We start from the raw sequence: 288358 nt of genomic DNA, 5'->3' as shown, positions 1-288358 counted from the left end.
AAATTATATATAAATTTAATTACATTGACTTTCCCTCACCAAGGGTGAAATGGCTACCACCACTACTGATTCCCAGTTTGCAGAGTAGAAACAAAGCTGAAACCCTGATAAAGCACCACACCATTTAGCCATCTGAAGACAAGTACCTATATTGAATGAAGGGAAAAATAGTTTTTCTTCAGGAAAGGTAGAAAGTGTTTTGTCACTTCAAGAGTTGTTTATCCAGACATGAAATTTCTTAGCTTGACCACAGTCACCCAGCATCACCATCCACAGAACAATTGAATGCCTCTTTCACCATCAACATCTCACACAATTCTTCTGAATAAGGAGTTTATTTTAATAAATAAATAAATGAGATAATCAGCTCACAACCATGGGATTCACTAATACCATCCTTTCCCTGCTAGCCAAAAGCACCTGAGCTAATAGAATGATGAACAGGTCTAGTGAATACTTAGTTTTTATGAGATTGTATGCTGTCTTATGAGACACAGTATATGCTACAAACAAGCAACTGATATTTGGAAGTATTTTTCTCAGATCCAGATCTCATGGGTCCAGAAACTAAAGGTTAGATGTAGGAATGGCATGTTTCCCTATATTTTGCCTAGGTCATAACATTTTTGCTTTTTATCCTGTAACTTTGGGCTCAGTTGTAAGCAAAAAAAAAAAAAAGAAAAAAAAAGTGTTTTCACTGGAGGATATATAATAATTGCATTGTATTGGAGATTCAGACTGCCACCTGGCCACTGTGACTCCTCATGTACCAGTAGGTACAAAAAAGTGGCTACTGTGCCGATCAGACTATTACCTCTGCTTATAGAGGGGAGATTGGATTGCCACTATACAATAGGTGCTGGGAAAGTATGAGTACATACTCTGGGAGTCCTTCTAATACTTCTAGCCCAGTGGTAGAACATAATGGAAGCCTAGAGCAACCAGTATTAGGACCACGTTGGGCTCAAACCTTTCAAGAATAAAGAACTAGATCACTCCAGAAATTAAAGCTCTTTAGACAATTGGGATACAGAGTAAGGTCAAGAGAGCAGGGGTTGGAAGTGGAGGAGTGAAGTTATAAATACGAGTTATCTTCTCTTGATCAGTAACAGAAATAAAGACTATATTAACTACCCACATTTTCTTCCTTGCTTTGATAAAATATACTTTTATTTATTTATACTTTCATTTATTTATAAATTTATAAATTTCTCTGCACCTACCGTGTGACACTTGATTTTAGTGGTGCCAGCAAACAATAACTGGCCAAGCAAATGGGTAGAAAATGTACTGTCAGATAGTAATAATATGTGGCACAAATATTTTTCACTGATTTTGTGTCTTTGCTTAATTGGTCCTTAAGTTGTTTTATTAATCAGCATACACTATTTAAAAATATTTTGTTTATTTATTTATTTATTTATTTATTTATTTATTTATTTAAGAGAGAGAGAGCATGAACAGGGGGTAGGGGGAAGAGAGGGGCAAACAGACTCAGTGCTGAGCTCAAAGCCTGAGGTAGTGCTAGATCTCAAGACCGTGAGATCAGGACCTGAGCGGAAATGAAAGGTATTATGGTTAACCGACTGAACCCCCAGGTACTCCAATTAGAAAACACTTTTTTAGGAGTTGGACTGATTCACCAGGGAGCATATGTAAATAGGTACCTGCATGCACACACGCACACACACACTTAGATGGCACTCTAAAAATTTGTCTGAAAAAGTAAATTATTTCAATCATTTGGTGCCTTCTCTAACACACTTTATGAAGCCAGTCTCAGCCAACCAGACACTAAGGAAGCCATCAATCTGCAGTAATGAAGAAACACATTATATAATTCATTTTATTTTATGCTCCTATACATCAATCTTCTCTGAAGGTCCATTAAGATTTAATCCAAGAAATTCATTCTCAAAGGAAGGTCAAGGGACTTTGAGCACAGAAAACCACAAGGCTGACATTAAGAAAATATATCATCTCTAAAAGATTGAGCTTTGTTGTTTTGGCATCTCCAATCTCCCTTCTGAAGCTTAGTCCTGAAAGGAGTCCTCAGGGCTGTGAACGCGCTGCACTAAACCACTGCACTTGTGTGCGCTAATAAATCTCAATGGACTTCTCCAGTTTAACTACTGAATTGAACAATTTTCCATTCCTCCTCCTCATGTGCATCTCTGTTCATTGGTCATTTTGGTTTCAGTCTTTAGCTTTTCCTAGGGTACCAGAAGTGATTGGATGGGGTGTTATGACACCTTAGAAGTACCAGGGTAGAAGCATATATATATTGCTCCTATGTTTCAGGAAGCAGTTTTCAAAAGTAAAATGTAAAGTACACTTAGGCAAAGTAAAATCTCCTGAGCACGTTTCCTTAAATCACTTCTGTACAGCACAAAGTGTCATTTTGTTGAGAAGTTTAGTAGGTTTTGGGGCAAACAAATGTAATCTGTGGAACTTTTGTTGAATCTACTTTTGTTGCTCATGTCCATTAATTTTTAAACTCAAGGTCTACACTGTGGAGGAGTAAACTGTTGAAGAATGATATCTGAATCAGTGCATGAGAAAATGCATGTTCATCCTTTTGGGAAATTTCCTTTCCTTTCCTTTATTTTGGGAGGGGTGTCAAATTTCAACCCACTCTTTGTAGAGAAGAGAAGGAACAAAGGGAAACAACTGTCATTTCCAATTAACTCTTCAGAAACAATGATTTCAATAGGCTATGAACTTCACACAATAGTTTTCAATCATTTTGACCAAGAGTTGGAGTTTTGAATCATTACTCAGAAATTTAATGAAGAGCCAGCAATTTCAGCCGGGCATTTTTTTTTAAAAAAAATTCATTTCAATGTATTTTAATTCCAGTAAAGTTAACATACAATGTTATATTAGTTTCAGGTGCACAATATAGTGATTCAACAATTCCCTAAGTCACTTGATATTTTATAATTTCTAATGGCTCAGTAGTTGAGTGTCTGGCTTTGGCTCAGGTGGTGATCCCGGGATTCCTGGAGCAAGTCCCGCATCGGGCTCCCCACAGGGATCCTGCTTCTCCTTCTGCCTTTGTCGGGGCCTGTCTCTGCTGTCTGTCATGAATAAATAAATAAAATCTTTAAAAATAATAATTGCTAAAGCTCCTGTGTGGATAAAATGACTCAGCACAGACCCAGACACTAGAGGGCGCTATTAATGCAAATTTGTCCCTGCAGACTAGAGCTTCCTGTTCTGTCCTCTATTCCTGTATCCCTGTCATGACTTTTTGTTTTTAATTCAAGATAATTTCATTTCACTTTTAATGCCCAAGTTCCTATCATGACCATTTTAGTGTATGTAAGAGGCAGTGTAGAATCCGGATAATTCCAGCATCGGCAAGGCTTCAATTTGGTAGTCAGCAGTACTAGCCTTCAGTAAAATTAGAATAGTAATCTTATCTTATCCCAGATTGTGCCATATTTCCCTTTTCTCTCTCCCTCTCCTCCTTTCATTCATCAGTGAACCCTGGCTTTTCTCCTTTTCCCTTTGTTTTCCTCTCACCACCCCAAAACTTACTGAAGATTCCATGCTCAAGTCTCTTTGCTTCAGAGTTACATCATATTGTACCCTGTTACACCATGAAAAAAATAAACAATTCAACAATTATGTACAGAAAGTATATGACTCAGTTACATTTCATTAAAATTTGAAATCATGCTAGTCACAACTGAGCATTAGATCTGTAATAATAAACATTAAAGAACACCTTCTATTTAAAGTTATTTCACAGACTATTCCATGAGGTAAGTAAAATATTTTAGAGCAGGAGTACTTTTCCATACATTTTAAACCAGAAGTATTGGCAATGAATCCCTTCACTTATAACTAAGTTCAATCAATTTCAGAAGCATAAGAGGCTCTTATACTTATTGAACACTCACTAGATACCAGACAATGTATATGCATTATTTCTTTGATTTTTTAAAAAATTTTATTTATTTATTCATGAGAGACACAGAGAGAGAGAGAGAGAGAGAGAGAGAGAGAGAGGCAGAGACACAAGCAGAGGGAGAAGCAGGCTCCATGCAGAGAGCCTGATGTGGGACTCCATCCCCAGACTCCAGGATCACACCCTAGGTCGGAGGCAGGCACTAAACTGCTGAGCCACCCAGGAATCCCCCTCTTTGATTTTTTTTTAAACAACCGAGTAGGTAAGAATCTCAATCTACATGCTCTGGTGTGTGCACGAAATATGAATTTCTTTCTTTTTAAAAATTCAGTTTATTTTATATTTCTGGTCTTCATCTATCATTGATAAGCCTCTACTGCTGGGAAATTCAGTCTTGGTCTCTTCACTGTACTCCTCAATGTTTGATTTCCACTAAGGTCCTAAGGTATTATTCAAAGCCATAGCACTGGACACTGGAATGGCCCTGATGTTGCCTGAGGATCCCTAGTCCCAGCGAGGCTTTAATTTCCCCATGGCCTTGATGTTCTCTGCTTCTAGGCCACTCTTGGAAAAGAGAAATTTTTGGTAGGATTGACATTTGTACTACATTGCAGTCTCCCTAAGTGCACTACATGAGCACTTTAGCTTCAGGGTTGCTACATTACACTGCATGAGATCAGGATGGGGAAGAAGGTACCCAGATGTTTGGGTAAATTCATGGACTTGCCTCTCTACTTCTCTCTCTAGTTTTGGGAACACTCACCTCCCTCCCTCTCACTTCACAATATCACTCTTGCTCATAACCTGCCTCCAGAATAGCCAGCAAAAAGTCTTTTGTGGCATTAGGGCCTAAGAAAATACAAGAAAAGCCATTGACCCATTGATCCCAAGTAATTCTTCTTTATACCCTGGCTAAATCTTAGAGACACAAATTGTGAAAACACACTGCCTACTTGAAAAGCACGAGAGCCACAGAGAACAGATATTTTACCTTCATAATTCAGATTTGTCCAGGGTAACAAAAAAGGATGGACCATGCCTTCCTGACTTTACCTGGCTCCAAGAATAAACATCTGGAAAGTGCAGGACACACTTGAAAAAATATACATATATAACATGGGAGATAGTGTGAGTGCATGTGAAACATAAAGTAGAATTAGACACTCTTGATGACTCTCCTACAATGTTCTTCCCCTTGGCTTTTCTCACTCTATCCAGTGTAACAGCTTGCCAATTCCTTTTCTTGCTGTTCCTTTGTGGTGTTCATTTCTGGTTCCTTTTTCCTTCATCTCTAAATGCTGGGGATCCTCCAGGTTCAGTCTTTATTCTATTCTCTTCTCTATCTTGTAATATCACTGACCCCATGATTAAAATATGATATGCTTTCTCACAACTTCTAATTTTTCTCTCTCATATGCTTCTTCTAAGATCCAATTTAACATACAAATTGCCTGACATTTCCAATATAACTGTCCCAGACACTTCAAGCTGAATCCTTGGTGCATCTCCTTCCAAATCTTTCCTCCCTGTGTTCTAAATTTCACTTGTCTCTGACTCTTCCCTTTCTTTGTCCCTCACATTGAATTGCACAGTGGTCCTTAATCTGTGGCCCAAACTACATCTCAAATCCACTTTTTATCTTCATGACAGTTGGGGTTTGACTATCTACTTTGCTTACTAGTGAGGCTCTAGAATATGGAAGAGTGCCAAGCCCCTACTAGTTGTTTCATAAATGTTTTTTGGGTTTTTTTTTTCATATATATTTTTTAATGAATGAATGAATGAATGAACTCAAGCAGCAAATACACTGTGGATTATGTTAGAGAAACACGGTCTTCCAGAATTTCTATTTTTTGCTTTCTGATTAGAGTTCTGGGTTAAATAAGAGTTCTCCCTGGTTTTCAAAACATATATCTATACCTATAGAAGATAATCTATCTTCATCTATCTAATGTCTATCTTTCTATCTAACTTCAGTATACTCAGTATTACATTGGGTAATAGAAATTTTGTCTAAGTTGCAAGATTAAAACTGGTATTTCCATTGAGGAACTAGCAAAATAAATACTTATTCTTTTATCAAATATTTTTGGCAATAAATATGCATAAATCCAGAACAGTAAAAGAGCATTCTTTAGAAGTCATGTGATTCCATGTGTTTATTAAAACCATTTTTAAAATCTCATCCTTCCTGTTGAGGGAAAGATGGGGAATAGCATATGTGACACTGACCTAATTAATCTGACTACATCAGGGAGTGAGCCAAGTTAAGATCCGTTGAAATTTTCATTCTGAAAATGGGCTATCTCATTGGATTTAACAAGTTTTCCCAACATGAAACAGCTAAAAAGGCCCTTCTCTAACATGCCTGAAATACACAATATTCCCTAGATGTTAGGGAATATATTTTTCTAAAAATATAGATATTTTCATCAATATGGAACTTAAGAGAAGTGGTATAATTCTTATACCAATGTAAAAAATGGAATCCAAAACGTAACTCTGAGAGGATATTTCTATGTAAATTTGGATACGAGGCCTTTTGTTGTTTCTTTGTTTCTTAAAGACTTGAGTTTAATGTCATAATTCAGCATTTAACTCTCAGTCATTAAGTGGGGTAGAAAGATTTGTTTTTCTAATTTCACTTCAATATAATCATGTATGTGAAGTTACAGTCAAGCTGGCTAGAGAGTGAGTGACAGAACAAAAGGCAGAATCAGAAAATGGTAAATGTAGTATGGCAAAGATTTCCTTATATGCCAAATTCTTACCTTATTGGCATACGATGAAATGAGCCCATGGTTTTAAGCTCCAACTGCTGGTTTCTCACACCATGCCTCATGATGTGCACACCCTTCCTTGTGGCCAGACCCATATATCCTTTGCACTATGTGTGTGTTGATTGTATGGGGAAGGTCAATTGATGGCATGCTTACCCAAGTCTGTATCTTTATTATAACCAGTTGTTATAATTCAATCCAGTCTGATATTCTGAATCTGGTCAGCTAATGCGTAACACACTTAAACATGGGCTTCCACATGGAAGAGACACTTCTTTATCACTATAGCTACAGCCACCTGAGGCTTTTCAACTCTCTTCCATTTATTTTTGCAATAATGCCCTAACTCTGGTTTTCATTTTTTTCATTGTTGTTATATTTTACTTAAAAATAAAATTTTGATTATTTCATCCTATGCTTTAGACTTGTCATGGTTCCATGAATCCTCAGGATAAAGTTCAAATTTTTATACAGCTCACAAGACCTTTTATTACTTGACACAGATTTCCACTTCCAGATGCAATTTTGCCCCTCTTCCCATGCTCTCTGTGTGTTTGCTGGGTCAGTTCATTTTGTTCTCTAATGGTGTCTCTCACCAGCTGGTCCTGACTCTGCTCTTCCCACCATGAGCATTCACCTGGAAAATTTCATTCTGCAGTTCTCAGTGTAAGCATTACTGAATTTTTTTAAAAAGAGATTTTATTTATTCATGAGAGACACAGAGAAAGACAGAAACAGAGACATAGGCAGAGGGAGAAGCAGGATCCCCACAAGGAGCCCGATGTGGGACTCAATCCTGGGACCCCAGGATCATGCCCTGAGCCGAAGGCAGATACTCAACCACTGAGCCACCCAGGCATCCTGCATTACTTAATTTTTTGAAGACCTGCCTCTGAATCAGGTGCCCATAACACCTTTACTTTCCTATTGTACCTTTGATACTCTATTAGCAAAGCATTTTTCCTGTATTTTCTGGAAGACACTGATTTCCCCTTTGTCACATTCACCATATTTTTCTAGAACACAAGCTTGGTGACGGCTGTGACCAGTAGTGTCCTGGCAAGTGTTACAAAGCTGATTATATGGGAAAAAAGCCAACAAAACAAAATAAAACAAACAACAAAACAATGACTCCAACCTGTGATTGTTCCTGTGGTTTGATGGCCAAAATTCCAAGCTATGCATGTGACATAACAAGGCAGAATTGAGGAGAGACACACACACGGTCTACTGGCAGGCCAACTCCAGTAGATCACTGTCTCTATCTTCAGTGCCTGGTACATACTGACTACATGTTAGATACTCACTCAGGGACAATCTACTTACTACACACCTATTAGAATGACAAAACACAACTAAAATAAAACAAGGAAACAGCCACCAGCAACAATAACAAAACCCACAAAAATCTATCATACAAAGTGCTTGAAGGAGGTGGAGTAATGAGAACTCTCATATTTTGCTGTCAGGAATTCAAAACAGGACTGTCAGTTTGAAAGCAGTTTGATAGGTTTTTATAAAGATCAACATATACTTACCATGTAGGCCATCAGTCCTACTGCTATGTATGCATATAAGAAAAATGGAAACATTTAGTCTCATAAAAACCTACATGAAAGTTTATAGTGGTTTTGTCCATAATCTACCAAAACTGAACAAACCCCCAGTGTCCTTCAATTTATGACCCTATAAATAAAGGACAAGCCAGCTATGTCCTCTCAAGAACATGCTAATAAAACAGAGTATCAATGTATTTTTCTAACATATACAACATCTGCGTTATGCTAAGTGGAATAAGCCAGACTCAAAAGACTATAAACATTATAATACCATTTATATGATGGTCTAAAAAACACAAAACGGGGATAGAAAACAGTGCGGTATTTTTCAGGTGAGAGGCATGAGAATGATACTGACAATAAAGAGACACAAAAGAAAAAAAAAAGAGACACAAAAGAAAGTTTTTGGATAATGGAGATTTTCTCTGTATTGATTGCTGTGGTGATGACATGGCTGAAAGTATTTACCAAGCTCATAGATTTCTACAAATGAAAAGTGAGAACTTTATATAAATTATACCTCAATACACTGGACTGGAAAAAAAAAGAGAACCCATTTGTGAAGAGAGGGAAGAAAGAAAAGAAGGAAGGAAGGAAGGCTGATGTATCACTACTAAGCATAGTGGTAATTTTTGGCAGTTATATTAAAGTGCAAAATCAATATAAAATATGTGGCAATATTCCAACTTATGTTAATTTTACATTATGTTACTTTGGGCTATCTTCCCATAGTCAAGTGTATCAGATATAAAAATGTAAGCAAAGGTGACAGGTAAAACTTTGACGATAAGTTACCCAAATAATGAAACGAAACGAGCTTTGTTTTTGTTTTTATTCTGGCTTCAAATCATGGATACACTTAACACCAAACCACACCAGCAAAATTTTATCTAAAAGTCAACCCATAGCTCTGCTGCAGTCATGCTGAGTCCATTTATTTCCTACAGAATAAAATAATCCGTTTCTCATGAGGGCAGCTCAATGCTTAAAAGTTAAATACAGTGACAGGCAGTCTGGTAAATAAATAAGTAGGCACATCTATTAAATATAACAAATATTGGCCTCTGTGTCCTTGAAGAGATGATATCAGGAGGAAAAAAAAAGAAAGAAAGTTGCAAAAGAAAATTAACTGGTTTTCCTTTTGCAGCCTCCAGGGGTAGTCAGGCCAGGGGCATTGCTTCAAGCAGTGCGATTGCAACAAAGCTCCAGCACTGTTAATTGTTCCCCTCCGGCACCGAGATCTGTAGCTTTCAAATTTCCCTTGTTTATTAAAATAAAATCATGAGGCTTCCCTGACTTCCATAAAAATGACCACTTAAAGCTTGAAATTTATTTCCCATTGACCTTTCTGGAGCACCAGTTGACACACCCATCTCTCTGCTTCTCTCACTCTCCCTTTAGTGTTCCGCTTGTATCAAACGTGTGCTTGCCTGGGATGTCCCATGAAATGAACCGAATATGTCTATAGTAGAATATTAATTATTTTGTGTTGGTTCACATAGAAATCAAGCTTAGTTCGATAAATGTATAGCCCTGCAAAATATTTTGAATATTTGAATATCTTTGTACAGGGGCACCTGGATTGCTCAGTTAGTGGACTCTTGGTTTCGGCTCAGTTCACCATCTCAGGGTCATGAGATCCAGCCCCATGTGGGGTTCCACACCGGGCGGACATTCTGTCTAAGATACTCTTTCTCTTCTTCCTCTCTCTGTGCTCTCTGTTCCTCCTCCACTCTCATATTCTCCCTCTCTCTAAACAAACAAAAAACAAAAAACAAAATAATATCTTCATACATAATTAAGCAGTTTAAGAGTTTGTCATAATACAAAAGGCTGAAAAGATAGGCATGAACATGTCAACTGTTTTCATTAGTAATTTCCTAGTTGAAATAAACTAGCCAAAAAAAAAAAAAAAAAAGCATTCCTTTTCTTTTTGACACTGCTCATAAGTAACTTGATTGCTGTAAAGTTTTCCCAGATACAGTAAGAGGGGACACTGGTTTATACACCCATCTCGAGTCAGCTTCATTAGCAGAGGGCGGCTCCTGCGGGTCTGTGGTCTTCTGGGGACACTGAAATGATTGCATTTCTGGATGAAAAATTCTGAAAACCATACTAAGGTTTTTGGAGACAGCACCAAATTCTACAGCCATGAGTGGCCTCGCCAGAGCAGCAACAAATGCCCTATATTATTTCTGTCTTTTGTTAAGCGTGCTAGCATTATTTCTTTGCCCACTTTAAAATACGTCTGGAATGCCAAATTTGATAAAACAATGTTAAATTATTCTGTTGCTTTCAGCAAACATGAGACAGGACAGAAACTAAATAGAATAAGGGATTTTTGACTTTGAGATACAAATATGAATTGTCTATATAACATTGCATTTGAAAAAAGAAAAAAAAAAAAAAAAACAACCCAGGGGCACCTGGGTGGCTCAGTGGTTAGCCTTTGGCTCAGGTTGTGATCCCAGGTCCTGGGATCAAGTCCTGTACCAGTTCCCTGCTGGGAGGCTGCTTCTCCCTCTGCCTATGTCTCTACCTCTCAGTGTCTCTTATGAATAAATAAATAAATAAAATCTTAAAAAAAAAAAAAGAAAAAACCATAAAGACCTCTAAAAGCACTACAATCATTTGCAATTTTTTTCAGCCTTTTCCTTAAATCGATATGAAATTCTCATACAACAAAATGGACAGACTTTAAGCACACAGCTCGATGAGTTTAATGCTCACTCTTGTAAAGACCTGCCGATAAAGAGATAAGTCATTTTACCTCATTCCAGAATGTTCTTCTCTACCCACTTTCCACTCAATTCCCCTACTCCATGCTCAGAGGTCACTATTGTTTTATTATCTAAATTCCATTCTTAGTTCTATATGTTCCAGAACTTCGTAAATATATATAGTTTCATAATTACATGCTGTCTTATCTTTTCCTTGATGCTGTTGGGAGCATCAAGAGTTCATTCTGTCTCACTGCTAAACTATGACATTTTGTCTTCCCATTTAAGTCTTGATGCATGTTTGAGTTACTTGTGCAGTTTGTGGACATTTTGAATCAAACCTCTATGAATGTTTACATCTAAGTATTTGCAGGGGGTGGGGTGGGTCATGTGTTTTGATTTGTTTTCTGTAAACGTCAGGGCGTGGAATCGCTGGGCATGTGTATGTGATTCGCTTTGAATAGAGTGCCAAGCTCCTTGCCAAAGTGAATGTTCCAGTTCACTCTCCCAGAAGCAAAACATGATGACTGCTTCACATTCTCCTCAACACTTAGTATTACTGGTCTTTCCAACTTTTAGTCACTTAATGAGGCTTAATGATCTCTCACTATGCTTTTCATCTGCATTTCTCCCTTTCTCCTTTGCTCTCCTGAAGTGTCTGTTCAAGTATTTGCCTACTAAACTGGTTTATGGTCTATTTCAGTCCTGATACAGTGATTTGTGCTCTCTCTTTTCTTGATCAGCCAGGGATTTATAAATTCCCTTGCTCTTTTCAAAGAACCAGCTCCTAGTTTTTCATGATCTTTATTGTTGTCTGTTCCTTATTTTATTTCTGCTCTTACCTTCATATTCTCTTTCTTCAAATTACCTTTTATTTGCTTTCCTTTTTTTTTCCCCAAGCTGCTTAAAATGTAATCTCTGGTCATTGACTTTAGGTTTTTCTTTTTTTTTTTCAGTATAAACTTTTAAGCTGTAAATGTCTTCTAAGCACAACTTTTAGTGCAGCTCCCAAATGTGGATGTTTTATTTTCATTGTTAATAGTTCAAAATATTTTAATACTTTTCTTCATTATATTTTGTCTTTGATTCATGGATTATTTATAAATGTTTGGGAATATTTGTGGTTTTCTTCATTATATTTTGTCTTTGATTCATGGATTATTTATAAATGTTTGGGAATATTTGTGGTTTTGCTACTTATTTTATTGTTATTGGTATTATTAATTCTACTGGGGTCAGAGAATATTCTTCATACAGCCTTCAGTTTCAATCAGCCAGACTTGTTTTATAGCTTAGCATATAGTCAAGGGTGGTGAACACACTATGTGCACTTGAAAAGAATGTGTGTGCTTTTTTCTGTTGTTGGTTTCTAGAATATTAGTGTTCTAAAAATATCAGTGAGATTAATGAGGCCCAGACATTCTTTTACCTGGTATGATACCTGGTATGTGAGAAGGATGCAAAAGTACTTAAGCCTTATAGATATTACAGTATAACAAAAACAGCATTCATAAAATTACATAGCACTCTGCTAACTTTCTCAAAAAATATATTTAGTTCTTGTGCTCAATTACCTTATTCTCCATATCCTTAGGCACATTTTGCAAAAATGCTGCAATTCATGTTATAGTTAACACAGACTTCACAGTATGTGTTGCTTCTATCCTCTTGTTTTGGCAAAGCCAAGAGGATATTACTATCTTGAGCATTTTCATTACTAAGTATTGGAAATATACAAATATTTTATATTTTATATTATTTTGTTTGTTGATTTAGTTTTTGTTTTCTGGTGGAATAAGAAATCGTTCTCTGACATGATGTCTCAAGGCCCATTGTTGACAATGGCTTATGTCGCAAATACATTTTTGACCTATCTCATATGGCAGAGGATGGAACATCAGTCCTTATCCAGTGGGTTACAATCAATTACTATTATTCCTTTCAATGCTCCAGTTCTCCCAAATTTTACCAATAGGGACCCCTTCAATGTGGTCTTTGTGTGTTTTTGACAAGTTCCCATCCTTATTGGAGCATTTCTTTGTCAGCACAGGATGTTCCACACTCATGTTATATTCTCTGAGCTATTTTATGGATTCAGCCATTTCTTCAAAGAGTCCTGGTTCCTTTTATCAATGCATGGTATGTAGAGATTAAACCGAGGCATGCTCTGTGCTCACTGATAAAGGAGTGCGCTTGTGTGTGCATACACACATCTTTGAATATATCCCTCTAGCAACTTCTCTCCAACACCACAGTGATCACTGTAGTTTGCTCCCTTTCAAACATATCACTCCTTTCTCAGCAGTGAGAAACCTACCTACTACTGTCCTTACTATATTTGCTTATTTGACTAACTACCATGTATAAAACAATCTCTCTTGGTATCGGTATTGCTGGCCTTTTACATGGACACCCTCTTTACTCGTCTTCACTTCAACACTTCCCATGGTGTTGTCCCATTTTTTCACCTGTTCCAAGAACAGAATATGGAATAAAGCAATAGATCCACACAAACATGGAGGCTTTGGCACAATCAAAGATGAAATGATTAATACATGATACTGGGACAAATTTTTTTCTCTATGTGAACAAAATAAAAATGGATCCTCATTTTGTATTATGTGCACAGATATATTTCCTGTAATTAAAGGCTTATATGTAGAAAAAAACTTCATAACTGTTAGCAATATAAAAGAATATATGACTACAGGGTAGAGATTTACTTTAACAAGACACACACAAACATGAAAAAATTAAAGAAATATTGAAAATTCAGCTACCTGAAGTTTGTTTTAAATGTGCTATACATACCATAATGTTATGAAAATATAAAAAAAAGTCATACAACATCAGAAGGTACTTTTGATTTTTATAACCAGATGAGAGGTATAAATTAAAATATATTAAAACTTTTGTGCCTGAGTTGTGAAAAAAAAACCAGCTAATAGAGGAATGGACAAAGCACAAGAAGGATTTAGCAGGAGAGCAAACACAAATGGGAATAAACACATAAGCATGTTCAATCTCATTATTAATTAGGAAATACATATTGAGTCTACAAAAAATATTATCCTAAATCCAATAGACCAGGAAAATTGTAAAAAAGCTGTCAAATCCAAATCTTAGAGATAAGATGCTTAATGGTAATTCTTATTTCTTAATTTGAAAATATATCTGGTAAAACCATGTTGAAAAACGACTTTCTTGTAAAGTTGAATCTACTTTCTACTCCTAGATATCATCTACGGAGAAACTCTTGCACACATGCTCCAAAAGCTGATTTCAGGGGTAGTTACATCATCACAAGTCATTATAACAAAAAACAAGAAATATCTTAAAGGTACATTAACAGATCAATTTAAAAATACATGATGGTCTTGTCATATAACAAAATATATTCAGTAAATAAAATGAATAATAGTGATATGCATCATAAAGCATTAATCATAGACAATCATTTTTCTGACTGAAAAAGCACTGCAGAGGTATACAGAGTACAATTCATGTTATGTAGAAGTTAAGAGCACATTAAACTAAATACTAAATACTAAGTATATTGTTAATTCTATATATGCATATATATAAATATATGTATATGAAATAATGGATACAGTCTATATGCCTAGAATTAATGATGTATTTAATACTTAGTTTTAGTATTACGTTTGTATATATGTATGTATAGATATACATACATACTTGCAGTATACATACATTGTACATTTATATATTGACACATATGTATACATATACTTAGATAGATACATATACATCTATATAAATAAACAGAGATATAGATCTATAAAATTCATAATGAGGGGCAGCCTGAGTGGCTCAGTGGTTTAGCTCCTGCCTTAGGCCTGGGGCCTGATGCTAGAGACCCAGGATCGAATCCCACGTCAGGCTCCCTGCGTGGAGCCTGCTTCTCCCTCTGCTTGTGTCTCTGCCTTTCTCTCTCTCTCTCTCTCTCTCTCTCTCTCTCTCTCTCTCTCTGTGTCTCTCATGAATAAATGAATAAAATCTTTAAAAAAATCATAATGAAAAGTAATGGAATATTAACATAATATTCAGGGTAGTGGTTTCCCTGGGAGGGAAGGGGAAATAATGAAGTCAAAGATAGGAATATAGGCACATCAGTGGTAATGGAAACGATCAATGTCTTCACCTTGTGGGAGGCACACAGCTATTTATTCATTGATCTATGTATTACTATATAATGATACATGAATATATGTGTGTGTCTTAATATATTTGTTCTTGTGCACTGTGACTATTATGTAATATTCTCTAAAATGCTTTTAAAAATATTAAATAGGTCATTCAGCCTCAACTAACTCTGAGGAAATAAACACTTGCCCAAATATCAACAATAAAGGAATTAAAATAGTAAAACTACTATTTTATAGATTTTAAGGTAAGAAGAAAATGAGTTGGAAGAAAGTGCTTGTTTTGCTTTTACTGGGAAGCATTGAAAAACACATGAAATATCTGTTCCATATCTGTCAAGGTTATCAAAACTTAAAATAACTCTATCCTAAATTAACTCACTGTTTAGACCTGTGTAACACGCAGAAGTTTCAGGGAAAGAAAGTAGCATTTTTCCAACGGGTCATCTGATTAAGGGAAACACATTTCTTGGGAACAATAACATTGTCAGTATCATCTTCAGAGTTGAGCTGTGTGCTTGAGGATGACAGGCTCCATGCTAAATAAATAGTTCAGCTTTTTAAGGGATGCAAAAACATGCAGGTATTTTGGTCACCTTAACTTAGCACTGAGATTCATTAATGTACAAGGTTCTCAACTTTCTATTACTCATTAAATTAACATTCTGCTTGGTCAACATGCCCACCATCTCTATAATGACAACTCGAGGCAATTATAGTTTTACTTTGGGTTCAGTAGATACAGGAGTACTGATCATCCGTTTTGTCTAATCCCAGACTCTGTGTGCTCATCTAGTAAATATTTATGGAGCAATTATTAGTTTTTACACATGAATTAAATGCCCAAATTTCAACTTCATCTTCATCATATCGGAATTACTGATTTTGCCAGTTTCTCTGCTTAGGATCAAATCAAGAGAAAAATTCATTAACTTAGGGTTTCCTAAGGGGGTAAATAAATAACACTTTTATGTTTTCTTCCAAGTAAGAAACAAGTTTTAAAAATAAGGAGAATCAGAAAGAAGGAAATCAAGCAGTAGCCTTATTACTAACAGAACACTTGTTACCAATAGCTTTATCAGAAAAGGTGGCTGAGTACTGCAGACACGTGGTTTTTCCAAAGGACTCTCACCAAAAAATAAATAAATAAATAAATAAATAAATAAATAAATAAATAAATATAAAATAATAAAATATAAAATAAAATAAAATAAAATAAAATAAAATAAAATAAAATAAAATAAAGGACTCTCACCATCCCGCAGTTGAATTTACCCTACAAGATCACAGAACTTCCCTGTAAAGGGGCAGACCCTGCCCCACATGGATTGCTGCACAGCAGAGCAGAAAGTGGCCGCTACCCTCACTGCTGTTGGCAGAAGTTTGAAAGGGACAAAACCCTAGAGAAGATAGGTGAGTGTTCCTTGCTGCTGTTTCCTGTACAGGTAAATCAGGGAGACAGGATGAGAGTATTTCTCCCAATGTCTTCTCCTTGGCATGTTTCTTCCTAAGACATTGGGAGGAATACTCTCATCTTCTCTCCCTGCTATGGGGACATTTTTGGTGTCACAATTGGGGCGGGGGTGCTATGGTATCTGATAAGTAGAGGCAGAGATCTGTTGAACATCCTACGATGGGGCAGCTCCCTCCAACAAAGAGTTACCAGCTCCAATATGTCAACAGTGAAGAGGTTGAGAAGCCCCCTGCTAGCTGTGCTGTGAAACATATTTCACTATGGCAGATAGCTAAATCTTATATTAGGTTTGCACTTACTTTGAATTAATGATGTATTTAATATTTAGTTTTAGTATTACATTTGTATATATGTATGTACACATACACATACATACTTGGATTATGCATACATTATATACATCGATATATTGGCACATATACATAGATACATACACATACATCTATATAAATAGATCTTACATTAGGTTTGCACTTACTTAGACATCAGATATTTACTGAGCATCTAATATGGTGCCAAGATGCAGTTCTAAGAACATTGGTGAACAAGATACCAAAAAATTACTCTGGCTGGAACAACGTAGAATATATGTATACTGGTGCACACACCTTTATGCTAATATATATATACACAAACATATTCTTCCACACACTTATATATTTAATTTTTCAGTTTTCTTCTGTGGCTACTTAGCTGTTCTCATCCTCCTCTTCTGTAATACAAATGAAAGATAAGATTTATGTGTGCAAGACACTTGAGTAGGTAAATCTGGACAATAGTACTTTTTGTTCCCAGAAATAGAATAAATGTTTGATTAAGATTCCAGTTTGCAGCATGCTGGCTCTAATCGATTGAGATTACCTACCTTTTAAAGACACACAACTCTGAGGCAATTTTAATAAAAGTAACTCTTTAATTTGTAACCTGGAACTTTTATTGGTTGTGTCAAATTACACCTGATATATCTTAAACATGAGCACAATGCATCTAGCTGTCCCCAAACCATGACTGGCAACTGCTGGGGGGGAAGCACAAACTTCTCATAGCTTTTCAAATCTAGTTTGTCAAGTAGCTGAGCTGCAGGTGGTGTGGTCAATGCTGGTTGCCCTCTGGGAGACGCTGGTCTTTGCTTAGGACAATTTGGGGTTCTGTGAAGCTACTCTGAGTGCTGAAAAGAAACAAAACAAACAAGCAAACAAGAACCCCTGGAAACATTCTCCTTTGGGGTAATTCAATGTCATGATTCTCATTCACTATGCTCAATCCCATGAAAACTTTAATCAGACTTCACTGAACCCAATACTAAAATTGCTTCTTTATTTCCTCAGCTTCTTCCAAGTCTTTTTCACTCTCTAGTAGCTGCAGAAGATTGGTATATGCAGCTTCCAACCTGTGCTGGCAATCTGGGATCATCATCCGGACTCTTGCAGGATTTCTGCCTGCTTTTTAATGGCATAATTTTCACCACATTCAGCTTTCATTTTTTCGATTTTTTCTTCTTGTTATTTGGCTTCTTTTTCATACATCATTTTTTTCTTTGACCAATCACTTCACCATGCCTGTTTTGATCTTGATCTGCCTCATGCAAGGATGGGCCATGATCCCTAGAGCACTATTGAGAGGTGGAAAGCTAGGGTAACAGTGGAGGAAGATCTATAGTTATCTGTTTAAATTAGGCCTAATTTAATAACATAATTAGTAAATGATGTTCTCTTTTGCTTGCATATAATATCCCTAGAAGTGTTCTTTTCTGACCAATAGTTACTGTCATATGCAATTCATGAAAGAGGAATATATTTGTTTTATATGTAAAAATATTTAAAAATCTAAAGATAACCATGACCATACTTAGAACTTATGTATTGACCAAGAAGAAAGAGTGCAGCAATCAACAACCTTATTGGCAAACTTTTCAATGGGAATGTGAGGGAAAATATTACCAGGTACATGGAACTCTATGAAACAATCTTATAAATATATGAGTACTTTTACGATAGGATATACCAGCTGGCTTTATATGCATAATAGATATAGTTATAAATTTGGTGCCTGTCTCTTTTTGAAGAAGGTCAGTTTTTGGTTGCCATTTACTTCTTTCTTTTTGTTTTAGTTTTCATTTAACTTAAGCAGTTAATTACAGATTCATTTCCATTTCTTTGTGTTTGTATTTTCAGTTCTTCCAACTGTACTTCACATTGGTATATCTACTTGACATCTTCACTTCTCTGCAGTTAGGAAATGTCTATAATTATAAATAAATATATTTATGTTGTTATAAATACAACACAACATTCTACTTGGGACATAATATAATTTTCTCCCCCTACCATAGGGAAAAAGTTTTGCTTTATATTTTCCCTTTAATGCAAACTAAAATTGCATTTCTTTTTTGTTTGTTTGTTTCATTTTTTTAAGGTCTTGTTAGTTGACATGTAGTGTAATATAGTGTGACATTGGTTTCAGGAGCAGAATCAAGTGCTTTATTGTTTATGTATAACACCCAGTGCTCGTCACAGCAAGTGCCCTCATTAATTCCCTATTACCCAATTAGCCCTTCCCCTGCCAACCTCCCGCCATCAACTCTTGATTTGTTCTCTGTGGTTAAGAGTCTCTTATGGTTTGCTTTCCTCTCTTTTTTTTTCCCTTTCCCTATGTTCATCTGTTTTGTTTCATAAATTTCATATATGAGTGAAATCATATGCTATTTGTCTTTCTCTGACTTATTTCACTTATCATAATAACTCTAGCTCCATCCACATTGCTGCAAATGGAAAGATTTCATTCTTTTTGATGGCTGAGTAATATTTCAGCGTGTGTGTGTGTGTGTGCGCACACACACGCGTGCACGTGAGCACATATAAATGCCACATCTTCTGTCTCCATTCATCAGTTGATGGAAATTTGGCATCTTTCTGTAGTTTGGCTATTGTGGACATTGCAACCATAAACATTGGCGTGCATGTGCATTTTTGAATCAGTATTTTAGTATCCTTTGGGTAAATACTTAGGGGTGCAATTTTTGGGTTGTAGGGTAGTTCTATTTTTATCATTTTGAGGAAACTCCATGCTGTCTTCAACAGTGGTCACACCAGTTTGTCTTCCTACCATCACTGTAAAATAGGTTCCCTTTCTCCACATCCTCACCAACATCTCTTATTTCCTGAGTTGTTAATTTTAGCCAATCTGACAGGTGTGAGGTGGTATTCTCATCCTGGTTTTGATTTGTATTTCCCTGATGATGAGTGATGTTGAGCATCTTTTCATGCATTTGTTGGCTCTCTGTATGTCTTCTTTAGAGAAATGTCTGCTCATGTCGTCTGTCCATTTCTTAACTGGATTATTTATTTTTTAGGTGTTGAGTTTGATAAGCTCTTTATCGATTTTGGATATTAAACCTTTATCAGATATACATTTGTGAACTTTTTCTCCGATTTTGTAGGTTGCCTTTTAGTTTTGTTGATTGTTTCCTTCACTGTGGAGGAAACAATCAACAAAACTAATATTGCATCTTATAACATATTTATTTTAAATAAAGTATAATAAAACAAGACAGTCTCGGTAAAATTACCTCTGTACTTCCAGATTGTGTTCATTATTCAAATACAAGATTGACCAGATCATGTTCGAAGAGGTCATTATCATACATGGTATATACATGCAAACATAATTTGTTTTTTCAGTAACTACAAAAGGAAGGAAAGTTTAATTTTATTTTTTTTTCAGCTTTATTAAGATATAACTGACCTATAACATAACAGTTTAATATTAATATATGGATTGTAATCCAAAATTATAATTACCTACTACTGTGGTTGCATGTGTGTGTTTGTGTGTGCATGTGTGTGCACATATGCACACGGTGTGCAGGAGAGGGTGGTTAATCAGTGAGAGAATGGAGAGAATGGAGCTGACGTGTGTTCCTCAAGAGGAAAAGAAGAAATTGTCTTTCTAAATTGAAATGATATAGACCAAAAAGTAAATTAAAGTCTGTGGGTTTTTGGAATTTACTTTGAATGAATTTGTTTCTAATACCTTGCCATCAAAACTGATTTGGAGCAATTAAAACAGAAAACAAGTGTTGCATGATTTTCTTGTCTACCAGAATTCAAAACACAATAAATTTCAGATAATTTAATAAACATAAAATGAGATGATAAAAGTAACCCAATTATGAGAATAACACACTCAACCATTGGCAAGTAATACTGAGACAATTGAATAATTCTAAAGAGTATGAATGGCAAATTTTAAATAGCAAATCATTTAATGGCACTGAGAATGATTGGAAAATAAAAAGCCATTGAGAAGAGGGTTTGAAAGTTTATAAAACTATAAAGTTAACTTCTGGGAAGGAGAAGCCACAAGATGTAAAATACAGAAATTCTACTTCAGTGAATATGAGCTGCATAAACACAATAGTTAACCGCAGGTGGATTTATTCTCTGAGGCCCCTCTGGTTAGTATCTAACAAATACATTGAATTCAGTTTGGTTTTACTTTGCTTCTTTGAGGATACTGTACTAATTTTTCACTTTCTTCTCTTCTCCAAATGTATATAATGTTTTATATACAACTTATCTTGTGTTCCATATGATTTATGCCTACTTTCAAACTTTTTTCTATTTTCATTTACTCTGTCAAATTCCATATACTTACAGAAGTGTGCTACCTTATATTCCCATGTACTTCCCCATGTGTTTCAGGTCCTTCTTAGATATGTAAATATTTAATGGGAGCCAATGAAGTATAGGATATAATTCTACTTCACACTTGTCTTTCCTCAGCTTAAGTAACAAATTATTTCCTTGCATATCCCAGAAATTCTTTCCTGTTATCTTTTTTCAGTGAAAAAAAATTAATTTTTCTCATTTGCACATTCAGTGATTAAATTTTGTTTTAAATAAAGCCCTTTGAGGGCTTTTAATGAAACAGGATGGATTTGTGCACAACTAGCCTTCAAAAAAATAATTTTTGATACCATAGAGGGATTAGCAACCACAGTGGGACATATTGCCCGATCCAATCAAGAATTGCGATTACTACATGATCTGAGTGCCCCTGCATGCCAGTATCTCAGACTCATTCCCATAATAGTGGGGCACTTCTAAATGCTTTCAATTCATTACTCTGACACACCTGGTTAGCACATAAATAACTTTGTTCTGTGTATCAATCTGAATCTTTGTTCTTCATCATTAAAGTCCCATATTTAATTATGGACTAGTTATTTTAAAAAAAAGCTGAGGATGTCAAATTCTCCATAGACTTTTTATGAAGTAGCCTATTATAATAATTTCAAGCTAAAATCAGTTCACTGACTCTAAGACAGTTGAAATTCCATATGCTATCTGCAATTCTAATCTTAAACCTCAAAATATAGTTACTCGACTTTAGTAGTTCTTTGTAAATATCGTCATCATCATATTGGCAAACTATATCATATACATCGTTAATCTCATTCCAATCAAGTAATTGAAATGAAATTTTAAGTGATCATTCTTGATTATCAACTTGCACTGGAAGATAGATAATGCTCCTTCAGTGTTTTATCCTTCTTGTTTTGCTTTATTCCATGACTGGTTTGTTCTCCCTTTTAAAAGTACAGAAAACCTGATCAAAGGTCAGAATATATTTTCACCAGATCCCCAAATAATCCTTTGGTTCTCTTAAAGCACTCCTTTCTTGATCTTGAGACTGACTTTTGCCTTTCTTCTTAAGAATCTACCATGGCAAAAAAAAAAAAAAAAAAGGAATCTATCATGGCTTCCTTTGAACAGTATATTGGATCCTAGATCTTTCTGTAGGCTTCCTCGTAATCAACTCATCAAGAGCCTGTGACTAATTGACATTTTATCTTCTATTTTATACTTATCATTGTTTCTTCTGAGTTAATTTGTTCTACCTCTTACAGTATCCTTTGGTAATATTTTTAAAGAGGTTTTGTTTTGTTTTGTTTTTTAAGGACAGAGAGAGAGAGCAGTGGAGGAGGTTGTTAAGCAGGCTCCATGCCCAGGGTGAGCCTGATGCAGGGCTGGATCTCACAACCCTGATCTCATGACCTGAGCCAAAATAAAGAGTCAGACACTTAAATGATTGAGCCACTTGGGCATCCTTCTTTTGGTAATATTTATCTGTAATCCAAGACATAGCAGCGTGTGTGTGTGTGTGTGTGTGTGTGTGTGTTTCACTTTTCAATTAAATATATCAAAGTAATTCCTCTGTTTTAGAACATTCCTTTAACTGGATTACAGTTATCATTTTATTGAGGCCATTTTGTTTAATGATTAGATTATTTAACCTCAGTGCTACCACACTAAAGGAAAGTTTACTCATTTTCCTTTACAAAAATTGTATAGTGGAATCCTACTATATTATACAATAAAATGTTATGCAGGCAGATAAATATATATATGTCACTATAACTGTTCAAATTTATCCTCTCATCTAGGCATCTATCCTTCTCATCCACTCATTAATCAAAACAATCATGAACTTATCAATATATAATTATGCAATAAATGTTTATTGAGCACGTATCCTATGACAAGTAACTTGCAAAATTCTGGAAATAAAAAAATATGATTATGATTTGCTTCTTACCTTTAAACATTTCAGTCTTGAACTCTGTTTCATAAGCCAAGGAATTTGAACCTTACCTTGTTAGATAGGTGTTAGCATTATAAACTTTTAGTAGAGATGTTTGAAATAATTACTTTCTTTTATAAGAAGCAAGCTGAGGACAGATTGAAAGGGGGCTGCAGACATATGCAGCAAGCTGGAAAGTGGAAACAAGGTCAATAAGAGATGTAGAAAATGAAAACTATTCTAGGTATCTATCTATCTATATCTATATCTATCTATCTATCTATCTATCTATCTATCTATCTATCATCTAATTAATCTATTTTTAAGTGGGTTCCACACCCAGCATGGAGCCCAATGTGGGACTTGAACTGACAATCCTGAGATCAAGACCTGAGCTGAGACCAGAGTCGATGCTTAATCAACTGAGCCACCCAGGTGCCCCACTCTTCTAGGTAATCAGAAAGAAATTAATAGAAGGGAATGAGGGCTTGCAATACAGCTGGAATGGTTATAAAGGACCTCTGTTCTAGACAACACTAGTGGGGTTGCCTTGTGAAAGAACAAAACTTTAGGGTAGCTACTATCCCATATTGTGCCAAAAATAAGGACCATGGGATACCTGGATGGGCTCAGTAGTTGAACATCTGCCTTCAGCTCAGGGTATGATTCCAGGCTCCTGGGATGAAGTCCTACATCAGGCTCCCTGCAGGGAGCCTGCTTCTCCCTCTGCCTGTGTCTCTGCCTCTCTCTGTGTCTCTCAGGAATAAATAAATAAAATCTTAAAAAATAAATAAATAAATAAATAAATAAATAAATAAATAAATAAATAATAATAAAAAAAGAACATGACCTCTGCCTAATTTCTGCCTTCCTAAGATTATGTGAGTTCATCTAGCTGTTGAGATTCCAGATTCTGGGATTCAAGGGAGTCTGTAAATGTTTTTAGTCTTCTAAATTCTTCAGTCAGACTAAAGACAAAAATTGAAACTAAGTCGGATAATCAAGTCTATCCAGTACAGGGTCATTATTAATAGTAGGTGGGAGATGACAGGTGCCTAACTTAAGATAGTATTACTAGAGACAAAGCACAGAAAGCAAATTAGTGTAACATAATTTTGTCGGAGATTTTTAGAGGTAAGGAAAGTAAGAACTCCTGAGGACAACTTTGGTTTCTGGTCTGCGTATGAAAGTAGTAGTAGAAATAGGGAATGCATAATATGGAAGAATGGTAGACCATGATGTGTCTAACTAGAAAGCATTTTAACGAGATGAAAGATAAATAATTGATTATATTTATTATCTCTTGCTGAATAACATTACCCCCCAAAACCTAGTGACCTAAAATAACATACATTTATTATCTCACAGTTTCTGTGACTCAGGAATCCAAACACTAGTTAAATGGGTCCTTTATTCTCCTGCCTACAGCATGTCTACAATCTAGGTGTTGTAGAGCAGTGTCCATAATCATACTCTTAAATGAAGGCTCCACTGGGGAAGGAACCACTTCCAAGCTTCCTAGTGATTTTGCCAGGATTAAATTATCGGAAAGTTACTGAGCTGAGTGCTTCTACCTCCTTCACTGAAGTTGCCTTATAACATTTGTAATGCCGTTAGGTTCTCTTGTCAATAGTCTGCATTGCTTCCTGAGATTCTCCAACCTCTAGATTTTTTAAAACATTTTTACACAATAGTGTGTTCACTTACTCTTTGTGCTATAAAGTTTTATGGGTTTGGACAAATGTCTGATGTCATGTATCTACCATTACAGTGTCATACAGAATAGTTTTACTGCCCTAACAATTCCCCATGCTTCACCATTTCATTTCTCTCTTCCTCAAATCTCTAGCTCTACCAATTATTATTATCTCTATGGTTTCGTCTTTCAAAAATTTCACATAATTGTAATCATACCAGACATAGTATTTTCAAGTTGACTTCTTTTATTGGCAGTGTGCATTTAAAGTTCCTTAGTGTTTTTTTTTTATAGCTTGATAATTGCTTTCTCATCATTTAAAAATATTATATTGAAAATGGGTGTCTGGGTGGCACAATCAATTGAACATTTGACGGCTAGCTTCAGCTCATGTTGTGGTCTTGGGGTCATGGGATCAAGCTTTGCGCTCAGCAACAGAGTCTGCTTGGGATTCTCTCTTCCTCTCTCTCTGCCCCTCACACTCATGTTCTCTCTCTCTCTAAATCTAAAATAAATAAATAAATCTTTAACAAACATATTACATCAAATGAATGTATACAGCAGTTTGTTTATCCATCTACTTATGAAAGATATCTTGGTTGCTTTGAGATTTTAGCAATTATGAATAACGCTGCTGTAAACATTTGCATGCAGGCTTTTGCATTTCAAAATCAGTTGAGTATATACCTAGGAAGACAGTTGATGGATTTTATGGCAAGATCTGGTTTAACACTGTAAGAAACCTTTAAACTGTCTTTCAAAATGGTTGTATCAGTCTGCGCTCCCGCTAACAGTGAGTAAGAATTCCTATTGTTTTGCATTCTCACCAGCATTTGGTAATGTCTGTGTTTTTGGGTTTTAGAAATTCTCAACGTGGGTAATGGTATCCCATTAGAGTTTTATTTGTTTTTATTTAAAAAAATTTTTTTTTTATTTATTCAGGAGAGACAGAGAGGCAAAGACACAGGTAGAGGGAGATGCAGGCTCCCTAGGTGGAGCCTAATGCAGGACTCAATCCCAGGACCCTGGGACTGTTCTCTGAGCCAAAGGCAGATGCTCAACTATTGAGTCACCCAGGCATCCCCATTATAGTTTTAAATTGAATGACCCTGATGATGAGTGATGTGGGATATCATTTCATATGCTTATTTGCTATCTTTCTTCTTCCTTAGCTAGGTGTCTATTGGGCCATTTTAAATTTGAATGGTTTATTTTCTTATTATTGTCTTTTAAATGTTCTTTGTATATTCTGAATACAGAATTCTTTATCAGACATGTATTTTGCAAATATTTACCCCCATTTGTGACTTGTTCCTTGATTCTTTTAATCATATCTTTTATGGAACAAGTGTATTTAATTTTAATAAAGTCTAAGTTATCTATTTTTTCTTTCATGGATTAAGCTTTTGGTGTTGTATCTAAAAACTCATTGCCAAATCCATGCTCACATAGATTTTCTCCTGGGTTTTCATTTATAAATTTCATAGTCTGTGATGTAAATCACAGACTAATTAATTTTAGTGAAAAATGTAAAGTCTATGTCTAGATATTTTTTATTTTGCATATGAGTGTCCAATTGTTCCTGCACCGTTTGTGGAAAAGACTGCCCATTACCCAATAAATTATCATTCTCATTTGTAAAAGATTAGTTGAGAATATTTATGTGAGCCGATTTTTGGTCTATTCTATTCCATTTATTTGTGTATGTTTCCCTGAATGCTTTGGCAAAGAACTTGAAGAGTCATCAACAAAGAAAAGTGGTGAATTAAATATTGCCTGGTTCCCAATCTTAGATCACTCATTTTTCTTTCTGCATTTTCTAATCTAATTCAATCCAATGAAAATTTTGTTTTAGTAATTGGAAATTTTTATATTTAGATATTCCATGTGGTTTCTTTTTCTATCTTCCTCTTCTCATTATGTCAATGTTATATTTTATAATTTTTAGCAGGTAGGACATATTCATATTAGCCCTTCTAATTTCCTTCTATAGTCATTTCTGTGCTTCTATTGACTATTATTTCTTCTTTTTTATGGGTCTCATTTTCTTGTTTGTATGTCTAGTACTTTTTGATTCAATAATAGTCACTGCAAATGCCATCTTGTTGAAATGTGATTTTTTTTTATATTCCCTTACTTACCTTTTTGCTTGCCAAGAGTTAAGTTAGTTGCAGATTGTTTCTATGCCTTTAGGGCTCATTTTTAAGCTGTTTTATTGTGGGGGCTAGAATAATCTTTTTTTTGGGGGGTGGGGACTAGAATAATCTTAAACCTAAGGCTAAATTAGCCTTATTTCTAAGGCATAGCCATTTTGGTGCCTCTACTCTGGGTCTCATGTATTCAATATATTTCCCTTGCTGGTTGTAGGAAATTTAAGTGACTCTTGGCCCTCTCTGTGGTATAAGAATTATTAGTCCTATACCTCTGATAAAAATTTCTCATCTCTCAGAAATTTTTCTTTCATGGGTATAGGTTTTGATTCTATACATATGCACATTAGTACTCAGGAATGACTAGGACACCTGATGATTTTTGTCTCACAAATCCTAGATATCTTATTTTCTCTAAATTTTAGTTTTTACCTCCTTATCTCAACAGGGGTGCTGAGATTTTTTTTCACTATAATACAGAAATTATCTCTATTTTGAAAGTACAGTTGACCTTTGAATGCTGTAGGGGTCACAAGTCCCAATTCCCTGCACAGCCAACAATCCACATATAACTTGTGACTCCCTAAAAACATAACTACTAATAGTCTATTATTGACTATAAACCTTACTGATAACAACAGTTGATTATCACATATTTTGTGTGCTATATGTATTATGTACTGTATTTTTATGATAAAGTAAACTAGAGAAAAGACAATATCATTAAGGAAATCATAAGAGGGGCACCTGGGTGGCCTAGCTGGTTAAGCATCTGCCTTAGGCTCAGGTCGTGATCACAGGGTTCTGGGATTGAGTCCCACATCCACCTCTCTGCTCAGTGGGGAGTCTGACTCTCCCTCTGGCCCTCCCCTCACTTATTCTCTCTCTCTCTCTCTCAAATAAATAAATAAAATCTTTTAAAAAATCATAAGGAAAATACATTTATAGTACTGTATCGTATTTATTGATTAATTGATTGATTGTGTAAGTGGACCTATGCAGTTTAAACCCACATTACTCAAGGGTCAACTGTATTAGCATGGCAGGATATTTTTCATTTGCTTTCATTCTCTTAACAATCATAGTCTCATGATATATAATATCCAACATTTGAAAAGTAATTTTTATATGTTCTTTACAGTTTTCTTGCCTTTTCTAGTAGGACAGTAATTGTGTACCTTGTAACACCCTTAATGTTCTGAACTGGAAATTACCCTGAATATCTCCTTTGAACCTCTTTCCAGTATTGGAAACATTTTCCACATTATAAATTCAACTTTCAATTCAATAACTTGAAATCACAGCTTATTTCTTATTTTAAGAGCTTTTGAATAGGCATAAGACTTAAACTCTATCGATAATTTGGAAAAGCGATGTGAGGAAATACATGGTCAATAAAATCGATTTTCTGGATAAGGTTTAGAGAAGCTTCTGAATTTTGGGTATGGTACTACCAGAGCTTATGAGTAGGTACACAACACTCTACCATTATCAGCAACAACTGGTTTCCACTAGTGCAATCCCATCTCAAAGATATAATTAATTTTGAATTTGCAGTGCTGTTGAAAGCAGCAAGTAAAAAATGCACAGCATATAATAAACTATCAAAAATTGGTAACTTTTTTTTAAATGTTTCTCTGATTTTTTTTTTTTTATGGTAGTCACACAGAGAGAGAGAGAGGCAGAGACACAGGCAGAGGGAGAAGCAGGCTCCACGCACTGGGAGCCCGACATGGGATTGATCCCGGGTCTCCAGGATCGCGCCCTGGGCCAAAGGCAGGCGCTAAACTGCTGCGCCACCCAGGGATCCCAAAAATTGGCAACTTTTACTGTATGATTAAGAGTCATGGTATTTATGAAAGTCAAGAAAAAATTAGATTTTGTTTTGTCTGTACTAATTACTATTCTTCATTTCTCCACGACTCTCTTTCTCTTTCCTTCCTTCCTCCTTTCCATTCTCTGTTTCATGAATGCTATGGGTTGGCTCCTCTGTGCCTGTTTCTTATCATGGCCTCTGAACTTAATTAAACTTTGCAAATTTAGCATCCCTTCTAGCTACAAGATGATTTATTCCCTTGGTATACTACTTTCCATAAAGATAAGCATGTAAAAATTCACCTGAAGAGAAATGATTCTTCAGATGTAGCAACTGGATAACTTTTACTGTCCCTCAAAGGGGCAATTATATTTTTTTTATTTTTTAAAATTTTTTTTAAGATTTTACTTATTTATTCATGAGAGGCACAGAGAGAGAGAGGCAGAGACACAGGCAGAGAAGCAGGCTCCATGCAGGGAGCCCGAGGTGGGACTCATCCCAGGTCTCCAGGGTCACACCCTAGGCTGAAGGCGGCATTAAACCGCTGGGCCACCGGGGCTGCCCTGGGGGCAATTTTATACTGTATAAACCTCGGCAGCCTTCTCTGAGTGAGTACTCAGCCACATTATGAGAGATCTGCATTTATGTATTCTCCTACACTGGTAAAAAATAGGGTAGGCACACCAGCATTAAATTATTTTCTTGATCTGCCACAATTATGTATGAATGTATACATTCTGTTTTCTGCTAGTCACAGGGTCTCCCTGAAGTCCTAGCATGGCTAAGAGTCCTGGTAAAGCCCTATAAAACTTTACATTGGTTTTTATAAAGACAACTTATTTTTATGGGAAACAAACATATTTCTTTACTTAATTGAATTTTAGATTGATGAATAAATTCATCCATGCATGTGCTTATTTCACACACTTATAATCTGCATGTAGCATTATAAGGAATAATAAAAAGCATGAAGCATTGCCACCATATTCCTGAGGAGTTCATATTTATGTTCCAAATTGGCTTAAAAACAAGTTTTGTTTCGAGGCATCTGGGTGGCTCAGTTGGCTAAGCATCTGCCTTTGGCTCAGGTCATGATCTCAGGATCTTGGGATCCAGCCTGGTATCAGGCTCCCTACTCAGTGGGGAGTCTCCTCCCTCTCCCTGTCGGCCCCCACTCATGTGCACGCACTCTCTCTTTCAAATAAATAGAATCTTTTAAAAAATGCATTTTGTTTCATTCTACAAGAAGTTCCAAATCTCTTTCTCTCTAAACTTTCTGTCAAAATATTTTTACTCCATAGTTCAGCACTGGATGAAAGAATGTTGCATCAAATTTATCTTTCTGAGACCTAATGCAAAAGTTCTGTAGAGCTGCCTTATGGATTTCAGAATGGTTCTGACATATTTTGAATGAAATTAATTCAGTGTCTCTTTTCCTCTGGAAATGTTTGATACTATCTCTCTCTGGATGTAGATAGACAGATATATATAGATAGTGATATAGGTATAGATGTTAAATACATAATACATATATCCAGACACACATATGTACATGATTTTATCTGTTTATAGGAGATAGCTCTTCCTAGATAGAATACATCAAGTTAGAGAAAAAGTATTCACTCATAAATAACATGTATGTAGTGTTACACATTATTAAAGATGACATTGCTCTAAGTGAATTAAATCACCCTAACATAACAGATTTGACATTTCAAAAATTATGTAATTTCCCTGAGCATGTTAACCTGTTTTAATTCAGTAAGAAGTAAAATTATAAATGAAAAATACATCAGACTTATGCAAAATAATCCTATTCCACTGAAAACATTTCTATTGCTCAGGAGACAGAAGATTTGTACAGAATTAAGAGTTTATGTTTTTTTATTTCCTACTCAATGTTTTTTGTTTTTATTAATTGAAATAAGTCTTAGAAGCACTTACAATCACTAGTTTATTATTTTTTATCCTAATGGTGCTTCCCCTGCCCCCAATTCAATGCCTCCTCTTTTGTTAATTTATAGTTTTCCAGTAATTATTTACATTTTATCCATAGTGTGCAATGTAGGGAGGGAAAATGTATTCAAAGTGGCAACTTTGGAATTGCACTCTGAGGAATTCTGAAAGAAAATATATACCCATTTTGCTCTAGGAGAGTATCAGTTGCAATTTAAATGGAACAGATTTTAAAATTGAAGTAATTTTGAAAGAAAAATATTGCATCCTAAAATCAAAGCATAAATAGGAAGAACTAAATGAATATAAAATGCCATAAAATAATTTTTAATTATTTACAATCCCAATAACAATTCGGATAACTAAAACGAAATAGTTATTTATAATTATATTAAGTAAAAATAACAAATAAATAAAGCATCAAAATATGAAATTCTTTTTATACTAAACCTTTGATATTCCTAAAGTCAAGATACATAGATTCCAACTCCCAAATTATCAATGGACATTATTTTGTCCTTTCAATATTTCATGCCATATTAATTTCAATAATTTACTCACTTAAATCTTAGGTTTTTTTTTACACTTTTAAGTGGGAATAATAATATCCATCTAGCAGTGTCTTTAAATGCTATAAATAAGAAAATACATATGCAATTCACCATGCCTGGTATAATTTCCAACACGTGGTAGCCACTTTTACACAATAGCTAGAGAAATAACCTTTGCAAACAAGGTTATTGTTTTATATGTTATATCCTTCCCTCTCCATCTTTCCCTTCTTGCTTCTTTCCCTCTCTCCTTTCCTCTTCCTTCCTTTCTCCTTGTGATGAATATTTATGTAGCACCTATATCTGCCCTGAAGTTTCCAAGGCAATAATACCAACAAAGAATGAAGCAGATTTCCTCTGCAAGAAGAATACACAGTCTGTTGGAGTGACTATAAACTCATATCAGCCAGCCCCACCCTCCATGTACTTGGGGAATAGAAAAAAACATTTTGTTAGAGTTGAATAGTTAAATAAACATATATTGGATGAAACTGGCTATTTGCAAATGTCACATTAAAAGACAAACAGGGCAGCCCTGGGGCCCCAGCCCTGGTGCCCCAAACAGGGCAACCCTGGTGGCCCCACCTTTGGCCGGGGGTGTGATCCTGGGGACCCGGGATAGAGTCCCACCTCAGCCTCCCTGCATGAAGCCTGCTTCTCCCTCTGCCTGTGTCTCTGCCTCTCTCTCTGTCTCTCATGAATAAATAAAATCTTTAAAAAAAAAAAGACAAACATAACAAATTTAAGAATTGTATTTGTGCAATGACATAGGTAACAACTGTGTTATAGGAATTTAACTTCAATGGACAGAGTTTATTTTGTCTACAGCTATATTTCCAATATTTAGCACTCAGTACCTGGTATATAGCTGGAATTCAATAAATAATATATTTTGTTTATTCTAAGAATTTTTCTTAAGTAAAAGACATCATTTATACATATATACATATATATGTATATATATATGAAAAACTTTCCAAAGGATAGAAAACAATAATAAAATGAATATACCAATCAATTGAAAGAACCATTCCAATTTTGAAAATGTGAAAAGGATTTACCTTGAAAAAAAAAAAAAAGAAAATATGTAATTTATTGGATATAGAGAATCGTAGATTATACAGGGTCAATAGTAAGAAAAAATCACAATATTCAAAATAAAGGGTAGGAAAAAGAAATCCCCCCCCCCAAAAAAAAGGCTTGGAAAATTAATTTGATGTAAATTTACCCATATTTTTTAGGAGTGGTATCAAAAGATTCTTTATAATACAGGGATGATTTTTTTTAATGAGGTGAATTCCTTTTTTTCTGATTAAAATATAAAATATGTTTTTTCTAGTATAATTGAAAAAGAGACAAAATTGAGAATAATAAAATCCATTAATAATGCTGGTGCTGAGAGAAATCCCCTGTAAATGCTGTAACCTATTTCTTTTCACTACATTTTCTATTCAAGTGTGCTTGTGAGTATGAATCTAAGCCACGTATATGCTGTACAATATATTCATATGTAATTACTATGTTGGAGCATGTGTGTAGTGGGATTTTTCCCAAGAATTTTCTGTGTTTCCCAAGGTTGTGTGGCCAGCTATTTGGTATCTTTCAATAATTTCTTTCCCTAAAATCATGTTCTTTGCTTAAGAACAAACTGATTCTCTCTGCATTCAAATATCCACCTTTCCTCTCCCATCATTCTATCTCAAGGGTAATTGTGATTAAATGGGGCAGAGTAAAATGTGCTTTTACTCCTTTTCTTGGCTCATGGGTCACTTCCTTCAACCCTCTTCACATTCCTCCTCTGTAGAGGATCCCGCTCATCCTAGGCACGACCAATTAAGGGGAAAGAGAAATGATGCATTGCATCATGCCCTTGGAGAATGGAGCTCTTGTTACTGAATGGTTGTGACTTTGATATTAAAAAATTAAAAACTGAGCTCCAGGAAAGACTCTCACAGCCATTAGCGGGTTCAGGGCTAGCCATCCTCCACCCAGACACCACCATTTGGTTAAATTCAAGAGCCAAGGTTGTGGTGGTGTTGAAAGTGCTTTGGATCTAACTTGGATGATGGTTGGAGTTTTAGTACTGGATGAATGGTCACTTTCTTTTCTCCCTAAGATTGGCCTTAAAGTGATTTTGGCATAAAAGATCTGTTGAACAGGATCTTCTATATAATTTACCATTCCCTCAGGAGCTACAGCCCCTCTCAGAGCCAGGTGACTTGTTTCTGTTGAATATTTGTCCCTGCACATCTTGCTGCTCCTCCTTACCCACCCAAACCTCTACATGCTCCTAAACTCCAAAGTCTCTGAGGTGAATGTTTTGACCTAGGTGGGTCTCTTTGTTCCCCACCTCTCCAGGCTAGCCATGTTCTTGCATGGCCCTTCTCCACCTGGTCTCTTGATCCTCTGCCCCCTGGGTTGGCAGCCAGGGCCATACAAAGTGCCCTTAGGTCCTCTACACCCTCCTGGGTGCCCACCCTATAAATGCAAGCAAGTCTAGCATTGAGATAGATTCCCCCAAGCCCCATCATCACAGCCACACAGGTGTCCCATCTGGCCAGGTGAACTGTGCCTCCCATCACTTGCATGGGCCAGGGTCCCTGAGCCCACTCCTGAGGTTCCTGCAGCCCTAGTGAATTCTGCATCCCAAGACCCAGGGTGCAGCTGAGGTCAGGGCTAGATGAGCCAGGGCTTCTCAGCTGCCTATGCATGACAGACTGGCCTCTCCAATGCTTGGAAATAAGCATTTCTAATGACCGAAAAACAAGGAGACCAGCTCAAGGCTTAATCCAAGGTATAGAAAACAATCACTAACTCATTTTACTTGAAAATGCTGAAAGAAATTGTGGAACCTGGGCTTCTAGTGTGAATCCAAAATCCAAGTTGTTAGTTTTTTCTTTTTAAACTACTGCTATGGGGATGCCTGGGTGGCTCAGTGATTGAGCATCTGCCTCCAGCTCAAGGTGTGATTCCTGGGTCCTGGGATTGTCCCACATCAGGCTGTGCACAGGGAGCCTACTTCTCCCTCTGCCTATCTCTGACTCTCTCTCTCTCTCTGTGTCTCTAATGAATAAATAAATAAAATAATAAACTAGTGTTATGATTCAATTCCATCTTTAAAATCAACTTTGGACAACTAGGATATCCATGACTGAATATCAACACTTTTCGATTTAAAAAAAAAAAAAAACATAAAATAAGACTTGCATACAAAAAAAAATTCACATGCAATCATAAGACTGAGTCAAAGATTTACGATATCAAACAATCCATAGCATGTAGCAATGACAAGTAACTATAAATGTAGAGCAATGACATGGTATTCCTAAAAGTAGTTTATGTCTAATATTTAGCCAAGAATGACAACATGTTATAGTATGTGGGATATGCTTATACTAAAAATTTTTGTTGTTTATGTGAAATTCAAATGAAACTGGGCATTTTAACTGGCAACCCTATTAGTAAGTAAGTGAGGGCTTTGGCTTTCTTCCTTAAGTGAGTTGGGGAATCATCTAAGAAATGGAGTGATATGATCTGATTAAGGGTTTCTTTCTCTTTCTCCCAAGAGGTATCTACTCCTTTTTAAAAAAAGAAATATTTTAAAAAAAAAGAAATATTTAAATTCAATTTGCCAGCATATAACACTCAGTGCTCATTTCATATGTGCCCTCCTTAACGCCATCACCTAGTTACCCTATCCCTCCACCCACCTCCTGAAGTATCTACTTATTAATATCTAGATTAGTGTTTTGTTGTTTTCCTTGCAAAATGTAAGTGAATATGTATGTATGTATACACTTTTACCTCTCTCTTACATAAAACCTACTCAAAGGGCAACTCGACCCTAGAAGTGGAGGTGAGATTGAAAAAGAAGCCAGTGAGGCACTCCCCATGTCTATATTAAATACCTTTGAAAGGTGGTGTTTTTCAGTTTGAGGAATGATGAAAGTCAAAAATTTAAAGAAATAAATTTAAACACATAAATTAATATATATATATTTAATAAGAGTCACACATTTCTGTAACTATATTACAAAGTGGTACTTAGCCATTTTTGTACTGTCAATAAAGAAAATAAAAATGTAAATACATTAAAATCTTGTTTATCTCACCTTTATTCTGTTTTGTAGTATACATAATATTGCTTTGTTTGTGATTATAGTTCATAGTAACCAAATATGTAACAAATACAAAAATGAATTAATAAAGTTCCTATGCTCAAACTATTTTACTGATGAGAGATATAATAAGAAAAGTTCAGAATCTATTCTGAAGGTACAATTTAACTTACCCTTTTACTTTTGTCTAATACACTTTCCTTGATACCTGAGAGTCTTATTTCCAATACTTTAAATCTATTTCTTCTTCTTACACACAAGTTTGACTCCTTCATATGACCCAATTTTTCCACTTCCAAGCTTGAGTTCTGTGACTAAATTTTGTCCAGGTTCCATAAAGAACCTATACAAATCAAGTTTTTTTCAGATGTACTTTCAAGATGAGATATTGAATTTAGACTTCTTTCAAAACTTCTTAGATGCAAATGCATTTCCCATTTAGATTATGCCATAAATAGAGTGGTTATCAGCCTTGATCTACCCATCGGGATACAGTGGAGAAGATACCATCTTATTTAGCAATTTGGAGGATTTTTATTTTATGAAACCGAGTGTCTGTGACACTTACTGCCTTTATCCCATCACCTTGTCCCTGTAATCTTTTTCTTGAGTGACAAGACTTAACATACTGATTTCTTGCTGACAGAAGAGGGAAATTGTATCAGTTGATAATCTTTTTATCACTCTGAGCAAACTATTGTTCTTTGTTGCGAAATTGCCGAACAAATTTCATATTGCTTCTAAGCTCACAATATAAGTAAGTATCAGGGAAACAATTGGATGAGGGACCAAAGAAGGGGAGATTCTTCCTCAGTATTTTTGTATAACACTTTGTTTCTATATTGAGCTATTTTATTATTTTTTATTTTTATAAATTGGAGGGATATTTGAAGTACAATACTTGTATTCATATGAAGAATATATTTTGAAGAGCTTTGAAAGATGTATTCACCTTTTCCACAATAAAATGCACAATAAATACACAATAAAATTCAGAGCTTTTCCATGATTCACAAAAGTTTTATCATGCTTCCTTGCGGTCTGTCCTTCCTATTACTCCAAGCCCCAGCAACCTTGATCTACTTTTTGTCAATATAGAGTAGTTTACTCTTACTAGAAAGCAGTAGAAATGAAATCAGGTAGTATGTCCTCCTTTTTATGTCTGATTTGTTTAAGTTAGCAAAATCTTAAGGTTTATCCATGTTGTTACATTTATCAGTAGCTCATGCTTTCTTATTAATGGAAAATATTTCATTCTATTTTATTGCTGAATAGTATTTCATAGTATGGCTATATTATCTTTTGTTTATCCATTCATCTGTCGATAACATATGTAAGTTGTTACCAGATTTTGGCCATTATAAATAAAGCTTCTACAAGCATTCATCTGCTAGCCTTGGATGGATGTGCTTTCATTTTCTTGGGTGAATAACTAGCATTAGAATGAATAGGCCATGTAGTGGTTATAACTTAACTTTTTAAGAAATTGGTTAATAATTTTACATTCCCATCAGTAGTATATGAATGGTTTGTAACTCCACTTCCTCCCTATACTTGATATCCTCAGGGTTTTTTATTTGATTTATTCTGATGATAGTGTTATTTCACTGTGGTTTTATTTGCAATTCCTTATGTGACAAGGAGCTACAAATGGCTGCTAGTCAAGAGCTGGCAAGAAAATGTGGCTTTTTGTCATATGCCACATGGAAATGAATTTGGCCACCAGCAATTTGGATTTAGAAGTGGATCTTTCCCTAGTCAAACCTCTGATGAAATCACATCCCAGACTAAAACCTTGATTGTGGTAGGAAATAGCTAATAGATGAAGTATCTATTCAAGTGCTTTGTCCATTTCTAAAAGATTAAATTTTTATTGTGGTAAATATCATTCATTTCTTTCTCTCTCTAGTCTTCTGGTAACCACTATTAGATTTCTTTTCTCTATAAATTTGCTGATTCTTATAATTGATGTTAAGTGAAATCATACAATATTTGTCTTTTTGATTCTGGCTTACACCACTGAGCATGATGTACTCATGTTTTGTCTAAGTTGTAAAACACGTGAGCATTTGGGCATCATGGATGAATAAGATATCGCTTCTCATGTCCCCATAGACAACCTTGTAAAATTGATGTACGCAGATAACAATGAAAATAAACACCACTTTTCATAGGTTGAATTGCTTCCTCCATAAAGGTGTGTTGAAGTCCTGACCCTCGATTCCTCTGGGGGTGACCTTATTTGGAAGTAGAGTGTTTATAAAAGTAATGCAGATGAAGTCATTAGGCTGCCCCCTAATCCAATGCAACTGATATCCTTATAAGAAGGGGAAAATGCCATGTGAAGACAGAGACTCACGTGATTGCAGAGCAGAGATTGGGAGGATGTAACCACCGTCTAAGAAACATCCAGGCAACCTGCCTCCATCCACTGCTAGGAAGAGACAAAGACAGATTCCACCCAGAGTCCGAGAGGAACCATGGCCTTGCAGACACCGTCGTTTCAGACTTTAGTCAGCAGAACTGTGAGATAAACCGTTTTTATTGTTTTATGTCATCCAGTTTGTGCTACTTTGTTAACACCAGCACCAGGAACCTAATACTTCAATTCTAGCAATTTTACTTTTTAATGGGACTATTTAGTGACCTAAAATGACCCATTTTGCTATCATTCTTCTATTTTCAAGTAATTATCAATCATACATTAAATTTATAGTAAAACAATAAAATGAATAACTTAAAAATGAGAGTTAAAACTATTGATCTTCCATTATGCTAAAATGGGCATTCGTTATTTGTTTTTTATTCTTCAGTATTTGCTTCCCTTGATAGTTCTACTAATCTAATCTATTATTATATTCCAATTAGTGAAGTATTGTAGTATGACCTTTCTTACTTCCCAACAGCAGTAGCATCCTGATTGGTCAGATCTTTTTAAATCACTAATTGTTGCTGTTTTTTGACCTTCCAGAATTACCTTGGTATCTGCATATCTTCTGAATCCACTCCTCCAGATCTGCTGATTCTGTGTGCCCCAAATATCCCTTCAATTAATCAATATTTCTGGCTAAAGAAAGTGTTGTTTTTTTCTTGTTTGTAATTCTTACAAGTACACATATATGAAAAGTTCTGAGATTCCAAATTTCCCAGTAATAGTGCCACCAAAATATTTCAGGCTGTGAATTTCTGTATGATACTTATCCAAGACTATTTTAATGTATACCAAGAGAAATGTTACAACAAAATCTTTTTTTTTTCAACTAGACAGTGACAAATTAATTAATTTGACTGTCTTTTTTACTGATTTAATAATAACATTGTCATTGAGGAGAAAAGTAAACAAAATCTTTAAAAATGTATCAAATGCAATTACTGGGATACTCAGTGTGATTCTCATATGATAAAAAAGATATAAAAGATATAAGTGGTGGAAAAACCACTGAAAGCCTACTCTGGGGTATATTAAAGTAGTAGAATATAAAAATAACATTTCTGGGCTCCTAGTCCTTCACATACTCTCTAGCCCTTATTCCAAGATCTGATATGTTAGTCTACACACCATATCACTCTGAACACGCTCCATCTCATCTGATCTCAGAAGCCAAGATACAATGTATGAGAAATGGAGACATTTCATTACAGATATAAGTTTAGTGCAGACAGTCCTGAAGCCTTTGGTCTCTTAATATGTGAAAAAATAGCATTAGAACTATGTAGAAAAAATAACTTTATAAGAATCCCTCAGTTAAAGAACTGTCAAATGCCGAGAGAGAGAGAGAGAGAGAGAGAGAGAAGGAAGAAGAAACAAAGAAGATTATAAAGAAACAGTAACATTTGTAGACAATACAATTCTCTAACAGTTCACACTTTCTAAGTGAGGTGTATGTATGTGTTGAGTATACTCATGTGAATTACTGTCTTTAATCATGTGCATGGCACCTGAGACACTGTTTCTTAAAGACTTTTTTTTTCTTTTAATTAATGAGACAAAGAATGATGAGAGAGACAGACAGACAGACAGACACAGGCAGAGAGAGAAGCAGGCTTCCTGCAGGGACCCTGATGCAGGACTTGATCCCAGGACCCCATGACCCGTGCCAAAGGCAGACACTCAACCACTGAGCCACCCAGGTGCCCCCTGGTACACTGTTTTTTGGCTAATTCCCTTTGAGCACTGATGTTTATGCACATCTCTGCTTCATTGTGTGAAATTCCTGATTGCCCATCAATGAATTCTAAATTTACAAGCCTGGTTTAGATATTTTTGACATTCCTCTAATTCTGTTAAAGCCACTCTTGAGATGTCTATCTGGACAATGTGTCAATCTTCCTAGGCCTCCCTCCTATACTGTTTCAGCACTCACTGGAATTCCCTTCACTAATTTGTTGCCTTCCCTCTCAAGTCAAAGGTTACCTCACTATTATTTGAAGACTAACTCTGCTTCATTGGTATATGTCTCGTGGCACTAACCATAATCCTCCATTATTACGGCTTTCATGTAATAATTCCTGATTTCAGAACCTAATGGACCTTTGCTGGGATGGCAATGTACAGCAGAGGGTACATTGACCTCACAAAGGAGGCAGAGGTCCTTTGAACTCACATAAATGCCCCTCACATGTAGTTATTTCTGTGTCCTTCCTGCTGTGACCTGTTCTTTTTTGTAGAGAAAACAGGGACCATACTACCTTTCTTTCATACACTGTAATGCCAGTGTTTGTACCTAGTATTAACTCAATGAAATAACTAAGAAATGTATTTCTGAATTATCCTGCTGCTGTACTAATGTCTTGTCTGATGGGATGGTAGTGGAATAATTCAGGGGGCTCTAGAATTCTGATCAGTTCCCTGAGCATATGAAAACATTAGTTTAGAATATGGATCTTAATCATACTTAGAAGTCTGGTTGACAGTTTATTTTTCTTTTCATAGAAACTTGAAGCCAAAGCCTAATATTGTAAAAGAAATTTAAATAGTTCAATGTTGCTTATATTATAATAACATAGTTTAATTTGGGCTAATGTGCTTTTCTCTGATTCTTTTCTCCTCAGGTGACACCAGTTAAGAAGTCTGTGACAGAATATATTAAGGAGTTGAGTGCTCCATGAATAGTAAAGTCCCACAAAATAGAGAATGCCAATTCTGTACAAGCAAGATGCATTACTTATCTATTTATTTTAAACTTGAGCATAGTTGACACATAATGTTAAATTAGTGTCAGGTGTACAGCCTAGTAATTCAGTATCTTTATACATTATACTATGCTCACCACAACTGTAGCTAGTGTCTGTCACCATTACAATGCTATTACAATAAAAGTGACTATATTCCTTATGCCATACCTTCTATTCCCATGACCTACTCATTCCATAACTGAGAGCCTGTATCTCTCACTCCCCTTCATTCATTTTGCCCATTGTCTCAACCCTCTTCCCTCTAGCCATGACCTGCTTGTTTTCTATATATATATAGGTCTGATTCTGCTTTGTGTTTTTTATTCGTTTTGTTTTATTTGGATTCCACATGTGAATAAAATCATAAAAAAGAAATATCATACAATTTAATAATTTTACAACTGTGCACTTACCCAAAGAAAATGAAAACATTAATTTGAAAAGATAATACACCTCTGCATTTATTGCAGCATTATTTACAACAGCCAAGATATGGAAGTAACCTAATTATCCATCCATAGATGAATGGGTAAAAAAGAAAGAGTATGCATGTATGTGTGCGTGTGTGTATACATAGATAGATAAGTAGATAGATAGATGGATACATAGAAACATAGATACATGGATAGACAGATAGATGAATATTACATAACCATGAAAAAAGATAAAATCTTGCTATTTGCAACATCATGCTTGGACCTAGAGGGTGGTATACTAGTTGAAATAAGTCAGATTAAGATACAATATTTAAATGCAAATTTAATATCATACCAATGGAATAAATGTGGTAAGGAGTTAATATTTAATATTATTTGAATGGAATAAGTATACTGCTTGGTTGAACAGCTATTCTGACCCCGTTTCAATGAAAACCTACAAATAAAAAATACAAAAAGAAAACATTTTAAAAAACCCTACAGTTCCCAGATGATCTTGAAATACAAAATAACCAATGATTTATAACTTTGCAGCAATTTAAATATTAATTACAATCTATTGATTAACAGATTTGTAGAAATATTGGGAACCCATTTTATTTTTTATTTTTTTTTTAATTTTTTTATTTATTTATGATAGTCACAGAGAGAGATAGAGAGGCAGAGACACAGGCAGAGGGAGAAGCAGGCTCCATGCACCGGGAGCCCGATGTGGGATTCGATCCCAGGTCTCCAGGATCGCGCCCTGGGCCAAAGGCAGGCGCCAAACCGCTGCGCCACCCAGGGATCCCGGGAACCCGTTTTATGAGAAACCTTATTGTAGCAATAGAAACATCTAGAGACTGGGAGATATTGACTTAAAGAATTTGAAAAACATAAAATGTATAACCAATCTTTAAGTATTAGTAATTTTGTTATTTTTAAAGCAGGCTGTTTAAGAACTTTTGAATATCTATGATGCTCAAAGAACACCCTTGTATACTTTTGCAAGGAGGTCTATAGGATAAACTCATCACAGTGAAATTTCAGCATAAAAGCCATATGCCATCTTTCTTTTATTGATACTGACATATTTCCTCCAAATATGTTCCACCAATTTATATTTATATTCAAGAGTATATGTCTAACCCCATGCTCTCCAGGCCTGTGTTTTATCATGCTTAAAATGTTTGCCAGTTTTATATGTAAAACAATCAGACGTAGTTCTTTCCCTCTTTTTCTCCCCACATATATCCTGCTCATTTTAGCATGCATATTTTCTCAAACAAACTTAACTTTATCATTTTGTCTACACTATCTTCTCCCAAATGCTATCTTTGGTATTTTCATTAGAATCGCATAACATTTATGGACAAATATATAGGGAATTGACCTTCGATGAATAAATTATTTTTTATTAATTCATACCATTTCTTGTTCACTAGAGTTTTGATATTCTTCTATTGCTAGTAAGTACATTTTCATTACCATGAGTAGACATGGATAATGTTTCTGACGATGAACAGTGTTAGTCATGTCAATATCAGTGAACACCTCAACATTTTCATTGCCTATCTTACTCCTTCTAGACCATTAGACCCTTAAATAGTATTTGCTCAAAGACATGCCAGGTAAATAAATTCTACTATGACCTAAGCTTTAGTACCAAATCCTTATCTACTCTTCAATAGTGGATGAGCTAAGCTCGATTTTGCATAATACTTTAGAATACATTTTACCCCTTTGGCCTAGCAGTTAAAAAGGAAGGGACTAACCTAATTATACTAGATGAACACAGCAGGTAGATACAGTAAATAAAAGTCAAAGTCTGTACTTCTTGAGTAGTGGCTTGACAAGGTTTAAATCATAGTGAGTTGAGATCTCATGACCTAAAAGGAATTCTGATATGGTTGCTATTCAGATTTTGTCATTATGTTTTTGTTTCTTATGTCTACTAGAAACTATTTAGGGGAAGAAAAAGTTAATTTTAAGTAAGTCATCTTGTATGACAAGGGGATGGCTCTGGCTGTTATTGACGGGTAAATTGCTAATGTGCATGAAGAAAATTAATGAACTTGTATCAGTGATCCTGTCTCCATCTCTCAGTTCTAGTTAGGACATTTACATATTCCCAAGAAGTTGATGGAAAGTAGAACTCTAATTTAGCCAGTATTGATAAATTTTAATAAATCATTTAAAATTGTTTATTAAAATTATTTTTCTAAAGATTTTTTTTATTAATTCATGAGAGACACAGAGAGAGATGCAGAGACATATGCAGAGGGAGAAGCAGGCTCCCTGTGGGAAGCGCAATGTGGAATTTGATTCCAGGACCCTGAGATCACGCTCTGAGCTGAAGGCAGATGCTCAACCACTGAGCTACCCAGGTGCCCTTGTTTATTAAAATTATTAATTTTGGTTGCATAATCCATAAAATTTGCCTTATTGGACTGATTTCTAAATTCTTTAAATTCACTTAATGATCTGAAATGAGAAAATCTTATATAGTCCCTAAATTTATGAACATTACCACTATAACATAGGAGTGGTGGAGAGTATAGCCAATTTCTTCTACTCTCATAATTTCTTTGTTCTTTTGTCTTTGAGGTGTAGGCAAGGGATATTTTATTAGTTAAAATGGGCCATAAGTTATTTTCCCACTATGCTAGTGAAAGTACAAAATGCAAGTTGTAAAATATGAATCCAAACTAAAAAAACATGAAATCCATGTAATGTCTAGTGACATTAATACTTCAACTGTCACCAATTCCTAAGGGGTTGGTTGTATCAACCATGACTCACAATAATAAATGTAAAAATATGCTACAAAATCACATGAATTATTCATTTTTGCAGTAATAAATAATTTTTTTCTTCTTCACCACATGAATTAATGAAATGAAAAGTGACTTCATTTATAATTAGGGTTCATTTGTTATAGGGAAGTGTACCATTGACAATCCTCAGAATTGATAATCCATGTATCAATATCATTTGTGAATGAAGACTTTGTGGAGTTGAGTTTATTTCAAGAAGAAAGCTGAGGAATTATCTCAGAATTATTTGCAGAAACAAGTTTGAGGAAGACTTTACACTAAACATAGCAGAAAACGTTCCACTGGATTTTTCTCAAAAAAAATGGGGGGAAGGATCTAAATTTTCTGATTCTCTAGTATGTTGTGCATCAACATTTTGAACAATTCCACGGGTATATAGGAGATAAGACCTGGGTTGGAAGCCACAGCTCTGACGAGAATTTCTAAGGTGAATGGTTCTGAGTAAGCAAGAAAGGGGTGTGCATTTGTAAAAGTGCAGGAGAAGGGGAGTCTTCACCTTGCCATAGGTCAGTCTTCTGGTTATTACCGTAGACTTAGAAAAATATAATATTCACTTAGCATAATAGTAAAACAGCTTTGCCTGGTGAAAAGAAATCAAGCAGTAGTTCCTTGCCTGAGTTTACCTGAGATACTGCAATGCATCTGTCAGGGGCCCCTAAAGCTTAACCTAATAGTTAATTAAGCATGCATTTAGTGCATTGAATGTCTCTGGGACCGTGCCAATAGTTTCTACAGTCTACAGCAAAAAGACTGCAGGGAAAACATGGTAAGTGCCACTAGAAGGTTGGAAATTTCATTATGTAGGACAAAGTTTTCCCACCCCAAATTAAAGAATCTTTAATTGGCAATTAACCAAAACTCAGCTATGTGGAGTTAGAGTTTTTTAAGAGTTTCATATGACATTTTTTTATTGTGAATTCAGATTTTCACATGGGAGGTATTGAGGAATTTTCATAATCTGTCATCACGTCCCCTAACAATGCAAGAAACATATGTTTCATAAGAAGGTCATTCTACTTCTTTATCTCCATTGGAAAGGGACTGACACTAATGATCAAACTGTGAAATGTGGATTTGTTATGCGGAAAAAACTGGTTACATTATTAATTTTACTTTGCTGTGCTAACTCTGATTTTGTGTGTGTGAGAGATTGGAGTGAGCTACCAAGGGCACTGGGGCCTCCCGAATACAAAAAAAAAAAAAAAAAAAAAAGTGCTTTTGAGTTATAACAAGGTGAAAAGTATATAATCATATCAATAGATTTAGCGTATAATAGGGATTAATTGACTACTGAGGAAATAAATTCTTTAGAAAACTAGAGAAATGGTACTAAGGGTTGCATTTAATTAAATACATATGTCTTTTGAAATCTTTGAACAGGGACCTGAAGTATTATATATAAGACTAAAATCAACGTCTCTTGTGAAATTAGAATCCTGTCTCTTTTAAATTCTATTTTTAAAAAAGTTCACTTTCTGCATTTTTAAATTGATGTAATTACTGTGATGATGAGCAGAGGTGTTGAGTGAAGCTGAATATACAAACCAACCAGGGTGTAGTGGAATCATTTCTGGCTTTGGCCTTTGTGTTCTTGGATTAGGATGGTGATTAGACCTCTCGGTATATTTATGATGAAAATATATAATAGTTGGTTATTTTTATTCGGGGCTAATCCAGTGAGCAATGGAGATACTTTGACATCTTAAGCAAAATGATTACGCCACAAACATAATCTCTGCATTTCAACCATATTTACAGCCATGCAACATGGTTAATAATACTGGTAAAATATCCCTCTGTGTTTGTGTGTGTGTGTGTGTGTGTGTGTGTCTGTGTGTCTGTGTCTGTGTAATATTGACTTGCTATTATGGTTTTGTATCATTTCTTGGTTCAACATTATCCTCCCTGCAATTTTGAAAAATCTTCCTTTTAAAATGATAAAAATGTTTGGACTTGGAAACACCAATGTTTCAAATTGAAAATAGCAGTAGTAGAGAGTATCAAGGAACTATTAGAAAGAAATATGACCATTAGAGAAGACAGTTTATGTTACATTTCAGTTGGATCTTTGTTTCTGAGATGGATATGAACACTATCAAGCTACATTAATAGCTTCCATTCCTTTGTTCTGCAAACATGCATCGAGGACCTATTATGTTACACAGTAACTATATCAGCACACATTTGAGTAGATTCCTTTGTCAGTAATATGTAACAATAGTTTTTCTCCATGGGTAAGCCTGTGGCTGGCACATAGTTGAGTCTCTGTGTTTGTTGAATGAATGGATCTAATGTATTTAGTACTAAAACAAATGCGAAGCTATGTACTTCTGTGAAACTCATCATTTTTATTTTGAAAGTATGAGTAAAAATTTACATTTTGTAAGAATTCACCCTGATTGTTAGTAATCTTGGCAAAATAAAATGAAACTAAATTCAAAATAAAATGAAGACAATTTTCACATAAAATTTATATTTAAATTGGATCAATAAAATAGAATTTATGGTTGCATTTTAAGAAGTTCCTAGAGCTTGAAGGCAATGTTGCAGCTACAGAAGCCAAAATATATTGTGACTTTCATGTAATATTCCACTAGCATCAAAAACAGCATATCTCAGTTAATTAGATTTTTAAAAAATGTTTTATAGACTTAAATATAGAATGGAGTGAAAAATGTTTTACATCCAAATAGTATGTATCTCATTCATGTTTAAGCGAACAAAAAAATAACTGAAAATATTCAGAAGGAAATACTCATCACTCTGCAACCCAATGAAATATACATTATTGTTCCTTCCAATCTATCTTTGTTAGTCTTGATATCCATCTTTATTCATGTAAGAAATTCACTACTGCTAAGAAATATATAATGCATTAAGATACATGATTAAACAACCTATCTGTATTTTAATATGTAATGCAATTTCTAGCCCAATTTCAATTGCTTATAAATGCCAGGGAAAAAGAACCATGTTCCAAGAGAATCTTTTATTCCAAGTTACCGATAACATGAATTCTCAGTGTAAATATTAGTCATTCAATGACAAGCATGACACAGAAATGCTCGACCGGATTGCAACCATCACCCAGTGTCTAATACTGACTCTGTAATAGCTTTTACAAAGTGAATATTTATTCATTTGAGAAGATCCTCAGAAGCAGAACATTTGGGAAAGAATATTTGGCTATTTGAATGCATGAGTGACCTTTTATGCAGTTATCTTTCAGGAGCTAAGTAGCCACGCATTTTTAGTACCCAAGCTTTAAAGTCTTAATTCAGTTTAGGGCTGTTTTCACTAACCGTAAAGATGAAAATTCTTTTAAATTGAAATGATACCACAAAAACTCTTCAAGGATACCAGGGTTAGGCTCTATTGAATTTTACATCTATTTCATAATTTGGTTAAATATTTTCAAAATAAGCAGAAAATACTCCCCCAGTCAGTACATTTCCAAATTGCTGTAATGATGCCAATGCTGATGCTCCAACCATATCCGGTGCAGCTATTAGCCATGCAAAATATGAGCTGTGGGAAAATGGACTACATAACGATATATTAAAGGTCAAATACAGTATTGGTATATTTTGAAATTCTTAAGAAGTGGATTTATAAAATTGCATAATAAATCAATTACAGAAAACCTCATGATGTTCCAGGCAACCTGCTACTAAAAAGTGTAAGCCTTCTGTCTTGTGAAGAATCCTATTATCAAATGAATAAATTTCTTCCAGTACATCTCTTCTACAAAACTAATATTTGCTAGATGATGAATATTTAAATATGGAGATATGTATCTTAAAAAGCAGAACTGAGTGACTCAGTGATCTGGATCAAGTTCACAGACATTGAAACAAAATGCTCATTGGGAAATAACCTGATGGAAAGGGATCCCTGGGTGGCGCAGCGGTTTGGCGCCTGCCTTTGGCCCAGGGCGCGATCCTATAGACCCGGGATCGAATCCCACATCGGGCTCCCGGTGCATGGAGCCTGCTTCTCCCTCTGCCTGTGTCTCTGCCTCTCTCTCTCTCTCTGTGTGTGACTATCATAAAACTTTAACCTGATGGAAGCAACTAATAATTTATCCAAAAGTTGTGATCAGGACTCTGGCACCACATCACTGCTTCCAGGGAATGTATTAGTCCTCCAAGCTTTTTTCTTTCTTTCTTTCTTTCTTTCTTTCTTTCTTTCTTTCTTTCTTTCTCTCTCTCTCTCTTTCTTTCTTTTTCTTTCTTTCTTTCTTTCTTCTTTCTTTCTTTCTTTCTTTTCTTTCTTCTTTCTTCTTTCTTTTCTCTCTCTCTTCTCTCCTTTTTCTTTCTCTCTTTCTTTCTCTTTCTTCTTCTTTTTCTTTCTTTTGATTTATTATTTATTTGAGAGAGAGGAAAGAGACTGCGGGCAGAAGGAAAAGGAGACAAGCAGACTCTTCACTGAGCAGAGAGCCCAGAGTGCAGAGCTGGATCCCAGGAATCCAGAGATAATGACCATGGTCAAAATCAAGACTCCGCTGCTTAAGCTACTGAGCCACCCAGATGTCCCTTTGCTTCCTTTTTCTCTCTGATATCAAACAGAAAAACTGATATGTGGGAGGGAGAATAATGCAATTATCGTTGTGCTGGTATCAAGAGATACTGATTTTGTTAATGGGTAGCAAAAAGGAAATTTAACATTAGAAAAGAACATACTTTCTATTACATATTGGCCTCATTGCATATTTGCTATTTATTCAAACAAGCTATTTATTGTAGTCAACTGCTTTTAAGGCAGATTTGCAAGCAGTTTTCAAACACCATTATTTGAGCAAATATTAAAATAATTCAAAATATTTACTACCTTGGACTTGGTGTTTGCTTTCCTTCACTTAGTTTACCACTCACCCTTATCCTTTTTTGCATTTATTTATATTTTTGATTGGTTTGAAAATTATAAGAGATCATAAAATTTTAAAAATTATGCTGGTCTTAAAATGATAGTATTATATGAAGCTGGGGAATCCTATATATGCAATGTAGAAATTCAATAAATATTTATTGAATTGCAAATAATGCAAGGTGATATTTGGCTCAAGATTTTGGGAAACAGACATATAAATAGTAGAAAGAAGTAAGTTTAAGTAGTTTAAAACTTCCTTGATCTTGATTTTGATAGTGGCAACTCAGACAAGCAAAAATTAACAACCTGCCTCTGAGAGATGTGCCCCTAATGTCTGTGTAAAAGCAAAGTATTGGATAAAGTTACTTCTTAACAAGAAGATTCTATTTGAAAAGGTTTGAGAATGTTTTAAAATATGATATAATTTTTGTTTTCTAGAAAACTAAAATAAAGAAAATAAAGATTGTCTCAAGATAAAACCAGGCTAAAATATGTATAAAAATCACAAGGAATGACAAATAGAAAAATAATTTTTAAACAGATGGTCACACTTAAATTTTGCACAAATAGAAAGTATATTCACAAACCAACTACCCAGCATCTCAACTATTCTTTTACAATTACTAAGGATTAAGAGCTGTAATAGGTTGCATTAAAAAATGTAATTCTAAGCCCTGTTTTTTACATTTCCTCAAATGGAAGGCATGCTCTGTAGCCAAGTGTATGTTTTCTTAAGAAGCTTAATGTGCAGAAAGAAAGCAGCTCCTTTCCAAATTTTGAGCTTTGATTTATCCACAATAGTAACCAAGAGAAGGAAAATCACTGATTCATGTATGTTAATCTCAAATTTAAAATGCACAATTTTCTGTGCTGATATATCAGTTAAGAGGCACACCAAGCTCAGGTAGGGGAGCTAAGCACACACATCAAAATTGTAAATTGCATAAATTTGGAATTTACTATTTAAGAACCCATAATCCCTAAAGCAAGACTAATAGAGCTCCTTATATACTATCTAAATACAACAATACATATAAACTGTAGGCAAAAGGAGTGTGTTCCATGATAGAATACATTATTGCCAAGTACTTTGGAGAAACTTGCATTACTATAGTATAAGTCAAAGCAAATACTCATTAAATTCATAATTTGATGTGTTAATTTTAAACTAAAGGAATAAATTGTTAATCATCAACATAGGTAGTAAGCTTAGTTCAAGGTATTCTAATTATCCAAAAATATGTAGATATTATATAATAAAGTCCAGGAAAGCCCATTTCTTTTCATAAAGTAGATACAGAAAAGGACTTTAAAAAGTCCATGAATAATAGAGATGACTTTAAAAAGATGTGCTGGTGCCTCTCATCGCACTCCCTTGCCATTTGAATATTAAGGGAAAATATACTAGATCTTATCTACACAGATCTCTTTTTTTGAGCCAAGATCCTTTCCAGACAAGGAAAGAAAATTAAGAGAACAAATGTTTTATTGTCTCAAGAAAATTAGATAAAACCTAGAATCAATGAATGAGAAATATCAAAAAAAATACAAGACACTGGACATTTGGGTGGCTCAGTGGTTGAGCATCTGCCTTCGGCTCAGGGCAAGATCCCAGGGTCCTGGGATCAAGTTCCACATTGGGCTCCCTGCAGGAAGCCTGCTTCTCCCTCTGCCTATGTCTCTGCCTCTCTCTCTCTCTCTGTGTCTCTCATGAGTAACTAAACTCTTGAAAAAATACATGGCATATCTTACAGTAATAAAGCATGAGCCAAGTTAAAGAAGTAATACAAAACTTGGAATTTATTTTTAGAAGTTCTTAAGAGGAAAATCAACACTTCTTAAAATAAAATATGGTTGCTCTGAGAACACACAAAATCTAAGTTAACCCCAGTATACTCTCAAGAGATGAGATTTTTGTCCTCCACACAAAATTCAGAGCTCACAGGGAATGACGATAATCAATTCATTTACTGTTTATTTGTGGATATATGTAATACTTAGTTTTCTTTCTTGTCTTATTGAAAGATGCATTCCTCCTCTCAACAGGCCTTACATCATTCTACCTTTCATCTTAACCTGACTCTGCCACATGAAAAATATTCACTAGCTTTATATATTTCTATATGCATTAGCATTTTAATCTATTTGGCCAAAAGTAAAAAATAAATGTGATTTCAGCTCAAATTCAAAATTAGGAAAGTAAGAGTTTGAGCATGGTACTTTGAAAATACTGGAAGTCGAATAATATTGACCAAAATATATTTGACTTATACTGAGTTCTTAAGTTGACAAAAAAAAGTTAATGTAAACCTTCATAATAAATGCACTAAAATAATTTAATATTTTGAGTATCGTTTCTCTGCTTTTTATTAGCTATTATGTATCTGTCAACTATGTTTTAATACCATGTATGGTGGAATTCACATTATTAACATGAAAGAAATCAGATGGTGAATATAGAACAAACGTATTACTTGAAGGAATCATTTTTTATATTCTATCAAGGAAATAGTCTCTAATGCCACCTCCAATGATCTATTTAAATTAAAAATGATGATTTCCCATTAGGTGAAGAAATATGGTTATTTGTTGGAAAATAAGTTAATAGATACTAAGGTTGCTGAACTGTTCTTATTAGCAGCATTTCTTAGCATGCATTGCTACAGAGATGTTTTATTTAAGAAAATACTTCCAAACAGCTGAGCATTTTCATACTTGCCCATACTGCCTTCATTTTGTTCTACAGAATCCTATGGGGGAAGAAGTATGGAGGAAAGAGATTATTTGATAGTATTGTAAGTGGTACAAAGGAAATAAATTCAATTTTTAATTTTTTATTTATTTATGATAGTCACAGAGAGAGAGAGAGAGGCACAGAGACACAGGCAGAGGGAGAAGCAGGCTCCATGCACCGGGAGCCCGATGTGGGATTCGATCCCGGGTCTCCAGGATCGCGCCCTGGGCCAAAGGCAGACGCCAAACCGCTGCGCCACCCAGGGATCCCCAAAGGAAATAAATTCAGTTGGAGTTGGTTCAGCTCAGCACTAATCAGGCGGCATGGGGTCCTTCCTCAGTGACAGAGAAGATTGTCCTGGAAACAAATCCTCATCACAATGCTGGTCGATGAAGAGCATTTCCATGCTACAAAGCAGCCACTGAGATATTTACTGGTCAAAGGAAGCAACTTATCTAATATTGCATTCAAGCAGGTGATTAGTCTTCCTATTGTAGAAAAAAAGCATTATATTGGTTAGCTACTCTATGGTTAGTTGAACACCTAGCATTAGTTTCAAATAAGTTGATCAGAGATCATTTGTTTCCTCAAGTGAATTGATTCATATACTAGAAGATGTCTGAGAGTACCAATGACTGAGAGGCGATTTGTGTGGCAGAAAGTTCTATCTATCTGTACCTATAAATAGATCTGTTACCTAGATAGGTAGGCTATATACATCTACAAGAGTCATTACTATTATCCCTGCTTTTTCTGAGAGAAAATAACAAGGAGGGAAGAAAAAAACCAAAGCCCATTTTCTTTAGGCTTCTTTTGTTTTACAATGCAAATATGTGTTGGTCTCAATTCAGAGTTGTGTCCAAGATGGTTCTCTGAGGTGTCACTTCAGATTACCTGCTATGGATGCCAAACACATTCAGTCCCAGTTGTCTGACCAGGACAGGGCTGGGATACAGTTCCAACTTCCAGAAAGAGAACAGCTGAGTCCGTGAGAATTTTGCAGAGCTCAACGAGGAAAGCCAGAAGGAGGTGGGAGGGCCTGAAGAACTATTGTCTTCAGTTTTGCAAACAGGATTTCTAAAAATTCAGAGAAGAGTTCAGCTTGGTTTGACTTGGATTGACTTTGGATTTCCATCAGGGAAGTTTTATTCCTGGTCATTTGTGGACAATAAATGTCCCTCCATTGGCTCTAGCCTGAATTTATCTAATAAAGAAATAAGTGCTGGAGTTTCTTCCATTCAATTATTTTATATTTTTAAAAATTTCTTAATTTGTTATTGTATTTGCTATAAACAGAATTTATCCCTAAAACAGATGAAACTTGTAATTTCAAAAATGTATCTACTGCATTCTGCACAGTGTGCCCTAGACACTGTATAGGTGCTTTGCATACATTTCCTCTAATATTTTTAACAAAAATTTTAGGTTAGATATTCACATCCCCATTTTAAACATCCAGGCTGTTAAGTGACTATCAATTTATTATTATTCATACATTTTACCAATACTAATTAAAACTGTATCTTTAGTAACGAGAAATACAATAGAAAACAAAGGCTTGCCCTCATGAGGTTTATATATATTTTTTGTTAAAAGACAGGGATAATTCATAGTCAAAAAAATTGTAAGTTATATTAAAAGTTACAGAAGCAACAAAATGATTCAATAAAGAACAATGGGAGCAACTTCTTTCCATAGAATAGTCATATTTATTTTAAAGATTTTATTTATTTGAGAAGAGAAAGAGAAAGCATGAGTGGGGGATGGGGCAGAGGGAGAAGCAGACCCCCTGCTGAGCAGAGAGCCTGGCTCAGGGTTCCATCCCAGGACCCCAGGATCATGAACTGAACCAAAAGTAGACACCTAATCCACTGAGCCACTCAGATGCCCCTGGAATGGTCACATTTAAAGAAATAAATTGATCAGGAAAGGATGAGTTGATGTGTAACTTGGGAGAAAGGACATTAGAGGCAATGTTGATCCCATGTATGAAGACCCAACATGGAACAAAAGAGGAGCCAATTCAAGGGACAAAAGGGAACTCTGGGTCTCAGAGGGACAGAGGGACCTCATGAGAAGCCAGTTAGACAGCCAGGTGTCCATTTGAGTGGGGCGTCCTCAACTGGAAAAGCATTTCAGTTCGCTGGAAAACTTTAGGAAAATCTCATGGTCTTTAGATTTTTAAGGACACCAATCCTGCCGCTGGGTGAAAAAGAGTGTGACCCTGTCACAGAAGTTATGAGACTGAGTGACAAGGAGGCCTGGAAGCAATGCCCAAGGAGTGACATCACTTACCAGGGGGTTGGAAAAGAGAACAAAGAAGATTTAGAAAGAGCAGGAAGAGGAAGTGGTATGAATGACCAAAAATTTAAGACTATTTCAAGAAGAGAGTGGCCATCTCTCTGAGATTATGCTGAGGTCACACACATACTTTGAAGATAAAAAAATTAGATCATATAAAGCATTGATTACATTAAAAAGTTTTAGAAGAGGTAGGGGAGGGGTGCCTGGGTGGCTCAGTCAGTTGAGCATCTGACTCTTGGTTTCCACTCAGTTCATGATCTCAGGGTTGTGGGATCAAGTCCTTGTCCAGATCCCTGCTCAGTGGGTGGGGGTGAGGAGTCTGCTTCTCCCTCTCTCTCAAGTAAATAAATCAATTAAAATCTTAAAACAAAAAGAAGAATAGGGGATATGGAGGAGATCAGTATCACCTGCTATCAGTAGGATGGGGTCCCCTCTACTGGCCCTGCAATATGTGATCTGACACCCAAAGCCCACACTACCACTTGCTTCCTTGGACCACAACTGGTACTAACTGTGCAGGATGGAGTTCTCTGGGAAGTAGGAGCTGAGATGAAGCTCTGAGTGAGAAAGACACTGTGGGAATTCAAGACCCTGTCCTCCCAAACTAAGGAGACTACTGAGGAAATGAGAATCAATAAGAAAAGAAGAGAACAAGTTTTTTTTCTCCATCACTGGTATAATCAAAATCCTTTGTTCTTTGCCAGTGGATCATTTCCATTAGTCCAACAGATACTGTAATTTCTACCAATTATTTGGTATTCTACTTCCTTTTGGAAAAATGTCTTTACATGTGTCACGTACTTTAAAAAAAGATTTATTTTTTTATTTGAGAGACAGAGAGTACACATGTATGTGAGTGGGATGGGCAGGGACAGAGGGAGAGAAAATCTTAAGCAGACTCCACACTGAGCACAGAGCCTGCGGGGCTCTTGGAGTCTCACATGGGGCTCAATCCTAGGACCCTGAGATCATGACCTGAGCTGAAACCGAGTTGAAAGCTTCACCAACTGTGTACCCAGGTGCCTCTATTCATGTACTTTTGATTTTCCTCCTGCCTTCCTGATTCTTCCAAGACTCCTTTGCTGGCTCTTCTTCCCCTTCCATCCTTCCAAATTGGAAGTGTCCAATATGGTAGCCACTAACTACATGTGTCTAATTAGATTTAAATTAATGAAAATGATTAAAATTTTAGTTTCCTCAGTCACATGTGAGTCACACGTGGCTAATGACTACTCTGCTAGTCATTTCTATCATCACACAAAGTTCTACTGAACAGCCCAGATTATCAGAGACTCAAATTTTCACTTATGTCTATTAAGTATCCTATACCCAATACATCAAGATCAGAATTCTATTTTCTCTTTCAACCTAATTCTCATAGAATCAATCTCGTTAAATGATACCAGCAGAAACCCAGTTACTCAAGCCAAAAATGCTAAGATGTTTGTGTTATTTTTGCCTCAAAATACCTGGTATTTTGCTTACCACCTGGTATTAAACTTATCAGCCTATACTGAGAGCTCTACCTGAAAAATGTGCCCAGCATTCAACTGCATCTCACTGCCTCTTTGCCAAAATTCTAGACTAATCTACCATCATTCTCACCAACTGAAATTCTAATTTGTGTTCATCCCTCTGCACTTCCCTTTTACACTCAATGTACACCTAGCAACAGAGTGATCTTTTAAAAATGTAAATCAGACTACATCACTTTCTTTTCAAACCCTCTGATGGCTTGCCAGCACATTTGGGATACAATCCAAGCTTTCTGCATTGCTTATAAGTCCTGCATGAAATTATCCTTTCCTAAATCTCAAGACATCTTACACTGCATACACCATCCTGCCCCCTCTAGCCACCACAGCCCCTTCTGCTCAGCCCCACTGGGTTTTTTGGTTTCTCTAACACTTTCCCTCCTCAGGGCCTTTCTATTGGATGTTTTCACGATATGAACTCTCTTCCCCAAAACAACCATTTCATTTATGGGTTTACTTCAGTTGGGTCTCTGATTTATTTATTTATTTATTTATTTATTTATTTATTTATTTATGATAGACAGAGAGAGACAGAGAGAGAGGGAGAGGCAGAGACACAGGAGGAGGGAGAAGCAGGCTCCATGCCCGGAGCTCCAGGATCACGGCCTGGGCCAAAGGCAGGCGCCAAACCACTGAGCCACCCAGGGATCCCCGGGTCTCTGTTTTAAATATTGTTTCTTCAGAGTGATCTTCCATGAAGCCACTATAAAAAGTAACATTTCTTCCATGCTGGTGGGTCACTTCTTATCAATTTATTTTTGTTCTTAGAACTCCCCACTGCCTTAAGTTATATTTCTTTACTTGCTATCTATCTCTCCAACTAGAATGTTGAGTCAGTGAGGGCTGTACCTTTCTCTTTCCCATTCGCAGTGTTAACACATAGTGTGTGCTCAATAAATATCTGTGAATTAGTAAGTGAATGATGGCATTGTCAAGGATTTCAGGACATGAATAAGGCAGTCCAAGGAGAGTTGTATCTTTGGGACTTAGCTAAACCAAGGATAAGAAATGAAAAGAAGCATTATTCTGATTCATGCTATGAAGAGGCACAATCCAGTTCCTATCCTGTTTTAACACAGCTTTGTGTTTCTTCTAAAATGAAACTGTATAGGGGATCCCTGGGTGGCTCAGAGGTTTGGCGCCTGCCTTTGGCCCAGGGCGTGATCCTGGAGTCCCGGGATCGAGTCCCATGTCGGGCTCCGGGCATGGAGCCTGCTTCTCCCTCCTCCTGTGTCTCTGCCTCTCTCTCTCTCTCTCTGTCTATCATGAATAAGTAAATAAATCTTAAAAAAAATAAAATAAAAAATAATAAAATAAAATGAAGCTGTATATGTGGACTCAGGGCTGGTAAAAAGTGTTGTTTTAAATAACATACTAGGACATGAGCAGTTGTTATAACTGACAGCTACGGGATGTTATATTTCTCACTGGCATCTTAAAACCAGGACCAAAGTCATAACTATGATCCATCACTTCGAGCAGTATCTGACTGGTCCACTCATGAACAGTGACCTCTATGGATCTCTCTGTATATGGCGGAAATTCTAAAAAGTACAAAACTGCTGGAGTCATAGGGAGCTATTTAAAAATATTTTATTTTCTTGTGATAACGATGATAGTGATGTCTATGCACAACTTTATGTGTTATTAGTTCTATAATACAGAGCTTTGTGTTCATGGCACTCAACAGTCAAGGTGGTTATGTAAAATGGTGCAAATAATCTAAAGCCACATAGTTAGATGGAATCCTATATTATATCAACTATAGTTAATTATATCCATTCATTTCACGTATTTTTTATTGGCTGGTAAAAAGAAAATGGAGAGGGGCTCCTAGGTGGCTTAGTTGGTGAAGCATCTGCCTTCTGCTCAGGTCATGATCTCAGGGTCCTGGGATCAAGACCCGGGTTTTGTGGAGCTCGGTGCTCGGCAAGGAGTCCGCTTCCCCTTCTCCCGCTGCCCCTCCCCCTGCTCCTGCACACACACACACACACACACACACACACACACTCTCTCTCTCTCTCTCTCTCAAGTAAATAAATAAAATCTTTTAAAAAAGGAAATGGAGAAAGGAAAACTGATTTCTTAAATGCATGAATGATTAGTAACTATGTAGATGAGAGACATAAGATTTAGACTCTCATTTACAGTTTATTCTTCTCTCTTATTTTCCCCAATTTCAGAATTCTAGAATAGCTTATTCTCCTTCAATTGCATTAAATGAAGGGAAAGAGGTTTTAGTAACCATTTATATTCACATGGCTTATTCAATAATGATAAGTTGACTTTAAGTATTATCAAAGTCTACTCCCCAACAAAACAAAACAGAAGAAACCATGAAGACAGTCTACAGATTCCATAATGTTAATTTTTGTAATTAAGTTTGGAAAATGCTTTGATATTTATTGCCTGGAAACCTCATTACCACTTGTTCAATATGTATGAACTTTTATTCCATGTGAGAAAAATCACTTATTTACTTTAGAGCTGGCTTAATATAAGGCTTTAACATTCTATGTACATGATAAAACTTGGGGAAAATAATCCATTTAATATTTTTTAACTGAGAAAATGGATATGAAAATGCAGAGCCAGAAACATTTTAGGTTTGAAATTTAAAATTGGTAAATGAGGATGTTTGTTTTTCTTCCTAAAGGCAATGGTTTAGAGCTTTGATGTTAACAGATGACTCACTGCCTTAGCCATTGGTTCTCAGTTTTCCTCCCCAGGATTACACTCCTTGAATTGTATTAAGAGTTTTATGATTCCCAGTGTCTTAATCTTTGTTTTTAGCTGTACCATGCTTGGAATATTGAGTTACTGTGATCCTGAATATGAATTTTGAGTAGTAAATCATCCCAGGGTACTTGGGATATTTGTTGTCTATGGTTTACTTACTACCCATGCATGGTAGCAACTAGAATGATTGCTTTACTTGCTCAACTCCATTTCAGCTTTAAAAACTGAGTTATGATGCCACTTAAGAAGTACAGAAATAAAGCCCAATGAGAACTATACAGTAAGAACACCATTGTAAAGTTTTTTTCCTCCTTCACCCTACATGAAGTGCATAAAGCTTATAGAATGCATAAGTTTTATACTTTTTCTACAGATGAGCAGCATAGTATGTTGGAAAAGTCCCAAAGAGAAGTCAGGAACCCTGAGGGTCCTGTTCCATTCCTGCTTCTGTAAGCCTGTGTGATCCAGGTAACATGTTAATGCTGTCTTGCCATAAACTTACACCTGAGAAAAATGACAGAGGTAATGAGATTTCTTCAAAGGTTGTGGTGATTTCTAAAGTCCAGTATGTAAATTTGTCTGAGCCTAGAGGTTGTGTGTGCATTATCAGGAACAATTATATATGGTGGAAAGAAGACAATGAATACAATAAAGGAGATTTTCTTTGTGGAACAAAAATGTATCCCACACTTGGGGAGAGATAAGATGTGTGTTCCGTCAAGTTCATTCATGTCCTAGGAAGTCTGCTTGGATCTTATCAGAAATTTATTGTGATAGTTAATTTGGCCAACAATCCTCAGCCAATATATCCTCCAAGGCTAGAATTTAATTTGCAAAAATTGAAAGATGCTGTGATTTCATGACCATAAGAAGTTAGCCAATCTTCTAACTAATTTAACAATCTTATTTAGGTATCCCTTTCAAAATGGACTATATCTCCATTTCTTTCCACAAGTGGAAAATCTCCACTTTTCAAATATTTTTTTAAAGTAGCTCCTTAATCTCCTGCGGGCCCACTCATTAATGAGCTAAATAAAATATTGACAGGCACAAACAAATAATGTTTTTTTGAGAAGTATGCTATCATATTTTTTGTCCACTTAGCATGAAATGTCATTTGGAGGCTATTCACCAAATAGATTAACCTCTTACTATAGTATAATGATGCATTAGCAAGATGATACTTGCCTAATTTTTACCATTTTTAAAAGTACATACCTGTGTTAAATATTTCAGAATCTAAATGTTGCTCCCTAAACACATCAGCATAGCCCAGATTCCAGGGCTATTCTGTGGTTCCCTCAGACTATGCACTTGCCTTGTCTCTCTCAAAGTTGCTTCCTCAGGGCTAGAACTTGTCTTAGGAGTGTAGCCATGGTTTCATTGTTAATACAGCAGCATCTGATTTGTAAATGGCCTAAGTCCTTGTTCTGTTATCCAGCATTGCTGGAGAAAGACAGAGGTATGAACTTCAAGCAAATCCCTCCTACATTAAGGGGAAGGAGTTAGCTTAGTTTTATGATAATTCTTGAAATGCTCAGCCATCTGTGAAAAACATTCTTTTACTGCGTTGTGAAGTATGCATTTATTATCCGCTTCCCCAATACTGAATCACTTATCTTGATTATACACCAGCAATTCAAGTGCTTTGTAGTAGTAATATGGAGAATAAATGTTTTGTTTGTAATTTTGCCCTCTTGACATTGGTTTCTGCTCAGTAGAATCAGAGCTGGCAGCCCATTTTCAGGAAGTGCATTACTCTGTGCACTAAAACAACATATCATTGAGAATATGTGTCACCCTGGCTTCCTTAACGTTTGACTTGAATTGCCATACGGTCAATGTGACAGATTGAGTAATCATTGAATATTGACGGGGCCTTGACTACAAAATCTACCGTGCCACTGACAATTTGATGTCATTCTAATGACATTCCAATGGCACTACTTTCAAATGTATTTCCAGGCCAATCGATTTTTTTCTGCCCATGTATAATCACATGGCTGTTTAAAATGTCAAGTATATGTTCTAGTTGGAGCCTCCCATCTTATCTGCCTTATTTTATTTCTTCTTAGCATCCAATGCTGATTCATCATCTGAGCAAAAATACTTGCAATCTTCTAAGTAGGACAGATTTCCTCTCTTTCCTGTACAAAGCACAGTTCATGTTGGCATCCCTAGTATCTAGCCGAATGCCTGGTGCATACTGTGTACCTGATAAGTGAAGTATGTTGAATGTAATACTCTTCTGTATACCAATTGTTTTCATTTCCTTCCTTCAAAATATACTTCAATATCAGATTTCTCTAACTATTCTCTCTCCATTCTTATGTCTTTCTACCTGGTTAAAGAGATATCTCCATGGACCGCAGGCCTGGAAATATTTTATTATCTTCTACTTGTTTCTATATTTCTGAATATGTGGCAAAGCTTTGTAATTTAGGATGTTACATTCAGCCTTCTCCTTACTTAGTGTAGTGCACATTGTGTAATGGTCATATCACATATTATCTGACTGCAAGACGTACCAAGCCCAACAAGAAATCAAACTGTCAGGAGTTTTATGTATTCTAACTAGGAAATGAAGTGACTTTTATTTTCTAAGTTCCACTTGCATTTTCTTTCTAATCGATTTCCAATCCATGGGATACTCCTATTCCCAGGTACTATTTTCTGAGGCCACGGACTTAGTAAATTTCATGCTTCTTTGAAAAGAGCTAATTTGATGTGCCCAGAACAGCATGATTAACTGTGGAATGCACTGCTTTGTGTTCAGTTCGTTAATGAGATTAGTTTTTCAATACAGAGCAATGGTGCCAGCAAGCAAACTTTAGGAAGCATACATGCACTTGCTTTTGTTTGCTGGGTTCTACTGATTCATCAGAATAGGGTATTTTCCTGTAATTTTTCCTGCAGGCTTAAAGCAGATCAACATTCCATAGCTTATTCATTTCAAATTGCCAATTTATCATTAAATGAAAAAACTTGCTCTGTGTTACTTTAAAAAGAAACCAGAATCCTTGCTGTGCCAACATTTGTATGCTTTTGAAGTCACTAGAAACTTAATAGCATGTTTTCTGTAACTCCTAACACCATTTCTAGAGTACAGTGTGGTACTGGCACACACGGCCACTTAACATTCTAACACTTTGTAGCTAATTGAAAAAAGAGGATCTGATTTTGCAAGGAAATACCCAGAAAAGACACTGCACATCAGAAGATAAAGATTTGGTTCAAAGCATTCCCTACAATTAACTGTTAATGGGAAAGTTGGAAGCAAAACTACTGAGCTGATCTCGTAAAGCAGACTTCTAAGTTACAAAGTATAAAAGATTAATACTGAATAGAGTTCTCTTGTAGGCATGTGGTCAGAACTCAAACCCCACACTAATATGAATTACACAGAGAAACTTATTTAGTCAGGAGATTTTTTTTTTTTTTTTTAGAACTTCCAATGGCATTCCTTTCTAGTGTGCACAGGGTACTGCCAGATAACCACCAGTTGGTGGAAATGTCTCCTCCTCCCAGACAAGCCATAGAAAGAGCCCCAGCTGGGACTGATATGAGGGTTCTGGTTCTGCTTGGAGCCCAGGCAATTCTCCACTTGCCACCTTACTAGTACATTCACAGAAATGAAATCTTTAGACAAAAAAGCGTGAAGTCGACCTATTTACTAATCCAGGGAATCCACAGTATTTCAAAAGTCAGTGAATTTTCCTGCCTGAAGAAAATTCTTTCTCATTTTTTCCCTTCTCCCTCTGTTAACCAAACAGAGAACCCAGATCTGAGCAACTGCAAGGCATCCTTATAATTACACCATTTTAAAAGGCTTGACATTTGGCAGAATTATTCTGATGAGTTGCTTCTTTATATTTTTTAGAAGTTATCAATAGGAAATTAAATATCTATAAGTCTGGTTCTTTCTACCACAGGTGGGAAAACGAATGGTAGAGTATTGACTTTCCAGAAGACTTAAAGGAAATCTTACGTGCCTTGACCTCCTCCATTGCTGAGTTCCTGACAATTTTCTAAGGACACAAAGAGCTCATAGTCCCACTTAAAAGGAGTTTCACTGTGTGCTCCTGAAATCACAAGTTTAATGAAAGGGTTCAGAAAATTGGTCATTTGTAGAGAATATGTCTGCTCTACAGAAGAAAACTTCACATGTGTCTCTGGCTGTTACAAGGTCTGATGTGAAGGAGCAAGCATCTTCAGAAGTGCTCATTATAAGTTCACAAAGCTGGCCTTATCATGGCACAAAACAGAGTGACATAGTCTTGCATTTTTTATATACTTAGACTCAGAAGCCAAGAGGACAATTCTGATCATGTTATGTCACAAAGTGATAGCAGGAAGATTCTTAGAGATAATTCTGTGCCATATTTCTCAAATAGAGAAATGAAATTGTTAGATTCTAGGACACTATCCCCTTTGGTCACACAATTAGGGAATGTTGAGATCAATATCAATAGTCTCTCTCAAGGGAGGGTTCTTCATGATGCCAAGTGCTTTTCTTGTCCCAGGAGATAATCTCGTGTGTTTTAAAGGAAAAGTCTATTCCAAAATGCTGTCTTCCAAAGTTACCTACTTCTTGGGTCAGGCACCTATAGAGTCCTATCTACAGTGTTTTTGGGGATCTCTAGGGTATGAGTTGACTTAGCTGTAGAGTAGATCCAAGGCTGTCATATCTCATGCCCACCAATCATCAGGAGAGAGTCTTCACCTTGTAATGCCAGAGAAATCAGGATTAAGGTTCTCTCTAACATATCACTTCCTTGTACATGAATCTTCACCAAATCCCTATGCCTACTGAACCAAGCAGCAAATGTCTTAAGATGATGTTTGTTTATTTATTTTTAAGCTGATTTATAAAATCCTCTGGTCTCAAAGCTCTCTTTCAACTCCTTCCTTAAGTGAACCCTCTTTTAATGAATTGGTTGTTGTACCACATCTCACCTTATATTTCACGGTCTCCTCTCTGGAAATCCTATAAAGTAAGGATATATAGTATAAATGGACACACAGGCAGAGAGAGGAAGAGAAATGAGAGGCAGAGACAGACAGACATACAGACAGAAAGCAGGAAAAGCTGCTATAAAATTGTGGGAGGATACTGACACTCCCCTAACCAAACAGCCTGCCAGGTACGAATTCTTCCTATTTCTTTCATCTTTATTAATCTTCCTTGAATCTCCCCTGTGTATTTTGTGACACATGTACAAATTAACACAAAAATACTATCCCCAATATGCTAAAACTAACAAATATAAAAATGCTGATATATAAGAGCCAAACTAGGTAGACAAAATATACATTCAGTTTTGCAATTAATAAATAAATTAAAATTTCAACTGAAGTTATTACTCAGAGGAAAAATATATGTGACCTACATAGTTGTTTTTTTAATTTATGATACAAACAAAAAATTGATTTATTTTTGCATAATTAATAGTTTATTTAGCATCATGTATACTGAATATTAAATCAAATACAACTTTTGGGCCTTGCTGTGAAAATAACACTGATTTCAGTATCTCCCTGTTGGGCTTCAAATTATAAACAGCATCAACATTATTCCAATCCCTGCTATGTTCTTATTATCCTTCTTACTATTAATATTATTAAAAATTAATAATAAAAAAACATAATATTAGGAATATATCACCATAGTTCTCTCTTGAATGAGATCAAAGTTCTTTGCATTAGTTTTGTTAAACTTAGAGGTTTGTGGCACTTTAGTATCAAAGTTTTGAGAGAAGTAAGAAAGACACTTCTTATTAAATATTTAGACAATTTCAGACACATATGAGAATTAAGGAAGCATCAAACTTAAAACATTGCTCCATTTTTAATTTATCTATTAGTGGGAATTACCACAATCTTCAGGTGCTATGCTTTGATTATAGCAGCTGAACATTACAGGGTCCACTATGCTTTTTTTCTTATTGTCTTCAGTCTCCCAGAAAAGAACAAAGGCAACCCAGTGAAATGTCTGACAGATGGGAACACAGATGCAAAGCCAAGTCACAGAGGAGTCAAGATTTCGGTGGAGATGAATTTGGTTGTGCTCCTGGGGATAGAGATTAAACCACTCCATCACGATACTGAGTGCCCAGAAAAAGGAATGAGATTAATTTCAGGTCCATAGAGATAGAGACCAAAGTTCAGAATCTACTGAACAGACAGGCATAGAATCAATAAAGAAATCAGATGTAAATTTAATGTGCTAAATGCTCTAAATGCCTAATTATGAAATGAAAATTTGTTAGTATTGGAATATATACAAAATATTTTTGTATCGTTGTTCTCAAAGTAAATGTTCAAAATACTTTTGTTCAAATAAAAGTTCTTCATCATTCTCTCCCTCACCTTTTGTGAAATGTCTCCCCTATTTATATATGTTCAATAATGTATAAAAATGAGCAGAATTGTAATATCAGCATCCACACCAAAGATCTTTCAGTCTTAAATTGAAACAATTGTTGAGTTTTAGCATTTAATAGTATCTGAACAATTTCTTTTTGTGTGAGGAAAATCTCTTAGATCTTTTGTTTTCTTTCTTTCTTTCTTTCTTTCTTTCTTTCTTTCTTTCTTTCTTTCTTTTTTCTTTCTTTCTTTTTCTTTCTTCTTTCTTTCTTTCTTTTTCTTAAAAATAATACCAGAAATAAAATATACTTGAAGTACTTAGTTCATGACTAGATGATCATCTCTTGGCATTTCAACACAAATGAAGTATGGGCCTAGTAATAAATAAATACGTTGACCCTACACTTTTTGAGTACCCTATTTTTAAAAAAAAATTTTTTTTATTTATTTATGATAGTCACACAGAGAGAGAGAGAGGCAGAGACACAGGCAGAGGGAGAAGCAGGCTCCATGCACTGGGAGCCCGACATGGGATTCGATCCCGGGTCTCCAGGATTGTGCCCTGGGCCAAAGGCAGGCACTAAACCTCTGCACCACCCAGGGATCCCTGAGTACCCTATTTTAAATTATGTGCAGAAAGTGGAGCCCTACAATGTTTTCATTTAGTTGCATTTATGATCTTAAGCCAGAAATGGAGAAAATGCCAGTTTCATTTAAAAACCTTACAATTTAACCTTAGTCCAAATGCAACAGGAATAAATGCAATCTCAGAATAAACATGCTCATTCCAAATGCTCATCACAGTACCTGCTGTGATGTGATAGGTACCTGTTCATGATTTGTGCTCAAAATAGATGTCCATTAATGTGGAATTATTACCTAGGATGAGACATAGATGGAGAAGTGTGGGCAATTAGGAAAAAGGTAGTCACAGAGATATATGAATTTGTGTGCATATTGATTAATGTGCCAATTGGGAAAGCAGACAGCTACCTAAAGCCAAAAGAGATAATAGTTGGGGAGCAAGGATGTGAGTCTTAAGTCTCATAAAAGGAAAGAGTAAAACTCAGGTCTCAGACCATAAAGTCATACTGCAGCAACAAACAGCACTTTCAGTGTTGTGTGTGAGTGTGTGTGTGCACAGGTGTGTAAAAGAGTCTTTGGGCACACAGTTCCCTGATAAAAATGATTTAAAAATTATATGCACATGTTATGAAATTATAGCGCTAGCTTCCCGAGGACTTTTATTTACTACCCATTTCTTTAACAAATTCATATTGTAAATTCCCATTTCCTGTCTTATGTATATACTACTCAACTTCTCAGAGGAGGCTGGGAAGATTATTCTTTAGCTGTGACCTTAGGATTGCTTCTTTCTCCAGGACTTATCAGAAATGCTAGCTGTAAGGGAGGGCAAGATGGTGGAGGAGTAGGGTCCCCAAGTCACCTGTCCCCACCAACTTACCTAGATTACTTTCAAATCATCTTGAAAACCTTCAAATTCAACCTGAGATTTAAAGAGAGAACAGCTAGAACGCTACAGAGAGAAAGGTTTTCGCTTCTAGCAAGATAGGAAGGCAGAAAAAATAAAAATAAAAAAGAATCAAGTGGGGGGAGGAGCCCCGCGAGGAGCTGGGCTAATGCAGGGCGGGGAGCCCTGGGACAGGAAAGCCCAGTCCCAGAGAAGCAGGAACTTTAAAAATCCGCACTGGATTCTTCCCAGATGGAAAGGCACTTAGCAGGGAAATCCAGCAGTGGAGCCTCCAGTCTCCCAGGGTTAAATATGCCTTTGGGACCACGCTCTGCAGACTGCGGGCCAACCTCTATAAAGGGCTGGAGCACACACCCGGCGGGGCCTGGGGAGAAGCTGGTTGGTCTGGCAGCGGATCTGGGGGAGAGGGCTGCGCCTTGCTGCCTCCGGGAGCTGCAGCCCTGGGAGTGTGATTCCACAGCGCAGGCCCCGGATCCCAGTGTGCCAGGGGACACAACCCAGGATCCTGCACTCCCCCCAGACAGACGGAAGCAGGGAGGACACAGGACAGTGAGGACCCTCCACTGCTGGGTGCCCCCAAGCTGTGCAGATCAGCACTCCCTGCCCCCGGGAGCATCTAGGCCAATGCGTACTGGGAGACTGCAGTTGTTACTGCGGGAGCTGACTCCAGGGCTGGAGACCTGGCCACCGCCAGTGTTGTTGTTCCTCCTGGTGTCACCTGTGCCTGGGACTGAGCAGGGCCCCAGGAACAGAGGACTCACAGAATAAACAGCTCCCACTGAGCCCGGCAAACGGCAACTGGTGGGGGGGTGGGGCGGGGCAGCTCCCCCAGGTGCACACACCTGTGAATCAGCACAGCAGGCCCCTCCCCCAGAAGACCAGATGGAAGGCAAAGTTCTTGATCAAGCAGCACTGGAAAGCTCTAGGGGAAGTTAAGGGATTTATAGTATATAGAACCAGAGAATATCCCTCTTTTTCTTTTTTATTCCTTTTTCCAGGACAACTTGTTTTTATATCAGACTGTTAATTTCATTTTTTTCCTCTTTTCCCACATTAACTTTAATATTTTAACAACTCTTCATTTTTAAGGTTCTTCCTTTTGACTTTCATATCTACAATTACAGGTCCTAGATATATTTTCCACTTCTAGATTCCCTTCAACATACTCAACTTAATTTTGGGAGGTATACAAGATATGTTTCTTTTTGTTTTGTATTTTTGTTTTTATCTGCCCGTTTTGTTCTACAATGGTGGAAATTAATACCTTTTAAAACATTACCAGCATGCACCCAGAACCAAATGGTATACCATGCTGGTTCATTCTGTGAGACTCCTCATTCCCATTCTGCCCCTCTCTTTTATCTCATTTATGTTTTAGTGGTCAATGTTGGGGCCCTCCACAAATATTTCTGGTTTATATAAATTTGAGACTGAACATCTTCTAACATACAAAACTTAATATGCTCAGAAACAAAAGGATCACCCTCTAGAACCCCTCAGGTAGACTACATTCTCCCTCCACTACAGTTCGTCACAACCACCATCTCCGAGGCCCCCCACCTTTCTTTTCTTTCTTTTTTTTTTCCTTTCTCTTCTTCTTTAGGATTCCTGGCCTTTTACTTTCTTACTACTTTGTTTTAAAATTTGTTTTTCACTTTAGAGGTCCTTTTTGTTTTATTTCGTTCTGATCTTTGTTTTCAATTTCTGGTCTCTGACCAGCAGAATCATCTAGGGTGAAATTTACTTAGGTTGTGGTTGATATTCTTGATGCAGCCTGCTCATACAGCCTCTGCACTGAGCAAAATGACTAGAAAGAAGAACTCATCACTAAAGAAAGAATCAGAAACAGTAATCTGCCACAGAGATACAGAATTTGGATTACAATTCAATGTCAAAAAGCTAATTCAGAAGCACAATGATAAAGCTACTGGTGGCTCTGGAAAAAAACATAAACAAATCAAGAGACTTCATGACTACAGAATTTAGATCTAATCAGGCCGAAATTAAAAAATCAATTAAATGAGATGCAATCCAAGCAGGAGATCCTAATGATGAGGGTTAATGAGGTAGAAGAATGAGTGAGTGACACAGAAGACAAGTTGATGGCAAGGAAGGAAGCTGAGGAGAAAAGAGAAAAACATTTAAAAGAATGTGAGGAAGGGTTAAGGAAAATAAACTGCATCAGAAGGAAAATTCTATGTATAATTGGGGTTCCAGAGGGTGCTCAGAGGGCCAGAGGGCCAGAAACCATATTTGAACAAATCATAGCTGGGAACTTCCCTAATTTGGAGAGGAAACAGGCATTCAGATCCAGGGGATAGAGAAGTCCCCCCTAAAATCAGTAAAAACAATTCAGCACCTTGACATTTAATAGTGAAACTTGCAAATCCCAAAGATAAAGAGAAAATCCTTAAAGCAGCAAGAGACAAGATATCCCTAACTTATATGGGAAGAAATATTAGATTAACAGCAGACCTCTCCACAGAGACCTGGCAGGCCAGAAAGGGTTGGCAGGATATATTCAGGGTCCTAATGGAAAAGAACATGCAGTCAAGAATACTTTATCCAGCAAGGCTCTAATTCAGAATAGAAGGAGAGATAAAGAACTTCCAAAATAGACAGAAACTGAAAGAATATGTGACCATCAAACCAGATCTGCAAGAAATAGTAAGGGGGACTCTGTAAAAAAAAGAGGAAGCCCAAAGAAATAATCCACAAAAGCAGGGTTGAATAGATACTACAATGACAGTAAATGCATATCTTTCAATAGTAACACTGGACGTGAATAGCCTTAATGACCCCACCCCTTTTAGATGCAGGGTTTCAGACTGGATAAAAAAGCAAGGCCCATCTATTTGCTGCCTGCAAGAGACTCATTTTAGACCTAAGGACACCTATAGCCTGAAAATAAAAGGTTGGAGAACCATTTACCATTCAAATGGCCCTCAAAAGAGAGCAGGGGTAGCAAGCCTAATATCAGATAAATTAAAGGCTATCCTAAAGACTGTAGTAAGAGATGAAGAGGGACACAGTATCATATTTAAAGGATCTATTCAACAAGAAGACCTAACAATCATGAATATTTATGCCCATAATGTGGGAGCTTCCAAGTATATCAATCAGTTAATAACCAAAGTAAAGACATACTTAGATAATATACACTAATACTGGGAGACTTCAACATGGCGCTTTCTGCAAATGACAGATATTCCAAGAACAACATTTCCAAGGAAACAACAGCTTTAAATGATATATGGGACCAGATGGATTTCACATATATTTACAGAACTTTATATCTGAACGCAACTAAATACATATTCCTCTCAAGTGCACATGAGCTTTTTCCAGAATAGACCACATATTGGGTCACAAATTAGGTCTCAACCTATACCAAAAGATTGGGATTGTCCCCTGCCTATTTTCAGACCATAATGCTTTGAAACTTGAACTCAATCACAAGAAGAAATTTGGAAGAAACTCAAACATGTGGACGTTAAGGAGCATCCTGCGAAATGAAAGGGTCAACCAGGAAACTAGAGAAGAATTAAAAAGATTCAAAGATTCATGGAAAATAATGAAAATGAAGATACAACCATTCAAAATCTTTGGGATACACAAAAGCAGTCCTAGGAGAGAAATACATCGCAATACAAGAATTCCTCAAAAAATTGGAAAAAAAACTCAAATACGCAAGCTAACCTCACACCTAAAAGAACTGGAGAAGAAACAGCAAATAAAACCTACACCAAGCAGAAGAAGAGCCTTAATAAAGATTCGAGCAGAACTCAATGAAATAGAGACCAGAAGGGCTGTAGAACAGATCAACAAAACCAGGAATAGGTTCTTTAAAGGAATTAATAAAATAGATAAACCATTAGGCAGCCACATTAAAAGAAAAAAGGCTCAAATTAAAAAAATCATGAATGAAAAAGGAGAGCTCACAACCAATACCAAGGGAATACAAACGATTTTAAAAACATATTATGAGCAGCTATACACCAATAAATTAGGCAATCTAGAAGAAATGGACACATTTCTGGAAAACCACAAACTACCAAGACTGGAACAGAAAGAAATACAAAACCTGAACAGGCCAATAACCGGGAAGGAAATTGAAGCAGTCATCAAAAACCTCCCAGGGCACAAAAGTCCAGGGCCAGATGGCTTCCCAGGGGAATTCTATCAAATGTTTAAAGAAGAAACAAAACCTATTCTACTAAAACTGTTTTGAAAGATAGAAAGGGATGGAATACTTCCTACCTCATTTAGGGAGGCCAACATCACCTTAATTCCAAAACCAGACTAAAACCCCACCAAAGAGGAGAATTATAGATCAATATCCCTGCTGAACACAGATGCAAAAATTCTCAACAAGATACTAGCCAATAGGATCCAACAGCACATTAAGAAGATTATTCACCATGACCAAGTGGGATTTATCTCCAGGATGCAAGGCTGTTTCAACACTTGTAAAGCAATCAACCTGATAAATCATATCAACAAGAGGAAAAGCAAGAACCATATGATCCTCTCAATAGATGCAGAGAAAGCATTTGACAAAATACAGCATCCATTCCTGATCAAAACTCTTCAGAGTGCAGGGATAGAGGAAACATTCCTCAGCATCTTAAAAGCCATCTATGAAAAGCCCACAGCAAATATCTTCTCAATGGGGAAACACTGGGTGCCTTTCCCCTGAGATCAGAAACATGACAGGGATGTCCACTCTCACCACTGCCATGTTGAATAACATGGTACTAGAAGTCCTAGCCTCAGCAATCAGGCAACAAAAAGAAATAAAAGGGCATTCAATTGGCAAAGAAGAAGTCAAACTCTCCTTCTTCACAGATGACATGACACTATATAGAAAACCCAAACAACTCCACCCAAAGATTACTAGAAATCATACAGCAATTCAGCATTATGGCAGGATACAAAATCAGTGCCCTGAAATCAGTGATATTTCTATACACTCACAATGAGACTGAAGAAAGAGAAATTAAGGAATCCATCCCATTTAAAATTGCACCCAAAAACATAAGATACCTAGGAATAAACATAATCAAACAGGTAAAGTTTCTATACCTCAAAACTACAGAACACTTCTGAAAGAAATTGAGAAAGACACAAAGAGATGGAAAAATATTCCATGCTCATGGATTGGCAGAATTAATATTGTGAAAATGTCGATGTTACCCAGGGCAATTTACACGTTTAATGCAATCCCTATCAAAATACCATGGACTTTCTTCAGAGAGTTGGAACAAATCGTCTTATGATTTGTGTGGAATCAGAAAAGACCCCAAATAGCCAGGGGAATATTGAAAAATAAAACCTGAGCTGGGGGCATCACAATGACAGATTTCAGGTTGTACTACAAAGCTGTGATCATCAAGACAGTGTGGTACAGGCACAAAAACAGACACATAGATCAATGGAACAGAATAGAGAACCCAGAAATGGGCCCTCAACTCTATGGTCAACTAATATTCGACAAAGCAGGAAAGACTATCCACTGAAAAAAGACCACTCTCTTGCACCATACACAAAGATAAACTCAAAATGGATGAAAGATCTAAATGTGAGACAAGATTCCATCAAAATCCTAGAGGAGAACACAGGCAACACCCTTTTGGAACTTGGCCACAGCAACTTCTTGCAAGATACATATATGAAGGAAAGGGAAACAAAAGCAAAAATTAACTATTGGGACTTCATCAAGAGAAAAAGCTTCTGCACAGCAAAAAAAAAACAGTAAACAAAACTAAAAGGCAACCTACAGAATGGGAGAAGATATTTGCAAATGACATATCAGATAAAGGGCAGGTAGCCAAGAACTTATTAAACTCAACAGCAAAGAAACAAACAATCCCATCATGAAATGGACAGAAGACATCAACAGACATTTCTCCAAAGAAGACATGGACATGGCCCACAAGCACATGAGAAAATGCTCCGCATCACTTGCCATCAGGGAAATACAAATCAAAACCACAGTGAGATACCACCTCACACCAGTGAGAATGGGGAAAAGTAACAAGGCAGGAAACCACAAATGTTGGAGAGGATGTGGAGAAAAGGGAACCCTCTTACACTGTTGGTGGGAATGTGAACTGGTGCAGCCCCTCTGGAAAACTGTGTGGAGGTTCCTCAAAGAGTTAAAAATAGATCTGCCCCAGGACCTAGCAATTGCACTACTGGGGGTTTACCCCACAGATACAGATGCAGTGAAACGCCGGGACACCTGCACCCCGATGTTTCTAGCAGCAATGGCCACAATAGCCAAACTGTGGAAGGAGCCTTGGTGTCCATCGAAAGATGAATGGATAAAGAAGATGTGGTCTATATATACAATGGAATATTCCTCAGCCATTAGAAATGACAAATACCCACCATTTACTTCGACGTGGATGGAACTAGAGAGTATTATGCTGAGTGAAGTAAGTCAGAGAAGGACAAACATCATATGATCTCATTCATTTGGGAATATAAAAAGTAGTGAAAGAGAATATGGGGGAAAGGAGAGAAAATGAGTGGGAAATCTTAGTGAGGCCGACAGAACATGAGAAACACCTAACTCTGGGAAAGGAACAAGGGGTAGTGGAAGGGGAAGTGGATGGGGCGATGGTGTGACTGGGTGACAGGCACTGAGGGGGGCACTTGACCGGATCAGCACTGGGTGTTATGCTATATGTTGGCAAATAGAACTCCAATTTAAAAAATCCAAAAAAAAAAAAAAAGAAAAAAGAAAAAGAAAGAAAAGAAATGCTAGCTGTGCTAAATCTCTCTTAATAAACATCTTATATTGAGTCAGGAATAAATAATGCTTTAAACCTCTTAAATCCTGTGTGTTTCAAGAGTCAAGTTAACATGTTGCACATTCTCTTAAGTGCTTATCTTCTTTGTTTTTCTTTACTGAGATAAAAATGGACCCCAGACAGAGAACAAAAGGTGTCTTCTTCCATTCCTTTCATAGTAGCAAAACCCAACCTCCCTTCCCACCATGTTTTCAGGGCTGATGATTCACTTCTGTTCTCTTTAATTTTCTGTAAATTAGAGTTCAGCATTGTAGAAAGGGAGAAATTTTTATAAAGACTCTGCAACACAAGACCAAATTGAGGTGGGTACTGTGGAGAGCCCTAAGAGCAGTAGAAAATTAATGCAAATACATATATATTTTTAAGATTATATTTTTTATTTATTCAGAGAGAGAGAGGCAGAGTCACAGGCCGAGGGAGAAGCAGGCTCCATGCAGGGAGCCCAATGTGGGATTCAATCCCGGGTCTCCAGGATCACACCCCGGGCTGCAGGAGGTGCTAAACCACTGCGCCACCGGGGCTGCCCTGCAAATATATTTTGATTCTACTAACGTGCAAAGCATTATCCAGTGTTTCCAATTAATCATTGTGCATAGTAATTCTAGTTAATGGTGTACATCTGCCTTCTTTAGAAACTTTTTTATTAGGCAACATAGGGTGTCAAATCAAATCAGCATTATAAGAACCATAGATCTAACCACTATTTTATCATTAATGCAAAGGAAGTATAATTTTAAGAAACTGAGAGAAATGTGAAGAAGCCTGAGACCAACAATGCAGGTTCCTTCTCTTCGTCCATTACTACTTGCTCTATTTAAAAACTAACATGTGAAGGTCTAAGGGATGCATGAGGGCATCACTTGCACAAAGTGAACCCTTTGGTATGGACCATCTCCTTTTAATATTGCATTAACCTTAGGGTGCCTGGGTGGCTCAGTTGGTTAAAAACCCAACTCTTGATTTCTGCTTAGGTCATGATCTCTCGGTTGTGATATCGAGCCCCATGTCAGGCTCCAGGCTTCCCTACACATCCCACCCTACTCTCGCACACACACTCTCTCTCTCTTTAAAAGAAAATGAATATATAGGTATATTCTGCTGAAAGCGTTCCATAGATAAGGATTCTCCCATGGACTCCCCCTTGTCTAATGGTAGAAATATCAACAGTGCTCTGTCATTCACCTCTTTGTAAGGGGATTTGACCCCATTATCTCCTCTTTTTTTCTTTTCCAGGAATTCCCTGTAAAGAAGAAATAGACTGCAGACCTTCCACTAACACTTTTCTTTCCAACCATAAAATATCTCTTTCTTCTCAAAAGTTCGAACTAATCAAATGTTTTATTGTAAAATAACTATAGAGACATAACAATTTTGAAAATCACAAAAAACACTGAGAAAAAAAAAAGTGAGGAAATCCACACATCTACATCTAGGGATAACTGGTAATATATCCTCTAAAGCTTGTGTATATGTAAATTTGCTTTCTACTTATCATTAAGTTGTAAGCGTTTTCTATGACATCAAATTTCATTGCATAGTGTTCCAATGTATAAACCTTTTATCTCTCATCATTTTCTCTGCCAAAATTGAGTTGGTTTCCAATATAACTTGTTTATGCTAATATAACATTTTATTGAGGATTTTTAACCATTTATCTCTGGGTACCTCTGGTTATCTTATTTGACAAATTCCTATATGACATATGCACAGTAAATGAGTTTTAATTACATATTGTGGAAGGTTCATATAAATCTATACCACCACAACACTACGGTGGTGCCATTGCACTATAACTGTTTTATAACTGCATATTATCTTTTAAATATCTAAACAACTAGAATGTTTATGTTATACAATATTCCATTTATTTGGTTAGTGATATAGTAAATTATTTTAAATATATATTTTTATTCTTATATTTGAAAAGTGTGGATTATTATTTTATTCATGGCTTTCCCTAAATGTTCCTTAAAGATACTCCACCAATTTCATACCAATATGAAGAAATACCTCATTCTTAAGAATAAATAGAAAAATTATAATAAGCAATGTTTTATAATATCAAATGTCTTTAAAACAGTACATTTTGTAATAAAATTGCATGTTTATACATAATTAATTGTATGTAATTATATATAGTGTATTTATATATCATAAATTATATTTATCTAATAGTTTTGGATATATTATACATTGTATTATGTATTTTATATGTGATGTTTTATAAGAATATTAAATATAAATTATGTAAATATTGCTGTTTACATAATTTGAATGTATGAATGAATATTATATATTTAATAGTTTATAAATATTAATTTTATATAATATATACTATATAAAATATATTGCTTTGAGGGGTACCTGAGTAGCTCAGTCAGTTAAGAGTCTGCCTTTGGCTCAGATCATGATCCCAGGGTCCTGGGATCAAGCCCCACATTGGGCTCCCTGCTTAGCAGGCCATTTGCTTCTCCCTCTCCCTCTGCCCCTCCCCAGATCTCTCCCCATACCCCTGCTTGTGTTCATGTTCTCGCTCTCTCAAATAAATAAAATCTTTTAAAAAAATATTGGTTTGAAAAAATATTTCAAGTATTTGTCAACTTAGTTGCTGTGTAAATTGATTCATGGTGTTTTTGTGTATACACACATTTTCAAATTTGCATATATTTAAATATATAATTGTGGAGGCTGAGAAAACTAAGGCCATTTCACTTTAAGTTCAGTGTTAGCACAAGTACAGCCATCCCAGGCCCCTGTGAATAAGAGCTAAAATTTACATTACTTCAGTTACAGGAAGAAAACTGTTTACAGCTTAATGTCCTAGAAAGCCCCATATTAGAATAAGAACAGAGCCCAAGCCAAGGGCAGGAAGCCCCTATTAGAATAGGAACAGAGCCCAAGCCAAGAGCAGGAAGCCCCTATTAGAATAAGAACAGAGCTCAATGCCTTTGAAGGCCCCAAATCAAATTGTAAACAGAACTTGAAGAATTGCTCCAGCCCTTCTGGAAGGCCCCCTAGACCAGTCCTTAAAACTAAGCTGAAACCCACCTCGGGGTCCAAGTCCCTGCTCCCCTGTGTCGGGTATACTTGGACCCAAGCTCGAGCTTGTAAATAAATCCTAGTGTGTTTGCATCGGTGTCGGCTCCTTGATGGTTTCTTGGATTCGCAATCTTGGGCACAACAATAATTTTATAGTTTTTTCTGTGAATTTCTTCCTTAAAATCATTCCAGTTAAATTAACTTATAAATGTTATGATTTTCTTTGAGTTATAGCATTGATTTATTCTTCATAATGTTGATAATTCTTTGGAAATGATGTTGGAGAATATTTTCCCAGTATTATTACAATATATTTAACGAAGTTGTGATTACAGCACTGCTTATAACAGGCTGGCTATCATTGTTATAAAATAACCCTTTTTATATAGTTGTGTTTTTTCCTGTAATTTTTCTGTTCTGTTTCACTATCTATGTGTGCAGAAGCTCCATAGCATGGATAATTGCTGCTTATTAAATATTCAATATCTGGTATTAAAACTTGTCATTGCTTTTCCAAATTTTGTAAGCTATTTATAACTCTGTTGAGGAAATTTAGAATTACTTGGTCATGTTTCTTTTCTTTCTCACCATTAAGATTTTGTTTGAACTTCTATTAAATTTCTGAATTGGAGGTGAAAAATTGCAAAATGGAAACAGTAAAAACCCTGATTGGGTTCAGATTTCATCTAGTTTCCTGCCAGAGGATGAACTGGATAAAAATTGAGAGAGTATGAAATTTGAAGTCATAATTGGTTTTCCTAAAGCAAGCTAAAGATGCTTTTCCAAACTCTCAATTGTAAACTCAGGCAAAGGGAGGAGTTCAGATTCATTGTTTGATAAAGATCTGCATTCTAGATCAAACTGTTCCCTCTTTTTCTGTGGGAGGAGGAATGAATATGAAAGAGCCCTTCAAGAGATCACCAGGTTGCTAGTGCCCTGTGGTGTATGCATGTGTGAAGGGGAAGAGAGCCAACCATTAACCAGAAAGCAGCTAACTCTGGATGATGTGGTTAAGTATGCCTTTCTTCATATCATTATATCATCAAGGGTACTGGATCCCAGAAGAGAGAAATAACCTTTTTCAAGTAGAGATCAACATCCCTTTGCTGAAGAATCATACACATTTCAGGAATTTTAGACAAAAGTTAAGGACAATGCATTTTAAATTTTAAGTTAGGAATGATTTATTTTAAAAGTACAAAAAGGGTAATCCTAAAAGACAAATTAATTTTTCTATGTCAAAACTGAAAACCACTCCTGTTGATTCAAATGCTTCAGAAAGTAAAGGTATTTTTTACACATATAATAGACACAATATTGTTTCTACAATATACTTTAGAGCTACTACAAATTGATACATTAATAAAATGGGTAAAAATATAAACATAAAATCCACAAGAAAGTCAACAAGAAGATTCAATAAACATAAAAACATGTTCAAGCTTGGTTATGACTAGGAACCCTGAAATTACTAACAAAATTAAATAGTAGTTTTCACATACTGGTTTTAAAAAATTAAAATGTGTGATAGTGCTAAGGGTTGGTGGACAGTGTAGCCTGTGGGGAATCATTATGATGGTGTCTCCACCTCGGAGGTATAACCATAAATCTATAACCATAATCTATCAAAAAAATCACATGTATACACTAAGATATACAGCAGCATCCATAACAGCATTGTTAGTAATTGTAAAAAATTATTTTAAAAATCGAGACCCCACCAATTTGCAACTGAATAAACAAGTTGTACCTTCTCAAGGAAAACTTTGCAAAGGAAAAATGAATACCTTAGAAAGACTGTTTTAACGTGCAAAACTCTTACACACATGCTTTTGAAAGATAACAATGAAATTGAGATTGCATGCGGTATTATCCTCTTGAAACAAGAATTAAAATAGAAAAAAATCACGTTAAATGTAAGAGTCTTGTTTCATACTCATCTCATTTTTTAGCAAATGTTCTTTATTTCAACTCAACATGTAACCAACAGTGTTGATCTGCCAGGGAGGCAACAGGAGGTGGTGGGAACGTGAATATACAATGAATATGTTACTGTAGTGACATATATTTATTCTTAAGTTCTATGTCTTGTTAGAGAATTAGTTTTCCTGACTATCTGGAATCTTCTCTGTTCTCATAACATTCCCCCTAGGCTGAATTCATGCCAGCTGGAAATCTCCACTTGGCCCTCATCAAAGTTAAGTCGTTGAGGATTGACTTCCTGTGATTTTCTCAAGGGAACAGCACAAGTGTCATTTTGTCTACTTTCCTGCCAACCAACCATCTGATTTGCTGGAAAGCTGAATGTCACAGTGCTTGAAAAGTAGTTTCCATTCCCAGAACCTCTGCTACTTGTCCTCAGTGTCTCCATCCCCACCCCCTCCCCTCCCCACCACCTCCCCACCACCACTTCTAATCCTCTAAAAATCCTTCCCTGCTTATTTCAAAGTACTTCCTTTAGAGGCTTCCTTCTCTATCAGTTAATAAAGATAAAACTCCCTTTCAGGTTTCCTTGTCTGAAACAACTTCTTATGCATTTTTTGTATCTTAATTTTTTCATAATAAATAAATACAATTTTCTAATTAAAAGAGTCAGTTGGCAATTCCTTTATGTCCAATACTTTTCTGGGAGGAGGGGAATGGTAATCAGGGATAGATTACAATTGCTGCTCCTTGATTACCCTCACGTTTTCCAAAAGCTCTTCCTTCACTCTCCTCCAAGTAGCTACCTTGGTTTCTCTCCTTCCCTCAGCAAACTGTCACAGGCATTGGAAGAGTAATGCAGACCAGATACTGTCAGGGCTGATTTCTGTAGCCTGGCAATGTGGTTGTGGGTAAAATGTGTAATCCTTACTAATCCAAGTGTCTGCAGTAGAAATGTAACTGACTAGACCAGTGTGCATGAGTGAGAAAATGCATTAATTCCCATGCAGTGTGCTCTCTGTCCTTAGATTTAGTTCTAAGAACATTTCCTACAGGGCTGTTCACTGCATTTTATTATTGAATACTTTCAGCTCCAGATGAAACATATTGAAGTGTGAAATGGTCAATTATAACTGGATAAACAAAATCGCTTGGATAAAATATTGTTAAGCTGTGTGGCTGGCTGTTTAGAGTTCATTTCTCTTTACCTGAAGACAGAGTGTATAGGGAGTGCAATGGTTTGGCACATTAGGAAGATGATTTTATGAACAAATTCACAGTTGCCAAGACCAAAAGACCTTATAAGACAATTTCATGCTGAGTTGTTTAAAACCAATTTCAAATCAAACATTTCATAACTTTCCTACTTTGCAAACACCTTCCAAAGTTTGAATTCCTGTGAGGTAGACTTTGCATGATTTATTTCTCCTTTAATTCCTTTGGGGAATTAATTTGACCTGTGGAAATACTCTCAAACATTCATACTGATAAAGATAGATTCAGGAGAGGCTATGAAGAATATAACTTTAAATGTCTTTCAAAACATAACCCTGAACCTTGAAATACATATCACACTTTGATGCATACCCTGTGTTTGCTAAAATATCATTTGTAAAATCTGTGATTCCCCCATTGCCTGAGGGTTCCACCAAGTATCTTATTTGGGATTCTCTAGCTGATGGACCTATTAAGAAGTGCCTCTCTCACAGTGTATTAGAAATAGTTCTGGAGTACTTTATTCCTATAGGTCATAGAAGGTTTGCATTTCTGACAGTATAAGCTGGTTTTTCTGAGACATCTGTTCTGCAATTAGAATTTTTTGTCGGGCTAGTTTTACACAAGATTGAGAAGCAAATGAACTTTCTTCTTATAAATCTACTCTTTCTTCAGGTATAATCTGTCAAATTTCACATATTCTCAGTTAGTAATCTTTGTGGAGTTTTGTAGAGTTTAATGCCTAGGAGATCTAGGAATGTAAAGACCTAATGCAAACCATGGCTATCATCTCTTTGATGTTTTGAAAGAGATTTGTGAGCAAGCAGCAGTGGCAAATAGAACTACTTTCCCCATGTGTTGGCTTCTATGCCAGCCTCCAAAACTCTGGATCTACTACCATCACTGGCAGAAACACAGTTAAGGTTACTGTAGTGTCTAGCTCAGGCGGAGATGAGAACCAGAGCATTGAAGAGAGAGGGGGAGAAAGGAGGAAAGAAAGAGGACACAGAAGAGAGACAAAGACATAAAATGACCAGTGAAGAAAGAGATGGGGGCTGCTGGGGTGCAATTAGAATTGGAGTTGTTTGTGAAATAAACAGAAAAGAATTGGTTATTAGTCATATTCATTCACGGTCCTTAGCAAATTGTCCATCACTTAGAATTTTCTTTTTTAAAAATAGCAAATTGTCCATCACTTAGAATTTTCTTTTTAAAAAATTTATTTATTTATTTATTTATTTATTTATTTATTTATTTATTTACGAAAGAGAGAGAGAAGAAGCAGGCAGAGGGGGAGAGGTAGAGGGAGAAGCAGACTCCCCACTGAGCATGGAGCTGGGGATCATGAGCTGAAGGCAGAGCACCTGAGCTGAAGGCAGAGCCTTAACCACTGAGCAACTCAGGTACCCCATACACAGGATTTTCTTGAGATGAAGCCTAGAGCAGGATGAGAAGAACCCTACAGATCCTTTTCCTAGCTGTCAAAGAGGTCTGCTGAAGATTGTTCAGATGCTAAGATGTTGAGGTAATCTCAGAACTCTGTGTTTATATATGGTGATTTCAAGTTCACCAGAAAAGCTTGTGATGAAATATCTTAAATATTGGAAATAAAAATGTCTTTTTTAAAAAGCAAATTAACTTAGATTGAAAATAAAACCTAGTTTTGAATTTTATATCGTTATTCACCCAGGATCATTTCTGATTTTCAGCCAACAGCCAGTCCATTAACTTGTTGCCAAAAGAATTACTTCTGCAAATATTGTGGGCAAGCCATGTATATGTGCACATTTGCTCTGCGTGTGTGCACATGAGCAAATAGGATTTGGAAAGGAGAAAAAGAACAATTTGTCACTTTTTTCCTATATCCCCTTGCATAGGAAAAGAGGAAATATGCAAGACTGACCTTGAAAGTCTGAAATTTTCTCCCTGGAAATTATCTTCACTTTTTAAATAGATGCTTATGCCTTCATGACTTAACCTTTCTTCAGCTCAGAAAAAATAAAATATATTGAAATATAAAAGGACTAAAGCCTGGTTTATGAAATAGGAAAATTTTACTTAAAAATCTTATATTTTAGAGTAAAATCAACAATTTTTAAAAGTAAAGCAAATCTTGAAGTCTGGCTTTTCCCTTTTTTTTTTTTTTTCCTGTTTCTGGAAATATAGCTAACATTTATTACTCTTCATTTATAAACAAATTCAGTATACTTAATAAACTACAAATTTTGAACTTTCACAAATCTATGTGGAACACAAAGATACTAGTTTTGTCCAACCACAAAGTTAACTTTGCACTGATTGAGGGCACTCTGGTATAACAAGTTTAGGGAAATTTTAAAGTTGAGAAATTGTATTGTCAAATTCAGTGGGGTTTCTAGTTCAACCAAAAGGTAATGTTTTTTCTTGATAGCCATTTGGAGCAATTTGGATAATGTACCTCTCTATATCATGTAATTTGGTCAAGGGATTAGAAAATTCAATGAACATCCTGTTCTGGATCCCTGGGTAGAATTGATATACCCATATACTATGAAATAAAGTTTTTAGAAGGAAGATTTTATCAAAGAAAACTGTGTGTGTTACTATCCAAAGAAGGCAAATTGATACTAGATAGCAAATATTCTAACAAAAGCATTGATAAAATCTTTTTCCTGGCTTATCCATTTGCTCTTGATAAATTTGGCAATAGATAGATAGATAGATCACATTTCTTTGCTTGCTGTGGCATGAGGGTAAAGAAGGTGCCAGAAAAAAATCACAGCAGCAACCTGTGTCTCGCATTTACCCCAGGAGTAGCATGATGCTGAAATATGGTATTAAATATATGAGCAGTCAATGGAAAACCAGCACTTCCAGAGAGCGATGGAAATGAATGAAAGACAAATCTTCTTTTGACATTTCTATTACCTTTCTACCTCCTCTTAATTTTACTCTTCCTCAGTGTGAAATGATAAATATTGATGTCAACAAGTTGCCATGTATTTCCATATCCAAAGATGTGCCATTCATCAAACTCTTGCTTATGATCCAGCTGATGCAAGATCTACACACCAAGAAAAGGATAATTTATCATAAGAATGAAGAATAGAGGGCAGCCCGGTGGCTCAACAGTTTAGCGCCTCCTTCAGTCCAGAGCGTGATCCTGAAGCCCCGGGGTCGAGTCCTACATCAGGCTCCCTGTGTGGAGCCTGCTCCTCCCTCTGCCTGTGTTTGTGCCTCTCTCCCCACCTCTCTCTCTCTCTCTCTCTCTAGTGTTCACAAATTCCTTTATTTTTTATAATAAATTTATTTTTTATTGGTGTTCAATTTACCAACATACAGAATAACACCCAGTGCTCATCCCGTCAAGTGCCCCCCTCAGTGCCCGTCACCCACTCACCCCAGCTCCCCGCCCTCCTCCCCTTCCACCGCCCCTAGTTCGTTTCCCAGAGTTAGGAGTCTTTATGTTCTGTCTCCCTTTCTGATATTTCCCACACATTTCTTCTCCCTTCCCTTATATTCCCTTTCACTATTATTTATATTCCCCAAATGAATGAGAGCATATAATGTTTGTCCTTCTCTGATTGACTTACTTCACTCAGCATAATACCCTCCAGTTCCATCCACGTTGAAGCAAATGGTGGGTATTTGTCGTTTCTAATGGCTGAGGAATATTCCATTGTATACATAGACCACATCTTCTTTATCCACTCATCTTTCAATGGACACTGAGGCTCCTTCCACAGTTTGGCTATTGTGGACATTGCTGCTAGAAACATCGGGGTGCAGGTGACACATAGATCAATGGAACAGAATAGAGAACCCAGAAGTGGACCCTCAACTTTATGGTCAACTAATATTCTATAAAGGAGGAAGGACTATCCATTGGAAGAAAGACAGTCTCTTCAATAAATGGTGCTGGGAAAATTGGACATCCACATGCAGAAGAATGAAACTAGACCACTCTCTTGCACCATACACAAAGATAAACTCAAAATGGATGAAAGATCTAAATGTGAGACAAGATTCCATCAAAATCCTAGAGGAGAACACAGGCAACACCCTTTTTGAACTCAGCCACAGTAACTTCTTGCAACATACATCCACGAAGGCAAAAGAAACAAAAGCAAAAATGAACTATTGGGACTTCATCAAGATAAGAAGCTTTTGCACAGCAAAGGATACAGTCAACAAAACTAAAAGACAACCTACAGAATGGCAGAAGATATTTGCAAATGACCTATCAGATAAAGGGCTAGTTTCCAAGATCTATAAAGAGCTTATTAAACTCAACACCAAAGAAACAAACAATCCAATCATGAAATGGGCAAAAGACATGAAGAGAAATCTCACAGAGGAAGACATAGACATTGCCAACCAGCACATGAGAAAATGCTCTGCATCACTTGCCATCAGGGAAATACAAATCAAAACCACAATGAGATCCCACCTCACACCAGTGAGAATGGGGAAAATTAACAAGGCAGGAAACCCAAATGTTGGAGAGGATGCGGAGAAAAGGGAACCCTCTTGCACTGTTGGTGGGAATGTGAACTGGTGCAGCCACTCTGGAAAACTGTGTGGAGGTTCCTCAAAGAGTGAAAAATAGACCTGCCCTACGACCCAGCAATTGCACTGTTGGGGATTTACCCCAAAGATACAGATGCAATGAAATGCCGGGACATCTCTCTCTCTCTCTCTCACTCTCTCTGTGTCTCTCATGAATGAATAAATAAAATCTTAAAAAAAAAAATGAAGAATAGAGATCATTCAAAGTAAGGCTTCAAGTCCAGTGACTAAGGACAGTGTTCACTTAAATGTCTTCAAATAAGTTTTGTTGACTAAAGACTAATGTTCTAACAGTTTTAATTTTGAAGATAAGCTTTGAAATAAGATGACAACTCATTGGCAAACTATTTTGAGACACAGCAAGTATTTTGAGCAAAAATATAAACTTTGGGTTTATACAGAAAGGTTAAGAAAGTAGTTAAATTAGCTATTTCTTTTTACTGATTAATTGATCATTAATTCTTTCTTTTCCAATTCTTGAGTACCCTTCCCTCTGATACTGCAAAACTTTTCTAAATCATTATATCCTTTTTAAATTAAATTAAATTAAATTTATTTAACGATAAATAGCATGGGACCTCTCCTTTTATGGCCTGGCTCCCAGCTGGATGATAGCTGAATGAAGTGGAGCTATCCATATGAATAATGTCCATAACAAGAATCCAGAGAAAATTGGAGAAATAAAATATATCAAGGCTATAGTATTTTATAACTGGGTTTACCAGATCTTCAGGGACTAGTTAGTTGTAATTTGGTAAAACTGTTTTAAGAAACAAGAAAATTAAGGAAACCTGTCTAACCTATTTTGCAAGTCTATAATGGTATATGTATAAAAACTTGGAAAATGAATGCATAAGAAATCATTAGACCAATTTCACTCTGAACATAAATGTAAAAATCCTAATGACATACTGGCTTACTGAAGCCATATGTATATGAAATATGTTCTAATGATTCAAGATGAATTCCAAAGTTTCAAAAGTTACATCAGACATGGTATCAGTATCATCCACTATATTAATAGATTAAATGAAAGAAATGGTTGAAAGATAAAAGAAATGCTGAAAGTAATTTATTTCTTAATCAAATTAGCCAATATTCAGTAGTCTGACAGAGTAGCAAGCCTTGGTCAGGATATTGGAAAGTGTTACTCTTCTACTTGCTGGTAGAAGATTGTAATACTCCTCAGACACAATTCTATAATACCTTCTTTTAACTCAGGAATCCTATGTCTACACACTTTAGTAGCTCTGCTTAGGAATGTTCAAAGAATAACTCTTTATAATAACAGTATTTGAAAACAAGCTAAAGATCCATTAATAAGAGATGGATAAAGTGATTTGTTGGCACAAGAGGCTAGGTGATAACTAATATGAATGTACTGGCTGTACATATGTCAACAAGAATAAATTTCAGAAACAATTTTTTTTTCTGAAATGACAAAAAATTGCTGAGCAATTAATTTTGATGTTAAGGATAAAAGGCACACCCATCCTAAGATTTCATGGAGCTATTTGTATAAAGACTTTGTAAAAAGGCATGGTCAGAAAGAATCCATACTAATGTCAAGATATTGATTACCATTAAGGAGAGACAATGAGGGTTGGACAGGTATGGGTATGACTTTAATTCAATTTGCAATATCTTTTGTCTTAAGTAAAGTCTGAAACAAATAAGACAAAATGTTACCATTATATTTTACTTCTAGGCGTTAAATCAATGATGAACATTGCCTATTCTATGGATTTTCTTTTTACGAGAAGTAGTTCATAACAAAAACTATTAAAAACTAGTTTAAAACCCACACAATAACTTACATGTGCTTTTGAAATGAAATAAATTATACCACCACCATTGAATATATTATAGTTAAACTATTCAGGAAATAATTCCCTATTGACTGCCAAACTCTTAGAGTTCTTCTGACCTACATTAAAAAATATATCCAACTGCTGCATGATCATCTAAACCCCAATAATCCCACAAATAATTTTCTATATTCAAATAATGCTATTACTGTTCACTCTTCCCGATGAGACACTTCTTCCTCAGTCCCTTCAACTCTTCTTCCCAACCCTCAAAGCCCAAATGTTCATGAAATACTGTTAAGTTCTATATATAAAATATGTCCAGAGCATACCATCTACACTTTCTTTCCAACCCACTTCCAGTAAAGGACATATTACATATATAACATATTCCAATTGGCCCTCTTTTAAAGGTAAAATGACTTTATAATTATTATAAAATATAATTTATATATATAGAGAGAGGCATCTATCTATCATCTATCTTCCATATCTATCAACCTATCAAGATTTTCCAAAATAGGGCTACACTATTATAACACTATGTTAGTAGACTTTTACTCAATTTTAACAACAACAAAAAAACCCCCATGATCTGTAGCAAAAATCAAAGAGTTGCTAATTTCAGGAAAAAAAAGGATTTTTTTTTTCTGTTCAACAGAGATAATTTCCTAACAACTGTTTTTTGCTAGTGTTAATGAGTGAATTATGAAAGTTGCGAGAACATGGGTGCATAGGTGTTTTAACTACAACTTGAAACAACATCTATTCGTTCCTGTTTTCCCATTCTCGTGCCTCTGTATAGGTATATATTTTACTAAGTGCTGGGTATATAGTATAATTTACTAAGTGTATAATTACTTTAAAATAGCACTTATAACTTGCACTCTGTTTTGTAATAAAATCTCAGTATTGTAAAAGTTTATGTTTAAATTGATTCTATGTTAGTAAGCCTTCTCCACTCTTGAGTGTTTTATTTGGTCATTGCTTTTTGGACAGCATTTCATTATTTAGAAATGTTTCCCTCTTTGAGTTTGTGTGTACCTGTATTGTGTTTTCTGGATTATAATCTTCAAAATTCTGGTCATTTGTCTTTATTTTAAAGCACTGAATTTGTGTATACTTTCTCCATGGTCTCCTTTGTTACTAAAGTTGATCTTTGAATGGAAAAGATCTTCATTAAATTCTGTGCTAAGGAGTGGGCTGGGGGTAACCCGAGGCAGGCTGCGGCTCTGATTCAAGTCCTTCACCCCCACCACCCCTGCCCAAAATCATGCTCATAAAATGTGTTACGGTCTTTAACTTTGGACAATACTATCTAAGGTTTGAGCTTCCAGGGTGGTTCCTAGCAGAAATTCCCTAAGTGTGACGATTTCTGTTGTGTTCTGCATTCTTTATGAAGGCTTGTTAGATTGTAAGGGGAAAAAAAAAGTTGCAGTATGAGTTCTAACTCCCCTAGACTCTAATGTGGAACTATCTATACAGGCATCACCTCACTACTTCCAGAACCTGTCCGGTGATCCTCTTTTTATGACCTAATAAAGGTATGTTTATAGGCTTTAAGAATTATGTCATTTCCTCTCAGACAAATCTGTTTTTGCCTAAAGTCTGAGAAGACCTATGTTGGGAGATAACAGCATTTGAGGACGTGCTTTAGAAGGTGACAGTTTGAAGTCATGTTTTCAGCCTTGTTTCACTGAAGAAGAAGGTAGCTTCCATTTTAATCAGTTTTGCTATTTCCAGGGACTCTTTTTTTTAAAGATTTTATTTATTTATTCATAGAAACAGAGAGAGAGAGAGAGGGAGAAACACAGGCAGAGGGAGAAGCAGGCATCATACAGAGAGTCTGATGTGGGACTCGTCCAGGGTCTCCAGGATCACGCCCTGGGCTGCAGGCGGCGCTAAACCACTGCCCCACCGGGGCTGCCCCTCCAGTGACTCTTTAAAAGAGAAGGCTCTGGAAATCCTTAGCCATAATTTATCAATTGGTTTGGGTGCTGCCAATTGATTTCTCCTTACAGAGTTCTTCTTGTCCTGTAAATTTGTATACCAACTCTGCAGTTACTTCTTCTAAGTCATCCCACACTTCTTGGCTGCTGGCAACTTTCATCACTTTGCTCTAGGGATCATTTGTTTGTGTCTTTATCATTTCCCCTTAATGTAGCACAGTGACAGTTTGCTCAAACAATATTCTTCATTTGTTAGTTAAATTTTCCATTTTTGCCTGGAATTCACTTGCATCTCTAGGAATTAGCATAATGCCTAAGAAAACCAGATCAGTGGGAGGAACTCAATGATTTTATGAATTGTTTGTATGAAGAAATTAATTGTGAGGAGGACCATAACAACATCATCATGTAACTTTGTAGTAAATATTTAATGGGTGGCTCTTAGAGAAAATTAAGGAGTCAGAAAATAGGAATTTCTAATGTAGAAGTCAAGTAAGAACTAATACTGACTGGTAGGGTTTGATTTTTTCTTCCCTCAACAACTTGTTAACTCTTTATTTTAGATGTTTTAACTGCCTCTATTTCTATTCTTAAACCATATCTTACTAAGGGCAGCCTTACTCACATTTTTTTTAATTTTTTATTTCTTTGTTTTTGTCCATACCAGTTGCCTTAACATTCCTATTGCAAATGCTGGGACTAGAATCTGTGTCTTGCTTATTACTGACAGATGCTTCATATTCAGAGGTCTGATTTTGAGATTTTATTTTATTTTATTTTATTTTTTATTTATTCACGAGAGACACAGAGAGAGAGAGAGAGAGAGAAGCAGAGACACAGGCAGAGGGAGAAGCAGGCTCCATGCAGGAAGCCCAATGTGGGACTCGATCCTGGGTCTCCAGGATCATGCCCTGGGCTGAAGGCAGCGCTAAACCGCTGAGTCACCCCGGTGCCCAGAGGTCTGATTTTGTATCTAAACATTCCTGTCAATTGAAAAGACTAAGGCTGAATTGTCTAGGTAGAATTATAACAAATGTTGTAGTTGTTATAAAACTGATCTCTGTGGAGGCACATGAAACATTATGGTTGTGAAAAAGACAAGACCATCTGTATTCACTGAATTGATGTAATTACCCCAGGAATGTTCTATGAAGTCTGTCCTGTATTCCAGCAACACTATTATCTTCTTTTTGTTTGACATAGATGCCTTTATTGTTGACCTTTAGATGGCATTCTCAAAAACTAGATACGTGTCAAATAATTACTGAAACTTACTCTGGCTTTAGTATCTGTACATGTTCTTGAATCTTTATTTCAACTTCCCCATCAAAATAACCATAATATATATAATGTTAAAACCCCAGTGGTCTAATAGGTAAGGTATATATGGTAGATGTTAATATCCAGGGTGCAAAATAGTGCATGTTTTTATTTTTTCTCTGTAGATCTACCTATTTTGAGCTTTAAGAAGTTTTCTCTCCATGGATACGTTTCTTACACTGAGTCCTATTCTAAATGCTTACTACATACTAATGCATTTAATGGTCATAAAGGATCCAAAGGATATGTAAGTGTAACCTTTATGCTGTAAATGGGGAAAGGAAACACAAAGAGATGAGAAAACCTGACGAAGTATACCCAATTAGGAAGCCCCAGGGGCCTGCAGCCTCCTGCACTAGCATCCTTGTATTATCACATCTTAGATTGGCTTTAAAAAATGTATATTCACATTATCCATTCTCTTGAATCATATCCTCCACCATTTTTAAAATTTTCCTGGTGAAGAATTTTGATTTTTATTTTGACTCACTTTATGTGGAAGCTTCCCCATGGAAATTTATCATTTTATTTATCTTTTTCATTCTCCAAATTTCATCTGTGTCCCTTATTTCATTTTTTTGTGTAAGAGAAAGGCGTTTAGGTTACAGGTATATAAGGCTCGAGTTGTAAATGTGGATAGGAAAATATTTCCCATTTAAATGTTTATATAAGAATTGATACTAATTTCTTTTTTCTCTATAGCAGCATACTTACTTATTGTGCCCTTTTCTGGTATTGTCATATTGGTAACCTGTACTAGTAACTCATAATCATTTTAATATGGATAGAGTGATGTAGTATAGACATCTTGGCGCTAGACTGATTTACCAACTTTGTACCCACAGGATCATTGACAACTTGGCATTCTTTTACACAATAACAACCACATTGGCCATATTTCTTATAAAAATTCTTTCTTTCCCTGTTGGCCCATTTTTGTGATCTTTATCAACCTTTATTTCTTTATCATCCAACTCAATCACTCCTGCATTTCAAAGAGAGAAATTTAAACAAAGCATTATGTTTGCAGGAATAGCTAATAGGCATTTGCATAGCTCTATAATGCTGCAAACATTTTTAAAAGATTTTATTTATTTATTTATTATTTATTTATTTATTTATTTATTTATTTATTTATTTATTTGAGAAAGAGAGAGAGCACGAGTGGTGGGAAAGGACTGAGGAAGAGGGAGAAGCATACTCAGTGCTGAGTGTGGAGCCCAACTCGGGGCTCTATCTCAGGACTCTGGGACCATGATCTGGGCTAAAAGGCAGTCACTTAACTGACTGAACCACCCAACTGCCCCTGCTGCAAGCATTTCAACATACATTTCTCTCTCATTTCACTGAAGCTTGTGAAGTTTCTAGATAGATAATGTTATTTCAGTCTGCACTGACAAGATGGAGAGCCAAACTGTATAAATGACTTAATGTCATATAGTTAATAAAAGGTTAGAATTAGAATGCAAGCCCAAATAATCTGCCTCTATGTCACATCATATGGTTCTTCATATTTCCTTCTTAACAAGTAATCAAATATAAGAAGACTTTATTGTTGCATAATGCTAAAAAAAATAGTTGCAATAATTTGAGTTTATGTAACAGTTCATCCCCTTGAAGTGATAGGTAAATAGAGAAAACAAATGGAAATGGTTTCCAGGTAGCAGGGTCTTTGGAATCAGCTAGTCCAAACATATCATGTTTCACAGATACACACACACACACACACACACACACACACACACGTGCACCCGTCAACAACACTGATGATTCAGAAGAGTGTATATTTTTGAACAACTGCAATTTGGCAAACGCTACACAATTTTTCCCAAAGAAGAAAGTTAATTAATACTCATTGAAGAAACAAATGAGGAAAAATATTCCTCAGGACTCGAAGATATTTCTGAGTTAATTTAACCTTAAGATAACAGTCTGGGTTGACCAAGTTACTCCAGGTCCGTTTAAATGGCTTATATATCAGAGTATATTTAAACCTGAATCTACTTATGACTGAAATGAATACCAACAATAGAATTCTAGTCACCACATATAGTTTTACAAGTAAGAACCAATTATGCAGTTTTATTTCAAACATCTCTGGAGCTTGAATCACTTTCATCAGATTCAGAGGAACAGTTAACTTTTGTTAGAGGAAGTGACCAAGACAGGCTACCCTGATGTGACTGGAGAGCACAAAATCCTCAGAAACCTTCTAATCTTAATATTGAGAGCTTTCCACTGCTGCAAAAACTATCATTTTTTATATCATTAAATGGATCTGAAGACTTGCAGAACAAATTCATACATGCAGATGTTTTCTTAAAGGTAATATACAAATAATTATCTCCAGTTGATATGATTATGAATGTTGTAAATTAAGTCCATTCATTATAAATTCCAGGACCACAAAGAACAGTGGAGAAAAAAGCTTTCGATGGGCGGTTGTAGTTTATCATCAAAATTCTGGCTTGGATTTGCCTCCTCAAACAAACTGAGCAAGACCTACAAGGCTCTGGGCAACCAGACACATTTGATCTCAGGTATCAGTGAGAAAGGGGATATGGTCATGATGAAAAGATCCAGGAAATACATGTAGGTGATGACATAATCCTATTTTATCTAGCTCAGCTGTGGCTTTATGTGTATTTTTTTTCCTCTGGTAAAGATGTGCTATATAAACTTATGTAGATTGAAAACTTGTGGTTTTCATTATTTGCAAATAATGCAGAAGGTCAATAACCACAGTAAATTATAATTTTCCTGAATCACATGGTTCGTCATGGGACTGAGACATTGAGAGTGACTCAAGAGGGATCCAGGTGGTCATTCACATTTTTGTGTTTGGGTGGTCACTATTTCCCTTCATCATCTTGTAAGCAATGATTCTTTGGAGATGGTATTTAGACAGTAGTCAAGATAAAAAAAAAAAGTTGAAGAGAGGAATGATTCTTAGCTGGTACACAGAAGCATGAGATCAATTAAAAAGATGATGCTCAGTGGTGATACAGATCTGCTTTGTGAACTAAACCAAAATATGCTCCATAATGAAAGAATAATTTTCAAAAATCCAAAGCATTGTGGTCAAGGCTGTTTGCTGAAAGTTAAGCAACATGTTTTCTTTTGGTAATAGACTATGTGTAGAAGCACAGAACAATTGGAAGAAATTTAGCTGCATGCAAGTCAGAGATCTGAAGAAAGACTGGAGATATTCTAGGGCAAACATCTGATTTTTTTCTATTCTTATATCAAGCTATATCATGTAGGATGTCTTTTTTCACAATACATCCATTTGTAAAGATGAATGCAAATATGTAGATGAATAATAATTTTTATTTTATCTTGAGCTGGAATAGCTCAATAGCTTTGGTCATAAAGATATTCATAATATTGTCCCTTGGAGTATTTAATTCAATGGATTGGGCACTGCTTCGAAAAATCAGAAGCTCATTCTACTCTTCTTGTCTGCTAAGTTGGCAAGCACACCCTGAATGATGTTCTCAATGCAACATTATATCCTAAGGGAGGAAAGTAATGCTGTAAGAAAGGAGATGCCACATTATGAATTGCAATACATAGAAGTCATTGCAATCCTAATTATTACCTTGACTAATTTCACAGAAAATAAGCTGAGCATCTCTCTGTGTAGAAGCTTCAATTCAGTAATTATTAAATCATATGAATTTGGAAAAGTAAATAAAATCCCCTTTCAGTCAGAGTAAAACGATGCTCAGATAAAAGGAAAATCATTTACTAAATTAATAATAAGATTAGTTATGCCAAATGCAAAACCCTAAAGTATCTGCAAATATGACACCTTCTAAATATGAAATGAAAGGCTAAGCAATCCCTAAGTGGCCTGGGCTCTTTCTGTTTCTCACTGCAATTTTAATTAACACAATTCCTTGTTATTGTCTGCCTTAGGAAGAGAGAAAGTTTACTTTATAAGCTCTCCTACCCTAATTTGCAACATATGAAAAGTTTTACTGGATAGAAGTAAACCCTTTAAAGAATTCTTTTTTTTTTTTTTAAGATTTGCTTCATTTATTCATGAGAAACACAGAGAAGAGGCAGAGACACAGGCAGAGGGAGAAGCAGGCTCCGTGCAGGGAACCCGATGCGGGACTCGATCCCAGAACTCCAGGAACATGCCCTGAGTCAAAGGCAGATGCTCAGCTGCTGAGCCACCCAGTAATCCCCATTTAAAGAATTCATCCCACTTTTAAAAACTTACTTACTGCTTTGGCCACTGAGACTTTTATTCACTGACATTTGATCAATGGTATTTAATTTATTCTTCTCCTTGGAAACATATTTTTAAAAAGTTTACATAAAATTAGTTTTTAGGTGTGATCACCAGTGAAATATAGTATGCTTTTTTTTTTTTTACTTAAAATACAAAATAAAGATTAGTAAAGCAAATGCAATATGGTTTTCTCCATCATCTCTATTGTCTTATACATTTATGTATATGTTTATTTAAATATATAGTTTGTTACTTAAACTCTTCTTCCCTTTGCCTACCCCCTGGAATTTGGGTATAATTAATAAGTAAGGGGAAAAAATTTCTCTTTAAATTCATTTTTAGGGGTGCATGGGTGGCTCAGTCAGTTAAGTGTCTGCCTTTGGCTTGGGTCATGACCCCAGAATCCCGGGATCAAGCCCTGCATCAGGCTCCCTGCTCAGTCGAGAGCCTGCTTCTCCTTCTGCCCCTCACCCACTCATGCACTTTTTTCTCTTTTTATCAAATAAATAAAATATTTTAAAAACATAAATTCTTTTTCAAAATTTAAGGCTAAATAACAAATGCATGAAATTAAATAGGTATTTTTTTTGTACTTTAACACAATATCACTTAATCTAGGGATATTTTCTCAATGGGAAATAATGATTTCTTAATTTTTAAACAAATGTTCTTGAAATCCCTCCACATGTCAATTTTTAGAAATAAGAATAATTTAAAAAATAGTCCTACTTACTTTTTATTAGATGGTTGATTCCCATAATGTCCAAAAGCTCTATATCGTTTCTCCAGTTCTGAGTGCTCTAGTTACATATTGCATGAGAATTAAAAGCACAGGTTGGAATTCTGTCTGTACCATGCACACTAGTGGGCAAGTTCTTTCCCTCACTTCTCTTTAATTCCACACCTGCAGCCTCCCCAAAGGTCATGATGTTGCTACCAGGACTCTTTTCATGGTCTGTTTGGTGCTCATTCTGTCTTCATCACCCTCTTCAAAGTTTATTAGACTTTCACTGTTGCCTAGTTTCATAATAATGCTAACATTTCATGAATTTGTTTTATCAGCATGCAATTCTGGGTTCTAAGCTCTGTATTGTTATCCATTGCTGCGTAACAAATTATCCACCATGGTTAGCAGATTAGTACAATAAATGTTAGTGGTCTCACAGATTCTGTGAGTCAGGAGATGAGGAATTACTCAGCTGGAGGTTCTGGATCAGAGTTTCTCAGGGCTGCAGTCATCTGAGAGTTTGATTGAGATGGAGGATTGTTTTCTAAGTTCACACATATGTCTGGAGGCCAGGGGCTTCAGATCCTCACCAAATGCATCTTTCCATGGGGCTGCTTGAGTGCCCCCACAGCATAGCATCTAGCTTTCACCAAAGAAAGTAATCTGAGAGAAAGCAGAAAGATTGAGAGAGAGAGAGAGGGAGCCCAAGAGAAATCTGTAAACTTCTACAGCTCTACTACTTTGAAGGAATAAGAATCAAATAATTTGTGGACATATTTGAAAGCATTAGAGAAGGATTTAAAAAATGGTATGAACTTTAAGAAAGATAATTTGGCATATGTATGAAAAAATGAAATTTACTTTCTTTTGACCCACCATTCCACTTGCAAAAATTTTCACATGGAGATCATGAAAAAAATGGGAAAAATATATGTATTTCCACAATATATTACTATGTAAAAACTGAAAATTAGCATTTTAAGTATGGTCTTATTTAAATATGTATGGATTATACATATATACAGAAAGATTTCTGTAAGAAAATTTACAAATGTATTTACATTTATGAACTTTAAGGTATAAAAGGAAAATTTTAGATAATATTTTTACTTTTTCTTACACATTTCAAATTTTTTTTTCAAATTTTAAATTTTTAATGAGTGTTAACCATTATAGTCAGAAGATGAAACCAGTTTCATTTTGTCAAAAACAAAAATGAAATCAAAATGGCAAATAATTTGTATGGCTAGAATTAAAAGTTTTATGAATGTCAGTAAAATAATGCAGAGATAAAATAGTAAATTGTTATAACAAAGAATTAGTATTTCTAATTAATAAATAAAATTAATTAAAGGAAGGAATCAAGACTTAAACATAAATACAAATAAGCAAGTAAAAATATGTATAATCAAGGACTTGCAGGTTTTTAACATCAGTGAACATACAGGTCTTATTTTAATGATCAATCAGCAGCATGCAACAGAGTTTATAATGCCTTCCTCCTTGAAATTATGTTTTCCATTGATTCCTGATGCATAATATTCTTGTGGTTTTGGTTTTGTGTTTTCCTACCAAACTAGTAGTTCCTTTTTCTCACACGGGAGCATTTCTTTTTCTTTTTCTTTTCTTTTCTTTTTTTTTTTTTTGCATTTTAAACAATATCAAGTTTCTCCAAAACCAATGCCTACAGTGGTGGGAAAGGAGATCTTAAGGGTTTAATTTATCCAAGAGGTAAAGAGGTGAAGGAGACAGGAGATTCATTTTTTTTAAAAGATTTTATTTATTCATGAAAGACACAGAGAGAGAGGCAGAGACATAGGCAGAAAGAGAAGCAGGTTCCATCCAGGGAGCCTGATGCAGGACTTGATCCTGGGACTCCAGCATCATGCCCTATGCCGAAGGCTGGCACTCAACCGCTGAGTCACCCAGGTGTCCCACTTCATTTATTTTTTTAAAGATTTTATTTATGTGTTCATTAGAGAAAGAGTGAAAGAGAGGGAGAGGGAGAAACAGATTCCTGCTGAGCAGGGAGCCAGACATAGGGCTCCATCCTACGACCCTGAGATCTTGACCTAGCCAAAGTCAGATGCTTAACTTACCAAGCCACCCAAGCACCCCAAGATAGGAGTTTTAAGCAGAATGGTTCAGGTTGGGTTCACTGTATAATTCTAAATTCAAGCAGTGTTCCCTTGGGCAAGTCACTTTCCTCATATGAGAAGTATTTGTTATAATGGTTGAGAAAATAGGTTTGAAAGACCAATTTTCAGACTTCATGTACCTCACAATTATTTTGAGATCCTAGGAAAAAGACATATTATTTGCTCTCATCACCCAGAGGTTCTGATTTAATATATTTGCAGTATTGCCTGGGGATGTTTACCCTTGGCAGGCTTGGGCACGCAGATGGCTCTCCCTACGATTCTGTGCTATTCATGTGCCTGAAGGTCAAGTTTGTCCTGACTGGCAGAGCTATTTCAAAAGATGTAACTTAAATGGAGCTAACCCTCCACCTGGCAGGAGAGCCTGTTACAGCAGGGAATGAAGATTAGACAGAAAGGAAAGTGAATATGACAACTTCTTTTCCAGTTGAGGGTAGGTAGAGCAGAACAGAGGTAGATCTGTCAGCTCTGTTAACTGGGAAAAGAAGAAGGAAGCTAGTATATGTTATAAATTATCTATCTAGTCTACACTATATATATCTAGTATACTAGCTTACTGACTGTTAAGATTTATGAAAATCATTGATTCAAGGAGCCAGACTTTCTAAGCAAGAACAAGCAGAAACAATAGAAGACACCAAACACTTCACTTGTTGGAATTCTGAGATTGAGTTTATTCAATTTGCTTACTTATTTTAAAGATACAAATGAAAGTTATAAACTCAACCAAATGGATGTGTATATAAGCAGACAAGAAGGGGATGACAGAAGTAAGTAATAGAGAAAAGAAAATATTTCATTAAGGATGACTGAGGATTTTCCACTTAATTTAAAAAGCAAGCAGACAAATAAACAAAATCCAAAGCAGGGCAGACATAAATAAATCCACATGTAGAAATATCCCGGAGAAATAAGAGAATATATAAGACAAAAAAATTTAAGAGAGATTGTAGAAACCATGAAAACTTTAAGCCATTCAAAAGTTATGCAATTTAAAGATAGACTATTTATAATATAAGCATAAACAAAGATATATAGTGAACCTAGTATAACTTTGTTGAAATACACTGGCAGAGATTCTCTCTTTGAACAAACTCCTCTGAATCATCTTCTCAACTAGGGTCCAAATGGGCTTATAAAAAGGAAGAATAATTGTGAAAAAAACACAAATGATTTTATCCATTCCCCTCCTCCCCATTAAAAGACTGAAAATTCCTTTAGGTTATTTTTTTCTCTTGAAGGGTGTTTTCCATTTGCCTCTTCTTCATGGACATAGGAAGAGCAGAAGTACGAGGTATACCAGTAGACCCTTTTGTTGTGGGAGGCCTACACATGCTTGTTGACCCATTCACATACCATGCATTTTCTTATGACTGGATCAGGTTGTTTTGAGTAGGAAAAGCGGAAGTTGGGTTGATAAATTGGGGGAGGTGGAGCTTTAAAGAGTAACTCCTGGTGCTTCTATCTTTTCAAAGAGTTATGGCACAGCTATCAGTTGATAGTGAGGGTGGGAGGTAGGTTTGGAGATCTAAGAAGAAAAGAAATTATAAATATTTGTTGCAAAGTTCAGAGAATGCATAAATAATAACTACAATCTGTAGAGCACTAAAAACATCCAGAGCACTTATGCATGCTTTACACTGGTTTACTCAATAAACCTCACAACATAATTTGTGGCCAATTTTATTTTTATCATCCTTACTTCAAGATGAAAATATAGTATTAAGGTTGCATGGGTAACTCTTAAATAAATGCAGATCTGTTACCTTAGTCAATATACCGCACTGTGGTTTATTGTTGAGTATGCATTTGAGAATTGTGGTCATGAATTTTGAGGGACACTTGGCAGCATACTAATCCTTTTTTTCTTTTCAGCTGCTGTGCTTAGGTAGAGGTGCTGGTCAGAGTTGAGTTGTCTCCTGTGCAAGTACAGTGGAGACGTGGACTTAGAATGTTTGCCCGTGGATCCATGTGAGGCAAGTAAGAAAATGTGAGTATGGAGGGTAGGGCAGATACAGACATGCCTCTAGGGTTAATGCCATGGATGTCTCAGTGAAAACTTAGATGGAGGAGCACCTGGGATGTGTCAAAACAAGAAGTGGTGAACAGGAAGTAAAGGACTTAAAGTCAAGATCTCAAAAGCTTACAAAGATCTGTATAGATAAACCTTTGTAGAAAAAAGAACTTGTTAACATGTGAATTGTTTCCTTTCAGGAATATAATTATAGAAATTACATTATGTGAGTTTAATTGGATATTAACCACTGAAAACATTTGAGACTACTTTAACCTATTTGATTTTTTAAGTTTTTAATGTAATTTCTCAGGAGTATGATGAACATGACAGTGTCATAGAGAGATAATAGGAAGTTATAGTTTGCTTCATGTGAAGAGGCTTAGAAATTCTTTGTTTGAAGGAATCTACTCTGAGGTTTTAATCAGCAATGTTGAAAAAGATTCATGCACAAAAAATGTCAAAAGATGATGTGTAACTCATAAATAAGAGCAATCTCAAATGGTCAAATTCAGGCAAGAGTTACAAAAAGTTACCCAAAGACAGAATAGGACAATGTTATTAAAAATCAGATTGTGGCTTAAATTTCATTTTAGAGGAAAGACTTAATGCTAAGTAATGAGAATACAAACATATATTTTCTAAATAAAATTTATTATTTTGATGACATAATGCAAGATAAACTATGAACACTTAGATCAGGATAAATTATTCCAGCAGTTAAAGATTAGAGCTTCTTGTGTTGCAAGCAACTCCTTAATGTGGATGCATGTTATTTTCTTTCTCAAAATGTAGTCTTAATATTTTCTAATGTCTTATCATCTTCCAGAATATTTAGGATTGAGTATACATTTAACATTTGTGAATTTAGACATATAAAAGAAGCCAAAATATAAATATCATTGTGTAAAATGCACTGTCTATATATCACACAATGACTATTAATATCAATATTTTGATCATACATGCTGTGTGCTATTTTGAAATCTTTTACCCATGCCATGCCCTAGTAATATCTTCCTTAGTTGTATTCATACACAAAATAAATATTAATTATTGCTAGCCTTGTAAATATCTGATTAGAATATCTGTCTACTACTGGGGCTCCTGGAAGGCTCAGTCAGTTGAGTGTCCTACTCTTGCTTTTGGCTCAGGTCATGATCTCAGCTCAGGTCATGATCTCAGGGAGATCGAACACAGTGTGAGATCTGCTTGAGGATTCTCTCTCTCCCTCTGCCTCTACACACACACACATACACACACTCTCTCTTTCTAAAATAAACACATCTTTAAAAAAAAAGAAAGAAAAGGAAAATGTCTACATCTGAACATATGGTTTAACCATCATGCTTTTTGTTATTTGTTAGGCATTGTGTCACTCTTGCCTACAATTTTAATATAGCATAAATTATGGCAGAGATGAAACAAATGAATAAGTCAGCGATTCAAATTTATTAACTTCTATTGTTAAGGGAGCTGTTAGATCAGAATTTCAGCATGCTCCGATATAAAATGACTGATATGTAAGGAGGAAACTAGTGTTTGAAATCCTGAAGTTGATTAATACAATAAAAACTTTTACTGTTGATGACTGTATTGCTTAACAATAACAACAAAACCTTAAATTGCCTTTATTTCACTCATTTTTTAAAATTGTGATATAGGGGATCCCTGGGTGGCGCAGCGGTTTGGCGCCTGCCTTTAGCCCAGGGCGCGATCCTGGAGACCCGGGATCGAATCCCACGTCAGGCTCCCGGTGCATGGAGCCTGCTTCTCCCTCTGCCTGTGTCTCTGCCTCTCTCTCTCTGATTATCATAAATAAATAAAAATTAAAAAAAAATTGTGATATAAATGGCATATATACAATATTCTATTTCTGTTGTACAAACTAATGATTTGGTATAGGCATCTATTGGCAAATGATCACCACAGTAAGTCCAGTTAACATCCATCACCATACTCTCACACATTTTTGTTTTATTTTGTTTTTGGTGAGAACTTTTATGATCTACTCTTTCAGCAACTTTCAAATATATGATACAATATCATTAGGTATAGTTACATGGTGCTGAATGTTCTATCACCAGAATTTTATTCATCTTGTAACTAGGAGTTTGTATTTTATGACCACTTTTTTAAAATTAAATTTTCTCTACTTAAAATAGTCCCAAGTGTTCTATTAATTTCCAAAATACCAGTCTTTGCAATGAATTCTCAGAAACAGTTTTCAAGAGTACTCATGACCTTGTAAGTTTGTATAACTTTCAAATAGCTAATCAGATGCTATTTGGCAAGGCAGGTTTTTTTCTTAATCTAGCTCAAGATATTATATACCTAATTATTACATTTCTATGTGGTGTATTTCTGATTGAGAGGTACATACTTACAAATGTCTAGCTGTGTGAAAAATCACTCAGACTCTTGGTTGGGAGATACATATTTATTTTACCCTGGATTCTTGTGCTCAGCATGCCTGCCACTCAGTTCCCAGGTGTTTGGAAAAATACTGTGGGGAATTTTATTTTCCCTTTATCTACTCCATAAATTCAGGATGTTGATCTTTTGGTATTGTATACATATTATTTACTAACATGTACATGAAGATTAGCCAGTCACAATAATAGGAGTATTCTGCTCTATATGCTGAGGGGATTATATTTTCTGATTAAAAATAAAAATAGTCTGATTTAAAATGCCATTGAGAGAAATCTTTTTTTAAATTTTATTTATATGTTCATGAGAGACTCGAAGAGAGGCAGAGACACAGGCAGGACTCGATCCCAGGACGCCAGGATCATGCCCTGAGCCAAAGGCAGGCATTCAACTACTTAGCCACTCAGTCGTCCTAAGATACATCTTTTAAATTGAACTGTGGCTTTCTCAGAGAGGGGATGAATCACGAGGTCTTCAGAACATAGCTCTTGTTACATGTGAACATTGGGGCAAAACCTTTCCTGACTTTTGAAATTTTTATACAGCCTCATTGACTATGACTTCATATGTCACTTATTTAATTTTTTCTTTGAATTTCCAGATACAAACCTCTGATAATAAGCCTCCTCCTCAAAGGCTAGAACTCTAGCCCGCCTTGTTGAAGGGGCTCAGAGGATAACTTCAGGGGTAGAAATATCACAGGTTTGTAGGGTTTGGGCACCTGTACAATTTCTTTAATACTTAACAGGTTTAGTGGGTTTTCAGGAAATTCATTTCCAGTAGTAATATAGTAAATCAAGTTATTTACCAGTTGAAAACAACTCATTGTTTTTCTTTTTTTCTAAGATTTTATTTATGAGAGATGTAGAAACACAGGCAGAGGGAGAAGTAGGCTCCATGCAGAGAGCCCGATATGGGACTCAATCCCAAGACTCCGGGATCACGACCTGAGCCAAAGGCAGACACTCAACCACTGAGCCACCCCGGCATCCTGAAAACAACTCATTGTTAAATGCTGATAAAAGCATTAGCAAGTAAACTTGTTTGGCTAGTAAGTCATCATGATTGAGCTTGAGGAACCCCCAGAAGGGGAAAGTCGTTGAGCTGAATTTGCCAACCTGACAGCTGGCGGCTTTTGAGGTCTCCCTAGAGGCAGAGCTACTCAGTGGAACTTGTCCATGATGAAGATGGTATTAGGAGACCCTTGTCTCTCCACCTAGTAATCCAAGAACTATGCCTTTAAAGGTAAAAGAGAACCAAACTAAATCTATCTCATTAACGTCCTCCAGGCAACTAAGAGAAAAATTGCCCTGGTACTGGACAGGACACAAGGAAAAGATCTACCCAGTGAACTCCTATTTGAATTCATATCACCTGGGTTTTGCATGGCCTTAGGTAACTATCAGAAACAAATGTAAATCCTCATTGGAAGAATACAAATAGGGACACCTGGGTGGCTCAGTGGTTGAGCATCTGCCTTTGGTTCAGGGCATGATCCTGGAGTTCCAGAATCGAGTCCCATGTGGGGCTCCCTGCATGGAGCCTGCTTCTCCCTCTGCCTGTATCTCTGCCTCTCTCTGTGTCTCTTATGAATAAATAAATAAAATCTTAAAAAAAAAATAAAAAGAAGAAGAAAAAGGAGGTTAGACAGTGTAGATGTTGGTTGGGCCAGTTGGGTCTGCTAGCTATGCCATCCTCCCCCCAGAAACTGGGGATCAGAGGCTCCTTTGCTGATGGGTTATCTTCCAAAGGAATGGTTTTTAGGTTCTTGAGAGAAACTGGTGAGTGGTGGGAAATACAGCCCAGAGAGACAAAGAATTCACAATTGCAGGTCCTTTATAGAAAGTGCTCTAACAAGCAGTGGTCAGAGGGGCCTATCCTTGGGTGTCGGCTAGAACAAACAATAAATTCTTTGGGCAACCTTGAGCTTTCTCACTTTGGGTGAAAGGTTAAGAGGGGCAGGATCATGTGCAACCTTAAGCTATTGGAAACTATGTCTTACTTTTCAGTCTTTTTATGTGGAAGGAAGTGAATGCATAAAAGAATTTTTTTTTCACAAATCATTTTTCATTTTTATAAGCCCATGTTGGACCCTAGTTGAGAAGATGATTCAGAGAAGTTTGGTTAGAGTTTGTTCAAAGAGAGAACCTCTGCCAGCGTATTTCAAAAAGTTATACTAGGTTCACTATATATCTTTGCTTATGTTTATATTATAAAGTCTATCTTTAAATTATATAACTTATGAAGGATCTTTGATGGTTTCTAAGACCTCTCTCAAAATGTTTTGTCTTTTGGGGTGCCAGAGTGGCACAGTCAGTTGAGTGTCCAACTCTTGATTTCAGCTTAGGTTGTGATCTCAAGGTCGTGAGATTGAACCCCATGTCAGTCTCCAAGCTCAGCACAGAGTCTGCTTGAGATTTCTTCCCTCTCCCTCCCCCCTCCCAGGCTCTCTCTTTTTGTAAAATAAATATATAAATCTTAAAATTTTTTTTTGTCTTTTATATTGTCTTATTTCACCAGGACGTTTCTACATGTGGATTTCTTCATATCTGTCCTGCTTTGGATTTTCTTTGTCTGCTTTTTAATGAAGTGCAAAATCCTCAGTCATCGTTGGTGAAATATTTTCTTTTCTCTAGTATCTCTGTCATCTCCTTCTCATCTGCTTATATACACATTCATTTGGTGGAGTTATAATTTTCATTTGCATCTTAAACAAATTGAATAAACTCTATCTCAGAATTCCAGCAAGTGAAGTGTTTGGTGTCTTCTGTTGTTTCTGCTGTTCTTGCTTAGAGTGTCTGGCTCCTTGAATCAATTATTTTCATAAATCTTCAGAGCCAGAAAGCTAGGACATATTTTGCAGGCTTTTAGAGTCGTGAATTTTTATTATAAGATGTTGATGGTTACCTATAACTAAAAATATTAAGGTTTTTACAAATGCAAAACCTATGAATAACTGACGTATGTGTATATGTGTATACATACATGTGTTTATAGTGGAACAGGATTTCAGACCTGCTTCCAAAATAAAAATCCAAATTTAACATTTAAATTAATTTATAGCATAGATGTTAAGAACATAAGAGAAAACTCTTTTGCTTGGGAGTTGTATAATTTGCAAACCCTTTTACTCTGATAGTCCTTAAGCTATTAAAATAATTATACCCACGTTGTTGATGATAAAATCAAAGCTCATGGAGGTTTAGTGTTTATCTATGCACAATGACATGGATGATCAAACCTGTCATTGCATAGCAAACCAGCTCGTCTATACAAGAGAACTGCATTGGTTGTAGCAGTGAAGCTGTTGATAGTCTATTTAATCAGAGGGGTGCTTTCTCCTTCTGGGATATTTGTCAATTTTCATCCCAAATTGTCAGGAAATTATAAGATAATTTAGCCTTCTAAATATTGAATGAGTCTTGTGTACCTTGCTCAAACTGTGTTAGTAAAGAGACCTTTTGTGTCTGTAACTGAGATCACTTACAAGGTCTCTCCCCCAATGGCTCTACTCTGCTCTTCTTCCAATGCATCACCTCAGGTTGCTCTGTCTCCTAGGAATTGCACTGAAGTCATTTTCCCTACCTGGTTTCTTACCATAATTGTTTTCTAGCACTGGTACTGTCAGGAGTCATTTCAGATGTCAAGGGAAGCATACAGATGATAAATGCATAGATCTCCAATCTGTCACCTTGTCACCTGTAGCAGGGCTATTACAAGGGAGACCTGTGAGCAGGTCTGACGATCCATTCCAACCAGTAAGAACATATAGATTAATCAAGTAGATGCTGAAAAGGAAATAGTTTTGGCCATGAATAAGTGAGAGATGTTTTTGTGAAAGTATTTAATAATGCCCTAGAGATGTTTTATTGGCACAATTTTATTTTTTATTTTATTTTTTTAAAATTTTATTTATTCATTCATGAGAGACATAGGAGGAGAGAGGCAGAGACTTAGGCAGAGGGAGAAGTAGGCTCCATGCAGGGAGCCCCATGTGGGCCTCCATCCCAGAACTCTAGGATCACACCCTGAGCCAAAGGCAGTCGCTTAACCACTGAGCCACCCAGGCTTCCCTATTGGCACAATTTTAATAAGTCAGAAGCTCAGCTTCTTAAACTGGTATTTGTTCACAGTAAAAATGTATTATATTGTATATCCTTGAATTTATAGTTTATTGGGTCTATCTTCTTTTTTCTTTTTAAAGATTTTATTTATTTATTCATGAGAGACACACAGAGAGAAAGAGAGAGGCAGAGACATAGGCAGAGACAGAAGCAGGCTCCATGCAGGGAGCTCGAGGTGGGACTTGATCCTGGGTCTCCAGGATCACACCCTTTGCCGAAGGCGGCGCTAAACCACTGAGCCACCCAGGCTGCCCCTCTCTCTTCCTTTCTGAGGAAAGTCTTAAAATGTTGACAGAAACCTCTGATCACAGCAATTTACATAAGAGAAAAATAAATATTCTCCAGTTTTATTTAGGGACTCCTTAATTAAATCGTATTTGATAAAGTCGACTTGAAAACCAGAAATTCTTGAAATGTTAATGTTATTGTTTTACATGTGTCTTTTTCTAATGGATTGTATTTTTGAGAGGTTTTAGGTTTACAAAAAATTGAGAGAAAGGTACAGAAATTACTCACATATTCCTGCTCCCACACATGCATAACCTCCCTGAATAGTATATTTTTTGTAACAAGGATGAACCTACTTTAATGCTCTTAATCATTCATTGCCTGTAGTTTATCTTTAGGTTCACACGTGGTGTTATACATTCTGTGAGTTTGGACAAAGCATGATGACTTAGGTCGCACATGACCTGTGTCATCTATGTCCCTCATGATCTCTCACTCTGCAGGTTTTGGGTGAACATAAGTTTTCAACTTCTTGGGGCAAATGCCAAGAAATGTGACTTCTGTATTGTATGGTAAGAATATGTTTAGTTTTGTAAGAAACCACCAAACTGTCTTCCAAAGTGGCTGTAACATTTTGCATTCCCCACCAGCAACATATGAGAGCTCCTGCTGTTCCATATACTTTCTGGTATTTGGTGTTATCATTGTTCTAGATTTTGGGCATTCAAATGGGTATGTAGTAGAATCTCATTTTTAAATTTTCATTTCCCTTATGACATATGATGGGGAACATCTTTACATATGCTTATTTGCCATCTGTATATCTTCTTGCTGAAGTACCTGCTAAGATCTTTGGCCCATTTTTTAATTGAATTGTTTGTTTTCTGATTGTTGAGGTTTAAGAATTCTTTGTATATTTTTGATAATGGTCCCATTACCAGATATGTATTTTGCAAATATTTTCCTTCATTCTGTGGCTTGTCTTTTCTTTCTCTTGATAATATCTTTTGCACAGCAACTTTTAATTTTAATGAACTCCAGCTTGTCAATTATGTCTTTCATAGATGGATCATTATCTTTGTTGTATCTGAAAAGGCATCTTCATCCCTATAGTCATCTCTGTTTTCCTTATGATATCTTCTAGGAGTTTTATAATTTGTTTTTTATACTTCGGACTGTGATCCATTTATGTTAATTTTTGTTAAGGGTATGAGATCTGTATACTTATTTTTTTGCATGCAGATCTGCAGTTGTTCCTACACCATTTGTTGAAGAGATTATCTTTGCTCCGTTGTATTGTTTTTACTTCTTTGTCAGAGATTAGTAGTTTATATTTATGGGAGTGTATTTCTTTATTCTACTCCAGTGACCTATTTGTCTCTTCATTTGCTATTACCCCTTGTTTGATTATTTGATTACTCTATTCAATTATTGGCAAACTAGAATTATTATTATCCTAATACTTCAATTGTTAGCTGACTTAACCTTGGAGATTGCAAAAGTTTGCTGTACTTTTTTCTTTTTTTTTCTGAGAGAGAGAAAATGTGTCTGCAAGTAAGGGTGATGGGGAAGACACAGGGAGGGGGAAAGAGAATCCAGAGCAGGCTCCATACTCAGTACAGAGCCTAACATGGGGCTCAATCTCACAACCCTGAGATCATGACCTGAGCCAAAATCAGGAGTCAGATGCTTAACCAACTAAAACACCTAGGCACCCCTCTACCCTCTTTTTTGTGTATGACAAAGATGCCTTAAAGTATTTAGCAAAAAGCTTTGCATAGAGGAGGTTGATACCTTCATACTTGAGTTGGAGACATCAGGTGGAAGTGCATGTTAACATTTAATACCCAGATTATTTGGTTATTTCTGGGTGTTTCCCTTCTCTTTATAGCAGTAAGTAACCTCACTGGCTTGTAGACCAGGTAAAATTTGAACTAAGGTACAGGCCCTCAAGAAATGCCACTGACTCCTTTATTATTATTATTATTTTTTTATGATAGGCACACAGTGAGGGAGAGAGGCAGAGACACAGGCAGAGGGAGAAGCAGGCTCCATGCACCGGGAGCCCGACGTGGGATTCGATCCCTGGTCTCCTGGGCCAAAGGCAGGTGCCAAACCGCTGCGCCACCCAGGGATCCCTAACTGACTCCTTTAATCTAGACCAATGACGAAGGTCAGGTCTCAGCATGGTGCAACAGCAGAAGTACTATTCCTGCTTGTCTCAACCATGCTATGAAGGCACATATCATGAGCTGTGTCTTTCCACAATGTCAGCTTTATTCAGTTATAACATTAACACAATTGTAAAGCATGTTCAGGATTTCAAACTCGTTATTTTGCTAAGTATTTAACTTGGCTTCATCCACATCACACAAAGCAAAGCACAATACAAACTCACACGACAAACAAGGTACAACAAGGGGTAAGTTAACAAACCAAATACAAAGTCAGTCTATGGGTGTGAAGTTGAGATGAGGATTTAGTCCCATTGGGCTAGCTCTCAGAGTGTCCTGCTTATTATCTTCAAGCAGCAGAGGATCTCTGTTCTGTTCAGAGATGGATTGGGCAGAGCCTTTGGTGGCAGTTGCCTTTCTGATGCACTCAGACATGGAAGGGTCAGCATCCGGAGATTCTAATGGTGTGCTGGAAAAGTCCTCCCCTTTTAAAGGAGTTTAATCAGTTTTGGGCAAAAGCTTCTGCTTCTGCTACTCATTGATACTGGGTGTCATCAGCCTGTGCTGCTATTGTCAATATCTGGTCTTAGGTCCAATGCCCTTATCTGCTTACATTACTGCTTGCCATGAGAGATTCCATCTTGCTCTCTGCACTGCTACAAGAGAAAAAAATATATTCACCAAAATAACTGCAAATTCTAGCTGAGATCCTGAGAAGTATCTAGAGTGTGTGCTGATTGAGGTGCAGTGATGAAATATCTGGGGTTTTATGGACATGGGGGGTCTTTTTAAAGATTTTAACTTCCCAAGAAGGAAATGTGGAGATAGCAGTAATGCACTGCCAAAATGGTTTCTTAAAGCTTGTGAAGAAAGTCTACAAAAATGAGATGCAGGTACTAGGAGTCCTGTAGCAGAGTACTGAGAGAGGGGTGAAAATGCTCAAAAATTGAGGTGTGTTAGAATAGATTTATTAAGTCATATCAGAGAACTTTCTAGATAATTATTTTTCCCAGAGGCTCAGAATAAGCTTACTCAATAAAGCATTAAGGAATTCTCTAGCATGGAGAGAATATTACTGTTAAGAATCTCAGAGATAACTATATTCTGTAGGTCAGGGTTTCTGATGGGAGATTTTTCAATGAAACTGGTCTTCCAAATGTCAACAGGAATGATACCATTCCAGAATAGCAGCAAGTAACTGTCAGGAAAAGAGTGGGTACTTTTGCTGTACTAGGAAATAAGACCAGAATGGAAACCAAGAGCTCCTAAGGTATAGCTTGTTATATCTTTTAGGATTTTGGAAACAGTATATATTCAATGCTTGGGCATACTGCTTTGAGTAAGCTTTATTCAAAGTGAGCTCTTCAGTAGGTTCAAGCTAGAGATAAGGAGCCCTGCTGCTAGGACCATGTGAACAGGCACATCCCATGGTGCTAGAGCTATATGGGATAGGTAAGGGTGCTGTATGAACTCTCTAGTAAGCCCCAGTAAGAAAGCCACAGTGTAGACATAGGAATCTGGAGCAAGGCCATGTCATCTAGAGCATCAGACTGTTCATCATTCAGAAAGTGGCTCCGGGCTTTGGTGGCATGCAACAGTTTCTGATTATGGACTTGCAGATGACTATGCAATTAGAGCTTCCCATCTCACAAATGGTATGGTCAGATCTATAAATTATGGCATTGGACAGGCACAGCAACAATCCATCATGTGATGAAAATAGTACCATTGTAATTGGTTCAGTAGATTCTAATGGCACTAATGAGGACACAGACAGACAGTCCTTGCCCCTATGTCACTTACTCCATTGCACAGACATCTCTTCCCTAGTTTCCATGTAAGTCCTTTTGCAAAATTACAACAATCTGATCATGATGAAGAAGGAAGCCTGGTTCAAAGGAAGAGAAGTTCTGTAGGTTCGTGTGATCAGAAAATGACTGTTACTATAAAATAGCCCAAGTCAGAGATGCCCCTTACAGAAGGAAGTAAAGGGGAAATCCTATAGTGGGCAGAGATTTGAAATGGACACATAGTGTAAATGGAGAGATAGCTTGAAGAAAGGAAATACCCATGGGGGCAGAGGAAAATTGCTCTAGCTGATTGATCAGGGCCTGAAAAGGCAAGATTGAGGACTACAGACAAGGAAGCTTGGAGGAGAGTCATGTAGATGGATCCATGGAGTAGGCACAGTGTATGTATCTTCATACTTCACACCAACATCCACCAGAAGGCATCTTCCATAGAATAGCAACTGAACAACCTTGTAGATAGAAAGAACTGAGCAGAAGTCATCCAACCTCTGTCCTCAGCCAGCTTGATGTTTGGGTTTATTTAAATATTTGTGATCTCTGAATGGTGTAAGCTCAGGGGCAGAGGTGGAAGCTATGAATGGAATGGTAAGCAGGCTACATGAGCATAAACACTAGCAGTAGGGGAAATCCTTAAATGGCTGGAAGAACATGGAGGTGATGACTATCAATGACATTCTTGGAACCTATATCCTTTTTATTATAGGCCATATTTTAAAGGAACTGAGACCAGCTGTTAATAGAACTACTTTTGGAGAGAAGGGAGTGCACATGAATGAATGGACCTGAGCTGTATAAGATGTGGACTGGAACAGATGCTATAGGTGCTCAGTCCCTGGCTCTTCAGCACGCATCTTGAGGGTAAATGGCAAACGCCAGAGATTTAAACATGGAAATGGCCCTCAACTATAAAAAGATGGTGACTGGGTAGATAAAACCCCAGTTTTTTCAGCACTCATTTTTTTAAGACTTTATTTATTCATGAGATACAGAGAGAGAGAGACAGAGACACCGACAGAGGGAGAAGCAGGCTCCATGCAGGGAGCCTGACATGGGACTCGATCCCGGGACCCCAGGATCACAACCTGAGCTGAAGACAGCACCAAACCGCTGAGCCACCCATGCTGCCCTTTTTCAGCACTCATTAACGATCACTCCAAGCCATTAGCACTCTGTTCTCCAGAACTCCCAGTGTTAGTGAGCTCCCATTGCTCAGAGTGGCTTGTTAAGACTTTTTCTTGTTCTTCCCTTTCCTTCTTGGGATCATTGACCAAATAAACCATGGACTCAGTCCCTCTGGTTCTCTGAGAAGACCCTGAAACCAGGTGCTTAGGTACAACTTATCCTTTATAATTTGAAGAACTATCTATTCTAAATTTTATGCAGAAAGCCTTATTTCACATCTGTGTAATTTATCTACATCCTGATTTCCCCGTCTAAATCCTTGTTTTCCCCTATAACCCCTGTCAGTGACAATAGAATAAAAAAGACTCAAAATTCAAAATAACAGCATAAGAATGACCAAAATCCCTATAGTGTGTCAAACCTGCTACACGGAAAATTCAGATGATAAATGTTTATATAAAATTTCATCAATTCTTGCCCTTTTCAAGAATGACTTTTTGGTTCAAAAGCATTTGGGAGCCTATTAAGTGCCATTCTCTAAAGCTATGTTCAATTACAAGGTAACATAATTAGGTTTTGTACACATATATAGGAATGCATACTTGAATGTATATACATTCATCTGGAAGCTAAAAAAATGTCTGTTAGATTACAAAAAGTATCCATAAGAATTCATTTTTTCTAGTCCAGTCTTCCAAATTACATTTTCACCTCTTGAAAACTATCTTTGAGAGAGAACTGGATAGTATTTATATGTGAGTGGCTCTTCAATTTAATACTTTTAAATGTGCATTTTCCCTGTGTAAAATGAGTAATCTATTCTATGGAGTATAATTAAAATACTGAACATGATTGAAAAACTCCTACTTTTCATGAATTTATGCAAAACTGAGATTGCAATTAGTTTCAAGACTGTAGAGTTAAGTGCCACAGTCCATTAAAACTTATGGAATCATGTCAGTTTGACTGAAATTGACTCATCAGGGACCAGAAATGAGTTGTTGATGAATTTTACACATAACATTTGAGAAAAGTTATGAATTATTAATTTTACATCATATTTTACTAAGCAAATAGAATTACTAATAATAACGAATATAAAACACTGATCTTTTGAGCATATGTTGGATTTTGCTAATGAAATTGAACAACTTCTTTGAAAAAGCAAAAACTTTGAAATACATGTCCACCAAATAGTTCTTACATGTTCAAAGTCAAAATTATTTTCTCGTAACCATAGGTTATCTGATTTTGAAAGAAAATGTCATCATAATGGTGTGGGAAAGTGTTTATTCCCAATTGTCTTGTTTGAACTTGTAAAAAATTTCATCCAAGACTCGATATCATCATTCTACAATAGAATAGCGTAAGTTATTTTAATGTCCGTATACTCGCATTTACTTCATTCTGGAAAATAATATTTCCTGAGAATATTCATGGGAAAATAACACCAAGAGCTGAAACCCAAAAATTTCAGTAGTTCAAAGGAATAGAAACTTATTGCTTGTCACAGAAAGCCCAAATTTTTGTGAATAAGTAGGTGACCCTTCTCCAAATATGATTCTGGGACATAGGCTCTCTCCACTTTGGGGCTTTGCCATCCCTGGAGACTCAATGATATGTTGATGCCAATGAACATCCAGATTATCTTAAATATGTTATTGTGGATTTTATAAAAATGCTAAACATTGACTTATAAGAAAGTATGAAGTAATAGTTTAGAAAATCCATGAAGTATAAATGGGGAAATTTTAACTATTAGTGTTTCTGTAATTTTCATTCATGTGTAAATATTTAAAGATAAATTTTCTATGCCATTTTCAACAACATGTATAATGGGGCTCAAAGCATATTTAACATTTTAAAAAAATATTTTATTTATTTATTCATGAGAGACACAGAGGAAGAGAGGCAGAGACACAAGCAGAGGGAGAAGCAGGCTCCATGCAGGGATCCAGGGGCTCCAGGATCATGCCTTGAGCCAAAGGTGGATGCCCAACTCCTAAGCCACCCAGGTGTCCCCATATTTAATATTTTATATAGTATTTCTAATGCTTTGAATTTGACTTTTTCACTTAAACTTATGATAGGAGAAATTTTTTCTTTTAATATAATTTGCATTCATGATTTTAACGCATGCTTAGAAATCCACTCTGGGGCAGCCCGGGAGGGGGGTGGGGTGGGGGGGGCTTACAGGTTTAGTGCCGCCTTCAGGACAGGGTGAATGAATAAACAAATAAAGTCTTGAAAAAAAAAAAGGAATAAAAAAAAAAGGAATCTGCTCTGTGGGAGTAAAATGAATTATTTAATTAATATCCATTTGGTGGTGATTTACATTTATTTTGGGTTTATTTTCTCTCTAACTTATAAGAAGAACATCATAAATAATACCCCATGTCCATCATTAATCACAAATGATTATTCTCAATAATTGTTCTATTGGTACCTCTGAGACCAAGTATATACATTTCTTTTCTAACCAACTTCCCTCCCTCTGTCTTTTCTTCCTTTTCCCTCCTTCCCTCTTTTTTTTTTCTCTCTCTCTCTTTTGCTTTTCACAGATATTTTAGTACCTTTATATCTGAGGCACAAAAGATTAGATGGTAAGAAGACATGTTTCTTCCTAGAAACTATAGATTTTGCAACCTAATTTTGGAAGCAACATAAACGTTAACATCTCAAAGATTGGTCCACATTTTAAGGTTGGTGAGAATGAAGGCACAGGAGCAATTGAAGGTTGTTTGCCTTTTGTTTCACAGTGGAATGCAAGGGTTATATGTAATTTTAAGAATAGAAATAAGTAATGTGGCTTCCCTGGTTGCTCGGTTTCACAGAGGCAAGCCTGAGACAAAGCTTCACCTCTGCTGCTGTGGGGAGGACAGCTTTGAGGGTGAAGGAGGTAACTGTTGCTCTATCTAGACACAAAATGATGGCCATCTCTACAAACTCTCTAACCATGGAGGTGTAAAGAAAGAATATTGAACGCATATATATTGAAGATAAACAATGGGATTTGCAGAAGTTTGTTACGTAAGGGAAAGGAAGAAAGCAGGGGCACCTCCCACATTTCTGGGTTGACATACTTGGTGGGTGGGTGGTGGCTCCAACTGCACAGATAATGAGGATTGAGTTGTGAGTTCGGGAAAGAGCATCGTGAGTTCCATTTGGATATTTTAAATTAAGGTATCTAGGAGATAGTCAATTGCAGGTGCAAAGTAAGTGGCTGAATATATGAGTGTAGGCCTCAGATGAGTTGATATGATTGTGATAAAATTATGAGAATCATTACAAGTTGTAGATGTTTCACATCATTTAGAGACTGAACATAGAAGGAAAAAAAAGAGCTCAGAATTGCTCCAAGAGAAACTTCACTCTGTGAGGGAGAAAAACATGAGGGCACTAGCAAATGAAACAAGAAAGTAACCAGTAAGAAGAAAAAAATAACGGGAAAGAATGGCATTATGGAAGTCAAGAGAAAGAAGCGATTGGTGGTATCGGCATCTCTAGAAAGTTGAATAAAAGCAGAGACAAGCATTCACTGTTTTGAGAGATAAAAATATATCACCTGTGATTGTGCAATTGTCATTTTCAGTGCTTTGCTACAATGTGTGATGAAAACTATACTCATGACAGATTCCTATAATGAGAGAAAAAAAAAAGAAACAGGCAAGGCAAGACTTCTACACACAAGAAGAAGGTGAAGGTTAGTTTTGGGACCATGAATCCAATAACCGTAGTGAGACCCAGATATTCACGTGCATACTAACATTTCCTGTGATATTACTGAGGCCATCTATCCTCAGAAGAATATGTGGCTTTGTGCTTAGATACAAAGAATAGTTTTTGGACATACCTACCAATGAAGTGGCTGAAGTTTTATTGGTTGATGAGTCAACCAAGAGCTCCCATGATTTAATATATAATAAACTATGTTAAACTAGTTATGTAAACTATGTTTCTTCTCCACCCCAATCCCCACCCTCAGATATTTGAAGATATTTGAAGAACACATTGAAGGATGTTAAGCTGAGAAAAGGGTGACTGAGCAAAAACAGCATTCTAGATATTCTAATATGGGGAGGAGGACTTTGGTTTGCAAGATAGCCATTCAGTTAATTATTCAAACTAGTGAATATCCTAATAACTTCGCTAAAATACAGAACTTTTCTGAAATATTGTAATCTATGTAATTATGTAAAATGCAAGGACATATCTGGCATTTTTGTGGAAAATTTTCTACCATTTCTCAAGATTAGTCTCTGACAAAGTAAAAAGAAAAAAATGAAGTAGGCCAACTCAACATGAAGAAGGAGCTTTGTGTAATTTGGGGGAAAATTATAAAGGACCTCTAATTTGGGCAATTTAAAAGTATGTGAAAATACCATCTACAGTATACCCATGATTAGGTCTGCAATATGTCTCAGAACTTGACTTCAGTAATCCAGATGTCATTACAACCCCAGGGCTGTTGGTTTACTGTCCTCGAGTCTGACACCATGAGTGAGTGATATATAAAATACTCATAATGACAATCAATCACACCTTGAATTCTTTCCTACAGAGAGGAGAAATTAAAATCTCTTATTTAGAAATTCTTCAATAGGTGAAACCAGATTTCTATTTTTGTTCACATTTGACATGTTCATATTTTGTTCAAATGATGTATAATATAATTTGACATATTTAAAATTCATATACCTATTAACAATCCCTTGGCCCAAGAATGGCCATTGCTTCCCACTCCACCAGAAGCTATGTGACCAGAGCTCCATGCTCAACTTGCAGGACACCCATTGTTAATAGTGTTCTCTGGTAACTGAGAGCCTAGGAGAATCATTCCTAGGGGAGTCTTTGGGCCATTTTATCCTGAAAAGCTTGGTTCTGTGGCTTTTATAACTACTACTAACCAGTTGGTGAAAGCAGGTATTCCTTCTTCTGAAAAGAAACACAAATTTTTCTAACTACATAACTATCCTTGACCATTTCAAAACAAAGCATGTTTTGGGGGTAGAACAATGTAGCTTTGAGTATCAAAGAGTACTAAGACAAATCATCACTATAGTCATCACACGTCTTTCAGATTGAGACAATCTAAAATTTCTGGAAATCAGACCTATATCAACAAGTTTATGAAAATCTTGAGTAATTTTATGATAAAATCCAGGGAAAGATAACAATCCTGGAGGCAAAAGAATTCTCCACTCAAATTGCTCTCATCACTGCCACTAGAAATGTCTTTGTGGATGAATCTAATGGCACCTTTTTGCCTTTAACTTTCCTGGATTGCTTGACAGCATTTGACACTACTGTTCTCTTCAAAACTTTCTTTTCTTTCAAAAACGTATACCTTGTCCCTTGTTCTCAATTTCAATTAATTATATGGATTTCTCCATCGACAAAATAGGAGTTTCATGAATCCTTTCCTCTCTCACATTTCCCATATCAAATCATGTTCATTAGCCTAACTAGCTCTAAAATATATCTGCTTCTCTCAGTTGCTAGTATCACAGACTATGCTATTATAATAACTGCCAAGTTGATCTGGTTGGATTTAATATGGCCTCCCACTATTCTGCTCTTTAGTCCACTGCCAGAGAAATCTTTAACAAAATTACATCTGATAACCTTAGCACCTACTTATAACACTCTGATGGCTTCACATTTTCCTTGGAAAGGAAATATCCTTCACCTGATCTTTACTAACTCTATTTTCACCTCTGATTATCTGCTCAAATTCTCACCTCTCCTCCTTTGTACTCTATAGCTTTCCTTGTGAAGTTCTTTAATTCTCCAAAATAAGATAAGCTCTATCTTATCTAAAAACTTTGGAGTATTGTTTCCCTGCCTGCAACATTTTTAGCTCTGTTTTTAACTTTTTTTTTTTATATTCAGGTATCAAGTAATAAGCTATAACATCTACTTCCTCAGAGAGGGCTTGTGAGATCACTCAGACAAGGTAAAATATTGTTTCTCTTGACTTGAACCCATCACACATGGCATTTTTTGGCACTCCCTTCCCCACTGCAAGAGCTAAAAGACGAAAATAACTCAGCTGTCCTTCAGTTGATGAAGGTTAAACAAACTCTGGCATATCCATGCCTTTGAATACTGAGAAGCAATAATGAAAAAGAAACTTAAATATGCAACATTTTTGTGTCGATGAATATCATCACAGCGTCGTTTTCCCAGTTTTGACATTGTACTATAGTTCTGTTAGATGTCATTATTGGGGGAAATTGAGCAAAGACTACATGGAATCTCTCTGTATCATTTCTTGTAATTGAATGTGAGTCCATAATTATCTCAGAATAAAAAACTTAACTTAAAAATTAAAATAAAGATATTTTCAGGCAGGTATAAAACTTCCCACCCACAGAAAGTCTGTTTAAACTACAAGAAAAATAAAATAAAATTAAAAACTATAATAGATTGTGCTCCAGACAAAAGAAAAGAAATCAAGGGGAAAAAAGTAAAATAAATAGATTGCCAGAGCTTAGGACAGAAAAACTTTTAACCACATCCTAAAAATTATTCTTTAAAGCTAGCATATTGTTTATAACAAATCAAGAAAAGGATGGCAGTGATGAAAAAGGAAAACTAATGAATATATGGGGGGATCCCTGGGTGGCGCAGCAGTTTAGCGCCTGCCTTTGGCCCAGGGCGCGATCCTGGAGACCCGGCATCGAATCCCACGTCGGGCTCCCGGTGCATGGAGCCTGCTTCTCCCTCTGCCTGTGTCTCTGCCTCTCTCTGTGTGTGACTATCATAAATAAATAAAAATTAAAAAAAAAAAACTTCTAATGAATATATGGTAGTCTTATGAGATTCCAAGTCATCTCAAAGAAGGGTTTACTTTTATAAATTAGTATCTAAATCAAAACTTCTTAAACTTGCCCCAAAATATCTCATTGCTTCTACTGTTATAATTGGATTATTTTTGTACTATATTTTCAAATTAAAAGAAATAAAGCATTTGGTTCAGTATATTTCATAAGGAACTGTTTATATATAATTATAATATCTACATAAATATCTATATAAATAATATATAGATATTATATATATATAATTGATTTTTCCTTAATGCTATTTTTCTCTCAATTTCTTTCTCCATGAAACAACCTTGATCACTATTTTCTAGGATATGATAGTTTTTGTTTATTAATGTGTACAGGAAAAAATGACATTGCATTGACACAGCGGTTTAAAATAATGAACATGTTTGATTATAAGATATTTATTATACAACTTATTTTTCCTTCTTTCCTTTCCATTTCATATACTAATAAAGCAAATATATCCAGACAGCAAAAGGAAAATCTCTTATCGTGGTGTATAATATATGCAATATGATAAAAATGATACAAATGATGGACAAATTGGGTATCACAAAATCTCAATAGGAATGAAAATATTCAATTCTTAGATACAAAGAATCTGATCCCTGCTGGCCAATAGACTGAGAAGGAGGTTGGAAAATTTATGGTAGGAAAAAAGGAGTTTAGAATGGTTCCTAAGTCTTCAGGCTATGCAGTTGTTAGCTACTCAAGCCATTTAACAGATCAGGAGATGTGGGTCAGAGAGAAGGCAGCTATGCTTCCACTATGCTCAAAATTGGGTAATTGTTTGGCTCTCTTGGAGTACTCACTAATTTAAAAAAAAGAATTCTACCTAAGGTTCTCTAGAACCTGCTTCCTGCTATGTGCATTTGCATACTTATTCATTCACTCAATCACATTCCAATTCCAAGGTAATAAAAAGGAAACATTACATGGAAAAAGTAAAGGAAGAAAGAAAATAAAGGAAAAGGAAGGAAAGAGAAAGAAACCAAAAAGTATAAACAGTAACAATTATAACTGTGCCCTTAGAAAGATTAAATTTATTTATCTTCCCCAAAGGGTATGTTCTATCTTGAGGAAGCTGAGCATCTCAGAAGGAAGATGATAATTCAAATACTTTTAAAGGTTTTTTTTTTTTCTGTCTCCTAGCATCTCAAATCATTAAATTCTGTGTTGAATCTATCTGTATTTATGGTTTCCAATAGAATATAATCAGTATAAACATTTTATCTGCCACACCCTAAGATTTAGAGTGACTTCTAAAATATATACGTCATGTCCTGCAGTAGTTCACAAAACTGCCCAATCACTCACAGGACTTCCCAGTAAAAATTTAATAAAGTAGGTTTACTTTCCCCAAAATCATTTAAAGTCTCTTTGGAAAGAATACTTTTTAATTAGCATTTCAAAGGTTTCCGTTTGAAACAAAGCAGTTCATGGCAACTTTCATATTGAAAGCTTTAGGAATTCCTAATTTATATACAGACAGCTAAGACAAGTTTGTCATAAGAGTGATCTCAGTGGAGTTTGTGAGTTACAGGACTGTCACTTCTGCTTTACTGAAATTTCAAAATGCTACACTAGGTTATAGGAAAACTGTCATGTGCAAGAGAGATGCTCTCTGAACCAGGGAAAAGACAAGGAAATAAGCTGATCTGCTTTCACTCTAATACTCTTCTTTTTCTCTAGCTCTTCTTTACACATCCAGTACTTAGGATCTGAAACCAATGGGAACCCCATTAATGAGATTGAATTGAAGGAGACTGGGCTGAGTTGACATATCTGGAGAAATGAAAAAGTTAGAGATCCACCAAAACATAGACTGTAGGACTGTTGGCTGCGTACAGCATCAGTGGCTAAGAAGTCACATTTGGTGACATTTGATAAGACAGTGTAGCCCTAGAATAAGAGTCACCTGTTTTGAATCCATCAGCTCCATCACTACTGCGACCTTTCTGGCAAATCATTTAAACTCTCTGAATCAACTTTTCTCCCAGATGTGAAATGAAGACAAGGAAAGTTAATTTTCCATTGACATCATTCAGGTATGAGATTTTATTTCTGGACTCTTTTAGTATAAAAGTTATTCCTGCTAAATCATTGAAGAAATTAGGAAAAGTGATAGAAGCTTCACTTCAAAAATGTTAAAGCATAATGACCATGGTAGAGGCAGCAAAATCTGTTATTTTGGAACTGCAAAAGTTGCTATTGATTATGACTTTGGGGCAGAGACACACTATACTGTGTTCTCTTTTGAGCAGTTGCTCTCAAGTTCAGAAACCAAGACCTTGGAAACCCTAGGAAGAATATACAGATATTCTTGACCTACTAATGTATGAGAATCAATTGGATCAGGTTAGAAATATATATATGTGTGTATGTGTGTACATACACACACACATTCAAATAGGCTTGAAATTGGAAAAATAAACAATATTATTTTACTGTTCTGATGGGATTGTCTAGCAGGGTTGCATTGTCAGAGCACATAAGAGATGACAGTGAAACCCTACATAGAACATGACAGTGAAGATAATTATGAGAGTGTGTGAGGCAGGATTATATTCTTGGCCCACCTTGAAAAGCAGAATGAGGGTCTTCCTGAGTTATGCATATATTTGAGAACAGGATGGAGAAGCGGCCTCTGTATGGAGTAAGGATATTAAGACCTTTAAAAACAAATAGCTTATGGCTGAACACTGAGGGATATAAGATCAAATCTTTATGTGATTCTAAATTTATCTGGGATCTAATATAATTCTGTTATGTTTTCTTTAATCTTTAGGACATTAAATATTATAGCCAGATATAGTTTCTACCAAAGTTAGTATTTATCTTTGGGTCAGAGAGATAAAAGAAAGTGAACCATTTCTTCTTTTTTCTTTATTTTTTTTAATAAATTAATTTTTTATTGGTGTTCAATTTACCAACATACAGAATAACACCCAGTGCTCATCCCATCAAGTGTCCCCCTCAGTGCCCATCACGCACTCACCCACAACCCCCGCCCTACTCCCTTTCCACCACCCCTAGATCCTTTCCCAGAGTTAGGAGTCTTTATGTTCTGTCTCCCTTTCTGATATTTCCCACACATTTCCTCTCCCTTCCCTTATATTCCCTTTCACTATTATTTATATTCCCCAAATGAATGAGAACATACACTGTTTGTCCTTCTCCGATTGACTTACTTCACTCAGCTTAATACCCTCCAGTTCCATCCACGTTGAAGCAAATGGTCGGTATTTGTCGTTTCTAATGGCTGAGGAATATTCCATTGTATACATAAACCACATCTTCTTTATCCATTCATCTTTTGATGGACACCGAGGCTCCTTCCACAGTTTGGCTATTGTGGACATTGCTGCTATAAACATCGGGGTGCAGGTGTCCAGGCGTTTCATTGCATCTGAATCTTTGGGGTAAATCACCAACAGTGCAATTGCTGGGTCATAGGGCAGGTCTATTTTTAACTCTTTGAGGAACCTCCACACAGTTTTCCAGAGTGGCTGCACCAGTTCACATTCCCACCAACAGGGTAAGAGGGTTCCCTTTTCTCTGCATCCTCTCCAACATTTGTGGTTTCCTGCCTTGTTAATTTTCCCCATTCTCACTGCTGTAAGGTGGTATCTCATTGTGGTTTGGATTTGTATTTCCCTGATGGCAAGTGATGCTGAGCATTTTCTCATGTGCATGTTGGCCATGTCTATGTCTTCCTCTGTGAGATTTCTGTTCATGTCTTTTACCCATTTCATGATTGGATTGTTTGTTTCTGTGCTGTTGAGTTTAATAAGTTCTCTATAGATCTTGGAAACTAGCCCTTTATCTGATACGCCATTTGCAAATATCTTCTCCCATCTGTAGGTTGTCTTTGAGTTTTGTTGACTGTATCCTTTGCTGTGCAAAAGCTTCTTATCTTGATGAAATCCCAATAGTTCATTTTTGCTTTTGTTTCTTTTGCCTTCGTGGATGTATCTTGCAAGAAGTTACTGTGGCCGAGTTCAAAAAGGGTGTTGCCTGTGTTCTTCTCTAGGATTTTGATGGAATCTTGTCTCACATTTAGATCTTTCATCCATTTTGAGTTTATCTTTGTGTCTGGTGCAAGAGAGCGGTCTAGTTTCATTCTTCTGCATGTGGATGTCCAATTTTCCCAGCACCATTTATTGAAGAGACTGTCTTTCTTCCAATAGATAGTCTTTCCTCCTTTATCCAATATTAGTTGACCATAAAGTTCAGGGTCCACTTCTGGGTTCTCTATTCTGTTCCATTGATCTATGTGTCTGTTTTTGTGCCAGTACCACACTGTCTTGATGACCACAGCTTTGTAGTACAACCTGAAATCTGGCATTGTGATGCCCCCAGATATGGTTTTCTTTTTAAAAATTCCCCTGGCTATTCGGGGTCTTTTCTGATTCCACACAAATCTTAACATAATTTGTTGGAACTCTCTGAAGAAAGTCCATGGTATTTTGATAGGGATTGCATTAAAGGTGTACATTGCCCTGGGTAACATTGACATTTTCACAATATTAATTCTGCCAATCCATGAGCATGGAATATTTTTCCATCTCTTTGTGTCGTCCTCAATTTCTTTCAGAAGTCTTCTATAGTTTTTAGGGTATAGATCCTTTACCTCTTTGGTTAGGTTTATTCCTAGGTATCTTATGCTTTTGGGTGCAATTGTAAATGGGATTGAATCCTTAATTTCTCTTTCTTCAGTCTCATTGTTAGTGTATAGAAATGCCACTGATTTCTGGGCATTGATTTTGTATCCTGCCACGCTACCAAATTGCTATATGAGTTCTAGCAATCTTGGGGTGGAGGCTTTTGGGTTTTCTATGTAGAGTATCATGTCATCGGCAAAGAGGGAGAGTTTGACTTCTTCTTTGCCAATTTGAATGCCTTTAATGTCTTTTTGTTGTCTGATTGCTGAGGTTAGGACTTCCAGTACTATGTTGAATAGCAGTGGTGAGAGGGGACATCCCTGTCTTGTTCCTGATCTTAGGGGAAAGGCTCCCAGTGCTTCCCCATTGAGAATGATATTTGCTGTGGGCTTTTTGTAGATGGCTTTTAAGATGTCGAGGAAAGTTCCCTCTATCCCTACACTCTGAAGAGTTTTGATTAGGAATGGATGCTTTATTTTGTCAAATGCTTTCTCTGCATCTAATGAGAGGATCATATGGTTCTTGGTTTTTCTCTTGCTGATATGATGAATCACATTGATTGTTTTACGGGTGTTGAACCAGCCTTGTGTCCCGGGGATAAATCCTACTTGGTCATGGTGAATAATTTTCTTAACGTACTGTTGGATCCTATTGGCTAGTATCTTGTTGAGAATTTTTGCATCCATGTTCATCAGGGATATTGGTCTGTAATTCTCCTTTTTGGTTGGGTCTTTGTCTGGTTTTGGAATTAAGGTGATGCTGGCCTCATAGAACGAATTTGGAAGTACTCCATCTCTTTCTATCTTTCCAAACAGCTTTAGGAGAATAGGTATGGTTTCTTCTTTAAACGTTTGATAAAATTCCCCTGGGAAGCCATCTGGCCCTGGACTCTTGAGTCCTGGGAGGTTTTTGATGACTGTTTCAATTTCCTCCCTGGTTATTGGCCTGTTCAGGTTTTGTATTTCTTCCTGTTCCAGTTTTGGTAGTTTGTGGCTTTCCAGGAATGCGTCCATTTCTTCTAGATTGCCTAATTTATTGGCATATAGCTGCTCATAATATGTTTTTAAGATCGTTTGTATTTCTTTGGTGTTGGTAGTGATCTCTCCTTTCTCATTCATGATTTTATTAATTTGAGTCTTCTCTCTCTTCTTTTTAATAAGGCTGGCTAATGGTTTATCTATTTTATTAATTCTTTCAAAGAACTAACTCCTGGTTCTGTTGATCTGTTCCACAGTTCTTCTGGTCTCGATTTCGTTGAGTTCTGCTCGAATCTTAATTAACTCTCTTCTTCTGCTGGTTGTAGGATCTATCTGCTGTTTCTTCTCTAGCTCCTTTAGGTGTAAGGTTAGCTTTTATATTTGAGTTCTTTCCAGTTTTTGGATGGATGCTTGTATTGCGATGTATTTCCCCCTTAGGACTGCTTTTGCTGCATCCCAAAGATTTTTAATGGTTGTATATTCATTCTCATTAGTTTCCATGAATCTTTTTAATTCTTCCTTAATTTCCTGGTTGACCCTTTCATCTTTTAGCAGGATGGTCCTTCAGCTCCACGTGTTTGAGGTCCTTCCAAACTTCTTGTGATTTAGTTCTAATTTCAAGGCATTATGGTCTGAGAATATGCAGGGGACGATCCCAATCTTTTGGTATCGGTTCAGACCCGATTTGTGACCCAGTATGTGGTCTATTCTGGAGAAAGTTCCATGTGCACTTGAGAAGAATGTGTATTCAGTTGAGTTTGGATGTAAAGTTCTGTAGATATCTGTGAAATCCATCTGGTCCAGTGTATCATTTAAAGCTCTTGTTTCTTTGGAGATGTTGTGCTTAGAAGACCTATTGAGTATAGAAAGAGCTAGATTGAAGTCACCAAGTATAAGTGTATTATTATCCAAGTATTTCCTCACTTTGGTTATTAATTGATTTAAATATTTGGCAGCTCCCACATTCGGGGCATATATATTGAGAATTGTTAAGTCCTCTTGTTGGAGAGATCCTTTAAGTATGATATAGTGTCCCTCTTCATCTTTCACTATAGTCTTCGGGGTAAATTTTAGTTTATCTGATATAAGGATGGCTACCCCTGCTTTCTTTTGAGGACCATTTGAATGGTAAATGGTTCTCCAACCTTTTATTTTCAGGCTGTTGGTGTCCTTCTGTCTAAACTGAGTCTCTTGTAGACAGCAGAGATATGGGTCCTGCTTTTTAACCAGTCTGAAACCCTGTGCCTTTTGATGGGCTCATTAAGCCCGTTCACGTTCAGAGTTACTATTGAAAGGTATGAGTTTAGTGTCATCCTGATACCTATTTAGTCTTGTTTTTGTGGATTGTTCCTCTGAAGTTCTTCTTAAAGGGGAATTTTAAGAGTCCCCCTTAAAATTTCTTGCAGAGCTGGTCTGCAGGTCACATATTCTTTCAGTTCCTGCCTGTCTTGGAAGCTCTTTATCTCTCCTTCCATTTTGAATGAGAGCCTTGCTGGATAAAGTATTCTTGGTTGCATGTTCTTCTCATTTAGGACCCTGAATATATCCTGCCAGCCCTTTCTGGCCTGCCAGGTCTCTGTGGAGAGGTCTGCTGTTACCCTAATGCTCCTCCCCATAAAGGTCAGGGATTTCTTGTCTCTTGCTGCTTTAAGGATCTTCTCTTTATCTTTGGAATTTGCAAGCATAACTATTAAATGTCGAGGTGTTGAACGGTTTTTATTGATTTTAGGGGGGAATCTCTCTATTTCCTGTATCTGAATGCCTTTTTCACTTCCCAGATTCGGAAAGTTTTCAGCTAAGATTTGTTCAAATATATATTCTGGTCCTCTGTCCCTTTCGGCGCCCTCGGGAACCCGAATTAAACGTAGATTTTTCTTCCTCAGGCTGTCGTTTATTTCCCTTAATCTGTCTTCATGGTCTTTTAATTTTCTGTGTCATTTTTCCTCAGTTTCCCTCTTTGCCATCAACTTGTCTTCTATGTCACTCACTCGTTCTTCCACCTCGTTAACCCTCGTCGTTAGGACTTCTAGTTTGGATTGCATCTCATTCAATTGATTTTTAATTTCTGCCTGATTGGATCTAAATTCTGCAGTCATGAAGTCTCTTGAGTCCTTTATGCTTTTTTCTAGAGCCACCAGTAGCTGTATGATAGTGCTTCTGAATTGGCTTTCTGACATTGAATTGTAATCCAGATTTTGTAACTCTGTGGGAGAGAGGACTGTTTCTGATTCTTTCTTTTGAGGTGAGGTTTTCCTTCTAGTTATTTAGCTCAGTGCAGAGTGGCCAAAAACAAGTTGTATTGGGAAAAGGAGAAAAAGAGAGGAGAGAAAGATGGAAAGAAAAGAGAAAAAGAAAACAAAAAAGGAAGAAAAAATAAAAAAGAGAGAAGAAAAAGAGAAAGAAAAAAGGGGTGGCGGAAGCAAACAGAAATCAAAAAGCAAAAAAAGAAAAAAATAAAACGGGGATTGGGGGCGTATCTTGTGACTCTGTACTGTTTAAGTCCCTTGACTTCCCCTGTAACTTGTCCCTCTAGCTGGTCTTCTCGGGGAGGGGCCTGTTGTGCTGATTCTCAGGTGTTAGCACTTGGGGGAGCTGCTCTGCCCCCCGCCTGGTGCAGGGCTCAGTGGGGTTGTTTACCCCGTGAGGCCCCAGGAGGAACAACCACAGTGGCGGGGCCAGCTCTGCAGCCCTGGAGTCAGCTCCCGCAGTAGCTCCAGAGCTCTCCCTCTGCAGGGCCTGGAGCCTCCCGGGCGGGGCCACTGATCTGCTCAGCTCGCGGCAGGAGCGTCCTCGCTGTCCTGGGCCCTCCCGGCCTCTGCCTGTCCCGGGGGAGGCCGGATCCTGGGCTGTGTCCCGGCCCCTGTGCTCCGGGGCCTGAGCTGGTGGAGTCGCGCTCCAGCCCCGCAGCCCCCTCTGCGGAGCCGCCCCCGAGCCCCCCGAGCTGCTCCCGCCCCACAGCCCCCTCCGCGGAGCCGCCCCCGAGCCCCCCGAGCTGCTCCGGGTCCCGCCGTGCGCGCTGCAGCCCTTAGGGAGCTCGGCGCACTCTCCCGGAGCGCAGGTGTCTGTTAGTGTCCCCGGGAGCCCGAGGGCATCCCCGCCCTCCTGGGTCTTGCTCCACCTCCCCGCGAGCCCCTTTCCCCCGGGAAGGTCGGTGCAGCTCCTGCTCCTCCGGGACGGGGCTCTCCTGTCCTGGGGACACTCGCCCCGGCCTCAGCCCGGCTCCTCGCGGGCCCCTCCCCCTTGGAGGCCTTTTGTTTCTTTATTTCTTTTTCCCCGTCTTCCTACCTTGATAGAAGCGCGAACTCTTCTCACTGTAGCATTCCAGCTGGTCTCTCTTTAAATCTCAGGCCGAATTTTCAGGGTGATTTGAAGGTTATCTAGGTAATTTGGTGGAGACAGGTGACTTGGGGACCCTACTCTTCCGCCGTCTTGCCCCGCCTCCGAAAGTGAACCATTCTTGACCCATTGCTCTTCTCTACCCACGTCACTCTCATCCCAAGTAGTTGGTAACCCAACAGAGGTCGAAGGTCCCAGAATAATGGATTATAATGTTATATACCATAAGTAGTTCTCACGCATAGGAGCCAGGGAATGATGAAGCATGGACTGATAAGGTACAAAACGTGAAACTATCACATACTAAAGATGAGGAAACGTCAAAATAAGGACTTTTGATTGAGAGAGTGTTATATATTCCTTATCTCTCTAAAACCTCTTATATGAGTTTTATACCACAATTAATCATCAAGGTATGTTCAACAACATTCATAGATTCTTTCCTGTAAGCACACACTAACTATGTTCTGCCACAATATCTATATTTCTTCAAGTACAGAATGAGGGTGCCAGTCAGATCCCCATTGTTTCTTAACATTCCATTCTGGGCTCTCTTAGATAATTTCTACTAAAAGTAACACCCACACTGTTTAACAATTAGTTATCCCCCCAAATAAAAACTTCAAGTATTTCATACAAAATTAATCTCCTTGAACTTTATGGGCAACTAATATTCGATAAAGGAGGAAAGACTATCCATTGGAAGAAAGACAGTCTCTTCAATAAATGGTGCTGGGAAAATTGGACATCCACATGCAGAAGAATGAAACTAGACCACTCTCTTGCACCATACACAAAGATAAACTCAAAATGGATGAAAGATCTAAATGTGAGACAAGATTCCATCAAAATCCTAGAGAAGAACACAGGCAACACCCTTTTTGAACTCGGCCACAGTAACTTCTTGCAAGATACATCCACGAAGGCAAAAGAAACAAAAGCAAAAATGAACTATTGGGACTTCATCAAGATAAGAAGCTTTTGCACAGCAAAGGATACAGTCAACAAAACTCAAAGACAACCTACAGAATGGGAGAAGATATTTGCAAATGACCTATCAGATAAAGGGCTAGTTTCCAAGATCTATAAAGAACTTATCAAACTCAACACCAAAGAAACAAACAATCCAATCATGAAATGGGCAAAAGACATGAAGAGAAATCTCACAGAGGAAGACATAGACATGGCCAACCAGCACATGAGAAAATGCTCTGCATCACTTGCCATCAGGGAAATACAAATCAAAACCACAATGAGATACCACCTCACACCAGTGAGAATGGGGAAAATTAACAAGGCAGGAAACAACAAATGTTGGAGAGGATGCAGAGAAAAGGGAACCCTCTTACACTGTTGGTGGGAATGTGAACTGGTGCAGCCACTCTGGAAAACTGTGTGGAGGTTCCTCAAACAGTTAAAAATAGACCTGCCCTACGACCCAGCAATTGCACTGTTGGGGATTTACCCCAAAGATACAAATGCAATGAAACGCCGGGACACCTGCACCCCGATGTTTCTAGCAGCAATGGCCACGATAGCCAAACTGTGGAAGGAGCCTCGGTGTCCAACGAAAGATGAATGGATAAAGAAGATGTGGTTTATGTATACAATGGAATATTACTCAGCCATTAGAAATGACAAATACCCACCATTTGCTTCAACGTGGATGGAACTGGAGGGTATTATGCTGAGTGAAGTAAGCCAGTCGGAGAAGGACAAACATTATATCTTCTCATTCATTTGGGGAATATAAATAATAGTGAAAAGGAATATAAGGGAAGGGGGAAGAAATGTGTGGGAAATATCAGAAAGGGAGACAGAACGTAAAGACTGCTAACTCTGGGAAACGAACTAGGGGTGGTAGAAGGGGAGGAGGGCGGGGGGTGGGAGTGAATGGGTGACGGGCACTGGGGGTTATTCTGTATGTTAGTGAATTGAACACCAATAAAAAATAAATTAAAAAAACAAAAAACAAAAAACAAAACAAAAAAAAAACAAAACAAAACAAAAAAAATTAATCTCCTTTTTTAAAATGTCAGAATTAAATTAAAAATGTGTAAGGTTTTTCTCAGGTTGCACTCTGACTCTTATTCTATTCACAAAACACCTTCCAGAATATAATGTTAGTATCTCAAAATTTTTAGGATAATTATCCTTTCCAAGTCTATGTACTGCACATACAGTATAAATACATATTGAGGGATCCCTGGGTGGCGCAGCGGTTTAGCGCCTGCCTTTGGCCCAGGGCGTGATCCTGGAGACCTGGTATGGAGACACGTCGGGCTCCCGGTGTATGGAGCCTGCTTCTTCCTCTGCCTCTGTCTCTGCCTCTCTTTCTCTCTCTCTCTGTGACTATCATAAATAAATTAAAAATTTTAAAAAATTAATAAAAAAAATACATATTGAACCAAGGTTTGATGGACTCCTCTCAATCTTGTATGTCACAGGTATCCATTAATTACTCTTGAATACTTAGGTTCCCGTTCATTTGCTAAACGTTGGAAAAGCATATGGATACATTAAAGACTTTACTTTTTTGGGATGACTATTGGATATCCTAAGATAGTTAAGAGTACTTTATCCAATGCCTTTCTAAGCCTCTTGATTTGTTTTACTAGATTGGTACCTCTAACTAAGTTGGTATCTTTAACAATAGCAACAAAAAATCAATTTATTAGGTGCTTCTGATATTTAAGGATATTCTAGAAATGGCGCTAATTATTTTTGTTTCCATTTTTAACCCCCATCAAAATGCAGACCATTCTCCTTGGAGAATCTCTCCCAATATAAACAGGACTAGGGTAGAAGAGACACTCACCCCTTGTTGACTATGACCCTTGTTGATCTCATTTTCTGTTGTTTCATTTGTTCCAACTGGAAAAAAAAATTACGATCAGCCTGGAACTCAAAGGAAGATAATCACATAAGTGATTTAGGAAATCAAAATTGAACCAAAAATGAGATAGCACTACACACCCATCAGAATGACTAAAATTTAAAAATGTAACAATTCCAAATGCCATCTAAAATGAAAATTATAAGGAACAAATTATGAATACCTTTTAATTTGAAGATGAGAATGGAAAATAATATAACTCCTTTGGGAAAAATTAATTACTTTAAAGTTATACATACACGTACTATCTGTCCTGGTAATTCCACTTGTAAGTATTTACTCAGAGATACCGCATGTCTGCACAAAGATTCACACAATTGTTCACAGCAGTTTTATTCATAGTGACAAAAATTGGAAGCAATTAAAATTTCCATCAGCAGATGAATGGATAAATAATTGTGTTGGAATACTATTCAGCAACAAAAATTAACAATACTTATAGCCACTACAACATGAATCTTTAAAAAAATCTTGCTAAAATATTCTAGATACAAAGTAGAACCATTCATATGAAATTTAGAGGAGAAATAATTTATAATGGCAGAAATCAAATCTTTGGTTCCCTGTGCCTGGGGAAGTTAGGGGAATTAACTGACTTCAATGAAGCCCAAAAAATAGCTTTGTTAAAGTATTGGAAGTGCTTTATATCTTTCTGTGATGGTGATTATTCATGTATACATTGAAAAATGGATATTTTATTGTTTGCAAATTATGCCTAAAATGCATATACACTTATCTGAATTTCAAAGAAATAGCTGGCATTTCTGTCTGAAATTTTTGTACTGCTTTCCAGTCATCATCTTTAACAAAGAAAGAAGTGGAGCTGACCTACAAAATTCCATTGGTTTCTGGTGTACTACATGGTAGCTTGACAAGTCTATTAATATCCTCCCTTATAACCAATCTAAGATTATTTTTAAAAACATTTTGTGGAGGAAAATACACATTTTTTTTCTTTTTTACTTTAGATATTTTCTTCATTAAATGAGATTTTGGAAATAAGACAAAATGATTAAACCAATAATTAAAAATAGCTCTTCTTTTTTTAGTATAGAATTCTACCTTGATGGAGTCCAAAAGCTGTCCAATACCTCCAAACAGCATGAATTTAACCAGAAACTTAAACATATCATTATCATGGATAATGAGAAAAGCTTTTAGTTGAACACCATGATATTAGAAATTCTTATATTCCCTCAAAGAAACATAAATTAAAATAAAAACAAAAAAGAATATTAAGCTGGATAGATCTGTTTCTAAAACAGAAGCATTAATTGTATACAAATCTATTAAATATGATGTATACCATTATTATCAACATATGTCATTAACACTCACTCCCACAATATTATTAGGCCAGTTATTCCCCTACAGACTGAAAGATGGCAGACCTTTTTAGATTTTCTTCATTGATTTCTTCCCACTGCCCAGCACAGAGCCTGCCCATAGTAGGTAATCAACTAATATTTTGCAAATGAACAAATGGATGTAATGTAAGCTTTATTATTCTACACATTTAAAATCTTAAGGTATGATACTTCCATGAAGAGTATGATTTTAAATTTTACATGTTTTCTGATAATCATTTTATGTTTCAAAAGTATCTTTGGGTCTAGTAAATTTTATGCCAACACAACTAATCCTTGCATTTGACAAACAATTTTCCTGCATAAACAAATTGCAAAAGGAGGAAAGAAAAATAGAAAAAGAAATGTATAAGATAAATATATACTGTTTAACACATTCCAATAAAATGACTATCTTTTCCATATGCCTTAAAACTCTTACCCATTTGCTCCTCCTTTCCCATACTCACTCTTTCTGGAAAACCAGTTTCCTAAATGTCTTATTAATTATTCCCATGAATCTCTTTATGGCTACGTCACTTATCTTGTATCCTTAAATAATATATTGTTAGGCTTTGTATGCTCTTATACTTTATTGGAATGAAATTATATTGGATTTTTCTTTATAATATTTATCCACACTAATGCATTTATTGTATTCATTATCACTGCAATATAAAATTCCTTTGTACTGGGGTGCCTGGGTGGCTCAGTCAGCATCTGACTCTTGGTTTTAGCTCATGATCACAGGATGGTGAGTTCAAGCCCTGGTCTGAGCTCCTTGTTGAGTGTGACTATGCTTGAGATTTACTGCCTCTCTCTCTGCCCCTCTCCTCTCTTTAAAAATAAAATTTAAAAATTCTTTTGCATATTAATACACAACTTTTATCCCTCCTACTATGAGGAACAGTTACTTTGTTCCCAGGTTTTTGTCATTATAAATTATGCTATAATTTTGCTAATAAATACAGTGCTGGAACACTTTTTAAAAAAATCAAATATATATTAATTTTATTAAACAAATGTTAATTTATCAATTATCTATTCTGAGGGGTGGAACTGCTGGCTCATTTGGCATGTCAAAGTCCAAGTTTACTGGGATCTGCTCATCTATTTTCTGAAGCAACACAATTAACTTCTATGACCTCAGTGGACAAGAATATCTCTAACACCACATCATTGCTAGTACATGGTATATAGGACTTCTACATTTTTTTTTACATGTTGAATGCTAACTGGTGTCTTACAGAAGTTTTAATTTATATACCCAGTGAACTGTTTAGCTTTTCATTCCTATTGGATTTCCTTGAGTTTTTTGGATACTAAACATTTGGGAGCCACATAAGATGCAAATATCTTAGAATTTTGTTTCATCATGTTTCCACTGTCCTTTTGATGAGTAGAAATTCTTAAACTGAATGCAAAGAAATCTACCAATCTTCATTTCAGATTTTTTACTTTATCTTTTATAATTTTATGGTCATGCTTTTTACATTTGAGACTTAATGCAACATGGAATAGACTTGTGTGTGTCGTAAGAAGTAGGAATTCAATTTGGTTTCTTTCCATATGAATATTCAGATATCTCAGGCAAACAAATAGACCCTTGTTGTCCTACTGATGATACTTAATATTTGCTCTGGCAATCAGCTCTCCATATTTGCATGTATCTGCTTTGGGGTTCCATCTCATTGTATGGATAAATTGTCTCTACATTTATTATTTTTAAAGATTTTAAAAAATTTATTCATGATAGACAGAGAGAGGCAGAGACACAGGCAGAGGGAGAACCAGGTGCCTGTGAGGAGCCTGATGCCGGACTCAATCCCAGGACCCCAGGATCGTGACCTGAGCCAAAGGCAGACACTCAACCATTGAGCTACCTAGGTGCTCCTTGTCTCTACATTTATAACAAGAATTTTACTGCAGTAACATAAAAAAGAAATGTTAAAAAGAAAAGATTCTGACTAATGTAGCAAAATTGCTAATTGCACATAGAAAACTATGGGGAGAAAGTTTGTATTTATCTAATGTAGTTTTTTTTTACTTATAATATGTATGTCTATATATATATACACGTATATGTATGTCTTTCAGTGTGGATGTGTGATATATGTTGCTATGCAATATGCTTTTATCATTTGAAAATATATCTTGAAAAGACTTCAATTTTAAAATGTATAGATTTTTTTGCATTTTCCTGAGCAGCTGCATGGTTTTTCAGAGTATAGATTTTCTTTAAGCTTTTATTTGAATTCCGGTTACTTCACATACAGCATAATATTAGATACAGCTGTATAATATAGTGATTCAGCACTTCCCTACATCACCACATGCTCCTCAAAGCATGTGCAATCCTTAATCCCCAGCACCTATTTCACCCATCCCTACCCATCTCCCCTCTGATAACCATCAGTTTGTTTCCTACAGTTAAGAGTCTGTTTCTTGGTTTGCCTCTCTCTCTGTTTTTCTCCTTTGCTTGTTTTTTGTCTGTTTCTTACAGTCCACATATGAGTAAAATTAAATGGTATTTGTCTTTCTCTGATTGATTTATTTTGCTTCACATTATACTCTAGCTCCACCCACATCGTGGCAAATGGAAGATTTCATTCTTTTTTACAGCTGAGTAATATTCCATTATATATATAGATATACAGATATATATACCATATCTTTATCAACTCATCAATCAATGGACACTTAGGCTGTTTACATAAGTTGCCTATTATAGATAATGCCACTATAAACATCAGGGTGCATGTAACCCTTTGAATTAGTAGTTTTGCATTCTTTGGGTAAATACCTAATAGTGCAATTGCTGAATGGTAGAGTAGTTCTATTCTTAACTTAAAAAAAATTATTTTTGAGAAACCTCCATACTGTTTTCCAGAGTGGCTACACCAAGTTTGCATTCCTTCCAAGTGGATTCCTTTTTCTCCACATTCTTGCCAACACCTGTTGTTTCTTGTGTTATTGATTTTAGCCATTTCGACATGTATGAGTTGGTATCTTCTTGTAGTTTTGTTTTGTATTTCCCTGAAGATCAGCAATGTTGAGCATCTTTTCATGTGTCTGTTGCATGGTATAGATTTTCTATAATGTATTCAATCATTCACTTGCTTATGGACTTTTTTTCTATTTTTGTTTGGAAGGTCTCTTACCAACTATGATGCAGTAAGCGTCCTTATACAAACCTCTTTGTGCACAAATTAACGTTTATGGAGGGTGGTTTCCTACATACAGAATTACCATATCCAAAGACATACTGGTTTCTTTATTCTGGTAAGTAATTGTAAATTGACTTCTAAAATATTTTACCAATTCACACAGTCACCCACAAATTCCAATCTTTTGCCAGACTCTCATTTTTCTCTGTTTGAATACAATGAGTCTCTCCATTTGGAATCAATTTCTATAGTTATTACTGACTTGCTGTCTATATTGCAGGCATTTATCAGATTTTTTTATTGTAGTTTGCAAATGTGTTTCTCTTAGCCACTTTAATCGGTGTCTATATTTTGGTGTTCAATTCTACTGAAGATATGAGTATCTTTGTCAACAAGACAAGGCTCAAGGAGCAAAATGCCTCTGTGAAGATTTGTATACAGGTTTTCATGTGGACATAGTTTTCATTGATCTGGGATAGACACTTATGAGTGTGATTCCTAGGTTATATGGTAGCTACATGTTTTGCTTTATAAGAGGCTGCCAGGAATGCCCAGGTGGCTCAGTGGTTGGATGTCTGCCTTTTGCTCGGGGCGTGATCCTGCAGTCCTGGGATTGAGTCCTGCATGGAGTCTGCTTCTCCCTCTGCCTGTGTCTCTGCCTCTTTCTCTGTGTCTCTCATGAATAAATAAAAAAATATTAAAAAAAAAGAAACTGTCAAATAGGACCCCAGAGTGGCTGCACCATTTTACATTCCCACCAACAAACAATGTGGGATGCAGCTTTCTACATCCTCATCAGAAGTTAGTGTTATGACTGTTTTGTATTTTAGCTTTTTTGGTAGGTGGTATCACTCAATGGTATCATTGAGTTTTTAAATTTTTATTTTCTCAATGACTAATAATGGGAAACAATATTTTCATGTACTTATTTGCCATCTGGATATCCTCTTTGGAGAAATGTCATTCATGGTTTTTTGCTAATTTTCTATTTGGTATGTTTTTATGTTGAGTTTTGAGAGTTTTAAAAAAATATTCTAGATGCAAGTCCTTTGTCAGATATGTGCTCTACAAATATTCCTCCCAGTTTAGAGATTATTTTTAATCCTTTCGCATGGACTATCACAGAGCAAAATAACTGAATTTTGATGAGGAGCTATTTATCAACTTTTTATATTATAGGTTAAATGCCTCTAATAGTCAAATATTCATGTTTGGTTTTTAAAAAAGATTTTATTTATTTATTCATGAGAGATAGAGAGAGGCAGAGACATAGGCAGAGGGAGAAGCAGGCTCCATGCGAGAAGCCTGATGAAGGACTCGATCTCGGGACCGTGGGATCACAACCACAGCTGAAGGCAGATGCTCAACGCTGAGCCACCTGGGTGTCCCAATATTCATGCTTGTTATGAAAATTTTACTAAGTATATAATGCTAACCATATGTATTTGCCATCAGTTAATTTTAAGATATTTTCCCATTGTTTTCTTGAATCTGTCCTTTTGTTCCTAGAAGCTCTTAGAAATACCTCTTTATCCTTAATGTCCTTAAATTCATTACAATGCATCTAGAGATCTTTTTTATTTAAACAAATCTTGCTAAATGCTTGATAATTAATCAAAGAATTTATGAATTTATTGGGTTTTCTTGAATGTGTCTCTCCTCTATTCACTCATTTCCTCTAGAATACCTAATGGAAATCTGTTTCAGTTTTGGATTCTAACCTCCATATTTTACTTTTTGTTGCTATTCATATTTATATTTCATTGTTTTTCATAGAGCTAACATTCTCCATGCAGTCTTCCTAGCAAATTTGTATTTCATTTTGTCTCTTTGGCATATCAGTCCACTGATTATAGTTTTAATTTTTATGAAATCTTAGTGATTATTTCTCATGAATCTAAAACTTATTCTAAAGTCTCATCCTACTCATCTTGTTTCCTTGGATGTGGGATCATATACTTGTTTATTGATTTTGTGATTATTCTTCTTAGAAAGTAATTTGGGAAATTATGCATTCATTTAAGGAAGACACCATATACATCTCTGATGCTTATATTCCATTCTGTTTAAAGGAGGAGGAACAAATAGTACCTGACTATGCTAACAGCTGACTGGGTACCTTGATTGCTAGACCTCCAAATTCTTTTCCAGGTGTAAGGACAACTGCCCCATCTTTCTGACTCAAGCTCATGCACTCATGGCTCTTGTATCTGACTGCAGAGAGGATGTCCTACCAATGCAAACTGACACCAAGCATAGAGTGTAAGCTACATAGATAGTGTGACCACTTATTTGCTTTTTTTATTGCACCTTGGCTAATCATCTAGTCTTGGCTTCAAGTCACCATCCTGCCTCTCCTTGCTGGTCTTTCACTTCTGGGTAAATACATATGAAAGCACTTGTGCTGCCATTCCATGTTTTCCACCAGTACTTTCTTATGGGAAATAGTTTCGGGTTCCATTCCTTCAGTTAATTTCTTCTGATCTCAATTTTCCAAGTATACCTTAAAATTTCTGGTTCCTGATTCTTCTCTTTTTATTTTACAGCTTGGAGTGTGTGTGTGTGTGTGTGTGTGTAGTTTATTATTATATTGGGTTGTAATAGGAGCCAATAACATAAACTTAGTCTATCAACTTAGTTTACAGACTGTAGGTAAACATGGAAAATCTACTTTCAATTAAAAAAAAGACATTATTTACATATTCACACAGAGACAACAATTTAAACCTGTTATATCAAGAATACCTTTATATATGTGACTGTAAAGAGGATCAGGTTGACATTTGCCTGAGTTTGTAGCTGTCTGGCTAACTGACTTATCATGAGCATAAATCTTGCACAGCCCTGAGGGAATAAATGGGTAACAAATCCCATAACATTAAATTACAATATTTTTGAACATAAAACCATTTTTACAAAGAAAATCTCATATAGAGTCTCAACATCTAGATGCAAATGCAGAACACTAGGATTGAGACCAAAGAAAGAGGTGGGGAATTCTGGCAGGAGGTCTTCTCATTTGTACCAGGCATCACACCCCGAATCTCTTCTCAGTAATCCCTAGGCTCCAGAGGGCAGTTTGACATCGTTTCCCTTATACCTTCCAAGATTACAGTGATGATATATTGGCTTAAATACACAAACATTAAAAAATAAACCAGACGTATTTTCTTTCCAGAATTATTCTCCTGAATATTGCAATAACACTTTGCATTTGTTTTGTCTTTATTTTTTGTGAAGTCCAGACTTTTTTTTCTTAAACTTTTTTAAAAAATATTTTATTTATTTATTCATGAGAGACACAGAGAGAGAGAGAGAAAGAGGCAGAGACACAGACAGAGGGAGAAGCAGTCTCCATGCAGGAGGCCAATGTGGGATTCGATCCCGGGACTCCAGGATCATGCGGTAGGCCAAAGGCAGGCGCTAAACCACTGAGCCACCCAGGGATGCCCAAGTCCAGACTTTCATAGAGAATGAGTGTTTATTTTTTTTTTCTTCTTTCTCTTTTGAATTTTTTTATAGGTGTTCTTATCTTTACTAACAAGTCCCCAAGAGACAGAACTGGTAACATATTGAGTGCTAGCTAAAAATAGTAGTCTTGTATTCTTACCATAAAGTATGAATATTTTTTGAGTAGCCAAAAATGGGAAGAAGTTTCCTAGGCATTTAGTGTTCCTGATAAAGACTAGTAAAGATCTAGAGATAAAGGATATTCATTTATACTAAACTAAGTTGATATCTTAAAGTCATGAGTTTGAAATTTGAATACTATCTTTGAAGAGTGAAGGGGTTCAGGACAGAAGCTCCTCCCAAAGTGTGTCACTCTGGCCATCTGGTTTATTTTGAGTTGGGGAAGCTGAGATTCTGTGTACTCAAAAGAAACTTTTGCCCCTCCATTAAACACACAAGAGAATCTAAATTGGAGGTCTTTCCCAGAATAAGGGTTATTCACAGAGATAAATTTTATCTGCGTGACCCATCTGTATGGTAGGGCAAACATCTAATTACCAAATATTTGCTTTTCTTATCACCCTTTGAAGTGCATTCCTTTCCTCTGAAATCCCAGGCCCCTAACTCCTTCTCCTTGGAAAACAATGCCATATATTTGCCTGACCGTCCGGAAATTTCCATGTCTATGTGGACTCTCTGTACATACACCTATAAAATTTGATTTTCTCTTATTAATCTGTCTCATGTCAATTTAATTTTTATTCCAGCTAGAAAGACCTTTGAGAGACAAGAATTTTTGCTTCTCAAGAAGCTGAAAATTGGCATTCGTCAAAACACCAATAAATTGCTTCAGAAAAAGTTAAATATTTTTTAGGCAAAATGTATTTGAAAAGATACTATATCTGCCAGCATTGTAAATATGTTATTATTATAAACTTTAAATATTATATAAAGTATATAGCCATTAAAGAAGAGAAATATTACAATTGCCTTTTAAAATTACTTTTACTATATCTGCTCTTGCAACTTACTAATGTTCCCTTTCACTACAAAAGAATTTCAGTTAAAAAAAAAAAAGGAATTTCAGTTAACAATACCCAATGAATGTGACAAGGCTATCATCTTAACTTACAGACTGCATATGAACCTAGAAAACTATTCAGCTACAAAACATAATTGGAATGTTGGTACAAAGACAATAACTTAGTGTAGAGGTCTGTGCACTTTTTCTGGAAAAGGCCTGATAGTAAATATTTCAGGCTTCACAGGCTACATAGTCTCTGTCATAATTGCTCAGCTTCAGCCCTGCTGCTATAGCATTAAAGCCCCACAGGCAATTCACAAATCAATGACTATGACTGTGTAACAATAAAACTTTATCCACACAGACAGTGAGCTGAATCAGACCAGTGAGCTATGTTTTGCTGACCCGTGACACAGGGTATTTACTCAATTTTGCATGCAGTCAGTCATTCAACAAATATCTAATGAGCATCTATAACATTCCAAAATAGACAGATGAAAATATGTGAAATATTCCAAGCTTTAAATTGATTATAGTTTGGTATGAAATACAGAGGAAAAGTGACATAATAGATAAAGAGGAGCATAGGATATATGCTTCCATGGGATGTCAAGAGAAGAGAGAGCTTTTAACCACAACTGGTCAAAAGATAAAAGGAAGGAAGAAAATATTTGTAAACCATGTGCCAGATTCATAGGTAAGTCCACCTTTTCTACAGTTCCACTAGGCTTAGAAACTCGGTTCACACTGTAAGAATCCATTTGGCCAATTCAACCACAAAACATTAACTTATATGTGTGAGGTCTTACCTACAAGAATAACCCCTTTCACTAAGATTTCTAGGGCCCCACGATCAACTGCATCCAAGTGAAATGGTCCCTTCGGTTAAGACTCTTAAACTTACAATATTGTTTATTTGCTAGCTGGAGTAATGTTATTACTTGCTTGGGAATTATGCTTTCATATATCTTCTATATCTTACTCTTTTGTGTAAGGTAATCTTGTTCACACCTTATTTATATTTCTATTATGGCAGTTTCCATATCAACAACCACTTATTAGTTTATATATTTGTCTTCCCTTCAACTTTGATCTTTTCTTCTGCAAAAGATGGTTATTTCCTTGGTTCAGGTCCTGTAAGTTCTAAGTAAAAAAAAAGAAAAAAGAAAAGCAAAGAAAAACACTTTCAAACTCATGTAAGTAAAGGGAAAATTTCCTAGAATGACTTGTTTTTCAAAATGGAAAATAAAAGCTAAAAGTATCTCTGGGTTTTTTGAGGCCCTGGGACTAGGCCTGGAACTCAGTAAACCAAGACAGCTCCACCTCTGGGTATACAGGCTTGCTTCTTTTGTGTTTTACCACTACAAAATGTAGTGGTATTTTCTACACAGTAGAAAATAGTTGCCTTGGTTCATATTCCAGCAGGCATCAAATAAAATCACTGTCCTGAATCCAAATTCCTGAGATTGAGGATTTGCTTCCAGGTGAGGTTAGGAATCCAGCTCTGAGCCCTTCCTCCTTGCCAGAATAGCAAGGTTATATAAAGTACAAACAGACTATACACTCATCACTTTTGTCACAAAGGATTAGTTTTAAAAGAAAAGGGATTTAGGCCAAGAACAATACTTGAACTTTTTTTGTTTTTTTTTAATCTCCAGGGCTTTGTACAATGCCTGGAACACTGTAGCAATCCAGATTAGAAATGACTGCCTTGAACTAAGGCAGAAGCAATGGAGATGGTGGGTAGGATATTGGGTCATAAATATTTAAAAGGCAGGATAACAGAATTTGATGATTAGTAGGATGTGAGTCATGAAGATGGCTGAAATGAAGGGATAGTTTTATTTTATTTCAACAGAGAATCCTCTAAAGAGACAGAAAATTGCATGGTTTGCTCATTACAGTATAGAATTTTAAATTTTGTTAAATATTCTCTTGGTGAGTGAGATAAATGTACTCTGTAATGTAGAGCAACATGTGCTCATCTCTTTAGGGAGTCAAGTGATTGGACTAGGAAGAGATCCATTCTCTCCTTCCATCTCTTCCCCCCTCCCTGGGCCAGTTTTGCTCAGCAAGGGAAGCTTTTCCAGCTAGATGCAGAAACAGTATACAGGAGAATTTATAAATTATGGTAACCATAATTAAGCAAAGTAGAGGATGGAAGCACTAGCCCAGCTTCACAGCACACATTGATTTGTGTAGAAGTAGCTGAACAGTTTCTTGATTTGGCTGACAAATGCCCACTCCTTCAGGTACAGGGATAAACTGATTATCTACCACCTTTGCATCAGAACTTCTTTCCATGGGGCCTGAGTGGGATCATGGAGCTGCAGATTCATAAATCAGAGATTGTATTTAAGCCGTCTTTGGCACTGGATTTCCTGCTAAGAATCTAAACTGAATCCTTGTTTCTGAAAAGCAATTTTAAAAACTTCCATGAGAACGAAAGAACAATCATGGTTGGAAAAATTGTACTTTTTATCTGTGTGTGTGTGTGTACAGCTTGCCTGTGCAGTAAGCAGTGAGGTAAACCCAACACTGATCCCTTATTCCAATTCAGATTTATAGGTCAGGACAATGTAAGATCTCCCACCCACCAGTGCTCAGATCAGATCAAATGTGGATAAAGTCTTATTTGTCAGTAACTCAGGCACATCTTCCTATACACTATCCATGTCCATGTTCTGGGAAAGTACATAGGTGTAAGGGACCTTCATGGATGCCCTCTTCAGCATCAGCAAACAGAGGCTTTTGAATACCTGATGCCAACCTGGAAAGTACGCTCAGAAACAGAGCTTGAGATAATTCTGCTGTAGCATAATTGAGCACCTTCCCAACAAGAAATCATCTCTAGTGTGCCAACCAGAGCAGACAATATGATTTTTAAATTAAATCACCTAATACCTATTGCTTGGGGAAAATCACCCAAATGGCCCATGTAATTTGTCTCTGACAAATGCCACTATATTTAACTGTATGAAAGTTCTTTCCTAATGTCCAAACATATTGTTTATGTATTTATATTTGCATATGTTCCAAAAAAGTACAAAAATTGGTCAGGTTCCAGAAGAAAAGAGTGCCAAAGGCATTTTTTTTGTAATTTCAATTTCAATTTTTTTGTAATTTCAAAAAACAGGTTATTAAACATTAGTACACAAATCATAGCATAAATCCATGTATCTCTATATGTGTACCTTTCTCTATCTTCTTCATAATGGTATATGATGTTGAAAAAAGATATTGGGTTTTACATATTTCTGGAACATGGGTAAATTTTCAGCAATGTTATATACATTTATTTATCTGTATTTTTTTTGAGATTTTATTTATTTATTCATGAAAGGCACAGAGAGAGAGAGAGAGGCAGAGACATAGGCAGAGGGAGAAGCAGACTTCATGCAGGCAGCCTGACTCGGGACTCGATTCTGGGTCTCCAGGATCATGCCCTGGGCTGAAGGTGGCACTAAACTGCTGAGCCACCCAGGCTGCCCTATTTATCTGTATTGAAGTAATCAATCAAGGAGTCCATGAGACTGGTATAGCTCTAGTATCTTGGCAGCCTACTTAAGCTAATCAAAACATAAGCCAGAGTCAATTTCTATAAATGCTTCAAGGTTAAGAAATGAAAACTTCAGAAGAACAATCATAAACAGCCAACTGACTTTCCCAGATAAGACAGCTGCCTATGCTAGAGCCAATCACATAATTTCCTTGCTTTACTTTCATGTCTGCTTTATAAAAGCTGTTCACTGAGCTCCTGGGGGTGGAGTACACCTAAGCACTTTTGGATAGGCTTTGTCTCAATCAAATTGACATTTGTTCAAACAAACTCTTCAAAAATGTAATGTGCCTCAGTCTATCTTCTAACATCTGCAAAGGAAAAATTCTTTTAGGTTTCCTCTCCTCTCACTACTTTATTCACTTTTGATCACCAAATCTGGTAGTTTCTTCCTACACCAAGAAATCCCACACCAGGTGGGTGTCCAACAATGCAATTCAGGTGTGACACACTCTACCTGGAAATAACGTCATAGGGAGAGATTTGTCCCGTAGACTGTCACAGTCTCCCATCTTGGGTCCCAGTCCGGAAGTCCAGATTGTCACCGTGCTTCTGACCAACTGACTATAATTTGGAAGTTCCTATGACTCCCTCCTGCGGCCAATCCTTTGCCAAAGCCGCTCACAGAACTGCCTATTGAAGAGATGCATAGGGCAGTGCACGGGGGAAGGAGTGTGGAGCTTTCATACTCTTTCTGGGTACCCTCCTTTACCAGTACCCACACACGTTGACCAACCTGGATGTTCTGTGAACCCCATCTTTGTGTGTTTTTATGGAGGTTTATTATGTAGGCATCACTGATCAAGCACTGGCCTTTAGTGACTGATTAAACTTTCATCCCTTCTTTCCTCCCTAGGGGTCTGGACTGGGACTGAAAGTTCCAACCCCTAATCCAATGGTTGCCCAGGCATCCAGCCCCATCCTTCAGGGCTTTCCAAAGTCACCTCATTAACACAAATGCAATGTAGTTGAAAGGGGCTTATTATGAATAACAAAAGACTTTTATGGCTCTTATTGCCTAGGAAATTCCGAGGGTTTTTAGAGCTCTGCCAGAAGGGAATGAAGACTGAATATATATCTCTTATTAAAAGTCACAATATCTATCACATTACTCTTTCTGAAAATTTATTATTTCATGCATATTAATTGTTTGTATGTGTGCATCTGTTTTTGTGACAATAGCTCCTAGAGACTGATCCAATTTATTTAAATTTTTCAATTAGCTGATAATAGCAAGTTTTTATGGAAATAATAGTAATTATATTCTCTAAATGGACCTATTCTAAATTCAAATTAAGATAAAAACCGAGTGAGAACTACTTACTGAAAAAAAACTATCTTGCATTCTAGTAGTTCAATAACTAATTCATTTCACATTCAAAACATGTAAGCAACATAGTGCTATTTAAAATGTTTCTTTTATATTTTATGCCTTTATTATGAGGTAAATGTGTAATTACAATAGTGATGTACTAATTTTTGTGGCTCTCTTGAGCAAAATTAAATCAAGCCAGCCTGAAATAACACAAAAAAAATTAATTAGGGAATGATTTTATATAATCAATCTTATTATATTACTTTCAGGTACTACTGGGAATTGATGATGCAGGCAGGCTGAGTCTGAGGACCTAGAGAAGGGTCCTGTCAGAGCAGCCAAGAGGGTCCTTGGCTTCATGCAGATTAGAAATCAAACATGAGGGGACACCTGGGTGGCTCAGAGGTTGAGCGTCTACCTTTGGCTCAGGTTGTGATCCTGGAGTCCTAGGACTGAGTCCTGTGTCAGGCTCCCTATAGGGAGCCTGCTTCTCCAACTCTGCCTATGTCTCTGCCTCTCTCTGTATCTCTCATGAATAAATAAATAAAATCTTAAGAAAGAAATCAAAGGTGAGCAGGAAAAAGGTGAGTTTATCAAATAGTGTGAATGACAGAGTATAGTAGATGGAGTGTCTAGGAAACTCAAAAGAAAAAGAGAGTGAGTCTTATTGTCCCTTGGAGTTAGGGGTTTATACTGGATAGGGGTCCAGGGTATGTGTTCCTTTGGAAATCCAGGGTAAGTTCTGATCAAAGACAGGTGACAGATGACAGAATAATATGTATTATTTTATGAATCATTGAAGGTAGGGGGTGTTGATGCCAGCATCAGCCAAGGTTTGCTAGAAGCTAATGTCCTAGAGCATGTTTGGGATCCGGCTCTCCCTGATACTATCTGGTGTTTGGAGGCCTTGGAGAAACTCAGAGAATGATTAACTTTCTTACTTTCCCCTTTGGGGTCAGAATAGAGCTTCTATAGTTTTTACTCAGACACAAGGTGTAATATGGAACATGAATAAATAAGGCCTAGCAGGAAAACAGCCAAAATGGAGCCATTCCAGAATGGAGTCACTATGGCGTCCCTATCTCATCAGGAGTTCCCGAGTTTGAGAAGCTTTACTTAGGCTTTGAGCAAGGACCTGGACAAAGATTGTCACAGGAGTAAACTCTGAAAAGAACAGAAATATTAATTTATTTTTCCTTTATATTTATTTGTCCTGATAAAAGCAGGATATTCTATATAATTCATGTTGTTTGGTTTTTATTTTGTAGTAAATAGGAAATTTTATGTAACTAAAATAGAAGTGGTCATATAAATGAATGCGGGTTATTTGAAATTTTAAGTCAGTAAAGGGGCACCTGGCTGTTCAGTCAGTAGAGCATGAGACTTTTGATCTCAGGGTCATGAGTTTGAACCTCATGTCATGTTGGGCTTGGAGTCTACTTCAAAAGAAAAAGGAAAGAAAGATTGAAAGTTGGTAATTAGACGAATTAAATATTTTGTCACTCCTTTATTTTTCCTTTATCTAGACTAAATAATGTTGTTGTCCAAAATGGAAGATTGTCTTGTCTAATGGAGACCAGTAGAATAGAAGTTAATTCGAGGATAAATTTAACTCCCTATTTTATGGAAATCTTTTTCTAATCCATGCTTTATATTATATATATATGTCCCAATTTTGATGAATTCTTTTTAAAATTTAGATAATTTTAAACTTTGATAATATTTTTAAGACCCAAGCAATGAAGTATTGCCTAAATATGTGGTTTTTAACAAATGCTTTAACAAATATTTTAAAGTATTTTTAACAAATACTTTAAAAATATTAAGCAAAAAGTACTATTACAATGGCTACCAATCTTAATTTTTTTTCTTTTAGTAGAATTTTACTTTAATACAGAGTGAAAAAAAAATAAATAAACCCTAACAGTTTAAAATAAGTCAAACAACCACTCTACACAGATAAAACCTTCACAGAGGTCAAGTGAAGTAATCCAGAGCTAAAACTGAATTGTGCAGATTTTTGATGAAGTAACCAGTCATGTAACACAAACAAAAGTCAATTATTTACACAGTAGGCAAGCCCTCTAAGAAATGTGCCCCAAGAAGCATTAACCTATGTTTTTCTGTGTGTGCCAACCTGAAGACTTGCACATTTGTTAGATAATTTAACCCTTTTAACAGAATGTGATCTCTACCAGGAGGTAATGCTTTGGTACTATTCATTTAGGACTGCTCATCCTAAAACTTGACATTTCCCCAGAGAAGTTTTGACTCTGTTTTAGAAGTTTCGATATAGATTAAAATCTTTTATCAAATATCAACATGGAGGGAGGTGACACAGGATATAACATATACAGTCAGGTTACCTCTCTGTATATTTAAAGATTACTCCTTCAAAGTATTTGTGCCAGAGCTTAGTCTATCCTGCTTCATATTCAGTAGTACAGGTTTGAATCATCAGAACCTTGGCAAGACCTTATTTTTTTCAGAATTATTAACAACTACCTCTAAGGGCAAGTCCATGCTCCTGAGCTATGACAGATTTATTACCATGAAGGAAAACAAGGATAGCTGTCTTAAAAAATGCCCCAACCACTGCTTCTCAATATAGAAAGACTAAAACTACATACATTTATCATACAACAAATCCCATCTCTGTCCCCTGAAATTCCCCTAGTTTCATTCATTAGAAGGGGATTCAAAAAAAAAAAAAAAAGACTTAAAGAGCACTTTACAGCAGCATTCAGCTTTCCTATAAAATACTCAGCATCTTAAATATTATGTACACTTCTTTTTTTCTTTTAGTAAGCTAGACACTGGCTTCAGAGTTTGTGGAACTGGAGAAGAAATAACCCATTCAAAAGTATTCTAGAAATTGTCTTTTGGCAGAATAGCAGCAGATATTCAAGTTAAAAATAGGAGGGTTTTTGTTTCTTTATTTTCTTTCCAAAATTTAAATCATTTTTGTTCCCCTTCTGCCTAAACCTCAGTTACCACTCCTGAGTGGAGATGGGCCGAGGCTCTGGCCCCTGCTCCTCCGGCATCTCAGCAGCTGCTTTCTTATTGCTGCATCGAGGCTTGAATAGATGTATGTCAATGAGGACTTCCCCAAAACGGCCTTTATAGATAATCCCACAACATATTTTCGGTCTCTTCCAGTATGTGAGATCTAAATAGGAAAAAACTGGAGTTCTGTTAGAGCCAGAGGCCATCTCTGTGTCTGAGCCATCATCTGACTGGTTACTATAACAGGGAGATTGAGCTGGGGATGCACTTGTGGTGGTAGTATAAGCGTCAGAATTGTGACATTTAAATTCCTTCTCTAGTTTACTACTGACCTGGTTGCTTTTTATCCTGTTTCCAGATAGAGTTTTCATTTTCTTTGGTTTCAAAGTAGTCTTCAGACTGGGTCCTGCCCTTGCATCTACCACATGATTCCAGGTTTGTTTTTTTTTGTTTTGTTTTGTTTTGTTTTTAATCCTGCTGTCAATTTCTTCCATCTTTCCACAAGCAGGACACAGGCATTACAGATGTCTCCTGAATGAGTCTCATGCAACCAAAAACAGTTCTGGAAGTCCTTTTCATTGTGTTTACTGTCAGTGAATTGAGAATTGGAGGACTTAGCTCTGCAAATACAGCAGCCCTATATACTTTGGTACATCTTTGGCTTGTGAAAACCAAACATCTTTTCTTCTGGGCAATAGTCTTCAAAGTGGATTTCTCAACTCCGGCGACTCTTCACATCCATTCTTAAATTTAAAGTGATTGTGAGTGTCGCTAATTTCGCTAATTCCATGTTGCACTGGATAAGATGCAGAAAGTGGGAAGCTGTCTATGTTCAGACAGTCCCCCAAAGCCCCAGCGGTGCTACCTTATGACTAAACGTCCATTCTCCTGCCAGCTGACTACTCTTCCTCTGGTTTCCATTTCCTCCTCAGACTGAAGCTGGTTCCCAGAACCTCTGTTGGGCTCTCCAGACCCTCTGCATCTATCTACTGTTTGCAGTTCTGCTACAGAGCTAACTCATCCCAAATTGTCTAATAAGAAGTGATTGCCTGGCATATGGCTACAAGCAGGGTGAACTTTCATTCTACCCCAGGAATTGGGCAGATTTAGTTAGGATTAGAGAAGATGAAATTGGAAGGGGGTAGATGATTTAGAGGTAGGCAGTAGACTGTTGGAATGCTGGACCAGGAAAAAGTCATCAAAACTAATTTGTAATCAATAATCTTAGACACGATCATTGTAAGAATGGTTCAGAAGATCAGCATAGCTAGAAGAAGGAGGAGGAGAAGAAGAAAAAGGAAGAGGAGGAGAGGGAGAAAGAGCTGGAGCTAGAGAGAAAGGAAGAGGGGAGGAGAAGATAGAAGAGAAGGAGGAAAAGTATTGAGTGTTCTCTCTGTGCCAGATATTCTTCTAGGCTCTGAGCATTGCATAAATTATTCAATTTGAAAAACAAATAAGCATGCAAACAAAGAGAAAATATCCATGACATACTATTTTATTCTCACTATTCACCCAAAAGAGTGCATAGTGGAAACACGGTCCCAAGTTGTTGCAACATCCGATAAACCTTGTCCAAACACAGCCAAGAAGCATATTCCTTACGATCCAAACCAAAGTATAGTTAATTCTTTAGCAAACCTGGGCTGTTGGTTAAGTGCTTAGAGAGATATTGAGGGACATTCACATGCATTGTTGGATTCCAAAGAAATGAAGTGGGGGTGTTGCACAACAAGCACCAGGGTGGACAAGAAGCCTTGCTTTGCCACTAAATGAGCAACACTGCCTCTAGCAAGTGTGTCCTTAGTTCCCCACTGGCCTAATCCCTGGCTGGTCTTCCAGGTACAAGAAACTGTAACCCCTGAATTAGCTACGTGAATAACTGATAGTTTATGAAATCTTACAAAATTATTTCTGATGCTTACAAGGTTTTGTTTGTTTATTTTTTGCATCATCAGATCTCAGTTACGTTTAGGCAATGAGTAAACACTTGGCAGTTTATAAAAACATGAAGTGAGGACTACCTTTTGCTGAATCTCACTAGTGTGGTTTCAGGGTAAAAATGGTGTGAGCATGCTGATTACCCTGGGTGAAGAATTGGCATTTTTGAGTTTCAAGAAACTTTACTGTTCTCAAAAAAGATTGGGACTAATGCCAGCTTTTGCAGATGGGTCACGTTATTACATACTAAAACAGAAAGCAGCTGTGTGCTTTAATAGAATAATTTCAGACAATTTTCCTTGAAAAAGATGCATAGAAGTAAGGTGTCCATCACTTCATGCTTTTGCCACTTAGTTTTCTTTTTTTGAAGACAAGGTAGCCTGCAGACATTTGACCCATGTGGCATTTTTATTTTTATTTATTTTTTTAAAAAGATCTTGTTTACTCATAAGAGACACAGAAAGAGAGGCAGAGACATAGGCAGAGGGAGAAGCAGGCTCCCTGAGACAAGCCTGATATGAGACTTGATCCCAGGACCCCAGGATCATGACCTGAGCCAAAAGCAGACACTCAACCACTGAGCCACCCAGGTGTCCTGGCATTTTTATTTTTAATCTAGATATTTCAAATAGAAATATTAATTTTGGGGTCCTCTGGAAGGGTCAGCAAATACCCAAAGTAGAATATTTTGGACTCACTTTCATATATGGCTACAGTCAACCAGAACTGAGAAACCCTGCTCTCTTTAAAAGGGACATGTGCTCCCCAGGTTTGGCATTGACTTTTAATCATTATCTGATTCTGTTAGACAAAACCAAATTAGTGACGTTTACCAGACAGCAGTGGGGAGTTAACATTTATATTTTTTGCTTTTGTGTGACATTATTATTGTGCATTTGCCATATAAACATACTGATTAACATATTTTACAATATTTTTCATGCCAAGAGATTTAATAAAATTTGACAGTGTATGATCTCAAAGTGTTTCCTTCCTGTAAATTAGCTACCCATTACATGATAATAAGAGTAACTGAGGTTATGCAAATATCATGAAGTTTCATAACACATTAGGTGCTTCATAATATTTATGGGGAATCAATAGAAGAATATTTTATTCAAAGTATCTGGTGTGCTATAAGAAATTTCTTTGAACTTTAAAGTTGGTCGAATAATCGAAGCACATGTTTTCATGCCGAATACTACCTCATGCAGATGTTAGTGCTATGGTCAGGTATGTCATCTTGAGGAAGTACCCATGAACTACATCACATCCGCAGGCAAAAATAGCATATATTGAATTCAAGTGCTTAACTGCAGATGTGGCTGTCCTACCTTAGTGGCTGGGCTTTGTGAATGGCTCTGGTCTCTTGGTAGAACCAGCAGTCTGTCTGTAATACTGAGTCAGTGAGGAACTGCTGTACTAACCAGAACAAGGTCTGACCTGGTTGATTGGCTCATGTGTCAGGTTCATGTGTCCTCACCTGGAGGACTTTGAAGTTGGGAGGGGGGTAGGTAAGTATCTAAGGGATTTGGAAGCAAGGTTTCCAGGCCCTTGAGGGGGCTAGCTATTGTCGGGAAAAGGTCATTTATTTCTGCCTAATAAAATCCTAGTCCTGAGAACTTTCAGATGTAAAACGGTGGGTTGTATGCTTGCTTGGGGGATGGTAGCCAACATGGGAGCATAGAGATAAAAGGAAGTTTGCAGGGGAATTTTTTAAAAAGATTTTTATTTATTCATTCATGAGCGACACACAGAGAGAGGCAGAGACACAGGCAGAGGGAGAAGCAGGCTCCATGCAGGGAGCTCGAGGTGGGACTTGATCCCCAGACTCCAGGATCGCGCCCTGGGCCGAAGGCAGGCGCTAAACCGCTGAGCCACCCAGGGATCCCCCAGGAATTTTTATATATATTAAAGTAGACTTACAGGATCCTGGGGGTTGGGCTAAGATTGCTTTTTGCTCTTAGCAAAGTATCAATATTGAGGCAGCTGAGCTCCTAAAGGAAGGTTACTCTGCCTGTTTCAAGGACTTGGCAATGGACTGTAGGCAGTGAGGAAATTTAATTTTTCTGTTGCCTTTGTTTCCCACATCAGAGAGGACACACAACATCACAGTTTCAGGTGTACAGCATAGTGATTTGATAAGTTTATACATTATGCTACACTCCCAAGTGTAGCTACCATCTGTCACCATACAGGGTTGTTAGAGTAGCATTGACTGTGTTTCCTATGCTGTATCTTTTGCATTCCTGTGACTTACTCATTTCATAAGTGGAAGCCTGTATCTCTCACTTCCCTGTAGCAATCTTCAGCTTGTTCTCTATATTTACAGCGCTGATTCAGCTTTTTGTTTATTTATTCCTTTGGTTTCTAGATCTGGAAAGATAGGTTAGTGTCTCCCTTCACCAGAAACAAAAGTATCAACGGGAAGTTGGAGAGTACAGATCAAGGGGATTTACTTGTTATAACTGTACAAATAAAATTAGCTAACAATAGTGGGAACCATTCAAACTGGTTAATTAACTATAGTACTGTTACCTGCTAACCAAGCAGCTATGACTTTAACTTTTATTTTCATGATAATGAATCCTATGATTACATTGTGTGTGTTTATACAAATTTCATTTTGTTATGGTATTCTCTTGAGGTAGATCATATCTTTTTTTAAAAGGTTTTATTTATTTATTTGACAGAGAGAAAGAAAGAGAGCACAAGCAGGGGGAGTGGTAGGCAGAGGAAGAAGGAGAAGCAGACTCTCCCCGGAGCAAAAAGCTTGAAGCGGGGCTCCGTCCCAGGACTCTGACATCATGACCTGAGCTGAAGGCAGGCAGTTAAACAGCTGGACCACCCAGACGCCCCTAAGTAGATCATATCTTTAAAGAAATTTCAAATTTAGAAAAACACCATTTCAAACACAGCATTCATTAACTGTTTAATCAGTGAATGCCTATTACATACTCACATAGTAGTAAGTCCTTCTGACTTGATCTAAACCTTAAGAATTGTTGTTTCTCATTTTTTTTGTTCTTTCTTTGTCTCTCTTTCTTTTTCTTTTCTTTTCTTTCTTTCTTTTCTTTTCTTTTCTTTCTTTTTTTTTTTTTTTTGACAGAGAGAGAGAGGGAGGGAGAGCAAGCATGCAAATAGGAAGGGTCAGAGGGAGAGGGAGAGAGAGAATCACAGGCAGGCTCTACACTCAGTGTGGAGTCCAATGTGGGGCTTGATCCTATGAACCCAAGATCATGACCTGAGCCAAAAATCAAGAGTTGGACACTCAACTGACTGAGTTACCCAGGTGCCCTACCTTTTTCTCTTTTTGTTCTATACACTTGGATGCTCTTATCACATATGGCTTTAAAAATAACCTATGTACTGATGACACTATGTGCATCTCAGTTGTAACCAGAAAGATTCAAAGAAATTTATTGACTTTAATGATTATTTTGGAAAATGAGTATGTCAGAATGTATCCATACTAAAACCCCATTGATTATCATGTAGCATAAAATGATCTATACTTTATCTCGGGCTCATGTGTCTTTGAGTTAGCCCGGGAGGCTCTGCTTCATGCATCTAGCCTAGAAGTCACTCAGGAGCACACTTTTGTGAGTACTTATTTTGAGGCCTGCTGGGATCATGGCTGCTCAAGAGAAACATGTCTCATGAAGAAGCTGAAAGTATGTGGGAGCAAACCCACACAAGCCAACACATTTCTAGGTTCTGCTTGTATCAATATGCTACCGTCCCTTTGACTAAAGTATGTCACAGAGCCAAGCCAAAGTCAAGCAGTAAGGAGAGCTTTTGTCTCCCATGATGTGGTAGGGGTAGACATGAATATTCTGAAACAAATATCTAATTTACCACCATACAAGAGAGGCTGATGATTAATGAGCCATGTACCTAATTAGATGATAGCAAAACAAATACTACAGTTAACTTTAATAAAGTAGAACAAAGGGGAGGATAAAGTATACACATTTATGATATAGAATGGCAAGATACAACTGAGTCAACAAAGCCAAAAGTTCGGTTTTAAAAAATAATATTAAACACGGTCAAATGCGTGGCAAATTTGATCTTGGAGAGAAAAGGAGAGAAAGAGTGGGTGGAAAGAGGGGCAAGCAAATATTCCTTTCACTGTTATGTTCTTTTCTCAGTTCACTAGGGTGTATGTGTGTAGGAGAAAAGAGATTCCAAGATTTTTTTCTTTGCTTTATTTATTAGCCTAGCAATGCTGAAAGTGATGTATTCATTTTAATTCTCCAGAATCTAGTTGTATCATAGTTGCCAGACCCCGTAGAGTATCTAGTTTGTCATATTCCTTTTTTTCTTAAAGATTTTTATTTATTTATTCATGAGAGACACACACAGAGAGAGAGAGAGAGAGAGAGAAAGAGAGAGAGAGAGAGGGAGAGGCAGGCTCTGTGCAGGGAGTCTGATGTGGGACTTGATCTCAGGACCTTGGTATCATGACCTGAGCCAAAGGCAGATCTCAACCACTGAGCCACCCAGGCACCCTAGTTTGTCATATTTCTGAAATTAAAACCTCTACCATGCAGATCACAGAATGTATACAACTGATTTGGAACGGACCCTGGACATTGAGAGAGAAAAATACTCCCTTTGCTTGCATTAGTTGTGGTTAAGAGAGGACTCTGTGACAGACTACAGAGTTTGCATGAGGGGAAACACAGAGAAAACACAGTATCTTTGTTCTGTTATGGTAAACAGCACCCCAGTGGAGAGGTCATAGGGCCATAGGGCTGAATCAGGCAGGTCTCTGCTCCTCTTGCCCTCCCACAAGTTGGGACCAGTCCCTGAGAGCTGTCTTGTCTAATAGTGATCTTGACATCATGGTTTTGCACCTCTGGCAGTCAACCCTCTCAGGTGTGTGTAGAGTTTTGTAGGTCCCAGAAAGGGGTGGAATTGCAAGAACCAATATTTTAGTTTCTTTCTTACCTCTGTTCCTGAGTAGGTGGAAGTTCCCAGGATCTAAATGCCTAGTTGAGCTTGACAATCATATATCACACCCAAAGCTGCAGAGATGAACATGCTTGAAACTGTAGGTGAAGTTAGCAGGTGTGTGTGTGTGTGTGTGTGTGTGTGTATTATAACTAGGAGAGTTGGCCAAAGGTGACTCCTAGTTTTATGCTATTTTAAAATATGAAAATGGAAAGTTCCATTTAGGAGGGATGGGAGGGAAATGTTTTAAGCAGAGGGAACAATATAGAATATCCGTAGGGGATTCCAGGCAAGAAAGATGTTTCAAAGAACTGAAATACATCAGCAGAGCAAGAAGCATGGCTAGTGTTGGGCAGATGCCATGCTCTGCAGGGTCACATAAACCTTCTGAAAAAGTTTTCATACTTTTTCTTGCCCTTGCCATCTCCTTGTTTGAAATCACAGGTCAAGTTTCACTAGATTCAACAAACACAAAGCCTACCTTTCCAAAGTAACTGGTGGCACCTGGCAGAGGCTCAGATTATTCTCCTAGAAATGAACACCTTTGTTTATATTTGTTAAAGAGAAATTCTCCTGCCATATGAGGGAACGAGGAGTCCTTACACCTGGGACTTTGAATAAACGGCCAGAAGGGAAGAGTTCTCCACCCTGAAGAACCTCAACTTTTATCCCATAGCATCTCTGCCAGGAAAGCAGCTCACTGCATACCCGGATTCCCCAGGCAAACTTTTGCAAATAATCTTGCTCTCTTCTTTTCACAGCTCTTCTGTTGTTGCCTTTAAAATACATATTTTTTTCCTCTTCATAGTCATTTAAATTGTATGATACTAGTTCTTGTGATTAACCATTGCCCATTTCATCTTCCTTTCCTGATATTTTACAGCAATTTTTTTCAGCTTTTTATTTACAAAATGTATTCTAGACTTATGCTTACATTTTCTGGCATCTCACTCTTAGATTCTCTTTGAAAATTCTTTGCCTTCGACTTCTTTTAAAAATTGTTTACATTTTTGTGACGGTAATTCAATTTTAATTTAGGGTCAGGGTTAGCCTGTGATTGCAATTTCCTTTTATTTTCTTTTGCTGCTCTTGTATATATGTATGTATGTATGTATGTATGTATGTATGTATGTATGTATATAGGCTGCATGCCCAGCATGGGCTTGATCTCACGACGCTGAGAACAAGATCTGAGCTGAGATCAAGAGTTGGATGCTTAGCTGACTAAGCCCCTCAGGCATCCCTTGTCATTATTTTAAATAGGTGCGTGAGGCAGAGACAGAGCAGAGAACATAAAAAGCTCAGATTGTCCATCTCTCCCCTCAGAATGACTTGGAGACTTCCCACTGTGGCTCTCCCATGTCTGGTCAGAAATTCTCTCCAATTAAAGAACAAAACCAAAATGTTTCTAGTGTAATGGTAATACCACCTACCCTTCCCCCAACCTGGGATCCATCCCCAAGTCAGGCTCCCTGCTCAATGGGGAGTCTTCTCCCTCTGCCTCTACTCCTCTCCACTGCGCTCACTCTCTCTCTCAAATAAATAAATAGCATCTTTAAAAACCACACAAATAACAATATTACCCCCAACCCCAGGCAACTCTCACTATTCAGATCCTGTTCTCAAACCATATATAAAGAATTAGATATTATTATGTCCATGAAATCCAGCACATGAAGCCTCTGGATTTGGGGAATACCTTTCTAATATTATGTATTGAATCAGAGGGAGATAGACAATAGATCATACCAGGGGATAGTCCTTCATACAATGGTTCTTGGATGACCATGCTAAAAGGTCCACTGATTTTGGAGGTCCTACATTTATGAAAGAAGCACAGAAAAGCATATATGAAATCTTTTGCCATTTTACATTAGCCAACTGACTATGCATGTGTGTGCATAAAACACGTATGTATGAATTATATATATAATGTATTATGTATCTTATGTATTTCTGGTTGTGCTGATCCTATTTTTCTGGTAAGATCATAGGCATATTCTTTTTTTTTTTTTTTTAAGTCTGTGACTTTGCTGGTTTCCTTGTCTTGTTATAACAATTTGAGAGGCTGGTCAGTGTAGTGTTTATTTCAAATGAAAATATTTAAAAATCAGTTCATTAAGTCATTGCCACGAGAAGCTATTAACTTACAGAATCTGTATTAGGCAACCCAGAACCCCTGAGAACATCAGAGTACAAAATGAAAGGAGCTATGTTTGATGTCTATACTGACTTGGACCTACGTGGGGAATTTCCTAAAGTCAAAGACTGGGGCTAGATTAAAGGTGCCACTTTATGAGAGGATTATTTCTTCCTTCAGCTTATATATAAGATATCTTAAATCTTTTCTGGAGAAAAAGTAGGCATACTTGTGTATACATAAATAATAAAATATCTTGCAATTTTCTTAATTCTACAAAGTCCATTTCTATATTAACTAATAACAACTAATAAAGGCCCTTTTATGGAACTCATAAACTTTCCAATTCATGACTTTTAAGTCACATAGACCTCTATGAACAATCATCAAATTAGGTAAAAAACATATTTCTCTAGTAGAAGTAGCTGCAGGTGTTTCAAAGGGTAAATCTGGAGTTGAGAGGGAAAAGTAGAAGGCAGGCAGAATTACAAATGTCTGCAGCACAGCTGTGGGAGGGACGATGAACCCCAGGCAGCTCAGTCCTGGGACCAAGGCGCCAGACACAGAAGCTGAGTCTGGCCAGACTAGTCTGAAGATGAATATACATTATCTGTATGAAGCTCAGGTTTAAAAACTGTACCTTGGAGATGTGGTGAATGGGCAGACTTAGGATTTCTTCCTTAGCTCTGCCAGGCTAACTAATAAATTTAATCATTATGATTTTGATATTAAGCATACAGGGACTTTAATTGGAGCCCAAACAGAAAGAGAAATAAAAAATAAATAAATAAATAAAAAATACAAAGCCTTCCCTCCCCCCCCAAAAAAATAGTAAAATGTACTTTTACTTGGATTAAGTCCAAAAATGGAAGGTAGCACTTTATGTTGCATCTGTGAAAGTGGAATAAAACAATTAACATTATATGTTTTACATGTTTTGCTTTATAAAAAGTCCATAAGTGAATGAATTACCAATCCCCCTTGGTTAAAGGTTTTGATTGGTTTATGTTTTATGAATTTGTGTAATTAACCTATTCATACTTAACAAGTATTTCCTCTATTAAGAATTTATTAGTGTTTATTTTACACTAAATTTATTTTATTTTTATTTCCCTCTGTCCACTGTGCTTCCCACCTGGGCTCCTGACACAATTAAAATTGAATTTATGGTAACTCAGTAAGCAACAAAATTCTAGAAATATGTAAAAATATGTCAGCAAATTGCATGAGCTGTAGTCCACTTTTTTCCAGATCTTAAATAATAGTTCATTAAATACAATCAGTATGGATGAGAGTTTGTAAAATCTGTTTGGAGGTAAGTTTCTTGAGATTACAAGTGGTGCCTGAGGGAGAGGACTCAAGGTAACTAAACAGTTTTGACCCAAGTAACTAAAAGGATCAACTTTCCACTATCAAGGTTGGAGAACCTTTGGGTGTACACAATTTTGGGGGGAAGATAGAGATGAGGAGTTTGATTGTAGGCATATTATTTTGCAATGGCCATTAACCATGAGTAAAGAGAGCAATAAATTGTCTGAAATTCAAGGAGAGACTTCCAGCCTGGAAATATGCGTTTGGGAGCTGTCTGCAGAGAAATAACCAATGCAATGGACATAGATAGAGAAAAGGTATAAGTATTAACCCTTGAAGCAGTCCAACTAAGTTTAGATTTTAAGGAGTTTTCAGGTAGGTGGGAGGGAAAACAGCAAGAAAAAGCCAATCATCATTTTATATGTTCTGACAATGTTTTATAGTTTGTCTCTCTCATCTGTATCTGTAATTCATTAGGAATTGCTTTTGTGTTAAAATGTGATGTAGCTTATATTATCATTCATCCTCTTTCCTTTCCCAGCACCATTTATGAATGGATTTTCATTTTCCTTTATCTAGGGTGTCAGATGTGGCCCAATGAGGGACCCGTAAACACGAGTGCCATGTTTCAGAAATCTGCAATTTGTCTCATATATCAATTCACCTACCGTTGTTCCAATAGACATACTCAATTATGTTAGGTCTATTAGCCTTGATATCTACTAACGAACATTTTTTCATGGTTTCTCTTTTTTTTAAGATGATCCTAGCTACCCTTGACTCTTTCACATATTTTAGAATTAATTGCTTAAGTAATGTAAAACACCAAAATTGGTGTTGTTTTTGAAATGTGTGAATTTATAGAAATATTTGATGATAATTGGAATCTAACAATATATTCTTAGTATATATTTAAAGCTTTAACCTTTTTGATAAATTGCTACACAGATTTTAATAGCATTATTCCCAGGTCATTTTCTCCTTGATTTGGGGGTTTGCAAATTATAACTTTTCATATAATTGCATTTTTAACAGTTGTTATATATATTAAAATTCAACTTGAGATTTTCTATGTGCCCAATATTATTACCAGTAATAATATCTATTCTTTCTTTCTTTCTAATTATTGCATATTTTTTCTTGATTTCAGCACTTCCTGAGACTTATATTAAAATACTGAAAAGAAGTGATAGTAGAGCACATCTTTTTCCTGTTTTTGATAGTAAATGGAATGCTTTCAATTTTCATAGATAGATAGATAGATAGATAGATAGATAGATAGATTTATGAAGATATGTGTAGGTTTATGAAGATACTTATCAGATTAAAGTTCTAATGTATCAACATTTTGCTCAGAGTTACTATCATTAATGGATGTTGAACTGTACTTTCTCTACAGCTATTGGTATAATTTTGTTTTTTCTTTATTAACGTGTAAATAGGGGCACCTGGGTGGTTCAGTGGGTTAAGCGTCTGCCTTTGGCTCGGGTTATGATCCTGGGGTCCTGGGACAGAACCCTGGATTTGGTTCTCTGCTTAGTGGAGAGTCTGCTTCTCCCTCTCTCTCTGCCTCTCTCCTCAGGCTCTCTCTCTTGTGCATACTCTCTCTCCCTCTCTCAAATAAATAAGTAAATAAAACCTTAAAAGATAAAATGTAAATAAAATAAATTATTTTTATTCATATCCCAACATTAAATCAACCAATATTAAGTTAAATGAGTCACGAAGCATTAATTTTTGTAGCATTCCTGGGACTTTTTAGACATCTGTTCATTGAAGGGTACATGGTTTAAAATGGTGCTGCTTATATGTTTGTTTTTCCAAAGGTCTACATGGTCATTCTGCTGTATAATTTCATTGCTAGACATTTAGGTGCCAATGAAGACAAATGTCAGTTCAAAGAGAGGTCACATAGAGTCTAGGCTCACAGTTTCCCCAGCGAGCTACAGATACACAGCAATGAGTTAACAAATGCTGTGGTGTATACAAAACAGACCACTGCGAAGCCACCATTCTACTCTGTACCTGCATAGGATCCTAACCATGCACAGAGATTAATTTCCTTCCAACCAAGGGAATAGATACTTTTAGTCCTATCCTGAATCAGCCACTACTTGTTCAGTCACATGAGCTATCATGCTGCCAGTCTTTTTTTTGAGACTATCCTCGTACCTGTTATTTTTTCTCACCCCAAAATGGTCTTCTGATGTGTAGTATGTCCTGAAAAGAATGTCTGTTTTTTTGGTTATTGTTCCTTAAAGAATGCTTCTCTTAAAATTCTCTTAAAATTCTTAATATCAGAATGTATACTGTAATGATCTTATGAACCAGTGTCCATATTTTATTTATAAAATTATAATATGGGATATTTGTGGTTGGGGTTCGAAAATAAAATATAAACTGTAAAAAAATACACTCTTTGATGATAATGCTATATAATTTATATGGTTATCATAGTTAGAAAATAATAACCCTGTAAATAGTAAAATTAGTAAAACCAAATAAATATTCTTTTTGGCTTTCTATAATGGAGTGACCAAAGAAAATATTTATGTTCATGATTGCACTCTTTTTCTTGCTTTATCATCTTGCATACCTAAGGACCTTGTCTGTACCACGGAACCTACAACAGTCCTGTTCAGAATCATTGAGTGAGTAAATGTAAATGAGCCGCAATGTTCCTTCTGCAATTTTCCAACAGTCAGTCTTATTTGCAACAACATCAACTCTACTTAGGAGAAGGTTGCTTTTCCATGGCATTTGCAATTATTTCTGCACACAGGAAGAGCATCTCTGTGTGTGCAGGGCAGCCATGTAGATTCTATTCAGTACATCCTATGCTGCAAGTAAAATAAAATTATTTCTCACTCTAACCTTGGAAAGCAGATCTTGGTAATTCAAAGTCGGCGCCACGATACTTCCATGAACACTGGTGAACAGCCCAAGATTTATAGTTTCATCATGTCATGCTCAGACTCATGGAAACTTCATTTTAGTTATTTAGATAAGGAAAACAAAATTATTAATAGCATTAATCCAAGAGAATGAACTGAATAGTCCCAGATGATACAAGAAGCCTAGTATTTGCTGTTGCAGAAAACAACCAGCATGGGTTTTGGGATTTATAGAGAAATATGTTATGCCTATAAATAATTCCATATCAAAATAACATATTCATATTTTCACAGACATATATTTTTGTATAACAACTTACTTGCTTTTATAATATTAGATCCCCACCTTCAGATTCTGTGTTAGCAATCATAACATTTGTGCTGTTAGGATTTGTCTGGAATCAGTATTGCCTTTTGCTACAATGAAACAGGTTCTTGTTGATTTTCACTAAAAATATTGTCCTCCTGTAGATTGAAATATCTTGTCTCTTAGCTTACCACTTCTACTTACTACTTATGCTTCTGGCTTCACAGGGAGTGTTCCCTGAGTTATAGTTCAGCAAATTGCTGTTCACAAAAATGAAATCACTAAAGTAAAAAATGCTTTTCAAAAAAGGATTGTGGTGGAAAATTGTGATGGAAAAGCTGGAGACAAAATGGTTTAGCAAACACTGTTATCATCCTCCTTGTATTTTGTGTTTTACTTTAAGAAATGCTTCATAGAAAATTGCCCCTCCTTTTCCTTTTTTCCGCATGTTCACTCTTAGTCCCTATGCCTCCAATTACCCATCAGTAAATTACCAGAAATTAATTTATATTAGGAAATGTTTATTATTTTTCCATTTCTCTTCTTTTCCTCCTCTTCTTTATTTCTTTTTAAAAATGTATTTATTTGAGAAAGAGAAAGGGAGAGTGCATGTAAGCAGGGGGAGGGGTGGAAGGAGAGGGAGAGAGAGAATCTCCAGCAGATTCCCTGCTAAGTGCAGAGCCCACATGGGGCTCCATCCCAGGACCCTGAGGTCATGATCAGATCTAAAGTCAAAAGTCAGAGGCTTAACTGACTAAGCCTCCCAGGCACTCCTTCCTCTTCTTTATAATTGAGATTCTTAATAGGTAAATACTTTTTGAGGATATATTGGTAATACATAAAAATACTTCAATATAAAACATATGTATTACCTTAATAATATGAGTAAACATTTATCCTAAGAAGATAATCAAGCAAATTCCAGCATTAACAAGTGATTTATATTAGCTCCTTCGACTTTTTCATCCTCTGTCATGAAGGAAGCAGTCTCAAAGCTGATAAATAAAAATAAACTTTAAATTTACAATATATACAATGTATTGCTACGTTTTGCTTTAAAAAGTATGTGTGCATATAAAAATATATGTATATATACATATACATCATATTTATTTATATATATGTGTGTGTATATATATATATATATATATATATACACACACACACCTGCTCGCATATGTATAGGTGTTCAGTCTGTTAAAAGAATTTACAAAATTTTACTTATATTGCACTATTGTTTAAAAATATATTATAGCCATATAATACGTGCATATGTGAACATATACACATAGAGTATAGTTATATATCTCTCAATATATATACAATATAATAAAGGTTAGAAAATGTTATATCTTTGCATATTGTTGTTGTACTGAACTTTTAGTAATTTTCCAAGACCTAACTAGAAAAAATTAGATACTTTATTTGAATAGTTGAATAAGGAGAATGTCTAAGCATGGGAAATTAAAAGAACTTTATAGTAGAAAGAACTTTATTGAAAGAACTTTATAGTAGAAAGAAATAAAAGTGTAGATTACCACCAGCAACTTTGGTTGACTTTACTCAGACAGATATTGTAAAGTTCTTTTTTCAGTGCTCTAACCCATCTGTCCGCCATGTTTTGTTTTCAGAATTGTTGACTGAAGAAAGGAATTTAGAGGGAGTTCTGGTGAAGGTTAGTCCTTCATACCAGAAGGCAAAAGATCACTGTTATTTAGAGCAAGAAATTTGACTATTCTTCACATGTGTGTCACTGAATTATAGGATTGCATGTACTTTTTATCATTTATTCTATATTTCCTGAGGAGTTTTCAAAAGGAAAGTATGTATTTACAATATAAATTTTTAAATAAAATCTTGCATGAATTATTTTCTCTGGAAAAAATTATGTGTTGAAACCAAAATTGGGTGTTTAGCAATGAAAAGGAATGGCTAATCCAATAGAATGTGTGTGCAGGCTCATCATTCTCTTGACATTACTCTAGAACAAATTGTAACTTAAATAAAATGTTTTATTTTAAATAAAAGCAACTTTTATGCAATTATTTTTATTCTACACATCAGAGAGAGGGTTGGTGGGAGGCTTTTTATTTTACTTAATCCAAAATTTCATTTGACTTCTCAACTCTTTCATTGAAATTTCCATCAACTATTGATTTAGATGTAAATACATTTTAAGAGTGATTCTTTTATTGATTGCATTACAGCTATAAAGTATACTCTGTATTTTATTCCTCCCCTCATTGTTCATATTAGTTTATTAAATCAAGATTTTGGGAGAGTAAAAAAATAGATAATAAGGTAAGAGTATCTAGGAAAAGAGGTCATAAATAATTATAATAATTAAGTAAAATAATCATAAGCATTGGTTAATACCAAACATTATTTCAGTCTTTATCAAATATTTAAATTTCACATGAAACTATGTCTTAACTTGGCACAACTGGAAGTAGTCTTGATTTCCTCAGAACTCTTAGGACATTTATGTGCTACAAAATTATTTTTATATCAATATTTTTGTAACTATATATATTTTTGAAGTTATTAGTTACAAAAGAAGTTATTTTTGTAACTAATATATGCACACCATATATTAGAAGAATGATACTAAACGTTTATTGAGGACTGCATCTATAGCTCAGCTCAGTCATAATTTTTGTGGCTTACATCTTCCTTGGTTGGGATGTTTTGGGGACTTCTGGTTTCAGCACTGAGGGGCAGAGGGCTGAAAAGAGCTTTGTTCTAAAACTATAAGAGAAAAGGTGCACAAGCTTCAAGTAAAGGACTTTCATATACTCATTGGTCATCTGAGGTCACAGGGCAAACAGCCAATCGGGCAACCCAAGAGAGACTGTCATTGGAAAAAGAAACGGACATGAAAGACTCCCTGAATTCCATGTAAATCAGTTGAAGGATTAACCTGGAAAGGTTTAGGGAACTGCTAACAGAGTTAACACTGGAGTGTGGATTAGTTTGAGAGTGTGAAACCCCCAGGAAATGCAGACATAGATGGTTTCTCACTCATGTGGGGGCTTTCTTCCATGAAACTCATTAGGCTCTCATTGGGATGTTTGGAAGTAACCTAGAGGAAGTTTCTTACATGTTGGAGGGGAAGAGTAATTGTCAAAATACAAACAAACTGTCCCCCCTCTTTCCCCTTCACCTTGTCTACACTACAGAAAAATAGACTCAAGCTTCAGGGTCAGGCACTGGAATAATCCCATTGCATGTGGGGGAGGGGAACTGAGTCCATTAACCAAGATTCCATCCAGAACTACCATTGTAGAAACAATAAAAAATAAATAAGCACACAAAAAAATGAGAAAAAGCTTAATTTGCAAGGAGAAAGTCCTCAAAATTGTAGTCCAAGGATACTTGTGAATCGCCCCTGCAGTGAGAAGAAAGGAGCAAAGGGAAAAATAGAGAAGCTTCAGCTCCAGCCTGGGAGGAGGGACAGAAACACTTGTGAAGGCCATGTCCCTGGGATACAGGTCACAGTTTGTGTCTAGTACAGAAGTTAATGAGAACGTCAGGCAAGGTGTATTCTTTCCTCACCATCATGCTAACAGCCTCTCTCAAAATGAAAGAGGAATATAATTAGAGAATCAAAGAAAAATTCCGGGGAGTAGCACAAAGGGAATACCAGAATCAAGCAAGGACACAAACATGAAGTATCACTAGAGGAACTTGAAGTCTCTGGTGCTTTAGCGGCAAACTCCATCTCTGGTAACCATAGCAACCGAAAATGTCAAACCCACCCAAGCTCTTGACCAGATTAACACAAACTTCATACTAAAGGTCTAGCAGAAGGAAGGCATGTTCATCTCTATACCTAGAATACACCTACTGCAGCATCCACTGTCATAAACAATATCTACGGGCTTCAACAACAACAAAAAATTCAAACATAGCATAGAAAAAAAGTATAGGAAAGGGCAAGACAAAGCTTAATTAAAAGAGACAATTGTCAGAATCATACGCAGATACTGACTTGACATTTTCAGATAAAGAATTTAAAATAGCTACCATTGAGCAGCCCCGGTGGATCAGCGGTTTAGCGCCATCTGCAGCCCAGGGTGTGATCCTGGAGACCCAGGATGGAGTCCCACCACCGGTTCCCTGCATGGAGCCTGCTTCTCCCTCTGCCTGTGTCTCTGCACTTCTTCTCTCTCTGTGTGTGACTCTCATGAATAAATAAATAAAATCTTCAATAAAATAAAATAGCTACCATCAATATGTTAAAGCTTTTAATGGAAAAAATAAGTAGTGTACAATATTAGGTTAATTCAGCAGAAAGTTGGAGATTATTAGAAAAAAACAAATATTAGAAGGAAAAACACAGTATCAAAAATGTAGTATGTCTCTGACAATCTTATTAGACACTTCCAAGGAAAAAAAAACTAATTAACTGGAAGGTACCCAACACAAATCACAAACAGAAAAAAAAAGTGGGGGAAAAGGGTGAAAAAGACCAGAGTATCCAAAACCTGAAGGATGATATTAAACACTCTGAGATGGACAATTATGTCCAGAGTGGACATAACTGCAATCCCAGAATAAGAGTAAAGAGAAACTAGGGCAGAAGAAATATTTGAAGAAATAGTGTCAAGACTTTTCCACTGAGTGCCTAGAAGCAGCTACACCTCAATAAGAAAAAGCAGTTAACATCCAGGTTTTGGTTTCTAAATACCATCGGCCAATAGAAGAAATCATGGCTCTTTGCAGAAATGGTTGATTTTAGGGCTGGGGCAAGGAAAATACAGCTTGAGTCAAGAGCATCGTATAATGACAGATAGTAAAGAAGATTTTAATTAACAAAAGAGTGGGGTCATGTCAAAGGAAAACAACAGCCAAACTTGTTTCTTGGGGAGATAAGTTCATAACACAATTAACATCTGAACACAAAAGCTTTATATGCTTATAAAAAGTCATGTCTTTATATCTTACTATTATAAGATAAACTCTTTTCACTTTAGCATATGAAAGGTAGGAATTTCAAAAAAAAAAAGGTAGGAATTTGATTTCAGAAAGACTGACAAGATCTAATTTACTAATGGCCTTTTTCAGAAATTAGTTGGAATTCAAAAGTTAGGGCCTTCAAATCCCTCAGATTATTTAATAGAAGCAAAAACAGTTGTCAAGATTTTAAGAGAGAGAGAGAGATAAAAGAGGTCTCCTTAAAACGAGGAGAGCTTCAGGCACCTTTTGGACAATAACAAAATGTCTGACAGAGCTATCATTGGAATTCTAGGAGGAGGGAAGAGAGTGGGACTTAGAATATTTTTTAATATTTTTTTTAAGTTTTTAAAATTGATTTGAGAGAGAGAAAGAGAGAGGGAGGGAGGGGCAAAGGGAGAGCTAGAAAGAATCCCAAGCTGACTCCACAGTGAGTGCAGAGCCCAACACCAGGCTCCACCCCAGGACCTAGGGATCATGACTTGAGTCAAAACCAAGAGTCAGACGCTTAATCCATTGAGCCACCCAGGTGCCACAGAGAAATCATTGAAGAACAACAGAGTCATTAATGGAATCAAATTAGTAATCAATGAATAGGAAAATCTCTAACATGTGGAAATTAACACATTTCTGAATGACTTTATGAGTAAAAGACCATGTCTCAAAGCCAATAAAATTAGAAGCAAGACGGCGGAAGAGTAGGGTCCCCAAGTCACCTGTCCCCACCAAATTACCTAGATAACCTTCAAATCATCCTGAAAATCTACGAATTCGGGCTGAGATTTAAAGAGAGAACACCTGGAACGCTACAGTGAGAAGAGTTCACGCTTCTATCCAGGTAGGAAGACGGGGAAAAAGAAATAAAGGAACAAAGGCCTCCAAGGGGGAGGGGCCCGCGAGGAGCCGGGCTGAGGCCGGGGCGAGTGTCCCCAGGACAGGAGAGCCCCGTCCCGGAGGAGCAGGAGCTGCACCAACCTTCCCGGGCGGAAAGGGGCTCGCAGGGAGGTGGAGCAGGACCCAGGAGGGCGGGGATGCCCTCGGGCTCCCGGGGACACTAACAGACACCTGCACCCCAGGAGAGTGCGCCGAGCTCCCTAAGGGCTGCAGCTCGCATGCGGGACCCGGAGCAGCTCGGGGGGCTCGGGGGCGGCTCCGCGGAGGGGGCTATGGGGCGGGAGCAGCTCGGGGGGCTCGGGGGCGGCTCCGCGGAGGGGGCTGCGGGGGGGTAGCAGCTGGGGGGGGGGGGGCTCAGGCAGAGGAAGAAGCTCCCAGAGGGGGCTGCGGGGCGGGAGCGAATCCAACAGCGCAGGCCCCGGAGCACAGGGCGCCGGGACACAGCCCAGGATCCGGCCTCCCCCCGGGACAGGCAGAGCCCGGGAGGGCCCAGGACAGCGAGGACGCTCCTGCCCCAGCTGAGCAGATCAGCGGCCCCGCCCCGGAGCCTCCAGGCCCTGCAGACGGAGAGCTCCGTGGTGACTGCGGGAGCTGACTCCAGGGCTGCAGAGCTGGCCTCGCCACTGCGGTTGTTCCTCCTGGGGCCTCACGGGGTAAACAACCCCCACTGAGCCCTGCACCAGGCAGGGGCAGAGCAGCTCCCCCAAGTGCTAACACCTGAAAATCAGCACAACAGGCCCCTCCCCCAGAAGACCAGCTAGACGGACAAGTTCCAGGGGAAGCCAAGGGACTTAAAGTACACAGAATCAGAAGATACTCCCCTGTGGGTTTTTTGTTTTTTGTTTTTTGTTTTTTGTTTGTTTTGTTTTGTTTTGCTTTTTTATTTGTTTGCTTTCCCCACCCTTTTTTTCTCTTTCTTTCTTTTTTTTTTTTCTCTTTCTCTTTTCTTTCCTTCTCTCCCCTCTTTTTCTCCTTTTCCCAATACAACTTGCTTTTGGCCACTCTGCACTGAGCAAAATGACTAGAAGGAAAACCTCACCTCAAAAGAAAGAATCAGAAACAGTCCTCTTTCCCACAGAGTTACAAAATCTGGATTACAATTCAATGTCAGAAAGCCAATTCAGAAGCACTATTATACAGCTACTGGTGGCTCTAGAAAAAAGCATGAGGACTCAAGAGACTTCATGACTGCAGAATTTAGAGCCAATCAGGCAGAAATTAAAAATCGATTGAATGAGATGCAATCCACACTAAAAGTCCTAACGACTAACGAGGTAGAAGAACGAGTGAGTGACATAGAAGACAAGTTGATGGCAAAGAGGGAAAATGAAGAAAAAAGAGACACACAATTAAAAGACCATGAAGATAGATTAAGGAAAATAAACGACAGCCTGAGGAAGAAAAACCTACGCTTAATTGGGGTTCCCGAGGGCACTGAAAGGGCCAGAGGGCCAGAATATGTATTTGAACAAATTCTAGCTGAAAACTTTCCTAATCTGGGAAGGGAAACAGTCATTCAGATCCAGGAAATAGAGAGATCCCCCCCTAAAATCAATAAAAACCGTTCAACACCTAGACATTTAATAGTTATGCTTGCAAATTCCAAAGACAAAGAGAAGATCCTTAAAGCAGCAAGAGACAAGAAAGCCCTGAATTTTATGGGGAGGAATATTAGGGTAACAGCAGACCTCTCCACAGAGACCTGGCAGGCCAGAAAAGGCTGGCAGGATATATTCAGGGTCCTAAATGAGAAGAACATGCAACCAAGAATACTTTATCTAGCAAGGCTCTCATTCAAAATGGAAAGAGAGATAAAGAGCTTCCAAGACAGGCAGGAACTGAAAGAATATGTGACCTCCAAACCAGCTCTGCAAGAAATTTTAATGGGGACTCTTAAAATTCCCCTTTAAGAAGAAGTTCAGTGGAACAATCCACAAAAACAAGGACTGAATAGATATCATGATGACACTAAACTCATATCTGTCAATAGTAACTCTGAAAGTGAACGGGCTTAATGAGCCCATCAAAAGGCGCAGGGTTTCAGACTGGATAAAAAAGCAGGACCCAACTATTTGCTGTCTACAAGAGACTCATTTTAGACAGAAGGACACCAACAGCCTGAAAATAAAAGGTTGGAGAACCATTTACCATTCAAATGGTCCTCAAAAGAAGCAGGGGTAGCCATCCTCATATCAGATAAACTAAAATTTACCCCGAAGACTGTAGTGAGCAAGAAGAGGGACACTGTATCATACGTAAAGGATCTATCCAACAAGAGGACTTAACAATCCTCAATATATATGCCCCGAATGTGGGAGGTGCCAAATATTTAAATCAATTAATAACCAAAGTTAAGACATACTTAGATAATAATACACTTATACTTGGTGACTTCAATCTAGCTCTTTCTATACTCAATAGGTCTTCTAAGCACAACATCTCCAAAGAAACAAGAACTTTAAATGATACACTGGACCAGATGGATTTCACAGATATCTACAGAACTTTACATCCAAACTCAACTGAATACACATTCTTCTCAAGTGCACATGGAACTTTCTCCAGAATAGACCACATACTGGGTCACAAATCGGGTCTGAACCAAAGATTGGGATCGTCCCCTGCATATTCTCAGACCATAATGCCTTGAAATTAGAACTAAATCACAAGAAGTTTGGAAGGACCTCAAACACGTGGAGCTGAAGGACCATCCTGCTAAAAGATGAAAGGGTCAACCAGGAAATTAAGGAAGAATTAAAAAGATTCATGGAAACTAATGAGAATGAAGTACAACCATTAAAAATCTTTGGGATGCAGCAAAAGCAGTCCTAAGGGGGAAATACATCGCAATACAAGCATCCATTCAAAAACTGGAAAGAACTCAAATACAAAAGCTAACCTTACACCTAAAGGAGCTAGAGAAGAAACAGCAGATAGATCCTACAACCAGCAGAAGAAGAGAGTTAATTAAGATTCGAGCAGAACTCAACGAAATCGAGACCAGAAGAACTGTGGAACAGATCAACAGAACCAGGAGTTGGTTCTTTGAAAGAATTAATAAAATAGATAAACCATTAGCCAGCCTTATTAAAAAGAAGAGAGAGAAGACTCAAATTAATAAAATCATGAATGAGAAAGGAGAGATCACTACCAACACCAAGGAAATACAAACGATCTTAAAAACATATTATGAGCAGCTATATGCCAATAAATTAGGCAATCTAGAAGAAATGGACTCATTCCTGGAAAGCCACAAACTACCAAAACTGGAACAGGAAGAAATAGAAAACCTGAACAGGCCAATAACCAGGGAGGAAATTGAAGCAGTCATCAAAAACCTCCCAAGACACAAGAGTCCAGGGCCAGATGGCTTCCCAGGGGAATTTTATCAAACGTTTAAAGAAGAAACCATACCTATTCTCCTAAAGCTGTTTGGAAAGATAGAAAGAGATGGAGTACTTCCAAATTCGTTCTATGAGGCCAGCATCACCTTAATTCCAAAACCAGACAAAGACCCAACCAAAAAGGAGAATTACAGACCAATATCCCTGATGAACATGGATGCAAAAATTCTCAACAAGATACTAGCCAATAGGATCCAACAGTACGTTAAGAAAATTATTCACCATGACCAAGTAGGATTTATCCCCGGGACACAAGGCTGGTTCAACACCCGTAAAACAATCAATGTGATTCATCATATCAGCAAGAGAAAAACCAAGAACCATATGATCCTCTCATTAGATGCAGAGAAAGCATTTGACAAAATAAAGCATCCATTCCTGATCAAAACTCTTCAGAGTGTAGGGATAGAGGGAACTTTCCTCGACATCTTAAAAGCCATCTACAAAAAGCCCACAGCAAATATCATTCTCAATGGGGAAGCACTGGGAGCCTTTCCCCTAAGATCAGGAACAAGACAGGGATGTCCCCTCTCACCACTGCTATTCAACATAGTACTGGAAGTCCTAACCTCAGCAATCAGACAACAAAAAGACATTAAAGGCATTCAAATTGGCAAAGAAGAAGTCAAACTCTCCCTCTTTGCCGATGACATGATACTCTACATAGAAAACCCAAAAGCCTCCACCCCAAGATTGCTAGAACTCATATAGCAATTTGGTAGCGTGGCAGGATACAAAATCAATGCCCAGAAATCAGTGGCATTTCTATACACTAACAATGAGACTGAAGAAAGAGAAATTAAGGAGTCAATCCCATTTACAATTGCACCCAAAAGCATAAGATACCTAGGAATAAACCTAACCAAAGAGGTAAAGGATCTATACCCTAAAAACTATAGAACACTTCTGAAAGAAATTGAGGACGACACAAAGAGGTGGAAAAATATTCCATGCTCATGGATTGGCAGAATTAATATTGTGAAAACGTCAATGTTACCCAGGGCAATTTACACGTTTAATGCAATCCCTATCAAAATACCATGGACTTTCTTCAGAGAGTTCGAACAAATTATGTTAAGATTTGTGTGGAATCAGAAAAGACCCCGAATAGCCAGGGGAATTTTTAAAAAGAAAACCATATCTGGGGGCATCACAATGCCAGATTTCAGGTTGTACTACAAAACTGTGGTCATCAAGACAGTGTGGTACTGGCACAAAAACAGACACGTAGATCAATGGAACAGAATAGAGAACCCAGAAGTGGACCCTCAACTTTATGGTCAACTAATATTCGATAAAGGAGGAAAGACTATCCATTGGAAGAAAGACAGTCTCTTCAATAAATGGTGCTGGGAAAATTGGACATCCACATGCAGAAGAATGAAACTAGACCAGTCTCTTGCACCAGACACAAAGATAAACTCAAAATGGATGAAAAATCTAAATGTGAGACAAGATTCCATCAAAATCCTAGAGCAGAACACAGGCAACACCCTTTTTGAACTCAGCCACAGTAACTTCTTGCAAGATACATCCACGAAGGCAAAAGAAACAAAAGCAAAAATGAACTATTGGGACTTCATCAAGATAAGAAGCTTTTGCACAGCAAAGGATACAGTCAACAAAACTCAAAGACAACCTACAGAATGGGAGAAGATATTTGCAAATGGCGTATCAGATAAAGGACTAGTTTCCAAGATCTATAAAGAACTTATTAAACTCAACACCAAAGAAACAAACAATCCAATCATGAAATGGGCAAAAGACATGAAGAGAAATCTCACAGAGGAAGACATAGACATGGCCAACATGCACATGAGAAAATGCTCTGCATCACTGGCCATCAGGGAAATACAAATCAAAACCACAATGAGATACCGCCGCATACCAGTGAGAATGGGGAAAATTAACAAGACAGGAAACCACAAATGTTGGAGAGGCTGCGGAGAAAAGGGAACCCTCTTACACTGTTGGTGGGAATGTGAACTGGTGCAGCCACTCTGGAAAACTGTGTGGAGGTTCCTCAAAGAGTGAAAAATAGACCTGCCCTACGACCCAGCAATTGCACTTTGGGGATTTACGCCAAAGATACAGATGCAATGAAATGCTGAGACACCTGCACCCCTATGTTTATAGCAGCAATGGCCACAATAGCCAAACTGGGGAAGGAGCCTCGGTGTCCATCGAAAGATGAATGGATAAAGAAGTTGTGGTTTATGTACACAATGGAATATTCCTCAGCCATTAGAAATGACAAATACCCACCGTTTGCTTCAACATGGATGGAACTGGAGGGTATTATGCTGAGTGAAGTAAGTCAATCGGAGAAGGACAAACATTATATGTTCTCATTCATTTGGGGAATATAAATATTAGTGAAAGGGAATATAAGGGAAGGGAGAAGAAATGTGTGGGAAATATCAGAAAGGGAGACAGAACATAAAGACTGCTAACTCTGGGAAACGAACTAGGCGTGGTAGAAGGGGAGGAAGGTGGGTGGTGGGAATGAATGGGTGACGGGCACTGAGGGTTATTGTGTATGTTGGTAAATTGAACACCAATAAAAAATAAATTTTTAAAAAAAGGCAATAAAATTACATAAAATTGAATGCAAATATAAATACAACATAAACTTAGGGATTAAGAGGACTTTTCTCAACTTAATAATATCTTTAAAAGAATGCGACAGCTAACATCTTTAATGATGAAGTGATAAGGCTCCCTCTCTGAATTTAGAACCAAGGCAAGGGAATCTGTTCTCCTTTTTACTCAAAATAGTATTGGAAGTTCTAGCCACTACAGTAAGGCATAGTAATAAAATAATACAGACTGAAAGAAAGAAATGCAATTTTCTTTATTGCATATGATTGCATAGAAAATCCTAAGGAACCTCCAAAAATTTTGTACAGTGAATTTAACAGTGTCAAGCCTGAAAGGTTAAAAATAAATAAATATTTCATTTGTATATATTATAAAGGAACTTGAAAAAATGATTAAAATATAATGTTTATAATAGCTGCAAAGAAGCTCAGTATTTAGTACACATTTAATAAAACATGTACAAGATCTGTGTGCTGAAAATTACCAAATTCTGATGAAAAAAAATCAAAGAAGACCTAATTAAAATGGAGAAAAATACAACACCAAATGTGTTCATAAAGTGGAAGACACAACAAAGTAAAGAACTTGATTATCCCCAAAGTGATCTATGGGTTTAATGCAATTTCTACATAAATTCCAGTAAGAAATTTTGTTGGCAGGGTGATGTGAAGGATTTATATGGAATGGCACTTTCCTTAAAATAGTTTTATCAGTCTTGACAAGGAAAAACAAATTGGGAAGAATACTGTACCTGACCTTAAGGCTTACCTTATAGCTGAGTAATCAAGAGTGTAATATTGGTAGAGATATAGATCACAAATTAATAAAACAAAAGAGAGAACAGAGAGACAGATCCACACAAGCATGGTCAACTGATTTTTGATGAAGATACAGAAGAAGCAATTCAATGGAGGGAGTGTAGCCTTTTAAACAATGCGAGAAGCAGTTGGACACCTATTAGGGAAAAAATGAACTCAACATAAGCTTTTTACCTTATACAAAAATTTACTCAAATGGAAAACAGATTTTGGTATAAAATATAAAATTATAATATGTTTGCTAAAAGCTAAAAGAAAGGAAAATAGTTAAAATCTGGAGTTAAGCAGAGTTTTTTTACTTGACACAAAAAAGCACAGTACATTTTAAAAATGATAAATTAGACAATATCAAAATTAAAAACATTTGGCCCGTGAAAGCCTATATGAAGGGAGGAAAAATACAAGACACAAACTGGAAAATATTTTCAAATCACATACCCAGCAAAAGACTAATGTCTGGAAGATACAGGGAACTCTCAAAATTCAACGGTTAAAAACAAACAATCCAACTAAGAAATGGGAAAATAAGCAAGATATATGAAGACGCATACTGCTAAAGAGGTTTCATACAGATGGAACATAAACATATAAAAATATATACAACATCATTAGCCATCAGTTAAATACAAATTAAAAGTACAATGTGATGTCACTTTGTATACCAGTATATCAGAACTGCTAAAATAAAAAGTATCAGAATCATATGCTCTCAGGGATGTGGTGAAACCATCACTCACACATTGCTAGTAAAAATATAAAAGGTTATAGCTACTCTGGAAGTTTTAGTAGTTTCCTATAAAATTACACATAAATATAAACCCCAGTGATTGTATTCCTGGGTACTTGTCTCAGAGAGATGAAAACTTACTTTCACACAGAAACATGTATGTGTTTGTTCATCAAAGCTTTATTTATGGTAACTAAACATGGAACCAGGCCAGATGTCCCCTGGATAAACGTAATTGTGGTACGTACATATCATAGGATACTACTCAACAATAAAAATAATGCAATGTTGATATGTACAACAACACGATTAATCTCTGGGGAATTACGACTCTTACTCATTTATGAAATTAAGCAGATCCCAAGGTTGCATCTTATATGATTCAAGTTAAATTATATCTTTTGAAAGGAAAAAAATTCAGAGATGGAAAAACTAGATGTTGCGGGAGATTAGGGACAGGTTTAGGGGTGTGAGGAGACTGGGTGTGGTTATAATAGGGCAACATAGAGATCATTGTGGTGCTCCTAGTCTTTAATATCTTGATTATGGTGGTGGATACACCAACCCAAACTGATGATTAAATTGTATAGAAATTATCACACACACCTTTGCGCGCGCGCACACACACAAATGAGCACAAGAATAAGTGGGGAAATCTAAGATCACTGAATTGTATCAACGGTATTATCCTGATTGTTTCATTTACTGGGTTTGCAAAATATTGCCATTGGGGGAAATTGTGCAAAATATACAAGGGCTCTCTCTTTTTTTCTTACAGTTGTATCTGAGTCTTCATTGTTTCAGTAAAAATTAGTTCAGAAGTTTTTTATTTCTCTGTATTTTGAAAAATTTGATAGTATTGTTATTATTTATTCTTTAAATTTTAGACTGAATGCACTAGAGAAGCAAACTATCCTGGTGATTTTCTTCATTAGAAAGTTTAGGCTAAAAAAAAAAAAAGAAAGTTTAGGCTAAATTATCTAATAATTACGGCCTTAAATCAATTTTGGTAGTTTTTGCCTTCTGAGAAATTTCTCCCTTATGCCAAGATTCTCAAATGTATTTCCATGAAGTTGTTCATAACAGTTGTTTAATATCTTATTAATGGTCTGTAAGTTCTGCAGTGATGTTCACTCTGTGTGTCACCTCATAGTGTGTGTCTTGTTTTCATTCTTACTTTGTAATACAATCTAGCTGTTTTCAAATTTTATCGACTTTTTTCTTTAAAGATGTGCTTATGATTTAATTTTTCTCTATTGTACTTTTTCTATTTCACTGATTTCTGGTCTAATCATTTTTCCTTCTATCTCTGTTGAATATAATTTGCACTTCTTTTCTAACGTTTTGATATAGAATATTTACATCATTAAATTTAGAATTTTATTCTTTCTACCATAAGCACTTATGACTGCAAATGTCTCTCCAAACAGTATTATTTGCAAAGCATTTGTATAACTTTTGTTTGAATTTTAATTCAATTTAAAATACTTCCAACTTTCCTGTGATTTCTCCTTTTACCTACTGGTAATTTATAAGTGTATCATTGAATATATGCATATTTTAGGATTTTCTGCCTACCTCTGTTTTCATTTCTAACTCTATTCCATTATTGTCAGAGAGAAAATTCTTCATGATTTTAATTACTTGAAGTATATTGAGACTTTATGTCCCAGCATATGTAATATCTTTTAATTGTTTTGTATTCACCTTAGGAGAATATATATTTTGCCTTCATCAGTAGACTGTTCTATATGTCAATTATGTCAAGTTGGTTGATCATTGTTTCTAGTCTTTTATATTCTTATTCATTTTATGTCTGTTGCTTCCAGACATAAACCGTTAACCACCATTGTGAAACCACCAATGGTTAATTGTGAATATCTTTATTTCCCCTTTCTGTTTTGTCCTTTCTGGCTTCCTATATGTTCAACTCTATTATGTGTGTTCTAGAATAATATGTTCCTTTATCATTACAAAATTTCCACTTTTACTACTGGCAATTTTATTTTACATTCTTTACTTTTGTCTGATGTGAATTTTTCTACTCCAGGAATCTTATAATTAATATTTCTGGGATATTTTTTCTATCTTTTTGCTTTTAACCTATCTGTGTCCATTACATTAAAATTATTCTCCCTTGCAATTCATAGCTAAGTCTTGAACTTCTATCTATCCTCCAGTATCTTACCTAAAACTTTTATAAACTTATATTTACTGCAACTAACAATGTATTTGGTTTAAATAAGCCATCTTGGTATTTATCCACCTATTGTTTTTTTTCTTATTTTTCTGTATTTTTGTGGATTAATTGACTATATATTGGTATTCCAATTTATCTCTTTCAACTTATAAGTTGTTTTTTTTTTTCTTTTTATTTCTTTGTTTTATTTTTGAAATGGTGGTTCTGGGACTTACAGTGTGTTCCTTTAACTTCCCACCAGCCACATTGAAATAACATTTAATGCCATTTCAGCTATATTCTAGGAAGCTTAGACTAGAATATTTCAATTTCCCCTTCCAAGACTTTGTGCCACAGTACATGCACAATTTACTTAAATTATAAAGCATGCAGTATATTAGTTTTTTTTTCTTTAAAAATCAAGTTCTAAAAAAATATTTATTCATTTAGAGAGAGCATGGGGGGGAAAGGCAGAAGGAGAGGGAGAGAGAGAATCTCAGGCAGACTCTGCTCTGAGCACAGAGCCCAATGTGGGGTTGGTCTCACCACCCTGAGATCAGGATCTAAGCCAAAACTAAAAGTGGGATGTTTAACTGGCTGAGCCACCCAGGTGCCCCTAAAAATCAGTTTTTAAAGTAATTAGTAAAATAAATGTATGTTTATTATTTTTCCCCATATTTACCATTTCTAACATTCCTCTTGCATGTGTGTTTTTTCTCCTTCCACTCCTTGGGCTCTACTTCTGTTCCTTGAACTCTAATTTCATGCATATGATACTCCTTAATGCTTTCCAATGGGTCCATGATTGTGAATTCATTAATTTTTTCAGTCTTTTTTCTTATTGTATTTCAATTCAAATAATTGATCTCACTATTGGCTTCAATTTTACTGATCTTTTCTATTGTAAATTTAATGCTTTTAACCTTACACTGTTATTTTTATGTATAAAATTCCTTTTGTTTTTGTATCTTCTAGTTCTCTTTTAATTATGCTAATGCTTTTTATAAGCTTGAACATAGTTATAATAACTATTTTAATATTTATCTGTTAGTTCTATAGTCTTTGTAATTTTGGGGTCTACTGACTGATTTTTTTATGGTTATATATAATATTAGAGTTCTTGGCAAAGAACTATAATTGAACTTTTATTGGATTGTGTGCTTTTGATATTATGTTGGGTATTTGGATAATATTGTATAGCATATAATATGAGGAGCTTCCTTCTGGCACACAGGTACATTTCATATCTATTGGCTTTTAAGGTTTGTTTTTAAGCTTTGCTTGTGTGGGATAAGAGCAGCCTTCACTCTGGGATTGCTTCTCTCTGCTGGTGAAATGTGATCTTTTTGAGGTCTCCACTGAACACTTCAGATTACCATACAGGGCCATCCATGTGCCTGGATACGCTGTGAACATCTTCCTGCACTTCGTGAGAACTGGTAATTGTTCGGGTCATGCCTGTCCAGTCTTTCTTCCTAGCCATGAAAAGCTCTACACGATATGTACACAGCCTACTACTTATCAGGACTTAAAGGGGCACCTGGGTGGCTCAGTTGGTTAAGTGTCTGCCTTTGACTGGGGTCCTGGGATGGAGCCCCACTTCAGGCTCTCTGCTCAGCAGGGAGTCTGATTCCCTCTTTCTCTCCCTCTCTCTCTCTCAAATAAAAAAATTAAAATATATAAATAAAATCTTTAAAAAATTTGGGGGACCTAACAGATTTCTGAAAGCTTTTTTTTTCTGAATAATTCTCTCATTTGCTTCACTACTTTCTTCAAATCACTTTGTATTCCCCAAGCTTTGGCATATGACTCCTCTCAACACAAGACTGTGTGTGTGACACTCTTGGTCTGGAAACTGCCCCCAGGGAGAAAGCTAAGGCAATCTAAACCACCATCATATCTGTTTTCCTTATTTCATTGATCAGAGTCCTATACATCTGCTGACAATGTCTAAAAACAGTTTTATATATTTAAACCCAGTTTTTCAGTTGTTTACAAATAGGAGGATAAGTTCAGTTCTTATTACTCCTTTATGGCTTGAAGAAACCAGGAAAGATGTTGATGGTAAGTTCTAGATCTTTAAAGGACAACAGGTAAATTCAGATTTTGTATTTTTTATTGAGTCATTGTTCAGTGTTTGTATTTCTCAAGGAATCTGTAGATTTCATTTAAAATGTAAACTTCGTTGGCATATGTTGTTCATAATATCTCTGCATTATCAATTTTTAGTGTTTCTAGGATGAGTAACGGCATTCTCCTTTACATTCTCATTGCTGATTTGAGTTCCCCTTTATTTGTTTTCCATCACAGTCCAGCTAAGTATTTACCAATTTGATTAACATTTTAAAAGAACCAATATTTGACTATCTGTTTTTCTCCTTGATCTCTCTTCCATTTCATTGATTTCTATATTTATCTGTATTACTTCCTTTCTCCCAGAAATTTTGTATATACTATAGTCTTTTTAAATTAAGTTTCTAAGGGTGCAATATTTATACCACACATTTTCTAAACTTTATTTTGCTCCAATACACTCAAAAGTAAAAATGTCCCTCAAACATATTTAGAGCTGTCCTCAATTACTTCTGCAACTTACAGTTTTCTCTATTTTTTAGTTCAAAATATTTTCTGATTTCCCTTGTGCTTTTTTTCTAATCCATGATTTATTTGTGTCTTGCTCAATTTTCAAATATTAAAACTTTTTTCTACACATTTAATTATTATCGATACCTTTGTGATCAGCAAAAGTGCTGTGTATCATTGTGATTTTTCAAAATTTCATTTTGATATTTTGTGGGCCAGGCATTTTTCATTTTAGTAAAGCGTTATGCAAAGATGTAAATGTTCTTTGTTTTTGTGTTATTGAGGAAGGTATTTTATAAATGTAACTTTGGTCAACTTGTGGGAGAGCATTTTATAAATCTTCTGTAGCCTAATTTAACATCATGGCTCTTTATTATCAAGACAGTATTGTTAATACATTCAACTTTGAGTGTAGATTGTATATCTCTTTATTTAGGGATGCTTGTTTTAATTATCTGTATTTTGAATCTTTGTTACTGAAAATGAACCTTTAGTATTATTGTGGCTGATTGATGAATTAATCTTTTTATCTGAATAAAGGACCTATTTTTATCTCTGGTAATATTTATTTTGTTATAGTCTACACTGAAATTAATATAGCCACTCCAACTTTATTATTCCTTGTTTTTGCATTGTGTACCTTCTTACACTCTTTTACTTTCAATTTTTATAAAAACATAGGCTGTGTCTCCCACAAACAAAGTGGCAAATAGAGAATGCTTTTTTGTCCAATCTGACAATCTCTGCCTCCTATGTGGGGAGTTATTCCATTACTGTTTACTTATTTATATAATTGAACTAAATCTACCTTCTTTCTAGTTCTTTTTTTTTTTTTTTTGGTTCCTTATGTTTTTTGCTGTTCCTTTCTTTATTTCTGCCCTTTTTGTACTACTCATATATACTTCAGTATTACATTTTCTTGCTACTATTGATATTTAACGATAGGTCATGTTGGTTTTTTTTTTGCTGTTAAGGATTTTAATTTATCACTATCTACCTTCAGGTAATATTTTACTATTTTCCTAACTAATACGATTCTACTTACTTCTTTTATTGCTCATTAGGCTTTTGTTGTCATCTAACATATTTATCCATATAATTCTACAATATACATTTTTATTATTTTTTGCTTTAAAAATAATAGGTATTTAAAGAAGTGATATAAAGAATGTATATAAACTTACACACTTAACCCTATCTGGTACTTCTTCAGCATAATTTTCTCTCACCTAAAAAGTTAACATTTCCTTTTTTTTAAAGATTTTATTCATTTATTTATGATTTTATTCATTTATTTGAGAGAGAAAGAATGAGACAGAGCACAAGCAGGGTGATGGTCAGAGAGACAAGCCAACTACCTGCTAAGTGCAGAGGGCCATGGGAGCTCAATACTAGGACCCCAACATCTTCACCTGAGCCAATCAGATACTTAATCAACTGAGCTACCCAGGCATCCTTAACATTTCTTATACTGTGATTCTCCAGAAACAAACAGAAAGTTTGTTCAACATTTTTTTTTGCATCTTTCAATTTTTTTCTGTAATTTCTCTCTCACTTTCTAAGAGTTTTGATGGAATTCCATCTTTTTTTATTTTTTATTTCTTTATAAATTTATTTTTTATTGGTGCTCAATTTGCCAACATATAGAATAACACCCAATGCTCATCCCATCAAGTGCCCCCCTCAGTGCCCTTCACCCAGTCATCCCCACCCCCCACCCACCTCCCCTTGCCCCCGCCCCCAGTTCATTTTCCAGAGTTAGGAGTCTCTCATGTTCTGTCTCCCTTTCTGATATTTCCCACTCATTTTTTCTCCATTATCCTTTATTCCATTTACCAATTTTTTTTATATTCCCCAAATGAATGAGACCATATAATGTTTGTTCTTCTCCAATTGACTTGTTTCACTCAGCATAATACCCTCCAGTTCCATCCACTTCGAAGTAAATGGTAGGTATTTGTCGTTACTAATGGCTGAGTAATATTCCATTGTATACATAATCCACATTTTCTTTATCCATTCACCTTTCGATGGACACAGAGGCTCCTTCCACAGTTTGGCTATTGTGGACATTGCTGCTAGAAACATCGGGGTGCAGGTGTCCTGGCGTTTCACTGCATCTGTATCTTTGGGAAAAATCCCCAGGAGTGCAATTGATGGGTCATAGGGCAGATCTACTTTTAACTCTTTGAGGAACCTCCACACAGTTTTCCAGAGTGGCTGCACCAGTTCACATTCCCACCAACAGTGTAAGAGGGTTCCCTTTTCTCCGCATCCTCTCCAACATTTGTGGTTTCCTGCCTTGTTAATTTTCCCCATTCTCACTGCTGTGAGGTGGTATCTCATTGTGGTTTGGATTTGTATTTTCCTGATGGCCAGTGATGCAGAGCATTTTCTCATGTGCTGGTTGGCCATGTCTATGTCTTCCTCTGTGAGATTTCTGTTCATGTCTTTTGCCCATTTCACGTTTGGATTGTTTGTTTCTTTGCTGTTGAGTTTAATAAGTTCGTTATAGATCTTGGATACTAGCCCTTTATCTGATACGTCATTTGCAAATATCTTCTCCCATTCTGTAGGTTGTCTTTGAGTTTTGTTGACTGTATCCTTTGCTGTGCAAAAGCTTCTTATCTTGATGAAGTCCCAATAGTTCATTTTTGCTTTTGTTTCTTTTGCCTTCGTGGATGTATCTTGCAATAAGTTACCATGGCAGAGTTCAAAAATGGTGTTGCCTGTGTTCTGCTCTATGATTTTGATGGAATCTTGTCTCACATTTAGATTTTTCATCCATTTTGAGTTTATCTTTGTGTCTGGTGCAAGAGACTGGTTTAGTTTCATTCTTCTGCATGTGGATGTCCAATTTTCTCAGCACCATTTATTGAAGAGACTGCGTTTTTTCCAGTGGATAGTCTTTTCTCCTTTGTCAAATATTACTTGACCATAAAGTTGAGGGTCTACTTCTGGATTCTCTATTCTGTTCCACTGATCTATGTGTCTGTTTTTGTGCCAGTACCACACTGTCTTGATGATCACAGCTTTGTAGTACAACCTGAAATCTGGCATCGTCATGCCCCCAGCTCTGGTTTTCTTTTTTAATATTCCCTTGGCTATTTGGGGTCTTTTCTGATTACACACAAATCTCAAAATAATTTGTTCCAACTCTCTGAAGAAAGTCCATGGTATTTTGATAGGGATTGCATTAAACGTGTAAATTGCCCTGGGTAACATTGACATTTTCACAATATTAATTCTTCCAATCCATGATCATGGAATATTTTTCCACCTCTTTGTGTCTTTCTCAATTTCTTTCAGAAATGTTATGAGGTTTTTAGGGTATAGATCCTTTACCTCTTTGATTAGGTTTATTCCTAGGTATCTTATGCTTTTGGGTGCAGTTGTAAATGGGATTGACTCCTTAATTTCTCTTTCTTCAGTCTCATTGTTAGTGTATAGAAATGCAACTGACTTCTGGGCATTGATTTTGTATCCTGCCACGCTACCAAATTGCTGTATAAGTTCTAGCAATCTTGGGGTGGAGGCTTTTGGGTTTTCTACGTAGAGTATCATGTCGTCGGCGAAGAGGGAGAGTTTGACTTCTTCTTTGCCAATTTGAATGCCTTTTATTTCTTTTTGTTGTCTGGTTGTTGAGGCTAGGACTTCCAGTACTATGGTGAATAGCAGTGGTGAGAGTGGACATCCCTGTCTTGTTCCTGATCTTAGGGGAAAGGCTCCCAGTGTTTCCCCACTGAGAATGATATTCACTGTGGACTTTTCATAGATGGCTTTTAAGATGTTGAGGAATGTTCCCTCTATCCCTACACTCTGAAGAGTTTTGATCAGGAATGGATGCTGTATTCTGTCAAATGCTTTCTCTTCATCTATTGAGAGGATCATTTGGTTCTTGGTTTTTCTCTTGCTGATATGATGAATAACATTGATTGTTTTACGAGTGTTGAACCAGCCTTGCATCCCGGGGATAAATCCTACTTGGTCATGGTGAATAATCTTCTTAATGTATTGTTGGATCCTATTGGCTAGTATCTTGTTGAGAATTTTTGCATCCATGTTCATCGGGGATATTGGCCTATAATTCTCCTTTTTGGTGGGGTCTTCATCTGGTTTTGCAATTAAAGTGATGCTGGCCTCATAGAACGAGTTTGGAAGTACTCCATCTCTTTCTATCTTTCCAAACAGCTTTAGTAGAATAGGTATGGTTTCTTCTTTAAACGTTTGATAGAATTCCCCAGGGAAGACATCTTGCCCTGGACTTTGTGTCTTGGGAGGTTTTTGATGACTGCTTCAATTTCCTCCCTGGTTATTGGCCTGTTCAGGTTTTCTATTTCTTCCTGGTCCAGTTTTGGTACTTTGTGGCTTTCCAGGAATGTATCCGTTTCTTCTAAATTGCCTATTTATTGGCGTATAGCTGTTCATAATATGTTTTTAAGGTAGTTTGTATTTCCTTGGTGTTGGTAGTGATCTCTCCTTTCTCATTCATGATTTTATTAATTTGAGTCTTCTCTCTCTTCTTTTTAATAATGCTGGCTAATGGTTTATCTATCTTAATTCTTTCAGAGAATCAACTCCTGGTTTTGTTGATCTGTTCCACAGTTCTTCTGGTCTCTATTTCATTGAGTTCTGCTCAAATCTTTATTAACTCTCTTCTTCTGCTGGGTGTAGGATCTATTTGCTGTTTTTTCTCTAGCTCCTTTATGTGTAAGGTTAGCTTTTGTATTTGAGTTCTTTCCAGTTTTTGAATGGATGCTTGTATTGCGATGTATTTCCCCCTTAGGACTGCTTTTGCTGTATCCCAAAGATTTTTAATGATTGTATCTTCATTCTCATTAGTTTCCATGAATCTTTTTAATTCTTCCTTAATTTCCTGGTCGACCCTTTCATCTTTTAGCAGGATGGTCCTTAACCTTCACGTGTTTGAAATCCTTCCAAACTTTTTCCTCTGATTTAATTTTAATTTCAAAGCATTATGGTCTAAGAATATGCGGGGAACGATCCCAATCTTTTGGTACCAGGTAGACCTGATTTGTGACCCAGTATGTGGTCTATTCTGGAGAAAGTTCCATGTTGCACTTGAGAAGAATGTGTATTCAGTTGAGTTTGGATGTAAAGTTCTGTAGATATCTGTGAAATCCATCTGGTCCAGTGTATCATTTAAAGCTCTTGTTTCTTTGGAGATGTTGTGCTAGAAGACCTATTGAGTATAGAAAGCGCTAGATTGAAGTATAAGTGTATTATTATCTAAGTATGTCTTAACTTTGGTTATTAATTGATTGATATATTTGGCAGCTCCCACATTCGGGGCATATATATTGATGATTGTTAAGTCCTCTTCTTGGATAGATCCTTTACGTATGATATAGTGTCCCTCTTCATCTCTCACTACAGACTTCGGGATAAACTTTATCTGATATAAGGATGGCCACCCCTGCTTTCTTTTGAGGACCATTTGAATGTAAATGGTTCTCCAACCTTTTATTTTCAGGCTGTAGGTGTCCTTCTGTCTAAAATGAGTCTCTTGTAGACAGCAAATAGATCGGTCCTGTTTTTTATCCAGTCTGAAACCCTCGCCTTTTGATGGAGTCATTAAGCCCATTCACGTTCAGAGTTACTATTGAAAGATATGAGTTTAGTGTCATCATGATATCTATTCAGTCCTTGTTTTTGTGTATTGTTCCATTGAACTTCCTCTTAAAGAGGAATTTTAAGAGTCCCCGTTAAAATTTCTTGCAGAGCTGGTTTGATAGTCACATATTCTTTCAGTTTCTGCCTATCTTGGAAGTTGTTTATCTCTCTATTCTGAATGAGAGCCTTGCTGGATAAAGTATTCTTGGTTGCATGTTCTTCTCATTTAGGACCCTGAATATGTCCTGCCAGCCCTTTCTGGCCTGCCAGGTCTCTGTGGAGAGGTCTGCTGTTAATCTGATATTTCTCCCCATATAAGTTAGGGATCTTTTGTCTTTTGCTGCTTTAAGGATCTTCTCTTTATATTTGGAATTTGCAAGCTTCACTATTAAATGTTGAGGTGTTGAATGGTTTTTATTGATTTTAGGGGGGGATCTCTCTATTTCCTGGATCTGAATGCCTGTTTCCCTTCCCAGATTAGGAAAGTTTTCAGCTATGATTTGTTCAAATACATATTCTGGCCCTCTGTCCCTTTTGGTGCCCTCGGGAACCCCAATTAAACGTAGGTTTTTCTTTCTGAAGCTGTCATTCAATTCCCTTAATCTATCCTCATGATCTTTTAATTGTCTCTTTTTTCCTCAGTTTCCCTCTTTGCCATCAACTTGTCTTCTATGTCACTCACTCGTTCTTCTACCTCATTAACCCTCATAGTTAGGACCTCTAGTTTGGATTGCTTCCCATTTAATTGATTTTTATTTCTGCCTATTAGATCTAAATTCTGCAGTCATGAAGTCTCTTGAGTCCTTTATGCTTTTATAATTGATTTGGCTTCTGATTTGGCTTCTGATTTGGCTTTATGACATTGAATTGTAATCCAGATTTTGTAACTTTGTGGGAGAGAGGACTGTTTCTGATTCTTTCTTTTGAGGTGAGGTTTTCCTTCTAGTCATTTTGCTCAGTACAGAGTGGCCAAAAACAAGTTGTATTGGAAAAAGGAGAAAAAGTGAGAAGAGAAAGAAGAAAAGAAAAAGAAAAAGAAGGAAAAAAAGAGAGAAGAAAAGAAAAAAGGTGTGGGGGAGCAAACAGAAATCAAAAAACAAAAAACAAGGGGAGAATCCTCTGATTCTATATACTGTAAATCCCTCAACTTCCCCTGAAACTTTCCAGTGCTGCTTGGTCAATAATTTGTTTTTCCCTTGTCTAGCTGGTCTTCTGGGGAAGGGGCCTGTTGTGCTGATTTTCAGGTGTTAGCACTTGGGGCAGTTGCTCAGCCCCTGCCTGGTGCAGGGCTCAGAGAAAGTTGTTTAACCTGTTTATCCTGTTTGGCCACTGTGAAGCTCAGTGTGGGCTGTTTATCCTGTGAGGCCCCAGGAGGAACAACAACAGTAGCAGAGGCCAGCTCTCCCTCCCTGGAGTCAGCTCCTGCAGTAACTACTGGAGCTCTCTATCTGCAGGGGCCTGGATGCTCCAGGGGTGGGGGCCCCTGATCTGCTCAGCTCGGGCTGCTAGGGCAGAAGTGTCTTTGCTGTCTTGGGCCCTCCTGGCTTCTGCCTGTCCCCGGGGAGCACCGGATCTTGGTCTGTGTCCCCGGCGCCCTGTGCTCCCAGGCCTGCGCTGTTGGAATCACGCTCCCGGCTGTGCAGCTCCGTCTCCGCAGAGCCTCTGCCTCTGCAGCCAACGCCCGAGCTGCTCCCGGGGCCACGCAGCCCCCTCCACGCGGAGCCGCCTGAGCCCCTCCAAGCTGCTCCGGGAGCCACGCAGCCCCCTCTGCGTGGAGCTGCCCCCCGAGTCCCTCCGAGCTGCTCCTGGGTCCACCATCAGTGCGCTGCAGCCCTTTAAGGGGCGCTGCCGCAGGGTGTGGCACGCTCTCCCGGGCGTGCAGGTGTCTGTTAGTGCCCCTGGGAGCCTGAGGGCATCCCCGCCCTCCTGAGTCCTGCTCCAACTCCCTGCAAATGCCTTTCCGCCTGGGAAGATTGGTGCAGCTCCTGCTTCTCTGGGACGGAGCTTTCCTGTCCTGGGGACACTCGCCCCGGCCTTAGCCTGGCTCCTCGCGGGGCCCCTTCCCTTTGGATGCTTTTTGTTTCTTTATTTCTCTTTTCCCCCATCTTCCTACCTTGATAGAAGCCTGAACTCTTCTCACTGTAGCATTCCAGCTTTCCTCTCTTTAAATCTCAAGCCAAATTAGTAGGTTTTCAGGATGATTTGAAGGTTATCTAGGTAATTTGGTGGGGACAGTTGATTTGGGGACCCTACTCTTCCGCCATCTTGCCCCGCCTCCAATTTCTCATTTTTTAAAAAAGTTTTAATTTATTTTCTCATGAGAGACACAAAGAGAGAGGCAGAGACACAAGCTGAGGGAGAAGCAGGCTCCCTGTGGGGAGTCCAGTGCAGGACTTGATCCCAGGACCCCAGGATCATGACCTGAGCTGAAGGCAGATGCTCAACCACTGGGCCATCCAGGCTCCCCAGTGTAATTTCTAATTTCTAATTCATTATATTAATCTTTACCGTGAGTTCTTTTAACATATTCATCAGAGCAATTTAAGGTCGATTTCTGATATTTCCTACAACTAGGTTATCTAATTTTGTTCAATAATTTTTCTCTTGATAAATTCATACATTTTTATTTATATATCTCATAATTTTTTATTTAATACTGTATTGTGTCTCCAAAAACAATGAGAATGGATCTCAAGTGAATATTTTAGATAGATATAGATCTATATCCTCTTTCCCTTGTCCCCAGGCCTACCACCCTTTTTTCTTAGGCAGATAAAGTAAATGTGCAATTGATGTGTTTGAGCAAATCAAGTTTGAGCTTGTTGGGCACCAGATTTCAGTTTTAACCTCTTCCAGGGCAGCCCAGGTGGCTCAGCAGTTTAGTGCTACCTTCAGCCCAGGGCCTGATCCTGGAGACCCACAATCAAGTCCCACATCAGGCTCCCTGCATGAAACCAGCTTCTCCCTCTGCCTGTATCTCTGCCCCCCCTCCCTCTCTCTCTCTCTCTGTGTGTGTGTGTGTCTCTCATGAATAAATAATATTTTAAAAATCCTTAAAAAAAAATAACCTCTCCCAGAGTCTTGGCATTTGAGAGTGAGAACTAAGGAAAAATTAAAATTACCCTTAGACCAGCCCTCAAGTTTCTACATGGCCATGGTGTTAACATCACTGAACTTGATTGGAGTTAAAATAGCCTAGAGTTGGGGGACCTGAGTCAGTGGTTGAGTGTCTGCCTTTGGCTCAAGTCATGATCTTGGGGTCATAGGAATGAATACTGCATCAAGCTCCCTACAGGGAGCTTGCTTCTCTCTCTGCCTATGTCTCTGCCTCCCTCTCCCTGTTTCTCATGAATGAATAAATAAAATAAAATAAATAGCCTGGATTTTGGTTGCAGCTTTGCTTTCAGTCTTTATTCTATATTCAAAATACTTTTAAGATATGTTCTGTTCTCTTGTTACAATAGGTTGCTGGTGCTTGTCACTGCAAATCGAGACCTTGTGTCTACTTGATTTCAGAGCTTTTGTTAGACACTGAGACTGTAAAAAGGTGAATGTTTGGGGAATCCACAAATTTGAAATCCTGAGCTTCGAAGACCATGAGACAGCAGGGCTGTGAGATCATAGAATAGCTTTCTTTCCTAGTCCTTTAGCCAGCCTCTGCTTGCTCAGCTCAAGTCCCATGTAATAAAATTACTATCTTGGTAGTTGAGACTCTTCCAGAGTTACACTTGATATGCTGGCCTTCACATTTTTCAGAACTCTGTTTCATTTCTCTCTTTTAGAGAAATAAAAGCTCTCAGTCAAGCTTTTTGGACAGGCTTATCTCCAACTTCAACAACTAGCCCAGGAATGGAAGCAAACTGCCATTTGATCGTTTGGGAAGAGCTCAGTGCTCTGGAATTTAGTCTTTGTAGATTTCTCTGTGCCCATAAACTTTCAATGGCTTTAAAGGGAACTATCTTATATTTGTTTTTTCCTGTGATTTCTTGTTTTGGTGGGAGTAAAACTACTGTATCCTTTTGCAAGTGGAACTCAATTTGTTTTTTATGAAACACTTTCTATTGTTGAGACTTAGACTAAAAACACTTGTCACATAATGTTTTCCTGAATTATACCATCTAGAATAAATGTCTTCCTGTTCTGAAATCTAAAAGGTCATTGTTACTCATATAATGAAATAAACCGTGACATACTAGCGTTACATCCTAATAGATTCTACAATCCTTTCCACTCGTCTTACCTGCCTGCCTGTGGGGATTGTTTTCTTCATCTTTGCAGCATTGTTTTCCTTCCTATAATTCAGTAGTAATTTAATAAATATTTGGTGAATGACCGAGTTAAGAAAGTAATAGTAATGAGTAAATTCTACTATTTTCACTGTAAAGTTATAGTTACTCTAATAAATTACAAAAACACACAGCAGAGTGAAGATTGACAAGTTACCATAGTCTGCACTCCTGCCAGAAAGCAAAATATCTGCTTTTTCTCTTTCTTTGTACAATCGTCTGGTCTTATATCCCATCATCTCAGATCATGACATTCAGGCCTGCAGGGCACAACACTAGTCTATCAGGACCCGTGCCTCTGAAATCATTAAGATCCAAACCAGCCCTGATTTTCCTATCCAGGCTTTTGTGGGAGTGATAAATATGTATATATTTTATATAAGCCACCATGATTATAAATTTTTAGTCACTTCTAGCCAAGCCTATTTCTAAATAATATCCAGAACCAGGAAAAAAATTGGATATGCCTTTGAAAGAGGAAGGAAAGACAATATTTCTAGTTAGTTCAGAAACACAGGTTTTGGAATATATTGTAGAGGCTTAATTTTATTTGTGAACATTTTTCAAGAACTTCTCATTCTCCAGATTCCCAGTGGAAAGGAAAAAATGGTAAGTTTGGTCTATATAGTTATCAGTAAATAGCAGCTGCTATTAATTTGGGAACAAAATGGAATGGCACATCTTCCATTGATTAAAAATAATACACGGCTTATAAAAACAAAAATTCATTTGCAGATAGATTAGGTTTTCTTCATAACTTAGACATGATGACATTAATTATGAAATGAGCTTGTCTATTACTTTCAACCTCTAACATGGATTATGTGTTAAAAAACAAAACAAAGTAGAGACAAAATGTGCAAAACTTTCAGAATTAGAAAGTTTAAAAATGTAGATTCTTGAAGAATGTTAGCGTGGAATAATAATCAAGCCTCATTAACTCTAATTAGGCTTCCTGCACACATACCGAAATTTCACTGCAGCAGGCTTCCTAGGTGGCTGATTTTTTTTGCAGCAAATGCCTATTCAGAGTTTCCTAACAAACAGACTAAATTCTGAGTAGTCTAATATACTCCATTTAAATCTCTTAACCACAGCTTTGATGTTTTTTTTTTACATTTGTTTTTATTTAAGTTTGATTCGCAATATATAGTATAGCACCCATGCTCATCCCATCAAGTGCCCTCCTCAGTGCCTGTCACCTGGTCACCTCATCTCCTCACCCTCCTCCCCTTCTGCAACCCTTTGTTCCTTTCCCAGAGTAAGGAATTTCTCATGGATTGTCTCCCTCTCTAGTTTTTCCCACTCAATTTCCCTCCTTTCCCATATAATCCCTTTCACTATTTCTTATATTCCACAAATGAGTGAAACCATATGATGATTGTCCTTCTCCAATTGACTTACTTCACTCAGCATAACACCCTCCAGTTCCATCCACATCGAAGCAAATGGTCTGTATTCAACCTTTCTGATGCCTGAGTAATATTCCATTGTATACATAGACCACATCTTCTTTATCCATTCATCTTTAAGTGGACATCAAAGCTCCTTCCACAGTTTGGCTATTGTGGACATTGCTGCCATAAACATTGGGGTGCAGGTGTCCTGGCATTTCACTACCTCTGTATCTTTGGTAAATACCCAGTAGTACAATTGCTGGGTCATAGGGTAGCTCTATTTTTAACCTTTTGAGGAACCTCCACACAGTTTTCCAGAGTGGCTGCACCAGTTGACATTCCCAAGAACAGTGCAAGAGGGTTCCCCTTTCTCCACATCTTTTCCAACATTTGTTATTTCCTGTTTTGTTTATTTTCACCATTCTCGCTGGTGTGAGGTGGTATCTCATTGTGGTTTTGATTTGTATTTCCCTGATGGCAAGTGATGCAGAGCATTTTCTCATGTACTTGTTGGCCATGTGTATGTCTTCTTTGGAGAAATGTCTGTTGATGTCTTCTGTCCATTTCATGATTGGATTGTTTGTTTTTTTTGGTGTTGAGTTTAATAAGTTCTTTATAGATCTTGGATACTAGCCCTTTATCTGATATGTCATTTGCAAATATCTTCTCCCATTCTGTAGGTTGTCTTTTAGTTTTGTGACCGTTTATTTTGCTGTGCAGAAGCTTCTTATCTTGATGAAGTCCCAATAGTTCATTTTTACTTTTGTTTCCTTTGCCTTCATAGACGTATCTTGAAAGAAGTTGCTGTGGTCAAGTTCCAAAAGGTGTTGCCTGTGTTCTCCTCTAAGACTTTTGATGGATTCTTGTCTCACATTTAGATATTTCATCCATTTTGAGTTTGTCTTTGTGTATGGTGTAAGAGAGTGGTCTAGTTTCATTCTTCTGCATATGGATGTCCAATTTCCCCTGCATCATTTATTAAGGAGACTGTCCTTTTTCCAGGGGACATTCTCTCTTGTTTTATTGAATATTAGTTCACCATAGAGTTGAGGGGCCATTTCTGGGTTCTCTATTCTGTTCCATTGATCTATGTGTCATGTTTGTGCCAGGACCACACTGTCTTGATGATCACAGCTTTGTAATACACAGCTTGAAACCCGGCATTGTGATGCTCCCAGCATTGGTTTTCTTTTTCAATATTCCTCTGGCTATTTGAGATCTTTCCTGATTCCACACAAATCCACAGATTATTTGTTCCAACTCTCTGAAGAGAGTCCATTGGATTTTGATAGGGATTCAGATGAATGTGTAAATTGGTAGCATAGACATTTTCACATTATTTATTTCAATCCATGAACATGAAATGTTTTTGTATCCCTTTGTGTCTTCCTCAATTTCTCTCAGAAGTGTTCTGTAGTTTTTACGGTATAGATCCTTTACCTCTTTGGTTCTGTAGTTTTTAGGGTATAGATCCTTTACCTCTTTGGTTAGGTTTATTCCTAGGTACCTTATGCTTTTGGGTTCAATTGTAAATGGGATGGATTCCTTAATTTCTCTTTCTTCAGTCTCATTGTGAGTGTATAGAAATGCCACTGATTTCTGGGCATTGATTTTGTATCCTGCCACATTGCCGAATTGCTGTATGAGTTCTAGCAATCTTGGGGTGGAGTCTTTTGGGTTTTCTTTTTTTTAATTTTATTTATTTATTCAGGAGAGACACACAGAGAGAGGCAGAGACACAGGCAGAGGGAGAAGCAGGCTCCACGCAGGGAGCCCGAGGTGGGACTCCATCCTAGGTCCCCAGGATCACACTTCGGGCTGCAGGTGGCGCCAAACCGCGGCGCCACCAGGGCTGCCTTCTTTTAGGTTTTCTATATACAGTATCATGTCATCTGTGAAGAGGGATAGTTGGACTTCTTTTTTGCCAATTTGAATGCCTTTTTTTCTTTCCATTGTCTAATTGCTGAAGCTAGGACTTCTAGTACTATGCTGAATAGCAGTGGTGAGTGGACCTCCCTGTCATGTTCCTGATCTTAGGGGAAAGACTCCCAGTGTTTCCCCATTGAGAATGATATTTACCGTGGGCTTTTCATAGATGGCTTTTAAGATGTTGAGGAATGTTCCCTCTATCCCTGCACTCTGAAGAGTTTTGATCAGGAATGGATGCTGTATTTTGTCAAATTTTCCTCTGCATCTATTGAGGGGATCATATGGTTCTTGTTTTTCCTCTTGTTGATATGATCTATCATGTTGATTGTTTTAGGAGTGTTGAACCACCTTTGCATCTGGGAGATAAATCCCCTTGGTCATGGTGGTGAATAATCCTCTTAATGTACTGTTGGAACCTATTGGTCTATAATTCTCCTTTTTGGTGGGGTCTTTGGTTTTGTAAACAAGGTGAAGCTGGCCTCGTAAAATGAATTTGGAAGTATTTCCTCCGTTTCTATCCTTTGAAACAGCTACTAAACAGCTTTAACAGACTAGGTATTACTTCTTTTTTAAATGTTTGATAGAATTCTCCTGGGAAGCCACCTGGCCCTGGACTTTTGTGTCTTGGGAAGTATTTGATGACTGCTTCAATTTCTTCCCTGGTTATTAGCCTGTTCGGGTTTTCTATTTCTTCCTGTTCCAGTTTTGATAATTTGTGGGTTTCAGAAATGCATCCATTTCTTCTAGATTGCCTAATTTTTTGTCATATAGCTGCTCTAATATGTTTTTAAAATTGTTTATATTTCCTTGGTATTGGTTGTGATCTCTCCTCTTCATTCATGATTTTATTAATTTGTGTCTTGTCTCTTTTCTTTTTAATAAGGCTGGCTAGTGGTTTATCTATCTTATTAATTCTTTCAAAGAACTAACTCCTGGCTTTGTTGATCTGTACTACAATTCTTCTGGTCTCTATTTCATTGAGTTCTGCTCAAATCTTTATTATTTCCTTCTTCTGTTTGGTGTAGGTTTTACTTGTTCTTTCTCCAATTCCTTTAGGTGTGAGGTTAGCTTGTGTATTTGAGTTTTTTTCCGATTTTTTGAAGGAGGCTTGTATTGTGATGTATTTCCCTCTTAGAATTGCTTTTGCTTTATCCCAAAGATTTTGAATGGTTGTATCTTCATTTTCAGTAGTTTGCATGAATCTTTTTAATTCTTCTCTAATTTCTTGGTTGACCCATTCATCTCTTAGTAGGATGCTCTTTAACCTCAATATGTTTGAGTTTCTCCCAAATTTCTTCTTGTGACTGAGTTCCAGTTTCAAATTATTGTGGTCTGAAAATATGCAGGGGATAATCCCAATCTTTTGGTATTGATTGAGACCTGATTTGTGACTCCTATGTGGCCTATACCCTAGAAAGTTCCACGTGTACTTGAGAAGAATATGTATTCAGTTGCATTTGGATAGAAAGTTCTGTATATATCTGTGAAATCCATGTTGTCCAGTGCATCATTTAAGGCCCTCATTCCTTTGGTGATGTTCTGCTTATAAGAAAGTCCCGTGTTGAAGACTTCTACTATTAGTGTATTATTATCAAAGTATCTCTTTACTTTGGTTATTAATTGATATACTTGGCAGCTCCCACATTTGGGGCATAACTATTCATGATTATAGGTCTTCTTGTTGGATAGACCCTTTACGTATGCTATAGTGTCCCTCTTCATCTCTTACTATAGTCTCTGGTACAAACTGTAATTTATCTGATATGAGGATTGCTATCTCAGCTTTCTTTTGAGGACCATTTGGATGGTAAGTGGTTCTCCACCTTTTCATTTTCAGGCTGGACTTGTCTTTAGGTCTAAAATGAGTCTCTTGTAGACAGCATATAGATAGATCTTTCTTTTTTATCCAGTCCATTACCCTGCATCTTTTGACAGGATAATTTAGCCCATTCCTGTTCAGAGTAACTATTGAAAGATATGAGTTTAGTGTCATCATATTACCTATTCAGTCACTGTTTCTTTGAATTGTTTCTCTGGGCTCCCTCTTCTTTTACAGGGTCCCCCTTAATATTTCTTGCAGAGCTGTTTTGGTGGTCACATATGCTTTCAGTTTCTGCCTATCTTGGAAGCTCTTTATCTCTCCTTCTATTCTGAATGACAGCCTTGCTGGGTAAAGTATTCTTGCTGGGTGTTCTTCTCATTTAGGATCCTGACTATATCCTTCCTGCCCTTTCTGGCCTGCCAGGTCTCTGTGGAGAGGCCTGCTGTTAATCTGATATTTATCTTCATATAAGTTAAGAATCTTTTGTCTCAAACTGCATTAAGAATTTTCTCTTTATCTTTGGAATTTGCAAGTTTCACTATTAAATGTTGAGGTGTTGAACAGTTTTTATTGATTTTTTTTGGTGGGGGCTCTCTATCTCCTGGATCTGCATGCCTGTTTCCTTCCCCATATTTGGGAAGTTCTCAGCTATGATTTGTCAAATATACTTTGTGGTCCTCTCTGTCTCTCAGTCTCTTCTGGAATCCCAATTAGACATATATTCTTCCTTCTCAATCTATCATTTATTTCCCTAAGCCTTTTCTCATGGGCTTTTACTTGGTTTTCTCTTTTTTTGTCAGCTTCGTTCCTTGCCATCAATTTGTCTTCTATGTCACTCACTCTCTCTTCTACCTCATTAACCCTAGCAGTTAGAACACCCAGTATTGATTGCATCTCATTTAGTCTACTTTTTATTTTGGCCTGACTAGATCTCAATTCTGCAGTAATGAAGTCTCTAGAATCCTTTATGCTTTTTTCCAGAGCCACCAGTAGTTTTATAACTGCTCATGAATTAACTTTCCGATATCATATTTAAATCCAAATTCTGTAACTCTGTGACAGAGAGTATTGTTTCCAGTTTTTTCTTTCTCGGTAAATTCTTCCTTCTAGTCATTTTGTCCAATGTAGGGTGTAGGTGGTATGAGCGGGCTGAGTCAAAAATATCTACCATGGGGCAGCCCCGGTGGCAGCGGTTTAGCGCCGCCTGCAGCCTGGGGTGTGATCCTGGAGACCTGGGATCAAGTCCTGCGTCAGGCTCCCTGTGTGGAGCCTGCTTCTCTCCCTCTGCCTGTGTCTCTGCCTCTCTCTCTCTCTCTGTCTCTATGAATATATATATATATATATATATATATATATATATATATATGTATGTATATATATATATCTACCATGACCTATGTAAAATACACCCTAGATGATTCTGATGAGGTCAGAGACTGGAAAATAAAACAAAAAGAAGAACAGAACAAAATAAAACAAAATGACCACTAAAGTGAAAAACAAATTTTAAAATAAAGTGGTAAAAATAAAAAGCCAAAAACCAAAAATAAAGAAGAAGAAAAAGGAAAAAGAAATATAAGTAAAGAGAAAAAGTGGGTAGGGTGGTGGTAGTGAGGAAGTTGTAGTGGAGAGAGAATGTAGTCTACCTGAGAGGTCCTAGAGGGTGATCCTCTTGGTTCTGAGTGTATTAAGTTCTGTATGTTAGAAGATGCTCAATCCCAAAATCATATAAACCAGCAATACTTATAGAAAGCCCCAACATTGACCACCAAAACATAAAAAAGAGAAATGAGGGGGGCAGAATGGGAAAGAAGAGAGAATATAATCTCATAGAATGAACCAACACAGTGTTCCACTTAGTTCTGGGTGTATGTTGGTCGTGTTTTAGAAGGTACTAACTTCTACCATTGTAAAACAAAATGTGGCAGAAAACAAAAACAAAAACAAAAACAAATACCCATATTTCATATATCTACCAAAATTAAATTGAATATATTGAAGGAAATCCAGAAGCAAAAAATATATCTCAGATGTACAATTGTAGAAATATGTAAGTCAAAAAGGAAAAAAAAAAACTTAAAAATGAAGACTTGGTAAAATATTGTAGTTAAGGTGGGAAAAAAGAAAAAAAAACGGTGGGAAAAAAAGAAAAAAATATTGGAAATTTTTAGTCTGATGTAAAAACAAGTTGTAATAGAAAAGGAAAAAAGAGGAGTCTCTAATTCTATATACTATTTTCCCTCAGTCCTGGAGCTTTCCAGTGCTTTTGTTCAGTAAATTTGCTGTTTCCTTTTTCTTTCAGCTGGTCTTTTGGGAGAGGGTCTTGCTGTGCTGATTCTCAAGTGTGTGTACCTGAGAGAGATGTCCCACCCCCTGCAGGGTGATGGGCCCAGTGTGAGTTGTTTACCCCATGAGGCCTTTCTTCCCTGGAGGCCCCGCCTCTCCCCAGCATGGGGTGAAACAAGGATGAAAAAGAACACTGGTAGAGGCCAGGTCTCCAGCTCAGGAATCTAGCTCCCTGTGAGTAACTAACCATAGCTTCTAGTCTGCATTAGCCTGCATGCTCCCAGGCCAGCCCGGGTTCACTGATCTGCACAGCCTGGGGGGGGGGGGGCAGTAGCAGGAGAGTTCTCGGGTCCCATGCCCCCACCCCCAGCTTCTTCCTGTCCTGCTTTGTCCACCTGGGCACCCTGGGATCTGGGGCCCTGTGCCACTGGACCCATGCTCCTGGGGGCCGCCTCTCCCAAGGGAATGGGCTACCTCCATTTGTTGCCAACCTCTATGGTAAAGGACACTCTGGAGCCGGCCTGCCTATCCCACTGGCTTCTCCCAAATGCCAGAGGGCTATGTGCCCCAGCCCTTTACAGAGATCAGACCATGGTTTGCTGTGAGCTTCTCCCTGGCCCTCCTCCTCTACTGGTGACGACTACTGGAAACTGGAGGTTTCACTGCGCCTCCTGCAATTCTGTCTGACTTCCCTGCTAAGCACTTTTCTGTCAGGGAAATTCCAGCGTGGATTTTTAAGGTTGCTGCTTCTCCAGGGCTGGGCTTTCCTGCCCCAGAGGTCCTTGCGGCTACACTTTAGCCCTGCTACTCGTGGGGCCCCTCCCCCACTTTATTCTTTTTATTTTTTCTTCACCTTCCTACCCTGTTAGAAGTGAAAACTTTTCTCTCTGTAGCGTTCTGGCTGTTCTCTCTTTACATCTCAGGTTGAATTCATAGATGTTCAGAATGTTTTGAAAGTTATCTTGGTAAGTTTGTGGGGCCAGGTGAGTTGAGGATGCCTATTCTTCTACCATCTTGCCCCTCCCTCTCCCAGCTTTGATGTTCTAGAAAGTTTATCTTTATAAAGTATGCATGTTTCACAAAGGCAGAAATCAGAAAGCTACATTTTGTCTTATTATGTACTTATTCTGCATCTCACCTTTTGCACAGTTCAACATACCATACATGATTGGCTAATTTTAGAAGTACATCAGAAAATGTCGTGATTAATTTAAATTATTTCATAGAACCAAATCAGCATTACCAAATGGGGGAGGTTTTCTTTGTATGGTCTTACTGTTCATTCCACTTTGATTTATGGTGAGTTAGTTCTCGATCTCCCTCACGATGGTGTAAACTTTCTGAGGATAAGAAAATGTCACCCTCATTTTTTGTTGCTGTTCCTTCTATACCTTGACTCTGCTTTATTCAATAAATGCCATAAGCTCAATGAAGTGAACCAACTTTTTTTTCTAAAGTGGGAATGTAACTAAAAAGGAAGAAACAAAACCCAACACCTCACACTGAATAATTTGTAAATTCTCTAAGCAGAGTTTGTTATGGAGCCCGACCAGCACCAAGAACTCTTTTGTCTATTTTTCAGTAAGGGTGGCAAAAAAATGCAGCTCATGGGGATTGATGTGGAGCTTGGTCCTATGAGTGGGAGGGCACTGGATGTTTATAGTTAGCAAACCCTGATTGCCTGAGTGGTGCCAAGGTGATTAGTATTAGAATGCATTTCTTCAGTTTATTCTATAAAACCAACTAGGGCAATGCAGAATGGCTCACTGAACACTGACTGAGCTACACTTGAATTTTACAGTATTAGCTGTGCATTGTAAGCTTCTAAATGGATGTTACTTGATGGCAACTAAATGGTCACTTGGTTGCTTCCAACTGGACATTGCTAAGCAATACTAAGCAAATGACAAAAAAGTTGTTGGCATAAGAAGTTTAAGGTTGTTATAAGCAAACTTACTTTCTATGTTTTTCAGTTCATATGGTAAAAATAGCTTCTCACACAGTTCTCATATTCACAACTCTGTTGAAGAGAGCAGATGGACTGAGCCTAATAGTTCAATGTTTAACCCCAAATTTTGGGAGTTGTTTGATTCAGACGTGTCCCTAGACCCATCACCTGAGCCCAAGCAAGTGGGTTCATGATATAGGTGTGGCTACTTCCACTGAAACATTAGGAAGTGTGTGTGATGGCACACAGTCTGTAGAAAAGGACACAGGGGTCCTAAGACAATAACATAGATGCCTGATGTGATGGATATTTGGATATTCATACTGGTACTCTGCCATCCAATGGGAAATCCCCCTTTTATTTGAAAGAAAAAGTAAGCATGAGCACATCAGGCTCATTTGTGAAGGAAAAAAAACAGAGTGACCTGGATCTGTGATGTTTCATAACATAATCGAACATTAAAGTAAGGAGGATCTCAAAAACTCTTCTGTGGCCAATTTTCACATTTTACTTGATTGAACCTGACAGCGGCTATATATATTTATATTTATATTTATATTTATATTTATATTTATATTATTTATATTTATATTTATATTTATATTTATATTCCAATTCAATTAATAAGCTTAAACTTAATTACATTTCATAGAAAGGCAATAGATGTGCTCCTGCAGCTATGTATGAGCACTAACACATGTCCACGATGGTTTCTCGAGGAGTGTTGATTCTAGAATCAAGGTAATCCTTCAATTAAAAATGACCTATTTCATTCCGAATTTATAAAACAAATGAACAGGTGCTTAAATGTCAGGAAACTTCTTTTAATAATGTCCTCATTATTTTTTTTCTTTCTGACTCTTAACAAAGTTTGAAGTATTACCAACATGAAGTTGCTTTTTTAACCATGTTCAAAATGATTGGTTTTCAATTTCTATTGATAATGTCTGTTCCCAGTACATAGCTATTTTTTTCAGTAAATTCCCTCTGTCATAAATGTCATCATGATTTCCATCTAATGCACAAATCCAATTTTCTCTGAAGCAATACCAGAATTATCTAAATCAACAGAAATATTTTCTTTTTAAAAAATTTATTTGAGAGACAGAGTATGAGTGAGTGAGAGAGGAACAGATAGGGAGAGAGAGAATCTCAAGGAGACCCCCACTACCCCACTAAGCACAGAGCCCCACGGAGGGGCTCCGTCCCAGGACCCTGAAATCATGACCTGAGCTGAAACCAAGAGTTGGCTGCTTAACCAGCTGAGCCACCCAGACGCCTTTCAACAACTTTTCAAGTGAAGTAAAATATGACTTCAGAGTAATGTTATTTTCAGAAAGTTATGTTCTTTGGTTGAGATTTGAAGTGAGAACTAGAACATAAGCTGGGAAGTGATTAATTTTTTACTTAATATTAAAAGGTATTTAAAATAGATCTGTAAGGAGGACAATTGCTTTTAATTTTGATAACTAGTATTTTTAAAGAGAGAGCACATGAAATAAGAATGTGCAATCAAAATAAGAATTCTATTTATAAATAGCTCTTTTGGTCACTATATGCTTTCAATTCTAAATTTCTTATATGGAATCAATAAGTAATGGCCATTGTCTTATGTTAGTAACAGTATGGTTTTATTTTACCAATATTTTGGAGAAACTCAGAAATTTTCCATTAACAAATATTTCAACTTGTAGTTTATACATTGCTTGAATTTTCTGGCTTTGTTTCTTTCTCCTTGTTGAGTTTCTAGATCATTGTTTCTTAAAGAACAGCACAAGTCAGAATAATCTCCCCAGATTGGTTGTTATGTGTACAGATTCTTGGGCCTAGCTTAGGTATCCCGTACTACAACATTAGAATTTCCAGGTCCCAAGTTCAGAATTGGAATTTTTACAAATTTCCCAGATGATTTTCTGAAGAATAAATTTTAAGAAACCATGAACTTACAGATGGAATCTGGATATTAGGGAATCCCTGAGTGGCTCAGTGGTTTAGCACCTGCCTTCGGCCCGGGACATGGTCCTGGAGTCCCGGGATCAAGTCCCACATCAGTCTCCCTCTGTGGAACCTGCTTCTCTCTCTACCTGGGTCTCTGCCCCTCTCTCTGTGTCTTCCATGAATAAATAAAGTCTTTTTAAAAAAAGGAATCTGGATGTTAAAGTTTCATGAACTTGAAAGATCAATGAAAATATGTTCATTTCAATCAAATTCCTACCTGTTATAATTTAGTAATAAATGACATCCATCTAATTTAACTCAGGGTCCCACTTTTATAAAGACTTGATTCTTCTGCCCTCACAATACTTTTGGGTCTATAGGAAATTAGAACATTGGGCATTTTTCCTTGAAAAGTGAGTTGATTGTATAGGTCAGCCTTCATTGGGAAAATTTTCTTAACCTATTTTACTGTAATAATTGTATAAGTATCTATATTTTAACATTTTTGTAAAAACAAAGATGTGCAGAGGGAGAGGGAGAAGCAGGCTCCCCGCTGGGCAGGGAGCCCAACATGGGGCTCAATTTCAGGACCATGGGATCATGACCTGAGCCAAGGGCAGATACTTAACTGACTGAGCCACTCAGGTGCCCTGGAACCTTATCTTTACAGATAATAAAGGGTATCATTCCAAACATGACCAGTTTGCCCTTCACAAAGAAAGTACTATGATATCTCAAATGGTAGTTCTCATATTTTTCTGTTACTATGTATGTTTGAGATTTAAATATGCATACATAGAGAGATGGACTTAAATGGTCATTAATCCTATAACCCTGAAAATATTTTCTTTGCTATATATCTTTGGCTATATTTTCACATTCACTATGAATTTTCTCCCAAATATAATACTGGATAATTAGTGGTTTTAGGTCAATAAACAACAAAACTTTACTAGCAAAATTCAACAAAATTCAATTTAAGAAAACCCAATAGTATAAAAATACACTGGAATTGATACACCTGGGTGGATCAGTTGGTCAAGCGTTCAAGTCTTCATTTTGGCTCAGGTCATGATTTAATGGGTCATGGGACCATGCCACCTGTGAGACTCCACACTTAGCCAAGAGTCTGCTTGAAAATTCTCTACCTCTGCCTCTTTGTCCGCTTGTGAACATGCTCTCTTTCTCTCTCTCAAATAAACAAATCTTTTTTAAGAAGTGACACTTTAAATAAAAATGATCACAAGCATGACAATCAAAACATAATTTCACAAAGGTGGAAGAAAAATCTTGAGATATTTTAAATTTTAACAGCTTCTTTAAGTTTTCAAATGTATTTTTCTTAATTCAGGTTAGTAATTAATATTTATGCTTAAATGATCCAATTATGCAGAATTCTACATATAATTGTTTAAATATATTGTGTGCCATTTGCTTGAGACTTAAAATCATCATAAGAAAATATAAAGCTCTTTTACTGAATCAGTTTGTTAAAATGCAAAAACCATTTATCAAGAAGAGTTCCTTAGATAGATGGATACATTGAGGTATATTGATTGACTTCAAATGTCCTACGAAGAACATTTAGAGGCAAGCTGCGATTTCTAACAGCAAAGCAAGAAACCAAGAATACCCTGTTTAGAAGATTAAAGGCAGCAAGAGCTATTGTGTAAAAGTAATAACTAATATTTAGTACTTTTTCTTTGGATAACATGGGGGAATAATGTTACAGAGGTTCAGAAATGTGATTTTCCAGGAACTAAAAAAAGCAAACGATCCACATCTTCCTTAACTGCAATAATGCACACTGACTCATGATCTCTGATTCATTGACTGACATGGAAAACACAGCAAATAAGCCAATATATTTATTTATTTTTATAGCTTTGGCTTCTTTCCTCATTATTTTATGCCTACCTTTATTTTATGATGTTTGTCCTTTCTGTGGTTTTCTAGTGACTAATTTCTCTTCTCAGTATGTTTCATATTTTGTATTTTTACACGTCTGTTAGTTTATTATTGGATCCTGCACTTGCAAATGATACATGGGTGAACATCTGAATTTTATTCTCTTTGTTTAAAGGTGCAATGTTTAATTCAGTAACCGCTAGCTACATTTGGCAATTGGCCATTTAAATTAGAATTTATATTAATTCAAGTTAAATAAAATTTAAAATTCCACTTCTTAGTCACTAGTGACATTTTAAACGTGTGATGTCTTCATGTTATGGCTACTGTATCAGCACATGAAAAAGAATATTTCCATCAGATCATAACGTTCTATCAGATGCTGCTGCTTGAGTTTTGTTTTGGCAGATGGGTAACTACTTGCAGATCAACTTAAACTTTTTGAGACTCATATTTTAGCTCTCTCATGAGAGCTGTCCAGTATTTATTGTAGGCCAATTCTAGCTCTTTTACTAAGCTTTGGCCCTTCTGGGATTTCTATGGAATGCCTGGTGTGTTCAATGAAGTGTTTCACTTGGTCCGCTTGGAACTCCAGTGTCCCTGATGCATGTGAATGCTCTAAGACATTTTCACCTAGCCACAACTTGGGACTTGTTAAGGTTAGTATTTAGACAATAACATTGGTAGACCACTGTTCTGCAATTTTTCTCTGTTCCTTCCTCTCTGTTCCTCTGACTCATATATTCTAGGTGCTTCATGCTCCCTGACTTCTCATGTCTACCTCCTCAACTTAGGAAGGATATTATAGTCTATGTAGATTTTACTGTTTGCCTCATGGTCTGCAAAATGTCTCAAGGGGTGGGGGGCACCAAGGTGGTGTAGTCGGTTGAACTCCCAACTCTTGCTTTTGGCTCCAGGTTGTGATCTCAGGGTCTTAAGTTCAAGCTCCATGGCAGGCTCTGTGCTGAGCATGGAGTCTGCTTGAGATTTTCCCTCCTTATCTCCCTCTGCCCTTATCCCCCCCTTGCCCCTTCAAATGAATAAATAAATATATATTTTAAAAAGTCTCAAAGGATAAATCCAAGGCAGCTGCAGGGCTTTCTTTGTTTATTTTCTTTCTCTTGGAAATAACTATTCTACCTCATCAGTTATATAACATGAAAAGAAGATATTCACAGAAGTCATCCAATTTTCCAGTCTTTCTGGTGAGATAGCAAAGACAGGACATAACTGGTATTACTTACTAATACTTTGTTCAGGATTTTGTGTCTGTGTTTATGAGGATACTGGTCATTTGTTTTTTGTAGTGTCTTTCTAGGCCACAATGTTGACTTATTGCCATAGACTGAGTCATGGCCCCCCATAGGAATCCACATCCTCACCTCCAGATCTTGTATGTTACTGCATGTCGAAAAGTGATGCAAATGTGATTTAAATAAGGACCTTGAGATGGGGAGTGTATTCTGGATTATCCTTCTGGCCCCAATTCATCCCATGGTTCTTATAAGTGGAGAATCTTTCTGAGCTGAGCTTTGAAGGAGATGTGACTACGGAGGGGTGGAAGTACTCAGGAGGACTCCACCCTCTAGTCCTGGCTCTGAAAATAGAGGGAGTACTCCATCATCCAAGAAAGAGAGGCAACCTTTTTAAGATTAAAAGTGAGCAAACAGATTCTCCTTTAGAGACTGTAGAAAGTATCAAAGCTCTGCAAACACCTTGATGTTAGCCTGGTGAGGTTCATGTTGAATTTCTAATTTACATACATGGAAAATAATAAATTTTCATTGTTTCCAGACCCTGCATCTGTGCAATTTGTTATAGTAGCAGTAAAAAATGAATACACTTGGGTTATGCTGACAACATAAAACACATTTGGAAATGTTCCTTCTTCCACTATGGTGTGAAACATTTGTATGCAATTGGTATTCTTTTTCTTTAAATAATTATAGAATTCACAGTGAAAGCACACTGTGTCCTAGAGTCATTTTTTTCAAGATTTGTATTTATTTAGTTAACAGAGAGAAAGAGACAGAGATAGAGATAGCACCAGTGGGGAGGAAAGGGAGAAGCAGGCTCCCCACAGAGCAGGGAGCCCTAAGGAGGGCTCAATCCCAGAATCACTGGAACATGGCCTGAGCCAAAGACAGAAGCTCAACTGACTGAGCCACTCAGGTGCCCATCCTAGAGGCACTTTTATTCAAAGTTTGTAATTACAAGTTCAATTTGTTTAAGAGATAATCATCTATTGAGATTGTCTATAATTTCCTTCTGTTAGCTTAATCAATAGGTTGTATCTTTGAAAGTATTTTCTTTTCAATATTGTCAAATTTGTGTACCTGAAATTGTTCATAATGTTCCCTTATTTATTTTATTTTATTTTTTTAGTTATTATAATGTCTCTATTGATGTCTTATGTCCTCTCTCATTCACAATAAGGAAAATTTGAACTTTTCCCCTCAGTTTGGCTAATTTTAAAATTTTGCTTCTTTTTCAAAGAACACTTTTTCTTTTCATATGTTTACATAATTCAACCATAATTTGCTTGGAATTAACTACTTTTATACCCTGGTTTAGATTATAGAGTAAACTTGAGTTGATGATGAAAAAGAAAAAGAAAGAAAGAAAAGAAAAACTTTAAACAATTATTTCTTCAAAAATTTTTTCCTGCATCTTTCTCCTTTCTGAAATGAGAATTTACAAGTGTTAGAACATTTAATATTATCTTTCATGTCACTGATATTCAACTCATTTTAAAAAACACTATTAATCTCTTTGCTTCAACCTGAATACATCTTATTGGCATATCTTTGAGGTCCCTCTTCTTCCCTACTACACAGTCCAATTTTCTGTTTAGTCTAATCAGTGAAAATTTAATTCTAACTGTTGAATTTTTGTTTTGAATTTTCTTTATTGTGTATATTATCATTTTTTGAAGTGTTGTATCTATTAACACATCACAGCCATATTTCTTACAAATTCTTTTATATATTTACAATAATTGTTTTAAATATCTTGCTTTCTGATTTTAATAACTGAGCCATATAGGGGGCCATTTTTGTTGATTATATATTCTCTTTATTACAAGCCAACTTTTCCCCTATTTATGATCATCTCATATTTTTATTTTGTTCCTGACATTGTATGTAAAACAGTGGAAACACACACCTCTCTCTCTCTCTCATCCTCTCTCTCTTTTTCTCTCTCTCTGTATATATGTATATATATACACATCTGTTTTTAATATTTTATTAAAACATATATACATCTGTTTTTAATATTTTGAAGATCTATATATGTAGATATATATATATATTTGTTTATCTAATTTATAAAACCTACTCTCTTAGCAACATTCAAATACATAATATGGCATTATTAACTATAGTCATCATGCTGTATATTACATTCCCAAAACCTATTTATTTTATAACTGAAAGTTTATACCTTTCATCCCTCTCCCTCATCCACTGCCTCTGGCAACCACCAATATATTTTCTGTTTGTATGAGTTCAGTGTTTTAGATTCCACATATAAGTGAGAACATAGAGTATTTGCCTTTCTGTATGATTTATCTTACTCAGTATAATATCTTCAAGGTCCATTCATGTTGTCACAATGGCAGAATTTCCCTCTTTTAAGGCTGAAAAATACCCAGATGCATATATAAATCATCTTTTCTTTTTTTTTTTTTTTAAGATTCTATTTGATTTTTCATGAGAGACAGACAGAGAGAGAGAGAGAGAGAGAGAGAGAGAGAGGCAGAGACACAGAAGGATAGCAGGCTCCATGCAAGGAGCCCGATGTGGGACTCGATCCTGGGACTCTAGGATCTGGGCTGAAGGCAGGTGCTAAACCACTGAGCCACCCAGGGATCCCCTAAATCATATTTTCTTTAACCTTTTATCTGTCTATCATTGTTTCTATGCCTTGGCCTTTGTAAATAATGCTGCAATCTACATGGAGGGCACAGCGTCTCTTTGAGATAGTGATTTTGTTTCTTTCAGATATATAACCAGAAGTAGAATTGCTGGATCATATGGTATTTCTGTTTTTAATATTTTGAAGATCCAGTGCATGGGTGGCACAGTCAGTTGAGAGTCCCATTCCTGATTTTGACTCAGGTCATGATCTCAGGGTCATGAGATTAAGCTCCTCATGGAACTTTATGCTCAGCATAGAATCTGTTTGAGTTTCTCTCTTTTCCTTTTCCTCTGTCCCTCCTGCTCATACTTTCTCTCTCTAAAATAAATTAACTAAAAATATTTTGAGGAAACTCCATGCTTATTTTAATTGGCTGCACAAATTTACATTTCCACCAACAGTGCACAAAGTTTTCTTTCCTCCATATGCTCACTAACACATGTTGTCTCTTATATTCCTGATGATCGCCATTCTAATAGATATGAAGTAATATCTCATATTTTCAATTTGCATTTCCCTCAGGATTAGTGACCTTGCACACATTTTCATGTGTCTGTTGACCATTTGTATGTTTTCTTTGGAAGAATATCTAGTTATATCTTCACACTTTTTAATCAGATTGTGTGTTAGTTTACTATTGACTTGTATGAGTTATTTATATATTTTGGAAATTAACTCCTTGCCAGGTATGTGGTTTGCAAGTATTTTCTCTTGTTCAGTAGGCTGCCTTTTCATCTTATTAATGACTTTGTTTGCTTTGTAGAAGATTATTACCTTGATGTGGTCCCACTTGTTTACTTTTCCTTTTGTTGTCTTACTTTTGGTGTTAAATTTAAAAAGAATCATTGTCAAGACCTATATCAAGGAACTTATTCTATGTTTTTGGTTTCTTCCTCCAATAATTTGATGGTTTCAGATTTTACATTCAAGTTTTTAATCCATTTTCAGTTAATTTATTTAGGTTTATTTCTTCTGTGATTATCCAAACTCTCAACATTCTGGGTCTTCACCACATTCTTGATCTTGTTGGCATGTGAGCTCCAAGAGTGTGGATTGTTTTTGTAGGTATTTTGGTTCCCGTTTTGGATTCAACCAGTTCTGGCATCCATGAACTCTGAGACTGTGAAGACCTCTGTTTCTTCTTTGTGCTCTTCAGCCCCTTCATCACTTCCTCTCACTTACTAAAACTCAGGGAGAATGATTCGCCTACTGAGTATATTCTTGTATCTAGTGTTCCTTCAATTTCAATTCTCCCTTTTAGTCCACAGAATTTTTAAGCATCAGCTGATTTCTCTTTCTCCCTATAATATATCTCTATGTACAGTCACCTTCCTCTTTTGTCTGCTTCCTCTTTTATCTACTTTGCCTGGGCATGCCACTCTGTCTTTATGCTTTTATATGACAGGCCCCTTGATGTCCAAAGTTCATTTCCCAAAGTCTCCCTATATCTACTACACTTTGATAGCCTCATATAAAAAGAGTATGAGGTTTTTTTCCAGGTATTTTCTTGTTTTTACCATGCAAGTAGTTATTTCCCAACATTGTCTATCCTAACAGGAATGAAAGTTTTCTCATAAGGTCTAATATTATGATCCATTAATCACTGTGATTGCAATAGCAATAAGACTTTGTCTTTCATGTTTCAATTTTTAAGTTCCTGCAAAATGTTACTGTTGATTCCAGAAAATTAAAAATATATGTGTTTGGCTAAAAATGTTCTTGCATTAGCAGTCCATGACTGAATTTCTTCCAGCTTCATTCATTTAGCAAATACTGAGTTTCTACTATAAACATAGCATTATGATAGATGTTGGGAGGATCACAAATAAACAATGTAGTAAGGCAATGTTTTTCTCTAAATACCAGAGGAATATTTCAGAAAAATAATATTTAAAAACTGGAACTTATTTTCACCTGATGGTCAGAACTGAGGAAAAATTTCTAGTAAAGTCTCAGAATTGAAATATCCGACATGAGTTTGATGCAAGAATCAGAGTTTATAGCTGAAGCGTGCATTTCTACCAACTGACACAGAGCAAACTGACCGATTTGAGTGTCTTTGAAATAATTTGTCTCTTGCACTATGACTCAGTTCTGATCACTTACATGTCATCTCTGCCAATAAGAAAAAAGCACAACTGTCACTATTTGCAGTTTTTTAATGACATATAGTCAGAATACATTCACTTTCTGCACACTATCTAATTGTATTGAAATTCATTGTAGGTAAAAGTCACACATCAACAGTGGAACAAGTGGTATAGAGTATAGTACAGACTTACAGCACTAGATTATTTTTAATGCAACAGAGAAACTACTGTTGCAAAGCTATAGACAGGAAGTGTACTGGTGCAGTCTTGTTGGAGACTTCAGATTTTCAGGTGCTCCACTGGTTATGCCAGATTTTATGAACTGGTATGAGAAGTGCAATGCCTCAAAAAGTGGGTAAACATCCCTTGATGGACGTTTATGGATTAGTGGAAAGTGGGGAAAAACAGCTTGCTTGAGATTACCATACCAAAGTATGAAAGTATCATTTATTCATATTATAGAAATCTGATATGTTGCTGTTTGCACAGGTTCTGCACATGCCTTCAGAGGGTTTAACATTTTCAAAAATTTGCCCTCCATGCTAGAAACTATCTCTTGAAGACAATGGGCTTTGTGACTTTCCATGGACAGAGATTAATCAGCCACCTTCCTAGTTATCTCATGCCATTCTTTATTTCTTAATAGTTTACCGACTAGTACATAGCATGATGAGGCCTAGCAAGAGGGGCTAACTCTTGATTTTGGCTCAGATCATGATTCAAAGTCCTGGAATCAGCCCCATATTGGTTCCAGAGTCTGCTTTCCCTCTCCCTCTGCTCCTTCCCTGCTTGCATGCTCTCTCTCTCAATAAACAAATAACAACAATAACAAAAATCTTTCTTTAGAAAGGCTTATAGGTACTTTAAAAAGTGCTTAACATCACTCATCATCAAGGAAACGCAAATCAAAGTCACAAAGAGATATCACCTCAAACGTGTTACGATAGCTGTTTTTATGTCAAATGTCAAAAAATAACAAATGTTGGCAAAGTGGGGAGAAAAGGGAAATATTCTTTTTTTTCTTTCTTTTGTAAAAGTGTACCCAAGGGGGGTCTTGGTGGTTCAGTTAGTTAAACATCTGACTCTTAATTTCAGCTGGGGTTGTGATCTCGGGGTGGTGAGATGGAGCCCTGCATCAGACTCAGAGCTTAGTGGGGGGAGTCTGCTTCTCCTCCTTTCTCTGCCCCTCCCCCTGCTTGCGTGCACTCTCACTCTCTTGTAAATAAATAAATCTTTTTAAAAAAGTGTCCCCCTGTACATTGTTGGTGGAAATATAAACCCTTATCACCATTGTAGAAAACTATATGGAGGTCCCTTAAATAAAACCCTAAAAATAGAGGTACCATGTATTTCAGCAACCCTTCTTCTGGACAAATGTTTAAAGGAAACAAAATTAGTATCTGGAAGAGATGTTGGCATTCCCATGTATATTTCAGCATTATTCACAATAGTCTCTGTGTTTATGTGTGTGTGTGTGTGTGTGTGTGTGTGTGTGTGTGTGTTCATATTCAGTCTTAAAATTAAGGAGATTCTCCTACTTGTAACAACATGGATTAACCTAGACAACATTATGCTAAGTGAAACAAGCCAGACGCAGGAAGATAAATGTTGCATGATCTTATTTACAGAGAATTTTTTAAAAATCAGAGTCTGGTCAATCTATTTAGTGCTTTGGCTTCAGTGTTGGTCTCCTCAGATAGGCTTTTAGTGATTCTCAGCTATTGAGCATAAGGTAAAGAGAGTGATAGAGAATGATATGGAATAGTCCTTGCCTGCTTGTCATCTGTTTACCTAACTACCTACTTATCTTTTTTCTAAAATCTATCTATTCATCTCATTCTGCACTTAGTGATATACTTCTTATAGTCTAAGCAGTCTCTTTGGAAACAAAGGAGATAGAAAAGAAGTGAGTATTAATAAATCAATAGATAACTAGAAGGTTAAATGTCTAAAAGCCGGGAATTTACTGAGAAATCTTATAAATCAGTTAGATTTAAGTGCCTTTCAAATATGTTTCTCCACATTGGAATTCAATACCGAACTTAAGGATAATCTTACAATCTACAACGATTGGTACTTATTTAATTGACTTTAATTTTATTGATTGTCACATAAAATGTACTATTGTAAAATATCATTGACACATTTGTTTAAATATTTATTTAAAAATCGTCAATATTTATTTAAAACTGTCCACATTTTTTAAAAAGTCTATTTAAACATTTTAATATTTTCCATCTGAAATTAAAAGTACAATACAGGATAGGAAGGATAATAAAATTTTAATTTAATTTAAATTTTTAAAGTTTATTTATTTATTTATTTATTTATTTATTTATTTATTTATTTAATCATGAGAAGCACACAGAGAGGCAGAGACAGAGGCAGAGGGAGAAGCAAGCTCCATGTAGGAAGCCCGATGTGTGACTCGATCCAGGGGCTCAGGATCGTGCCCTGAACTGAAGGCAGACGCTCAACTGCTGAGTCACCCAAGAGCCCCCCAAATTTAATTTTAAACAATATAGGCTACCTTGGTGGCTCAGTGGTTGAGCCTCTGCCTTTGGCTCAGGTCATGATCCCTGGGTGCTGGGATTGAGTCCTGAATGGGCTCCCCAGCAGGGAGCCTGCTTCTCCCTCTGTTTATGTCTCTCTATCTGGGTGTCTCTCATGGATAAATAAGTAAAATCTTTTAAAAATTTTTAAAAAGGGGGATCCCTGGGTGGCGCAGCGGTTTAGCGCCTGCCTTTGGCCCAGGGCCCAATCCTGGAGACCTGGGATCGAATCCCACATCGGGCTCCCGGTGCATGGAGCCTGCTTCTCCCTCTGCCTATGTCTCTGCCTCTCTCTCTCTCTCTCTCTCTCTCTCTGTGACTATCATAAATAAATAGAAATTAAAAAAAATAAATAAACATTTTAAAAAAATACCTGTTTTATTTTTTTTAATTGTATATAATTCAGGAACCTCCAGGATTCACCATATTGTACAGAGTATATTAATTTTAAAATGTATCTAAGAGTTTTTGGAGAAGATAACACAACCATCTATTATGAAAAGCAAACAAAATGTATGATAAACTAAAAAATAACTTAGTTTCTTTGTAAATTCTTGTCTAAAATAATCTTGGAATAAGTGTTCCATATAGGGAATTATTAATTTGAAGTCTGCATAATTTTGTGAGCAAAGTACTTAAAGAAATTTAGCTGGATTGAAAATACAATGAACTTTCTAAAAAAGCATTTTATTTCTGTAAGAATAAAATATCGTAGTGTTAAAATGTTTAGCTACACATGTGAGAAGAATTAGTAGAAGACTCATAATATAAACTGGTAGATGTGTGGTCTTTTGATTTTTTTAACCTCAAAAATAAAAATGTTAGTTATTTCACTAGCAAAACCTGGACTATTGGGGAATAAGAGAGAATTACAATCTGAGACAAACAAACTAGACAAAACCATAGGCACGACCAATGAAACAAAGGGGAGGCACTTTTTTTTTTTTTTTTTGAAAAGGGGGTGAGTTGGAAAGGCTATTATAACAAGAAGTCTTTGGAGTAAACTGGGAGTTTGAAGTATGGTGGTTCTCATTAGCTGAGCTGTTGCCCCTGGAGATAAGAAAAGTGTCTCAGGCTGAAGAGTAGAGTAGTATCTGGTGCAAGGTCAAATCCCTGTAAGGTCCAGTCCATCTCTTCCTATTGGGTCTGCAATTGACTACTAGTGAGGGTTTGAGAGCTCCTTCTGCTGAAACCTCCATACTCCATCCTAGTGAGGTTTCCTGTTGCTAATATTCACATTTTCAGATCAGCTGTCTTATTTCCTCCTCATCTTCCTGAGTTCTAGAAGTAACAGACCTTCTCTATGATGCCCAGATGAAGAGTTGGGAGGATTATTTTTGATTCAAATATTCAGCGATCATTTAAATGAAGAGTAAATCAGCAGAGAACAACAACAACAAAACTATGATGCTTGTGGAACAATGATTGAAATGCCAATTGTCTTCACATATTCAATGTGGGAGGTGTATGCATGTGCAGGTGCATGTTAGCAGAGGACATCGCCCTCATACCATGTCATTAAGAGCTTCCTTTTAGGAATATAGAACTAGCATGTTTGTAACATCATCATCACTTATTTTGTTCAATTTAAGCCTGTGTACTATAATTATATTATGTGTTGAGGTTTAGTCGGGAGTTTTCTCTTTCAATTTTTGTTTTCTTTCATAAACTCTTACTGGCTCAAAATGTATATGTGAATTCCATCACACATATGCTGTGATGTTGGAGGAAATTCAGTCTTATTCTAACCCTTACTGATAATGGGAATTGACATGGTGCCCTTCACACAAGGAACAAAGATTTTTATTCCCATAAAATTTCATTGGTAAAGAATAAGCATTTTTCTCAGTCTAAATTTGATGTCTATTGAGGTAGAAGAAAATGAATGATTGGCTCTGAGTCCAGTAAATTATGAAAAGATCTGGAATTAACCCTTAGCATTTCCTATCTTGAGGCAATCATGTCATTCTATAAGATATGTAGAAACCTATTTAATAGTTTAGAAGGGCATGTAAAAATAAAGAAAAATGAATTTAACTTTGTATGATCTTTAATAATTGTTAAGATCTTTGATTGCCTTCTCATTGGACAAAAATTCACAGTGGAAACTACTTAAAAAGGAGCAAGTGATAGTAATTCATAATTAAATATGACCATTTTCAAGGTTAATTAATATTACTGAGGTTAATTCCAATATAATTTAAGTAGCCAATTAAATAAATTAAACATTTAATAGGCTGAGGGAAATGAGAATTTGGGGATGTTAAGGTGTCTTAATTTGCATTAGAATGCAACAATAAATATTGCCATTTATACACAAAAGCCTCTAGGATGAGAATGTAGTGAACTGAATTACTTTTTAGTGATGTTAGAACTTCACTAAGAAATATGTACAGATAAAAAATTACCTTTGTAGGGATCCCTGGGTGGCGCAGCGGTTTGGCGCCTGCCTTTGGCCCAGGGCGCGATCCTGGAGACCCGGGATCGAATCCCACATCGGGCTCCTGGTGCATGGAGCCTGCTTCTCCCTCTGCCTGTGTCTCTGCCTCTCTTTCTCTCTGTGTGACTATCATAAATAAATAAAAACTTAAAAAAAAAAATTACCTTTGTATTGGTCAGAATGCTAGAACATGTCTCTGAAAAGCATCCAGTTTGTTCAATTCTTACAAGTATTTAAAGAATGTTTAACATCTTTGGTTATAATCCCTGAGTTATACGTAGCATACCTACAGAGTCCACATATATAGTGGTAGTATAACTTTTATAAGTCTTACTTCAAAAACATGCAAAAAAGCATTATCTGTATATTTCAACTTAGGATATATTTCTTAAAGCAAAACATATGATTGGATTCATCAGAATTTTATAATATTTTAAGAGTCATGCTATAGTCAAATGTATTAATTTCCATGCCCATGTATAGCTTATTCCCTCATTGACTTTAGGCATGGCCAGAGGACTTCCTGTAGACAATGGTCATTGAGTGAATTTGACACAAATGGAAACTTAATAGAGTTTATGCGTTGGCTGTGATGTCTCAAAAATACTTCCATAAGATGATTATTTTTTTTCTTTTTTTTCATAAGATGATTATTTAAAGAAGATCCATCTCACCTACTGGAAGATGAGGGATTCACAAGGAGAATTGAGGTGCTCCATTCAATAGCCAGAAACAAAAGCCAGCTGCAGTCATGAGTATGATTCTAGATGAGAAAAAGAACTGCCTAAGTCCATCCTAATTGCTGATTCTCAGAATCATGGGCCAGTAAATGAGTGTTCATTTAAAGTCAGTAAATTTTGGAGTGGTTTGTTGAACCTCAAGAGGTAACTTACTTACATAGACCCACACTTTCCTAACTTTAATCTTTCACATCAATCACTCTGGTTGGATAGTCTGATTATACAGCTCATTTTCTTTCCTGAATCATAATGGAAAGAGATTTAAGGCGCATACATTAGGAAAGAGAAAGTATAGTATAGTAGCAGTATGACAAAAAGTCTGAGTCATACACAGCTAAGCTCAGAGATGTTTAAGGATCAGGTAATGAGTTGTAAGGGATATTAATTTAAGAATCCATGGAGCACAAATCCTGTGTATCTCTCACTGCATCACCTCAGCTGAGAGCCTTTTATGTCTAAATGAATAAATGATTTTAAATCCCTTTTATTCTCACTTAAATTATTTTATTTTGTGGAACCACATCATGTATGCTTACTGATTTTCATTTCATGATTCAAATTTAGTTTGTTATTTGAGTGTGAAAATTGATTTTGCATAGATATGGTAAACCATATATGCTCATGAAATGATAGATTTCAAGAAATAATCATCTTAAAACAACCTTCCATTGTGAATTTTCATCTTATATAACTGCATGTTGTAGATAATATTGTCAGACTAAATCAGCAATAACCAGGCTGTATTTACAATTCAGTCAATTAATTGACATACGGTTTATGAGATCAGGTAGCTTTGTGTAAGATTCCTCACATGATTTATTAGGGAATAAATGTGAATACAGAAAGCCATCACAAAACCTCTGAAAATATTTTAAACTATCAAAATAAATTATAACTGCTTTTTCCTGCCCCTTCTTTCCTAGGTTCAATATATTCCCTTTACAACAACTGATAGGAATGGGCGTAAATATACTTTTTAATTTACTTCAGATGAATGAAAAAAATCACCACTACCTTAGTTTTCTGAGGCTCTCAACTAATTTTCTCTAACAATTTATCACTTATTCATTGTAGTTTGGGGATCTGGAAAGGAAGGATGACTAAGGATGATGTCAGGAGGTTTTTGATGCAGAATAAGTCATTCATTCAACAAATGTTCTTGAGTATCTCAGTACTGTTCTATGTTCCATAGATACAAAATTGCACAAAATGGGCAAAAACTCTATTCTGTCAGAGCTTATATACTGATTACATTCCAAACAAAAAATTGTCTTACAGTTGCCCCACAGAAAACAGGATTAATAACCTCTAACCCAGGGATGCCTGGGTGGCTCAGCGGTTGAGGCTCAGAGCCTTTGGCCCAGGGTGGTCACAGATTTCCGGGTTTGGGTCCCACATTGGGCTCCTTGCATGGGGCCTACTCCTCCCTCTGTCTGTGTCTCTGCCTCTCTCTCTGTGTCTCTCATGAGTAAATAAATAAAATCTTAAAAAAAAATTAACCTCTAACCCAGAATCGGTCCATGTTGAAAATAATGATCCCTCCCCCACACCAAGAGATTAAAGATTCCTCACAGATTGAGACTTTCTGGTCTCAGAAAATGTGTAGGTGGGGCCAAATGTTGGCCAGGGCATTTTTTAGTATTAAGTTAACTGCTGGACATTTGGCCAACGGTGCTGATCTTTGGGGATTGTCCTTGATTAGGGGAGATTCTTATTAAGGATAGACAGCAGTAAACCACCTGTGACTCCATCACTTTCCATGGTGACACTGTTTAGTAAAGTATACAAACTATCTTTTCTGTGTACTCATTGATCCCGGGGGCCCTCCAGATGGCCACTGAAGAGAGAGGTGACAAAGGAAGCCACTTCTGCCTGTGAAATATGCCAGATATTTTTTCCTATGAGTATCATCTTCATTTCAGTAAGAAGGCTTCTGTGACTATATGGAAGACAACCCATGGATGCTGTCTCCATGTCCCAAAGTATAATAGGCAAGTGGATCCCAATGATCACTAGTCAGGAACAGTTAGCTTTAGTCTCCCAAAGGTCCAATATGGAATCTGCAATGGCTGTGCTATCAAAGTGTATCTGGGGCCAAAGAAGGTGGTGTTTTGCACAAGAAGCCCATGGATAACTTATAGCCATTGTGAATAGCCCAGAGACTCCAGGATACATGAAGAGAAAGTTGCTAAATCCTCTACAGTGAAGGAGTGTCTGAAGAGTGCTAAGGGGAGTTCTTTTTTATCTAATTTTGAAAAGATCCTAGACCTTTTGTTATTGGAGACCCTGTTTAAAGTAAACCAATTTGAGAATAGCAGTACTGATGCCCTGAAATAGTTTGTAAATGAGGAACATATTGCTTCTAGCAGCTGAAAAGGCCTAGATGATGTTGGTCTTTTTTTTATCGTTGTGGGTTCTGGAGGATCAATAGTTATTTCTTGACAGTGTCAGGGATGGAGCACACTGTTTGACCAAGTAATGTCCAGGAATTTTGCTGAAATTGTATGATGGGTAGGGTTATGACCCATCCCTTTTTGGGAGCTGCTTTGTCAATTACATTTGTGTTTCCAGTGTGTCAAATGAATCTCCTCAGAAAAGGATGTCATCAATGTAATGTCACTCCTATGAACCTGGAGAAAGTTGAGTGTGATTAGATGCAAAGATGGTGTGAGTTGGAGGTGTTGTTGAGATGTCATATAGGTAGTCAGATAAAGGTGTATTGCCCTTTGAAGGCAAACTGGCTGAGAAGCTACAGAAGTAAGCACTGAATGAAACATACTCACTAGATTTATAGAAGCTAAATATTTTCCAGTTGATTGTATGGAACCAGTGATTTCAAGAACAGTGGATATGGGGAGCTTTAATTGAAGAAACCATGGCATTAAAAATATGATAATCCACTGTTGGATACCATTCATTTTTATTAGGTTTGATCACTGGCAACACTGGGTTATTCCATGGGAAGACAGGAAAAATGGTCCCTGCCTTACGTAGGTCTCTGTGAGGATGGGTCTCGTATTATGGGTCCTGATTTCTGTATGCTTTTTTTAAATCTGTGTTCAGGCAACTTAACTAATTTGTCCTAGTTTGTAAAAGCAGGTTGGACGTTCAACAGACCCAAACTACTCAGCTGGGAGAGTATTTATGGCAATAAAATAAGGACAGTTTTCACATTTGGTGTGCTCCACAATGATTGTTCTGTTCTAAAGAGGAATGAGAGAGAAGAGAAAGCATAGAGATGATAAAATTGAAGGTAATAAATATAATAGATGGACAAATCAAACGTGATTAGGAACCTATAAAGAGGTATGCAAATGATATCCCATTTACTAGTACATTTCTTTATTTGACATATTTAAGGAGAATGTGTCAATGATGCATTCATAGAACATTTCAAACTGGTTTTACTTCTACATAGTTTGGAAACACATAGTTGAAGGCATATTTAGTCCCTCACAGGCATCTAAATATTAGGCTTAACTACTCCTGTGACTCAGTAATAGTAATTAAGAAATGCCACCAAATGTCTTAATATTTCTCTCTTTGATTTTTCACCACCAAAAGAATAAAGAAAAACTTACAATTTCTTATTTTCTATTCCTGTCCTTACGGTACAAAGGGGTGATATTGTTAATAAAGTGTGAAACATTTAATATCAACACATCTTGAATTTAATTACTTCCTAGCATCATTAATCAACTTTGAAAAAAAAATTTGGTTTTCTTCAGTGTACTATTTTTACCTCTCAATTCACAGAGATAAAATGTTTTATAGACTTCCCAGTACTGATAAATCTCTGCAATCATTCATTGTGAAACTATGAGGACATATGGTCTTCATGAAACATATTCTGGAGAAGAAAATCCTGGTATTTGATGATCTACTGTGTGCCAAACATTGAACAAGATGTAGAAATAGTTAAACGTGAGAACCACAAGATCAGGAAACTGAGATTCAAAGAAAGTAAATACTTAGCACAGGATGTGCAGCTAGTAAGTAGAGATATAGGCTTTTGGGCCTGCATTTGAATGATCCCCCATTACCTGCCTTCCTCTACAAAGTGCTACCTCCGTTGTCAGTGAGTCACTGCTGTATTGCCAACAGGTCATGACTGAAGTTCACCAATAGCATACAGAGCAATCTCTCAAATTTTTGGAGTTCTATTTTACCACTATAATTACTCATACTTTGAGCTATGTTAGGGGATGTAAAATAAATATAACCAAAGAGTAGTCAGAAAATATCCACATTGCAAAAGCAATTGTCTTGGAATCAGGATACATAAAGTCTCACCTACCCTACTAACTCCATGACCTTGTCCAACTTATGAAATCTCCCTGGCATTTAGGTTTCTTAAGGAACTTCCTGCCCAAAAATTTTGATTTCTTATCTGTAATTTATTAGATTTAACTATGATTACTCAGTGAAAAACTAAACTCATAAGCTAACTCAACTGAATATTTTTGAAGAATATTTAAGTATTCATTGTGATGAATATCCAACAGACAAATTCAGTAAACATTTTATTTATTTTTTTGAGACAGAAGGAGGAGAGAAGAGGGGTGAGAGGGGGAGGGAAAGAGAGAATCTCAAGCAGGCTCGATGTCCAGCACAGAGCCTGACACAGGTCTCTATCTCACAACCCTAAGATCATAGCCTGAGCTGAAATTAACAGTAGGATGCTTAATTGACTGAGCCACTCAAGCACCTCTAGAAGATATTTTAACTGTTTCCTATCTTTAGGTTAAATTCTCTTCAAAACTCTTGTTATATTGTCATTAAGGGCAAGCAGTACTTTGGAAATTATATTGCCCCATAAAGGTGAAGCCATGGAACTTAGAGGCAGGCCAGAAATGCCATACTCTGAAGTTCAACAGAGTAAATACAAAATGAATAAAAGGTCATAGCAGATTTTTTCTAATGAGATAAAATAAAATGGTGAGTCATAAATGTAGCCAGAGATAATGAATTTAAAAATAATAGTATTTAGGAAAATAAATGCCTAATAATAGTAATTTTAAATGTTGGAATCGCTTTAATTTTAATATGTGCAATGTGAAGTAACTTGTGAGCACAATAAGTTTGATTACTAATAAGTTAAAGATGGCCATTGATATTTTTATATAAAATAAATTCTTAGATTTAATGTCAGCTAATTTGTCTTTTTAAGAACTGAAGGGAGTTGAAATCATGATTGCTAAGAGCACAAGTTAGGCATGTTAGGTTCTTAATTAAGTATTTATGGCTGATATTGATCAAACCATTATAATTTTTAACACCATTCCTTCAAAGCACTCCAGTTCTGTTATTTGTATTCTTTATTAACTAAAGGTTTCCTCACATCAATTCGTACTCCAATTAGATTTTTTTATTAGATGGTAAGCATGCTGATTAATGTAGTAAACTCCTTGGTAGTTATAACTCTTAATATAAATAAGTAAAAATAAAATATTGGTTCATCATTCAATATTAAACAATCCTCCAGTATTTTGTCATTCTGGGTACACAAATAGAAGCATACTCATCTTTGACTTATGATAACATCCCCAATTTGCAAACCTCCATTGATACTCTTCCAAAAACAATTAGCTTCCTTCTACAAATACAAATATTTCAGGGCTTAGGATGGGAATATGAGAAGTGTGCAATTTTTTTCTCATATTCTCTACTCTTCATCTCCCACTCCCAGCTTATATTCCTCTACCTTAGGTAAAGTTGTGTGAGGAATTTTAAGAGTTCATTTTATAAACCTAGAAATTAATTGTCCAAGCTTGGAGTGACAGGATAATGGAAGCTCAAGTGTTATTATGTAAGAAATTTTATGATTCAAATGGTCAGGACTGTTTAACTTCTTTTAAATTTTATTTGTCAGAACAAAAGCACTCTCTCAATTCCCTGAACTTTAAAAATGACTATCACCGTGACAACGGAGCAGGTAAAGCAGCAATTCACTAGCAACCATCTTTTAAGAAAGACCTAGAAAATATTTGATTAGGTAGCTTGTCATTGTTTAAACTGGAGTTGTAATTATGCAACTTTTACTTAATATGTCATCATTAATTTTAATCAGACATATTTGTTGTTTGTCTCCTACTGGGGGGGGGGGAATCTAATTACATTCTAATGCAATATTTACATATATATCTGCCTAAGACCAGATGAAGGGTTACTCTAATAAAACAGCAATCTTCTGACATCCTGATAATGAAATGACCCAATATTGATTGACTTTTAATACACAAAGCTGTTGTTGATGCATATTTGCATACCGATGATGTTTTGTTAAATTGCAAGTCACTTTTCTATTACCATATAATGGGAAAGAATATGATCATCTGAGACTGTTTTGAATTAAGAATTAAACATATTCCATTTCTATATTTGAATCAAGATAAAATTATCATAGGTATTGTAAGACAAAACTCAAGTGGGAAAATATTTAGGCAAATGATAACTTTTAATAATAGTTTCTGTTTTAAGATGACATATTAACCTTATAGCAATATGCTTATAAAATAATTGATTAAAATATAATTTTTCATTGTTTTTTATATTGTGGCATACTTGGCATATAACTTCATATTAGTTTCAGGTGTGCAACAATGCTTCGGTATTTGTGTATACCGTGGAATGATCACTACAATAAGTCGAGTTACCATCCGTTAATGCTAAAATAAGTATTCTTACTGTTGAAATTGAGCACAATGCATGTTTGGTATGAGGAGCCATTTTTTAGAGTTAAAATTTAGGGTTTTCTCATGTGGCCACCACTATTGCTATTACCACCAATAAAAGAGCTCTTTTCATATATAGAATGAATTTTCATTATTAATTTAAATTGTGAAGATATTCCTTTCAGGGTAAAACATAATCGTTTTGAGGCTGCAGAGATTGTAGGACATGTGCACACTTGCACATACACACACACACTAAATGTTTCAGCTTTATTGCTGTCAAATAATCTTTATAATTTGCATTCCCTCCCCATTCAGGATTCACATCTCAAACCTGACATTAACTCTGTCCAGGAGCTTCATTCCGTAACCTAACAGCCTTTCAGCTACGTGGCTTTCTCCATTAGCCCTGACAGTCCTGTCAATCCATAAGCCTTACTTATCTGCCTCATTCCCCTGGAAACTGAGGTAGAGAGAGGATGTTTGTAAAAAGAAATGTGAACCTAAAACTAATATAATAACCATGTGCCAACTGTTATGGAATTAAAATAAAAAACACCTAAATTCTGGGTCCAATCCCAGCTTTACTACTACTAAATATGTGACTTTGGCCTATTGCTTTATCTCTATCTTAATTTCCTCTTCTATAAATCTTTAGCCGGCCTCATACATTTGTAACAAAGGCTAAATGAATGAACATGTAGTTAGTTGTTACAAGATAAAAGACTCATCTCATCAAAACACCATAAAACAATTGAGCACCTAATATGTGCAAGGTACTATGCTAAGCACTTTAAGTGCATTGTTAAGCGAGTGGAAACCAATTCCTAATCATGTAATTGCAGCCAATGAGTGTGACATTCAGTTCTCTCATTATTGTTGCTATTTTTTAAAAGAATATTTATTTATTTATTCATGAGAGACAGAGAGACAGAGAGAGGGAGAGAAAGAGAAAGAGAGAGGCAGAGACACAGGCAGAGGGAGAAGCAGGCTCTGTGCAGGGAGCCTGATATGGGACTCGATCCTGGGACTCCAGGATCATGCACTGAGCCAAAGTCAGACGCTTAACTGCTGAGCCACCCCGGCGTCCCTGTTGTTGCTATTAAATTCATTTCCCAGACATACTGAGGTTTAGACACACTTTGAAGGAACAGAGCTTGTCTTTTAAATATGAAGAAGGTTTTTTTTTTAAGATTTTTATTTATTTATTCATGCAAACACAGAGAGAGAGAGAGAGAGAATGGCAGAGACACAGGCAGAAGGAGAAGCAGGCTCCATGCAGGGAGCCTGACATGGGACTCGATCCCGGTACTCCAGGATCACGTCCTGGGCCAAAGGCAGGTGCTCAACCCCTGAAGCACCCAGGCTTCCCGAATATGAGGAAGTTTTAGCAGAGTCACAGAATTTTGAAAGAGTCATGGTAGAGAATAGGAAAGATAATGGACTCAAGATATGAAGAAGTATTTGTGCCCAGTTAAAAGTGAAGACCATGAATACACCCTGATATATATAAAATGATCTTCATGGTTATATAATTCTCCTGGTCATGTAGGCCAAAACCTTGGAGGTCTCCTTGACTCCTAGACAGGAGTGCATTTCACACTTCACTTTTTATCTATTGGCAAGTTCTGTTGGTTGTTAATTTAAATACATCTACAATTGATCATGTCTTATAATGTCCACATCCACCAGCTAATCTCCACTATATGTTATTGTAACAGGCCTTCTCTCCTGTCCTCCTGTCACAATCCCTGTAAACAGAAGTCATATCATGGCCTCCAAAGGCTCACATCTCTCAGAATAAAATAAAACATTTCCTATTCATGGCCTACACATTTCTCCACAAACTCTCCTTCTTATTGTAGCTTTTATCATTCAAAATCCACTTCATTCCCTTTGCTTTTTATTTCCAACAGGTCAAGTGCATTCCCACCACAAAGCCAGAAATGCCCTCTTTTCTGTACCCTTATGGATCCATTCAGCTGTCAAATACCACTTAGCTTTTATCACAATATAAAATATGGTACACAAACCATTGAGATTCTTCACCATTCATTCATTCTATTTTCTTTTTCTTTCTGTCAATTGCTTTGGACTGATAGATTTCATTATTTGGCTATTTTCTTTGAATTGCCATTCATCCTACCAGAATATAGAGTCCTTCAAAACAGAGACTTTGTTTACTTCAGTGCTATTTCCTTTTCTCAACATTGGTAACATGCATAGGTCAAGTGGATACTCAACAAAAACTTAATGAAGAAGTGAATGCATGGATGCCTGGGTAGATCAGTCACTTAAGCTTCCGACTCTTGATTTCTGCTCAGGTTATGATCTCAGGGTAGTGAAGTCAAACCCCATATTGGGCTCCACACTGGGCATGGAACCTGCTTAGGATTCTCTCTCCCTTTTCTCTCCCTCACTCACGTGGGTGCACGCATACTCTCTCTCTCTCAAAAGAAAAAAAAAGTGAATTCATGAATGAAGGAATGAGTGAATCATAGATGAATGCTATTTCTTTAGCAGTACTCAGTGTGGTAACCTGCACAGAAGCAGGTTGATCCAGGCTTTTTCCTACTTACTTTTTTTTTTTTTTTCAAATTTATATAATAGAGGACCAAAAAGCTTGAGGGTATTAACATTATTGGTAATTTGAAAAGATAAATCATGGGCTCTAAGTTAATAAAACTGAAGTCAGAATGGGATGACAGTTTCGAGGAAATAGATAAGCCTCAGTAAGGTTGGAAATACTTGTAGGAAGGCACTAAGTTTCATAGCAAGGAGACTGTTCTGAATAAGGTGAAGAAAAAAATGTTCTCATTAACATGTGTGCAGTATAGAATAGAAATAATTCATGTGGAATTGACATTCAAAATTCTAAACTTTTTAGCTTTAGAAGTTATCTAAACATAAAAACATCATTTCTATAAATGAAGTTTCTTGAATTAAGCTACATGTATTTAGAGATGTTAGTTGATTAGTATTGTGAACTGATAGGTACCAAATGTCTCTCCAAATATAGGAGGATGTTGGTGACTATTTTCCAGGCTCCTTTAGTTCTGCTGAGGGCTCTACATGCTCCCATTGTTTGTAGACTTTGGATTAACTAATATGCTACAGATCTGAGTTCATGGTCTAGTACTGTGATGGCCACTTGTCACACATGGCAATTTAAATTAAAATTTGTATTAATTAAAATTAATGAAATTAAAAATCCCAGTCTTCATTCCAAGTAGCTATATCTTAAGTGCTCAAAAGCCACATATGGCTAATGGTTACCATACTGAGTCAGAACAATAGGGAATGTCTCATTTATCTCAGAAAGTGTTATTAAACAGTGCTGGTCTAGTAGTGTATTACTGAGACACGGGGAGTTCAGTAGAATACTTCATTTCTATAACTATAGTTCAAAGTATAAATAACATGTTAGTTTACTAATTTTGATATACTAGTAGGTTATTTGTATGACATATAATGAACTATCCCTCTCAAAAGGTGGCAAATATATTCTTGAATGAATTGATAGTTTTTAAAGATAAAATAAGGCTGCTATCAGGGATATTGAAGACCTCTGGAAACCCACATAGAGAGATATACCTCCCTGGAATCCAGTAACCAATGAATTAGAAAAAAAAATGCTTACTAGATTCTCTCCATGAAAGAAAAATACTCCTTGTATTTGGGCATTTCATACCAGAAATGGGACAGAGCAAACAATAGCATGTGTATATTAATTTTAATTAAACAACATTTTGTACTTTTGTAGTCTTCAAAAATGTTTGGAATAAAATGAGATATTAAAAGGAAATATTAGAGAAGAGGATGTACAAAGATCAACATTATTAGATATATATGAATTGATTACAAAGACTGGTGTTCAGCAGGAAGAGTCTGGGCCACAGAGATATCAATTAATCTGTATATCAGTTAAACTCAGTGGTTATGAGATTGTCCACTTACATCTCAATTTATGCTGCCTTTTAATCCTTGGCATATACTTCAGGACCAAATAAATAGTCAATATCTGATTGGTAAGGCAGTTAGTAAGCAATGGACCAACAAGGAGAAAGTGTATGAGAAAAGGTAGAGTCACAGACCCATGAATAGGCCTGAAGAAGAGCCACTTTTAGAGAAAGTCCATGGATGTAACTGAGGGTATACCACCTACCTACCTAGGTACCCACATGCCTTTATTGCAGAAATATCTGGTTTCAATGGGGAGCAACCAATACTTTCTATATGCAGACTTACAAGCTAAGTTTCATTAGGAAAGACTCCATTGGCCAGTAAAAAGAATTAATTAATGGGATTCTAATTTATCATTCATAATATATATTACTAGGATTTCTACTTAGACTGGGGTGTGGGGACAAGGACCATGGCTTTGTCAGATCTACAACTCTGGGTGCCACTCAAGGATGTGGAGAATGATTAATGAAAGTACCAGAAGCACAAAAAACCATAGATTTGAAATAGTACTAAAAAATAGGAAGAAAAGTTGACATATTCTCCCATCAATATTTATTTCAGAATGAATTGCTGAAACTTTCTCCACATTCATATTTAGTATTCCTGCAAGGCCTACGAAGAACATTAATGACAACTGATATTTGAAGGATCCTGTAAACCTGTACCACCCAATATAAACCATTAGGTCCTGTTGCAACTGAACACCTGGAATGGCTAGTCTGAATGTTCTCTAAGAATAAAATGTATGTCAGAATCCAAAAATTTAGTAGGATAGAAGTATGTAAAATATTTTATGAATAACATTATATTGGTTACTTGTTAATATTTTTGACGTACAGATGTGTTGTAGTGAGGGAGTGATATGATCAATAATTTATTTTACATCCCATTTGACCAATGTCTACCTTAATCGACCTCACTGCAAAATGTACAACTGATTGCATTACTACTGGTCAATGAAAAATGTCCAGTGCTATATATTGTGCTAATATCTAGCTAAAATCTAAAAGTTTTTTTCATTTTTTATACCAGTGACATTATTATAATAAGGAATAATAAAGGCCAATGCTTTTAGATAAAGATTGGATAATAATTTATATACAGAAATGTGAGTGGGAAATTTATCCTTAAAGTATAAAGTTCTGCCTCCTGTAAAACAAATTCTGTATATTAACAAGCCTTCCAGGTTTTCAGGATACCTACTAGCATTTGAGAATTTCTGCTCTCAAAGTAGTTTTGAATAGTTTCTCCTGGAGGGAGTATACCAACCTTTTAGAAATGGCTAGATAATTTAATGATTGTTTCACCAGAAATTTCCATCTAAGGAGAGTTTCTTTTCAACAAAATTACACACAGGTCATCATGGAAAGGAGAGGTTAAGGAAATTATATTCATAATCCTAAATTCTCCCAAACTCATTATGTGCATTTTCACTTATGGGCCTATCACTACGTTGTGGGAATGGAGGTGGCCACTGCAGATGGGTTCAAGGTCAAGGATAGAAACTCTAGAGGTCTGAGAAGAGGAATATCTTGGGCTTGGCCATTAAATTCTCTACCTCATCTAGCTTTTTGTTACAGGTGTCTGTGGGTGAGGTAGGTATTGTTGCTCTGAATTATTAACAGCAAGGTGATTTATAACTTTATCATCAAGGTGGGGAGTATTTCCAATTGGAAAGGAGATATTGGATAACCAAACTTCTAATGTACCCTGAGAAGCTACTATTCATAAATTACTACATCGGAAAAATGTAAAACTAAGTTGCCTTTAAGGTGAATGGTCTTGTAAAGCTGATCATGCTTCGATGTGGCATCATGGCGGTTATCTGAAACTGACACATGGGGCAGTGATTCTCAGACTTTTTTGTTCCTACAAGTTGCTTAAGGAACTTGCTAAAATTCAGATTCTGGTTTAGTAGATTGGAGTTTCAGCATTTCTAACAAGGTCCTGGCTAATGCTGGTCCACAGACTGAACTTTGAATAGTAAAGCACCTCTACACCAGAACTTTGGAATCTAAATCTGCATTTTTTTAACAAGGTATGTGGGTGCTTCTTAAGCACACTAAAATTTGAGACTGATAGCCATAATCTGCTGTGATTCATAAGTCTGGTTCTGCTTTATAACCAGAAAGCTTCAATAAAATCTGATCCCTTGGTCTTAATCTGGAACAAATAAATTAGAATTTGTAAGGTATATCCCAAATAGCTGTGTATTTTGAAAAGTTCCCATAGGTGGCAAGCAAAATAACAGCCCCTCGAAGATGTTTGCATCCTAATGCTTAGTACCTGTCATTATCTCAGAAGGAGAAATTGACATTGCAGATGTGATTAATGTTCAAAGTGTCTTGAAATGGGGAGCTTATCCCAGGTTATCAATGTGGGCCTGATGTAAATACGTGAGTTCTTAAAAATAGAGAATGCTTCTCATGTCGGAGAGACATGATCACAGAAGGGAGAGCAATGCCCATGAGAAAGACACTATTCATCCCCACTTTGCTGGCTTTGAGAATTCATGAATGGGGCCATCAGCAAAGGAATGAAGGTGGCCTGTGGATGCGGAGAAGAGGCAAGGAAATGGATTCTTTTATCTTACAGTCTTCAGAAAAGAACTCAGACCTGTGGATACTCTGATTTTATCCCTGGGAGACCACATATCAGACTTCTAGCCAATATAACCATAAGATAAGTGTGCCTGTCATAATTTGTTGCAGTGGGACTAGGACCCCAACACCAGGTGATCCGAATATGTAGTCGTGGCTGTAGCAGTCAACAGGAAGAAGCCAACAGATGGTTTCCCTATACAAAACAAGGGTTCCTTATGTCTGATTGTTCTTTAGTTTCAAAGAATTTCCTGGCTAGACAAGCCACTCAGATCAATATCTGCCATACAAAGATCTCTGAAAAATTAGGTAACCATGAAGCTAAATACAAATTTCCTAATGTTTTTTTTTAAAGTTTCCTAATGTTGATACACTGTCCCCTTAATCATTTGTGTATAATGTGCTATGTAGAACACTCGTGTATGTGAGTATACACACATTCATGTTTGTAGGCACTTATATATGGATGTACATATTCCTGTATTATTAAAAATGTACAAATTTACTCAAAATAACATCTTTAAATTTATGTGTAAACAGCAAAAACATGCCAAGACCTAAAACAAGTCATTATAGTAACCAGTCAGTTAAATGATATCAGGTGAATGATTTGAATGTGATAAATCTGAATGTTTGGATAGCTCGGGGAGATTGCGACATACCATGGGCATGTTCACTTGGATATAGAGTAAGCAGCTCAAACTTAATGTGCCTAAAAGATTTGGCAACTCATCCTTTTGTGGAGATTTTAATACAGTTATTGAGACAAACCATTTGATAGAACTGGATACATTAATTCCATAAGCAAGCTGACAGAATTGAAAAACAACTTACAACTGCAGAATATTTACTTTATCTTAGCACCTAACATAAGAACAAAATTTATCTTTCTGAAAGAACAGAATTCAACCAACTTCAGACTTCTATCTAGAAATGTTATTATGTTACTATTTCTCCCTGGAGGGGCTCAGAATCTGTGATTGGAAAGGCAGAAGGAACACTGGACCTAGTAATGACCTTCATGGTTCTCAATGTTATATTAGCTGATTTATAAAGAAGAATGGAAAGAATCACATGTTTCTAGATTATATCAAAATCATATTTGACTCATTTTATAAATTTAAAATGTGCTGTGCCAGAATTGATAAATATAGTACCACAAAGAAACAATATTATCCAAGGTCTTCATATCCTTGTAAATCTTTTTTTATTTTCAGATAGCTTTTTTTCTAGTATATGTGAGTGGTATTTCTCTCTTCAGGAATAAAGTATCTTCCATTACTCAGAAATAGAGCTCAAGGTGATTTAGTTACAACATTACTCTATTTCAAAGGGAATTATGCACTTATAATTCATTTCCTCTGCTGTGGCTGATATCTATGACAGTAAAAGGAATAATATTTGGAGAGTTGGAGAAGAAAATTTAGTGGAAAGCAGAATAGTAATTTAAAAATAATTACTGAAATAGATGCCACGTGGTCATGAGTCCTTTTTCATCCCAAACCTTGTTAATGACTCATTACATCCCCTCAACCCCCACCTCCAGTCACAAAAGTGCAGCTAGCTAGCCAGTAATTGCATTTGTATTATTACTTTACTGCTATCATTCAAGCAGTATGTTGTGTAAGATAGTAATCAAAAGTAGATTTTTATTCAAACAATCAATTAAGCACCAAAATAAAATTGTATTTTTTATGTCGAATTTGTAAGCAATAGCACAAATAGCACAAACCTTCTCCACAATTTGAACCCAGTAATAAATGAACAATGTTTCTTTTCATCATGAGCCTGGAAAGAGTTCGAATTCCAAGTGCTTCTCTAAAATATTTCAGAATTTCACATTTAAGCCATTGAACCTCCAACTTCCCAAATTGATTAATCTTTCTTGTAGGACAAAATAATTAAATAATCTGATACATGGTTTTCCGTTAGTATCAGTCCAAAATCCTATCAGAATTAATGAGAATATCTGCAGCTTTTGATGAGAGACCATTAAAAAACCAACAGCTATCTATTGAAAACATACTCTGAACTATCCTCGGGCTGTAAGCAGCTAAAAGTAGCAAGTCTATCCCTTAAGTAAGATATATTCTATTTAAATTATGCAAATATAAAATAAAACAGACAATGTTGTTAAAAATTAAGTGTCCAATCTGGCATAGATTTTGATTCCCATGTTTATTGAGAGGGGATTAATAATTTAAATGTGAATAGTTTTTTTGAGTGTGGAGTGTTAAATTTTGGCAGAAGAAGAAAAAATGGATAACAGAAGGACTGGATTGTACAATGATGGACAGTAATAAAGTTGAAGAGGAGAAATCTTATATAAACCATCAGAGAGCTAATGAATTAATATATGCTAGAGTCCAGTATTTCAAATATGTACTATTTAAGTGAAGTTTCCAGATTGTGTTCAAAGTTTTTCAGTCATAGATGCCAGTAATAGCATAAATTCACATGTCATGCTATTAATTCTAACATTTATGTCCCCTTTTTTCCCACTCAACTCTATGTTGTGATATTTTGAAATGCAAAATTAAGCTTTACTTTACATTATGGTGTCATAAAATGTAAAATAGTAGCTTTCTTTAGATTCATGCCAGTGGGGACAGGGATAGAAATATATGCATAGCAAATGTTAATTCCAAAAAAGTAACCACCAAAGATCTGTGGGCATTGATGTGATAGGGCATAAATACACAATGTTTGGGAAAAATTTTAAGAGAACCATACTTTTGTTCTTTTGTTAACTTCTGACATGTATGCATACGTTTGAAGTGATATTAGCTTTGAAGATTTTTCTTTTACTTACTGTCATTCTTATTTAAAATTGACAGGGGGGATCCCTGGGTGGCTCAGCGGTTTGGCACCTGCCTTTGGTCCAGGGTGCAATCCTGGGGTCCTGGGATCGAGTCCCATGTCAGGCTCCCTGCATGGGGCCTGCTTCTCCTTCTGCCTGTGTCTCTGCCTCTCTTTCTCTCTCTATGTCTATCATGAATAAATAAATAAAATCTTAAAAAAAATAAAAATAAAAATAAATAAAATTGACAGGATTATGGAATCAATGAGTCTGAATTAAAAAAAACATTCCCCTATCAAAAGAAAAGCACCCCATCTTACAAGAAACTCAATTTTATCATCATACATTTTTCACATTTATAGTGAAAAGCCATGTATTGAATTATGATTTATCAATATTGTAACAAGTACCTATTGGAAATGAAGCCACAAAAAATTTGGAAACAAACCATGTTTCCCTGCTTTAAAGAAAATTGCAGCCTTAGATATCAGCCCACACAAAATTGCTCCCTAGGTAGATAGATACAACCCAACACAAACACAAATGCCTTTGAGAAAGATTTAATGCTCAACTACATCATAACAACCACAAATGGAATTCAGAGATTATTCTTATTGGAGTAATTTGAGAATTTTTAAAAAATAAAACTTTCAGAAACTTTTTTAAAAAGATTTTTTTATTTATTTATGAGAGACACAGAGAGAGGCAGAGACCTAAGCAGAGGGGGAAGCAGGCTCTCTGTGGGTTGACCTATGTGAGCCTCAATCACAGGACCCAGGGATCATGCCCTGAACCAAAGGTAGACGCTCAACAGCTGAGCCACCCAGGCATCCCTAGAAACTTGTGTATAAGGAGGGATTGAGTTGGTACAGAAGGGGTGAAGAAATAATACAGTGATTTTAAATAATTATAGTAACTATTATAATATAATTAGTAAATGAATACTGTCAAATTGATGGAAATAATAATAATTATTAAAATTGTAGTTAAGCAATAAAAAATTAAATATTCCTTCAAAAATGAATAGCTGAAATATCTCCAAGTGTCCATGTATCTCATGGCTCTTTTATAGATTAACATTACAGTCAGTGATTTTTTTAAAAGATTTTATTTATTTATTCATGAGAAACACAGAGAGAGAGGCAGAGGCACAGGCAGAGGGAGAAGCAGGCTCCGTGCAGGGAGACTGACATGGGACTCGATCCCAGGTCTCTAGGATCACTCTCTGGGCTGAAGGCTGAGCCACCTGGACTTCCCACAGTCAGTAATTTTAACCTGCTTCAATTCTATCCACAAATGAATCTGTAAAAAATGATTAAATTCTTATGCACACAGATAAAAACCCTGTATAAAGCAGTATAAGGTGGCAGATGAGCACCTGAGTTAGACTGGTAAAGTTCAAATCCTAACTTTGCCAACCATTAGATGTCTACTTAGCTACTTTGTGACTAAATTTTCTAAACTGTAAAATGAAGAAAATAACGCATATAAGTGGGTTTTAGCGATTATCAAATGAGTTAATACAGGTTTATATGAAAAAACATACCTATATATACAACAGAGATCCAAATAATAAGAAAGCATTATATTAATGACTTTATTTTATTATTTTTTAAGATTTTTATTTATTTAATTATGAGAGACACAGAACAGACATAGGCAGAGGGAGAAGAAGGCTCCCTTCAGCCACCCAGGCATCCCATATAATAACTTTATAGCAAAACATTTGAAAATGTTGACTTAGATGAAATAGAAAATTCTTAAATCCTTCATAATCCTATGACTATGATGTACTGAAATAATTTACATTGACGTATATTATGCCTTATTGAATTCTTTAACTGTTATAAATTGAAACCATTATAAACTGAAAGGGTTATTAAGACTGTACTTCAAAAAACATCATTGTGTTTAGATGGTTTTAGAGAAGATTTTTACCAAACTTTCAAGAAACTGTTTCATTGCTTTATAAGCTTCTTTCAGTTACTAGTCTACACACATGACAAAGTGTGTCTAAACGTGAAACTACTATAGTAGTATGCATCCAGAAATATTTGAAACATTTCCTTTAAAATTAGAAACAAGAAAAAAAGACTTATTTTCACTACTTCCATTCATATATTATTAGTTTATAGCTTATACATAAATAAAAGAAATTAAATGCATAGAAAGTACAATTCATTTTTTTTCATATTTATAGATAATACAATTGCCTGCATATAAAGTCATAAATAATCTATATATCAATTGATACTATAATAAATGAATTTAGCAGATAGCTAAGTAAAAGAGCAATATGCACAACACTTTGAATTTCTATACAAACAGAATAGAAACAGAAAACATAATTTTTGTACACATTGCTATATATTTTTATATATACATTTTGTGTACAATCACTATGAAAACTAAGTTACCTTGGAAAACTCAGTTTTCACTCATATATATACTAATTGTGCAATAAAAAGAAGACTTTTTACTTGTGGTTTTAAAGATTTTTATAAATAGATAATTATTCCCTTTGTAAAGATCAGTTGCCCTAACACATTGATCTTTTGATTCAGTGAAATTTAATATATGTCCTGTTAATTATTGCTGTATTTTTTGAAAGTTGACTCTAAGCTCTATATAGAATAGCACAATATCAAAAATAGCAAGGACATTGCTGGAGAAGACAAAATAAAAAGAATAGCATGCCATACCTGATACAAAGTTATAGTGATTAAATCTGTACTATTGGCATCTGGAGAAGCAGATTGATCAATGTAATAGCTCAGAAATAGACAATGTGCATACAGAACTCTCTCTGTCTATTCTAGAGTAAATCATTCTATGTTTGCCAGGTCAGATGAGGCCTCATTGTATTTTCTTTCTTTCTTTCTTTCTTTCTTTCTTTCTTTCTTTCTTTCTTTCTTTCTTTCTTTCTTTCTTTCTTTCTTTCTTTCTTTCTTTCTTTTTTTCTTTCTTTCTTCTTTCTTTCTTTCTTTCTTCTTTTTCTTTCTTTTCTTTTCTTTTCTTTTCTTTTCTTTTCTTTTCTTTTCTTTCTTTTCTTTCTTCTTTCCTTTCTTCCTTTCTTCCTTTCTTTTTCTTTCTTTTTCTTTCTTTCTTCTTTCTTCTATTATCTATCTATCTATCATCTATCTATCTATCTATCTATCTATCTATCTATCTATCTATCTATCGTTTCCCCAGAGAACCCTGACTAATGAGGGTAGTAACAGTCATGAGTCAATAATTAGAATTAATCCAACCCTGAGCACTAAGATTGAGAGATAGAAAGAAAGAACAGAATAGAGAGGCACTAACTGACCACCCCAGATAAGGGAGAAGATTCATTTAGACAAGCAAAGACAACAGGGACTGAACAGTGAACCCAAATGGAACATAATTCTTTATTCTATAGCCAGCTATATCCATGACTGCTTTTTTTTTAAGATTTTATTTATTTGAGAGAGAGAGAGAGTGAGCAAAGAGGGAAAAGCAGACTCCCCACTGAGCAGAGAGCCTGACTTGGGGCTTGATCTCAGGACCCTGAGACCAGACCTGAGCCAAAGGCAGAAGCTTAACCAACCAAGCCACTCAGGCACCCCTATGACTGCTCTTGAAGAAGTAAGTCTTCAGTTAATGAAAGTTTAATTCAAAATGGTCCTGCTTGATTTGTAATACTCTTTAAAGATGAGGAAACACGCTTTCTATTTGATGTGTGACTTTTGTTTCTATAACGTCTCATTTGAATCCATAAGGGAGTAATCACAAAGGTTTAGATAGTTAATGATTTTACTCCCACTTACTCCTCTGTGCACAGAATATGATTTCTTGTTTATTCATATCAAGAAGGGAATATTAAACACCAGTGGAAAGGAATGAAAACCCATTGTCAAAGGGCACTTGGGTCAAACATTGGCTGCTTCCCACAGCTTCCCACATGCCAGGTAGGGGTGTGGAGCCAGCTCTCGGTCCGAGGGGCAGGCGAGCCTCCCCCTAATGGTCTGCCTGGGTAAACTGATACTGTGAAGCACTGCAACTGGGGGCTTGTCAGGTGAGCTAGTTTTATAGGTAACTGTCATTTGAGAGAGCTGAGGGTGTTTTATTCTTTGACAGCCTCCATGACAATTCAAAAGGTGAAGGGATTTCTTGCACATCTTCTTAAGAGTTCCTGTGTCAGAACTCCTGATGTCCTACAAAAGTCCCAAAGTAAGTGGCCCAGCAGAACACAAAGTCCAGCTCAGGTCCTCCTAGTGTGACCCCCTGTTAGGATAGGGTGCCCTGGGACACGACTTGCTTCTAAACGGGGAATATATATCTCTGTTTGACTTTAAGGGTAATCTGCTTTTGAGGTAAGTATACATAACATGCTTTGTTGGATCTGTCTTCATCACTCCTCTCAATCTTTGTTCTAATTAGATGCTAGGCGAGTTGCTTTTTGACATAAGGGAGGAAATTTATCTGTGTTTCCTGTGAACATCTCAGAGGGATGTCATATTTGGAATATCCTGAAAAGTCCTAAACAAAGTTATTTGATGGTAGATCATGATCCCAAAAGAGTGTGTGTGAGTATATGCATATATGCATGTGTGTGTCTGTGTGTGTGTGCTTGTGCATGGGATGAACCCCAGAAAACCACCAGCTGAGCATCAAATCATAAGTACCCTCTGTAAGAAATGTAATTGGCCTCAAGAAGTTCAATGGAAAGATAGTCATAGGCCATTGAAGAATCCTCAAAAAAAAAAAAAAAAAAAAAAAAAAGTCCAACTAATTGAACACATTGGTGTAGATAGAGCACAAGTCCAAGCCTATATTAAGAATGAATGTGGGAGATCCCTGGGTGGCTCAGCGGTTGGGCGCCTGCCTTTGGCCCAGGGTATTGTCCTGGAGTCCCAGGATGGAGTCTCGCACTGGGCTCCCTGCATGGAACCTGCTTCTCCCTCTGCCTGTGTCTCTGACACTCTCTCTCTTTCTGTGTCTCTCATGAAGAAATAAATAAAATCTTAAAAAAAAGAATGTATGTGTATCATAATTCAATTGCTGCTTAATATCAACCTCTATGAATTTACTTGATAATTTATTTGATTAATGATTTGTTTATTTACTTGATCAATAGTCATTTGCTGATATTTTTGATGATGTTCATTGTTAAAAACTAGACAATTTGTACCAATTTTCATGCTGCCACATTATGTATGAGAGTATCTGTTTCCATAAGCCCTTAAGAATGTGAAGTATTATCAATAGTCATTTAAGAATTATCAATTGAATAACATTTTGTCAATCCAATAGGCTAAAATATTTATTATATCTCTATTATAAATGAAATGTCTTATTTGTGATTGTAAACTGTAGTGTATCATATAATAATATTGTAACATATCTCATATACTGATTACATATATTGACCCTGTCCTTTTTTGAATTGTCCATTGCATTGTCTTTTCTGAATTGAATTGAATTTTAAGCTCTTTTGTATTATAAATGACTTTATCTCGTGAATGCATCTATGTTGCAAATAGTCCAGTTTATCATTTGGTGTTAATTTTATCTTTATAATGAATTATTACAATGCCATATCTGTCACTTCATAGCTGCAGCTCTTGGTAGAAGGCCTTTTATGCATACAAGGCATTCTTTATTATAATATCATAAAAGAATGCTTTTAAATTTTCTTAGTGTTTATATATTTAATCTATCTGAAATGCACATTGTGTATTTTGAGCTAGGACTATTGCTTTATTTTTTTCCTAATGAATACTCAACTATTTCATTCATTTAATGCAAATATATCTTTCTCTTATTGCTAAAAAATATCTCTGTTACTACCTGTATCGATGGCTCTGTTATGTTTTGAGTTTCTACCTCTATAATTTATTTTTTTAATAAATTTATTTTTTATTGGTGTTCAATTTACAAACATACAGAATAACACCCAGTGCTCATCCCGTCAAGGGCCCCCCTCAGTGCCCGTCACCCATTCACCCACACCCCCCTCCCTCCTCCCCTTCCACCACCCCTAGATGGTTTCCCAGAGGTAGGAGTCTTTATGTTCTGTCTCCCTTTCTGATATTTCCCACACATTTCTTCTCCCTTCCCTTATATTCCCTTTCACTATTATTTATATTCCCCAAATGAATGAGAACATACACTTTTTGTCCTTCTCTGATTGACTTACTTCACAGCATAATACCCTCCAGTTCCATCCACGTCGAAGCAAATGGTGGGTATTTGTCGTTTCTAATGGCTGAGGAATATTCCATTGTATACATAAACCACATCTTCTTTAACCATTCATCTTTCGATGGACACTGAGGCTCCTTCCACAGTTTGGCTATTGTGGACATTCCTAATATAAACATCGGGGTACAGGTGTCCCGGCGTTTCATTGCATCTGTATCTTTGGGGTGAATCCCCAACAGTACAATTGCTGGGTCGTAGGGCAGGTCTATTTTTAACTCTTTGAGGAACCTCCACACAGTTTTCCAGAGTGGCTGCACCAGTTCACATTCCCACCAACAGTGCAAGAGGGTTCCCTTTCCTCTGCAGCCTCCAACATTTGTGGTTTCCTGCCTTGTTAATTTTCCACATTTTCACTGGTGTGAGGTGGTATCTCATTGTGGTTTGGATTTGTATTTCCCTGATGGCAAGTGATGCAGAGCATTTTCTCATGTTGGCCATAGCATAGCATGTTGGCCATGTCTATGTCTTCCTCTGTGAGATTTCTCTTCATGTCTTTTGCCCATTTCATGATTAGATTGTTTGTTTCTTTGGTGATGAGTTTAATAAGTTCTTTAGAGATCTTGGAAACTAGCCCTTTATCTGATACGTCATTTGCAAATATCTTCTGCCATTCTGTAGGTTGTCTTTTAGTTTTGTCGACTGTATCCTTTGCTGTGCAAAAGCTTCTTATCTTGATGAAGTCCCAATAGTTCATTTTGCTTTTGTTTCTTTTGCCTTCGTGGATGTATCTTGCAAGAAGTTAATGTGGCTGAGTTGAAAAAGCGTGTTGCCTGTGTTCTCCTCTAGGATTTTGATGGACTCTTGTCTCACATTTAGATCTTTCATCCATTTTGAGTTTATCTTTGTGTATGGTGCAAGAGAGTGGTCTAGTTTCAGTCTTCTGCATGTGGATGTCCAATTTTCCCAGCACCATTTATTGAAGAGACTGTCTTTCTTCCAATGGATAGTCTTTCCTCCTTTATCGAATATTAGTTGACCATAAAGTTCAGGGTCCACTTCTGGGTTCTCTATTCTGTTCCATTGATCTATGTGTCTGTTTTTGTGCCAGTACCACACTGTCTTGCTGACCACAGCTTTGTAGTACAACCTGGAATCTGGCATTGTGATGCCTCCAGATATGGTTTTCTTTTTTAAAATTCCCCTGGCTATTTGGGGTCTTTTCTGATTCCACACAAATCTCAAAATAATTTGTTCTAACTCTCTGAAGAAAGTCCATGGTATTTTGATAGGGATTGCATTAAACGTGTATATTGCCCTGGGCAACATTGACATTTTCACAATATTAATTCTGCCAATCCATGAGAATGGAATATTTTTCCATCTCTCTGTGTTTTCCTCAATTTCTTTCGGAAGTGTTCTATAATTTTTAGGGTATTTTTTTTACCTTATTTATTTTTTTACCTCACCTTTACCTCTTTGGTGAGGTTTATTCCTAGGTATCTTATGCTTTTGGGTGCAATTATAAATGGGATTGACTCCTTAATTTCTCCTTCTTCAGTCTCATTGTTAGTGTATAGAAATGCCACTGATTTCTGGGCATTGATTTTGTATCCTGCCACGCTACCAAATTGCTGTATGAGTTCTAGCAATCTTGGGGTGGAGGCTTTTGGGTTTTCTATGTAGAGTATCATGTCATCGGCGAAGAGGGAGAGTTTGACTTCTTCTTTGCTAATCTGAATGCCTTTAATGTCTTTTTGTTGTCTGATTGCTGAGGCTAGGACTTCCAGTACTATGTTGAATAGCAGTGGTGAGAGTGGACATCCCTGTCTTGTTCCTGATCTTAGGGGAAAGGCTCCCAGTGCTTCCCCATTGAGAATGATATTTGCTGTGGGCTTTTCGTAGATGGCTTTTCAGATGTTGAGGAATGTTCCCTCTATCCCTACACTCTGAAGAGTTTTGATCAGGAATGGATGCTGTATTTTGTCAAATGCTTTCTCTGCATCTAATGAAAGGATCATATGGTTCTTGGTTTTTCTCTTGCTGATATGATGAATCACATTGATTGTTTTACGAGTGTTGAACCAGCCTTGTGTCCCGGGGATAAATCCTACTTGGTCATGGTGAATAATTTTCTTAATGTACTGTTGGATCCTATTGGCCAGTATCTTGTTGAGAATTTTTGCATCCATGTTCATCAGGGATATTGGTCTGTAATTCTCCTTTTTGGTGGGGTCTTTGTATGGTTTTGGAATTAAGGTGGTGCCGGCCTCATAGAACGAATTTGGAAGTACTCCATCTCTTTCTATCTTTCCAAACAGCTTTAGTAGAATAGGTATGGTTTCTTATTGAAACATTTGATAGAATTCCCCTGGGAAGCCATCTGGCCCTGGACTCTTGAGTCCTGGGAGGTTTTTGATGACTGTTTCAATTTCCTCCCTGGTTATTGGCCTGTTCAGGTTTTGTATTTCTTCCTGTTCCAGTTTTGGTAGTTTGTGGCTTTTCAGGAATGCATCCATTTCTTCTAGATTGCCTAATTTATTGGCGTATAGCTGTTCATAATATGTTTTTAAAATCGTTTGTATTTCCTTGGTGTTGGTAGTGATCTCTCCTTTCTTATTCATGATTTTATTAACTTGAGTCTTCTCTCTCTTCTTTTTAATAAGGCTGGCTAATGGTTTATCTATCTTCTTAATTCTTTCAAAGAACCAACTCCTTGTTCTGTTGATCTGTTCCACAGTTCTTCTGGTCTCGATTTCATTGAGTTCTGCTCGAATCTTTATTAACTCCCTTCTTCTGCAGGGTGTAGGATCTAGTTGCTGTTTTTTCTCTAGCTCCTTTAGGTGTAAGGTTAGCTTTTGTATTTGAGTTCTTTCCAGTGTTTGGATGGCTGTTTGTATTGTGATGTATTTCCCCCTCAGGACTGCTTTTGCTGCATCCCAAGGATTTTGAACGGTTGTATCTTCATTCTCATTAGTTTCTATGAATCTTTTGAATTCTTCCTTAATTTCCTGGTTGACCGTTTCATCTTTTAGAGGATGGTCCTTAACCTCCACATGTTTGAGGTCCTTCCAAACTTCTTGTGGTGATTTAGTTCTAATTTCAAGGCATTATGGTCTGAGAATATGCAGGGGACGATCCCAATCTTTTGGTATCGGTTCAGACCCGATTTGTGACCCAGTATGTGGTCTATTCTGGAGAAAGTTCCATGTGCACTTGAGAAGAATGTGTATTCAGTTGAGTTTGGATGTAAAGTTCTGTAGATATCTGTGAAATCCATCTGGTCCAGTGTATCATTTAAAGCTCTCGTTTCTTTGGAGATGTTGTGCTTAGAAGACCTATCGAGTATAGAAAGAGCTAGATTGAAGTCACCAAGTATAAGTGTATTATTATCTAAGTATTTCTTCACTTTGGTTATTAATTGATTTAAATATTTGGGAGCTCCCACATTCGGGGCATATATATATAGAGGATTGTTAAGTCCTATTGTTGGATAGATCCTCTAAGTATGATGTAGTGTCTTTCTTCATCTCTCACTACAGTCTTCGGGGTAAATTTTAGTTTATCTGATATAAGGATGGCTACCCCTGCTTTCTTTTGAGGACCATTCGAATGGTAAATGGTTCTCCAACCTTTTATTTTCAGGCTGTAGGTGTCCTTCTGTCTAAAATGAGTCTCTTGTAGACAGCAAATAGACGGCTCCTGCTTTTTTATCCAGTCTGAAACCCTGCGCCTTTTGATGGGGCCATTAAGACGTTCATGTTCAGAGTTACTATTGAAAGGTATGAGTTTAGTGTCATCATGATATCCATTCAGTCCCTGTTTTTGTGGATTGTTCCTCTGAAGTTCTTCTTAAAGGGGAAGTTTAAGAGTCCCCCTTAAAATATCTTTCAGAGCTGGTTTGATAGTCACATATTCTTTCAGTTCCTGCCTGTCTTGGAAGCTCTTTATCTCTCCTTCCATTTTGAATGAGAGCCTTGCTGGATAAAGTATTCTTGGTTGCATGTTCTTCTCATTTAGGACCCTGAATATATCCTGCCAGCCCTTTCTGGCCTGCCAGGTCTCTGTGGAGAGGTCTGCTGTTACCCTAATAATCCTCCCCATAAAAGTCAGGGATTTCTTGTCTCTTGCTGCTTTAAGGATCTTCTCTTTATCTTTGGAATTTGCAAGCTTCACTATTAAATGTCGAGGTGTTGAACGGTTCTTATTGATTTTAGGGGGGGATCTCTCTATTTCCTGGATCTGAATGCCTGTTTCCCTCCCAGATTAGGAAAGTTTTCAGCTAGGATTTGTTCAAATACATATTCTGGCCCTCTGGCCCTTTCGGCACCCTAGGGAACTGCAATTAAATGTAGGTTTTTCTTCCTCAGGCTGTTGTTTATTTCCCTTAATCTATCTTCATGGTCTTTTAATTGTTTGTCTCTTTTTTCCTCATTTTCCCTCTTTGCCATCAACTTGTCTTCTATGTCACTCACTCGTTCTTCTACCTTGTTAACCCTCGTCGTTAGGACTTCTAGTTTGGTTTGCATCTCATTCAATTGATTTTTAATTTCTGCCTGATTGGATCTAAATTCTGCAGTCATGAAGTCTTTTGAGTCCTTTATGCTTTTTTTTAGAGCCACTAGTAGCTGTATAATAGTGCTTGTGAACTGGCTTTCTGACATTGAATTGTAATCCAGATTTTGTAACTCTGTGGGAGAGAGGACTGTTTCTGATTCTTTCTTTTGAGGTGAGGTTTTCCTTCTAGTCATTTTGCTCAGTGCAGAGTGGCCAAAAACAAGTTGTACTGGGAAAAGGAGAAAAAGAGAGGAGAGAGGGAAGGAAAGAAAAGAGAAAAAGAAAAAAGAAAAAAGGAAGAAAAAAAGAGAAGAAAAAGAGAAAGAAAAAGAAAGGGGAAAAAGGGGGTGGGGGAAGCAAACAGAAATCAAAAAGCAAAAACAAACAAACAAACAAACATGGGGGAGTATCTTCTGCTTCTGCATACTTTATGTCCCTTGACTTCCCCTGGAAATTGTCCGTCCAGCTGGTCTTCTGGGGGAGGGGCCTGTTGTGCTGATTTTCCGGTATTAGCACTTGGGGGAGCTGCTCTGCCCCCTGCCTGGTGCAGGGCTCAGTGGGGGTTGTTTACCCCGTGAGGCCCCAGGAGGAACAACCACAGTGGCGGGGCCAGCTCTGCAGCCCTGGAGTCAGCTCCCGCAGTAGCTCCGGAGCTCTCCCTCTGCAGGGCCTGGAGGCTCCGGGGCGGGGCCGCTGATCTGCTCAGCTCGGGGCAGGAGCGTCCTCGCTGTCCTGGGCCCTCCCGGCCTCTGCCTGTCCCGGGGGAGGCCGGATCCTGGGCTGTGTCCCGGCGCCCTGTGCTCCGGAGCCTGCGCTGGTAGATTCGCTCCCGCCCCGCAGCCCCCTCCGCGGAGCCGCCCCCGAGCCCCCCCGAGCTGCTCCGGGTCCCGCGTGCGCACTGCAGCCCTTAGGGAACTCGGCGCACTCTCCCGGCGCGCAGGTGTCTGTTACTGTCCCCGGAGCCCGAGGGCATCCCCGCCCTCCTGGGTCCTGCTCCACCTCCCCGCGAGCCCCTTTCCCCCGGGAAGGTTGGTGCAGCTCCTGCTCCTCCGGGAGGGCTCTCCTGTCCTGGGGACACTCGCCCCGGCCTCAGCCCGGCTCCTCGCGGGGCCCCTCCCCCTTGGAGGCCTTTTGTTTCTTTATTTCTTTTTCCCCGTCTTCCTACCTTGACAGAAGCACGAACTCTTCTCACTGTAGCATTCCAGGTGTTCTCTCTTTAAATCTCAGCCCGAATTCGTAGATTTTCAGGATGATTTGAAGGTTATCTAGGTAATTTGGTGGGGAAGGTGACTCGGGGACCCTACTCTTCTGCCGTCTTGTGCCTCCTCCCCTATCTCTTTTATATTTGGTGTTTTATTGTTTTTACTTTCTATTTATTTAGCTTACTTTATGTTTTTAATTTTTATTTATTATTTATGGTAGTCACACAGAGAGAGGGAGAGAGAGGCAGAGACACAGGCAGAGGGAGAAGCAGGCTCCATGCACCGGGAGCCCAACGTGGGATTCGATGCCGGGTCTCCAGGATCGCGCCCTGGGCCAAAGGCAGGCGTTAAACCGCTGCGCCACCCAGGGATCCCTTAGCTTACTTTATTAAAAAAAATTATCCCATTAATCTAGAGAAAAAGACTAAAGATGTCCCTAAGATCTGGGGAGCACACAAATACATTTGTACTTAAGCTCAACAAATGAACTATTGAATCATGGAATGGATTCACCTTCCAGATATAAAGGACACTTATGATTTAGTCAAGTAAATGGATGAGTCAAACAAAGCTGACTTAGCTTGACACCAAGTTAACATATGAAATTTAATCAGTAGAAATCCAGTATTCAGAGTAATGAGGAAGGTTGCTCTTCTAACTTTATGCAGATTATATCAAAACTGAAATTTATATCCTCAGTGAGTTCTAAAATTTATGTGGACTATTATGAAAGTCCTTAGACAAATTGCCTAATGGTAAGAAAACTGGACAATATGTCATATGGGCAAATGAAAAATCAATTGAGATTTGTGGTTTGTATAGGTGGTGGGAAAACAGCTTCACATGCTAATGGAAAAGAAAATTTATATTCATTCTGTGTGAACTGCTTTGGTCCGTTGCACATATGAAAAAATTTTTATGCAAGGAAGCACTGCATTCCCTTAGCTCCTGTTTAGCTGCCAAAAGATTAAGTTTGTGCTCTGGTGACTGATTTATTCCTACTCTGATTTAGGTTGTGTGGGATGGCTCACATTCTGTCAGGGAGATAAAGAGTAAAAAAGCCCAAATTCCTTTTATTGGATTATTTATTTATTTATTCATTTACCATTAGAAAGAACTGAAAGTCTGTATTACCAGGATTCAAACCAACAGACGATTCCAGGTTAAAAACTTACGTTGTTTCGGTTCCCTTTTCTTTCTCTTTTGCCGAAATTAGATACATCATTTCCTAAGCGAATCCCAGCAGGACTCAATTAATGAGGTGCCAAAACAGAACAATATCCCAACCTGGCAACTCCATAGTTTCTTTGCATGACTCTGTGTGTGTGTGTGTGTGTGTGTGTGTGTGTGTGTGTGTAAAGGATGGGATCTGGGAATTTATTGCTAACCAGCATTACTTAAAACATCAGGATTAAAAGGTCTGTTTACAAATGTGCCAATGCCAGAAAAGCAAATGATTCCCTTCTATTGTTTGTCCTATGTCATGGGCAAAGGGAAAATGTAGCTCTATGGAAGGAAAGTGATAGATTAGGCTCTTGATATTAAATTAAAAGCACTGATAGTTATCCTTTACCTTACCTTGAATTTTGTTTCTGTATTTCTTCATTATTTGGGGTCTATAGCCAATAGTCTGTACGATGAAAGTCAGCTTATTTGTTTTAATAACGGATTTTTTTTCCTTTAATATCATTTAGAGAATAACTTGAAATTGTTTTGATTACACATAGCTCCAACAATGGAGACAAAAACTAGTGGAGAGAAATTGTAAGGAAACAAGAAAGTTCTAACATTCCAATCTGTCTTTACAGAATAATAATGCCCTGAGGGGGATAGGTGGCTCAGTCAGTGAAGCATCTGACTCTTGATTTCAGCTCAGGTTATGAGCTCAGTGTCCTGAGATCCAGCACTGGATGGGCTCATGCTGAGCATGGAGCCTGCTGGGGATTCTCTTTCTCTTTTTCCATCTGCCCTTCCCCAACCTATAAAGAATAAACAAACAAACAAACAAACAAACAATAAAGCCACTATCATTGCCCTGTGTCTTCATTAGCTCCCCAGGGTGATTTATTATAGGTTTTGAGATTTCTCATAAGAGCAAAACTGTAAACATCACAGAGAAAGAGAACTTTTTCAATATACAATTACAATAAACAGTAGGAGAATATAATAATTAAATATGCATTTAGTGATCAGTTGATATTAGATAATTTTTAAGAGCAGGATTTGATGATGTGGCTATTCATAGTTTAAGTTGTTCAGAAAGATAAGAAGCACTTAGAGAGAAACAAAATATATGATGAGAGGCAAAACCGGGGTTACATATAAAAATTTTCTTTTTTTTAAGATTTTATTTATTTATTCATGAGAGACACACACAGAGAGAGAGGGAGAGAGAGAGGCAGAGACACAGGCAGAGGGAGAAGCAGGCTCCATGCAGGGAGCCCGATGCGGGACTTGATCCCGGGACTCCAGGATCACACCTTGGGCTGAAGGCAGATGCTAAACTGCTGAGCCACCCAGGGATCCCCACATATAAAAATTTTCTTAAGGTTGGGACAAACCAAATTAGGAATTTTAATTTAATTTTGTAAATTAAGTGTTTTAGGTCACACTGCTAATACATCAGTTTTGATTCAGTTTCATCATTCTGCCACCCCAGGAGGGAACATGTGCTTGGGAACACTTTCAAAGGAGAACCACATATTTTGCAAAGCAAGGTGAATGAGACTTGGTAAAAAAGAATGCTAGCCATCAATATCTACCCACAAATAAAAATGTATTGGTAACAGATATGAAGCCATAGATGTATAAAATATCTTATATATTCTGATGATGCCATTAGACAAATATGACAAGATAAATCTTGTATTCAGAAAAATGAATTACATTTTCAGGAGAATTTTCTCTCTCATGCATCATATACACAGTCATGTCTGTTTTACTTACTTTGTATAGCACTATGTCACAAATGTAAATCAATGGCTCTATTAAAAATGTCAAAGAGATTGGTGGAATTTACGTGCTAGTACATATTTTATGTGCAACTATTTTTTGTTTGTTGGGCAATTCATTTACTCTGACACCTCTAATTTTACAGAGTTGCCCTTTCAAACATAGAGTTGAGGCTGTTCCTTACATCAATATTCTATAACCTCCTTCATGTTTTCTCTACTCACTATCTAGACACAACTCTCATAAAAATGACCCACTTTTGTGATTGTTAGTTTTATTGCTGTCATTGCCAACAAGCAAGGAAATGTAGGGTTTGGTCTCCAGAGGCGAACTTTCTGGCAGCAAGCGTTTCCAGGGTAAAGTTCACAACTTAAATAAACATTGTTCCAGGGGATCCCTGGGTGGCTCAGCAGTTTAGCACCTGCCTTCGGTCCAGGGCCTGATCCTGGAGTCCCGGGATCGAGTCCCACATCAGGCTCCCTGCATGGAGCCTGCTTCTCCCTCTGCCTGTGTCTCTGCCTCTCTCTCTCTCTCTTTCTCTCTCTCTCTCTGTCTCTCATGAATGAATAAATAAAATCTTTAAAACAAATAAACAAACGACAAAAAAACATTGTTCCAGAACAGTAACACATTCCCCAAACAAGGACTTGAGTATTTTGCATCTTCTTTAGTCTGTGAAGTCTGTTTTATGCACCAAAATGGGGACAAAAATCAGTTCATTTTTCTATGTAAGGAGGAATGCAGAATAATTATGTTAGTCTTTTGGCATTAATATTAATAGCATGCCACCAATCTTTTTGATAAATTTAGCAGTCACTCTCAGTAAATAACATCTCAGAAAAAAAAATGCTGGGATCCCTGGGTGGCGCAGCGGTTTGGCGCCTGCCTTTGGCCCAGGGCGCAATCCTGGAGACCCGGGATCGAATCCCACGTCGGGCTCCCGGTGCATGGAGCCTGCTTCTCCCTCTGTCTGTGTCTCTAACTCTCTCTCTCTCTCTCTCTCTCTGTCTGTGTGTGACTATCATAAATAAATTAAAAATAAAAGAAAAAAAATGCTTTTTCTCACTCCTCTTTATACACATATCTGTCAAGGTTGTATCCTGTGAACAACCTGAGTTTATAGCGTTGGGGTGTTCTTTCTGTATTTTATCCAATCTTCTCCTCTTTTATATTCGATTTGCTTAAAATTCTAAATATTTGTTTAAGGTTTCATCTTCTTCCTGAACTGGCAGACTTTAGATAATATTAGTTATTCTTTTTTTCTGAAGGATTGTTATTCTTACATTTAGCTATATGCACATTTGTTGAGTACTTCTGGCCTCTCCCCTGGTCAGAAATGTTGGTTATAAAGACACCAAGGTAATGTGCACATAAAACTTAGGTGACCCATACATTTTATTTTCTTTTTCATTAAAACAAGAAAAATCCATATACACATAAATATATCACATATGCGTGTTTTTAGCCCTGCTTTTCCTCTTGGGCCAGTTAGATTAAGTACACCCTAAAACATACCTGACTGCTTTGTCCTTTCTGACTGGTGCAGTTTCAAGGCTCTTGTCATGTTGGCTTTGGTTTTATTTATATTACCCAAGGCTGTGGTGCAGAGGCCAGTAATGATAACAATAAGCAAAGCATGAGCTGAAGCTCTCTATAGATGCTAAAATCTTAATTTTCCCAACAAACCAACTTTATTCTCCTTCAGAGTTGTTTGGCATTTCAAAGTCCTTTGTACATCCATTTAAATTTCATGTATGATTTGCCAATTTTTTTTGAAAGATGCCTCTTACAATTTTGATGAGATTTGCATTGAAGCTAAGAATCAATTTAGAGAGAGTAGCTATCTTAGTTAATAACCCTCATTATTTCCAACCACAAATATAGTACATTTCTCCATTTATATAGGCCTTGTTCATATGGCACAAGAGCTTTTTGTTACTTTCAGTCTACAGGTTTTTCATATCTTTTTCTCAGATTTATTCCTAAGGCCTTCATACTTTCATGTTATTATGCATTTAAGATTGCGATTCCCAATTTTTGTTGTGGATATATGAAAATTTTTGTATGTTAATCTTGTATCCTGCTGCCTTGCTAAATTCATGTGTTAGTTTTTGTAGCTTTTTTGAGGATTTTCAGATTTTTCCACATAGACTAGGAATTAGCAATCTTCTCAATAGGACCATGTAAGAAATATTGGATGTTGTAGGCCATAATATTTCTTCCTGGCTGCTCTTTTCCACCAATGTATTGTGAAAGCAGATAGAGATAATACCTAATTGAATGAGTGTTGTTGTGTTGCAATATCACAGTGATTAATTTTTGGATTTTCAAAGAACCATGAGTTTCTGGGATAAACCCTATTTCATCATGATGCATTCTTGTATTTGTGTATGATTGGAATTCACTTGGCCAACTCTTGTTTGGAATATTAGTATCTGTGTTCATGAAGGTTATCAGCTGTTGTTTCCCTTCTTTTAATATTCTTGTCTAGACTTAGTATCAAAGTAATAGTAGTATCATATAATGAGTTAGAAATTATTTTCTTTCTCTTAAAATGATCCAGATGAGTTTGTGTAGGACTTTTCCTATTTCTTCCTGAGATGTTTGGTAGAATTAGCAGATGAAGACAACTGGGCCTTAAGTTTTTTTTGTGGGAAGATTTTTTACCTATAAATTCAACTTCTTTAATAGAATGCTACTCATAATACCTGTTTATTCTTTAAATGAACTTTGGTAGTTTGTGTATTTTAAGAAATTTGGCCATTTCAGTCATAGTTTCAAATTTAATGGCATGAAATTATTCATAATACTTTCTTACTATTTGTTAAAAATCTGTAGTAGATATCATGATGTGACCCCCCTTATTCCTGATGTTGGCTCTTTCTGTCATTCTCTTTTCCCTGATCATTTTGGCTAAAAGTTTGTCAATTTTGTTTCCTCAAAGGGCCAGTTTGGTTTCTTTCTTTCTTTTTTTTTTTTACCTTTTTTTTTTCTAGCTTTTGATATCACTAATTTATACTATAATCTCTATTACTTCCTTTTCTCCACTTTTTCTGGGTTTAATTTGCTCTTTTTCCCAGTGTTTTGTTTTGTTTTTTTATAAGATTTTATTTATGTATTTGACAGATAGAGCATGCATAACCAGGGGGAAATGGCAGGCAGAGAGGGAGAAGCAGGCAGACACTTAGCCAACTGAGCTGAGCCACCCAGGTGACCTCTTTCCCAGTGTTGTAAGATGAAAAGTGAAGTCATTGATTTGAGACTTGAGATCTTTTTTTTTTGCCTAATATGAGCCTTTATTGCTATAAATATTTTGTAAATAATATTAAAGTGGCATCCAGCAAATACTTTGTTTCATTTTCATTCCATCAAAGTGCCTTTTAATTTTCCTTTGGATTTCTTCATTCATCTATTTGTTATTTAAATGTCTATTATTGAGCTTCTGAATATTTAGGATTTTTTTTTAATATTTAGGATTTTCTAGTTGTTTTCTCATTGGTTTATAATTTAGTCCCATATTGGTGGTGAACATATTTTGTAAGATTTGGATCCTTTTAAATTTATTGATATTTGATTAATAATCTAAAATATATGTTATCTTGATAAATATTCCATGTGTACTTGAAGCAAATGAGTATTCTGACATGCATAAATGTCGATTAGGTCAAAGTGCTTTACAGTACTATTGAAGTATTCTATATCCTTATTGACATTCTGAATATTTGTTTTTTTTTTGAATATTTGTTTTATTGTTGAGTGAGGGTTACTGAAATCTTCAGCTATAAATACTGATTTGTGTATTTCTCTTGCATTTCTATTATTTTGCATCTTTATGTTTTGAGGCTCAATATGAGGTATGTAAATACTTAGATTAAAAAAATCGTCTTCAATAATCAAATTCTTACTGTTCTAAAATGACTTTCTTTGCCCTTGGGCATATTCTCTGTTCTGATAACTACTTTACCTGATATTAATATAGACAAGTTTTCTTTTGATTAGCTTTATTGTGGTCTATATTTTTCTTATTTTTTAGCTGTACCTTTTTTTTAAAGTGGTTCTTGTTTTGTTTTGTTTTGTTTTTTCATTATACGCAGTACAGTTTGGCTTTACACTTTAATCAAATCAACTGTCTTGAATTTTTATTTAGCAACTTATAGTTAATGTGTTTATCATTACAGTTAGGCTCAGATGGATCAACCTGTAATTTATTTTCTGTTTGCTCCATCTCTTTTTTTGTCTCCCTTCCTTCTGTTTTTGCTTTCTTTTGGGTTAATTGAATATTATTTTTTTCCATTTTATCTACTTTACTAGTGAATTAGCTCTTTATGACTTTGGTTCTTGTTTTATGTTTTATAGAATACACATTTAAATTACCAATCTACTCTCAAGTGACAGCATACTTCATGCTTACATTGTAAGTGTCTTAAGATAGTATACTTTTATTTCTCTCATGCAGACTTCCATCCTATTATTGCATTGTTTATTTTTTACATATGTTTTACATTCCATATTCCATGGTTATTTTTAAAAAGTCATTTTAAAAAATAAGAAAAAAATGTCATATGTAGTTACCATTTCTGGTACTTTTTATTCCTTTGCATAGATGAATATTCCCATCTGGCATAATTTTTCTTCTGCCTATAATTCACTGTTATTGTACTGCAAGTCTGAAAATCTGTGCTAAGATGTGGGAGAGGTGCCAGTCTTTAGAGGTCCTATGTCCCACTATCCTCCACAAGTGTGAGTCAGGAAGGCCAGTGGGGCTGGAAGCAGGTAAAGTTTTTCTTAGTTGTAGGCTTTTGTTTGGGACAACACTCCAGGCATAATTCAAGTTGGTTACTTTTCCCTCTTCCTGCTGGATCAAGTAGAGGATTTTTTTATGGCTCTTCCCAATGAGAAATTGTTTCACTTGGAGGTGAAAACCACTGGAAGTATGGTGGCTTCCTAAGACTAAGCCCTTAGAGTTTCTCAGGCTTATGCGAGCTTATCAGGAATTTGTCAAAATTATTTATGGCTTTCTACCTTCCATTGCTCCAGCGGCTTCTGCTCAAGGTAAGATGATATTGGTTATGATTTTCTGTATTTGCCCAACTTTCCAGAACTTGGGCAGTCTGCTGCTTCAATTTCCTGTAAACTTCAATACAAATCATTAATAACCAGTTTTTTTCAGTTTATACATGTTCTAAAGCTATGAAAGGCAACTTTCAAGGCCTTTACATGTTGGACCTGAAACTAAATATGGAAAACATTTTTAATAACTGATATAATGTATTTCACTGTTAATTCCAACATCTGCACTGAGCTTAAGAGATTAATTTGTCTGCTCCTTATTGATCTTATTTTCCTGATATGCCTGGTAATCTTTTTCTGGATGCCAGACATTATAAATTTTACCTGGCTGGAGTCTTAGATATTTTATATGCCTAAAAATATTGAGCTTTGTTCTGGGATGCATTTAAGTTACTTAGTAGTTTGATTCTTTCAGATATTGGTTTCATGATTTGTTAGGCAAAACTAAATCAGTGTCAATCTAGAAAAAATTATTCTTGATCGTAGAGGCACCCATCTATATAACTCTGCCCAGTGTCTTGTGGATCATGAGGTTTTCCAGTCTGGCTCCTGGGAGCAAGCACTATTCCAGGTCCTAATTTAGATCCAGGCATTGTCACCTCTTGGGTTTCAGGCTAAAGTTAAGCTTTTTAATCTTTACTATTTGGAAAACCATTTTTATACCAACAGCATAAAAAGTATCATTTGGAAGTTTTTATCTTTACCATTTGGATAACAGAATCTATGCTTTAAAACAGTTTAATTAAATGGAATAATACATAACAAGAAACTAGTTTGCCCTCAAATCCTGCTACAAGTACACTTACCAGTTGGGAGTTTTTAATTTAACATTAGCCTAAATCACATGATGGCTGATTTTGACAGAAGATAAATACCACCAGGATTCCAAAAAAGAAAGAAGAAAAGATTAGATGAGGGGTAGGAAGGTCAAATTAGTTTCCGTAAAGCCAAAGGGAATTTTGTTGTCACATACCTTCCTGTTGCTTTAACTTCACATGAGCTTTAAAATTTAAGATTGGAAACCTGGGTTTTTATTTATTTTAAAGTGATATATTTTCAAATGGTAAGTCAATTTTTACTTGATCTAAGTAGAAAGATCATATTCTGGGTAACCAGTAGGTATGGATATATAGATATCTAAAAAAAGATAACTTTTTTTTAATGTAAACAGTTTTATTTAGAAACAGATAGGTACCTGTTTGCATTATAGAATATAAAACTTGGTTTACACTCTATAAAAAATAACCAGTATCCAAATTCAAGAGAGCTAGCATTCATAGAACACACAATGTAGGTGTGTAGCTACTGTTCACCAACCTCAGGCTTAACTTAAACCAAAAATATAATCCAGGGGGATGAGTACAACACTTGGTGCTTAGCACCCAGCATCCAGAAGTTGCCATTTTAGCATAGCATATGAAGGTTTGCTTTCTAAGTGCATGACTTTTTTTTTTTTTTTATAGAACAGAGAGGTGGAGTTTATTTGCATGCAGACAAGCAAGAGATTTTTATACTGCCTCTCTCTACTTCATGATAGCGCCTATTTTACAGTCATGAAATCTAATCTTGACATTGCTTTGTTACCCATAAACATTTTACAGATTGAAATCATCTACCTTAAACTTTCTATTTGGAGTACATGTAAACCTCTTGACTCACCCTGAATTCAGCTACTCTAAAGCATTTCTGGTACAGACACTGGCGGCATAGACTGACCTCAAGTTAATTTTAATACCATTGGTTTTGTTTTGCTGCATTGTTTGCCTTAATCTTTGTACTGTGTTCAGATTTCATAATGTTAGAGCTAGATATTTATCCTGCTGAAGGAAACTGCCAGATGTAAGGCAACATCAGTTCTTTAATTATTGGATATGATTGAACTTTGGGTTTGAAAGTGATCACTAGAGAAGTAACGTCTTGTAAATTAGTATGGAGGTAATTTTTTTTACTATAGGAATTGACCTGCACATGTGAAGGCTGAGAAGTCCTATGATCTGCCACCTCCAAACTGAAGAAACAGGAAGGGCAGTCAAGTTCAGTCCAAGTCTGATAGCCTGAGAACAGGGGAGCTGATCATAAGTCCTGGTCTGAGTCTAAAACCTCAAGAACTAGAAATATCCATGGAAGAGGGTACAAGATAGATTCAGGAGCACCCATTTATGACAGTAGGGGAATACAGATGTCTCAGCTCTAGCAGACAAAGAAAATTTACCCTTATTCCACCTTTTTGTTCTGTTTAAGCACTAAGGGGATTGTAAGATGCTCACCCACATTAGTAAAGGCAATTTTCTTTACTAAGTCTACTGATTCAAAAACTAATCTTTTTTAGAGGTGCACTCAAAGAAACACCCAGAAATAATGTTTACCAGCTATCTGGGTATCTTTACCCAGTCAAGAAGAAATATAAAGTTAATAATCACAATAATCGGGATCCCTGGGTGGCGCAGCGGTTTGGCCCCTGCCTTTGGCCCAGGGCCCGATCCGGGAGACCCTGGATCGATTCCCGCGTTGGGCTCCCGGTGCATGGAGCCTACTTCTCCCTCTGCCTGTGTCTCTGCCTCTCTCTCTCTCTGTGACTATCATAAATAAATAAAAATTAAAAAAAAAATAATCATAATAATCTAGATACTGCAGAATGTAGTTTTCAAAGATAGCTGTACCAATATTTATTCTAACTCCCACTTTTTCATTGAGAGGTAAATCTATGTTTTCTCCCCTGTAAACTGGATGAATCTGTGTAACTGCCTCGATCAATAAACTCCAAAAGAAATGACACAGCGTAGCTTTTAAGGACAGGTCATAAATGGCAGTAGGATTACTTGAGGCTGGTCTCTCTCTCTCTCTCTCTCTCTCTCTCTCTCTCTCAGTTCAAATGTTGTTATAGCCATGCTGGGACATCAAAAATTAAAAGCACAAAATGTTGCAGAAGGCATTTCCATGGAGAAAGTAAACAACTCTGCTGTCACTTTTCCTTAAGAACATTGGCTATTTCTATGCACAAGGCAAGAGACTAATATTCCCACAATTTGGGCAAAGGCATTAAAATAAAAAGTGACTAAATCAGCATAGCTTTCAATAATCATCAAAGGCTGGAGAGAATACAATAGCAGTAACAATGACACATTAAGCATTAAGGAGCCAGAATTCTGAATGGTGAATTGAGGTTTAAGTCTGCCAGTTTTTCCCTCAAAATGGTAATTTCAGAAGTTATTTGGGACCTGAGGCTAAGGGACAAAGCAAAAAGTCTCTGAAAAGCAGAGTTGAAAGCTTAGAGTTAAGATTTCTGCAGCAGGTAATGCCCTGGTTATAGTCTCAATCTCTAATATGCATAACAGTTTCAGGTGATGAAGCTCTAGTAGTGGAAATTATTTAGAGGTAAACGGAGCCCTAACAGAAATGCAACCTTTCCCACAGCTGAGTCAGTACATGTTAAATCAATCACTGAACATGCCTAAGAAAGTAAAAACTGACAAAAACAAAAAGTAAAGTCAATAGATGTGAAAACAAAATAGGACATTGGAACATATTATTTTCAGTATCTGAGAAAGAAGAAAACAAAAAAGAACTTTAAGAAAATTGTTTGAAGTAACTCTAGGGCCATGCAGTGGAAAGCAGCAGAAATCTGTCTCCCTACCTAGACAACAATTGCACTGGTAGAACCTGTCTGCTGTAACTATTTTGGAACTCTGGCTTGCTTCTTCCAGTGGAAAGCGTAGGTGGCAAGTTGCAGTTAAATGGATTGTTCAGTTTTCAGCACAATAGTAGCTACCTGTCTCCTACCACAGGCAATTACATACATGTTTCAGGGTCAGCTGCACAGAGCATGTGGGAGCCAGGATGGGAAAAAAGGGCACTGCCCTCCAAATATTGGAAATCCGATAACTGATTGTTATCAGACATGCAGACTGACACAGGGGGCAACCACTGTTGTTGAACCTCCTCCCATTGTTGCAAGCCCTTCTCCCTTCCAGAGTATTTAAAGTGACTTTCATAGGACTTAAAGGGTCAGCATATTCCCTCCATCTTCATTTTTCTTTTTCTCCTTTGGGAGCCAGACATTGAAGACTAGCACATTCAAAAGACACTGCATATGCAGGGGAAATTAGAAAGACTTTGTGCATGACAATGGGAAAACAAAGGCTCAGAAAAGATGAGAAGACATTACCTTTACACTTGATCCTGATCCTCAGCACAGAGAGAGTCTACAACAATGAAACAAACAAAACCCACAGCAAACCCTAGGGAAGGTAGGGATGAGAGGATCTGATTTCCAGAGTTACCACATTATTAGATTCAAATGTCTAGTTTTAAACCTAAAATCTCAAGGCATACAAAGAACTAGCAAATTATGATCCACTCAAAGGAAAAAACAAACCAACATAAACTGTCCCTCAAAAAGACCTGTTAGTGAATCTACTAGACAAAAACTTTAAAACAATTTTCTTAAAGATACTCAAAGAACTAAAGGAAGCCATGGAGAAAGTCAAGAAATAATGTATGAACAAGATGGAGATAACACTGAAGTAATAGAAAACATAAAATAAACCAAGAAGAAATTCTAGAGCTAAGAAGTGTAGTGACTGATATGAAAAATTTGCTGAAGAGATTCAAAGGCAGATTTATTTGAGCATGTAAGAGAAGAAACAGTGAATGTGAAGATAGGACAATGAAAAGTATCAAGTCTGAGGAATAGAAAGAAAAAAAACTAAAGAAAAGTGAATAGAGCCCAAGAAACATGTGGGATACCATCAAGTAGACCAATATATGCATCATGGGAGTCCCACAAAGATATGTGAGGAAGAAACACAATATTTGAAAACAGATGAGAAACACAGTATTTGAAATATCTGAAAGCCTCCCAAATTTGAAAGATATGTGAATATTGACATCCAAGAAGCTCAATGAACTGCAAGTAGATTGAGCCAAAGAGACCCACAATGAGACACATGGTAATCAAACCGTTAAAAGACTATGACAGAGAGAATTTTAAATTTTAGAAGGACAGCCAAGAAATGAATCATCTCATACAAAGGATCCTCAGTAAGATTGTCAACATATTTCTCATCAAAAACTTGGGAGACCAAAAGGCAGTGAGTTGATAGATACAAAATGCTGAAAGAAAAATATTAACTGAGAATCCTATATTCAGCAAAATGGTCATCCAAAATGAGAAAAAATTTTAAAAAATGAGAAAAAATAAAGATATTCTCACATAAACAAATTAGCTCTGCCCTGCAAAAATGCTAGAAGGAGATCCTTCAGGTTGAAAGGACACTAGCCAGTAAATTTAAGCCATATAGAGAAATAAAGTTTTCAGTAAAAGTAAATAAATGGGCAATTTCAAAAGCTAGTATGTTGTAATGAGGGTATGTAACTTAACTTTTTGTTTTCTATATGATTTAACAGACCAAAACATTAAAAAAATAAAATAAGTACTAGTCTAAAAGGTAGTATTATTATAAATTTAGTTTATAACTCATAGTTTTCTACATAATTAGAGATGAATGCATTAACATTATTAGTCTTTTAAGAAACAAGTTATGAATATGTGATTTTGTGACATCAACAACTGAAAGGAGTAGGGATAGAAAAGTTAAAGGAGCAGTCTTTGCATGTTATTAAAATTAAGTTGGTATAAACTCAAACTGGTGTTATAATCTTATAACTGATGCCTGGGTGGCTCAGTGGTTGAGTGGTCTCTCTTTAGCTCAGATCATGACTTCAGGTTCTCAGGGTGGAGTCCCACATAGGGCTCCCTGCAGGGAGCCTGCTTCTCCCTCTGCCTATGTCTCTCTCTCTCTCTCTCTCTGTGTGTGTGTGTGTGTCTCTCATGAATAAATAAAATCTTAAAAAAAGAGATTACTTTCAAAACTCAATTATTTCTTCATTTAATGTGGTGAAAAAGAAAAATTGCATGACCATCTCAAATAGAAACACAAAGTCATCTGGTAAAATACAAGACACATTCAGGAAAAAAACTCATAAAAATATAACTCATAAATATTTCTTAAAACTAGCACCAGTGAATTTTATGCTTAATGGTGAAATAGTTAAGGCTTTACCTTTGAAATGAGAGATGATATAAAAATATTCCTCATTACCACTTCATCCAAAGCTCTAGAACTTTAGTAAGAAAAGAAAAAGAAACACAATTGAAATTATCTGAAGAATAAAATGGAAATCTTTTTATTTACTTTCTTTTTATGTAGAAAAATCCAAAGAATCTGAAGATAAAATATTAAACATAACAAATGAATTTTGCCAACAAACTTCTTGAATAAAACAAAGTTGTGTGCCAAATAATTAAAGGATAAAATTTGAAAAGCAGTCACTTATAAAAATAATAGAAAATATCAAGTACCTAGGAATACATCTAAAATTCTGTTAGTCCAAAGGTATCTAACATTTATTAGATAAATTAAAGATGATCTAATTAGATAGAAATATATGTTCAGGATTTGAATGACTCAATATTGCTAAACATCTCATAACTGGCCAAATTTACCAGTAGTATTAATAGACATCTTTGTCAAAATTGAAAGCTGATTCTTCAAATTGTAGGAAAATGAAAAGTGTCAAGAAAAACCCATATAATCTTAAAGAAGATAAAAATTGGAGAGCACATACCATCAGACATCAAGACTCATTATAATGCCACAAGAAGTAAAACAAATTGGTAAGGTGACAGAATAGACAAACCACCTAATGGGAAAAAATAGATTTCTGACACATTTCAATACAAATATGGCCACTGGGTTTAAAAAGCTGTCACTGAGATGTGTTTGGAGAAAGAATCATCTTTTAATAAATGGTGCTGGATTTAACTGATACATAGAAGAAAAAAGATCTTGAAAAATACCTTACAGCATAAACAAATATCAATTCCAGATGGATTGCTGTCCTGAATGTGAAAAGTAGAACCATAAAACTTATTGATGATAATATTACAGAATATTTTCATAATCCTGAAATAAGCACAAATTTATCAAAGCCATGAAATCACATTAAACTTACATGAACATTTTATTTAATAAATTTGACATCATTAAAATTAATGACTTTTGTTCCCCAAATAATTTTCATATATCATACAATGGCTTGCATCTGATATATAGAAAGAAGACCTTGGGGATCCCTGGGTGGCGCAGCGGTTTAGCGCCTGCCTTTGGCCCAGGGCGCGATCCTGGAGACCCGGGATCGAGTCCCACGTTGGGCTCCCGGTGCATGGAGCCTGCTTCTCCCTCTGCCTGTGTCTCTGCCTCTCTCTCTCTCTCTGTGACTATCATAAATAATAATAATAAAAAAAAACACCTTCAAATCCGTAAGAAAAAGAGGGCAGTCTCACTAAAAAATATGTAATAGTTTTTGAACAGGAATTCAATGAAGATAATGCCTCATTCTCATAATGATATGACAAAGGACTTTGTGTTTTTTGTTATCAGTGATTTTTAAGTGAAAAAGCAAAGTGAGATACCCTTATATACCTACAGAAATAGACTAAGAATTAATATGTAAACAAATTGTCAATAACAGATGAGAAACAAACTCTCAAACACTCCTAGCAATCTGGGGTTTTTTTTGTTTTTTTTTTTTTTAGGAAAAATGGCCATGTCTACTAAACATATCCTAAGACACCAGTGTAACTTCTAGGAATCTACCTAATGGAAATGAGTCCATATGCCATCAACAGACATGTAGATTAACGTTTAAAGTGTCTTAATTATTTAGAGACACAACCTTGAATCAATTAAAATATGTATTAACAGTGAAATGGACAAACACATTCTATGTGCGATTTATTGTATAGATAGTATATATCAAATAAAATATTAAAAAATATTCCAAGTTTGCATTTATTGAGCTATGTTTTTGGTAGGAGCCATGAAAGCAAATCTCTACAAGGGCTCATGATACAACATGTACCATCTAAATGAGACAAACTATGCATAACTGCAGCAAAATTCTATCATAAAATATTGTGAATTGACTGTGGCCATATTTTCTAATATATTAAAGAAACTAGAAATATTTTTCTAAACTGTATGTTCTAATACATTATGGAAGCTAGATGTTTTTGTGAAATTTTCTAATTTTAAATGTCTTCTTTATTCCCTAAAACAGTATCCCAGCATAAAAAATGTAGAATGTGTTAGGTCCAGGGGCCAATGTTTGGTGCTCATTAAGATCTTGGTATCGAGATCATTATGATCAGCTGTTTACCAAAAAAATACAAAAACACTAATTTAAAAGGATGTATGCATCCCATGTTTATTGCAGCATAATCTACAAGAGCAAAATTATGGAAGCAGCCCAAGCATCCATCCATTGATGAATGGATGAAGATGTAGTATACACACACACACACACACACACACACCACACAGTGGAATATTGTGCGTGTGTATATATATACACACACAAGAAAAATGAAATCTTGCCATTAGTCATGACATGGATGGAGCTAGAAGGTATAATGCTAAGTGAAATAAGTCAATCAGAGAAAAAGCGAATACCATGTGATTTCACTCATGGTTGGAATTAAAGAACACAAGTGAACAAAGGAAGAAAAAGAGACAAACCTCTTAACTGTAGAAAACAAACAGATGGTCACCAGAGGGAGGATGGGTAGGGGATGGGGGTAGTAGGGGAAGGAGATGAATAGTACACTTAACTTGATGAGCACCAGGTGAAGTTGGGATTGTTAGATAGCTACACTGTACACCTGAAACTAATGCAGCACTGTATGTTAACTCCAGTGGAATTAAAACAAAATTTTAGTACTATACCCGCCAGCGTGGGCCGCGTTCACACCAAAGCCGTGAAGAAGGCAGTCCCAGTCATCGAGAAGTACTACCTGCGCCTGGGGAAGGACCTCCACACCAATAAGCACGTGTGCGAGGAGACTGCCATCATCCCCAGCAAGAAGCTCCGCAACGAGATCCAGGCTATGTCACACATCTGATGAAGCGGATTCAACGGCCCGATGAGAGGCATCTCCATCAAGTTGCAAGAGGAGGAGAGAGAAAGGAGGGAGACTTACATGCCCGAGGTTTCAGCCCTGGATCAGGAAATCATCGAGGTAGATCCCGACACTAAGGAGATGTTGAAACTCTTGGACTCTGGAAGCCAGTCCAACTTGCAGGTCAGTCAGCCTGCAGTTGGGATGAATTTCAAAACAACACCGGAGCTGTTTGAATCTTTCTGCTGTGCTGTAATATCTTCAATAAACCTTGGACAACAACAGCAAAAATAAAATAAAACAAAATTTTAAAAGATCTTGAGAATATATTTCTTTATTTTGTAACTTTTGGGAGGAGAAATGTATACCTGCCCTTTTGTATGTGCTTAGGCCATTTCTGTGCAGTGTTAAGTTTTTTTGGTTGTTGTTGTTTCCTTATCATGATATATTTCCTTCTTAGCTACCTGAGCTTTCACAAGTCACGTTTATTCTTTTCCCCAGATCAGCTGACTGCTACCCACTGTCAGTCTGCACTTCATCATTAATATGGAATGGTCACAATCCAATTGCTTGTCAGGATGTATAACCTCAAATCTGCTACAACTCAATATTTATGAAAAGCAAGTTGAGAGACATAATATTTATGGGAAAATTTCTGAGTGGTAAGCACTGCACTCATATCTCTAAATGCTCTAATAGCTATCCATAAATTAACCCATAGTGTAAGTGTACTAGCAGTCCAGACCACATAATTTTACCACCTCCTACTACAAGAGCATTTACAGAATTGCTTTTTGGCAAGATGCCATCATCATGCAATGAGAGATAGTATAAGAAACATCCCTGAGGTATTTGTTGCTTTTATACTACATACTGCTTGCTCTTCCTATGGCAAATCCCTAGGGAAGTATCTCTCTGATCTCAGTATCAGAAAAAGGCATGCGTGTTAATTGAATTGCTTTTGTTTCATGGACCCCTCTGATTTATTTGCTTCCCTACTTCTCAAAATAAGGGTACCTGGAAATAGATCCATGTAATGAAAACTAGAGAATGTATATTGAGTATGGATATTTTCTCTGGGAAATTAGTTTCATTCAAATATGTAGAGAAAATTTGTATTTTGGGGCTCTCAAAACACTTTGTCACACATGGGCATAAATAAATTCATCAAAATTCAGTCTGCATTTTGATAATTCAATATTTTTAGTTTTTCATTTACTTTGTTTCACAAACATCTTAAAAGCGTAAATTTGGCCATAAGTTTACAGCCACTAAAAATGTGTGAAAAATTTAGAATATAGAGAAGATATGAAATAATTAAGACTATGACAGATATGGAATCATTTTTGATGTAACCCTCAAGGATTTTGACAGGAAATGTGAAAACATTATGAATGATACCAAGAAATTTGGCAGAAAGCATACTCAAGTGCTTATAAAAATACATATTGAAATAAAAATGAACTCTGATTCCTTTCATACTAAAAACCCTGAAGTGTGACCACCTGAATACATGACCTTTATGCAACTCTTCATATCTATTTAGTACTTCTTGTTTTATTCATTGTATCATTAAAGACTTACAAAATTGTAATTTTACCATATGCTATTTTGAGCCTGAAATTTCATTTAACCACTACAAAACAAAGTGGTGAATATTATGAATTCATGTGAAAGATTACTGAATTTCCTTCACTGTGTAGAAGCTTTAAATCTTGATGAAGTCCCAATAGTTAATTTTTGCTTTTGCTTCCCCTGCCTCAAGGGAAGCATCTAGTAAGAAGCTGCTATGACCTATGTCAAAGAGGCTACTGCCTGTGTTCTTCTCTATAATTTTGATGGTTTTCTGTTTCACATTTAGTTCTTTCATCCATTTTAAATTTATTTTCATGTAATTTGTAAGAAAATTGTCCAGTTTCATTCTTTCACCTGTTGTTGTCCAGTTCCCAACACCATTTGTTGAATATACTGTCTTTTTTCTTTTTTGTTTAAACTTTTAAATATTTATTTATTTATTCAGAGAGGAGGGGTGGGCAGAGCCACAGGCAGAGGGAGAAGCAGGGAGCCCGTGCAGGGAGCCCGACGTGGGACTCGATCCCGGGTCTCCAAGATCACACCCCGGGCTGCAGGCAACGCTAAACCGCTGAGCCACCGGGGCTGCCCAGAAGATACTGTCTTTTCTCCATTGGGTATTCTTTCTTGTTTTGTTGAAGATTAATTGACCATAGAGTTGTGACCCATATAGTTGTGGGTCTAATTCTAGGTTTTCTGTTCTGTTCCATTGATCTATGTGCCTGTTTTTGTGCCAGTACCATACTGTCTGGATCACTATAGCTTGAAACAAATGTGCAAGGTAAGGACAAGAGGATATTAATTGCTTTAAAAGGTAAAGAACAGGACACTAACAAGAATCATATTAGAATCAGACATTATAGTAATAATATTGACTGCAAAGAGATCAATACCTCCAGAATTTTGAAAGCTTATGGTTATAAACACGATTGCAAATCAAATCAAAACAGGCAAGAGAGATATTACCATATACAATGATTTTTAGAAGTTAGCCACCTTTATAAATGTTCCTTTAAAAAAAGGCTCAGGACATCACTCATCATCAGGGAAACACAAATCTAAACCACAATGAGATATCATTTCACACGTGTCACAATGGCTAGAATAAAAACACAAGAAATAACAAATGTTGGCAAGGATGTGGAATAAAAGGAACCCTCATGCACTATTGGTGGGAATCTAAATTGGTGCAAGCACTGTGGAAAATAGTAAGGAGGTTCCTAATCAAAAATAAAATTACCATTCTAGGTAATTACCACTACTAGGTACTTACCCAAAGAAAATGAAAACTAATTAGAAAAGATATATGTACCCCTCTGTTTATTACAGCCTTATTTACAATAACCAAGATACAGAAGCCACCCAAGAAAAGATGATATATATACAGAGGAGTATTAGCCATAAAAAGGATAAGATCTCACCATTTGTAACAACATGGGAAGACCTAGAAGGTATTATGCTAGGTAAATTAAATCAGACAGAAAAAGACAAATACCATATGATTTCACTTATATGTGGAATCTGAAAGACAAAGTAAATGAATAAACAAAAATCAGAAACGGGCTCATAAATACAGAGAATGACCTGGTAGTTGGCAGAGAGGACAGTGGAAGGGGGGATGGGAATCATGGGTTACAGAAAGTGGGAGATATCAGCTTCCTGCTATGTAATGAATACGTCATGGGGACAAAAGCTACAGCCTAGGGAATATAGTCAGTGGTTTTGTAATAGCGCTTTACTTGTAGTGAGACACTTGATACTATTAGACTGTGTGATAGCTAACTGGAATTTAAAAAGGGACGCCTGGGTGGCTAAGCAGTTGGGCATCTGCCTTCGGCTCAGGACATGATCCTGCAGTCCCGGGCTCGAGTACTACGTTGGCCTTCCTGCATGGAGCCTGCTTCTCCCTCGTGCCTGTGTCTCTGCCTCTCTATCTTTCGGTGTCTCTCATAAATAAATAAATAAATAAATAAATAAATAAATAAATAAATAAATAAAATCTTAAAAAAAATTTTTTTTTAATAAAAATAACTTAAAATTTTTTTTACCCCTGAATCATTTACCTAGAGAAGCACAGTTAGTGGATTTAGGCTAAATTCCCTTTTCTGCTGCTTTAATATCCTATTTTATGTATACATTAATATTTTTAATAATCTTAATAGTGTAAATGCTGTCCACTAGTTTTCCCTTTAGAATAAACCTACAGAAAAAATGCAAAAGATTGAATTATAGTTACCGAATGACCAGAATATAAATGTTATAAATAACCTAGTCAATTCCTGAAATAATATTGTAATAGCAGCTGGTAAGTGAAAAGGAGATTACAGACATTGACAAAATTGTAGGCTTACTAAAACACTAAAATATATTTTCTAATACTGACAGAATAAAACATAATTTTTTTTGTTTTGTTTTTATTATTGTTTTAAATTATTTTTTATTGGTGTTCAATTTACCAACATACAGAATAACACCCAGTGCTCATCCCGTCAAGGGCCCCCCTCAGTGCCCATCACCCATTCCCCCCCACCCCCCCGCCCTCCTCCCCTTCCACCACCCCTGGTTCGTTTCGAACAGTTAGGAGTCTTCATGTTCTGTCTCCCTTTCTGATATTTCCCACACATTTTTTCTCCCTTCCTTTATATTCCCTTTCACTATTATTTATATTCCCCAAATGAATGAGAACATACACTGTTTGTCCTTTTCCGATTGACTTACTTCACTCAGCATAACACCCTCCAGTTCCATCCACGTTGAAGCAAATGGTGGGTATTTGTCGTTTCTAATGGCTGAGGAATATTCCATTGTATACATAGACCACATCTTCTTTATCCATTCATCTTTCGATGGACACCGAGGCTCCTTCCACAGTTTGGCTATTGTGGCCATTGCTGCTAGAAACATCGGGGTGCAGGTGTCCCGGCGTTTCATTGCATCTGAATATTTGGGGTAAATCCCCAACAGTGCAATTGCTGGGTCGTAGGGCAGGTCTATTTTTCACTCTTTGAGGAACCTCCACACAGTTTTCCAGAGTGGCTGCACCAGTTCACATTCCCACCAACAGTGCAAGAGGGTTCCCTTTTCTCCGCATCCTCTCCAACATTTGTGGTTTCCTGCCTTGTTAATTTTCCCCATTCTCACTGGTGTGAGGTGCTATCTCATTGTGGTTTTGATTTGTATTTCCCTGATGGCAAGTGATGCAGAGCATTTTCGCATGTGCGTGTTGGCCATGTCTATGTCTTCCTCTGTGAGATTTCTCTTCATGTATTTGCCCATTTCATGATTGGATTGTTTGTTTCTGTGCTGTTGAGTTTAATAAGTTCTTTATAGATCTTGGAAATTATCCTTTTATCTGATACATCATTTGCAAATATCTTCTCCCATTCTGTAGGTTGTCTTTAGTTTTGTTGACTGTATCCTTTGCTGTGCAAAAGCTTCTTATCTTCATGAAGTCCTAATAGTTTATTTTTGCTTTTGTTTCTTTTGCCTTCGTGGTTGTATCTTGCAAGAAGTTACTGTGGCTGAGTTCAAAAAGGGTGTTGCCTGTGTTCTCCTCTAGGATTTGACGGAATCTTGTCTCACATTTAGATCTTTCATCCATTTTGAGTTTATCTTTGTGTATGGTGAAAGAGAGTGGTCTAGTTTCATTCTTCTGCATGTGGATGTCCAATTTTCCCAGCACCATCTATTGAAGAGACTGTCTTTCTTCCAATGGATAGTCTTTCCTCCTTTATCGAATATTAGTTGACCATAAAGTTGAGGGTCCACGTCTGAGTTCTCTATGCTGTTCCATTGATCTATGTGTCTGTTTTTGTGCCAGTACCACACTGTCCTGATGACCACAGCTTTGTAGTACAACCTGAAATCTGGCATTGTGATGCCCACAGATATGGTTTTCTTTTTTAAAATTCGCCTGGCTATTCGGGGTCTTTTCTGATTCCACACAAATCTTAAAATAATTTGTTCCACTCTCTGAAGAAAGTCCATGGTATTTTGATAGCGATTGCATTAAACGTGTAAATTGCCCTGGGTAACATTGACATTTTCACAATATTAATTCTGCCAATCCATGAGCATGGAATATTTTTCCATCTCTTTGTGTCTTTCTCAATTTCTTTCAGAAGTGTTCTATAGTTTTTGGGGTATAGATCCTTTACCTCTTTGGTTAGGTTTATTCCTAGGTATCTTATGCTTTTGGGTGCAATTGTAAATGGGATTGACTCCTTAATTTCTCTTTCTTCAGTCTCATTGTTAGTGTACAGAAATGCCATTGATTTCTGGGCATTGATTTTGTATCCTGCCATGCTACCAAATTGCTGTATGAGTTCCAGCAATCTTGGGGTGGAGGCTTTTGGGTTTTCTGCATATAGTATCTTGTCATCGGCGAAGAGGGAGAGTTTGACTTCTTCTTTGCCAATTTGAATGCCTTTAATGTCTTTTTGTTGTCTGATTGCTGAGGCTAGGACTTCCAGTACTATGTTGAATAGCAGTGGTGAGAGGGGACATCCCTGTCATGTTCCTGATCTTAGGGGAAAGGCTCCCAGTGCTTCCCCATTGAGAATGATATTTGCTGTGGGCTTTTCATAGATGGCTTTTAAGATGTTCCTCATGGAACATGAGGAATGTTCCATCTCTACACTCTGAAGAGTTTTGATCAGGAATGGATGCTGTATTTTGTCAAATGCTTTCTCTGCATCTAATGAGAGGATCATATGGTTCTTGGTTTTTCTCTTGCTGATATGATGAATCACATTGATTGTTTTACGGGTGTTGAACCAGCCTGTGTCCTGGGGAAAAATACTACTTGGTCATGGTGAATAATTTTCTTAATGTACTGTTGGATCCTATTGGCTAGTATCTTGTTGAGAATTTTTGCATCCATGTTCATCAGGGATATTGGTCTGTAATTCTCCTTTTTGGTGGGGTCTTTGTCTGGTTATGGAATTAACGTGATGCTGGCCTCATAGAACGAATTTGGAAGTACTCCATCTCTTTCTATGTTTCCAAACAGCTTTAGTAGAATGGGTATGGTTTCTTCTTTAAACGTTTGATAGAATTCCCCTGGGAAGCCATCTGGCCCTGGACTCTTGTATCTTGGGAGGTTTTTGATGACTGCTTCAACTTCCTCCTGGTTATTGGCCTGTTCTAGTTTTGTATTTCTTCCTGTTCCACTTTTGGTAGTTTGTGGCTTTCCAGGAATGCGTCCATTTCTTCCAGATTGCCTAATTTATTGGCATATAGCTGCTCATAATATGTTTTTAAAATCGTTTGTATTTCCTTGGTGTTGGAAGTGATCTCTCCTTTCTCTTTCATGATTTTATTAACTTGAGTCTTCTCTCTCTTCTTTTTAATAAGGCTGGCTAATGGTTTATCTATCTTATTAATTCTTTCAAAGAACCAACTCCTGGTTCTGTTGATCTGCTCCACAGTTCTCTTGGTCTCGATTTCGTTGAGTTCTGCTCGTATCTTTATTAACTCTCTTCTTCTGCTGGGTGTAGGCTCCATCTGCTGTTTTTTATCTAGCTCCTTTAGGTGTAAAGTTAGCTTTTGTATTTGAGTTAATTCCAGTTTTTGAATGGATGCTTATATTGTGATGTATTTCCCTCTCAGGGCTGCTTTTGCTGTATCCCAAAGAATTTGAACTGTTGTATCTTCATTCTCATTAGTTTCCATGAATATTTTGAATTCTTCCTTAATTTCCTGGTTGACCCTTTCATCTTTTAACTGGGTGGTCCTTAACCTCCACGTGTTTGAGGTCCTTCCAAACTTCTTGTGGTGATTTAGTTCTAATTTCAATGCATTATGGTCGGAGAATATGCAGGGGACGATCCCAATCTTTTGGTATCGGTTCAGACCCGATTTGTGACCCAGTATGTGGTCTATTCTGGAGAAAGTTCCATGTGCACTTGAGAAGAACGTGTATTCAGTTGAGTTTGGATGTAAAGTTCTGTAGATATCTGTGAAATCCATCTGGTCCAGTGTATCATTTAAAGCTCTCGTTTCTTTGGAGATGTTGTGCTTAGAAGACCTATCGAGTATAGAAAGAGCTAGATTGAAGTCACCAAGTATTAGTGTATTATTATCCAAGTATTTCCTCACTTTGGTTATTAATTGGTTTAAATATTTGGCAGCTCCCACATTCGGGGCATATATATTGAGAATTGTTAAGTCCTCTTGTTGGATAGATCCTTTAAGTATGATATAGTGTCCCTCTTCATCTCTCACTACAGTCTTCGGGGTAAATTTTAGTTTATCTGATATAAGGATGGCTACCCCTGCTTTCTTTTGAGGACCATTTGAATGGTAAATGGTTCTCCAACCTTTTATTTTCAGGCTGTTGGTGTCCTTCTGTCTAAAATGAGTCTCTTGTAGACAGCAAATAGATGGCTCCTGCTTTTTTATCCAGTCTGAAACCCTGTGCCTTTTGATGGGCTCATTAAGCCCATCATGTTCAGAGTTACTATTGAAAGGTATGAGTTTAGTGTCATCCTGATACCTATTTGGTCCCTGTTTTTGTGGATTGTTCCTCTGAAGTTCTTCTTAAAGGGGAATTTTAAGAGTCCCCCTTAAAATTTCTTGCAGAGCTGGTTTGATAGTCACATATTCTTTCAGTTCCTGCCTGTCTTGGAAGCTCTTTATCTCTCCTTCCATTCTGAATGAGAGCCTTGCTGGATAAAGTATTCTTGATTGCATGTTCTTCTCATTGAGGACCCTGAATATATCCTGCCAGCCCTTTCTGGCCTGCCAGGTCTCTGTGGAGAGGTCTGCTGTTACCCTAATGCCCCTCCCCATAAAGGTCAGGGATTTCTTGTCTCTTGCTGCTTTAAGGATCTTCTCTTTATGTTTGGAATTTGGAAGCATAACTATTAAATGTCGAGGTGTTGAACGGTTTTTATTGATTTTAGGGGGGGATCTCTCTATTTCCTGGATCTGAATGCCTTTTTCACTTCCCAGATTAGGAAAGATTTCAGCTAGGATTTGTTCAAATACATATTCTGGCCCTCTGTCCCTTTCGGCGCCCTCAGGAACCCCAATTAAATGTAGGTTTTTCTTCCTCAGGCTGTCGTTTATTTCCCTTAATCTGTCTTCATGGTCTTTTAATTGTCTGTGTCTTTTTTCCTCAGTTTCCCTCTTTGCCATCAACTTGTCTTCTATGTCACTCACTCCTTCTTCCACCTTGTTAACCCTCATCATTATGACTTCTAGTTTGGATTCCATCTCATTCAATTGATTTTTAATTTCTGCTTGATTGGATCTAAATTCTTCAGTCACGAAGTCTCTTGAGTCCTTTATGCTTTTTTCTAGAGCCACCAGTAGCTGTATGATAGTGCTTCTGAATTGGCTTTCTGACATTGAATTGTAATCCAGATTTTGTAACTCTGTGGGAGAGAGGACTGTTTCTGATTCTTTCTTTTGAGGTGAGGTTTTCCTTCTAGTTATTTAGCTCAGTGCAGAGTGGCCAAAAACAAGTTGTATTGGGAAAAGGAGAAAAAGAGAGGAGAGAAAGATGGAAAGAAAAGAGAAAAAGAAAACAAAAAAGGAAGAAAAAATAAAAAAGAGAGAAGAAAAAGAGAAAGAAAAAAGGGGTGGGGGAAGCAAACAGAAATCAAAAAGCAAAAAAAGAAAAAAATAAAACGGAGGTTGGGGGTGTATCTTTTGACTCTGTACAGTTTAAGTCCCTTGACTTCCCCTGGAAATTGTCCGTCCAGCTGGTCTTCTGGGGGAGGGGCCTGTTGTGCTGATTCTCAGGTGTTAGCACTTGCGGGAGCTGCTCTGCCCCCTGCCTGGTGCAGGGCTCAGTGGGGTTGTTTACCCCGTGAGGCCCCAGGAGGAACAACCACAGTGGCGGGGCCAGCTCTGCAGCCCTGGAGTCAGCTCCCGCAGTAGCTCCGGAGCTCTCCCTCTGCAGGGCCTGGAGGCTCCAGGTCGGGCCACTGATCTGCTCAGCTCGGGGCAGGAGCGTCCTCGCTGTCCTGGGCCCTCCCGGCCTCTGCCTGTCCCGGGGGAGGCCGGATCCTGGGCTGTGTCCCGGCGCCCTGTGCTCTGAGGCCTGAGCTGGTGGATTTGCGCTCCCGCCCAGCAGCCCCCTCCGCGGAGCCGCCCCCGAGCCCCCCCGAGCTGCTCCGGGTCCCCCCGTGCGCGCTGCAGCCCTTAGGGAGCTCGGCGCACTCTCCCGGGGCGCAGGTGTCTGCTAGTGTCCCCGGGAGCCCGAGGGCATCCCCGCCCTCCTGGGTCCTGCTCCACCTCCCCGCGAGCCCCTTTCCCCCGGGAAGGTCGGTGCAGCTCCTGCTCCTCCGGGACGGGGCTCTCCTGTCCTGGGGACACTCGCCCCGGCCTCAGCCCGGCTCCTCGCGGGCCCCTCCCCCTTGGAGGCCTTTGTTCCTTTATTTCTTTTTCCCCGTCTTCCTACCTGGATAGAAGCGCGAACTCTTCTCACTGTAGCGTTCCAGGTGGTCTCTCTTTAAATCTCAGGCCGAATTCGTAGATTTTCAGGGTGATTTGAAGGTTATCTAGGTAATTTGGTGGGGACAGGTGACTTGGGGACCCTACTCTTCCGCCGTCTTGCCCCTCCTTCCTTAAATATATCATATAAATAAAAATAACCACAAAACTCAAAATTTAAGAGTAGTCAATGAAAAGGCAGATATAGTTTCATAAGTTAAATTTTTTGTTAGCAGTTTATCAAATAGTTCAAGCTAAGGAACAGACATATATGCATTATATGTAAATTTTATCAAGAAGATTACAACAACTTTTAGAAGTGGTTTCTTTTAGGAGGACATAAGTTAGGAAAATATAGACCAGACATTTTTATTTTTAATTGTATACCCCTCGATTCTGCTTAATCATTTTTTAGCCACTTGAAAGTGTTACTCAACATTAAATTCTTTTCATGAAGCATGACAACTTGGTTTTGCATCCAAATTTTTATAGCTAAAAAGAGACTCACCAATGATACAACAAGCATTAAAGAAAGACGTGTCTATGTTTTATTTCCTTCAAAATGAGCTATAAAAGCATCTTGACCGATAATGTGAATGTAGCAAAAGAATAGCTGGTCAAACCTTGGTTTGTAAATATAGTTACTTCGAAGGGAGCCTGGATGGCTCAGTCTATGGAGCATCTGTCTTCAGCTCAGGTCATGATCTCAGGGTCCTGGATTGCATAAGGCAACCTGCTCAGCATAGAGTATGCTTGTCCCTCTCCTTTCCCCTCTATTACTCCCCATACTTGAGTATGAGCTTTCTCTCTTTCTCTCCCTTTCAAATTAGTAAATAAAATCTTAAATAAATAAATATAGTTACATTAAATATAAATAAAAAATAGATTACCAAATCCTTTTTTAATGCTATCAAATACTTTTTAATGTACTCCTATCTAAAAAATAGCTTCTTAAATACAGAATAAATTTTTCATATTAAAGTTTATGAAACTTTTGTGATAAGAACCTTTTGTGTGATAAAAACCTTTTGTACTTCTTTAAAAAAGATATTTTTTATATAAAGTGCTTGATTGTGAAATCAATAATGAACACATTTTCAAATGATATCAATTTTTTAAAATATTTTATTTATTTATTTGAGAGAGAGAGAGAGAGAGAGAGAGAGAGAGAGAGGTGGCGGCAAGGGGCAGAGGGAGAAGGAGAGAATCTCAAAAAGACTCTGCGCATAGCATGGAGCTCCGGCAGGACTCGATCTCATGATACTGACTGAGATCATGACTTGAACCAAAATCAGGAATTGGATAGCTTAACTAACTGAGTCACCCAGGGGCCCCCCAAATGATCAATTTTAAATCACTTTTAAAATAATATGTGGGGAAGCCTGGGTGGCTCAGTGGTTGAGAGTTTGTCTTCGGTTCAGGTTGTGATTATGGGTGTGGGGATCGAGTCCCACATTGGGCTCCCTGCAGGGAGTCTGCTTCTCCCTCTGCCTATGTCTCTTCCTTTCTCTGTGTCTCTCATGAGTAAACAAATAAAAATATTAAAAAATAATAATATGTGGAATGTCTGCAGATCGATAATAATATGAGTTATACAATACATTTCAACAGCATTTGCAGACCAGATGTACACATCACCTCTATATTTTTGTGTCACTAGTTTACCTCTAGGCATTTACTTCAGGTTCTCACAATGTAGAAAATAGCTATGTTGTTGTAAAAGGGATAAAGTTTGTGAAAATCAGTGACTAAGTCATTGATCTTTGTGGATCTTTTTATTAAGGAATGTCAAACTGTGATGATTTACTCTAATATAAAAGTTAGCATACCTTTCATCACAGTCTTGCAAATTCACCATCTAGTTGCACCTGACAACATCACAGAAATAAAATTGGAGTTCTATAGGTAGATAAAGATAGTTGATTGCTTGAGCTTCTTTACTTATGATGAAAGTTAAACTTTAGTTATAAAATAAGTACATCCTCAGTAATTTTTCCTCACAGTGAAATTCCTTTTATGAGTATTATACTGAGATAGAAAAAAAAAAAAAACAGCTATTGAGTCATGGAAACTTTGACTCAATTACATAGCAGAATGAATTTGATCTCCAGGCAAAAAGATGTATTGTTTACTATTTTGCTAAAACTGTGCCATGAGCTTCTCTTTCAAGAAATACAGCAGGTCAACTATTCAAAGAAGCCATTCTCAAAATGATCAACTATAACTCTAGATAAAAGCGTTTTACCTTTCCAAAGGGTTGATGTGACAGAGAAAATCAGAAGGTATTCTTATAGGAAAAAGAAAGAAAAAGGAAGGAAGGAAAGATGGAAGGGAGAAAAAGTAGGGGGGAGGAAAGGAGAAAGAGAAGGAGAGTAGAAGCTAGGAAAGAAAAACTGTGAATTCAAAGAGAGAAATAATCATAGAGCCCATTACACCTGGAGGTTACCAGCTAAGGTGGAATAGAAACCATGATTCAAATACTAGCTTAAGATACAGAAGACAAAACCTGGTGATGAGTAGTTGGGAGTTCAGTTCTGAGATTGCTGTATAAAAACCTGCTGTCTCAGATGGTGAAGGCTTCAGTGGGTGAACTAGAAAACATAGCAGAGAGAACAGAGTATTCTAAACTTTCTCTAGGTCTTCGTGTGCCTTCAGTGCTCTGGAGTGTGGGCTTGCTCATACACATTTTCAAGTCATTTAAAAACATGGTGAAATTTTTAATCTGATTTTGGTTTACTACACTGTGACTTCCTCCTTTCCAGGATCTTCCCTTTTAGTATCTATCTCCAAGGCAGCTACAAACTACCTCCTCAGGGAAGTAAGATGGCTGAGTTTACATGAGCACCATCTCTCCATAGCCCCAAATTTGAGAATGTGTACAGTGAACCAGTCATGAAATTAAGGCTTTACCTAGAGTGTTTCTCTTCTTTCAGGGGTTCAGTTCTTGCCTTTTTTCCCTTACTCTTGGGTGTCATCAAAAGGTGGGGTTTTTCCTCAGATTTGCCCCCAAACAGTTTATAACTGTTTCTGAACTAAGAGATTTTACCACTGCAGAAATAGAACTTTATCTCTTTTTCAAAGCATATTGTCCTTTCTAGAATAATCTAATATGATTAAATTACTCTCATTTTAAACATAATTTAATGACTGACACAATTTCAATTATGTAAATCTGTTATATCAATGGTAAATACTATTTTAAATTATATTTTGATACCTAAAAATAGTAAATAGTAAACATTTGGTCCTAGATCTTGAGAATATAAATATACACCATAGTACAAGAAATTTATCAGTTGCTTAAAATATCAAACATTTGCTGTTTACTTAATTATAAATAATCTTCCTCTTCATCAGTATTTGTTTTGCTGAAGGATAAGTGATTTGTGATGCAAAGTAGGTCTGTAAGATCATTATAAATGGCAGCCTCTAGAAGATGGTGAGTGGGCAATCCATCTAGATAAAAGAAAATTGCTGCGTTTTTTTAATCATTGAAAATCATCTTCCATAACATGCTGCTCAGAGATAAAAAACATTTACTTTCCTCTTTTAATTTTATAAACAACATGCTGATTTTACACACAGCTCTACTGATGCAGAAGTAATTGGTAATTCAAAGAATATATCACACAATATTCTTGAATATCTTAACATTTTTATCTCAATTTGGGTAATCACTTAGCTCTTTCATCTTATATCATAATTTCTTAATATTAATTAAATAACCGAATATTTGCAGTGATGCTCCCTTTAACCATATAAACACATACTATTGATTAGTAACATATATATTCCGAGAGGTCCTCCTATATACTATTCAATATAAAATTCAGAAAGCAATGCCTTCTGTAATGTAAAACACTTTATAATATGAAAACATTAATCAATCTTAGAGTTTCAGGTTGTGGAATCTCCTGCGAAAATCTCTTTCAGTATTTTTGTTAATGAGTAATAGAGTGAAAATTAATATGATGAACAGCAATAAAGAGAAAAGATAACAGAATAATTATTTAATGTCTTTTAGATTAGAAAAGAAGTTTTTACTTTAGCAATGAGGGGAAGAAGAGGAGTTGTGTGATTTATTTTAGTTTCTACTGCAGTTTAGTTTTTGTAAGCAGAGACATCTCTAGCTAATGCTTGACTGTCCGTTTATAATTACTCTATTAGAGGCAAGATGCTTGGAAGTTCTCATATTTAGTCAAGGTTCTTAGTTTCTTATTGATTGCTCCATCATATCCAGGAAAACTGAGAACAGCACTTCCTAGACACGTATCCAAAAATGAATAAGTGAATAAGCTCTATTTATTATTCTGTAGGATTCATCCTGGGGAAATACCACTTACATCATCTTTAAGTAGAGACGCTACAGAAAGCACAGCTCACATAACAAAGGGTGGTGCTGCCAGCATTTCTGTCACTTCTACCCATAAGAATCTGAAGTAGCTGCAGACACTATGCAGGACATCAAAAAGTAGCTGTTGCATTGTAGAAAATCAAATTTCAAAGTAAGAACACATGATAGACTAAGTTTAAGTCACATGGTATGGATGTGTGATCAGCCAGAAAGCTGGGAAAGTATTTGGCTTTTTCAATGTTTACAGTGGAAGACAGGCCCTCCTTTATTTTTTGTTAAATATATATTTATTTATGATAGACATAGAGAGAGGCAGAGAAACAGGAGGAGGGAGAAGCAGCTCCATACCGGCAGCCCGACCTGGGACTCGATCCCGGGACTCCAGGATCGCGCCCTGGGCCAAAGGCAGGCGTTAAACCGCTGAGTCACCCAGGGATCCCCGACAGGCCCTCCTTTATACAGTGAGAACTTCTTGAAACAGAAAATATCAATTCAGATGCCCAGTATTTACGAAGAATAGCAAATCTCCACCATGAACTATCTAGGTAAAATTAAGTGCACCATTGACAAAACTAATGTGAAATAATAATTCCTACAAGCTGAAAGTTAATTTTAAGATTTTTTTTAAAAAAGATTTTATTTATTTATTCATGAAAGACACAGAGATCGAGAGAGAGAGAGGCAGAGACACAGGCAGAGGGAGAAGCAGGCTCCACATAGGGAGCCCGACGTGGGACTCGATCCCAGGTCTCCAGGATCAGGCCCGGATGAAGGCGGCACTAAACCGGGGCGCCAACTGGGCTGCCCATAATTTTAAGATTCTAATTAATTACAACTTATTTTGTTTTTTTTTTTTAAGATTTATTTTTATTTATTTATGATAGAGAGAGAGAGAGAGAGGGAGAGAGAGAGAGGCAGAGACACAGGCAGAGGGAGAAGCAGGCTCCATGCCGGGAGCCCGAAGCAGGACCCGATCCCAGGACTCCAGGATCACTCCCTGGGCCAAAGGCAGGCGCGAAACCACTGAGCCACCCAGGGATCCCCCTTATTTTGTTTTAAAAGAAGTCCATTGAAATAATTTTCCAAAAAAAATGAAATATCATTCAAGAACTCTTTGAAAATAATAGTACATTTGGTTTGCAGGAAAATAGGTGTTATCCAAAGAGATGTATTTGTTGGGTTTTACGAAAATAGTCTTTCCCCTCCACCCTCTGAATACAGGCACGTCTGTGAATTTTTATATTTCTGGTTTGGAAGATTGCCTTTTAGTTTGATTAGTATCTGTTAGTTCTTCATCAAGGCAATCACCAATATGTTGGTGGTAAGAACATATAATGGGCTTTCTTATATTAATCTACTATGGATCTCATTAACTTCACATTCTAATGATGAAGATCTCCCTTCAAGCCACATAAGAGGTCATTAGAGGAAGCAACATCTGAATTACTTACTGCATTTATACTATTGAAATAGCCTGATCACAGTGCAGTGATAAGGACTGTTGTTACAATTCTCAGTACTTTGTTCCAGAGACTGCTTCATTGTTTTTTCTTTTTCTTTTTTTTTTTTAATTTTTATTTATTTATGATAGTCACAGAGAGAGAGACAGACAGAGACAGAGACAGAGAGACAGAGAGAGACAGACATAGGCTGATGGAGAAGCAGGCTCCATGCAGGGAGCCCGGCGTGGGACTTGATCCCGGGTCTCCAGGATCGCGCCCTGGGCCAAAGGCAGGCGCTAAACCGCTGCACCACCCAGGGATCCCTGCTTCTTTGTTTTGTTTTGTTTTTCGGAAGCTGGCTGAAGACACTTAATCAACTCTTCTCAAGCCACCTCATTCATGGAAGAAAATCATTAAAGTTATGTGCTAACTGCCCTGTTAGGATTACCATGGGGTGTTTGCAAAATGTAAAGAGAAAGCATGTATATCAGAATCCTGGCATCCTAGACTAGGAGAACTTTAAGGTGAATCCTTAAATATTAAGTAAAGGAGAACAGGACAAATTTCTAAATTATTTTCTACAATTTGTCCAAATTACTTCTTTTGCTTCTTATATATTTGTTTTATTTTCTAGCTAGACTATAAACTCTTAAAGTTTTGAGTCTATAAGACAATGGCCACATTACTGAGAATGCAATAAAATGCTTGCTTGTTTATCATCTAATTTACTGACATCTGAGGGAGGAAGACTTTTTTTTTCCCCCTCTTTAATTTCACCCAAATTGGTAGCCTGGCTCATTCAGCTAGGAAGTTTTGGTAATTATATTGTAAACTTTGGAATTATACTCACTGTGACTAAATCTCCACCTCACCATGGCTAGATGTAGAGCCTTACACAAATTAGTAAACTTCTGTGAGCTCCATTTAGGAATTTAAATTTTTATTTATGTATTTATGTATGTATGTATGCATGTATTTATTTATTTATGCAGGACTTTTATTGAGAAAATGGTTGCAACATTTTCTTTGCCATATAAATTTGAGGATTAACTGAGATGTCATATGCTCTGCCAATATTATTCTTTATTTTCTTATTTATTATAATATGGCACAAAAATATCATTTTGAAGATTGAGCTAATAAACTACTGTTTTCTAGATAAAGACAAATAGTGTGGGTGAATGATACATTCTCTAAACTTTAGTTTTTGTTAAGATTTTATTTATATATTTGTGAGAGACAGGACATGAGCGAGGGCAAAGGGAGAGGGAGAAACAGACTCCCTGTTGAGGGAGGAGCCCAATGCCAGGCTCCATCCCAGGATCCTGAGATCATGACTTGAGCCTAAGTCATGATCCAATGGACTAAGTCATGGACTGAGTATAATGGACTGAGCCGCCCAGGCACCCCTCTAAGCTTTATGTTTTAATTATAGTACAGAGTTAAATATTTTCTGTCAGCATGTCAGGAAAACTCTCGTTATGTAACCAAAGTAAAATTACCAAAATTAGGAAATTATACAATGACTAATAATACTATTATCTAATAGAAAGCCCAGATTCAAATTTTTCCAATTGTTTCAATAATGTTTTGTACAATGATTCTCTTTTTAAAAAATTAAAATTCAATGCATGGAAATAGATTGCATTTATCCTGTCTATAGTCTCAACAGTGAACTAATTCTCTGCCTTTCTTTGTTTTTCATATCATTGTTATTATTTTTAAATAATAAAGGTTAAGGGCCACCTGGGTGGCTCAGTAGTTGAGTATTTGCCTTTAAACTCAGAATGTGATCCTGGGGTCCTGGGATCAAGTCCTGCATTGGGCTCCCCCGTGGGGAGCCTGCTTCCCCCTCTGCCTATGTCTCTGTGTTAAAATAGTTCTTGATCAGTAATTTATGGTAAGTTAGTGAGTCTGCTACTGTTAAGAGAATAAATCAATGAAAAACTAATATTCACAGTATTAGTTTTTCCTATGTGAACATAATTGCTTTGTCTGGTGAAAGTAAAATGAGTGCTAATCAGCCAAATCGTACCATGCATGCCTTGGCCTTTCAAATAATTTCCATGAATGCAGGCCTGTTAAACAGAAGCTATTTCATACTGCTTTAATGAAATATATCCTTAAGGATGACTCTCATGGGTAAATTGAAATCTAACAAAAAATACATATACAAAATGAGATTTTTTTTTTTTGGTTATTTAGTGTAATAGAAAATAAATCAACTAGATCCATTATGTGTGAACAGCATTTACTAGAACCGCACAACCAATTAACTTTGATGGTTGCCTCATTTTGACAGGGTGGTTTTTAATAGAGGAAAAAATCTTATGGTGTTTGCCTATCATTTGCCTGACTTGTTTCACTTAGCATAATACTCTAGCTCTATCCACATCATTGTAAATGGCAAGATTTCATTCTTGTGATGGCTAACATTCCATTGTATATAGACATTTCTAATTTATCCATTCATCTGTTGATGGACAATGGACATTTGGGCTCTGTCCACAATTTAGCTATTATTGATAGTGCTGCCTAAACATTGGGGGGGGGGGGCGGTGCCCCTTCTAATCAGTACTTTTATATACCTTGGGAAAATACCTAGTTCTCCTCCTGAGATAACTGTTGTATGTGTGTTAGTATACTTGTGGGTGTCTCAGAGGTCTCCTTGGCTCTGTTCATTTTTCTCCTTTCATTTTCCTTTCTGCTTCTTAGAGTATATAATTTTAACTGACCTATCTTTAAATTCATAGCTTCTTTTTTCCTACCTGTGCAAATCTATTGAAACCCCCTTTTCAGGACGCCTGGGTGGCTCAGAGGTTAAGTGCCTGCCTTCTGCTCAGGGCATGATTCTGGAGTCTCAGGATCGAGTCCCATATCAGGGTCCCTGCATGGAGCCTGCTTCTCCCTCTGCCTGTGTCTCTCCCTCTCTCTGTGTCTCTCATGAACAAATACATAAAATCTTAAAAAAAAAAAAAATCCTTTTTCGTTTCAATTATTACACTTTTTGGCAAAGTTGTATTTAGTTTCTTTTTATATTTTTTATCTCTTTATTGAAATTCCCTATCTGCTCACATATCATTTTTCTGGTTTCCTTTACCTCTTTGTGATGTTCTTTGAGAAATTTTAAGATAGTTAATTTAAGTCTAATGTTTATTTTCTCAGGGACATATTTGTTTTTGATATTTTTCTCCTTTGATAGGACATATTTTTTGTTTCTTTGCATATTTCCTATATTTGATTGAAAATTTGACCTTTTGAATATTATAGCAACTCTGGAAATCACAATACTTCACCTCCTAAAGTTTGTTTTGTATCTTGCTTTCTTCTATGGCTGTTTTTTTCTAAACTGCTTTTGTAAACTCTATATTCTTTGGCACATGTTGTCTCTTAATTTTTTTTTTAATTTATTTATGATAGTCACAGAGAGAGAGAGAGAGGCAGAGACACAGGCAGAGGGAGAAGCAGGCTCCATGCACCGGGAGCCCGATGTGGGATTCGATCCCGGGTCTCCAGGATCGCGCCCTGGGCCAAAGGCAGGCGCCAAACCGCCAGGCCACCCAGGGATCCCCATGTTGTCTCTTAATTGCCTATTTCTTAACTTGTGTTCAGCAAGGGTTTTGACAAAGATTTTTGTCAATGTCAGGAGCCAAAAAAAAAAAAAAAAGATAAATACAGATATATAAATGATAGATGATCGTTAAGTATATAGATAAAGTAGATTAGATAGAGAGATAGATAAAAAGAAACTATGTGCTTGGCCACTCCTTTAAGACTTAGCGAGTCCATTTACAAATCTGGCTCAGCTCTCAATTATTGCTTCCACTGAGTCCAGAGATCAGCCATTGGTGAAAACTTGGCATCTTTCTGGTCTTTTCTGGTAATGTGTCTGACCTTCAGCATGCATGCAGCTTTCTTAGTTCCCTGGTATGTTCAAATGCTTTTGAGAGACTTAATTTCCTCAAGATACTCTCCCCAACTTTTCTCCTAGGCTTTCCATGCTCTCTTACTTGCCACAACTGCAATATTTTCCAAGTAAAATTCTCTTTTTTTCCTGATACTGGTAAGAAATAGGAGGGCTGGAGAGGCTCTTCTTTTGCTATGGAAATGTCTATAATTCAGATGGCATCATATACTTCCCCTCATTTTTTGTCAGGTTGAGGATTTCTTGTGAGCTAATCATTTATCCCCCCCTACATCCCTCACTCCCCTTATCTGATACATTGTTTACCCACAAGTAGTTATGGTTAGGAACAGTAGAGAAATGCTCCTAATTAAGCCTGGTGGACTCCAAAAATCTATTACACTCTCTTGGAAATAAATATACTCTCTAAGTTTCTAGAAAAAATAAAGCTTTAACATGAACCCTCATGTTTAATGTATAAGTTAACCACAAATACACCCTTTTATTTTCTTTACTTTTAGAGAATTAGCTTTACTAAAAGAACCTCTTCAAAGAGAACCTTTTATTTTTATTTTTTTTAAGTATTTTTTTTATTTTTATTTATTTATGATAGTCACAGAGAGAGAGAGAGAGGCAGAGACACAAGCAGGCTCCATGCACCAGGAGCCCGACGTGGGTCCCGATCCCAGGTCTCCAGGATCACGCCCCGGGCCAAAGGCAGGCGCCAAACCGCTGTGCCACCCAGGGATCCCCCTATTTTTAATTTTTTTTATTTATGATAGTCACACAGAGAGAGAGAGAGAGAGAGAGAGAGAGAGACGCAGAGACACAGGCAGAGGGAGAAGCAGGCTCCATGCAGGGAGCCCAACGTGGGATTCGATCCCGGGTCTCCAGGATCACGCCCTGGGCCAAAGTCAGGCGCTAAACCACTGCGCCACCCAGGGATCCCCAAAAAGAACTTTTTCAAAGAGAACCTCTACTTCTCTTTTTTCTTTTCTTTCTTTCTTTCTTTCTTTCTTTCTTTCTTTCTTTCTTTCTTTCTTTTTTTTTTTTTTTTTAGATTTATTTCTTTGGGAAAGAGAGAGAGGAGAGCATGAGAGGGGGGTGGGGGCAGGAGGAAGAAGTAGACTCCCCGCTGAACAGGAAGCCTGATGCAGGGCTTCATCTCAGGATCCTGAGATCAGGACCTGAGCCAAAGGCAGATGCTTAACGAATTGAGCCACCCAGGTGCCCCTCTGCCTCTGCTTTTTTTTTTTTTTTTTTTTTAATTTTTATCTTTTATTTATGATAGTCACACAGAGAGAGAGAGAGAGGCAGAGACACAGGCAGAGGGAGAAGCAGGCTCCATGCACCGGGAGCCCGACGTGGGATTTGATCCCGGGTCTCCAGGATCGCGCCCTGGGCCAAAGGCAGGAGCTAAACCACTGCGCCACCCAGGGATCCCCTGCCTCTGCTTTTCATGTACTCTCATTCTTTTTTAGCTTTCAAAAAAAAAAAAAAAAAAATACTGCTCTTAAAGCATACTAATCATGTACTTGAGCTCTCCAGGTTACATGAACAGTAATCACTACACAGTGTGTATGTGCCTTTCAAAAGTAGGAAAATATAATCGATCAGGAGTATTTTTGCTATTTTATAATTTTGTAAAATAATTACTTTTTTCATAATATACTGCAAAGCATTAAGGAAATAACTCAGAATTTTTCTTTCTTTCTTTTTTTTTTTAAGAGATTTTATTTATTTATTCATGAGAGACACAGAGAGAGACAGAGACATAGGCAGAGGGAGAAGCAGTTTCCCTGCAGGAAGCCTGATGCAGGACTTGATCCGAGGACCCTGGGATCATGACCTAAGTCAAAGACAAGACGTTCATCCACTGAACCACCCAGGTACTGCAAGATATTTTTCTTTTAAGTAAGTTTTAGAGATCTGAATTTGTCTTTTTGGGTCATTGTAGCAAAAGCTGTAATATATTTTAATTATTTTTTTTGTCGTTTTCCTTAAGTGTTGATTAAAAATTCTTTTATTTTTTTTTTAATATTTTTAAAGATTTTATTTATTTATAAGAGAGAGAGGGTTGGGGAAGGAGCAGAGAAAGGGACAAGTAGACTCCACACGAGAGCTGAGCCTGATGCAGGGCTTGATTCCAGGACCATGAGATCATGACCTGAGCCAAAACCAAGAATTGGATGCTTAACTAACGAAGCCACCAGGAGTCCTAGTTAAAAATTCTTTTCAGACTAAACTCCTTACATATGGAAATGGCTTTGTCCTGAATTCTGCTTTTGGATCAAGTAAAAACATAAGATTGTCTAAAATTATTGGTGAGTTAAGCTGATAATGTTTTATGTACTTAATTTTTAAAATCTTAAAAAGAGAGCAAAACATTTTGAAATAATCAGTCATTTTAAGTTATCAGTAATAATTTCTAGTTTGATTTGTTAAACATTTTTAGCATTCTCTATTTTTTGGACAGAATCATTTATTCATTGTTTTATTGCTTTATTAAAATAAACTTTTTAAAGAATCATGTGAAGTCCTAAAATAAGTAAAATGAAAATGAAACCTAATTCCTATTCTAAAATTAGTTATCTGACATGGATACATTACAATCGGTTGTAGCTCATTTTGATGTACCTTTCAGTACTAGTTTATTTCATTTTGAACTATAAGAGGTTTCTCCAGCCATCGTATTTTAAGCATCCTTCAAACTTGTCAAATGGACTTTATAGTCTTGAGAAAGTTTACTGAAAGTCAGGATAACTGTTAACTCTTTGATGGAAACTAAGAGTTTCCAAACTAAGTATACTAATTAGGATTAAATTGTTAATACATGCCTTAAGCATGCTCCTTTAACTAGTTTTCTGAAAAAAATAAAGACAAAAGAAACTAAACATTTTAAATCAGAAATATCACTTTTTATCTTAGACTAGGCGTTTGAAACATATTTTTCTTTTCTTCCTTTTTTTTTTTTTTTTTTGAAAGCAAGAATCTTACAAAGGAATATTTTTCCGGCAACAAAAATATATCTACATATGGAAATGACATGTGTACCAAAATGATTGGTATTAATAATCTATGTCATGAAGAGAGCCTACTTTTGTTGGCAGATATCGCTATGAGCAAATATGAGGGCGGATCGTACAGTGTTTTTTGAGTCCAGAAGCTTGGTGAGGTGCAGCAGAGGAGGCTAGTGTCACCGCACAGGCATTTTAGATGGTGACGACTCTCCGTAGGAATAAACTAAGCTACCAACAAGACGATATGATAAACTGGGCTCATGGTTAAATTCTCTCTCCAGCATCGCACGGAAAGTTCCTCTGAGGCCAAATCACTAAGGACCAAGTGCCAATACCTGATTAAAGCCGTTGCAGGCTGGCTGAGCCGAGATACACGGTGGGAGGTAAGTGGAGCCAGAGGAGAGGGAGACATTTCAGCATTTAGAGCTGTGGTACTCGTTCCTGTCACTCTGATTGTTAACAGGGATTATTTGAGAACACAGCAGAGAAAACTCCTGCAGTGAAAAGGATTAGAAGCTTCACTGCAGCCAGACTCCTGCCACTTGTACGTGAGAGGTCTGCTGATAGTAGTCTCATTTAATGTCTTTGTGAATTCTAATACTTAAAAAACAAAACAAAACCATAGTCCCTACTTCAAGCTTGTTTGACTTCTTTTCTAAAGGAGTACAGTGTTTAACCATATTTTTATTATTTTCCAGGTCGGGTAACTATGAGTAAATAATTCATATTGTTTTGGTATATTACAGGCACAAATTTGAGATTTTAATGTATTTTGGTTTTTTTTAATTACAAAATAATCCAAATCTTGAAATCTTATTCTTTGAAAGATTCCAACTGACGTTTAGAAAGTAATTTCGTCTCAAATATGGTACACAAATTCCTTCACATCATCACAGAGGAGTGACAATCCAAAGTCTGCCTAAACACAATCAGAGGTGGAAAAATCAGGGCTTAAATGGGGGGGGGGGAGGGGGGGTTCTGATTCGTCTTCAGAAAGTTCTATTTATTAAAAAATTCCATTGTGTTAAGCCAAAATTTAAGTTCCTCTAATTCCTACTCATTGATATTAGCTCTGCCTTCTAGAGTATATATATATTTTTAAAATGCTTGCTTCCATTTTTATTTCTGCAAATGTTGAAACAATTGCCCTGACTATTCTTTCTTCGAGGCCTAACAGAATTACTTCATTTTATCATATTTTGTGTACCCTTGTTTTAGTTTCATCATTTCCATCACTTAATAAAACCCCATCCACTAGGAAAGCATTGAACTCATGTCTGAACATGATACAAGAAGTGTGTCCTAACTGCTGTAAAATTTTCAAATTTCTTAAATCTGCAGTTCTTCCCATTTATTCAAACTACATTCAAGGCATTATATTTTTTTCTGGCACTATAATCAAGAGGTAGGAAATATAGAACCTTGTGTTAGGGCCTCGCTTTGCCACCCATCCTATGTCTGTTGTCATCTTGAGTGACTTCCACATTCTCTGGATCCATCTAGCCCCATAATCCAGTGTTTCTCAATGTCTTGTCCATAATTCACTTTCTCAGAATCATCTGTTTCGCTTGTTGGACACAGAATTCTTACAGCTGGATCTCAGATAACTGATCAAAGTTACCTTCAGTTTTATATATGTCTACTAAATCTTGACAATGACCATTCTAGTTTCTCACAATTCCATTAACTCCCCTCCTCTGGTACTCTGTTCTCATCCACCTCACTCAAACAATTGGATCTAGACTCCAGCCTCCAGAACTGTGAAAAAAGTTCATGTTGTGTAAGCTGCCTTGTCACTGATAGATTCTTATGGAAGCTCCAACTGACTCTTAATTTTCTTTTCTAACCATTACCCATTCTTAATATACCTACTCTTGATCTTCATAGAGACCTTTCATACATAATTATTCTTCTACTAGGAGGCTGGCTTCACTTCTCCAAGAATGATGCCCCATTGGAGGCTCAGTGTTGGTATCTGCTTTTGGCAGTTTATTCCAGTGGCAAGAATAAGGTCAACCTTGGTGAAAGGAAATCCCATACTATTGATTACATATGTAATCTCCATCCCAAATACTATGCTCATTTTTCCATGAGCCAATTAAGTAATCATTATGTTGACTTGAGAAAATATTTAGCATCCATAGCAAGTCGTAGTGTCCACCTAATTGTTCCCTTATAGTTGGTGCTGCCTTATGACTAAGGGCTTGTAAATGGAATTTAGCTGGGAGTGAGCATGTCATATCCACATGTCACCTGTAGAATAGTTTCATAGTGTGGGATGAAAATATGCCAATACTCTGTGCCATTCCTAGTGCTCTCTTGTGCTTTCTTGTATGTATCTTTCCCATCCTCTTAACCACCAATCTTACTGTCTTTTCTAGGAACATGACCATTCAGTCAAAATATTGAATACTACCCATTAACTGGTGTATTTCTGTCAGTGAGACCATCTTCCTTTTTAAGCACGGTTAGCAACCAGTTCTACTGCATAAAATTCAGCAAATAGTGGATTTCTCTTTTTTACTGTACCTTCTAGGCACTCTTAAGTAGGGCTATTATGTTGCAGCAGTTTATAATCAGGTAATGGAATATGAACTATAGGCACATTTATAAACTAGGTTCTAGTATTTTTCTTTCTCAGTTTTAGGGTCAGAAGGAACTCTGACCATTAGGCCCCACAAGTGAGCTGAAGACAAAATGAATAGGGAGCTTACTAACCTTACTTACTTACCTTTGGGCCTGTTTGATTTTATCTTCCATAGTACAGTAAACTTAAAGATGGATTATTGTTACACATCCATATATGTATGGCATGATAACTCAAAAAATGTAATTGACAGTTTAGGATAGTTGGGCACATCATTTCATAATTAAACATGATATTTGTCCAGAATCCAGAAAGTCTCATCAATTTTTTTTTCTTAGATATAAGGGGGCAAAGTATAGGAATCTGTAAGCTATTTGGGATACAAGCTTCAAATCAACTAATTCCCTAAATTTAACTTCTGGGGTAGATCCTTCTATCTTCATGAAGTTATTTTACCACCATGGCAATCATGTCTCCTTTAAGGAAGTTAGCATACCTGCCAATTCCCTCTCTCTAGATTGAATTGGAATAATGTCATTGAAGTAGTGGAGCAACATGATATTCTGTGGGATAACAAAATAGTTAACTTTCATTCAGAGTGGATTGTGACAGAGAACCTAAGCTCTGACAAAGCCCTGAGAGGGGATGGTGAAGTACCGCTGTCACTGACAAGTATAATCAAGTGGCTTCTAATGATCTTGGTTAATAACTGTAGCAAAAACAAAAAGGCCAAATCAATATCTGTACACTAGATGTTGAGGGCTCTGTCTATTCGCCTCACTAAAGAGATTGCATTTGGAATGGCAGCTGCAATTGGAGTGACTACCTGAACAAGTTGATGATGACCTACTGTCAGTTTCCAGAACCTACATGTCTCCTACATAGGCCAAGTAAATAAGCAAATGAATTAAACAGAATTTAATAACAACTACTATTATGTAGTTAGAAAGGAGTGAAGTAGAGAGGTAGATGAGAGGCTTTTAACACATTTTTTTTTTCTGGTGATAATAGCCCTAGTTCACTAGTCAGGGAACTATTATAGAGATTATCCTTCTTTCCTTCCTTCCTTCCTTCCTTCCTTCCTTCCTTCCTTCCTTCCTTCCTTCCTTCCTTCCTTCCTTCCTTCCTTCCTTCCTCCCTATCCTTCTTCCTTTTGGTAGTTCTATCCAAACTTCAAAACTATAGATTCGAGAACTATGAATATGATCAAAACTTGAGGCACTAACTCTATCTATCCCACTATATAAAAGTCCTAAAATGAAGATTTTTTTGCCAACTCTGATTAGTAGACTACAGAGACATTTTCTATTCTCAGGGATTTACAACACCTCAATGTTAGTTCACAGTAAATCCCCAAATTATGAGTTCTGTTGGAATATTTTCATAGTTTTTTTTTTCTTTTTAGGGAAAGCCTTGGGAATATTAAGTACATACTTGAGAATGCTTCAGGTTTCTTTTTTATGTGGATAAACTTCTTCTCATTTATGGACTCTGAATCTGTGAACTGGCTCTGATATAAAAATGGATTAAAAAGTATGACTCTCAAATACAGCCCTCATCAGCCAGATCTAAATTCTTTCCATTCACATAGATCAAGTAAAACTTGAGTTCACTGCTCACACACTAAAGTCCTTAGAACATATGACTAATCAAAGACCACCAACAATCTCTAAGGGTCCCACCATTATAATTTCTGCCCTGGACTTGCAGCCCATGTTAGAAAACATGTTTACTTTTACTATGATAGTAAGAGCTATGTCTGGAAATGCCACTGCAAAAATCCACCATCCTCACTGAATTGAGGGGGTGCAATCTCAAAGTAAGGCCTCCCCTACCTTCATTCTTATCCTGGAATACAATCTCTAGAAGTCTACACACAAAGTGTTTTAAGAAAGCTTTAATCTTCTCCAATATATTTCTCAAAAGTTGGAAGAGAAGCTTAGAACTCTGCCGGTATACTGGCATTCCAAACATCTTTCCCCAAGTTTTGGATTCCATGATTTCCATGATTTCCACTTTATCAATGTACATGTACTTGCAACCACTCCCTGTGGTTCAGAGGAGAGTCTAAAAGTGAAAGAGTATTTCTGAATACCTATGGATAGTATCTCAAGTTCAATGAGCTAATGTATTTCCTTCATAGCTAATAGCTTGTTAGTCTTTCTATTAATGGTTGAATTGAGATCTCAAGGGAGGTGGACTTTCTACCTTCCACCTCTAGATCAACCATCTTTGGGTGCAGGTTGCCTTGGAGAGAGAAATTATAACCATAGTCTCCTCAATTGAGGGTAAATCCTGGGCTAGGACTAAACTGTGAGCCATCAACAGGCAATGTTCCCTGTGTCTGGGATAAGGAGCCTTTCGTGTGTGCACCAGTGTCCACTACCATGTTATCATTTACACATGTGTGTATCAGCAATATTTTTCATTTTGCTTTATTTTATCTTTACACAAAACCATCTAACTATATGAAATATTCTGGCACTTTACTCTCACGTGTTATTTCATTTCTAAGGTTCTTATATTGGTTAAATGTAACATCAGTTACTATGTTTTCCTTCCTGTATAATATTAATCATGTTAATATATACAACATCATGTTGTCAATTTTGTTATAGTTTGCAGTTATGAGAACGGTCTTCAAGTTTTTTGCAGTTATACAGAGCACTTCTGTACATCTTGGTACATTTTGTAAGAGTTCCTGTAAGACATACATCTAGTAGTGTAACACACAATCGCCAAATCTTCAGATATGCCAGTGTTAAGTGAATACTTGTTCTGAGCTATAATATGGAGTATTATCTATTATCAGCAGCTGATTGCTAAACAAATAGTGTTTCCATTTGCTATCCCTATATTTCTATATTTCAAAGTAAGTATGACAGTGTGCATAAGATTTAGAGGGAAAAATATCCAAAGGAATTATACACATTACATCACTCCACACTTTTAAGCAAACAGGGACTCTTTTATCATGGAAAGGTTTCCTCTGAAACATTAAATATTACTGATGTAATAATCTGTTAGCAGAAGTAAGGAGAAAGACACAAAATAATATATTAAAAACACATTAAAATGTAAACAGTTGAGGGATTTTGAGCCATGTGAACCAGAGTGGGTGGTTTCTAATGTGATCTCCTCTTTATCGTTCCTTTTCCTTTCCTAACGAATATAACTTGCTGCTGTGTTTCCTACTCTTGTTGTTTAACCAATTATTAATTAAAAGATATTGAGCAAAGACAAAGTTCTTTATTACTCTTATTTTGATGTTAATCTATTCACTAATATTCTAAAGAAGTCATAGGAACACAACCTATTTATGGGAATCTTCTATTAAATTAGCTAAATATATTGTAAGAGAGACCACATTATGAATTTTTTTCCAATGAGGCATCTAGCAAATGCTTAGCTAAATTCAGTATTCATTATACTAAAAATGGATGTGATATCTGGGTAGCTCAGTCAGTTAAGCACCTGACTCTTGGTTTCAGCTCAGGGTTGTGAGATTGGGTCCCACAACAGGCTCCCTACTCAACACAGAGGCTGCTTGAGTTTCTCTCCCTCTGCCCCTCCCCCTGTTCATTCATGGGTGTGTGCATGTTCATTCTCTTTCTCTCTCTAAAATAAATAACTATATCTTTAAAAAAATGAGGCCATGATTTCCAATATCTGATAATTGAATACACTCTGGAGTATTTATCTTTAAGAAATAGATTCTAGATCTTAGTGACCTTCACTTAGCTAGATACACAAGTAAAACTTCTAATATACCTAATATACTTCCATTACAGTTCTTATGAATTTCTATACAAATTTTCAATTTTAAGAATTTTAATTTTAAAATTCTAGGCATTTGTCAATTTGTCTCATAACACCTCTTATTTGCTTCAAGATATTACTCTGTATGTTAACTAACTGGAATTTAAATAAAAACTTAAGACAGATAATAAATAAATAAATAAATAAATAAATAAATAAATAAATAAATAAATAAAAATAATCACACACACAAAAATAAAGAATATTTAGAGCCCCTCCCCCCAAAAAGGATATGCATAGATTATAAATAGCCATTTATCAAGCTCATATGAAACACTGTTCAATATTGTGGAATACAATACATAGAAGAAATATTAGTTGAAATGGTTGTAGCAATTAAAATTAGGTTAACTCCTCTATTTTTGTCCTTCCCTTTCATCCTCTGGTGGAAGGTGTGTATGCAGCAAAAGTGCCAGATCTCCATCTCTGAAATATTTTATTAAATGAAAAACAGGAAGTATAATATGTAGAATGGAACACACACATTTATAGACACAAATACACATTGGAAATTATAATAGCATCTCGATACTGCCTTGTTAGAAGACCAAGGATCAATTAAAATATGATGAAAAAATGTTGAAATATTTAAATTCTTCCTGAAAGAATAAGAAATTTATACCTGAATGTTAATTGCCATAAGTTCCATTTCAATATTAAGTTTAAATGTAAAAAAGTATTTGGATATTTTAAGGTTGCTAGAACAGCAGGTGAACAAATTAAGGATAAGACAGTAGGTAGTGAACTATATAGAATCTTATGGAAAAACAGAAAAAAATAGGACAGATCCAAATAAGCTCCTTTGAGTAAAGTTTGGAATCAAGGGGAATTAATTAACTTTTAAAATAAAGGTTACACTAAAAAAATATGATATATTTTCCTTACTTTCAGATGAAGAATATGTAAACCATCTTTAAGGAGTCAAAAAATAAGATGCAATTTTGATAGCTCTTTCAGTATTAAAATTATGATGATATAAGTTGATTTTTAGAAGAAATGCATAGTATACTGAGAAATTAATGAAATATGTTTCCTATTTTATACAAATTTTGATTATTATAATGGGACTGATTACTAATGAAAATAACAGGAAATATGCTCTTACTGGTCTCCATAAGCACCTTCTCAAAAATTTTATTACTTCTTCAGAGTTACTACATTTCAAATATGCTAGCATATGAAACTGAAAGGCTTATCAGACAATTATTTTTCAGTATACCACAATCAGTATAAGTGTAATTTTTAGTTTATTTATGTGTCCAATATTATTAAATTCAAATATCTCTAGGTAAAAAATACACATCAGTAGCTACAAATAGTAACCCTAATTATAATGATCATAATGTATTAGTTATATTTGCTTTTGAGAGTATCTTTAACTCAATTAAACATCATACATTTTTTAAGGAAATCATTCTTTCTTATGAGAAAACATTGAATTCTTTAGAATTTTCAGAAGCATTCACCTAATCATTTATAACCAAGGTATGTTAATAAGGACAATTATTATATCATATTTGAGTGTTATTTATATTTATAATATTTATATTTAAATATTATTTAAATTATATCACATTCCATTGTATCATATTTAAAAAGTGTTGAAATAATTCCACAATTTCAAATAAGAATGTATATAAACACATTGAAAGTGAAAATGTAGTAGTACCAAAGTTCATAGAAAATTTGTAAGAAAATTTGAAAAAGGGACACCTGGGTGGTAGCTCAGTAGTTGAGTGTCTGCCTTTGACTCAGGACATGATACTGGGAGATCCTGCTTCTCCCTCTTCCTGTGTCTCTGCCTCTTTCTCTCTCTGTCTCTCAAGAATAAATAAATAAATAAAATCTTTAAAAATTTTGATCAATACTTCATATCCGACTCACTTTTGCACTGGAGAGTGAGTATATCCTTAACCTTCACTGTGTTTTTAACCAGCTTCCACCAAAGACTAATCTTTTTTAAATTTATTTTTTTATTTTTAATTCAAGTATAATTAACATACATTGTTATATTAATTTCAGGTGTACAGTATAATGATTCAACAATTCTATACATTTCTGAGTGCTCATCACAATAAATCCCACTCTTAATTCCCTTCACCTGTTTCACTCATCCTCTCCTCACCTACTTCCCCTCTGGCAACTACCAGTTTGTTCTCTATTTTTAAGAGTCTGGGGGCTCCTGGGTTAGCTCGGTCAGTTAAGTGTCTGCCTTAGGCTGGGGTTTTGATCCTATGGTCCTGGGATCGAGTTCCACATTGGGCTTTCAACCCTGCAGGGAAAACCTGCTTTTCCTTCTCCCTCTGCCTGCCCCTCCCCCTGCTTCTGCTCTCTTTCTCTCTTTCTGTCAAATAAATAAATAAAATATTTTAAAAAGGAGTCTTTTAGGGAACCTGGGTGGCTCAGTGATTGATGGTCTGCCTTCAGATCAAGGCGTCCCAGAGTCCTGGGATCAAGTCCCACATCAGGCTCCCCACAGGGAATCT

General features: G+C 36.7%; 2 long non-coding RNA genes and 3 pseudogenes across 16 annotated transcripts; 3 read left to right on the top strand and 2 right to left on the bottom strand.

The window, feature by feature from the left end:
• Window positions 1–17891: 17891 nt before the first annotated feature.
• On the bottom strand, window positions 17892–18214 carry LOC100686977 (annotated as a pseudogene).
• A 40235-nt stretch (window positions 18215–58449) lies between these two features.
• On the top strand, window positions 58450–64452 carry LOC111095424. Its single transcript, XR_005357513.1, has 2 exons — window positions 58450–58564; window positions 64052–64452. It is a non-coding gene; the product is annotated as an uncharacterized LOC111095424 (long non-coding RNA).
• A 22433-nt stretch (window positions 64453–86885) lies between these two features.
• Window positions 86886–212172, top strand: LOC102151819. Of its 15 annotated transcripts, none has more exons than XR_005357711.1 (10): window positions 86886–87013; window positions 88700–88821; window positions 90976–91114; window positions 97579–97693; window positions 112171–113312; window positions 115502–115565; window positions 118382–118493; window positions 132817–132946; window positions 134983–135093; window positions 158135–159348. It is a non-coding gene; the product is annotated as an uncharacterized LOC102151819 (long non-coding RNA). The 15 variants fall into 15 exon arrangements; XR_005357713.1 differs by lacking the exons at window positions 88700–88821; window positions 134983–135093 and adding exons at window positions 149817–149985; window positions 160366–160761 and having other exon boundaries at window positions 86892–87013; window positions 158135–158184; XR_005357712.1 differs by lacking the exon at window positions 88700–88821 and adding an exon at window positions 160366–160761 and having other exon boundaries at window positions 86892–87013; window positions 158135–158184.
• Window positions 145170–145876, bottom strand: LOC119871431 (annotated as a pseudogene).
• Window positions 212173–247679: 35507 nt separating the features above from the next.
• On the top strand, window positions 247680–280046 carry LOC100686897 (annotated as a pseudogene).
• The last annotated feature ends 8312 nt before the right edge of the window (window positions 280047–288358 follow it).

This window comes from Canis lupus, chromosome 4 (genome assembly GCF_011100685.1).
Source record: "Canis lupus familiaris isolate Mischka breed German Shepherd chromosome 4, alternate assembly UU_Cfam_GSD_1.0, whole genome shotgun sequence".
NCBI lineage: Eukaryota > Metazoa > Chordata > Mammalia > Carnivora > Canidae > Canis > Canis lupus.
Note: the sequence above shows the minus strand (reverse complement) of the source record. Positions and strands in the feature narration are given on the sequence as shown.